Source organism: Notechis scutatus, chromosome 3 (assembly GCF_049901735.1).
Source record: "Notechis scutatus isolate UNSWTSFEM ecotype Mainland chromosome 3, rNotScu1.2, whole genome shotgun sequence".
NCBI classification, from domain to species: Eukaryota; Metazoa; Chordata; class Lepidosauria; order Squamata; family Elapidae; genus Notechis; species Notechis scutatus.
The window spans coordinates 62,588,432-62,832,224 of NC_142011.1; the positions used below are offsets into that span (position 1 = coordinate 62,588,432).

The following is a 243,793-nucleotide window of genomic DNA, read 5'->3' on the forward strand; positions in this document are numbered from 1 at the left end:
CTTTCAGGTCTCCCAATAGTGCACTCCTCGCCACTGTAACTGAGCTTGCTGGTGGTCCTTCTCTTTCCTTCCACCTTTCCCAGTCTTAGAGCCTGTCAACTAAAAAATACTCCTTTGGTCTTTTTAGTTGCCAGCGGAAAGGGAGTGGGGGAAATAGTGTATTCCTTAAATGCCTCAGATAATCACCTTGGCAGTCCAAAGCTGTCGGCGCGCAAGAATATTACTGGAGAGCGTGATTGATGACTTTTGGCTATGGATGTGTCCCATTGGAGAATATACATCCGGGGGGAGAGACCAAGGTCAAGAGGGAAATGAATGGTGTATATTTATATCGGCTGTACTCAGCTAACGCCAACATGGTCACTCCTAATAAATCTTTTTTTTTTTTTTACTCTGAGAAATATGGCTAGAGACTTATGATTTGAATGGGGGTGGATTTGTTGGAGCCCTGACAGAGCCATTGTATTAAAAATTAGAATTGATGCCTTTGCTATTGCTACTGCTTATGCTTGTTTGATGGAATTTTAATGTTGTATTTTTTTTTTTTTACATAAGCTGGCAAATTTAATTTTGAGGATCCCTCAGGGGATATTGGGAACACTCCTGGTTTCTAGAACTACACTGTAAGAAACATTGCTTTAGAGCCGGGCTGTCAAACTTGCGGGCCAGATGCGTCACACGCTGATCATGGCCACACCCAGTTTAGCGAAGGGGGGAAAAGCAGTGGTGGGATTCACATTTTTTTTGACTACCGGTTCTGTGGGCGTGGCTTGGTGGCCGTGGCAGGGGAAGGATACTGTAAAATCTCCAGTCAGAGGTGGTATTTGCCGGTTCTCAGAACTACTCAAAATTTCCGCTACCTGTTCTCCAGAACTTGTCAGAACCTGCTGAATACCACCTCTGGGGGAAAGTTGTGATACATCACATGACAACACCATAACAATGCAAATTTGACACCCTGCTTTAGAGGGATCTGACAAAGACAAAATAAATTGAAATTTTTACTTTTCGCAACACCGAAACAAGATTTATGTTGCTGCTGCCTAAAAATATGTTTGCCTTTCTGGTAGCCACATCACACTGTTTTGTATATTCCATTTCCAAGCAATCATTATTTCAGAATCTTTTTTTCCAAGTATTATTGCCAAGATAAGTATTCCCCTCTCTGTACTTGATAGCCTGGCAATGATTTGATGGTTTGCTGATGGTTGATTGGGTGATTGATTAATTGATTAATCTTTTTTGTTTCAATTCAGACTAGTTCTCATCCAGGAAGCAGCTTCTGGAAATTCATGACCATTTGGCTTTGAAAGTTGATAGGAAAGGCTCCAAGCAACACAGACAGTGAAGAAAAGATCATCGTGATCTGCCAATCGTGTGGAATATTTGTCTGTCTGCCTGAATTGTATCCAAGCCGTATTTGTGACAAATGCAAGCATAGTGTGGGCCTTTTTTTCCTTTTTATTGGAAAGGACTTGAGAGAGTTGATACACTGAAATGTATAAGGAATAAAAAAGAGGTTTAACTGGGCAGGGCAGTTGAATCTCTCCAAGAGGGTCAGAAAAGAAAAAAAAGTACCATACGCATACCCACTCTTTGTCAGAAGCAAACATATGGATAACCTGCAGCCCCGAGTAAATCATGCCACAGAACATTTGGACCCAATTAAAGATATCGAGGAGCTGCCCTGAGAAAGGAATAGTATGTTGCGGTGGGTGGTTCTTGTTAAAAGAACAGCAACAGCATGTGCAGACCTGATATGACATTATGGGAAGTGTGTTGACTTCCAGGTACCTGTGTGAAGGACCTCAAAGAAGGGTAACCAAGTCTGATAGAAGGCACCAACTATCCTTTCCTCATGATTCATGGGAAGACAATCAAAAGAGTCCTTGAAATAATCTTTGAAATCTATAGGACTTTAGGCAAAAAAAGTGGAGATAAGGGAGTTATAAGAGACAAGATTTTTTTAAAAATCTAGGTCATCAATTGGTGGTTCACAGACCACTGGTGGACCGTGAGAAAATTTTGGTGGTCCGCAGTGCATCCATGTCTGCAACAGGGCTGATACCAGCAGCAGATGGACTGATGTGTGTGAGGAGGGAGGGTAGCCCGCAGGAGATTGCGGCATCGGAGCTCTTCCTGGGTGTTCCTTGGCCTACAAGAGGGTAGGGATGGGGGGAAAGGAACCTTGGAACTGGTGTTGCCTCCTGCCTCTGCATATTGAGGAGGCTGAGCGGCTGCCAGTGATGCCCTCAGGTAAAGATGTTGCGAAGGGGAGGCTCAACCCCTCCCCTCAGGAGCAGCAAAGTGCTTACTGCCCCTCTGGCAGCCACCAAGCCTCCTCCTTCCCGCTGGGCATGTAAGCGCTGCTGGCGAGGAGGAAGAGAAGCATGATGGGAGGAGGCTTGGCGGCTGCCAGAGGGGCAGTGAGCACTTTGTTTTGTTTTCTGTGGGAAACGGTTCCAAATGACTCTTAGTATTTAAGGTTGCAGAAACAGGCAGCCAAGCTAAGTGCCTGAAGGACCCCATCTCATCAATGGGAGTCCAGGCGCTTCAGCAAGCAGCGCACTGGATTCATATTAGTGGTCCACAGGATTTAAAATTATGAGTTTGGTGGTCCCTGAGGTCCAAAAGGTTGGCGACCCCTGATCTAGATAACTCAAAATAAATGGGCATTAGCTCATCTATATCTCAAGTTTCTATCGTGCTTTTTCATCCTGCTCTTCAGTTACCTGGTCTACCCATTTCTTAAAATTGAACCCAAATAAAGATCAAATAGTTTAACTTGTCTTTATGATGTTTCCATCTTAAATGAGTAGCAGGAACATTTTTCCTTTTGTTTTGAAAATATCTAAAGAAACTTTTTTTTATTCTTCTTGACACCCTTTCCCAACCTCAGGACATTCTGAGCTTTAGCCCTCCTGAAATACTTTCCAATATTCTGGGATAGGTTTATAGCATGTGCCTTTCATTGGTAATGTGTCCTCTTTCCAACTAAAATATATTTTTGCAGTTGGGTTTTCCAGAGGCTTTATGACCAGCCAATGGACTTCTTCTTTTACCTTTTTCTTCAATGAAATTGTTTGCAGTTGTGCTTTTAGTGTACACACCCATCTTGAGTTTTCTCATTAAAATTCTCTTCCTGTTAAAATCTTGTTTATTAAAATCATTTTTAAATACCATTTCCCCCCTATATTCCAGATACTTCCAGTTCCTTAAATGAACCTTCCTAATGCTGATTTAATATAAAGTTAAGGATAGCTAATCCTTTGGTGCCCTACTCCATCTTCCGAATGAGAGGTTTGTCAATAGTCATTAAAATTTTCTTCCTGTTAAAATCTTGTTTATTAAAATCATTTTTAAATACCATTTCCCCCCCATATTCCAGATACTTCCAGTTCCTTAAATGAACCTTCCTAACGTTGATTTAATATCAAGTTAAGGATAGCTAATTCTTTGGTGCCCTACTCTATCTTCCGAATGAGAGGTTTGTCATTAATGTAAGTCATAAATTTCCTGAAATCCACCAAATGTAGGTCCCTAGCTGATGGTATACGCAGCATGCCTTCTGTGCCAGAGCTAATGGGGTGGGCTGATGTAACCAAGGACAGCTCAGTCCCATATCCTAAAGAGCTTTAAAAATTAAAAGTAGCATCTTGACTTGGACCTGGAAGCAAACACAACCAATGCAGCTCACAGAACAGATGTATAATATGTACTGCTCTAGGAGTGCATACTCTTCAAGGGCAGCTCCATGTAGAACACACTAAGTGGTCTAATCTGGAGCTGAGTAGGGTATGAGTGATGGTAAGCAGAGCCAGTCAACCCTGGATAATTTAGAGTAGATGCAGTCCCTTAAATCCACCTGAGCTATATTTAGAATTATTCCTAAAAGTTGTAAATAGTAAAGCTTTATCTATGCTACATTCATGGACTAACTAGATTTGCTTCCAAACTGGTGCAAGAATAGGGACAGATAATTTATCATACATATTTGATGAAGTTGCAACACTACACAGTGTGTTTGAAATAAGTCCTTGTCAATGTCATTTAACTCTCCTACAGGCAGATCCCGAAAATGGGGGGGCTCCATTTACACAAAATAACACAAATAGATGGTCCTCTTATGCTTTCCTTTTGATTGTTGTGCTTATAAGCTCTGGGAAATCAAGAAAAACATGTCTCATAAATGGTTAGTTGATCCAGTTGGGTATTCAGGTGTCTTACAGAAAATGACTCATCGAAATGCATAGCCATATCCAAAGGTATAATCCAGAATGCAGCTACTATTTCTGAAACCTCTGAACCTCAATATTACCTTCTAGAAAAATGTTCTTTTATTGTCTTCAAACTTTCTTCATTTACATGACTTGTTATAGTTTGTATTACATTTGAAAATATTTAAGAACAGTGATAACACAAAGAAAATATATAGAAAACTACCTACTTGGGTTGTCTACATTCTGTAAGTTGGCAAATTTTCTTAGAAAGAATCAGGGTATAAATGTAATGGATGAAATCATGAAATAATCATTTGTGAACCAGTGGTAGTATGCTTCATACTTTTAGATAAACGCTACATTTCAAATCTCACTGCTGTTTTCATATCTACAAGCGGGAATTTTTACTCCCCCACAAAAAAAGAAAAACACATTTTTACCAGATGAAAGATATATATATATATGTGTGTGTGTGTGTGTCTGTCTGTCTGTCTGTCTGTCTGTCTGTCTCTGTGTGTCTTTTAGATAATCGCTACATTTAAAATCTCACTGCTGTTTTTATGTCTACAAGCAGGAATTTTTACTCCCCCCAAAAAAGGAAAAACACATTTTTACCAGATGAAAGATGTATATATATGTGTGTGTCTGTGTCTGTCTGTCTGTCTGTCTGTGTGTGTCAGTGTGTGTCTGTGTGTGTGTATATTCATGTATATCTGTCTTTTGCAAATCAGCCTGCTTATAAATCAGCCTGGTAGCTCCTTATCTGTGTGGACTACATTTTCCAGTGTTCCCCAGCAAGTACGGTCAGATATTTCCAACATATCTGGATGGTGCCAAATTGGACAAAACTGTATAAATTAAAAACAATCTGAAAGGTAACCAATTATTTAACCAATCTCTTAACCTTGCAGGTTTTTGTAATTCAATAATTAGAAAAATAGTATCCAAAAGATGAAACAACAGAGAGCAGAGATATATACACTCTAACCAGAAACAGGCATTTTAAAATTTCCAATAGGCACATTTTTAAACTTCAAGGCATAATTTTCCATAAATTTTGGAGTGCAATTTATTTATTTATATGTAATTTCAGAACATTTGTATATGATTGTAGTTCCCTGACGCACACATGGGCAACTCAACTCAAAACATTTGTACTGAAGCAATATTTGTACCATAAAATGTATTTAGGATCTAAGGATGTTTGTGCTAATTCAACATAGTTAGGACTTGAGTGATATCCATTTAAAAAAACAAAATGAAAGTAATGCAGCAGTGGTTCTTAATGACTTTTACTGTCTTCTGTGTAAGTTTACTACCTGTACAAGTTGATTACAAATGGAACGCCGTGATATAAGTCTTCCTAATCCTTGTTTTATTGCCCTCTATCATTTTTATAGCTACAACTGAGCACAATGTTATAATAGCAAGGGTCACAAACATTATGGTTTCTGACATTTCATCAGCAGCATTTGGAAAAGAAATGTCTTTGAAAATCAAGAACTGGGATTCACAATTAACACTTTGAAGTGTTAATTAGAAGGGGTTTTTTTTAATACTCACAAAAAGCATATACCTTTCTCTCATGTGATCAGAAGAGATATGTTCAGCAAGAAGGATCACACTGGAAATTGCATCATCATTGCAACAAATAACTTGTTGCGCTTGATTTATTCCAAAAGTGTACAGTTGCATTCATGAAGGCTACATTTTGAAACCGGAAAAGCAAGTTTTGAACTGAATTCCAAAATGGTGAGGTGCTTATGATCACATAAAAACAGAATAAAGATTCTGCATGGAATTTAAGTATATTGATTAGAGTACATTTAAAACACCTCACCCCTTTCCTAAGAGGTCTGCAGGAGGTATAAGCGCACCAACATGCCTACCGTCCCTGTCCTATTGTTTCTTTTATTTTTTTATTTTTTCTTATATGTATCCATGTATTCATAACTATGTTTTTACTTATACCTATTATCTTGTAAGCAATTGACAAAAATAAATAAATAAAATAAATCTAATTTTTATATTGGCCATAATAATTTCACAGACAAATGGCTCCTGGTTCTTAAAATGTGTTGATCTTTTTAAGATAGCTTCTAAATTCCATTGCATATTTATTATAATAAGAATGAATGGAAATCATTCATCTAACAAAAATACCCTACTGATTACCACACATTTGCCACTTTTGCTGCTAAATTTGATGTATAAATAGGCGTTTGACAGTCCTGTAAAGCTCCATTTCAAACCTTTTTCTTCTTCCATCCTAGCTTTATAACTATTGTTCTTTTAAAAATTATTTTAGTTGCTCCAGAATGCTCTAGTTGCTTATCTTTATCATATATGTACAAATTCCATGGATTAAATGATGGCGGAACTTTCTACCATCCTTGCTTTTCTAATTATTACACACTGTAATAGTCAATCGTGGAGGGGAGGGATTATGTAGTTCAGTTTTTTTATTTAGAAAACAACAAATCCCATGTCACTCTCTCTTCTTCATAAATATTTTCAGACATGCCAAGAAAAAATGCTATATATTCATCAAGCTTTCTTTGGACTGTACTATTCTGATCACAAGTGAGGGCTTACGTGTTTAAATACCCACTGACATGTTTTACAAAATTTATTTTGTCTTCTTGCTTACTATGCATTTAGTAATAGCAGTCATAAAACCTTAAAATGCAGTGGTTAAAAAAAAATCTTTAACAGTACATTATATTTAAATCCACAAACTGAGGCATAGGAGGATTCTTAACAAGTATTAATGGATAATGTAATCTATGTGAATCCCTTCTTCAGTTATCGCTGGATTTTGTAGTAAGCCATTGGGGCAAAGTGTGTTGCATGGCTGTGGCTAAGTGTAGCCCTGAACTACTCAACATTAGTAAAAGGTAACATCTTGGTTACAATAATACCCTGACATTATTATGTATAAAGTATTATCTCATTGTTATATGGTATATATATTATACCAGTATATATGTAGGGTTATCCATGAAAAGAGTTCAGAAATCAAGACTGGGACATAATACAGAACCTAGGCTATTGGAAAGTGCAAAGTACTAGCAGCATATGATGTTCACACTGAAAGATCTGGCTGGCCACCAGTTACAAGATGTCAATGTTGACCTTTAAAGCCCTAATCAGCTCAAGACCTGAATATCTAAGGTATCTTCTCTTCCACTATGAACCCTGCCCTTCTACTTAGATTAACAGGAAGGCCATTCTAAAGATGCCCCACTTCAGGAAACTCAACTGTCAGTTACATGGGAAGAGCCTTCTCTTATGTTGCTTTGGAATAGAACATGATCCCCAAGGAGCCACTTCGGCTCTTCCTTTTCAGTATTTAGGAAGATGATAAATCACACTTCTTTCGCCAAACGTGTAATTGGTATTTAAATTATTTGAATGCTTGTTTTTAACTTGGGTTTTGATTTTAACTTTGTTAATTTTACTTTGGTGTGTGCTTTGTTGTAAAATATATTCAGTCTTGAATGTTGGGATAAAGGAGAAAGTGAGATATAAATTTAATAATAAATACAGTTCTGTATCTTCTACTTAATGTAACAAGGAGACCATTATTTTGCTCCCCGAGTGAAGCAAAGAATAGTATCACTGAATGTAAAAAGTACTATATGTTATCTACGGATCTATGGATCGGAAGTCCAATGTGCCTCAGAAAGGCAATTCTGAGTTCTCAGATCTATGTTACATTTCTTTAGGAATCAACTTCCATGGTTGCTCTGTGTCCCTTCGTTTTAATAACATAATTGTTGAGGTAATGAGAAAGAAACAAGTTCATTTTGGATGAGGAATGTCATTTTGCTACTAAATTGTTAGTATATTATGCTGTGGATTACGGCTGATTTCTATAAAACACAAGGGCAGATAATAAACTTCCTGGGCATGTTTTACTCTCAATACGCAGCCAGGCAGTGAAAATGCAACTCAATGGATTAAGATTTAATTAACAAGAAACTTTGCAAAAGCTTGGCATGCTGCCTCTCCATTTTACAAATTATTTATTCTTGCTGTGTTGAATTTAATTCCATAGCCTGCATTTTTTTAAAAAGTGTTAGCTTGTGCTGGCTGGGAAAATGCTTTTCAACTCCCCTCCGAGAAGTAAGATCTACTATTACCTAACTTTCTATCACACCCATGAAAGAGACTGGGAAGCAATATGCAACAATACACTCTAACTCGACAGAAAGGCTAGAGTTGGTTTGTGATTTGGTAAGCCTAAAACTTAATCTAGCCCTTGTAACTTGTGAAGGAATTATCATCATTTTCAATACCAATCATCTTCCAAATGATTGCTCCACATTGGCTGTGTTCACACAACACACATAATTTGTTTAACCATTGAATACTAAATAAACTGCAAGCGGTTGAATTTATGCAGCACATTAAACCATAAATTCTGGTTTAACAACTACATTGGGGCAGTTTATGCAATGTGTTAAGCCACAATCAGGTAAAGCACCATTTGGATCAACAAATGGTACAAAGGCAATTCCATCTATCTTACATCAAGAGATAGCATGTAGAGGTGATGCCTAGGAAAGAGGAAGAATGTAGCCCATTCTTCTTATAGGCTGCTCTAGAGTTTTTATAGGAAAATTCACCATTATAGCACAATATATTAAGCAATCACATAAAACCTGTGTGCATTTTTTTTTACAGGAAAATGACTGCAAACTATGGGTTTGACAAAAATAAGTTGAAATCCATGGATCTGGCAATTTTCAGTTGCAGTTTTATGGGATGGGTCACCGTCTGTTTAGAAGCAATCTAGTTCCACCTCTTATCCTCTCTGGATTTTTATCTGCCTCTATCCAACTCAGCCGATCATCTTGGGCCATGGAAAAGACTATAAGTCCCTTGTCCCATGCTTCCAACACTTTCAGGTGTCTTTCACCTGTAAGGCCCACAACTTACCTTTGAGCTGTCCAAACTAATAGGAGAAAATGATTGTGGGATATTGGCAGGATTGTCTCAGCAACATTTTAGCCACTTTAAATTTTAAGCTGATGAATGCTACTGAGTTTAATATATGACATCTCTAAGATTTCAAGGTGAGACCATATACAATTGGAGATCTTTTATAAACTCTAAATAGCCATGTCATGAGAAGTTTCTTTTAAAAAAATGATCCAGGGAAGCTAAATCAATGTATTCCACTTATTCTTTCCCTGTTTCCAAGGCAAGGGAACAGGTGCAGTGGGGTCAAAAAAAGTCATGGTGGGGGATAAAACAATGTAATTGAAACCCTTTCCTTTACATACCGTGTTTCTCATATAATAAGGCTGGGTCTTATTTTTTTTTGAGCCTCGAAAAAATGGCTAGGCCATCTTTTCGGGGTGACTTAATCCTCCCCCTTGCATCTTTGGGCGGGCGGCGATGGCTTGGATGTTGACCTCGGTGTTGGTGGGGCACTTCGTATCGGGGTCAACGCAGGCAGCACCATATCCGGGTGTGCAACGAAAGTACTTCCTAACGGCAAGCCCCCCACCATTCCCCACCATTTCGCATGTTTTAATATAGGCCTTAATTTGGGGAGGGGCTTAATTTCATTTCATGCCTATAAAACATGCTGGGACTTCCTATTGGGGGAGGCCGTATTGTTGGAGAAACAGGGTATATTTACAAATGGATTCCTAAGTGGTTGACCAACCCACTCTACTTTTAGTCCTTAATAGAGCTACATCTACATGGAAGGAAACATGTAGTGGAGTACTCTATGGTAATGTCTTAGGCCCCAATATTCTTCTTCAACATCTTCATAAACTATTTACATGAGAAGGTAGAAGAGGAACACATTAAATTTGCAGATAACACCAAGCTGGGGGAAACAACCAGCACTTTAGAAGGATCTTGACAGACTTGAACACTGGGCCCAATCCAATAAATTATAATTTAGTGGTGAGAAAGGTGATGGTTTTACACTTAGGTAAGAAAAATCAAATGCGGGGTATAGAATAGGTGGTATTTTGCTCAATAGCAGTAACTGTAAGAGGGATCTGGGACTTCTAGTGGAGAACCATTTAAATATAAGGCAGCACTGTGCTGAAGCTACCTAAAGACAGCATCAACAAGCTCACTATCAAGCTCACTATCAAGATCAAGATGAAGTATTAGTATGACTTTATACTGTTGGGGTAATACTTGGAATACTGGAAAACTGAGTCCAGTTTTGGTCAACAAAGTACAGAAAAGATATTGAGGCTGTAGAGAAAGTGCAGAGAAGAGCAACAAAGATTATTAGGGGATTAGAAACATATGAGAAACAATTGCAGAAGCTGGATATGTTTAATCTGGCAGGGAAAAGGACTAGAGGTGACATAATGGTCTTCCAACATTTAAGGGTTGTCGCAAAGAACTGGGTGTGTGTGGATGTCAACCTATTCTCTAAAACATCTGAGGGCAGAACAAGAAGTAACAGATGGAAACTTATTAAGGAGAGATCCAACCTAGAACTAAGGAGAAATTTCCTGATAAGGAGAATAATTTATCAGTGGACCTGTTTGCCTCGAGAAATTGTGGGTACTCCATTACTGGAGATTTTTGAGAAGAGATTGGACAACCATTTGTCTGGAATGGTATAGAATCTCCTGCTTGAGCAGAAAGTCGTACTAGAAACTGCCAAGTTCCTTTCCAATTGTTATCCTGTTATTCATATAATGAATTGTGAGGCATATTAAAAAGAGTAGGGCTTCAATCATAGTTGTCATTACCATTTTATTTTTTTTAATTGATAGATTCTTTGCTGTAAAGCGAAGAAATGTAGAAGGGGAAAGAAACTTAAGTTACCAGTTCTTTTTGCTTTTGAAAAAAAAAAGAAATTAAGTTGTGTTTAGTTTTTATCAGTAAGAAAGTGTTCCCACTGCATAGCTGAGGCTCCCACAGAATTGTGTGGGCACATTACGACCAAGATTTCAGGTTATGTTTCCAAACCTTCTTATATTTTCATCTATTCCCTCTATACAACCCTATCAATTTACAATCCAACAAACAATTCCTTTTTAAAAAATTAAATTGGAATTAGGAAACTCAGTCAAATTAGATTGCTTTTAAATCTCTTCGATATTAATCCATTTTATTGTGGCAATATTATGTTTCAATCTCACTTTTGAAACTTCAAACTTTTCTTAAAGTTTCCCTACTTATATTAATTTAATCATTCTTATGGCTTGAGGTAGGAGCCAAAAAAATAACTTCAAAGGAAATTTATCATATTGATCATACATGAGTTGCAATCTTAAATAAAGCCCACCAGTAAGTCTCTTTAAATTCAAGAACGTCAACACCTATGCCTGAGATTGATTGTTCTCACTTGCACTCTCCTTCACACGCTCTCTAACTCCTACCAAAAATATTTCAATGACATTTTAAAATATATAGGAAAAGAAGTAGAGAGAACTAACTGCATATTGCCACTTTCATTATACCATTATGGCTGTGGTGGTATTAGTATTATTATTATTGTTATTATTATAGATTTAATCTTCAATTCGATTCATAGTCTGGGACTGATGAAAATTTAACAGTTCATCCTAACCAAGAACCTATTATTTATTGCTGTTGTTGTTATTATTTTCTCCCAATAACCTCAAAGGAATTCCCATTTCCTCCAACAACATTATATTAACTGGTTATAGAAGCAGAGCCGTCAGTTTCAAGCCAATGTTTACACAGTTATATTTGAAGTGAGAAAGTAAACAGTCCAGCTGTGCTACAGAACAGTTGGGTGGGATTAGGTTTCCATACCAACCAATTTTAGGAGCTTTTACTGTCTTAATTCAACCATGCACTGAACTTGTTCTTTGTGAGTAATAGTTTTCCTGGGCCAAACACTCCACAGGACAGAAAGAAAAATCCATCCTACAGAAGCATTATCCTGAGGGAGGTACAGTAGGAGATTCCTACCAGCTCTTTTATTTCATAGCTTTATTTAGCAACATAGAAAAAAGGGAGTCTTGGTTATTGTTTTCTTCCTCCAAGTCCTACATTATTTTTAGACCATTGGGATTTCTTTCCATGAAGGGCAATTAGGACTGACTGATATATAGTACAGAAGACTCCCAATAGTAATGGCTAGTCAGCATTCAGAATGAAAAATATATTGTCAGATTTCTGTAAATTAGCTTTTATAAAAACCAAAAGGGGTCCAGAGAAATGGCTTGAATAAAATTTCCGCTGTCCTTTATCAGTCAGTTTTCTTTTAGACAATCTATTGGCCAAGAGCTAGGAAGCCTCTGAGACCAGAAATTCAAGGTGTGATCCTTTCTGATTGAAAATTAAAAGGTAGAATGTAAATTTCAAAATGCAAGGGAGGAGGAATAGATGCTCTTATTGGTAAACTTGATACAGATAATATCCTAGGTTTAAATTGAATTTTGTCATCATGATCAAAAGTAGTAAAATAATATTTTACAGAGTTGTGCACAAAGGAACCCCTATAGCACTGGTTCAAAAATAAATCCTACTGAATATAAACGTCTCAGCTAAGGAGACCAGGAGTTCGCATCTGCAGAATATCAGTCCTTAGATTCACTACTAGAAACATCACTCTTTAAGGGAAAAATTGTTCTATCTTTGAAAGAGATTTCCAAAACTCTTGCAGTAAGAACATTGTAACTATAATATTATATTTATATTTATTGTATTTGAACTGCAGAATTGGTTACCTATTACTGACAGAATCGCCTATTTTAGACCCACCGGTTTAATTGAAGCCGCCAGGATTACCGAAAAATCATCTGAAATCAATTCTTCATTTGATGCAAATTGGAATTGCCCTTAGAAGCTAAAATACTGCAAATAAACGAAACAGCAGAAGTTATTACTGTGGCAGGTTTTAATACAAAATAATATTTATTTCTAGTTTTCTATGAAATGAAAACAGAAGGGAAAAACAAACTCAAAAAACCCTGTTTGAAATGGCAGGAATTTTGTTAAGCTGAAACCAGACAGCGTTTTTGTTTGGATCATTCATTAAATCTGGGTCAACAATAGCCTTTGGATCGAGTCCAAAGGAAAGGACAATTACAAATATATTTACTTTTTAACCTTATTTACATATTATATTTCCCCTGGGAATAGACAGAACAAAGAGTTAATTTTTTTACAGTATGTTTAATCTCTATGACGTGTTTCCAAAATGAAAACTGACTAACCGTTTCATTTACCATTAATAACTTCGCCTACAAATTACATTAATAATTTAAATTCCCATTTTTTAAAACATTTTGCTATACACTGGCGGGTATAGAGATACAGATAGAAATATGGATGCGACCCGAGGGGAATATCCATGTTTACAGCTATATGCAAAATATAATAATGAGGGACAACTTTAACAGTAAAAAGACATTTTTACTCGTTTTGTTTAATCAACACACTTAAGAGGTTCGCCAAGTTCCACGCATTTGACCACTTGTGTTTGCAACAAATAAAAGTGAAATGAAACCCGGATCACCTAAAAGTCAGGCGAAACCAAGACCGGGAGAGGGACAAGGTGATTTCCCATTGTTACTCACAGAAACCGACAGAAGAATTCGGCAACAGTGCTGCCCATAGACACGTTACACATCTCGGGCTATAACATTTTTGCAAAATTCTGCCTCGCCTTAAATCACTGGCAATAGGTCCCCTTCGCTCGGCTGCCGACGAGACTGCACCTTCTCCTTCTCCTCCTCCTCCTCCTCGCTTGCTCCGCGAAAAGTGCTGTAGCTCCCCTAACACCAACACCACCTCGGCTCCAACTTAAGACTACTCCGCTGCTTCACTTTCCAGGAAACTTACTTCTAACTGGCGCGTTTCTATATCTGAGGATAAGCGGCGTTTAAGACCCCGCTGCGATACCGGCGGGGAATCGAGCCCTCGGTTTAGACCAGGTCGCTCCCCCGCCGCCTTCCGAGAATTCGCTGCCCCGGCTGCCTTTCCGCACCTCTCGGATGTACGTTTGGGCACAGGTTTATATCGTATATATTTCTATCTCTCTATGCATATATATGTACATAGAAAATCCAGTCCCCGGCTTTGCGGCCTACTGTTTGTCTGGGGCGCTATTCACCAAGGGCCCGTAAAGGCCGTTTGGGTACGCCTGCTCCTTGTGCACGCTGGCGGCGGCGGCAGCTGCCGCGGCCGCTGCCGCCGCGGCTGATCTGTCCCGCATGAGGTCGCTGAAGGCGTACTCCATAGGCGGCCGGAAGCCCAGCGTGGGCATTAGCCCCGCCGTGGAGTAAGGGGTCATGAAGGCCAGGCCGCGACTGTGCGCCGCTGCGGCTGAGTAAGCCAGGCGCAGCGGGCTCAAACTCAAGTGCGTGCCTAAGGGGTAGGCGCCGGCCTCAGCCGCCGCCCCGAAATGGGTCGCGTTGGGCTGCAGAGGTGAGAAGGCGGAGCGGCTGCCCAGCGCGCCGATGGCCGGGGTCATGGCGCCGGCCAAAAGAGGGCGGTGATGCGAGGTGCCGCCAGCCGACGAAGGCTGCAGGCCAGCCAAGGTCCCCGGCGCGTCTCCAGCAGCCCGCACCCAGGTTTCGTCGCCCGCCTTGTCCGACCCGACCGAGCTGAGTCCAGAGGCGGCCGAAAGTGCTTGGCCTGGACTGCCGCCTGCTCCCCGGTGGTGGTGGTGGTGATGGTGGTTGTTAAGGATCTGCTCGATAGCCTGCACCACGTCCCCACCGCAGCCGGCCAGGACCAGCTCCAGCACGCTGCGTTTGTGCGCGGGAAATACGCGCGTCAGGATGTCCAACGGCGTCCGCTGCTGCCGGCTGCTCCCCGCCACGGCGGCCGCGGCAGCAACGGCCAAACCAGGCGAGGGAGCGCCTGCTTCGTCCCGTTCTGCCTCAGAGCAACCCGAGTCGGAGCCCAGTGGACTGACGGAGCCTGTGCTCTCCTCCTCGGCTCCGCCGCCCCCGCTGCCCTCTTTGGCGCCTTTGGAGACTGGCGAGCTGACGGAGGACTCGCCGTCGCCGTTCTCCGAGCTGGAGCCACAGCCGTGACGGGGAGGCTCCGGGGATGAAGTGCCTGGCGCGCCGTCCGTCCCATCCGGCGATAAAGGCTTGTTCTGTTGAGGGGTCACGGAGCGGTTGGTGAGAAGCGTCTTGGGGAACAAGTCAAATTTCTGCATCTTGACTTCTGGCAACGAGAGACAGAAAGAGCGAGCTGGACGAGGCTCTCCCTGCCGGTGTGCCCCGCCTCCGCCCCCCCGCCCTCAAGTGCCGGATGGGGGCCCATTAAGTACTTTACCTTGGACAGAAATGGGAAAGCGAATGGACTTACCTGGGCTCTTTTCGGCAGCTTAGAGCAACCAAGGAACTTAATTCAGCGACCTCTCGTCTTTCTGTCCCACAGGGAACCCACCCAATGGATCTTGCACTCCTCTACCCTAGCCTGATTTCATCACTCTTCTGTCCACCCCCTTTCCTCTGTCTCTGGTGGCTTCAAGTTGCCCTCCCAATCTGCCCTCCACGCCATATCTTGCCATCTTCTCCTTCTTCCCCTCCCCAGATGGCACCTGCCGAGGGGCCGTCGCCTCACCTTGGCGACCTTCCTAAGGAGCTGCTTTAGGATACGAAATCAAACCTCGCTAGGGCGTTTCCTGGCAAGGCTAAATGGCTAAGGTCGCTAGGAGGCGCTGTCTTCTCTCTCGTCTCTCGCCTCTCTGGCTTGGGACGGCCAAGGAGCCCCCACCCAACCCCCAAAAAACTGCAAGGAAAACGTTCCCCGACCTGATCCCCTTAGATGCATGGGAACCCAACTCCCATCATAACTTCTAATAGCATCGCTGAAGAAAACCTGGAAGGCAGCCCAGGTTGGGGTGGTCTCAATTCGAGGCTGATGCCAGCTGTGACAGGCCTCTATAGTTTCAAGGGGCAGTTTACTGTGTAGCAATAGTAACTTACCTGGAAGTAAATCCTATGGCGTCAAACAATTACATGGACACTAAGTGGGCCCCAAATGGGTGTGGAAGACATTATGGATGGGGGAGGGGAGAGGAAGGGAGCAAGAAAGAGAAGAAATTGCTAGGAAAAAGCAACGGTGTGAGTCCTTACTGCGTTTGATATAGCAAACACGAGTGGGACTATAGTCTAGAAATGCCTGGCCGATGGTTCATTGTTAAAGGCAACGGATAGGATTCTTTTTTAAAATAACTCCGTCAGCGACGTGGGGGACTCCTTATCGTGCAGATCGTGAAGAAATCCTGAACTGCCGCAAATGTTGAGATTTGAGGTGCACAAATCGTGTTAAAGGGCGAGCTATTGGTGGTTACGTGGAAGGGAAAGGAACTGAGCGTGGGACGGAGAGAAAAAGTCCAGGCGGACTGAGAAGAAGCAAAAGGTGGAATATGGGAAGGTGGACAGAAACATCCGGGCACAAGGGCTCGTTTTTTAAGTGTGCGCAAGGCTGCCTAAAGAAAGATTGGGAAGCTCAGCCCGGGGCCCTTTCCTCCTCGGCGACCAGTCCCATTCTAAAGTTGGGGTAGAACTCCTGGGGCCGCCGAAGGGCTTTAAAGGGGCCCCCGGGAACCCAAGCTGGCTTTTCCAGAACTTGCATAGGACTCCCTGTCGCCTGTCACATTTAAGGGGCGACGGGGAAACGAGCGCCTTTCAGCTCGCTGCCATCGCCTCAGGGTTGGGGTGCGCGCTAGCTCCTCACCTGAAGCCCCCGAGCCTCCATCGGCGCTGCACACGGAGCCGAAGACTTCGTAGGCGGGCCGCGGCGGGATGATGCCGTTGGCCGCGGCCAGGGCCAGCCCCTCGGCCGTGCCATAGAGCAACTGCAGCTCGCGGGCCTCGTTCTCCTCCTGAGCCTGCTGCCGCCGCAGCGCCACCTGGGCGGCCATGACGCGTTGCCGCTCGGCGATCAGCGTGCACTTGGCGCACAGGCAGTCCTTCCAGCGGCAGTAGCGCTTGTGGCCCTTGAGCGCCGACACCACGCCGTGGTTGCGGCAGCGAGCGCACTTGGGGGTGCGCGGATACTTCTCGGCAGCTCGCAGAAGCAACGGCGGGCCTCGCAGAAGGCTCCCGGCTACGCTCACCGGCAGGCTAGCCGCTGCCGCCGCCGCCGCTGCCGCCGCCACTGAACTAGGGGGCACCGCAGAGGGCGCCGGGGGTACGTTGGTCATCTCAGACCTCAGTTCCATCTTGACCAAGTAGGGGTGCCGTGGCTTCCAGGGAAGACGCAGAGGCGCAGGGCCCTCTCCCCACCGATGCTGCTTTTATACCGTACCTCAACAAGACTTCCGCGGGTTCAAGGGGACGAGGGAAACGCCAGGGCCTTCCTGGAACAACCCGCCGCTCCGCGAGAGCCTAACTTGTCTCACAGCCTGAACCTCCAAGCCACTTTGAAGGCGGTAAAATTACAAAAATCGAGACCTGGTTTTCCTCCAAAAAGTCTGGTGCGCCTCAGTCCTTCCTCCCCAATCACTCCCCCGTCCCGCGCCTTACTCTACAGCGTAGTTACCTAACTTCGGGGAAGTAAACGGCATTTACTCTTCGAGGAAGCAAACAAACATTCCCCCCCCCCCCGACCTTTTTGGTTGCTCTGGCTCAATCCCCCACAGAAGGAACGTGGATCCTAGGTTAGCGGAAGTCGGGGCTTCCTTGATCCCCCGAATCAAAGCCCCCAAGCCCCGAAACCATCGATATGGCTCCCCAGCCATTCCATCTCTTCTCAACTACGCGGCGAAGCAGAATCGCCCCGGCTCACTCCCGGCTGATTTCTTCTCTGGCAAGAACTTACAACGAAACCCGACGGCAACCGCCCCTGCCACGATCCGAGGAAAGGAGAACAGCTGCGCTCCCTCGCCTGCCAATGTTACAAAACACTGTCCTGACAGAAGCGCGCACAAGCCCCTGGAGACGCAGCAGTCCCAGTGCCTGTCCAAGATTGCAGCTTGTCACAATCGCACGCAAGCCAAGCTAACCGTGGCAGAAGACGGAGGATTCCTCTGACCCCCGCCAGGTTTCAGACTTCAGAGTGCAACAATTTCCAACTTCCTGATTCGCGCCCACGCTCCTGTCTCCGCCGCCCTCTAATTTTTTCTCAGCCTACTCTGCCTCTCTCTTCCTCCAGCTACAGCTCCGCCAACCAAAGCCAAAGCCGCCTTCAACAGGCAGCCGAACCCAGTCCGGACCCCCCTTTCCTCAGCCCCAACTTTGCATGCGCGCCGCTAAAGAGAGCGAGAGTTGCCAAGAGATAGAAATCTTCGCCGAACCGCCCGCGAGCGCTTGCTCTATTGTTGCGCCTTACGTATCCATTAGACAACATTTGACAACAATGTGGCGCCTGCCATTGGCTGAGAGGGGAAAGAGCTTTTCTGATTGGCCACTCGGATGTCTACAGTGTCCACCCGAACCTTCTTTCAAATAAACTGTTTTAGGGGGAGGGGGGCGCTAAGAAGGGTCCAACGGGGGAGGGGAAGATTCATTGGGGGGGGAACCCCAGCAAATAGTTTTCATTTCTCCCCCTTTTTCTTTTTCTTCTTCTTCTTCTCTTTCTTTCTCTATCCCAAATTTTCTGTTACGTTGCCCGGGCATTTATAAAATCCATTGAAAACAGTAGTTGCTCTGCCGATTGATTGTGCTCTTTGAACCTCACGTTTTCCTGGGGTGTCACTTGTCAAGATCAGATAGAAAAGTTGCCACTAATAGGATGGCCGTCCTGATGGTTTCGTTTAAGAGCACAGACTAACGTTCCCTTTTCTCTTATGCTTTCTACATCTTCAGGTTCAGCGGCTGCCCTCAAAGGGAATACCGGCGAGGTACTGTATTACATTTTATATTTGGGAAAGAAAAGGGGAGGCTCACTGACCGCATTACTTATTACATATTTCATTCTCTCTTTTTTTTTTCTCAGATTCAATTATTAATTGTTTAACAAAAAGTCAATCAAGATTGTTTAGGACTTTCTTGTAGGACAATTAAAACAGGGAATCGATCCGTGAGCAATTACGCTCGCTACCACTGGATTCATTCGCTTTTTAAACAATATATTGTTTTTGTTGTCGACTATCATTTGCCTGACATGCAGTGCCTGACGTCACACTCCTTGGGACTTACTTGTTTTGAAGAAGTCACCCAGATCAGCGGCCAGGCCATCTGGAGCAAATAAGGCAACCCATTTCCAAGTTAATTTCGCCCGAAAAAAATGGGCTGGGCAGCTTTGTCGGTTTCTCCCCGAAAGAAGACAGTTTCGAAACGTTAGTAATTAAGTGTGTTAGTGCAGGAGGTTTTTTTCCCCCCTTTCTATGCCGGCGAATAAAATGCCTTTCCTGTCCCCGAGGGGGGGGAAATGGTGAACAAAACTTGTACGTATGTTTTACATGTATTTCCCCCAAAATTGTAAGGTTGGCAAAGCAATCTCTACTTGCATACTTCGGAAATGTTTTACATATTAACCATCCCCGGAGTAGGAAAAGTAACAGCCTATTTTTCCAGAGAAAAGCTCCTGGCATAGGAGGTTTTCTTTTCTTTTCTTTGCAACGGTTACTTTATTCTTACACGTGTGTTCAAGAGAGCAAAATCTCCTCCTCCTCCAATTTTCGTTAGAGGTCGCCGAGATTTAGTTAAATTAATGTCTTAACTCATGATTAAAAGTCCCTTCCCAGAAGGGTGGAAGCGCTAGAGTTGGACACCCCTTTTCCACAGCGGAGGGAAGCATAGCACGGTGGATGTGGCCAAGAACTTGCCTGGAGCCCCGGGGCAAGGGCGGGGGAGCCTTTCATTGGCGAGGTAGGTTTCTCCGCAGTTGGCCTACTGAGGAGGCATGTCTCTCTTTTGGCCTCCTTTAGAGGAATTTATTTGGCCGGAATAATGCGAGTCCAGCTCCCGCTTGGCTTCCTTTCTCAGGTTGGGGGGGGTCACATTATTCCAAAATCCCCCTCCCTTGTTTTTTAATTGTCACCAAGGAGCCAGAATGAAGCTGGCCAACATAGGAGTCCCGCTCTTTGCAGAAGAGGCTGTTAGTCAGGAAAACTATACTCTGGCCAATGGTGGCAGAGAATTTTTACAAACAGAAACAGCAACCTGGGGATTAACTAACCCAATAGCAAATCTCAATAGTACTTTATCTTTATCTAGTGATCAGTTGGTTTCCTTCTCCTCCCAAAACCGTTGAGAGAGTGTAAGAAGGATCTCCTATAAACACAAATCAGCGAATCTCTGAAATGGGCTGAGCATCTTGCTCGGATTCTAGTTTCCAGGTGATTCGTTCTTCTGCTTTCCACTGAAGTTTAGAGGCAGGAAATGTGATTTGGTTTTATTTTAAACACGAAGGACTTTTGAGAAGGAAGAGCTCACTATAGTTCTGTTGAGAGAGAGAGAGAGAGAGAGAGAGAGAGAGAGAGAGATGACTGCATTTTTCTCTATTGGTGATACCTAAAACAAAAATAAGATGCAAAAACCTGCATGGAATAAAAATAGATCTAAAACTGCATGGATTAAAATGCTGATTGTTTCCTATCCCACAAAAAGAAATATTCACAATGAACAGTGTCATTCTGAAACATGAATTGATACGATGCAATTAAGTACAGTTTGTGGGATATCAAAAAGACCCAGACTGTGCTTATCTTCACCTGACCAATAGCAAAGCTTCCACCAATAGGAAGAATGGTGCCAATCACCAGATTCTTTGCAGAAATATCTGGGCCTAATCTTGTCTTGTTTGGTTGCAAGAAACTTCCGGATTTAACTCTAAATCATTTCATAAAGGGGTGTGAAAGTATATATTCACATTTATTTGAACACCTTATTTCATGCCTTTCTCAGTTTTAAAAAAAAAAATGAGGCCAGCACAAATTTCAGTCTTTTAAATCCCAAATCCTATAATTATCTAGTTCGATGACAAGATAAGTCACTACTACTATAATTAACCATTTGCAAGTCTCATATACACAGCATGAATTTTGCTATCTGAATAGACAGCTCACGTTAAGAATTAATTGGCTGTTTAAGTCTTAGATTAATACAAATGTAAGGGATGTTATCTCTTTCTAATCAGTGTCCAGGTGCTGAATAATCTGGTAAGCATGTTTTTCTATGTACCCTTGCTTTGGGAGGGAGGGAAGGAAGGAAGGAAAGGAAGGAAAGGAAGGAAGGAAGGAGGGAAGGAACTTCATAGCCCAAAGTGTGAGTAATTTAAAATCAGGAGCAAATTTTAGTACGTTTGTTTTAAACGTGCTCTCTGGGGCTTTATATCATCACAACAGTGGCTGGGCCGTGCTGGACATCTCTCCTGTGGAATTAACTAAGAAAAGAGTCTGCCCCATTCATTAAGGGTAATGAATTAAATGAATTAATTAAAATCAAGATTCGCTTCGTAACATTTTGGAATTCGGAGCAGACTGGGAGAGAGAGAGAGACATATATTCCGCCCCACCCAAATATATCTAGGTGAAACTGCCGAAGTGCTGGCCCCCGCCTGCGCACCTCTTTCCCGCGTGAGAGGCCTGACTCGACTGGACCTGCTTTTTCGTTTCTTTAAAAACAAAAAAAAATCGATGGGCACCAAGGAGGGAACCTCCTTCTCCACTCCTCCTTCACTCCCACCTACCCCCTATTCCGTTTCTCGGGCTTGAGCCCTTTCCCGCAGCGCCGCCGAGACACCAGCTAACCAAGCGTTTGCTGCTGCTGCTGCGTCCTTTTTTTTTTTTTTTTTTTGAAACGGTCTTGAAGGTCACCTCAAAGGTCGCCGCTTCGCTTCTTCATCGGACTCTTCGCCAGAAAGAAAACAGCCGGCAGCTCCGCCTTCGGTCCCCTCGAGGCAACAGGCTCGCGGAGAGACCCGCCAAGGTTTCCCAAAGGAGCCAGCGATTCCCGCCCCTGCAAGAGACCTTTCGGGGAGGCTTCGCGCTTGCTGCTTTCCCGCGCAGCAAATAGACTCCCACCCCACCCCACCCCATCCCATCTCATCCCCACCGCCCCGCGGCCGCCCTCGGTCCCCCCCAAAAAGGGGAATTCCCTGCCTGGATATTAAAGGCAGGTCCTTCGGGAGGCTGGAGGAGCGGGCCCGGGGTCCCTTTGAGGCTCCGTTTTCCTTTCTTGACAGGCATTTTTCCCTTCCGGGAAGGTTTGTTTGGGTTGCTTTTATTTTGTCCAATGAAACGCGCGTCTCCCTCTGCTCTTGCAAATGCTTCGGGTACTCGGCTCCTTCCCTAAGTGGCGCCCCTGAGATCCTGCACCCCCTTCCCTCCCTCCCTCCCTCCCTCCCTCCAAACCTCCCGAAACAGCCCAGATTCCACGGAGTAACCAGCTTCAGAATAACCTTTGCAGTCCTTTGCAGGTTGAAACCTGGATCCTTTGCCCGCAAACTTCTTGGGACCGGAGCTTTATGGTGCCAAATAGTGTGTGTGAGAGTGTGTAGGGGATGGGGGGGGGGTGTTTCTCGGGTGCACTGTTGCTCCCTGAAAAGTCTTCCTGGAACTGGAGCCCTGTTGGGTTCGGCGCCGTTTCCTGCGTCTTTTGCAGGACTTTCTCAGCAAAGGAGCTTCAGGCGACCTTCCAAATTCGTCTGCAGTTATTTTCAGAATCGGTCCAGGCTGGTTCATACAGACTGGGATCCGCGACGGTTGAAAACATGGGAATCTTAAAGACAAAAACAGACCCCTCTATACGTGTTCAAACAACCCGCCTTTGACCAGGCCCGTTGCTAATTTAGAGGCTGCGTTTGGAAGGAAACGCACCACGCCAGGTTTCAGTCTTGGCTGGTTGCTTTGCTTTCCCCTCCCCTTTCTGTACAAGGGACTTAAGAGGTTGTACGAATGAAAGCCATGTGGTTAATGTACAGTTCGATGGGTCGTGCGAACCCATCAAATGGGATTCTGGCTAATTCAATAACCGAGTTAAATATGTGAGACTCTAGCTTTTATTTCGGACTGAACTTCCCCCTACTGAGTGCCTTAAGAATTACAGAGCCAGCCAGGCCAAATATCATCTGGAGCGCCCCGAGACAGGTTTGAGGACGCATAACCTGTGCCCTACGTCGGGAGGTGACTCCGTCAAGGCTACCCAACCGAGAGCTCACCTTCAGACCGAGCTCGTTCGTGTGTGTGTGTGTGTGTGTCCGTCCTGCAGCAAGGAGATCCAGCCAAGAGCAACAGTAACCAAGTTGGACCTGCGGGAGGGGGGGCAGGATAGAGACGACACCTTCGCCCTTTCTCCCCCCCCCTTCCCTACCCCGATGCTCCAAGCTGGGCTCCCCCGCTGCCTTCGAGCCAGAAGTATCGGGGAGATATTTCAACCTGTGCACAGGGAGGACGTGTGGACGAGGCAACCCTGGCGGAAAATGGGTACCTCTTTCTCCAATGGAGGGAGCCAAGTCCGCAGAGGAAAACAAAAGCATTCAACTCTAATCCCAACCCCAACCCTTCACTCTACAGCTTCCCAGAAATACAGGCAATCCTGCAGCGGACGGATTGAAGGAGCCGGAAAAATTAACCAGAAAAAAAAAGCACACACACACACACACAAAAAGCAGAGAAATCTCCATCACCCACCCAGCCCAAGTCCCAGGGGTTTTTTAATGACTTTTCTCTCTTCCCAATAGCAGAACATGAATTGAATCCATGCTGTTAAGTATAATTCCTATTCATAATCAGCATAAAAATTATCAGCAAGATTATTTTTATGATTAGCTTTATATTTTCTACTCACTGCCCCCAGATGTTGCTATAATCGCCAAGCAGTCAAGAGCTTTGTGAATGTGTGGTTTCTTTCTTTTAAACAATACAGGTAATTAATTATGACTATTCAGCAGACACATTTGTGCACTTCTTGTGTAATTTTTTTCGTACTCTCGGATATTCCATGCAGTTGGAAACAATTTTACTTTGAAGAAAGTCTAGCCCGCTGGACTTTAAGCACAGGTGACTAAGAGCTGTATTCATCACTGGGATATAGTTATTGTTATTATTTTATCACAAATGTCAGGTAAATATTTCTCTCCTTTAAAAGGTACACGTATCTAGGATTTATCGGAACACATTTTTGAAAGCCGCCTCTCCGACACATAGATATTGATTCAGATAATTCTAAAATGCCCCTTATTTTCGCCAAAAGTTTCCAGGTGGAATCACATTCCTATTTGCTCGGGCAAAATCTTAATTAAAAGATTATTTCTACTGTCTAAAAGCGAGGGTAGTTCTTCCCCAAGGCAGGAGGCAGGGGAGGAGAAAGAGAAGACGTGGAAGAAATATAGTTCTCGCTTGGCATATATTCATCCGGTCCCCCTTGAAGGAGCTACTTCGCCAGGGCTTCCAATAATGTTAGCGATCTTTAAGGTTTCAATTGTTCGTGGGGATTTTGCCACTGACTTTTTCATTATTTACCTACTGAATCAAAGTAAGCAAATCCCATCTGTTTTCCCTCCTGCTATCAGCTTCACTTTTAATTATCCGCCCAGCAGCCTAATAGAGATGATATTAAACTAAATCTTTTTGACATTAAAAGTAATTATCCCCAAACCAATATTACAAGAATGAAAATTACCCAACCCGCCCGCCTCCCTTAGCATGCGTTCTCCGCCTAAATAAAATCAAGTAGGCGCGCTCCCTCCCGTCTTCATCCAGGCTTAGGACTTAAAAGTTGAGGTGATCTGACATGCAGGCGAAACTGGAAACATTTAAAAAAAATGATTAAGAATGGTCATTTTTAAAAAGAGAGAAAAGGTCCCGGTACTACCAACTTTGGGGAAACTCCCTGTTCCTTCCCAAACCTGGGAGTGGTTGCAACTCAGTTTAATTTGGAAATAATCTACTTATGCAGATGAGGTGGAGACTGAAGATTTGTGTGTGTGTGGCTTTTCTCTATATTAAAAACGTCTCCAATCAACACAACCTCCTTAAACTTGAATTATTATTATCATTATTGCCGTTAGCCTCATCATCTGAACACTAGGGCTGGCTTTGCGCAAATGCCACAGATGCGATATAGACTGATCTCAATGAGGACTAGAAACTGGTTTACTTAGAATTTGCCTGTGAATTAGCGGCTTCAGAGCCTTGCGGAGCCGGGAGCTCTTCACTGAGAGCGTTCAGCCCCCCAACATATATTGGACCAAACGTGGTAGTTCCTCTTCGCCCATCCAAAAGGCCCCTCTTGGCAGTAGCCTTTGGGATCGAACCGAACCATTTCTTCTATGTACCATTTATGCAGGTGGGGGTGGAGATGAGGCCCACAGGTGGTTTCGGTCAGGGCGCACTTGGAGACCACGAAGGGTGGGGTGGGGTGGGGGGAGAAGATCGGATTCAGGAACGGAGGACTCTCCGCCTACTTTTCTCCTGAGCCACCAGGTTTGCTGGGTAGCTGCTCGGTTAAAATCCAGCAAATCGGCAAAGGGCCTGATCTGCGGTTCTACCGGCCTTCCCTAATTTGGTGGCCTCCGTGGACTTGACCTTCCAGCCACAGAGTTTCCCAGCCACCGGCCGCATCCTATCGAGGAAGGTCCAGCCGGAGACGCTTGAAGGCTTCCCGGCAGACGCGAGGCTGGCGATCAAAGCCTTCCGCGTTTTCTCCCAGAAGTGGGCTTTTGAACTGGAGCTCATTGTCTGCCTCGGAGACCTTCTCCGCCGGCCAGGAATCGCCAGCGTCCCGACTTGGACCCGTCGTTTCCCCAGTCATTAATCTGTTGTGCCAAAAAGAAAAATTTGGAAGGGGCACGGGGGAAATCCTTCGCGTTTTTATATTTGATCCAGGCGGTTCCCTGACTGCAAATGTATATGCTTACTCCCACTCCACTCCCCCCCTCCCACTGTTAATTATCTTATGAACCTGCCTCGCGTTTTTCTGAATCCTTTCTTTTTTAAAAGAAGAATTTTAGTTCTTTAAAAACAGAACTAAAAGTAAAATAAAATACTCTCGGCATTTGGGGACAAGATTTCGATAATTCTTGTCTCGTCTCACGTCGTCAATGGCTACAAAGACACTTTATCACAGAGCATCGATCTATAAAAAGGACAGTGGCTCAACAATTTCAAAAATAAGGATTGGGTTAGAAGGAGAAAAAATATGCAGTTGTTACCACAGCCTCAGTATCGTTTGTGTGTTTGCTTGCTTGTTTTCCTGGAAAGCTTTTTGGATACTGGGATTTGCGCCTCAGAGTCTCACACAACATTTATTGGCACTCGTGGTTTGGGGAAAGGGAGGAGGGGAGAAAAACCACATTTCACTGTGCAGGTATTCGGTGTTTTCCTTTTCCAAACTTTTTTTTGGGAGGGGGAGCAATCGAAGAAGAGGTGAGAGTTAAAACAGACGGGGCAGTACGCCTTCGACCCTTGTATGGTCGCTGAATGAAGCTGAATCTTGTCCCAGGCCAATTCCAGAATAATTAATCTCTGCCCCCTAAAATGAATTCCACTACAGAAAGCCTCCGGTGGGCTTCATTTCAAGGAACTCGGCTTTGCGTGTCCTGTCCTTAAGCCTAATGTGTGGTCTTACAGTGGGTTTTTTTTTTTTAAATTTCAGTAGCTGTTATTCAGTTGGATTTAAAGATTTTGAAAAAAGGAAAGCTTTATTTTGTTTTGTTTTGCTTTTGGGTCATTGACTAGATAATTTCTCCAAGATGCCTACGGTTTACTTTTGGCCGATGCCCTGCAGAGGGAAGCCTCGCGTGGTGTGTGGGTTCCGTGGGCCCAGGCAGCACGGCTTCTGTCTCCCAGCACATTGTGTTCTTCTACATCACAAACCAGCCCTTCCATCCGAACACTCAGTGCGAACCCTCCTTCCTTCTTCCCTCCTTCCTCCTTTCCCTTCTTTCCTTCCTTCTTCCCTCCTCCTTTCCCTCCTTTCCTTTCTTCCTTCTTCCTTCCTCCTTTCCCTTCTTTCCTTCCTCCCTCCCTCCCTCCTCCTTTCCCTTCTTTCTTTCCTTCCTTCCTCCTCTTCCCTTCCTTCCTTCCTTCCTCCCTCCCTCCTCCTTTCCCTTCCTTCCTTCCTTCCTTCCTTCCTTCTCCTCCCTCCCTCCTCCTCCTTCCTTCCTTCCTTCCTTCCTTCTTCCTCCTTCCTCCTTTCCTTCCTTCCTTCCTTCCTTCCTTCCTTCTTCCTCCTTTCCTCCTTCCCTTCCTTCCTTCCTTCCTTCCTTCCTTCCTTCCTTCCTTCCTTCCTCCCTCCCTCCCTCCCTCCCTCCCTCTTCTTTCCCTCCCTCCCCTCCTTTCACCTCCTCCTCCCACGCTCTCTGAAATTGTTGCCAGCCACCTCTTCGATAAATGTACGTTGTTTTTTTTCAGAATGTGCCGTCTGTAAGGGCTTGAATCTGAAAACAGAGAAGTCTTCTCGTAAAGGGATCGAGAAAACTTGGGGGCAAACGCCACCAGAACTCCGTGGGTGGCTCACGGCTATCTCTCGTTATCCAAAATCTCCACTCTTGTTACTTCCGATCACATTTCTCTGACTCTGCCCCCCTCTCCCCCCCAAACCACCCGCCCAGTCTCTCCCGCTTGGAAACCTCCAAGAGCCAGGCTCGCGTCAAGGCCCGGGTTGGTGCAGCAGCTTCTCAGGGCCTCGGCTCGCACCTGGCCCGGATAGCAAAAGTTGGGGAGCACCGGCAGCCCTTCCCAAGCAAGGGAGGTTGGGCTCATAGCGCGGCCTGTAGCCAGGCCGGGCTCGGAATTTGGGTTGGTGGCCGTGAAGGAAAAACCAGGCAAGCGGGCTCTGCTTCCGGAGTGGTCGGACTACAATTCCCGTCACCCACCCAATCCCGCCTTCGCGACTCCACAGACGGGCCCTGAAATGCTCGGTCCCGGGAGAGGGAAGGGCGACGGGAATGGCTGAGGCGCCGAGGGTTGCTTTCCGACGCCTCTGGGAAGCGGATCGGCTCAGCTCGGCTCTGCCAGTCGGAGCCGAGAAGGGCCGCCTTTTCCTCGGGCCGAGCCCAGCACGTCCCCCTCTTGTCGAAAGGGAGCCGGTACCGGCCGGGGCTGCCCCTCCGAGGCTCTTTGCCTCCTTCTCTTCTCGGAGCGAGTTTCCCACCTTTCGCCCGCCTGACGGCTCCCGCCGCGCTTCCTTCCCCGGTTTCCCTTGAAGACCCGCTAAACTGAGCTAATTTTAATTGCATGTTTCAACTTTGCTAATTAAATCGAGGGGGCTAATTAAAAGTGACTAAGGAACAGTTTTAACGCAACCGCGGTTTTCTCTCTCTCTCTCTCTCTCTCTCGCTTTGCACCGCTGCCTCCCCCGCCGGCCCCCGCCTCTCCGCGCTGCTCCTCCAGAGCTCAGCCCGGCCAGCAGAGAAGCCCCCCGCCCCGCCCCAGCCCACCTGACGAGGCTCCCCGAGCGCTGGCGAGGCTGCGGGTGCGCTTCCCTCACACACACACACACACACGACGCCCCTTTGGAGGCTCCGGCCCTCAGACTGTGGGGAGGTGAGGGCTTTCTTCCAGCCGCCGCTTCCCCAGAAAGGTGCAAAGACCGGGCCTCTTAAGAGGGGGTCGCGAGGGGACCCTCCGTCTGCCCTGCTCTGAGCTGGAGACGGCCCCGCGGGGACAATCCTCCGCGGTGTGTAAAGGCGGGTCCAGGCGAGATCCTTGAAATGGCAAGAGGGGACATTTTGCTAAGCGTCCCATTAAATCGGGGTCCCCGGGGGGGGACGGCCCGCAAACGTTCCTATCCATCCAACCACCGCTCCTTCCTATCCACTCCTTTGTCGTGAAGAGGTCTCCCGCTAAGGCACCGCTGAACTTCGTCCAGGTCTCCTTCAGAAGGGCCAAAACCAAACGTTTGGGAGCAAAACCACGGCTCCTTCCATAAAACACGCGTTCAGAAAAATCTGAAGCAAGCCGCCCATTTCGGACTGGCTCTTAAACCCTTGAGGGAAGAGGAAGGGGGCACAAGTGACAGGTGTCGTGACAAGGAACTTGGGTGGGGCTTTAAAAGACGATTTTCTGATCTTTGGTTTCAATTTGTGTCTTTCGTGTTTTTTTTTCTTCCAGCTTTTAACTAATTCAAACCAAGTTCTTGGTGTTCTGCTACCACAGAAGGGTCTAAAGTGTGTACAATGTAAAAGTCTTTTCGAAAAATTAATTCAGAAGCATTGTAACCCATTGTGTTATGAGACACCACAATCCACACCTCCGAATACAAGAAATATGCACAGATTGCTTCCAGCCATTAAGCAGAGCCCTCTACACAACACAGCTCTGCTTAAATTAAGGGGGTCCTACCCCAATTAATCAACCCACTTTCCTCTCAGGAGTGCAGTCATCCAAAGACAAAGTCAGCTCTAGCAGTGGAAACTTGGAAGCCTGTGGGGAAGGTCCTTGAGAGACAACAGGTAGGGGTAACATCCTTCCAGGGACCCTGAAATTGACAAGGAAGCAGGGAAGAGGAGGAAGGGGAGGGAGGGAGGAGGGGAGGGAGGAAGGAAAGGAGGGAAAGGAAGGAGGGAGAAGGAAGGAAGGAAAGAAGGAGGGAAGGAAGGGGGAAGGAAGGAAGGAAGGAAGGAGGGAAGGAAGGAAGGAAGGAAGGAAGGAGGAAGGGAAGGAAGGGGAGGGAAGGAGGGAGGGAGGGAAGGGAAGGAAAGGAAAGGAAGGGGAAGGGAAGGAAGGAAGGAGGGAAGGGGGGGAGGGAAGGAACGAAGGAGGAAGGGAAGGAAGGGGAGGAGGGAAGGAAGGAAGGGGAGGGAAGGAAGGGGGGGAAGGGAAGGAAGGAAGGGGGAGGGAGGAAGGAAGGAGGGAAGGAGGGAAGGAGGGAAAGAAGGAGGGAAGGGGGGAAGGAAGGAAGGGGGAAGGAAGGAGAGAAGGAAAGGGAGAGGGAAGGAGGAAGGAAGGAGGGGAAAGAAGGAGGGAAGGGGGAAGGAAGGAAGGAGGGAAGGAAGGAGGGAAGGAAGGAAGGGAAGGAAGGGGAAGGAAGGAGGAAGGGGAAGGAAGGAAGGAGGGAGGGAAGGAAGGGGGGAAGGAAGGAAGGAAGGAGGGAAGGGGGAAGGAAGGAGGGAAGGAAGGGGGAAGGAGGAAGGAAGGAAGGAAGGAGGAAAGGAAGTAAGTAAGTAAGTGCTGTGGGCTTTCTTGAGGCCTTGAGCTCTTCTCCCTCATCTCCGCCAATTCTGCCTTGCAGTCTGAGCTCCCTTGGCCTGCTCTGGAGGGAAACCTCGCCAATCTCACAAGAGGCTCCCCTTCCCCAAACAAACAGGCTCACCTTGAAAGACAAGGCTTCCTATAGAATCAGGCCCTGCGTGCTAATTGAGGGATCACCACGGAGGCAGTGGGGAGGAAAGGGCCTGACCAGCATTCCCACAGCTATTGTATGGATTTTTAGGCTCTTAAAGAACCGTTCCTTTTCTCTCTCTCTCTCTCTCTCTCTTTTATATTTCCCAGCCCCTCAGGCCTGGATTAACGTGACAGACAATTTTCCCTTCGCACCTTATTGATGCCTAAATGCACTTTGAGGTAATATGAATAGGGTGGAGAGGGGGAGGAGGAGGAGAAAAGAAGGAGCTCAGAGAGAAGAGAATAAAGTGTATGTGTGTGTTTGGGAAAAGTACAAAGCTCTATCCACGCTTGAAGGTGGAACAGAAGCAACAGTTTGGGTACAAAGTATTACAGCAAAGGCTGGGAACTGGCTGTGGGCTCCATTACCACTCTCTTCCACCTTTTTTTTTTTTTAACTTTCTTCTTCTTCTTTAAACTGCACTAACCCCTTAGATGCAACTAAAGTAGTCAAAGCCAAGCATTAAAAGTCATCCCCCTCGCCCGCCCCCCCTTGATATCCACCTGAAAGAGCCCAGGATAATGTACTTCCTCTGCTCCTTTAACATACTGAGAAAAATCTGAAGCACCAAATCAAGAACCGGGCAAAACCTTACATAGGGAGAAGAAAGATGGGGGATATTTTACATTGAAGAAAGATTCCTGTGCCTTCAATTTCTAAGTTGCAGAGGTGGGCAGGGAGATATGAATAGGATCCTAAACAGCTGTTATGCCGATATACACTAGAGTGAAGTAGCATGGCTCCCAACACATGGCCCACAAAAGTTTGCCTTTAATTTGCGAAGTCACCAAGGTGATTCTGGGGGTTATTTTAGCATTGGTCCATCTAATATTCTGGATAGTTGGCAGTGTTTCCAAGGAAAGTCATGGCAGCCTATCATTTGCCAGCTTTAAACATTTTTGGTTAAAACAAAAATAAATAAATGAGCAAGGCAAGGATTTCCATTTGCCCAGAGATGGGATTTGTGACTAACTGCATCCTATTCTACAAGAGTCCCACAATGTTGCCTCCAAGCACCAAGGGTGCCACAAATTGCCAAAGAACTGAAAGGAAGATGACAATGAACATTTATGGGAGATGAGATGTAAGAATATGGGGCATTAGGAGGTGTACAGTCCCTTAAAGTTAATTTTAGTATTTACTTGGAAGGAAAGAAATGAATGGGCAGGATATGTGCAGAATGTTTCCAAGAAACCACTTTTTAAGTTTTGAAGGAGCAAATTATCCTGTCCATGTCCTGGGACTATGAATTCTACAGTCTAACTATGATGAGTTCATTGTGCCTTAAACCATAACCATCTCTTGCTTCTTACTTCACTAGAAATGTGGATTTAAGTTACTGGGAGTACACTATTTGTAATTTCCATTATGTGACACAAGTAAACAGCTTCTTCATTGATACTCTGTGGACCTCACTTCTTTTTAGGCTGAAATTGCACCCCAAATTTGTGTTTCATGCCTTTACCTTGCTGTTTGAGGTGGGATGGTGAAGGAAAAGAGAACATCATATATTTCTGATGTTATATCAGTGGATGCTTACTTGATTATTATCCATCCTATATGCAACTCTCAAGGGCCATCCAGTTTTGAGGATCTCAGCTATAGGTACTTTGGTTTTCCTGATTGGAATTGCAAATCCAAATGTTCTCATGAAAAAACAATCATAGGAGGAGGGTTAGGGAAATGTCTTCTGCTAATGGTTTGTAAGAGAAGTCTGCCTGATATCTCTCTCCCCCCACCCATCCTCTATAAGGACTAGTTGTTACCCAGATAAAAGAAAAAAGGCCTGTATACATCCAAGTGTACAATTACTATTAGTAGACTTAGATTACACTCTAAAACACAGCAGACTATACCAGTAAAAACAGGAATAATTTGGCTTAGATAATTTTAAATATCTACTCTTCATAAAAGCATACATTTTCTTTTTTTCCCCTTATCAAAAATGTTGCCAAATCAAGAATTGCAAAGCTGGGACGCCTTAATTTAGTAAAGCAATATTAAGACATTTCTCCCTTGCTGTTCCCCCCACCCCCCCAAAAAAATGAAACCAAAGACATCAACAGAGATCTGAAACATCTGGTGGTTTGATTCTGACCTATTGAGAAACTCAAAATGAGGGCTCCCCCTCATCTTACCATGCAGTACAAATTGTGTAATCAGCCACCCCAGGTAGGCAATTTTGTGGCAAGCCGAGCAGAAAACCAAGGGAAAGCGGCACTTTCCTCATTTATGAGAGGCTCATTAGCTGAGCTCTTTGCGGTGCCTAATGATTGGAGCCCTTTTAAATGATATTTTATATTATCCCCAATCCTTCTCTTTAACTTCAAACATGTGTTTTGTTTTGTTTCTAAAAGGATGCAATGGGTTCCCTCGCCCACTCTTGCTTGCTCGCTCTGTTTTGTGTTGTTTTATTTTTGCTTGTTTTGTTTTGTTTCAGGTAAAACTCAATCATTAAAATTCAGCCCCCGTCTCTTGCATCTGCTTCGTCTTTGCCAAATGAATTGCAGAGGGAGAGAAAAGCGATTGCATTCAAATCACAGATGGGTGCAGGTTTTGGGAAGAAATTTGAGAAACACCATTGTCCCGAATCAAAACTCAGTCCTTTGCTCCACAAAGAGGGTTGCTTTAAGCCCTCTGAGTTCTATGGCACTTGTTTTTTAAACTTTCGAGGTTTCGCACAATGGCCTGCTACCTAAATGTCACAACCACTCTGATTCCAAGTGTGTCTCTCTCACTACAAAAAAATGGATGGAGGCAGCAAAATGGAGTGAGGGAAATCAGAATCATATAGAAGCTACTTCTTCATTGCTCAGGATTGTCTTTTGTGAGTCAGAAGCCAGTGAAGATGACTTAAGATGGAACTAGAGAATAGCTGTACCAGGAGAAGAGTTTTGTTGAAGCAGCAAATGAAACATAAAATGTTAACAAAGAAACAGGAATTCTGAGCATGTTCAGGCTGTGTTCTACACTGTACCTTACCAAAAGCAGTTCCACTTTACTAGGGTGGGTGGAAACCTTCCAGAGTATAATAAAAGCTGGCCTATTTTTTTTAAAAGAATTTTCCTGTAGTTCTTGTATTGGTTGAATAAGTGGCTCAGTCATATGTAATGAATGTGTATGTACAGGACCCCACATAATTTAATACAACAATTAAGTGTTGGCCAGGCTTAACTGTGTATTATGAGAAATGGCTTGTTCAACACACCACAGTTCAAAATCTCTGAGTTACTTTAGCACTATACACAAGTTACATTGCCAACGCAGATAGTTGATCACCAGTAAAATGAAGATACAAGAAATTGTCCCCATTAGAAGCTGAGTGCTGGAGAAAACCTCTGGGAATCACAGTTTTCACGAGTTGCTCCAATAATCTGTGCAAATAATCTGTGACTAGTGTTTGGCTGAGAGACCCTCAGAAAATATCAGTGCTTTATAGTAAGCCGAGTTTACCTTTGGAACACTGCATCCAGTTCCGATCACCACAAAAAGATGCTGAGACCCTAGGAAGAATGCCTGAGCTACAAAGATGATAAGATGTCCAGAGGCTAAATCCTATGAAGAAAAGCTAAAGGTACTAGGTATATTTAGTTTAACCAAGAAGGGAGACATGGTAGCAGTCTTCCAATAGTTGAAGGACTGCCATAGGGCAGGAGGCACCAACTGACTCCCCAAAGCACCTGAAGGCAGGAAAAGAAGCAATGGATGGAAGCTCACCAGAGAGAGAGATAATTTGAAAATACACAGGAATTGCTTAACTGTGGGAACTATTAAGGAATAGCTTGCCTTCTGGAATTGTGGGTGCTCCGTTGCTGGAGTTTTCAAGAGAAGAAAGGACAATTATTTGTCTGAGATGGTATGAGGACTCCTTCCTTGGGCAGGGAAGTGGATCGAAAGATCTGCACAGTCCCTTCCAACCCTATGATTCTATGAAGTTTCTAAAAAACTATACCCTACTTCCATATCATTGTCAGGAAATCTGCATGAGTGCTTCTATGAAATCACCAATAAGCAAGCCGAATTCAAAGAAAAATGTACTAATTTCTCCAGTTATTATTATTGGGGGGGGGGGGAAGCAGAACTGGAACCCCGCCCCCCTGAGAATTGTAGCCTTCCCCAGCCTGGTACCTTAGATGAATTAGGATGACAACATTAACTTCTCATCCAGAATTGCTGAGATTTCTATCTTATAGATCTTTAGTCCCAAAGGTGCCTTTTCAAGAGGCAACTGGACTTTGTTTTTCTTTGAAGATGTTTAGCTTCTCATCCAAGAAGCTTCTTCAGCTTAAAACAAAACAAAACAAAAAACCTCCACACCAGAAAGTCCAGTTTTCTCTTGAAAAAGCACCTTTGGGACAACCATGACCTGGATGACTGAGGATCTCCATAGACATATAGCTTTGCAGGGAAAAAGCTACTACAGAACAGCTAGCACTAAGCAAGACAGAGCAATGTCTTAGCATCAAGTAATTATCAATGTTTCCTTGTACCTGGATATTTTGGCTTTTTGAATTATAGTTTGGTTTGATTTGCTTCATTGTACAAAAGAAACCAATAGGATTTGCCGTTGGCTTAAACAGTCAAGTAGGGAATTTAAACACTCACTTGTCCAATTTCACATATCTTTTATTTGAAAATTAATTATTGCCCCTAGTAAGTCAGAATAGCCAACTAGATAAACAATCCTGAATGTTCTTAATGAAAATGATGGGGTAGAAAATGCAAAAGGCATCACAATATTTTTTAACTATAAATCTTTCCAAATCCAAGAAAACTTAGCTCTTTACCAGTTATGTACATCTTTTCAAATATATAGATTTGCATGTATAACTTTTTCTCATCCGATAGGCTCAAGGAGGCAATAATGAAAGAAAAGCTGGATCTGATAGCATCTAAAGTAGCTTTTCCTGGCTAATACCTTCCAAGTGTTTTAGACTACAACTCCCATTGATCCCAGAAAGAATGTGTATGTGTGACAAAAAGAAGATAAAAATTAACTCTTTCTTTTTAAATATTCTATCAACATGCTGAAAGAACCGGTCCATGGAGATTCAATTTCACTATTCAGAAGGTGACTGATCAAGTGCTGAGATAAGCACATGAAGCTGGCATACCATGTTTTGTTGCCCAAGGATGCATGTCAATTAACATTTTGCCACTCTCCTGGGTCAAGATACATAAACTGTGAAAGTTATCTGACCAAAGAGGGAGAAAAATCTTACACTTACCTTTGCTCACCTTTGGAATTATTTTTTTTCAGTAGCCAATTAGCTAAAATAACTTAGAATTTTCTGCCCTTTATGACATCTCTAATCTGGTGCCCGAGGCAAGCCATCACTCTGACAAACCTTAGACTGGCTTTCCTTGTGCGGGAATGAAAAACAACTGATTGGTACTCAGAAATCCTTGGACTTGTATTCTAGGCCCTTCAGATATTTACTTCATTTCCAGGGTTTTCATACCATTGCAGACATTGAACATCTATATTTCTTTATGAATCTATAGAAAACGTTCACTTCTGTAATACAGATTTAATGTAAAGTGGATGAAGAAGCTTGAAAATCTAATTACCTGCCAATGCTTAAATGAGTAAAAAAAATCACTTAGTTCCCCAAAGCTGTCTTAGAAACCTTAAAACAGATTAAAGGGTACAATGTTCTCAAATCACTCACAATGTTAAGTTGCTTTCTCAGTCCAGGAAAAAAAGCCATGCATCTTTCTGGCTGCCTCTGGCTAGCCTCTCATTGCACAAATAATAAATTCTGCAACAGAGAAACACTGGGTACCAATGTGATGTGATTTTCTTTGAAAATAAGGAAGCATTACTCTATATTTGGAAGAACTATTATATTAATCAATACGATTCTCTTAAATCAAATAGATATCTGTGAGCCTAAATTCTGGTGGGCTAGAAGCTTGCCCTGAGCTTGGAGGGAGGCAAATGTTTAGAACTGTCCTTTCGAAGCGGATTGCTGTCCTGCACATTCCTGAGGGTGAACTGGAGGCATCCCACCCCCCATCCCTTCATTCTCCAATGCAAACAGAAGTTGAGAAGATGAGACACTCTTATTTGGGACACAGCTGTTTAAGATGTAAAGACCCTTTAAGCATTTGGGAACTCCTGCTTATAGCTCTGAGAAAGTAAACTTTGAATGACCCCTCAGGTTAGTTTAGTCTGAGATCCCAGAGCTGAAGGCTGGGTGGAACCAGCCTAGGGGTTTGCCCGCCCACAAAGGAGGGGTGTTGTATCACTTCCCTTAGAAATGTACATGATCTTAAGGATGGGGATGGGCACAGATACACACACACACACTCACACACACGCACTGCAGCATTTAAAGAAATCTTTTCTTGCAGTGAGGCAGGCTGTCCAGGAACAAGACACAACTCGTTGGAAGGTTGTGCAACACACAAACTTAGGCCTGCTTTTTCCAACCTAGTACAATAAGAAAATGAACAGTTTTTTAAAAAAATTAGAGAGAGAGAGAGAGAGAGAGAGAGAGAGAGATGCTGGAGAAGGAATTACTTGACCAGGAACATAAATTAAACAATAAGTACAATATATTTTCAACTTTTATATATTGTAAGTATTGTAAGTATGGGGATATGCATTTAGATTGCAAAACAGTAATATTTTTTTTTGCACCATACTAACAATATGCTTGGTTGCAACGTATTTCCCTAACACCTCTCTTCTTTCTACTCATTCAGGCAACTTTACTGTTGTTATCTGAAACCACAGTTGCTCTGGATTACAGAAGACATGCGAAAGGACAGGTTGCTTTGGTACAAGATTTTAAAGGCAACCTGCCTCATGTCATTTATGAAAATCTACTTGTTTCTGAACATCCAGTACTGCTGCACATTTGGCTATTGTGGAAGTATCACTCTTTGAGATAGCATTTATGTAGTATAAAGAAAATGAACAGTAAATCTCGTCAAGTGAATAAAATACATGCAGTGGGAGTGTTCCATTCTGACTAATTGTCAATATGTGATTCATAAAACAAGTAAGATCATCATGAACAAAGGTCCAAAGGAAGACAAGAAATTTCTTTAGTGAGTTAAGGATTCCGTGGATACTTTGATTTACTTTCGTACTTGCTATTACTTCCAAAATGGCAGTCACACTTATATCTTCAACATACTCTGACAAAAAAAGTGTAAAAGACAGTATATGAAGTTGGTGTCCTTATGCTAATATCTTACTATAACCTGTCAGGCCCAAAACCAAGAATAGCATGGGGTGATTCTTTCAAACAGAGTTCTTTATTGTTTTCATACTATAGACAAAATATTGCCAGGCTGAACACTCTGCTATCTGCATCTTCAAAATACTCAGTGAACTATTAGGGAGAGGCTATCTTCACCCCATTTCTCTCCTACGTAACTTCTGAACTGGGTTACCTTTTACTTCTCTGAAATGTTCCCCTCCCTCTCCTGGGAATCCATCTTCTTACTACATTCCATCACATCATGAGCTTATTGCTAATATTTTTACCAAAATGAAACCAGCAACAACCATGCACGACTGTACGTTTGTGAGATAATTCAAAAGTAGAGGTAATGAAATGAGGCAGTTTAATAATCTTTAAAACAGACCCATGACTGGCTGGGGAATTCTGGGAATTGAAGTCCAGAGGTCTTAAAGTGGCCAAGGTTAGACACCCATGCTTGAAGTTTAATAAACTGCTGCCACATTTGCTCACATATACAATCTTTTTTTAAAAAATCCATCAGACAGTTTAGTAAAGACCAAATAAAAAGAAATTTGAACCGGGGTAGAAATGTAATTTGAGATGACAACTTTGGCATGATCCTCCCTAGTTTTTAATGAAGAAAAAGCAGAATGGGGTGGGGTGGAGAAACTTATTCAGACTTGCAAGATTCTGTTCACTGTAAACTTATTTTGTTACAGTAGACTTATAACAAAAAAATAGCATTAGCATTCATAACTAGAAAACTTTGGTTTTCTAGTCTGGTCTACCTTATAGGAGGGGACAGATATGGAAAACCAGGTAAGAGAAAGAACAGAATGATTTCTAGAGGAGACCATGGTGGATCACCAACTGGAGCTGTGAAGAAGAAGCTTCATATTGTAATATTTTGCTGCAGGTTCTAGTTTATATGTACAGTAAACTGCAACGATGTTCCTCTACTCATTTTCATTTAACATTTTTTTCAGATTGCAAGATAGACTTACATCACCTATTTTTAATAAAGAATTAAGCTGAGTTTTAGCTCTGTGACCACCTTATTTAATCTTTTTGAGACTTTTATTTACCAAGGCATCCACTTTCAATCTTCCATCTGCTGGAATAAATCCATTGAGTGAGATTTTTTTATTAGAACTCCAAAATCCTCTAATGCAATTCTTAAATATGTAAGTTGTCACAGCAATGGTTACATCTCTGAAGCAAATAACTATGTAAATCTAAGAATCTGTTGCCCACTGTGTCAGTTCCTACTTTATTTTTTGTCTTTATTCCCAGACTCTGCAGTCAACTAATTTGCCTCCAACAAGACATAATGATCTGTACATATTTAGGATATCCTTGGACATTGTTGGAATAAACAGGAAAGCACTACCTTAACCCAGGAACAGCTAAGGACAGTTTAAACCTAACTAATTCAAAACCTGAGAAGAAACAAAGACAACAGAACGGGAGCATGGCAGATATTGCAATATATGTTTTTGTTAAAAAGTTGGTAAGAGTTAGAACAAGCTATAATTCTGCAGAAACATCTTCAGGTAGGCATTTCAATACAGGTAATCTTCGACTTACAACAGTTCATTTAGTGATTGTTCAAAGTTACAAGGCATTGAAAAAAGTAACTTGTGACTTGCAACCATTGTAACACCCCCATGGTCATATAATCAAAATTCAGATACTTTTCAACTGATTCATGACAGTTGCAGTGTCCCAGGATCATGTGATCGTTTTTTGAAATCTTCTTGGCAGGCAGTCAATGGGAAAGCCAGATTCACTTAACAACCATGTTACTAGTTTAATGTCAATGGTTCACTTAACTGTGGCAAGAGAGGTCGTAAAATGGGGCAAAACTCACTTAACAAATGTCTCACCTAGCAACAGAAATTTTGGGCTCTATTGTGGTTGCAAGTTGAGGACCACCTGTATCAACATCATTTCTCTTGTCCATGGAGAGGAAGTCAATGACGAAAAGATACACATGCATTCACGTCTTAAGGTTCACTTATGTGAGGTCTGCATCTATTTCTTTAAAATGCATGCATGCTTGAAGGGAGGACTGGGGACACTGCAGTTGGAACATTTCCATCTCTAACCAACTTAATTCTTAACAACACATGTATATTGTGTAGCCAGGTGGTGAGAATGCGATGAAAATGTTGTTTCCCGTTATATAGGCTTACTTTCCAATTTCTAAGACTTCATTCACCTGTACTCCCCATCTTGGGTTGTTAATCATTAAAAATGGAATAAAATTATATAAACAAAACAAATCAAGGTATAACTTTGTACCCAGCTTTCAAATATCTGTCTATATTTTTGATAATGCAGAAAAATCCCATCAACTGACAGCAAATCTTTATGTCAGAAACTCAGTGAAGACCTACTGTATTTCAGACTTCATTGCTCTGCTGCTACTGATTCATGATGTTTATTTCATTGTTTCCTTTGGAAGCCTGGAAGAACACGGTGTTCAATTTGCTTTCTCCATCATCTTTGCAGCATTGTGTCCATTTTTGATCCAATATTAAAGGGCTCACAAGTCTTTCAATGTGTCTGATTTTAAAAACAAATTAGGCATCAACTCGCTGGCCAAATTGTTATATTTTAAAAACTTGTTCACGCACCTGAACTGTGATCATGTGAACATGAGAGTGCAAGGATTGATCCTAACTGTGAGCACCAAAATTTTTTCAACACTATTGTAATTTTGAATGATCACAAAAGTTGAGGATTACCTGTATCTATTTTGAATAATATATGTATTTTACATTTCTAATTTCACAAAGTAAATTAAAATGTAATTTTTAAAAGGCAATTTAACAAAACTATCCTGCACTAAATGAACAAAATAGAACATACACAGACAATAGAATGAACATACTTGGGTTTTGCATCTGCTCCAGTATTAATTTAAACTTAAAATTAAAAAGCTAGGAATATTAGAAGATGTACAGTCAAAAGGACTTCCCACTTCTTCCATTATACTGAAGAGAAAAAGGGAACCCCTCATTCCTCTAATTGACAAGAATAATTCCTTAAATTTTAATGCTATTAATCCAGTTATACAAAAGATCTAGTGTTACAAAAGGTGTATCCAAGATATAATGTTCAATAACCATGTAACTGTGGGACGCAAAAATAGTTTGCATAATGAAAATAAAGAGCCAGTGAATCTCTGTGTGTATAGCTCCTAGTGACCACAGGGATTTTTTTTCTGTGATATTTAATCTATTCTTAACCGGATGTCCGGATCTTTCAGTTCTAGTGGTGCACCCATCCATTTTGCTGCTGATTTGTCGTCTTCTCTTTCTTTCCACCTTTCCCAGTATTAGGGCCTATTCCAGAGAGCTATCTGTTCTGAGTAGAATTGTGTGTGTGTGTGTGTGTGTGTGTAACACAGAAAGAGGATACATAATAAATTTTATATAAAATGCTACTGATATGAAAGGATCAAGTAGCAATATGGCTCCACATCTGCAAACCATTTTAATCACTATTTTTAAAAAATGGGAACATATATAAAAAATCCAAACATGGTGAATTGAGAACTAAGTATCAATATTTTATTTCAAGAGGAAGGAGTATCTTTGTAGCCCTCCAAGAAGATAACTCACTTATTCAAAGAGAACAGCAATAAAAAGATGAGCACTTTTATGTGGCCTACATGATAACTGAATTCCACTAAGGAGACCAAAACCAATGTCATATTATTAGATGTCTACATTGCTACCCACAAAATATTAACAAGTGCACAAATACTGACCATCCTTGTGGAAGGATATAGGAAACAAATTGGTTGAAATATGGAATGGTGATAATTTCTAACAATTGTTAAGGCATTTGCTTTGGATTTATGACTTTGGATTTATGACTTTGTTCACTGAAAAATCCCATTCCCACATATTAAATTAATCTAAAGCCTAATCTGTGCCTTAGTTTAGAATAGAAGTGTCAAACTCATATTGTCACTGCATCATCACGTGACATATCGTGACTTTTTTTCCCCTTCACTAAATCGGGTGTGGGTGTGGCCAGAGCGTGACGCATTTGGCCTATATGCCATGAGTTTGACACCCCTGGTTTAGAATCTCATTTTTAGGTTGTGAGAAATAACTTTTTTCCCCTCATACAAACAAATGTTGGTCAGAATGGATAAAAGTGAAGCATGGGACAGAACTGAACAAAATGAGATTAAAGTGTATTTTAAAAGTGATTAAAACAATCAATTATTTATTAATAACAATTTTCCAATACTTGTTGCTCATCTAGGTTTCCTGTACTCCTGAAAAACCTGCCTGGCTCCTTCTACCAATAGAAAGAATCTTTCCATTCTCAAATGATCACCTCTGGATCCAATACAATGCATATCAATATTTTAGCAAGAAGTACGGTATGTTTAAAAAGAAATAGAACAATGTGAAAGGGCATCTTCAGGATTTGCTAATTGAAATTACAACCCAAATCCCATTTGATTCTACAATATTTAATGGGACTATTTGGTTAAGATGTGTATATTACACCTTGTCATGGGAAGTTAAAAAAAGGGCTTTTCTGCATTGTAAAGCCCCATTGATTTCAATGAAAAAACATTAAGTGTTTTCTAAAGGAACTCCACAGGATTTATATATTGGTACACACGTTAGATTCCATTCTCCAGCTTATCTGTGGAAAAAAGAAATCTTTATGTTTGTTATCTCCATTTTCAACTTGTTCAACATAAGTGAGCAGTTGAATTTTCCATTACAAATTTCTTCCCTTGGCAATTTGAGCATTTATGTATTTATTTGTGTGCACCATAGGTGATTAAAACATATCACACATACAACAATTTTGATTGACACAAATAGATTAGTTCTACTAATATATGTCATAATTTTATAAGACTCATATTTCTCCACTTTTTCCATATTTGGCAAAAATAAAGTATCTGTATCCTTAAACACTTAAGATAGTTCCTAAGTTCATTACTCCACCCAAAAGAGAATTAGAGAAAATGCATGATTATGCATAAATGCATATTTTTTCCAGTTTATATTAATTCTTAGAACAGGATAAGCAGCCTGCTACAATAAAAAAGATATGTCAAATGGAGAAATAATGGAGAACAAATGTATTATTTAGAAAATGAATTTTCCATGGTGCTTTTGTATGTCATAGTCTAAGCCTACAGTTTGTAATTCACATTTTAAAAAAAGCTTACGAATCTATTTTGATGTAGCTTCAAGCAGCATGCTGATTCGAACGTTCCAAACTTTCTAATCCCCTGGATAGACCAGTCCCCTGGATGGATGAATGCATTGCTCATGTCCATAATCAAAAACTGCAAACATTTCTTAGTACACTGTAATTTTACATTTTTATTGTTTGGTGAAACAAACAAGGTGCTTAAAACTGCAAGAAAAATAATACAAACCAGTGTCAGAATGGGAAAAAAGCAAAAAGAACCAAAACAGAGGAGAAGAGGGAAGAGGAGGGGAGGGAAGAGGAGGGGAGGGGAGTCCTGTAATTCTTCTACAATGATGAGCAAAGAACTTTACTATTTGTGCTGATTTGGACATTCATAGCGAACACCTGTTTTTTTTCTGAACTGTGAGTTGGGCACTAGTCATTCACTACAATTCCTTTTTTTTAAAACATTATTTAGATATTGATATTATCAACAGTTCAACACACTGCAATGTAATTGAAAATGCTCCCCAAACTGAATCTGGATCAAGATCCAAAGCAAAATAAAAATAAAAATCAGTAAATAAATATCTTGCATATATGTCAAACTATCTTCTCCAAACAAAACCTTACATCTTATGAAAGAGTCAGAAAGTACAGAGGAAAAAAAAAACACCCTCTGCTTTCTACTACTACAATACTGTTAAATCTCCAAGGATGAAATGTCCCATTTATTGTTTTTCTGCCTTAAAAAAAAATAGGTGGCAAAATTGAATTTCACCCACAGAAAGAAAATGCACATATATGAGAGCACTGGTTTAGCAAGATATCAAATATACAGTATTCTAGTGTCAAAAGTACAGGCAGAAATGTCCAAGAATTCTTGGTGAAAAAAGGGGTAATTGAGTAAAAATTCTACTGGACAATCACTCACATTTTAACAGTGTATTAGTTATAACAAAAGCCAGATGGTAAGTGAGCAACAGATTCTAGTGTTCAGTGTTTGTAGCAAAGTATTTTCTCTGCTCTTTTTAATGAGGTTGAAAACACATACTCATGTATGGGAAATTTTTATGCAACTATGTTTATTCATTCTTCCCAGCTTCTTGAAAGAGGCAGAGTTGGGACATTGATCTGATTTAAATGATAGGACACAGTGATTTGGATAAAGCGTTCGCCGTGCCTTATTCATTATCAAATAATTACTTAGTCCTCCAATCTGGCTTCATCTATTCTTTTGCCTCTAGAAAAAGTGTTTCTTGAGGGTACAATTTTAACTCCAATAATGATTTATTTGGATCCAGCTGGGTTACCTGTGAAAATAAAAAAGAACAAGTCAGCCTGAAAACAAAAGTATAGGAAGCCTTCAATTACCATTTCAGAAATAGATTAATAAACATTCCACAATTAGTTTGATTGGTTTGTTGTTAGTTGGTATATTTAAGAGTCAGGAAATAGTCTTGTTATGCTCATAATAGCATTTGCAGCAAAACATACAAAATAAATAGTTAGCTGTACCTTCCAAAAGCTTTGTACTTTTTTAACAGAATCTAAAAATATTTGCACTGTGATGAAACTATTGACATTTTTATAATTTGGGGAAAGAAAAATATTACTGTTTACAGAATATACACACAAAAGTATGGTATTCCCTTAATTTGATTGGTTTCCAAGTGCATATATGAGATACATCATGTAATTATTTTACTTTGCAAGGCATTGTGGCATGAATTCATTATTCTATTCCAATTTCACAAAAATCTCATCCTATGCTTATATTATCCTGCATTTATTAATACAACAGGACTTGGATTAAAGATACATTACTGGAAATTCTACTATATGACAGAGATTTTATTTTGGTATCTATTTTTACAAATCCAAGGTATATGATTTTTCCAACAGTTAATACTTAGCACGGAAGTGCATGGCATGCAACCTACACCATTCAAGGTTTCTGCTGCACTCTAATTATAAATATTACAAAATTGAAAAATGATTAATTACCAGGCAATGGTAATATGAATTCCCTTTGACTGATTTAATGTATCTAAGTTTAAAAATATGTATATACATTTAAAAGTATATAAGTTATATGAATATAAGTTGAAAATACATATATAAAATTTGTCTTGGCATGCTGCTCAAAGGCTGTGTGATTGTTGTCCACCAAATGATGTATAGTCATGTAAAGTTGAAAGGCATCAGAATACAGGAAAGTTGATGCAGTTTATTATGTATATAATTTGCAAAGTATTTTGTGCTACTGTATTACTTATCTTCATTGTGGAAAGGTGAACACTGAACAGAAGAAAAATCTCCAAATCCACATTACAGTCATATCTTTATTAGGTTAATCTAAGGCTACAAAATATTGTGTATATAATCCATGAATTCTCAAGTTTGGCCAAGGGAGAAAAAGGGAGAAAGCATGCTGAAGTCATTTCTACATTTTGCTGTTAGATGAACAAAGAAGCAATCTGAATATAAGGAAATCGGATCATCAAATGTAAAGATTCCCCTGGACCCCAAAATCTGCTTGATAAAGAAATAATATTATTTCTCCATTACTTTTGAAAATATAAAATAAAATCAGTTTTTCTAGCCTTTTTTCATCTTTAAATGAAATACACAATACCTTTGGTAGAAGGAAAACAGAAGGAGAAAGTACAGTTAAAACTGATACTGCTAATTATATTTTATATGCCAAGTGCATCTGGTAATGACTCAAGAAGTATAATGTAGTTTACTGGGAAAGGTAGAAAACGTGGAATATGTTTGTGTTATCAGCCCCTATAGGCAACAGAGGCTAGTTTCTATATCCACAAATGCAGTTACAATAACTGGACGGACCTATTGTGGACTAATAGCAAATATTTATTATGCCATTTAATGAGAGTAACCTTTGAAAGCTGGAATCATATAGCGTTTATCCCTTAAACCATTTATATGATCATTACACTGTAATGAGAAAGTTGTAGGTGCTTTCACTCGAGGCTTTCATAAAGAGACTGGACAATCATTGATCTGAAATGATACAATGTCTCCTGTTTGAGCAAGGGGTTGGATTAGAAGACTTCCAAGGTTCTTTCCAACTCTATTATTTTATACTCTATTCTATAATTATTAAATATTTAAGGTTCCATTGAAAAAGCATTTATAAAGAGTATTATATACAAAGAAAGCCTGGTTTCCAGAAAATATATGACTTAAAAGAGATAAGCAGTTATGATCACATAAAACCTACTGTGTTTTTATAAAACAGCCAAAATGCTGAGTTGTAGTTTGCAATTACAGGAAGGAAGCTCTTTGTTTCCATATCTGAAGTCTTAACATTTCACTGCTATTAATACAGGCTCATTCTCTGGACAACAAGAGTAGTGCACCTGAGAAAAGAAATTAGCTGCTTCTATTTAGTCCAAGGCTGTATCTAATTAAATCCACTCACTTTCCAAATCCCACAACGCCTGTATTGCAAAATCACAGAAAGGTAAGTAAAATGAGAATGTCTTCTGTGTATCAGGCAAAAACTGGTTCGAAATGCAAGACTGGGTTAATAAACACTATCCTCCAGACTGTAACCAGATGGAAACCTATTTTTCATTTCAGTGTGATTAACAATGCACATCCTAATCAGAATTCTTGGATTTGCAAACTCCAGTTACCCTTAATAACAACTATGAACGATGCCCTTTTCTCAGATGCTTTTAACTGTGGAGATTTACTTGTGTACCTGGGCTAGGAAGAGATTTGTTGTCTTTCACCTTGAATTTTCAGAGTGCCTGCTGATTTTTTTAAAATTCACCTAGGGATTACATAGTTTGCAAATGTTTACACCATTACCCAATTAACTAACAATATGGCTCTTACATCTGTCAACAAATAAAGCTGTTGTTGCTTTGTTTTAGCTCCCTGGCATTTGCTGTTCATATAGGTCGTCATTGTACTTAATTATCATGCTAGATCCCTTCTGCAGCATTTACTTTGTTATTTGTGGCATATAAATATATTGCTTTAGCATGGAAAATAGAATGTTTAACGTTTGTCTGACCAGAAGAAATGTCTTAAAAGGTATGCAACATCTAATCTAAATAATAAAAAATAATAAAAAATGATAACAATCTTTTTGGCCTATTAAACCAGTATCAAACGTGACAGTTAAATCTGTCTTATTATGACCTTCCTGCCTTTCTATATCTTTTGATAATAAGGACTGAGATATGTCAATCTTATTGAAATATAGACTCTCTCCTGGTAGATCACTCTTAAAGAAAGTTAATCAATTAGAACAGAAACCAAGAGAAAAATTCCAATCTCAGTCCTGGTCCTGATTTTGGAAGCAAAGCAGGATATCAACAAGTTTTTGGGTTATAAGGCACTCTGATAATATTCTTTATAAATTTACTTAAATGAATATATATTTTCAAAGAGATTACAGTTTAATTTTTTTTACTGTAAAAATGATTTTTCCTATTCAGCTTGACATAATAATGCTGGAAGGTAACTTTAATTGCTACTCTGCAATTTATTTAAACAGCCAACATCTCTGGAGAGTGACTTTGTAATAATTTTTACTCATTTAATTGATAGTAAACCCCACTAAACTCAATTAGACATTTCTGAATAGGTGTGAATAGCATTGTGCTATTAAATTTTTATGCTGTCCATCTCACCAATACGGCGACTCTAGGTATTTTAAAGATTATATTCAATTCTGAAGAATATTATGATTCTATGGCTATATTTGGGCTAGTAGGAACATTGGAAATTTTGTAAAAGCATCCAGGCACCATCATGATCATTCTGCTACAGATGCCGTCAGTTCACAAAATGGCTGCCATGATGGCAAAGACATTAACAAAATACGAATTCTGAGAAGAACAGAGGCGGGAGGCTAAAAGATAAATAACCTGCTCATGTATCTAGATGCAAAGCAATATTATGAAAGAAGAAATTTTCTCTCAATTCCCAATTTTCACAATTCAGGAAACACATAAGTCTCTGTTAGCTTCTATCAATTGCCAAATATTAACTTTTCTAAATTTTTGGCAGGCGTTTAGAAAAGCCACACTGACTTCCAGCCAAACGCTTCCTCATTCCCTGGAAGGAGCCCTTCTTCCTTTCTTTAGATTGTCCTTTGAGTCATATCCAACTGCTTGAGCTCCCTGCCATCCTTCACTTTTTTAGAATGTCTCTAGATCTAAGAAATCTTGGGGATTGAAGCTGGTATGTAAATTACAGTGTAGTCACTTTTATAGATGTTAAGCTAATCTACTTTAAAGCACTGAGTTTAGCACGATGTTTTACAGGAACATGGTGCATATACATGTATGTGTATATACAATACAGCCTCCTGGGCACAAGGAAGTCAGCTTTACAGATATATAACTATTTCTGATTATACACCTGATTTATCAGGTAAGTATAATATTAATTCAAATAATTTCATGAAGACTGAACTGATTGACATTTAAATCTTCCCTATACAGACTGAAATGATACACTGCTCAAAAAAATAAAGGGAACACTTAAACAATACAATGTAACTCCAAGTCAATCACACTTCTGTGAGATCAAACTGTCCACTTAGATAGCAACACTGATTGACAATCAATTTCACATGCTGTTGTGCAAATGGAATAGACAACAGGTGGAAAGCATAGGCAGTTAGCAAGACATCCCCAATAAAGGAGTGGTTCTGCAGGTGGTGACCACAGACCACTTCTCAGTTCCTATGCTTTCTGGCTGATGGTTTGGTCACTTTTGAATGCTGGTGGTGCTTTCACTCTAGTGGTAGCAATGAGACGGAGTCTACAACCCACACAAGTGGCTCAGGTAGTGCAGCTCATCCAGGATGGCACATCAATGCGAGCTGTGGCAAGAAGGTTTGCTGTGTCTGTCAGCGTAGTGTCCAGAGCATGGAGGAGCTACCAGGAGACAGGCCAGTACATCAGGAGACGTGGAAGAGGCCATAGGAGGGCAACAACCCAGCATCAGGAGCGCTACCTCCGCTTTTGTGCAAGGAGGGACAGGAGGAGCACTGCCAGAGCCCTGCAAAATGACCTCCAGCGGGCCACAAATGTGCATGTAGCTGCTCAAAACAGTCAGAAACAGACTCCATGAGGGTGGTATGAGGGCCCAACGTCCACAGGTGGGGGATATGCTTATAGCCCAACACCGTGCAGGACGTTTGGCATTTGCCAGAGAACATCAAGATTGGCAAATTCACCACTGGCACACTGTGTTCTTCACAGATGAAAGGAGGTTCACACTGGGCACATGTGACAGATGTGACAGGGTCTGGAGACGCTGTGGAGAACATTCTGCTGCCTGCAACATCCTCCAGCATGACCGGTTTGGCAGTGGGTCAGTAATGGTGAGGGGTAGCATTTCTTTAGGGGGCCGCACAACCCTCCATGTGCTTGCCAGAGGTAGCCTGACTGCCATTAGGTACCGAGATGAGATCCTCAGACCCCTTGTGAGACCATATGCTGGTGCAGTTGGCCCTGGGTTCCTCCTAATGCACGACAATGCTTGACCTCAAGCATTGGCTGGAGTGTGTCAGCAGTTCCTGCAAGACAAAGGCACTGATGCTATGGACTGGCCTGCCCGTTCCCCAGACCTGAATCCAATTGAGCACATCTGGGACATCATGTCTCGCTCCATCCACCAATGCCACGTTGCACCACAGACTGTCCAGGAATTGGGGGATGATTTAGTCCAGGTGTGGGAGGAGATCCCTCAGGAGACCATCTGCCACCTCATCAGGAGCATGCCCAGGCATTATAGGGAGGTCATACAGGCACGTGGAGGCCACACACACTACTGAGCCTCATTTTGACTTGTTTTAAGGACATTACATCAAAGTTGGATCAGCCTGTAGTGTTTTTTCCACTTTAATTTTGAGTGTAACTCCAAATCCAGACCTCCATGGGTTGCTAAATTTGATTTCCATTGATAATTTTTGTGTGATTTTGTTGTCAGCACATTCAACTATGTAATGAACAAAGTATTTAATAAGAATATTTCATTCATTCAGATCTAGGATGTCTTATTTTTGTGTTCCCTTTATTTTTTTGAGCAGTGTACCTCCAATGCAAGTCACACTCCTGCCAATCCTTTCTTTAAATATGTATCAAATAATCTCACAAGAAAGGTTTGGCCATATCCTTGCCAATTTTCACTTTCCCAAGGAGTACACCAATTGTCCTTTTCCTGCAGCACATATTCTCCTTGACAACAGCGTCAGAATTATCAATCATAATCATTAGGTTCAAGCACATAAAATGTGGAAAATGTCACCAAGGTATGGCTTTTTAACCATTTTTGACCAATAAAATATATTCTTATAATGATTAAGAAATCTCGATAAAAATCTTTTTGTGATGTGATTTACTATATATAGGTACAAATGTAAAAGTTTTGGATTAGGTTTTTTTTTTAAAAAAATCATGAATATTATTTATAACAACTATTTCCTTTTCCTACTCAGTTTTTAAAGCTCTTTCTATTTTGTTGCTTAACACAGCTTATTATATATATACATTTATAAACACAACAGTATCACTTGACTGTTTACTAGATATAGCCTCTTACTGGCATGGGTGTGTGTGAATAAGGTGAAGTAATGGCAAACAGCCCAAGGCAGGTCATTTTAAGCAATGATATGAATATACTCATGTCAAACATGAGTAACAAGGATCATAGTCATCACCTCTGTTAACACCCAAGAACAGGATCCTATTCTCAAGCAGGCAAACTTCCTTTGCTTTTTTTATACATGCATGAATTACTCTGTTGAATTTAGTAGACAAAGAATCCTTTAACTTTCATTCCTAATCCTTCTTATCAAGGTATAAGTGCTGTGAGAATCACTTAAAATGAACACCTGGTGAAGGACCAGAACTTAAAACAAATCTTATTATTAATTTGACACAAACAGTGAATCTAATCTGGGTGACAAATATTCCTTCTGTGAAAATGGTTGTTCAGCTCCAATATACAAAGTAAGAATATACTGTACACATTGAAGAGCTGCTCAGTTTGGTTTAGAAAAATGAATGTACTAATGGATTATCAATGCTTAAAAAAAACACTAAACTATGAAGAATGGAAGAAAGGAAAGACCGAATGGTGGCCTCAAAATTTTTAACTAGTATTGCCGTTGAAAGTGTAAGATGCTGATTATTAAAGAAAAGGGCTGAATACCATGATCTGAAAACAATTCACAAGAAAGATGTTGGACTTTACAAGCTCTTTAGCTGCTATACATTAAAGCAGCTCTTCTTTTGCAGGTTTTTTTTTTTATGTCTGTAAGAAAAGAACACTGTAATCACATCTTTAAAAATGTGGTTGCTTCAAAGCAGGGCTGTCAAACTCCAGGCCTGTAGGCTGGATGCATCACACACTGGCCATGCCCATGCCCAGTTTAGAGAAGGGGGGGGAGTCCTGATACGTCACATGATGCCGCTGTGAGGCTGTGAGTTTGACACCCCTGCTTTGAAGAATCAACTCATTAAAGAGCTATTAGAGTAACTGCATTTTTTCTCATATTCACGTGGAAGTCTGAAAAAAGTGGACTATACTAATATAAAGTTTGCATCTGAGAAAGGTCAAAAATCCTTCTGAGTCATTTTGAAGCATACACTGTCCTACTAAATGGTTATAGTAAATGCTTATTTGCTTCCTTTTGTTCAGGGAGCTTGTCTTCAAAGTGTTAAACTCCAATAACTAAAGAAGATTTTTGTTACTTATAATATCTTGCAATATGTTGAAATCTGCAGGGAAGGTTCACCTTCCATTTCTTTGGTTAGAACAAGCTCACTGAATAAAACCTCTGTGAACACTGAAACATTCTTTCCATTCACGCTTGACCAGCTTTAATGCTGCGACTTTGTGAATGCCAGGTTGAAAAGTATTGGTTTGTAGACAATGAGAAGTGGATATTAATTATTTGATATTTCAAATGTTATCAGATTTACCCACCATCAAATGTTAAGTACTGGAAGCAATAAATAGTGTTAATTTTACGATTTGGGCAACTTTGGATACACGTATGTAGGCACCTTTGATTGGATGGTCAATATTACAATCTAAAAAGAACTGTATCTCTGAAAACAATTATATCAGTTAAAAAGCTATGGAATGTAATATTTAAAAAGAGATTCAGTTCTTTTTCCCATGCTAAATTGACTTACAAATTAGGAAAGGATGGTGATATGGAAAAAATGGGAAAAAGCGGAGATATTGGCTTAGGAGAAATTGATAGATGATGATGATACATTTTTAAAATATACTGTGCTAAGAGCCAAATGTCATCTATCAAATGTAGCATAGAGGCAATATTTACAGGTACAACATTTGTTAACAATACTGTTTGAACAAACAGAATTTTCATTATCTTATCTAATCTCTATTACCTGAGATACTAGAATAACTGTTCACATTTTTTAAAAATAAAAAAAAATGCAATTCGTTTCTATAGATATTAGTCAATCCATTTGATATGCCCATTGTAAGAGAAAAGAATTAGAGGTTTCTATACTGTCTAGACCAGGGGTGTCAAACTTGATTTCACTGAGGGCCATATCAGGGTTGTGTTTGACCTTGTGAGCTCCATTTTCCCTGGCAGAGGCACCATGGGCCAGTCCTTTGCTGTTTCCAGGGCAGCCCTGCGGGCCAGATCTAAGCACCATCCAGCCCGCAGGCCTTGAGTTTGACACCCCTGGTCTAGACAATGGGAAAGTGTCTTAACTTTTGTATTGGAGTGTCATTAAATAAAAATATTCACGACTTAAGATATACTGAGATCAAGAGGAATTAATTTAGGCCCATTAATTTTTAAAAAGTGAATTCTTAGATCCAAGGGAGACAAGGAAGAGGCTCATGTAAACCATGGAAAAGAGTACTTTAGAAGATGCTCCTGGCTGTCTCCACATGCATGTGCACTGCAGGCACTATCACTTTGCTTCATTATTTTCCATTTTTTTTAAAAGGATTTGCATGGTGCTATGTAATATATTATTTTGGCTTGCATGAAAAGGTATCTTCAAGTGATTTACCACAACTACAAGCAGTCTGCCAATAAAGCAATGCACTTAGCAACTTAGTTCATTGTTACGATGGTGCTGAAAAAAGTTATTTATGATCGGTCTTTATACTGATGAGTATTGAAGCATCTCTGCAATTATGCAGTCGTGATTTATGTACTTGATAAAATGCATGTATTTAAGATGATTGTAATGTAGCGTGGTCATATTATTGTCTTCCCAAAAGTTTCTGATTCATGTAATGAACGCAGCAATAGAAGGTTGTAAAATCGGTTTCAGTCAAATATTGATTGATTTATCAACCTCACTGCTTAGTGATGGAGGTTCCGGTACCAATTGTGGACATAAGCTGAGGTCTATGTGAATTAGTAATGAACTCTCTTTCAAAGGAAACAGCTCAATCACAAGTCTGATATTCACCCTTTGGGTCACAGTTGAATTAATTGTCTTCCACAAGTCAATAATTTATGTTTTCTATAAATTCTTGAATTCTGAATGCATTTAAAATGGACTTTAAATCCGTTGTGCCATTTCTTCCAAGAATTGCTAAATGTCAATAAATTATGCATTCGTTTTCTGGATTTCTGAATTATTTTTACTACAAATACTGTACATGTGCATTCTAAGAGATAAGGATAGTTTTTCCATCCCAGTTGGCTAAGTTTGAGAACATTTTAAGTCATAAACTAATTTATCTTGCATTCTGAACTATGAAAAATGGTGCACATGAAATGCTTATGATCAAGCTGAGAGCCTGAGACAAAGACAATTGAATACAGATTGCATAATAAAAAGGAGGTAGCTATTAGCTTAAAGACATCATTTATAATTATCAGTGTGAGGAAATGTTTCTCAAGAAGATTCAGAGTGGGGAACACAACATTCCCAGATGCTACAATATAACTGATGTACAGTTTAGACCAACAACATGTATACAAAAATATCTTAGTAATTTACAGATTCTCAAGCAGTTCTGACAGCATAAGCCCTATCGGAATGAACAAAGTTTGGGGTATAGGATCACTAAGGATCAGAGCCTTATTAAGATGCATTTACTTGTCCAATTACCAAAACAGCAGGAGATCATTAAATTTTCTAGTTAGCAGACACAGCAATGTTAATTTCTTAATGTTGCCAAGGCTATTTTTTGGCATTTTGCTTCTACACTTTCTTCTAACAAAAATTCATAAAGCAAAAACTAAGCATGAGAAAACAGAGTAGAGGCATTTAAACAGAATACCCTTATCTTGGTGACAGTTATTTGTAGTGTTCAATATTCATGAGAGCATTGAGAAATGACCACCAGACAGAGAATCTTACCCTGTCTCAGGTAGCTCATAGTTAATCAGGAGAATGTTTGGAAGTCACTAAAAAAAGGTGAATTTTTACTATCCTCAATGGAATTTGCAATGTAGTTAGATACAGAAGGATAGGGCTATGATATAAAAGGATAACTTAATGGAATATGTGGGAAAAAGCAGGAAAAAAAATCCATTATTTTTTTTCACACCTTCCCCACACAAACGGCAATCATTTTTATATCCAACTTCTAAGTTGGATTGTCGTTGTAGAATGCTGGTCTAAAAGAACTGATCCTGTAATTCATCATTTTTATGTTCAGAAATATGATACATGTTACAACATAGCCTTTTGCTTCTTTCTATGTCCATCTCCTTCTACAGTACAAGTTGGTATTCAACATACCAAATGAACACCTGCTCCCAAGCAAGTCATTTTAATCCCTCACCTATATTTCATAGTCCTGCAATCATCCAGTTACAATCTGGTTCTAAATCAACCTAAATCCTTCTCTTGACTGGATGTACTGTATTCTCCTCAGTTAAATTGATTTTAACTGCTATTTTGAAACGGAAGGGTACGAAATAGATGCCTTTTCCTTATCCTTGTTTATTTAAGCTGCTATTGGATTTGACTAATTAAAGGGATTTTTAGAATCGTAATACTCTAAACAAAACAAACTGGTTTTGAATTATTAAGCAACATTTTAAATGCATTTGAATAACCTTAAGTAACTTAGGTGCCAACTGATCCTAAGCTACAGCTCAGATAAATAAACGTGAAATACTGTAGAAGTCTTAACTTACTAAGGCCTCCAGATACAGTAAATAAAGAGCTTAAGTCTTCGGTATATAGTACTCCCAAATAAGTGGATTTCATTGCTTGCATTTAAAAGAGGGAATGCGGCACAGAAAAAGAAATACAAGGTTTAATTTTGATTACAAAAGAAACTTGCAGGTGCAGGCTGTTAAGACATGCCAATGCTCTTGTGAGATGTTAAGGGCCTCTTGTCTTGTGTTTCAAATGCCATGCCATTCAAAACCCATGCCATAACTCTTTTCAAGTAGTTATCAGAAATCTTGCCATTAAAGGATATCACTAGAAAAATCCAAAAGAAACAATCAAGTAATACCTTTAGAAGGAGAAACTAAAAGTTCATGAAGTAGTGAATAAGCTGCAAAGTTTTCAAAACCTTGTTCACTTTCTGTCTTTTCATTTGGTCCCAATAAAGATATTATCTTGGTGAGTATTGGGCAACTATGGCAACTTTATGACCCGTGGACTTCAATTTCCAGAATTCCTAAGCCAACCCTGCTGACTCAGGAATACTGAGAGTCCAATCTAATCTAATCAAATCAAAGTCCACAGGTCATACAGTCGCCATAATTGCCCACTCCTAATTTTGGCCTTTCTTTTGTACTTTGTCCTATATGTGTCAAGTGTAGCATCTATTATGCTTGTCTGATTATTATATTTATTTATATAATTTGAAAGTAATCCCACAGAAAGGTTTCTTTCATTACATATGTCAATCTAAGCAATCCCATTCCATTTTTCAAATATATCCATCATCACTTGGAGATCTCCCTGAGATAGAGGCTAATTCCTAGGACCTCTCTACCAACTCCATGCAGGTGGCTGCTTCAGAGATCAGTCTGCTGTTTTGGTACTGACAAAATAAAGATGAATCCAAGAATTGTAGGAACCAAAGTTGATGTAGCAGCAACAGCTGTTTTGCAAATGCATTCTCGGTTGAGATGAATGGTTCCTCCTACCATGTTTGGTGAATGATTGACAGTTATTTGGTTGTTACAGCCAGGTTAAAGTGCCATTCACCATCCATGAGCTAAGAGAAAACATGTTATTCTCCTGGTGATCAATATTCCACTACAGATATAAGGTAGGCAAATGGCATTATTCTGATGTAAGATGAATAAGGCTATTAAGGTCAAGGATTGGTGGATGCCCTTGGGTTTGGTTCTCTCCATTCATCAGGATCTAGTGAGAAAGCATCCAAAACTATTGATAAAAATAATTAATAAAATAAACTGCTACTAGTAGCAATCTATTTGATTTGCATCCTTCCATGCTGCTGTGAACACGCAAGTTAATATTGTCTTATGATAAATAGATTTGTTTGAGAGCCAATACAGACAGAATAACAGTGTTAGAAGGGACCTTGGAGGTCTTCTAGTCCAACCCCTTACCATTGCAGACAAATGGTTGTCCAATCTCTTCTTAAAAATCTCCAATGTTGGAGGACCCACAATTTCTGAAGGCAAGGTTCCACTGATCAACTGTTCTCAAAGGTTAAATACAAGGGCTATTATAGAATAATCTAATCAAACAGCAAACTGTTTTGTTTTGACATTGAGAAGCTGGTTCTCACATTCAAATCCTGAAATAGTTATACAAGAATCCTCAGATTGGTTCTTAGTTATGGACAGACACATGTGGAGCCCTAAATATCAGAGCACAGATCTAGGAGCTGTACAAGTACAAGGTGGGAAATATTCGAAAAGAATATCTTGAAAATTAGTGAAGCTGAATGTGGATCCTGAAATAAGCCTATCTCTCCTGCTCAGTGCAGAAGCTGATTTATAGGATGTGCTGTTGCATCTCTCTGAGATGGCCAGAGAGTTGCAACAGCGCATCCTATAAACCAGCTTCCGCACTGAGCAGGAGAGATAGGCTTATTTCAGGATCCACATTCAGCTTCACCATCCTAAGCATGAACTATAATTGGGTAAAGGAATGGAAAAAGTATTCTAAACACATTTATTTACTTACATCTCTCCTGGGAAAAGTCCCTAGTAGCTTGAACTCCTCCCAAGGGTAACCCTTGGAAGCTACAAAATCAAAGACGACCTGCAGCTTGCTACTGGCCAGGAAACGCCGTTCAAAGAATTCTCCACTGGGTGTTCGGATACGTAGCTTACTAACTGATTCAGTGCTCTCCTGCTTGGGTTCAGGAGGCAATGCCTGCTCTAAAGAGAGCCTTATAGCCTGAGGAAAGAAAGAAAGAAAGAACAAGTCATGTAGAGATCAGTAGCTACTTCATTGTTAATTCTATTATTTTGTAAATAAGAATGGCATTATAAAAAAATAGGCTGACAAGAGTATGCTTTGATTAATTTTTTGCTCATAAGCCTGCCAGAGGCTAAATTGGATAATTTCTCCAAAATGGTGGATTTCTTTCATTTGCATTAAGCTCTATAGGTTTCTGAGAGAGAAAGTTACCTCTTCTTGACTCAAATTTTGTAGCAATATCAAATTTCACACTATCAGGTTTTTTAAAATTCTGTTCATTTTGAGGGCTGAAAAAGAATCTATGCTTTTACATATTAGCCATTCCATCTCTTAACAAGAGAAGGGCATGAGTTGGCTCATTGACCCATTCTCCCTGTCTTTTACAGAGATTTAAACCTAGGAAATAAAATTTGAGATGATCATTTCTAACATTCTATAAATGGCTACTAGCTTTAAAAAAGCTTTCTAAATGATGATTGGCAGGCCTCACCCTCACCTTAACTGTCTTTATTTAAAATAGTTTATATTTCCACATTAAAATGTGCCTATGCAGTGATAGTAGAAGATTTTGCTTTGTTATGAATATTGCCCAGCACTGATACTTAAATGACACTACTAGATAAAACAATTTATGATACTGGTCATGATCACACAAACAAAGTCTTAACCCTTTAAATATGCAAACACATATACAAAATGGACAGAGCTTTGCATGATCTTGACTGCCATCTTTACTTTGATTCATGATTGCCATAAGATAACTGGGAAAGATTCTTCTCTTTGCCTAGATAAAGTATAGGGTAAACTCCTTTCTTTTTATTTATAAAAGTTCTTTTGTTTAAGTTCTTTTTTCTTTGTTAAAGAAAAAAATGTTCTCCAAGTATTAGGCTGTCTTCCTGTTTTTGAAGTCCATTTCCACACAACAGTTCTATAATTTACATCTCAATAACATATTCATCTTTATCCATTTCTTAATAACAGCTAAAAACAACTAATTAAAATAAATCCTTCTCTTATAACACATATTAAACCAATAATTTATTGCATAGCAATGATAGGTAATTTAATTGTTGGACAAAAGGACTTAGGAAATCTTGATTGAGTGAATAATTGCAAAGTGCCAAATTGCCCTTTAAAGCATAAAAATCAAAACCATTAAATATTTAGACAGATATATTAATTTATTAAAATCCTGTAACCTTCTCAAATATTTTTTTTAAGAAGAGAGCAAAGTTCTCAACATCTAATTTCTCTATACATAAATTTGCTCCAAAATGGGTTACCTAGTTATGAAAATATATATCAATGAAATAACTTCAAGTCAAACTGTTCTCTTACTGCTTTCAAAACAAATACATTTCTTTAAAATATTATGTGTTTTGCCCATTTTTTTCCAGATTCCTCTGGTGAGCTAGATTTTGACATATTCATTCTTAATAGCGGGATCTTTGAAATCAAGCAATGGATCTTTAATAACTTAGGCTTGATTGATCTTCAAATATGGTTAAAACTGGATTCAATTAATTTAAAATTGGGACATACTTAGATTTGAAAATGAAAAGTTAGTGTTATTAAGAACAGTAAAAAATTAACAGGACAAACATAAACACAAGCAAAAAAGTGTACAAATCAGTATGCCCAAAAGTTATATGGACATACTATAGATTAGAACTTTTGTCTTTTCACCTCCATGTTTTTGATGTTTTTAAGCTCCAAAAATCACATTGTTCAAAGAAATACCTAAGAACAAGAACCCAGAACAACTGTAGAAAATATACTCTGCAAAAGTTTTATATATATCATCTCAAATGGGTCAACAAACAACAAATAATGTACATCCGGTCTGGGAGGTTAATGTGTTGCTATAAGGCAGGCATCATTTGCATTACACACATTCAATAGTTGACATTAAGGAAGGAGAGAAAGGAGATGCAGGGCAAAAAAGCAAGAATAAAACTAAAATTGTTACAAGATGCAAGAATAAGAGGAGGGTTTGCCTTGCCTAGCTGGGAGTTGTATTACCAAGCAACAAATCTGATGTGGGTAAAGGAATGGATAACATTAAGAAACAATAGACTATTGACCTTAGAAGGGCATGACTTGCTGTTGGGTTGGCATGCCTTCCTTTGGTATAAGGGAACTAAAACACAAGGGTATTTTAGAAGACATTATATTCGAGAGGCATTGTTTGTGAACTGGGAGAAGATAAAAAGACAATATTGTTTAAAAATTCCACTATGGATATCTACCATTGAAGCTTTTTCTTATCCAATAATATATAAAAAGGAACAAGCAGTTAGATATGGTGAGATATTGAATGAAAAGGGTGAACTTAAATCTATGCAAGCGTTGGAAGAACAAGGTGTAAAAATGAACTGGTTTTCATATTTGCAAATACAATCTAGATTTGATAAATATTTCAAAACAGAAGGTATCTATGATAAGTTGACTGATTTAGATAAAAATTTGATGGGTACCGATGAATAGGTAATTAAAAAACTTTATGGACACTTATTAGAATTTAAATTGGAGGAAGAACAAGTTAAAGAAAGGATGATTGCTTGGGGGAAAATTTTTGGATATGGGATTGATTTAGAAAAATGGCAAAAATTGTGGCCTCAAAATTATAAAATGACAATGTCAACTGCATATAAAGAAAATCTGTATAAGATGTTTTTACAGGTAGCATCTACCACCGATGAGAATTGCGAGAATGTTTAAGAACAAATCGGATAAATGTTGGAAATGTCATCAGATACCTGGTTCATATTACCATATGTGGTGGACGCAAAGAAATGTTGGACTAAAAATCACACATGGTTGGAAAAAATGATAAAACAACATATAGACTTTAAACCAGAGATTTTTTTATTGGGGATAATACCGGAAATATACAACAAAGAGTTGAAATATTTGATTGTAAATCTATTAACAGCGGCTAGGATTGTATTTGCTAAGAATTGGAAAAACGATAAAATACCTATGTAGGAGAAAGTTATTAAGAAAATTATGGACTGTGCTGAAATGAGTAAATTGACATTTGAAATTAGAGAACAAGAAGATAAACAATTTTATATGATATTGGATTTGTTTTATCAATGGTTGGATAAAAAAGTATGGTAATATAATAGACTAGATAATTTTGTGATAGAAATTTAATAGATTGATATAAAACATAATAAAGACATATATAACCACTGGTTGAAAGTATAGCATAAATTTTAAGATAAAACTTGGAACATCTCGTATAAAATGATGGAATAAATAGTTTAGTCATGGATGATTAATAACTGATAAATATATAAGCATATGTTAGTTCGACAATGTGAAAACTGATATAAATTGTGAGTAAATGATTACAAAAGGATAGCACAAAAGATTTGCAACCAACTGATACACTGTATGCATATAAAATGGAAGATGTTTTTATGTTTTTATGTTTTGTATGTGTATGTTTGTTTTTAAAAATAAAAATTCTTTAAAAAAAAAGGAGCTATGTAAAGGAACCCAGTTTCCAGAAAACAGCTTTCTGTTTGCTCATAAGTTCAGTCAATAAACAGGGAAGTTTTCATGGGAAATTGGTAGAGTAATCAGAAGAGGAAGCTTAAAGAGAAATGGGGAGTGAGGGAATCATGATGTGTACAATGTTTCTTTTCCCGGCTGAAGAAGATCCAAAATACACTTTCAAGTGCAATTTTGTTTTCTTGAAAGAGAGAGTTAAAGGGCTTAAAGCAAATGTTTCCACACCACAACACATCAGTGGAAATGAGAAATTCCTGGACAGGATAATGGACACACAGAAGAGCTAGAAAAGTGAATAAATAGATGGGGTGGTGGTGGTGGTGAACTTTGGCAAAGACAACAGCTCATGTGACCAAAAGAGGAAAAAGGATTAGGAGGCACCCAAGGGTAATTATGATTCACCCTATAAAAGACGATCCACAATTACATGAGCAAACCTTGCTAAAGAACACTAGGGAAAACATATAGTCCCTCCATGGACGTAAGCCAAGAACCTTCTTGAAAAGAAGTGTCTAGTGATGGTGGGTGGTTCTCCACTGAATTGAATTGGGCAGCTACCTGAAATCCCAATGATGTCAGGAGATGAAATTCTTGTAAGCCCTATCTATCCACCTCAGTAAATCTTGCTAATGAGAACCCCAAGAAAGCACACTTGGAAAAGGATCACCTTTAATTTAGGCAGCTGCCAAAGAACTTGACATAAGGCTTACAAAAGAGACCCACACCCACACCCTCAAAACCAACAAAAATGAGTTATTTGGATATGTTAGCAATAAAGCCAAAGAGGTTGTAGGTCCATTGAGAGAAAAAAAAAGTTGTGAATAGTTAATAGGTTAATGGTTAATCACAGAACACTTGCAGTAATTTTTGAGAGAAGACAAGCAAGATTCCAGAAACTTGGAAGTCAGAAAATATCATCCCTGCTTTCAAAAGTAGGGAGAAAGAGAATCTAAAAAAATTATAGACTTGCCAGCATGACATCTATAATGGACAATTTCAGACTTGTCATCAACAGAATGCAAAGTAACTTAAAAACCTTGAGCCTTAATTGGCTTCTCATAAATCTCTCTGTAGAGACCAAGTCTGAAATACTAGTAAAGGGATCAGGCTAGAAACCAAAAGACTGTGAGACGCAAATCCAGCTGGGTGACCATGGGCCAGTCACTCTCTCAGCCACAGAGACCAAGCAATGGCAAACCATTTCTGAAATTTTGTCAAGAAAACTACAAGCAGGTTCAAAAGAGATTCAAACAGATCACAGGAGCCATATCATAATGAATTTAAGAATGAATGTGCTAGAGTTTAGGCTTATTTGACTCCAAGATTCTATATACCAATTTTCTTCATGATACAATACAGTTAACAAGATTCATTGTAAATCTTTCTTTCTGGATTTTCCTCCAATGTTATAAGTTTGACACTCTCAGTAGTCAAGGCAAAAATAACCACACGTAAGCACTGGCTAGGGAGGCATAAATAATGGCTTGAATCGATCTGAAAAATCGTATCTTATATCGTATATCATAATTTAATCTATATACAGTATTTATAATAGGGAGCCAATTTGATTAATGGTTAAGATGCCTATGAGGAAAATACTTAACAAGAGTATTGGGTATGTTTGCTGCCCCATGTTGCATATAAAAAAGATGAGAATAATAGTAATGTGATCCATCTATAAATTGTAACAAGCAGATCAGTTTGCAAGCTGCACGGAATTTAAGACAGATACCAGGTTATTAAAGAAACAGTCTATGTCTCAAGAATCAGACGAATTCACAGCAGGCAGTTCAACGTTAAAGCTGATGCTACCCATAAGACAAGGAACATTAGGTTGCAGGAATTCAGGGCAGGATGCAAGAGCATTGTTTCTAACCAGGGAGAAGGTCTGGAGGATGATGTTATATAGCTCATGGCTTTATTTAATTAGGGGAATTAATGCCTTCGCCTTTCAAAGAGCTGTCCAGAACTTCACTGCTGAGCTACAGTATGTTTAGCTGATGGTGCATTCTGGGATTTGGCACTCTCCCAAGCTCAGCATCTAATCTTAAGTTAGCAGACAACTGTCTTGCGTCTGAATCAATTCTGAAAAGGGACTGACAGCTACTGGTGATTCTTTTCAGCCTCAAATCAAGCCATAATAAACAGCATGTTTGTGAGCCCTTGGATGAACATACTACAATTCAAAGGATCTAGCACTGGCTTGTTGCAAACAAATCATGTCAGAGTAATCTTCTTTTCTTGAGTTACTAGCTTAGTTAGAACAGAAAAATTTCATAAATCTGAGTGCAGCTAAATGCAGCTCAAGAAAAGCCTCTGATAAACTTTCTCATGATATTCTCCTTAACAAAATGGTAAAATAGAGGCTAGATGATAGTAATTAAACAGATTCACAATTGGCTGAATGTACATTGGTTCAGGCTAAATGTCAGGATAAATTTCCTGATTGTATGAAGTATCAGATGGGGAACATTATTGCCACATGAAGTGCTCACCACTTCATGTGGCAATAATGTTCCCCATCTGATACTTAACTGGAGAATTTCAAACAGAGGCTGGATAGTCATCTGTCACAGAAATGCTCTAGTAGATATAACAGCATTGAACAAGAACTAGACCAGATGAAATTGAAAATAGTACATACACTTAAATATTTTATTATTTTTTCATTTACCTGTACATGGACTTCTTTTAATCTTTTATAAATGGATGAATGTTGTTATCCTTTTCTATTTTCTCTTCTGAGGCACCTGCTTTCTATCACTGTATTTTGACATTTACCAATACTGTATAACAAATGCAATAGTATTTACTGAACCCAAGCAATTATACCAGAAAAAACAAACAGCAGCTTAGCACGATCTGCTTTTATTATGTAAAGAATAACTTCCCCTCCAAAGTAACTAGTCTCTAAAGCTTCAGTGCAAAATAGATGTTTACAATGGATATTCCATATCAGCGAACACACTTAAAGAACAATAAATGAATAGTAATATGAACAATTCTTGGATCTGCACTGCAGATATAAAAAGAGATGATTCATTATGTGGATAGATGAATGACCAGCTATTAAAAGAAGCTGAATGAAAGAACATCATATAAGCAAACTGTTGTATAGCAATAGACTATAGGTAATATGTATATATAAGGAGTGTTTGTACACAGTTTGTGAATGATGTTTTTGTTCTGATGTATAAATATATCTTTTTTCCCTGTTACAGCTATTTGCACTGAGAAGCAGTTCAATTACAGGTACAAATGTAGACTTCCTTTGCAGCTTTCTATGAAAAAAAAACTCTCAAAGGACATTCTATCCAAATGCTGGTTAATAGCATAATTTTTGCTCCAACAAAATTATACAAGAGTAAAATTATCCTACGCCTATATTGACCTGAGGTGAGACTGACCCCAATGTTGTTAGCATTCTAGAAGATTAGGAAATCATGGGTTGCCATCAGATCTGAGGATCTGGTAATGTTGGTGACTAAATGACTATGTAGGAAAATAAATGAATTCTTCAGAAGACTGTGTTTGAATTGTTTTAAATGCTTTTATAAAATGTTTGAATGATTTCTGTGGTTACTTTGGTTATTCTTGTACTGTTTGGGGGCCTTTTTAATCTTATAAGCCTCCCAGGGTCATGACAGTCAGATGGGTAGGCATATAGTAATGTAAGTAAGCAAGTAAGTAAATAAGGGCAGTAAGAGAAAGAGGATAATGAACAGAAATATTAAAATAGGGAGAAACTGAAAAAGTAAAAAAAAAAATTCAAAACCTCTTTGGAAGAGAGCATCTGAAATATGATTGTGGGTGATATTGATGAAAAAATTAGCTTGGATACTCATTTCTCCTTTGCCACCATTCCCAGGGAATGGTGGGCAGGAACGATGAAACTTGCATGATGATGGAAGCAAAAAGACTTATGAACTTGTATGCAACATCACAATACAAGTTCAAAAAGATTCACATCATGATGTTACAATGTGCAGTTTATAACATCACACTTTATACCAGAAACCTATGTTTTCCTTCTGGTAGAAAACATCTGCAAACATTTTGTTTTCAACAAAAAACATTGGAATTACAGCGAGTAGCTTCTCCTTGCTTTACACCTTACACAGCTGTTATTCTACAGTTGAGTAAAAAATTAAACTCACTTACTTCACGCTCTTCCTCCTGTTCTTTTCTAATCTGTTCCAAGCGAAACTGCTCTGCAATTTCTCTTTCTTGTGCTTCCCTCTGCAGAACAAGTGATAAATTAAACAGAAACAGAACAGACAGAATTCAAACAGAATTTATCATTTCTATATTTGAATGGTTTACATTTCTTCACAGACACAATACCAATGATTCAGAAAAATATATTTTTTATATCTGATTCTCTCTATTGAAAATGATCTTTCTTTTAGACTCTAAAACTACAGTATTCAGACTCTTTAAAAAATAATGAACAATCTAATATTATTCCCACCATGCTGGAAAATAACCATGAGCCTTATAGGCAAGCCCTGCCAGTGAGAAAAGCATGCATTTTTGGCATCCTTCGGTAAGTCAAACCAAGCATAATGGAAGTCAAAGCAGCATGATCAAAACCATGGATGCTGCTATACAATTTGCCAGAGTGAATTCTTCAAAATCTCTCTCTTTATCTCTACTCTACCTGAGAGATAATACCCAATCAGGAAATCTTCTTAAATGCAGGATCTCACTTTGCACATACTAAATATTTCCTAAGAGAACTTGGTCTCCCAAACAACATATTTCATAGTTCTAATAGTCTGCATAATTTTAAGATCCTCCTCCCATGTTGCCACTGAAGTGGAATCATTTTTATTAATAATTTGTATTTGGAACTCTGTATTTTGATATGGTCTATGGGCTAATCAATAAACTAAACTATTAACTGAACTGGAATCATGTAACTTGCCTTATTTTTACTCCAAGCATTAATCCAACTATCATTAAATTTTTAATAATATTAGATATGATTCTATCATTACTTTTACTTTATTTCTTCTATATGCACGTATTTTTGAGTTCTTTCCCTGTTTGCATTATTGTGGCAGGACTGAACATTATTAGGTTGATTGAGAAAATCAACAGAGGGAGACAATTTTGGATATCATGGAAAGGTAGTAAAGAATTGATTTATTTCTTACTATTGTATTTTTCTACGGTTAAAGTGAAACTAACATTCATATCAAAGGTGATATCAAAGTAAGTATTTTCTGAGAATTTGGGGGATACGTAAGATACATACCATGATAGATTGAAAGCAGCAGAAGGTTGCAGTCTTGTTTTTATTAAAAGAATAACATGGTTCTTTTTCTAGTAACGCTATAATGATTAGTTGAGAAAAGTAGTGCCAAAAGCAATTGCAGCGAAGCAACTTTCACCACTGAAACAGATTCTGTCCAGAAGGAATGACACAATATTATGAGAGTTCTCCAAAAGGAAAACCATGTTTCTCAGAATGTCAATGTGCTGGACACTTTACCTCATCGTCACAAGTGTAAGAGGGCATTGGTGGCTCTTTGAGAAGGGTTAGGAAAGGGACCAAACCCTGGTGATAAAACATGATCTGATTTGGATTAATAATTAGCAAATCTATTTCTTAAGACTAGTCTTAAACATTGCATGTTTTGTAATGACAGACACATACTTTTGCTCTGTCAGCTTCCAGAGAGATTCGGTAAGCTTCATCCTGTTCTCTCTTCACATTTTCTCGGGCCTCGCGTTCATCCTGGGATAGGAAAAAGATAGGTAGATAAACAAAAACTAGCTTGGTATTTCAAAATCAGTATTCACCCAGGTACAAATAGCTGTTTTGGAATACCTACCTGTCCTTTGTTTACAGTATACTAACATTTGGGGAACACAGGTTGAAAGAAAGGAACTGGATAGTCAGTACAGTGTAAGAAATCATTTTTCTGGATATTTGATGCAGGTTTTAAAAGGACACATTAGATTATTTCACATTAAGAAATTTCTCTACCTTGATTTTGACACAACTCCAATCTTTTACTTTGGTATTAACTAGTACACTTTTTTGATGTAAACAAAATTGGTTATCACCAAATCTTAGAGATGGAATCTGGAAGTTCCCAACTAACTCCTACTACGTGAACCGTATCTATACTGAACTTGAATATCCCTGATGGACTGTCAGCCACTGTTTACCTCCAATAAGGAGAATCAATTACTCCAACGAGAAGAATGGCCAACAATGCTGCTTCCTCCCAACCTCCTTTGGCTGTTGATAATTTGTCATTGCTGATATTTTCTTTCCTGGTAAATGCATTGCTCTGCTACAATAATACCATAGCATGCTCTGGCTCCCAGAATCACTTAGCAGATGAACAGCATATACTGTTGTAAATAAATACAGTAACATCTTTAACTATAAAACAAGGTGAAGCTATCTGGAATGCACACTGATCTCAAAGCATAGTCTGAGAAAAGCATCAGAGAGGAGAAAGGTTGGATGGTCCTAAGAATCATATATGTATATCCATTCCAATACCCTGTTTAAAAATAATGTTACATGAGGCACTGGAGATAAATGTAGTGATCCTTGGAAGGTCAGTATACCCGCAGCTTTGCCTTCGGTAACTCTCTGCCCAAAAGAGAGTGGCTGCCAAGATAAACACCGGTGCTTTAAGACTGAACTCTAAGAAAAGTTGTCTAGTGTGATCATACAAAATTAAAACACTTGCACATGCATACACACAACAAAATCATAAAATAAATCAATAAAAAGAGAATAATATGTGTAAGCGAAAATACTTTTTTTTCTTAACTCTGGAACATAAATTCTGTACAGTAGGTGCCAAATAAGCCATCTTAGGGATAATATTCCAGATGGAGAGACTGACAATTCAGGAGGTCTTTACTATAGTTATCGGCCCAAGTTTAGTTAGGGTAGGGCAATCAAACTCAGCCATCATTAAAACAAAACTTCCAATTCAATCAACCAAGATCTGCTTCATTATCTATTTATTGGCTTAAAGGAATGAGACAAAAAAGTTTTTTTTTCTTTTGAAAACATTTGGAGTTCATGCAGTATTCCTATTAATGACTGCACATGGTTTGGCTTTGTACTGAATTTTTGTTGCTATGCCCATTGATTTTTTTTAAAAAAGTTGATTTTATTTTTATTCTCACTGGAAATATTTTTTATTCACCTTCTAAGTCCCACTGAGAACCAGTAATATGAAATTGGAAACTTGGGGAAATTAAGACAAACCTCTGCTCAGCTTTCAAACAAAAATATCTTGTTTTAAATATGCATCCAGAACTCTGAACTCAATGAGGAAAAATAAATAAACATTTGAACTAAGTGAGGAGTAAAAAGTTTAAGGGGAGGGGGAACACATTTAGAGGCATTGGAGCTCCAAATTTATCCCAACTGGAGATAATATTGACAGATGATTTTCTTTTTCAGGCCAACAATTCAACATTTCAGGAGTTCCTCTAGATTTAATTCTTCCATTTTTGGCATTATTCTTTAGTAAAACAGATCCAAAGGGGATGTCAGGAATGTAAAAATATATTATGCATGACTGCCTTGCTATAGCACAAAGATGTGAAATGACACCGCTGAACTCAATTTTAAGTTAACAGTTTCTTACTCAGAGGTACTTTCTCATTAAGTTCATTGTTAGATAATTGAACATTTATTCAAGTCAGAATTATCTATCTAAAATATTTGTATAATTTTTTAAAGGTATGTTTTAATTAAGGTTAGCATTGCACTGCAGCACAAGCAATTTACAGTGCAAGACTTCATCATTATACAACAAGATTACAGACAAAATGGTGATACTCTTTTGTACATGCAAAAATAAATATTTGCATACCACATGAACAAGCTTTCCTTCCAAAGTCCCTTAGTCCCTTGGAGCTTTAGTAAAGGACATATCTCTTCCACTGAGTCTTTACAGTAACAGAGTAAAGCCACCTCTAGTAAAGTTATGCAGCAGCTCTTTGCTTTTTTCCTTTTTATCATCTTCATATGCCATATAGATGGCATTAATCCACTACAAGTTTCATCACTTTTGCTGTATAATTGAGCCATTTTTAAAAAACATATTTTCAGTAGAGCTTAAAAACATTGGTAAATCAATGCATAGCAACAGTCTCTCTTTTTAAGATACAGGAGCAAGTTGTGAAGTATTAAACTAGAATCCAAATTCTTCAAAAATTGGCTTTTTATGGTGGTTATCTTTTCATTTCAAGCAAGCCATAGGCACCTGAGATGTAGTGACCTGTACATGGGAAGAGTTATTTGCTGTGATCCTACCAGGGCTTTGGAACTCCTAATTGAGGATAAAGCAGTTGACTACTTCATGCATTTTACCATCATCTGAAGACGCTTATTATAGCTACCTTTTGACCTTCCAATTTCCTAATGTGATTTCAAATTACACCATCTCTTGGTTTGTGAATAGATTTTCCTTCTTGTTTTTTGCTTCAGTTATTTTTTAGGGGCTGAAAATACTGAGCACAATGCTAACTACCTTAATTTGGGTAAAAACGGGAAGATGTAATGCAGTAATATGGATTACAACAAAGAAAACAAGGAAGCGACCACGCCAGAAGAGGAGATGAGGTAAATGAGCGGGAATTTTAAACAGACTAAGGAATGGGGGGAAAAACTCCTCTCCCTTCAATCTTTCTAATTTACGCTCACTGGCTTACAAGATGGATGAAATTCATCTCTTAAATAGATGGAATTCTGATTTTCATAACTCAGCTGTTCTTTGTTTTACTGAAATCTGGCTTAATCCACAAATTCATAGGGACAACACCATATATGGGGACAACACCAGGATTTCAGACATTTAGATCAGACAGAATTGAAGAGACATCAGGTAAAACAAAGGGTGAAGGATTATGTTTATATATCAACAACAGCTGGTCTCAGGATATAACTATAATATATAAGTTTTGTGATGAAAACTTACAGTCTTTACACATCAACTGCAAGCCATTTTACTCTCCACGTGAGTTCTCCTCATTTCTCCTAATAGCTGTGTATGTTCCTCCATAAGCCTGTGTAAACAAGGCATTATGAACTCTTGCTGGAGTTTTGCTTGCTCAAATTATGGAGGCTGAAGCCAAACACCCAGGTTCCCTTCCCATCATTTTAGGAGATTTCAATCAAGCAAATTTAAGGAAAGAGCTCCCAAAATATTTTCAGCATGTAAATTGTCGCATCAGAGGCAAAAATACTTTAGACCACTGCTACACAACAGTAAGAGTTGCTTATAGGTCTTTACCACAAGCAGCTGTGGGACACTCTGACCACTGCATGATTCACCTTGTACCTGCCTACAGACAAAGACTTAAAACCATTAAACCAACAATTAAATCAGTGAAGACTTGGTCGGATGAGGCAAAGCTGAAACTCCAGGCCTGCCTTGATTGCACTGATTGGAATGTTTTTGAAGATGCCTCTGCAGACATAGTTGAGCTCACAGATACTGTAACATCATATGTTAGCTTCTGCGAAGACTTATGTGTACCAACAAGGAACCTGCAAATATATAGTAACAATAAACCTTGGTTCACAGCTAAACTTAAGCAGCTACGTCGTTCCAAAGAGGAAGCCTACAGAAAAGGTGACAGAATGCTATACAACCAGGCCAGAAACATATTAACAAGAGAGATCAGAGCAGCAAAAAGAAGCTACTCTGAAAAGTTAAAGAATCAATTCTCAACAAATGAACCAGCAAACATGTGGAAAACTCTTAAAAACATCACTGGCTTTAGCAAACCTCCTTCCCAGGCAGAAGGAAATCAACAACTAGCAGATGACCTGAATGTGTTTTACTGCAGGTTTGAAAAGAAACTACAGCCACCTATCTCCACAACCCACATCTCAAACACACCAACAACAGCCAAGCCTCCTACAACTGGCCCCAATCCATTGGGCTCACAACCTCTGGTAATCACAGGAAAAGAAGTGCAAGATCTATTTCACAGACAAAAGCCAGGAAAAGCACCAGGACCAGACAAGATAACTCCTTCTTGCTTAAAAGTCTGTGCTGACCAATTGGCCCCCATCTTCACCCGAAGCTTCAATAGATCACTAGAGATGTGCTATGTTCCTTCCTGCTTCAAACGTTCTACCATCATCCCAGTGCCAAAAAAGTCCTCCATCAAGGAACTGAATGACTACAGACCAGTTGCTCTAACATCTGTAGTTATGAAAATCTTTGAAAGGCTTGTGCTGTCCCACTTGAAAACTATCATGGATCCGCTGTTAAATCCCATGCAGTTTGCATACCGAGTAAATAGATCGACAGATGATGCTGTTAACATGGCTCTGCATTACATCCTACAACACCTTGAATCTCCAAATACCTACGCAAAGGTCCTCTTTGTAGACTTCAGTTCAGCATTCAATACCATCATTCCAGACACTCTTCTAAGTAAATTAAACCAACTAGCAGTACCTGAACACACTTGTAAGTGGATCATAAGCTTCCTAACAGACAAGAAGCAGCAGGTGAAGCTAGGCAGAATCACATCCGATACCTGTACAATCAGCACAGGCCCCCCCCAAGGCTGTGTGCTATCTCCTCTTCTCCCTATATACCAATGACTGCATCTCAAACGATCCATCTGTTAAAATACTGAAGTTTGCTGATGACACAACAGTGATTGGTCTCATTCGAGACAATGATGAATCTGCATACAGACACGAGGTTATACAACTTGCCTGGTGTAACCGGAACAATCTGGAACTGAACACACTCAAAACCGTAGAAATGGTGGCAGACTTTAGAAGAAACCCTCCTATACTACTACCTCTTACAATACTAGACAACACAGTATCAACAGTAGAGACCTTCAAATTTCTAGGTTCTACTATATCACATGACCTAAAATGGACACCTAACATCAAAAACATCATCAAAAAAGCACAACAAAGAATGTTCTTTCTGCGCCAACTCAGAAAGCTCAAACTGCCCAAGGAGCTGCTGATACAGTTCTACAGAGCAATTATTGAGTCTATCATCTGCACCTCTATAACTGTCTGGTTTGGTTCTATAACCCAACAGGACAGACACAGACTTCAGAGGATAATTAGGACTGCAGAAAAAACAATTACTACCCACTTGCCTTCAATTGAGGACCTGTATACTGCACAGGTCAAAAAGAGGGCTGTGAAAATATTTACAGACCTCTCACATTCCGGACATAAACTCCATCCCTCAAAACGACGCTATAGAGCACTGCACACCAGAACAACTGGACACAAGAACAGTTTTTTCCCCAAACACCATCACTCTGCTAAACAAATAATTCCTTCAACACTGTTCAACTATTTACAAAGTGTACACTACTATTACTGTTAATCTTCTCACCACTCCTTATCACCCATCCCTTCCCACTTGACTGTTTCCTAGTATGATTTGATTGCTGATTGTACCCTATGACTAACATTAAGTGTTGTACGTTATGATTCTTGATTCTTAATGAATGTACCTTTTCTTTATGTATACTGAGAGTATTTACACCAAGACAAATTCCTTGTGTGTCCAATCACACTTGGCCAATAAAGTATTCTATTCTGTTCTGTTCTGTTCTGTTCTATTCTAAAAGAGAAAACTTTTCAAAACTGAAAAGATTACTGAAAAGGATGATGAATGAGAAACAGGATCAAATCAACATTTCAGGATTACTAAAATCTACAACAATAAAAGATAAGAAGAGAATATACACGTCCTCCTCAACATATGACCACAACTGAGTCCAAACTTTCTGTTGTTAAGTGAGAATTTGTTAAGTGAGAATTTGTTAAGTGAATTTTGTCCCTTTTTACGACTCTTGCCACAGTTGTTAAGTGAATCACTGTAGTTAATAAGTTAGTCATCTGGTTGTTAAGTGAATCTGGCTTCCCCATTGACTTTGCTTGTCAGAAGATTGCAAAAAGTGATCATATGATCCCAGGATGCTGCAACGGTCATAAGTATGAACCATTTTACAAGCACCTGAATTTTCATCACATGATCATAGGGATGCTGCAAAGGTTGTAACTGGGAAAAATGGTCATAAGCCTTACTGTAACTTTGAATAGTCACTAAATGAACTGTTGTAAGTCGAGGATTACCTGTATTTTCCAAGTCAGAAAAGACGATATCCAGCATGATATGTACTCTCACAAACACTACTGAAGGAGAAAAAGAGGATTTCTTTAAGAAAAAGGAAGTCTTGTTGCTCAGATAAGGAGAATATATGTTTGTATGAACAATACAAATTTACACGCAAAACAGATTTTAGAAGAATCTTATAATTTTTGAGACAAAGTGGATGGGAAAAAGTTTATGTATACAGTATATTTATGTGTGTACCATATGACATAAACATAGAATAAAATCATATCTTAGTTTATGGCAGCAGACCCCCAAAGCCCTACAGAAAAACTATCTAAAGCTTTTTTCTAAGCGGTAGACAATGTGGAGGTAGACAAGTCTCCAATGGGGGATCATTTGAGAGGGCCAAGCTCCACTACTAAGAATCAATGCTTCCAGGCTTTGGCCCTTGATCTTCCAAAATGGAGGACACAACCAGCTGGTTCTCCTGGAATGATCAAAGGATTCAGACTGACTCTATTAGAGAGATGGGGTACTGATGACAACAGTGACCAATCCACAAAAGGCTCTATAGATTTAAACCAGCATTTTAATATAAGCCGTTAAAGCCCTGTTTTTTTTAATCGGAGAGACATTTTCTCTTTAGAATAGTTATGTAGCTATTCTGAAAGAATAATATGGATTCTATATGCAATGGCATAATCCATAGAACAGGTTGAGATAACCCAACAGCATTTGAATTTGAATTAATTTTAATTCTAAATAGAAATGCTATTCTTAGTTTTTCTTTTCGGATTGAGAAAGATTATACTACCAGAAAAGAAAAAGCAAGCTCAGTTTCAGGAATAAGTGTTACTATCATATGTGTGTATATAATTGTCTTTCTGTAGGTTCAATTTTAAAACAAATTCGGCATATTCTAACCAACTAAATACGGCAAATATGAAAACAATTATATTGTCCATATGTTGACATTAACCAGATTACACATTCCATAAAGTAGGGAAGGACTTATTGAATGTTGTTGGACAGCAACCTCCATCATTCATCATCATTGTCATTTTAACTAGGACTGATGGGCGCTGTAGTTCAGCAATATTTGGAGAGCTATATATTGCCCATTTCTACCATAAGACAAAGCACATTTTGAAATATATATTTTGCGTTTCCCAAAGGATAAGAATGTTTCTACTGAGCCACACCTGAAGTTAAACATAGGGCCTGATGTTAATAAAGAGTACATTAAAAAAGACACCCAGTTTGTCTAAACAAAATGCCATCATAGTAAATATTAATTTGATCCTCTAAGATAACAATCTTGTACACATTCTAAATATATAAAGTGTCTATCTTATAGAAGAATCTAGTAAAATTGCATGAATAAAACACATAACTTCTGATTTTTATATTTAATTATTCCAAAATTTAATTTGAAAACTTTTCAGAATTATATATTTTTTAATTGTCACAGCCTATTTCATTCCAAAATGGTTGCCTTCTCTCTGTTGATTAACATGAAATAGTTTTTGTGAGGTATGTCAATATAATTTACAAGTCTCTTTCAGCAGTGGTGGCTCAGTGGTTAGAATGTAGTACTACAAGGATAACTCACTGCTCACTCCGGGACTTCGATTCTGTGCAGCTCAAGGTTGACTCAGCCTTCCATCCTTCTGAGGTCAGATTGTTGTTGGGGGCAATATGCTGACTCTGTAAACCACTTGGAGAGGGCTATAAAGCACTGTGAAGCAGTATATGAGTCTTAAATGCCATTGCTATTTCTTGATGTTATGGTTAATTTTGAACTTTGTACTAGTATTTGTTAATGTTAACTGTAACCAGAATACTGGATGTCTGAAATATTCTCTGGGAAATTCTGGGAAATTCTGAAGACGAGGATACCTACTACTTGATATGGATAAAATATATCTATATCATTTTTTTATTAGCATATGTTTCTCTAAATAAAATAGATATATAGCAACAGCATAGAATTAAAAAAAACTCTTCCAGGTTATGAGCACAGAACTTTAATCACTTTCATATTAGAGTTTCTATTTATCTATAGATTTAATGGTGTGTGTGTGTGTGTGTGTGTGTGTAAGTATTGGAGATTCAATCTTGAAATAGGTAATATAATGCTCTCCAAATATTTCAACTATAAATTCCATACACCCTGATACACTTAAGGAAACTGATTAATAATATCCTATATGCTTTATCCAATAATATATAATAATGATAGAAAACAGTATTAATAATTCTTAAATATTTTTGTTGCTGTTGTGGAGATTGAATGATATAGAAATCACACTAAAATCACAAAAATGATTTTACTCATTGAAATGATTTATGATAAAGCTTTGACTACAACTAGATGGACACATACAGGTAGACAGAAGTGGCAACTGTATTTTCACTATAACTAGTTTCAGTTATTAAATTCTACTTACATATTCTATCGTATTAATTGGCTCACCAGATAATGTGTATGACTTTGAATTACTAAATGCAGACCTATGCGTGAATTATATGACAATTTTCATAAATGTCACTATGCTGAAAGGAGAGACTGCATAGAGAGACTGCCTCACTTCAAAAATGGTGTCCTTTGAACATTATGCCTAAGCAAAGTGAATTCTATAATAACAGTCATACATTGGTGTTTCACAAGTGATTCAAATTGACATTTTTAATTTTCTAAATGAGAACCTTTCCCTAGAGCTAGAATTGTAGATGAGCAGATAAACTGGACTTTTAAAGAAGCAGCTGCTCTATGAAAGTTCTTTGGTTTAAGATCAAAACTGAAATATAATCTGGATTTAATTCATATATGTACAAATATGGACGAGTAGTTTCACCAGTGAATAAATCTGAACATCTCAAAATAAAGGCCCTTACCACTGTTACTTTTCACAACTTAATGATCAAATGATTATCAGGATTTTCAACCAAAAGAATCAAATATTAACTGAGGGGAGTTATAGTGAATACAAATTTTCAGCAAGGTCTTGCAAACAAAGTTTTTTTCCAAGGAATGCAGGATATTTTTCATGAAACTTGTCCTAAAGCCATAATGGTCAAATGTTGCATAACAAGAAAAATAAACACTGTTAGACCTTCCGTTAATTAACTTAAAAATGAGAACAAGTCAAGCCAGCTGTGTAACAGTCAATGCTTTTACAGTAATAAATTTTGACAGTAAAAAAAAAAGAATGCATTATCTAGGTATCGCCAAATGGGTACTGGCAGTACATAGGAACTCCACCCTGTATAAGCTTGTCAAAAAGTGTTACTGTAATCCATTGAGAAGTCTCCTCCTCGGGCAAGGAAGAAAAAAAATGCAAAGGGAGGCTCAAAGTGTTGAATTGTTATACTATTATTTAATCAAGGATCTCTTCTCATTAGTTTTGTATTTGACAAATTCATGCTTTGTTCTTGCCCATCATGTGATGCTAGAGTCATCAATCAACAGTCTCATTAAAAGCCAAATGTAAACAATGAGGTTGTGGAAATGTGTTCTTAACACTGTATGCTCCTCAGTCACAAAAGGCATAATACATGACTGCCATTTCTCTTGGCACTCTCTGCTAGATTTTACCCAGATGAGTAAGAGAAGAGAACATTAAAACTGGCTTCTCTAAGGATATAAACAGTCATTGCCTCTAGCTAAATATCCTCTCAAGGACCTAACTCCTCAGGAAAACATTGTCAAAGTATTAGGAGGTCTCCAAACTTGGCAACTTTAAGACTTGTGGACTTCAACTCCCAGAATTCTGGGAGATGAAGTCCACAAGTCTTAAAGTTGCCAGATTGGAGACCCCCGTATTAAACAAATGAAGTCCACAACCATTCTGCCTAAATGATGGCTATCTTGGGAAGATATTAAAGGAAATCATAAAAAAGATTTGTTTTGTTTGGTATCTTTATAACAATACAGTAGTAAATAGCATTGATTATTATTGCCAGCCTAATCTTACCTCTTTTTTCTAAAAAAAACCTTTCTTATATTTTAGGAAAGCTATACACAAAATGCCATAACGATTTAGTGGATTCCAAATTCAAAAACTATACTCAAAAAGTGACTGTCAATGGTTCTTCAACATACTGAAGTGAGATATCAAGTGAGTCACTGAAAATTTTGGTTCCATTCTTCAGTATGAATTGGCTAAAGAGATTGCGGGAATATTTATCAAATTTGCTGAATCACAAAACTAAGTGGAGTAGTTAATGTCCCAGAAAAAGAAATAAAATTATAAATGATCTTGAAAGATTAGATAATTGTAATGAATGAAACTTAATACAGACAAGTGCAAAGTTCTTTATTTAGGAAGCTAGAAAATGAAGATATTAGATAGGGAATATTTGGCTTGATAACAATTTGTATCTAAAGTTTCTTGGACTAGTAATTGACTGAAAAATGAATATTAATCAGCAATGTGATATGATTACAGATACCACAAAAGCAATAAGCTGCATCAATACAAACATGATTTCCAAATTACAGCAAGTATTAAATCCATTTATGCAGCATTACTGAGTTTGTGTCCAGTTCTGGTAACCACTATTTAGAAGTAACCACTTTAGAGAAAGACAGACAATAAGGAAGATTAGAGGACTAAAAACAATGTCCTATGAAGATCAAAGAAGCTGTGGACATTTAGCTTTGAAAAGAGAAGATGAAGGAGGATATGACAGCATTCTTTAAATACCTGAAAGGATGTCACACAGAAAAAGGTCAAGACCTATTCTCTATTGTCACAGAGTATGGGATGAAGAATTAAGGATTTAAATTACAGGAAGGCAGATTCTCGAATGAATCTGAATTTAACATTCTCATCACAAAAACAGTTCAACAGTGAAACAATTACCCAAATAGATGGGTTGATGCGCTCACCATTACTGTTGAAGCAGATGTTAGACAACCATCTCTTGGGGATTCTTTAATTTAGATTCCTATTCTGAGCAATGGTTACACTCAATGGTCTAACTGGCCCAATTTAAAACTGTGATTCTCTCATTTGAGACAAATAATTGACATTCTGGTGGAATCATCTCTTCTATTCATGCTTTCTATACATGCAAAAGCATGAATAGAAGAGATGATTCCACCAGACTGTCAATTATTTGGAAGCCTGCACTCACAAACAAAAAAATCTCTACACCACAAGCCAGGCAAACACCTGGGCACAAACAGATGCCCCGATACCTCCAGCTCAAACACACCCCAACCAGGCACCCAGACGAAACCCAGCTTCCTAACAAATGATAGCCGTCCATTTACTCGGAGCCAAGCTGCACTAAAAGCCTCCAATACAGGAACACAATGTTGCCAGCCAACCAAGACAAGAAAAGCCACAAAACAGACAGAAGATATTAGAAACACCAATCAAGCAGAACACAGCAAACTCCAAGACCAATAAAGACAGACCAAGACTCCCAACCAATCAGGATGAAGAAAAAACCATTCTGGCACAGCAGTAGGCTAGCCCCAAATTTAAAACTGAAACAACTGTAAAAGTCTGACTCACAGACGAACACAATACAGAAGCCTGATGATGGCAGGTGAGATTCTGCCGAAACGTTGCTACAATTTTAAAAGCACAACTATAATGACGTGGGAAAATACCCAAACAAAGCTGAATACCATACATGTAAGTACCCGCGAAAACTTAAGAAAACAAATACAAATATACATATATACAGATACACATGCACACACACACACACACACACACACACACACACACAAATATACATTTGAAATTACAACAACATTGAAAAAGTTGATTTATGACAATTTTTCACTTACAATTATCAGCATCCCACATGATCAAAACTCAGGTGCTTGGCAACCGGCATGTATTTATGACAATTGCAGTGTCCTGGGGTCCTTTTGCAAGCAAAGTCAATGCGACAAGCCAGATTCACTTAACGATGTTATTAGCTTAATGACTGAAGTGATTCACTTAACAATTGTGGCAAGAGGGTCATACAATCGGGCAATTTTGGGCTCAATTACACATACACACACACACACATACATAGAGGGGGTGTTGTTGTTTGGTAGTTTGTACAGATTTTCTTCTTAGTTTTGTATGGATACTATTTTCATTTTTCTTTTGGGGTTTTCATTTACTTTGATTATGTTGATTTGCTTCCCAGAGTCACAATTTGTAAGAGGAGTAGCTATAATCTTTTAAAATAAATTAAAAATAAACCCTTTCAAGAATACTCTTAAGTTCTTCATAGACCTTAGAGGCATCTTTAGAAATGAAAAAACAACAGCAACCCTCTGGATGGCTGCAATCCCATGTTTTGTGCTGAAATATGCCTCTCCCCTTGGCAAAGTGGATGAGAGCATCTCGGGGATAAAGGTTAGGGAAATGATAGAGATTAATTTCATCATTTAGTCTTGTGGTAAATACAAGTTTTTAACTAGATACATATTCCACAGTGTTTAACTAGATACATAATCCACATATTCCAACATTTTATGGTAATCTTTATGGCATAATCCAATTATGCCACTAGCAAAAAAAAAATTTTGTTTCATCCAGAGATAAATGATGATTACAGAGAAAAGAAAATATAGTCCTGTAGTCTAATAATTATTGTTAGATGATATCATGTTAATTATTAAATGTTACGCTGATGACTTGCCAATGGCTTATTATGTTTGAAGAGTTTTCAGTCTTCAAAAGCAGAATACCAAAATTTAAAGTTTGTGTCCTTTGTTTATGTGTGTGCGCACGCGTGTGTGTGTGTGTGTGTGTCTTATACACCTGAAATATCTTTTGTTTCTCTAAAAGCTCTGTGTTGACTTTAAAAATATACTAAAATCTTAGAAGAATTTTCTGTTTATCTTGTGGTTTATGATGACTTACTCTGGTTATTAAGAAAACAGTAACAGAAACCGGAATTTGTATCCTGCTTACTATTGTCACATTTTGAAAGAAAGTTCATGTAAATGCATTAAGACCTGCTCTAGAAAAAAAATGCTATTTAAACAGGAGATGTCAGGAACAAAATTTACAAAAGTGTTACATGTGAACTAGTATGCTACTAAAAATGGTTTCACATGCCAACGCCTCTTCTTAAGTACACAGAGCATAGATTGGGCTGTTAGGTACTATATTTGTCATGTTATTTTACCTAGAGAATTATAGTTCTCTTAATGACATTGAGAGAGAGAAAAACTAATGCATTCATCAAAAATCCTAGACATGGAATTCAGTGAGAGACAGCATGTTTTTGTTAACTGTCAAGTATCTCTTTCTGTATTTCCATTATAAATGAAATGGCTCATAGCTTCCCAATTACTTGGCAGACTAGGTGGCTGGTTGGAACTTCAAGTTCAGGTTAACAGTAGTTACAAAAAGCACCTGGATGTCATAATTCAAGGCTGAATTGTGTATTATGAGAAAATAATGCCATAAAAAGGTCTGCAATCATCCCCATTCAGTAAGTTATACAGAAATAAGAAACAATAATACAGGTAGTCCTCAACTTATGACCATAATTTATGTTGCTAAATGAGACATGGTTACACTCAATGGTCTAACTGGCCCAATTTAAAACTGTGATTCTCTCATTTGAGACAGAGCCAAGCAACACTTCTGAACCAAACACATTAGACACAAACTGTAGTTTTAAGCAGTAATACTCAATGAATGCCATATTATTTTTATGAAAAATATAGAATTCCAGTTGAGAATAGCTTAAAGCAGGATTCAACCTTCTTTTTTATTTGCTTTGTTATATGCAAATCTCTTCATCACTCTATTCCCTTTCTATGCAGAATACACAAGGGAAGGAATACTGACAAAAATATTACAGATATGTAAAGGAAAAACACAAAATAGGTAAGTAAAAATACAAGTAAATGAGATTCACCAAAAACCATACATCACTATATCTTTCTAATCTCATAAACTGTTCATGTTTCCACCATGATAATATACCACTTTATGGGGGTCTCATTCTCCCTTGTTGAAGGCCTGGATGGAGAGCCAAGTCTTCGTGTCTATTCTTCTAAAGAACAGCAGGATCTAGAGATGGATTTTTAATCAAAGGAACCAAGAGAGCACCAACTAGGCAGGATCAAATTGTCTGGGCAGATATTAAAGGGAAAAGACGGTCCCTCAAGTAGGCAGCCCCTATGCCAATTGTGCTCTGCTGATGACACCACTCCGATAGCTGAAAACGAAAAGGATCCGCAAGCTCCACTAATAATAATCAAGCAGCACAGTGAAAAAAATGCGACTAAGATTAAATATAAAGGCAACTAATGACATCAGGGACAATAACCAACCTCAGAACTGACAATGAAGATACTGGAAGAGTGATAGCTTGTGTCCTATAAATTCATCTTATAACCTAGCAGAAGGGCTTTCTCTGTGACTGTTTTTTGGAATGAGCTTCCCCCAATGTTAAGCTGTGAAGACCTGGCTCTTCTTCTGTATATTGGGCAAGACTGGTAAATGAGCTTGTTTTGTGATATAAATGCCTTAGTACCACTATCCTCAATTCATTTATTTATATAAATATTTATACACACACACAGACATACATATATACACACACATATATATGTATACAGTATATACACGTGTGTGTATGTAATATATATGTGTGTCTATATATATATACATATATGCCTATATACATATAAACATACACACACACCAATACAAAATTGAAATTACAACAGCACTGAAAAAGTTGATTTATGACAATTTTTCACACTTACAATTATCAGCATCTCCACATGATCAAAACTCAGGTGCTTGGCAACTGGCATGTATTTATGACAGTTGCAGTGTCCTGGGGTCCTTTTGCGACCTTCTGGCAAGCAAAGTCAATGCAACAAGCCAGATTCACTTAACGATGTTATTAGCTTAATGACTGCAGTGATTCAGTTAACAATTGTGGCAAGAGGGTCATACAATCGGGCAATTTTGGGCTCAATTACACACACACACACACACACAGTCAATTTTGGGCTCAATTACACACACACACACACACGTACACACACACAGAGCGGAGTGTTGCTGTTTCGTTGTTTGTGTAGATTTTCTTCTTAGTTTTGTATGGATACTATTTTCATTTTTCTTTTGGGGTTTTCATTTACTTTGACTATGTTGGTATGCTTCCCAGAGTCACATTTTGTAAGAGGGGTAGCTATAATCTTTTAAAATAAATTAAAAATAAACCCTTTCAAGAATACTCTTAAGTTCTTCATAGACCTTAGAGGCATCTTTAGAAATGAAAAAACAACAGCAACCCTCTGGATGGCTGCAATCCCATGTTTTGTGTTGAAATATGCCTCTCCCCTTGGCAAAGTGGCTGAGAGCATCTCGGGGATAAAGGTTAGGGAAATGATAGAGATTAATTTCATCATTTAGTCTTGTGGTAAATACAAGTTTTTAACTAGATACATATTCCACAGTGTTTAACTAGATACATAATGCACATATTCCAACATTTTATGGTAATCTTTATGGCATAATCCAATTATGCCACTAGCAAAAAAATTTTTTTGTTTCATCCAGAGATAAATGATGATTACAGAGAAAAGAAAATATAGTCCTGTAGTCTAATAATTGTTAGATGATATATTAATTATTAAATGTTATGCTGATGACTTGCCAATGGCTTATTATGTTTGAAGAGTTTTCAGTCTTCAAAAGCAGAATACCAAAATTTAAAGTTTGTGTCCTTTGTTTGTTTGTGTGTGTGTGTGTGTGTGTGTGTGTGTGTCTCTTATATACCCCAAATATCTTTTGTTTCTCTAAAAGCTCTGTGTTGCCTTTAAAAACATGCTAAAAATCTTAGAAGAATTTTCTGTTTATCTTGTGGTTTATGATGGCTTACTGTAGTTATTAAGAAAACAGTAACAGAAACCGGAATCTGTATCCTGCTTACTATTGTCACATTTTGAAAGAAAGTTCATGTAAATGCATTAAGACCTGCATTAGAAAAAAATGCTATTTAAATAGGAGATGTCAGGAAGAAGATTTACAAAAAGTGTTACATGTGAACTAGTATGCTACTAAAAATTGTTTCACATGCCAACCAGAGGTGGTATTCAGCAGGTTCTGACCAGTTCTGGAGAACCGATAGCGGAAATTTTGAGTAGTTCAGAGAACCGGCAAATATCACCTCTGACTGATTTTACAGTATCCTCCCCCTGCCATGCCCACCAAGCCACACCCACAGAACCGGTAGTAAAAGATAATTGAATCCCACTACTGATGCCAACGCCTCTTCTTAAGTACACAGAGCACAGATTGGGCTGTTAGGCACTTATATTTGTCATGTTATTTTACCTAGAGAATTATAGTTCTCTGACATTTTAGAGAGAAAAAAACTAATGCATTTATCAAAAATCCTAGAAATGGAATTCAGTGAGAGACAGTATGTTTTTGCTAACTGTCAAGTATCTCTTTCTGTATTTCCAGTATAAATGAAATGGCTCATAGCTTCCCAATTACTTGGCAGACTAGGTGGCTGGTTGGAACTTCATGTTCAGGTTAACAGTAGTTACAAAAAGCACCTGGATGTCATAATTCAAAGTTGAATTGTGTATTATGAGAAAATAATGCCATAAAAAGGTCTGTAATCATCCCCATTCAGTAAGTTATACAGAAATAAGAAACAATAATACAGGTAGTCCTCAACTTATGACCATAATTAAGCTCAAAATTTATGTTGCTAAACGAGGCATTTATTGAGTGTTTTGCCTCATTTTATGACCTTCCTTGCCACAGTTGTTAAGTGAATCACTGCAGTTGATATGTTAGTAACCTGGTTGTCAGAAGATAACCACATGACCCTGAGATACAGCAAAAGATCACCACATGACGCTGAGATACAGCAAAGGTCATAAATATGAACCAGTTGCCAAGAAATCTGAATGTTGGTCACATGAGCATGGGGATGCTGCAAAGTCATAACTATGAAAAACAGTCATAAGTCTCATTTCTTGGTGCCATTGTAACTTTGAACGGTTGCTAAGCGAACTGTTGTTTAGTTGAGGACTACCTGTATAATATAAAAGCATTTTACACACACCTCCCAAGTTTCTAGATTGGGTTGGAAAGGTTTATTGATGATGCTTTATAAGCCTAATTATATGAGCCTAACATTCAGGTAGGGTCACTAATTAGTTTTTATCTAGTCATTTTTACCTAAGTATGTATTATACATGTGTTTGTATTTTGTATATGTTTGTAACATGTTGAAAAAGGGTAATAAAAATATTCAATTATCATATGTTTAATGCTCATAGCTAAATTTTCTAAGAATGCAAAATAAAACTGATGTTCATTCTGTCAGACAGAAACAGACAGCATTACTATATAAATAGATGACATATATTCCAATGATTATACAATGAAATAAAACCTTGTACTAGTGAGGCATAAGATTTAGATGGATGAATAAGATGCTTAGTGCATTACTGTCAATCAATGTTTCCACTGTACATCCAGGATAACAATAATCTTAAATAGGAACACACCTATTATTGCAAAATCCTAACTAAGGACTTCATTACTTGTAAATGTCACTCTCAATTAATAAAGTAACAGATAACCACTTCACTTTTGTGTTTGTGGCTTGTGACTATATTTGCATAATCGAAACACTGGCATTTTTTGAAAACTTTTATCACTTTATTTGCTCATCTTAGTCTGCATGAAATAAATCTCTATAGCAGCTATTTATTATTATGGTTGATCACAGAGTCAGCCATTTGTTTAGTGGATTTGGATGTTTTTTTTTCCAGCGATTGAGTCCTTCTCAGGGACCTGGGACAGTCAGATATAAGAGTTTAATAGTGTTAATGGTATTGTCACTTCTGAGTAAAGCTGTTTTTGCAACTGATTGGTGGTGATTTTATCAATTGCGATAGTGTTCAAGTAGTGCTCCATTTGCTTTGGGATTGCACCCAAGGTACTATTGGTACTATTGGTACTATTTTTGCCAAGGTACTATTGGTACTATTTTTGCTTGCTTCTGCCATAGTCATTCTATTTCTATTTGCAGGTTTTTGTATTTTGTGATCTTCTACAGTTTTTTCTCTTCTCTTCAGCTATTTCCAGATCATGCCATGTCCACTATCTGGACTTTCTAATCGACAATTGTTAGGATGGGCGTGTTATGCGGCAAGTGCCTGTCTGTTTGAATTCTAAAGTCCCAGAATATTTTAGCTTCTTCAATTTCTATTACGGTCTCTATTTTATGGTCCCACCTTGCCTACAGGCAAATGGTATTTCTTGCAGATCACCCAATGCATCATTGTTGTTACTTTGTGTGATGACCCGGGGCGTGACACAAAAATAACAAAGTCACAAAAGTAGACTAAATTCCCTTTAATGCCTCCAACTTGGCCCCAATGTCCAGTTATCCTCGGCTGGATAACAAACTCTTCAAAAAACAGTCTACGAAGGGCAGAAATGCAGTCCGAACCCAAAGTAAAGATAATTAGAAATAAAAAACCAATACAGACCATACTTAAGTAATTGATATAGCAGGCCAGGATGATAAATTGCAGACTTTCAAAGGATAACGCCGCACCCACAGTTGGGAGGATGCCAAAACCCAGATAAGCCTCGACCAAAATAATGTACACTTTGCTTTCAGCAAGGAGCTGTGTGCAAACTCCCCACTTATATCCTGTTCTCCCAGCTGCAACTAATGAAAGGGATCAGGGCCTTTTTCTCGCCCGTAAGCCATGATGCTCCCTGTTCCGTTCCTCCCTGCATGCCCTAGGATGAAGAGGGGATGGCCCTGGGTCTTCCTCTGAATGCCTAGCCTGACTGTGCCCTTCCCCGTTTCTTTCACAGCCACCAGAACCACACTCCCACTCCCTGTCAGCTGCTCAATCTCCCCCTCAGAATCAGACTACAACAAGGGCATGACACTTTGTCATGCTGTTGTTTGTAGTCAGTTTGTGCAATTTTCTTGCAGCTGCTAACACTTTCTTCAGTTTCTTTGCAGAGGTGGTACCTGCCGCTTATTGCTGTCTCTTCAATTCTGGCTTTGTATGAATTTCTTATTGATCTAGTGCATCCAGAATTAGGCCCCCTGTCTCTTTCTTTAACTTTCCTGCTCTTAGCCATTGGCAGATCTTCTTGTTATCTGCTTTGCCTGCTAGTTTGTGCATGTTTGTGTGTGTATTGGCCATATAATACTTTGCCTTGCCATGTGTCTTTTATTTGGTTTTTTTTTATTTCATTTGGTCTTTCTTAAATGCAAGTTTGGTCTCTCCAATATTCAATAAGCTTTTGTGGTGTACTAATTTCTTCACTGTCCTTCAGATATTCTTTCAATGGCCTTTCTTCTTCTTCAGCTATCCCATGAAATTTTGGAAGTACATTTTTAGAAATTCCACAGCCACCTATTTTCCTTGGTAAGTAGAATCTGTCAATGTTGTTGTGAGGATGAAGGACATGCTTCATTGTAATTATTTTTCTGGTCTTCCTATCTAGGGCTTTTAGGGGAGTGCTTTGAGTCCAGTCCATTATTCCAGCTGTGTATCTAATGACTAGATTTGCATTGATGTGACTTCCTTCATTGAGTTTGAACTTTTAGACCTTCTTCACTCTCATGGTGTATTCACTTCTAACATTCTTTTTGATTTCAGTTTGCTTGATGTTGTCAGCTTGAAGAATGCCCAGCTATTCATAGTAATCTTCTTCATTCAGATTCTTGATGTTATTTCCATCGGGCATCTTGATTCCTTCAGTTTTTAATATTTTACCTCTCTTGATAGTAAATTGGCACCTTTATCTAATCCAAAGTTCATATATGGACAGTGCTGAGCAGTGATTCTATTTGAGATGGTGTTTTTCCATACAGCTTCAGATATAAAGGAGGTGGGATAGCCTGGCAGATGTTTTTGATGTTTGATAGCCATGAACTGTTCAGTATTGTTGACAGTTACATTGAATCATTGCAACAGTGCTGATAGTATCCTTGATAGTATCCTCTCTTAATATTAACCTCTCCCAGTCTATCACATTGACCAGCAATTACATCTTCCATTGTGTCATTGATCTTTGCACAAAACTCCTATTTGTGTACTGACTTCTGTTATTTTTAGGCATTTTTATTATCCTATCATATGGCAGGGAATCAAATGCTTTTTTGCAATCAATCCGAGCCAACCAATTCATCTTGGTTTTCAGTCCAAGTTACATTCAAGATGATCTTCCTTCTTTTGCAATTGTATAAAATAATTTTGTCAATTAGGAGCTTCTCTGTTGTTAGGACACTTTTCTTTCTGCCCATGTTGAAAAGAGCGTTTTCAACTAGATGCAGTCCAACTACAACCTTAGTTAGCAAATTGAAAGGTAATTGGCCTGTAGTTGCCTGGGGCTGCCTCTTTTGTTAAATCTTTCATTATATCAGGTAGGTTCTGCCAGATGTTAATCAATCTTCAAATTCACTTCCTTATAGTTTGCTCTTAATTGCTTGGTAATGAGTGTATGTACACCAGCCAGATGTTTCAACAACAAAAAAATGCAGTTTATCTTCACATGATGCTGACCAATTGTTGATCTTCCCTACCTTTTTCTTCATCATTTCTGCTGCTATTACAAAATCTTACATTTCAGCTTTATAAAAAAATTCGTATCCACCTCTTTTATGCAAGCTGCTTTTTTTTAGAATAGAATAGAATGTTGTATGCTTTTTGTTGTATTTTTGAGGGTTGTCCCACAACTATGCTCAGAATTGTACGTTTCTTCTTTATTGTTTCATTACAGTTTGTTCATTGACAATGTTTCGTAGAAACATTTCTGATTCAATTGAAATTGGAGATTCTGCCTATAGTGTGCAATCATACTTTTTATATGCTGAATTATTTGGCTACTGCTGTTATTTGCTCTTTATATTTCTAGTGCTTCCTTGATTTCTGTTCCTCTAGATCAGGGGTGTCAAACTTGCATCATCACAGTGGCATCACATGACGAATCGGGACTTTTTCAACCTTTGCTAAACCGGGCAGGGGCATGGCCAGTGCATGATGCATCTGGGCCACGGACCGTGAGTTTGACAGCCCTGCTCTAGATAATACTTCTTGATCAGGTATTCTTTGGTCTTCTTCAATTTCTTCTCTTTCATTTGTTCCAGCTTGCTTGCATCTGATCTTATTTTCAATCTATTTTTGTGGTACACTGGCTCTTTTGTTTTTATTAATTTTGCATCCGAAATATTCAGTTATAACTTATTAGCTGATTTGTTTCTTGCAGTGAACTGGTCTTTATATTTCATATTATAGTATTTTAATATTTATGCTAGCTAATAAGCTTCAGTGCTGGCAACATTATTCTGCTGTTTGTGTTGTTCCAGATGTTCAATTTTTTTTTGTTTCAATTCCTTTTGCTTTTTATTTAGAGGGATTTGTTCTTTCTGAGGAGAAGGCAGAGGAAACAGTGATTTGTTCAGGAATGAGAATGAATGAATGAATACCTATACTAGTTTCATCTACTACCAACTCCCCATGGTAACTCACAGTGTGAGTTACTTCTGGTGAGGCTTCAGTTTCTTTGCCCTAAGTAGATCTTTTGCAATTCTTCCAATTCTATGTCTGTGAATATTTTATTTTGTATTATAACTCAGTGCTGATCTGCTTTATCTGTTCTATTATTTCTTATTCTAGACGTTGTTTTTCCCTGAACTATGTGTTCTTTTCAGAAATTCTCTTTTCATTGAGATTTGATTTATAATAACAGTTCATTCAATCTTTCAATAACATTCTTTGTTTTCAATCTTTGTATATTTGCAATGGGTAAACAATTTTTCTTCTAGTAGACCTGCACTTGGTGGTCCTGGTTGCTTAGCCAACAGTCCTGAGTCCTGTAATCCATTTGTAATCAGATGTCCAGGAACTCCAACGTCTAGTGCATTGTTGACCCAGGCAATGGTCAATCTTGTATGGGTTTCTGTAAATTACATCTCACCTTATTGTTAGTGGGTAGTGGGTAAGAAGCAATTACTTTTAATTTTAGATGCTTAATTAATAAGGCAATTACACCAGCAACACATATTTAATTGCTAAAGCATATTTTTCTGATTTAAAAAATTGCCAAAAATATAGCAATGCTCATCAAAACAATTACAATTAAACAAGTTTTCATTCAAAGAATATGTTAAGTTCATAGCTGGTATTTTCACAAAAATTTTCCACTACAATAAATGTATAGTTTCCTAACACTGTTTTGCCCATTTTTTCAATATTCAAAAACAGTATTTACAATTGATTTGAAAGACTGTGAAAAATAGAGGTATTTTATTCCACAGAACGTGTGATCAATTCCTTAAATTGAACTATCTTCAAATTTGATATTTTATGTCATAAATATGGAGATATTGCAGAAGAGGTAAATGTGAATATTGAACTCATTTTATCTATGTCTCAAATCTTACATGGAGGCAGAGCAGTATTCTTAGAATGATCTGATGGATAGCATTCCTATTCTGATGGACCAAATAAATTATTGTGTTATTGTTTCTTTCACTCTTATAGGAACAACCTTCAAACCTCTTCAAGCAAATATTAAAAAGACCCTTACTCTATTAAGACCCTTACTCTTAATGCAATAGCATTTATAAATATTAAGACCCTTACTCTAAATGCAATAGCTGTCTGTAGTGATGTCCAGGTCTCACCTCATCTTTTATGTCTTCTTGCTGCTGAGCACTGAAGATCTCCATTGCAGCCATCAGCCTCATCATTAACTCATCCACTGTAGTGTTTCCTAGCAACGAAGAAGAACAGTTGAACTTCATAATATTAAAGTTATTTTAAAAACTCAGAAAGTCATTTTAGAAATAATCCAAAAATACCTTAAGATTTTTTTTGTTCGTTTCACAAAAAAAAGAAAGAAAATGCAATTAATTTTATTTTAGTGTCATTTAATTTATACTTTAAGGTTTCGGAAAGTTTCCAGTTGTAAATGTGAATCTAAATGAAAAAAATAGATTAATTATAATTTCTATTTCATCTTTATATCAGCAATAATAACCAGATCATGATCTCAATTAGGGTTAGATAAGGAAGAAAGAGGGACATTCTTAACATTTTTTTCAGACTGTCATAGATATTATCACAGGATCTTTTGACATATCTATTGATACTTCTGTGCTGAATTTAAATACTAACATTTAAAATGAATAGCCCTCAGAATTACCTCTGCCATTCATTGATTCAAGGATTACTAACTATATAATGATGAAGAACAGCCCATTTCCCCTTAATTGAATACTATTTGTTGGGTTATTACTTCTTGATTGCATTGCTAATATATTTTGGATATTTGAAATACATAAGGAAATTCCACAGCTCTACTCCATTGCAAACGAATCTTGGTTTCAACCTCTGCAATACTTTTCACAGTGATTTTAATCCATCAGTATAGCAATATCTGGTTTTCAGTGGAGAATATGGAAGTACATTACTACTAAGTTTCAACATTCCAATTGCTACAAAAGTATTCTAAAATTTAAGTTATTTATAAGTAAGTATGAAAAGATGAAGAGAAAATCGTGTACTTTATGTCACAAAACATCAAACTAATTGAATATGAATCTAGTTTTTTTCTCCAACTATTTTTGGATTTTTTAAAGAGTTTCAATATAGTGATGGTAGAGGTTCTGCAGGCACATTTGACATCTTTTAAAAATCAATGAATATAAATGAAATATCTATAGAGCAATGAATACCTATACAGTTATTTTTATGAGACTGAGGTCAATTACAAAGGTTAGTGTTCCCCACTTTCTGTGTGTGCTTTCTGTGTAATGGGAGAGAGGGAGAGAAAGGGGAAGTGGTGGGATTCAGGCGGTTCACACCAGTTTGTGCAAACCAGTTAAGTTGCCCACCCCACCCCTCTATTATTATTATTTTAAATAAATTTTATTGATTTTACAATTAAAACAAACCAACAACAGATACATAAATGAAAGAGAGAGAAAGAAGAAAGGGAGAAGAAAATAGAAAGAAAAAAATAGAAAACAATTAAAAACATTCTCATCTTCAACAGTTTGTAAGACCTCCTTTTTATCCTTATTTTATGCCATATACACACACCTAATCCTTACATATATCTGTGTATCACTACTATGGATTTATCCTATCCACTTTTGCCTTTTAGTGTGAAGTCTATCTTTGGTCTATCCATTTGTACCAGCAGTTCCAGCTGTTGTAGTATATTGAAGTGTCTTTATTTTTTAATGCCAAAGTTAATTTGTCCATTTCTGCACAACTTGAAATTTTTTGAATGATCATCTGCTCTAATGGAAAATGAGGCTACTTCCAACATTGTGCAAAAGCCAATCTGTCCGCTGTCAAAATGTGTATTATTATATATTTCACTTTTTTTTATATTTGTATATCAAAGATCCCTAACAGAAAGGACTCTGGTTTGAATTCGATCTGTTCTCTTGTCATTTCTTCCAGCCAATTTCTAATTTTCTGCCAATATTTTTGAGCTTCTGTACAGGACCACCACATATGGAAAAAGTCCCTCTTTTTTTTTGCATTTCCAGCAATTCGGACTCATATTGGGGTGCATCTTCGCTAATCTCGAAGGAGGAAGGTGCCATCTATAAAACATTTTATAGGCGTTTTCTTTGTATGCTACCGATTTTGTAATTTTATTATTTCTACCCCAAACCTTTCCCCATTCTGTTATGGTGATGCTACGTCCTATATTCCTACTCCAGGCTATCATGTTCCCTTTTACAATTTCTTCTTCTAATTCTACTTCTAATAAATAATTATAAAATTTTGTTATATTTTTTTTGCCTGATCCTAATAAAATTTTATCTAATTGCTGGAGTTTATTGTTAATTCCAAATTCTTTCTTGTCCTGTTTATATCTACTTTGAATTTGAAGATATGCCCACTGATCAATTTTTAGTCCCCGCTCTTGAAGTTCTTGCCACGATCTCAAATTTCCTTGTGTATCCAATAGATCCTTATATTTAATCATTTTAGTGATATCCAGATTATTTGGGTGAATCATCGCCTCCGTTGTTGAAATCCAAATTGGTATTTTTAAATAGTGTTTTTTCCGTATTTTCTTCCAATTAGTTAATAATGAGTCTCTGATTAGGTGTCTGTGAAAATATTTCTGTCTAGTTTTCCCTACATCCCATAAAAAAGCATGCCACCCCCTTTGCAAGTCATGGCCTTCTAAGAATAATATTCTCTTATTGGTTAAATTCACCCATTCCTTCAACCATACTAAAGAGGCTGCACTATAATACAACTCCCAATTTGGAAGTGCCAGCCCTCCCCTGCTCTTCATATCCTGCATTGCCTTTAAATTTATTCTAGGTTTTTTCCCTTGCCAGATAAATTGTACAGTTATTTTATTAAGTTCTTCAAAAAAAGTTTTGTGTACTTTGATTGGGATCGTCTGAAATATATATAGGAAATTTGGAAGAATATTCATTTTAATAGCAGCAATCCTGCCTAATAATGAAAGTTGCAGCTTGCCCCATGTTTCTAAATCCTTCTTTACCTGTTGCATCAATTTATCATAATTATTTTCCTTAAGTGTCTTACAATGTGCTGTCAACCATATTCCTAAGTATTCAACTTTCTTTATCACTTGTATTCCCATAACTTCTTCTAGTTCTATTTTCTGTTTTTCTGTTAAATTTTTAGTCATTAATTTTGTTTTCTTCCTATTAATTTTAAGTCCTGCTACTGCTCCAAATTGTTCTAATTCATTCATCAATTTTTGTCCTCTTTCTATTGGTTCCTCAATGAAAAAAATCATATCATCCGCAAACGCTTGCAACTTATATTCTTCTTTCTTAACCTTTAATCCTTTTATGTCTGGGTTCTGTCTAATTCGCATTAGTAATGCTTCTAATGATAATATGAAGAGCAGGGGTGAGAGTGGGCAGCCCTGTCTGACTCCTTTTTCTATTTTTATTGGGCAGATATATTCCCCGTGTATTATAATATTAGCCTGTTGTGTATCATAAATGGTTGTTATATAATATTTTCAAATTTGGTGCCTAAATTCATATTATAAATTTTTTGGATTAAAAATTGCCAATTTAAATTATTGAAGGCCTTCTCTGCATCTAAAAACATAAGTGCAATTTGTTTTTTGGGGTGGGTTTCGTAAAATTCTAAGACATCTAGTACTATTCTTAAGTTGTTCCTGATTTGTCTGGTTGGGAGAAATCCATTTTGATCTTCATATATATGCTCATTTAACATTCTTTTTAGTCTACTTGCTATAATAGAAGTGAATATTTTGTAATCAGTATTTAACAGTGAAATCGGCCTATAATTATGTATATATCGGGGATCCGAATCCTCCTTCGGGATCAGCTAAATCAATGCCCCACTCCATGAGTCCGGCATCCTGGCTACCAATAAGACGTCATTAAAAACTTCCACCATAAGAGGTCCTATTTGTTCTTCTATTGCCTTGTACAGCTCCCCTGGAATCCCATCTGGGCCCGGGGATTTATTGTTTTTCTGGTTCTCTGTTGCTGATTTCAATTCAAACCAAGTAATGTCTTTGTTTAATAGTTTTTCCATTTCTTCCCCAATTGCTTTATCCTTCACTTTATCTAAATAGTTTCTTATTCTATCTTCGTTAACTTCTTCCTTTTTATATAACTCTTCAAAATACTTATGGGCAATTTCTTTTTTCTGTTCTATCTCCTGTTGTATATCCCCCTTTCCATCTATTAGCTGGTATATCAATCTCTTTCCTTTTTTTTAGTCTATATGATAGCCATCGCCCTGGCTTATTAGCATGCTCAAAATAAGTTTGTCTAGTTGTATTCAAATTTATAATCATTCTCTCTTGTTCAATTAAATTCAGTTTAGTTATTATTATCTGATTTTGCAATTTTGAATCCTTTGGGGTTCTCTGTAATTGAGTTTCTAATTCCTTAATTTTTTGTTGTAATTTGTTTTGCTGGGCATATTTTTCCTTATTCCTCTTGGTGTTATAAGAGATTGTTATAGCTCTTATTACTGCCTTCATTGTATCCCAAATGTTTTGTTTCGTAGTTGCTCCATTATCATTTTCCTTTAAGAAATAATTTAATTCCTCCTTGAGTTTGTTGGTGTATTCTTTTTCTCTTATTAACTGAGTATTTAACGTCCATCTTTTCTTGGGTTTTTCCCTACCCTTCCATATTATCTGAATTGGATTGTGATCTGCCCATTCATTAGGTAAAATTTCAATCCCTTTTATCTCATTTGCTATTTCCCCATTCATCCATGCCATATCAATTTGTGTCCATATTTGATGAGGATTTGAATAGAATGTAAATTGTTTTTTCTCGGGATGTGATCTTCTCCATATATCAATCAAATTTAACTCCTTCATCATACATATCTTGGGAAGTTCTCTTTTCCCCCCTTTGTTCTCCCCCCCATTACTGTGGTCTTTTTGATAATCAGCAACAGAATTAAAGTCTCCTATGATACAAATATTTCTTTTTTCCAATCCTACTATTTTTCCATAAAGATGCTTAAAAAACTCTTTTGATCTCTGTTCAGGGCGTAGATTACCACTAAGAGAATTGGGATGGCATTAATCCAGATCTGCAAAACCAGGGTTCTTCCCTCAGAATCCGACCATATTAAATCTGCTTTCAAATCCTCTTTAACATATACTGCAATCCCTTTCTTTTTCCCCATGTCTGCTGCTGCGGTAAATAGCTTCCCTAATTTTGGACATTCTAGATATTTTTCATCTGTTTTCTTTATATGAGTTTCTTATAGGCATATTATATCAGCATTTTGTTTGATTAGTTTAGCTATTATCCTTTTCCTTTTTATCGTCGAGTTTAAACCATTTATATTAATTGATAGTAGTTTCTTTTCTTCTTCCATTTAATTAATTCTGTTTTGCTCTTTGTCTTGTAATAGCTCCAGTCTCTCCTTGTGCCTGAAGATGTGTCCTACTTTCTTCTCTCTCCTGATGTAGATGAGTATTTCCTTGATTTCCTAAAGTTCCATCTCTGCTCTTATGATAGCTTTGATCTTCCTGGGAGTTTGTTTCCAGTTCCTCCTTACTGCTCTGGTCTTCTGGACCTACCAATCCATCATAAAATTCCTGGGCCTTTTCCATGGAGTCTATTTTAATTTTCCTTTCGTTCCAAAAAACTAACATCCTCTCTGGGATTAGCCATTTAAATACAATTCTTTTCTGATTTAGGTAAGCTGCTAAGAACTTGTAGTCTCATCTTTGTTCTCTTACTCTTCTTGGTATTTGTTTGAGAATCAAGACTTCTTTACCTTTATACGTGATTGTTTCATCTCTTAACATCCTATATATAATATCCCGGACACTCCTTCTCGCAAATCGTATATGGACTTCTCTCGGGCATTTGTGGCGTCTCGCATAATTAGTGCTAATCCTGTAAATTTCATCAAACTCCCTTAAGATGTCATCTTTATCCTTTTCCAATAGTCCAACCAGTATTCCTGCCATTAGTTGTTCCAGGTCTTCTTTGGATTCCACTACATTTTGGAATCTCCATCTCTAGGTAGACCAGTGAGTCCTCCATTTCTTTACTCACATTCTTTAATTCTTCATCTACCCTTTCTAATTTCCTTTCGGTTTGTTCAATCCTTTTCTCTACCTCTTTTATTGTTGCTTCATTTTTCTCCAAGGCCTGCTGTAATAATCCAACTTTGTCCTCTACTTTGGAGATATCCGCTTTCATTTCTGCTTTTAATTTCCCCATCTCCTTTTTTAGTTCATTGATATCTGCTCTCGTCTCGTTATGGTTTTTCATCATTGTTTCTTGCAGCTTCGTCATCGATTCCTGTAAAGTCAGCAAAATTGATTGGATGTTGGCATTCGAGATGTTAGCTTGTTTCTCCACTTGTAATGTTTCTTCTATGGTTTTTTGTGCCATGGGCGAAGCTGTTGCCGACGTAGTTGTTAACGTCGGGGTGATCTTTCTTCCAGTTTTCAGAGCTGTAGTAGTTGTGGAAGTCATTTCTTTTAAGATTTGTTTCTGTTGTTGTACTATATTAATTATATTATCCCAAATTAACATTCAGTGATAGAATCTCTGTATTAGGATTGACCAGTATCTAATTACTTAATCTATCTATCTGCTGGATAGCTGTGCTCTTAACTGGTTACTGGAGTATAAGTACTTTTATATAAAAAATATTATCACTGTATTATTTTAAATCCAAATTCTAAATCACATATATAATTTTGTAAGGTGTGTATATGTGTGTGTGTGTGTGTGTGTATGTGTATATATATATATATATATATATATATATATATATATATATATATATATATATATATATATATATATATATATATATAATATCCAAATCCAACTATATTTAAATATTATAAATAAATATGTGTATTTATCTAACCTTATTTTAAATATTCTTAAACACAAACAGTATTACATTTGTTCCCAAGTGGATTAATTGTGATCACACAATAAATTATAATATTAATACATAAAACCCTATACTTATTAATTAAATAATACTTAATGTTCTTGCTATTTTCCCTATATATCTAATCAAAGTATAACTATCACTATTATTAATAAATCAATTAATTCAATTATTTAACAATCAGTTACAACAATCAATTTTCCTTTCCCCAGTATGCATATTTATAATCATTATAAAGAGAGATAAAGAAGAAGAGATAGTTCATCATAGCGCCAGATGATGAGGGAAAAAGAAGAAAAAAAAATTGAGCAAATGTATACAGAAAAAAGGGAGTAAAAAAGGGGGGGAAAGGAATTTTGAAGTAAGTTTTTAGCTCTCTAAGTTTGACAGCTTTCACTCCAAACGCACCGGAAGTGGGGAGGTAAAAAATGCTGAGTAGTGACTGCAATTACACGGTATCTCCACACATTCGGAAGCTTCCACTTTTACTTTTTGTCTTAGCGTTCCTAAGTTCAATTTTCCTGATTTTCTTCACATGGAACCACCTCCTCAATTAGATCAGTATGCTCCCTAAAGGGCTGTTAAGTGGTTTATATCAGTTATATTGTTACGATGGCTTCAGGGTTTCTAAATATCGCCTGTGGCGCCACACTGTCTCCGTTTCATCAGCTCCAATCTTCTTCCCGTCTCCGCTTTAATAAAGTCTTTCAGAATAAAAATCAAATGAGATAGTCCAAACCCTCCACAACTTCCAGGCACCTTCCAGCCGCTAGTCTCCCAACCTCGTAAACTTCCCTTTTTACTCGTTATTGTCCTCTCTTTCTCTTCTGTCTGCCAAGCCCTTTCACTTTCACTTGCCTCTCATCCGCTTTTTGGCCGCTTTCTTTTAGGGCTCCGGACAGACACTTGTAACAGCCTTATAAAAGTCTATGGCATTCCAATCCTCCTCTCCACCGCTAATTTTCTCTGCCACACTCTTCCCCAATGATCTCACAAACTGTCACTCACTCGCTTCTTTACATCAGTGGCAGTCCGGACTTCGGAGCTGCCATTGATAGGAGGCTGTTTCTTGCTCGTTGGGCTCTGGAGGGCTCCTCTTCGCTGCAGGGGGGTTGCCTTCCCCACACTGCAACCCGAGTCTCTCCCACGCCGGTACGAATTTCTCCAGGACTCGTGCACCCTCAAAGGATCGCGCCAACCGCAAAAAGAGATTAACTGAAACCACAGACGGGCTTCTGCACCTCTGTTCGTCTGGTGGCAAGGCACCCAACCCCTCTATTAAAGTGCATCCTGGGCACTGCGCTACAATGGAGAAATGGGCAATAGAGCAGCCGGCATGAGGGAAGGAAAAGGCTGCTTTCCCTCTTTCTTCTCGCTGCTCCTCCTCCTCCCCTCATGCCGGCTGCTCCATTGCCCATTTCTCCATTGCAGCGCAGCACCCAGGATCCACTTTGGTGGTAATTTAACAACCGGGTTGCCCAGGATCAAGTTGGCCATCGTGGAAGGCTCATCCCACATGTGTCACAGAGCTGGAGGATGGGGATGAGCCACGCCTCCCACAACAGCAACCTGACCCTAGGCAAACCGGTTGTTAAATTATTTGAATCCCACCACTGGAAAGGGGGAATACGTTTGGGAAGTGAAGTTCCTTACTCACACTCAAGTTACTAGAACAAGAGGATAAGTTTTTGAATGAGACATAGTAACTTTTCCAGGTAACTAAGATTAATCCTAAGACCTACTTCTAAAAAAGAAGCTATAACATTTGCCAATTTTTTTGTTGTTGTGCAGCACCATAAAGTAATAAACTTTACAAGCTTGATGCAGAGCATTTTTATAACTGATTTTCATACATTACCATGCTATATTAGTTTTGATCAGATATACATAGTCATTGCAAATGTGTATAAGATAAATTCATCAATTTTTCATTCTATCTATAAGTACTTTGTTAATGTAAGAATATAAACTATATTCCAGGAGAATTTTACACTTGACTAGAAGTGTAATCGATACGAATTCCACTGAAAGTTTCAATACAAAATATGCACCAAGCAGAATACATAGACTGTACCTTGTATTACATTCAACACCTCATTTGATGATCGTTTTCCCATAATAATAAGGAACAATGGAAACTGATCTGTCTTTTGAGTCCGAATAGTTTGAGCTACAACACTGCCAAAGTGTCTTGTGCACATTGTTAGAAACCTGAAACATAGGAATATTGTAATGAAAAGTTTGTATTAATAAATGTACCTTATTCATTTCATTTCCAAAATATATATGCATGTTATGTAACTTTCATAATTTCACAGCAAAAATATACGCAGTACATTTTAGCTTAGTTTCAAGAAAAAGGACTTCATTTGTTGCTAACAGCATCCCCCATTTTTTTCTCTTTTTATACTGTGGACTATTATCCAGACTCTCCTAATCTTACTACTCTCCACAGGGAACATCCACTTCCACCCTCTCTTTTTCTTCTATGCTGCAACGTATCTATTTCTATTAAGGCATACTATCTTCTTTATATTTTCCCCTTAACATTTAATTTTCTTTACGTTCTTTTGTGGAACATTCATAGTTCTGTACCAATTCTGCTCCCAGATTTAATAGTTAGATATAACTAAGATCTAATGGTTTAGTATAATCCTTCTGTCAATTCTTAACTTATATTGCTGAAAACCTCAACTTTCAAAAGATAGAAGAAAACAAAACAGAACCCTAATATAAACTAAGGAAAACACAATTAGTCAATTCATGATAAAATTCTACAGCATATCATAAAACTATTAATAGATGACCAACTTGAAAGCAATCATCTAGAGATTGTCAATTATTATATTTGTTAAAAAAAGCCTTTCCAAGCTAAAGTCATCCCTTTTTTATTTGGTAACTTTCTTAGTAGACTGTGCAAACGCTATATTCATCTTGTTTTCAATTATGCTTTGACAGAGTACCCCATTCTGATGCGATAACCACATAATGGTTATCATATTTGCAGTTGACATAAAACAGGGTAGGACAGCTGCTATTTTATAAGACCTAAACAAAATTCAGGCTGATCTTGGTAGGTTAAAGGGATGAGTTAAAAATAACAGAATGAAATTTAATAGAGATAAATGCAAAGTTATACACTCAGGAAAGAGAAAAATGCAAAAATACAGAAAGTGGAATTCCTGGATATTAAAAATAACTTGGATCACAAACTGAAGATGAATTAATGATGCAAGGTAATTGCTAAAGGAGAAGAAATTTTACGTTATGCCATTGTAGCAGCTTCCAAATATGGGAAGTATACTTTATTTTGCAATAATTACTATATAGTACCTCAAATATTGTCTACATTTCTGGATAAGAAATGTGATTTTTGTAAGATTATTCAGAAAAACTAGAAGAAATACAATGAGTTTGGTTTTCTGGAGAGAGAGAGAGAGAAAGACTGAGAACAGAGAAAAGTTGGCTTGCGGAAAATTTTCAGATAGCTGAAGGGTATCATAGACAAGAAGGTGAAAATCTGTTCTCCATCATTCCAGAGAGTAGGATATTGAATAATGGTATCAGTAGTCCTTGTCTTACGACTATGATTGAGTCCAACATTTATGTTGCTAAGTGAGAAATTTGTTAAGTGAATTTTGTCCCATTTTATGACTTTTCTGGCCATGTTTGTTAAGTGAATCACTGTTGTTTAATTAGTGCCATGGTTATTAAATAAATCTGGCTTCCCCATTGACTTTGCTTGTCAGAAGATTGCAAAAGAGATTCACGTGATCCCGGGACACTGCAACTGTCATAAATATGAAACATCTGTCAAGCTTCCGAATGTAAATCATGTAACCATGGGGCTGATGCAATAGTTATAAGCGTGAAATATGGTTAAAAACCACTTTTTTCGGTGCCATTGTAACTTTGAATGGTCGCTAAATGAACTGCTGAAAGCCGAGGACTACCTGTATTAAGTTACAGATATTGGTAAATGAAATAAAAGGAAAAAAAACCTCCAGTGGTAAAAGCAACATGAAACTCAGATTACTGAAGGAGGTAATTCCCTTTCCTAATTAGAATGTAGTCAAACAGTTACCTATCAGGAATGCTTTAATTTGGATTCCTGCACCAATTAGAGGGTTGGACTTGATGGCCCAAATAGCTCTAAGTTTCTATACACTTGGAAAATTAATGGAATAGAGATAGATGAATAATATTTCATTGACTTCTTGCACTGTTTTCTTTATTATCTAGCTCTGCATTAACAAAAAATACAAAATGCTCTCAATGTCTTTTCTGGTTTATTCTTAAAATATAAATCATAAGAGATGGAGGGAAGTAATCAAAACAACAAATCCATATTATTAGGGAAATATAACTGCATATCCTTTTTAAAGGAAAGTTTCTTACACAGGGAACAGCCCTCCACTAACTATTCTTGGCATTCTGTTTATTCCTAACTCTGAATCTCACACTTTACTACTGTAACAGGAGCAGCAACAACACAGAAATTAGTTGGTATTTCAATAAATTAAGATGACCCCACTAAATTCAAATACTTATTTCTTTATGAGCAAAAGCAAAATGATACCACAGTGGAGAAAAGTAAAAAAGCAAAACTTCATTTGGAATCTTCAGATGTTGAACAGAATACATTGTCATGCCATCTCCTCAGATGTTGAACAGAATACATCCTCATGCCATCCCCTCAGATGACTCATTTTGAAAGGAGGAGAAAAATCACTAAACTCATAGATGCTAAATCTAGCATTAATGATTGTGTGATTCTTGAATCTACTTTTCAAACTCCAGTTTAAATTATCTGTGCAACTCCCATGCCCAAGGATGTGGCATCCTGGCACTGAGTTAAATTTCAAAAGGCCAAAAGCCATAGCCAAGTTAGTTTGGATAAAAAAACCTAACCCATTAAGGATTATTACTGTATGGCTCTAGAACCCTACTACGGCTATTAAATAGGGCTCGACTAAGAGGTAAAAACTTGAAACCTTTAGTATGAAGTTTTTCTTTCCTACATAGGAAGTAATATGTAAGTAACAATTTTGTAAGATATACTTAAATCTTTAGGCACTTTTAAACCTGTTCCAAAAAAGCCTTATAAGAATCAAATGGAGATTAAAACCATTACCATATTTTATTTTTATTCTTTACAATGCAAGAGGAACTTTTTGCTTTCCTGTAAGGTATAATCAGACAGCTTTGATGACTTTGAGATCTGTAAGAGCAGGTACTGAAGATTGAACTCTTTGGCAAGAATCAATACCATAACATTTCAGAAGTTCATTGTAAAAAAATAACACACATACACACACACCAAAGTTGTAGACGAACAGCTTGCATATAGAAATATGTTAATATAACTTTCAGTAATTAATTAGTGAAAGAAGTAATACATATCAAGGAGTCATGTTTTTGAAGATTGTGCTAGTTCCCTTCACTTTCATACTTACTAGTATGTTCTGAAAACACTAATTCTAAGCTTTTGACAAAAAAAGCTTTCATCCATTATCATACTGAAGTCTGACATTAGTATTCTTAACACGATCTTGAATAAATGAAAAAACTGATAAAGCTTTTCACTTCCATTAGAGGACTGTTTGAAATTAGCATTTCTTTCAAGAGAAAAGGGTAGCTTATGATATGTTTTCAGATCTGATGGTAAAAAGTAAATGTCATAATAATAATGAATTATGAAAGACCAAATGCAAATATAGAATGCTTTAATAAGATCCAATTTAATAAAGTCTGTAAAAATAATGGACTTTTAATAACACAGGTCACAAAAGGCAAAACAGTGGAAATTCTGAGGACTAGCCACTAGCAGAGGCTTATTAATTCTTAATTATGTTCATGAAAGGCAACTTAAATCGTGTATTTTCTTATGCCTTAGGATAATATTTTAGGTAACAACTGATCTGAAAACTACCTGATGAGCATAAGCCTTTTTGTCCCATGCTTTAGAAGGTAAATCTATCTGAAAAGACAAACGGCATTAAAATGTCACAGGCTGAAAAGCATTTGATATCAACATCCAAAACAGAACCACAACACACTTAATTTTCATTATTATTAATAAAAAAACACCTACGTTTCAGAAATCTAGAATGATAAATAAAAATCCTTGATTCCAAAGTTAGTATGATTCTGAGAACTATTGAAGTTTGAGAACAAAATTGGGTCAATTTTGTGTTATTGGCTTTATTTAAATAAAATGTCATCTTAATATGGAAGTTACTAACTTTTTTAGTAAATAATTAGATGTGGTTAGAAAGTTAAGACTAATTATATGATGATGTGTTAGTTGGTCATTTCTGCTATGTAGAAATCACAGCATGGGATGAAAGGTCTTCTGATTTTATTGGGAAATATTTAGCAAGTTCACTTCCTAGTCTAGGGTGAGTTGGATTCTGGAAGCTTTGGCCATCCACAATGGATTTGTCTCATCCTTATTTTGATTTCTCAGGAAATTGTCTCAAGAAGTCATCCTGGTCAAACCAATTGCCAAGTTATATATGCCATGCTCAGTAGACTCAATAGACTATTTAGATAAATTATATGATTTATACTCAAAAAGAAACTTTTAAATTTTAGAAAAGTTTGAAAATACCTATTTGATGTGCCCAAATCCAATTTAGCAGACCAAATATTTGAAGATGAGCCCTAGTGCTCTTTAAACATGAGCCAAGAACTTGTGAAATTTATTTCTATACCTATTTATGGTACATTTACTGTAGAGTTTTTCCAAAGTAAAAGAATACTTGTTGAATATTAAATTTATCCAACATCTATTTAATATGATTGATTTTATACTGTGCAAAGTCAATATGTCTCATTAAAATGTGAATAAAGGAATAACATTTTATGCTATTAATATTTAATTTTTAAATGTAGAACTAGAAGCTATGTTTTATTTATTCATGACATGACTATCTTAGCCAATTCTACATACCATCCACTTAATCCTGCCTTTCTTTGAAGACAATTGTTACTTTTGACTGGGTTTTTGGAACATTTTTTGCTACATCCTTCTATGTGTAATAACTGGTCAGTAGCACTCTATCTTTGGTTACAAGCTTCTTTAAAAATATTTAAATTTCCATTATTTTGAGTTTGTCACCAAAGTCACCCTTTGTCAGATAACTTGCAGAACAGCCTCAACCAAATCTGATGGATTATACTAACATAAGGTTGTTGGTCTACATAAGTGAAGCAAAGATTAGTTTATATATTATTTTTATTCACAGTTATCATATGATGGTACTAGACATTTGGTATTCGTGTTAAAGTTTCTATCCTGAGTATCAGTTTACAATTATTGTATGTTTGCATACTATTATCATGCAGCTGGAAAACAATGGCAACATTCTCTATATGATATGGAAAGACAAATTGCAATCTTTAAACCTGAATGAAGGGAATATTATGTACTTGTATGGGTAATTATAATACAGAGTGATCTTTAGTTCATCTATCACAACTATCATGCCCCAGGTTTGAAGGCCCCTATCTCCTTGTAAAACATATTCAAAACATACAGCAAGCTGTCATCTCAAAGCATACTAGGCGATGTTCTTATTCAATGGACATTGCCTTACTAGCAATTCATGCATTATTGGAAGAGCAGTTATATGAAGAGATAATCACTTTCCATCCTGCCCCTTTGTTCTTAATGTTTTGCTACTGGGAAACCATTCACAAGTATAATCCTCAACAATGCTATTCAGTAATTATAACTAGATGACAAACAGATATGATCAATTTATGAACCTGTTTTGAAACCCTATACTAATAAAGTCATTAGATGCTGCCCATGCCATGATCCTTCTAAAAACTTCTGAAGTTACAAGAACACACAGCACTGTTTGTGGAAACAATTGCAGATTGCAGAATGCAAACCTTGAGTTTAACCATGCTGCAAATTGATCTTGACATTCTGTTAAGACCACTGCTAAAATCAAAAGCAAAGGAGAAAATGAGAAAATGAGCGAGTCGCATGTAGTCAAGAAACAGGAGGATTCTCTTCTTTGCTTCCTCTTCAAAATAAGACATACACAAAGTTGCCTGCTGTTGGAGTATCTTTCTTATTTAAGACAAACATTAATTAGATTCCTGACCGTAGGTACTTAAAATCTTTTCCTCTTGAAAGTAAAATGAGACAGGACTTTGAATGTCTTGACAAAACAGAACTAATTCTTGGCAGCTTTCTCATAAAAAGTCCAAAACAAGGATTATTATGTGAAGAACAGCAGTTTTCCTGTAGGAGGTATTTTTATTGAATGTTTTTATTCTCTTAAAAACCTCAAGAAATCAAGGTGGATGAGTGATACTTAAAACAGCTGTTGCATGATTTGCAGTGGTCAAAGCACTGTTCTAAGACTGGGAAGATCCAATTTTAATTTCCTATTTGATGGTGAACCCAATTTACCTCAGAAGTTACTGTTATGAGGAAAAAGTGAAGGATAATCCATTTATATTGTCTTGAGCTTTTGCAGAGAAAAAAAAGAGAATGTAAGCCTAATAAACAATAAAAACCTTGCCCAGTTGTTATATAAACATCAGAAACAGTTAAACATGACAATAAATGTCTCCCTCTGCCTGTGACTTCTTAAAATAGCTGTACCTTTTAGTTTCAGTTTAGTCAAATATACAATCGTAGATCCAATGCAAGCACAAATTTTTTAAAAAGTAGGTATTTTTATTAAATAACTATTCATGCCTAAGCATGCATATCTGGGAGAGCGATCAAGTCCAGAAACTTCAAAGTATCATTGGTATATTTTAAAATGTAGCTCTAATTGTAGAGACTTCCCCATTCTGGTCAGTTAGTATGATTGCTTCTTGAGAATGATCTGGTAGTTTGTAATAAATAGGGAGGTGGTAGTTAGGGCAATTCTGAAGTATGTATAGTACTATTTCAATTTCAAAGTCTGAGCAGATACATGAATGCTCTTGATAAGGAACAGCATTGAATCTGCCCAAAAGTACTACTTGCAGGTACCAATGTGAATGTCGTCCTATGCGATGGAAATAATACATTATATAAATATTTAGGAATAGCAAAGGGAGAGTGTGTGAGTTCATTATAGTAGAGATGTGAGGTATTGATATTATTTCTTTATAAATTGAGAACTAATATTTTTGCTTATGCTCTCTCCAGTTATGTCTTGGCATATATCTCATCATATTATGCACAGTATTTCTCTCTCCTTATATATATTAAGGACTACAAGTTATGATTGAAAGAAATTTAGAAATACAACATAGAATGACACCATTCCACCAGACCGTTTCTTAATATTAAAGATACTGATGTCTCAAGATAGTCTGAAAATTATCTATGTAATTTCAACAATAATTTCAAATACCACAAAGCATGAATTTACATTTCAATGTTTTATACTTTTAAAAATGAGGAAATCTATTTTGAATTCTTAATGACACTAGAAACAATTCTTAGGAGTCTGTCACTACAAAGGCTGCAGATGATAAAAATAGATTATGTCCTACAACTGTAATATGAAATTCCAACAATGACTTATGAAGAAAAGTATGTTAATTTTGCAACAATACATCTAAAAGAAAAGAATATTCTACACTGATGATAATTTGCCAGGCTAAATCTGTTAAAATTCAAAATTCAAATAATTATTTCATGTATATTGCTCATTTGTTACATTCTATGTATACCTTTGTGCCAGATTAAGTGGCACAAAGGCGAGGGGAAATAGTGACAGCTGTTCCTGTCATTTAAACTTTAAAAAAAATAGTGTTGCAAACTGAACATTGTGTATTAGTAGACTAAAAGTATTAACATTAATAGCGGTATGTGATGGCTCAGTGGTTAAAGATGCTGAGCTTGTCAGCTGGAAAGTCAGACCGTGTTCGAGACCTGAGCACAGCGTGATGGAATGAACTCCTATCTTTGCTCCCTGCCCATCTAGTAGTTCAATAGCATGGAAATGCAAGTAGATAAATAGGTACCACTTAGGTAACAATATTCCATGTGCCTTGGGATAGTCATGCTGGCCCCGTGACCGTGGAAAGTGTCTTTGGACAACACCAGCTTCCTCATTAAGAAATGGAGATGAATACTGACTCCTAAAGTTGGACATGACTGGATGGGGGAAACCTTTACCTTTATTAATATTAATAATGATAAAATAATTATTTATACTATAACAATATCAAAGGCTCCCTTAAATGACTTACAATTATTATTTAGCATTAAATATGTATCTCCACTTTTCATCTAATTATTAAAATGATTAAAGTGATTTTAAAAACTGTTTAAAAAACTAGTCAAAAGCAATACCCAAACTGCAACCAACTTGAAAAGGCCTGAACAAGTTTTGATTAATGTGAGTTTTATTCAATTATTGAAGGACTTCAGTGAAGAATCCAAATCAATATAAAACACTTTTAAGAACACTAGTTAACTATTATAGCCAACAACAGAATTAATGAACAATAAACAACACACCAATAATCAATGTACATGTTTGAATCTGAACTTGCTTCTGAAATGAAAGTAGTTCAACAGCCAGCTCAGTCTCCAGAAGAAAGACATTCCAAACAATGGATGGAAAGGCTCTCTCTTGAGACCTCATGTAATTTATAGCCATCAACTACAGGATGTAAAAGTCCAGCTCTTCAGAAAATATCCGGGCAGTTATATAAGCATCTAGCTGACTGATCCAGATTGCATTCAATTCCAGAGTCATCTTCAAAAGCATGTAGCATTTACTTCAGTAGCATAGGGAAAATTAATGGTACCTGGACTAAGTAGATATTTTATGTTAAAAATGTGTAAATGCGGACTAGGCTACTTCTGGTTCAAGAACTATCGGAAACTTCAAGGCCAGAAAGTCTGGTAAAGGATTCTGAGCTAGTATGGCCACTTTAGCTTTGAACAGCAACAATGAATCTAGGAGAACTTCTATTTCTGATCTTTCAGACAGATTCAGCCTTATCCAAAAGAGGTTATTACTGGAACTTGGAATATTTGTCCCCATATTTTAAGAATTCGGCTTTTATTGCCTTTTATCAAATATAGTACTTCAAACTTAAGTGGACTGGAAGAAGTTTGTAGGAAGGAAGTTTTTTGTATTTCTTCTTTCCAAACTATTGAATATTGAACATAAAAATGTCAGGCTTGCTACCTTAGCTGAAAGTTTGTGGATTTAAATGTACAAGTTTAAATATCAGATTTATACTGATACATCTTTCATATCTTTTGTGATAAAGTATTTTATCCATGGCTAGCCATTCTTCCCTAAGCCATTTGAAGGTTCTGTAACAGGACATCAATCTTATTATTATGTATAAATAAAGAAATAAATATATTTTGTGTACAACAATTGTTTATTCTCTTAAATGACAGTAAAACCAAAAAATGTAGATTTAAGCATTTTACTGTACTTTTCAATCAGGGTTCTAGACCTGCTGAAAAAAACTGTGCAGCCCTAAGCAAGCTCTTCATTTAGCATTCCTAAAAGTGTCATAAGGCTTTAATAAGACCCAGCTGTACAAACTCTTTCTGCTAAGCAGCTTCTGTTGCTTTGGTCACCACAGGTATCGCAGTAACCTGTAAACTCTTATAAGTAGTGTATCAAAGTTGTGCTACTTAATAGTTCTTAAGTAAAACATAACAAAGCTTTGACATGCTGCTTATTGTCAGTCATAAAAGAAGCTCCCTCAGATATAGTTTTTTAGAAGAGAGTACAGCACAAATTTTTACTATTGTAAAATAAAAGAAACCAGAGAATTAAAAAGAGACTAGAACAATATAACAGCATGTCATCAACTGAACTTAGCCACTGCAGATGGTTTACAAATAGGGTTTCCATCCACAGCAAGTTGTGGGATTAAAGGAAAGGAGGAGATTTTTCTTGTAAATGGCAATAGTATAAGATTAATCTCTTGTCCACGTATTTTGTTCCACTGAAAAAAACTATAGTTGCTCCATTTATAACTAGTTTTGAAACTACATTTATTTTAATTGTAATAAAAACAAATGAATGCCGGTAAATCTCAACCAAAATTGAAATTAAAATGTGTAAGTTTGTGAACTATTATGCAAGAACACTACATATTTTAATCTTAATTTTGGAAAGTTTGTTATGTAGAGAAAGCTGAAATGAAAATAAAGACCCTAATGAAAAAATGAAAATATATTTTAAGCCACACAGTACATATTAAATAACAGTTATCTTTTACAATATGAAATGAACCTTTTAAGTGAATAAAAACTAAAAGTTCACTAATCATAAAAATATTATATCTATATAAAATCACAATTCAGGCAACATTATTAAATGATATTATGATCAATGATGCAATATGCGTATTTCATGTATTATGATGGATGTTTTGGAAAAAAAAAATTGCCAGGGAAGATTTTATATACAATGAGAGATCTTTGTATCATCTCATTAAAATATTTATTATATAAAGCTTTATTATTTTGTTGAAAGTCAAATGGATCAAGTTAAATTAACTTTTAGGCCCAAAAAAGCTTTGTGAGACTAAATTTTACTTGCTATTTTGATTAAGCTATTTGTGTACTATAAGCTATTACTAGCTAATCACTGGTGCATTAATGTTTGTATATCTAATGTTTTGTTGTAGTACACTTGCATATCTAAGTTAACAGAGAACTCACATATCTCCTTAGGGTGACTGAAGACGCAATGACTTCATTGCATTTGACAGATGCCCCTCTAGACAAAATTTTGCAGCCCTTTCTTCACTAAGTCCCCATATTACAATGTTATGGATCACTATGCTCTCTTCCACAGGAAGCTGTTTCTCTCCTCTAAACCATCTGTGAACTAATTTTCTGACTATAGGTGCTGATTATACTTCTTAAAGTTCTATGGCACCAAGAGAGATTGAGTCCAGGATACTCCCATTTCTTTCACAAGTCCCTTCATTTCTCCTGTTTTCCCATCTGACAGTTCATGCTGAGAGATGGAGAAGATTGCTCTGGAAGAATGATGGAAGAACAGAAGGGGAAAGAAGTTGACAAGGGATGCTGTATTCTGAGAGCTCACTGCTTGAAAATAATTCATTGTACAATTAGGACAAGTATAAATACCACCTCAAAAGTAGACTATTAAAAACATTTTAAATTGATTAACAAAAGGGATGTCTGCATACATAAATGGAATTATTGGAATTACTTCAAACTTAAGTAATTGCATGAATTATTTTTAAATGAAAATATGAGGGTGACTGTATTATAAAAAGTCTTAGTACTCTAAAATAGTTGACTATTTTGCTTGAAAGCGTATTAAAAGACTTTATAATATACTTAAAATCTCATGAAATTATTCCTCTTTTCCGCTCCGTGATTTCCCCCCGCTCTCTTGTCCTTATGCACATTCAAATCTATGCTATAAGATCTATTAGATGACATTCTGGAAAACTGTGAAGGAGATAGTGGGGTTGTACTGAGGAAAATAATATTCTTGTCTTGAAAGTAGCATTCTGCTCTTGTAGTAGTATGTAGTTTCAACTTAAGCAAAGATATCAAATTTCTCAGGATTTTAAAATAATTCATTTCAACTTCAAAACAAGTCACCTTGCTCGATTTGCTTCTTTCGTCATATCCCATGCCCATGTTATAAAGTTCTGACTCAGATAGGAAACAATAGATTCAGCACAAAGCATTTGAGAGCAGAATACATTAGTCAGCACACTTTCATCCTGGTGGAGGTAGACAGCAAGAAGCTTCCTCTGTAAAACAGAAAAACAGAAAATTTGAATAAAGATGGGAATTAATTACAATTTTCACAATATAAATGTAATTCATGTCTTACATCCAATCAAGTGTTTGTTTGAGTTTCAGTAGAACATAATATAAGTTTCCTTTAGAAGAGTTATAACCATTGCCTGCTGCTTAGAGATTCTGGCAGTTGAAGACTAAGAAATCAGGTTGGAGAAATTGGTATAAACTAGGGTTTTTCAATCTAAGACCTTAAACTCATGCCGATTGAGGAATTCTAGGTTTTGTTCTACATGTCTTGTTCTTTGTTCTATATGATGAGATTGAAAAATATTGATATAGGCAAAGCTACCACAATTATTCCTGGTGGAATTATTGAGTAAATAGATTAAATGTGGACTATTTGTAGAACTTTAGATTATTTTTACATTACATTTTTGTTTGTATTACAAAATGCAAACATATGATTATATATCCTTATGATCATTAATATACTGCTCAAAAAAATAAAGGGAACACAAAAATAAGACATCCTAGATCTGAATGAATGAAATATTCTTATTAAATACTTTGTTCATTACATAGTTGAATGTGCTAACAACAAAATCACACAAAAATTATCAATGGAAATCAAATTTAGCAACCCATGGAGGTCTGGATTTGGAGTTACACTCAAAATTAAAGTGGAAAAAAACACTACAGGCTGATCCAACTTTGATGTAATGTCCTTAAAACAAGTCAAAATGAGGCTCAGTAGTGTGTGTGGCCTCCACGTGCCTGTATGACCTCCCTACAATGCCTGGGCATGCTCCTGATGAGGTGGCAGATGGTCTCCTGAGGGATCTCCTCCCACACCTGGACTAAAGCATCCCCCAACTCCTGGACAGTCTGTGGTGCAACGTGGCGTTGGTGGATGGAGCGAGACATGATGTCCCAGATGTGCTCAATTGGATTCAGGTCTGGGAAACAGGCAGCCCAGTCCATAGCATCAATGCCTTCGTCTTGCAGGAACTGCTGACACACTCCAGCCACATGAGGTCTAGCATTGTCGTGCATTAGGAGGAACCCAGGGCCAACAACACCAGCATATGGTCTCACAAGGGGTCTGAGGATCTCATCTCGGTACCTAATGGCAGACAAGCTACCTCTGGCGAGCACATGGAGGGCTGTGCAGCCCCCTAAAGAAATGCCACCCCACACCATTACTGACCCACTGCCAAACCAGTCATGCTGGAGGATGTTGCAGGCAGCAGAACGTTCTCCATGGCATCTCCAGACCCTGTCACGTCTGTCACATGTGCTCAGTGTGAACCTGCTTTCATCTGTGAAGAGCACAGGGTGCCAGTGGCGAATTTGCCAATCTTGGTGTTCTCTGGCAAATGCCAAACGTCCTGCACGGTGTTGGGCTGTAAGCACCACCCCCACCTGTGGACGTTGGGCCCTCATACCAACCTCATGGAGTCTGTTTCTGACCGTTTGAGCAGCTACATGCCCATTTGTGGCCCGCTGGAGGTCATTTTGCAGGGCTCTGGCAGTGCTCCTCCTGTCCCTCCTTGCACAAAGGCGGAGGTAGCGCTCCTGATGCTGGGTTGTTGCCCTCCTATGGCCTCTTCCACGTCTCCTGATGTACTGGCCTGTCTCCTGGTAGCGTCTCCATGCTCTGGACACTACGCTGACAGACACAGCAAACCTTCTTGCCACAGCTTGCATTGATGTGCCATCCTGGATGAGCTGCACTACCTGAGCCACTTGTGTGGGTTGTAGACTCTGTCTCATTGCTACCACTAGAGTGAAAGCACCGCCAGCATTCAAAAGTGACCAAACCATCAGCCAGAAAGCATAGGAACTGAGAAGTGGTCTGTGGTCACCACCTGCAGAACCACTCCTTTATTGGGGATGTCTTGCTAACTGCCTATGCTTTCCACCTCTTGTCTATTCCATTTGCACAACAGCATGTGAAATTGATTGTCAATCAGTGTTGCTACCTAAGTGGACAGTTTGATTTCACAGAAGTGTGATTGACTTGGAGTTACATTTTGTTGTTTAAGTGTTCCCTTTATTTTTTTGAGCAGTATATATTGACTGCTAATCACATTTACTGCAAGTATTGTCTGACTGATAACAAGCCATAATTTTACCAGCCTTTAAGTAAGGAGAAAAATTCAACAAAGGAATGCTATAGTCAGTGGCAGCCTATTTCATATAATATAGTTCTACTTAATTCTAATGGTATGTGCCTTAATACACATATAATGTAACCTTTTCATCAAATCTTTCTCATATTTACCAACCACATGCATTTTTGTCATAGCTCTATGGAAACAGCAGTCCTGCTAATCCTATTCTCATATTTGTTTCCTGGTTGATTAAATTTAAGTCTTTTTATCTCATAACTTTCTATGGCTGTATAATTATAATTAATTTACACAATGTATTACTAGTAAATAGAATAATTTACATAATATCCTAGAGAAGATAATTAACCATCAAATTGGCTCTGAACTACACTAAATAAATTACACTAAAATAAAATAACTAATACAAAAAGAAGGAAAAAAGCACATGTCTTAAAACAATTCTAATACCAAATAATGTCAGAAAATAAACTCAAGGAGTATGTTTTCTTTTTTCAGGAGGCTAGAACTGGAGAAGCAAAGACCTATAACTGTATCATTAAATAAATGAATAAAATTAAATACAGTTTAATTCCAGAATATCAGTTGCTGAAGAAAATTATCAAAACTCAATATACAGGCACACATAAAGTACTAGCCTGCCTTTTTTTTTCTTGAGCCATTCTAATTTCCAATTTTCAAATCTACAATTTGAATACTGTCAGTCAAGATAATGTATCTTATAATAAGGGAGTTGCCATGAAAGGCCTAGATTATTTTAATAAGACTCAAAATTCCTGAAAAAGAGGAAGATTTTTTTTTTGCCATGACCAGCATAGAATCAACATATTCTGGTAGAGGAGAAATTTGTTATTTATAGTAAACCTACTTCTGTATATGAAAATATCCCAATTTGTTAACATGTCTCTTTATCATGGATATATAATCAATCTTCCATAATATTTTTCCCAATAACAATGTCCATAGTAAGCTACTTTGGAATTTGAATTTGAAAACTAGCTTATAATACTGAGAAAAAGTATGTAATGGGTTACTGGAAAAAATGGCACTAGGCATGTCCAACTTCAAAATAGTTCTATAAATCATAGCCAAGCTATGGCTATCTTTATCCAAAAATGCCAGCTACAAATAAATTAATGGAAAGTTAGTTTATAATGAATTGTTAAAAAAAGAGTTTGGGAAAATCCTGAGATCTATTAAAGAGTATGGAATCGTTTGAATAGTAGACTTTGGAAAAGGGATTAGACATTGCATTAATGTTTGTCTCCTTTAATTTAAAAAGTTATTCCAAACTTAAGTGTACATACTGCAGAAAAGGCCACCAATAAGCCTAACATGCACAGTTCCATATAAGTGCATCCAACAATGTTGACTGAAACTAAACTTGAAAATCCAGGGCACTAATGCACAATATCAGGCAATAAAACAGCATCTCTGTGGTGATATTTAATTTAAAAAAGAAGAAAGAGGCAGGAGAAGATCAGGCACTGTCTGTTTTGGAGGATCAGCCATTCTGCATTTCAAAGCATGGATCCCTGCAATATCCAGGTTACTGTGCTAGAATCTCCACTATTATATAGCAGTTGTAAGAGAGGGAGGGCAAAGATGTGTTTACTCAGTGATTAGGGCCTTAGAATAAGCCGCTAGCTCCTAGAGAGACAGCTCACCATTTATTCATTTGGGCCAATTCACAAAGCCTAGAAAGATTAAACATCCATGCTGAGAAGACAAGCGAATGCAGACGGTGAAAAAGAAATAAAAATTCTTTAAAAACTCTTAGATGACTTCATTATTTTTCCACAAGGAAACTTTAGGAAAGTGTTTAGTTAGAGAAAAACCCACATTGACCTCTCCCTAAACCCTTAATCTTTCCTTTGTGGTGGGACTGCTTTGTGGTAAGCGGATGGCTTTGCTCTCCTCTTTTCACTGAAAGCAGAGAGACAGAAAAAAAAAAAACTCTTGAGAAACTCCTTTCGTCCCAAAGAAACAACCCCATGAAACTGTTAAATATAAGAGTCCATGTGAATTAACCTTCCAAAATAAGTACAGTTTAAAGCTATAAGTTGGAACCAAATAGTAGAAAACAAAGCAAGTGCACACTTATAGCATATGTAAACAGGAAAATGTATTAAAACATTTAACAATTAAATATGCAGAACTACCAGACTCACATAGTTTAATTTTGCCATTGATAATTCTAGTTGGTTGCATTTATTCTTGCTATACATGGCAGAAAAAACAGGCTATAAAAGTAGATTTTATGTTGATTCTATTTAAAAATGATATAGAAATCCCCCAAAATGCTCTGCAGGATAATTACTATTCCCTAAGACTAGTAACAAATCAAAACTACAAATCTGGATTTTCAATAGCAATATTCCTATATAAAACTTCTATATGTAACATAGTAATTCTAATCTTTATGCTTCCTAACAGAATTTATAGTTGTTGTCTGCCTAGATCTATTGCTCTTCCAACGGATTGAACAAAAACATCCAGATAAATTTGACATCTAAATAACTGTCTCTAATGCATTTTACAAAGCATGGTCTTTATAAAACCAAACATTGTTTTGGAGAAACAATGAAATAATAAAAACTAGAAAAGGGCCATAAGTCAGAATGATGAGGGGTTCTGGACAAGCAGCCTCTTCTGTTACTGAAGCCTTTCAGTGAAAATCTCTTAAAGTATTAGGATAATAGGAGCTTTGCTCCTTCAGATCTTCTTCTGTGAGGGGAAGTAAGGTAACAAGATTACTTAAAAGGATATTTTCTATTTTAAAAGTGTTACTTGGAACAATTGTAACTCTTTGGAGAACCTAAAAAAAAAACAGAACCTAATGGGCTTGGGATGGGGGAAATTAAAATATACCTGTTTTGAGGGGGACGTTGGGAGGAGCCAGTTAGCAAATTTAATTTGAGAGTATATTCGAAAGAATAATTGGAAACGTCAGAGGATAGAATCAAAATTTTGTCAACATTTTTATAAAATCTTCAGTGGTTTTTTTTAAAGCAGACTTCCTTTGAAGTAGATTTGATACAGAAAACTAGACACTGTTTTTTAAATTTAAGAAGCCAATTTAACACATCTAGCTAGGAATAGTGTGTGCTGTAATTAAGAGTAATGCATTTTTATCTTTCAAAATACATCTATATAGGTTCTACCACCTTTAAAAAAGTAGAAAAGTGCAATAATACAGCATAGTGTTGATAAAACATTTGGTCAGCATAAATGTTAGAAAAATGATGATGTTTGAATAAAATTATTATAGAATTATATATTACATAGTTTGAAAATACACTTTCAGCATGTTTGGGACAAATTAATTTTAAACTATGGGTATATAGGTATATACATTTTATTTAACTAGGTAGGTTGTAGGGTAATTATACATCCCGTATCCACAAGTTTGACCCTATATATAACAGAAGCTGCATCTATAGTCCAGTTTCGGCAAATGTATTGGAACCTTCATTCACTCTCCACATCCTACATTATGTATCCAGATCTATTCTGGAGGATTGCAGTAGGAAAGAATGAATACATTCTAACAACAAAAACATTTGCCAGTAGAATGATTCTACTATACAGAACCCCGTGTTGTTTTGGAATGTCATATTCCTTCCTCTTAAGAAAATGTTTCAAGACTGAGATAATATTTTATATACCCTATATTATACTAAAGAGCCAGTTTGGTGTAGTGGTTAAGGCATCAGACAAGAAACCCGGAGACCATGAGTTCTAATTCCACCTTAGACACAAAGCCAACTTGTTGACATTGATACAGTCAACCTCTCTCAACCCTAGGAAGAAGACAATGGCAAACCACTTCTGAAATGTTGCCAGGATAACTTCAGGGGCTTATCTAAGCAAGAATCAAACAGTGACACGAAGACATCAAAATGACGACAAACAATAAAACCTGCAGTCAAGATTTATTTAAGAACAAATGAGATTTAGATACTTGTATGAATGAACAACATTTTCCACATGCATTTAAAAGAAACAACTAACACTTAGCAGTTGAAGTGGAGTTACAATCCACTAACCACTGATCTCGACTGAATGGAAGAAAAAAAAAACTTTTAGCCCTAATAATTCTTTTCCACTGCGATGAAGCCGCCACTTTTTAGCAATTCTAGAAATCGTATGTGAATTGTTATAAAATGCATGTGTATGTGAACATTCATTCTATCTACTATGAAAATTTCTACATACATATGAAGGTGACAAAGGCCATTTAATTGTTCTTTCTAGTTTAATGCAACAGAGGCTAAAATACAGGCTGAAGAACTCACAAACTCAAAAGATATGGGGTGCTTCTTTTTCTTGTCATATTGTTTCTCTCAAATTGTCAAGGAAATTTAGTTTTACAAGCCACTGTACTATGGTTTCCATGTGGCACTAGGAATTCCAAAATAACCTATAAAATTAATTACCAAACAAAAACCTTGCCCACACATATGGCCAATATTACCCAAAATTGTATCTGCCATTAAATTATTGATTTGTTTCAAGTCATGTGGAATGAAAAATAATAATTGATATATTCATAATAGAGCACAGATTACATGCTAGCATTTTATTTAGATCTTTTCAAACAATTAAGTATTCTATAATATAATAAAGTATAAATAGAATAGAATAAAGTATGTAAACTGGACAATGTTTTTTCAGAAATGTGTATTACATATTTACCAATTAATCTCTATCCAAATATTACGGTGATAATTGGCATGAATAGTGTGCATGCCAAAAAGAATGTATTTTTACAATCCTTGCAGGAGAGAATCTATTTGAAACAGACCCAAATACAATGGAAATCAGCTCCTAACATTTATGCTGAGCCTAAAGAAATAAAGTTTCCATTTAAACAAACCAATAAGCAAGTTTATTTGATGCATCTACTGGATCTGCAAGCAGAATGAATTAGACTAATTATATAAAATAAGGCAAATATATAGTAGGGTGTTTAATTCCCTTCCTGCCCCCAGGCTTTTGAATGTTCTCCTTCATGAGAGGGAGATCCATGAATAGTTTGTTTTTGTCCATGGAGAGGCTTGAGAGACCACAGGAAGAATAAAGCAACCATATGATCAGATTTTTAGACAGGCTAATAGCAAATTCTCACTGGCCCAAGAAACTTGAATTTAGACCTGGTTTGGGAACAAAATTAGACGTGGCTTCCTGAAACAGGGAGACTGCAACTCTGTTGATTGTGTTTAATCTCTCAACAGCTTTAGATAGAACTGATCAAAAATTGTTCCTCCATTTCTGTGTGAATTTAAAACGGGGGGGCAATACAATATTGTAATTCCATTCCTAATGCAGGAATATTTCAGAGAGTAATATTGGGAACTGTATTTCTGCGTACTATTGTGTGATGTCTCAAGATCTATTTTTAATCCAGTACAATTTAAGATGCAGCTGGAGTGGAGTAGAGAGGCTCATCAAGACTCTTGAGGCAAAGTATCAATATCCTGATGACTCTCAGCTGTATTTTTCCATAATATCTGAATCAGCAAATGTTCTGCACCATTCTCACTTGTACAATAATTCAACGGGGACAGAATTCAGAATTCAAGACAGAGACCATGTGATGTCTATATACAAACATTTGTTCTAGAAGAGAATATGCCTTCTATATATAGAAAGACTCTAGATCAGGGGAGTCAAACTTGCAGCATCATGTTGTTGTCATCGTAATTGTTTCCCTCTTAGCTAAACCGGGGGTGGCGGTGGCCAGCATGTGATGCATCTGGCCGTGGGCCACTCCTGCTCTAGATTCATCTTTTTATTGAGAGCTGAAATTTTTTTATTATGTTAAATATTTATAATAAGTATACTAACTTTGGTTACTATACAGGCAGTCCTCGACTTACAAACAAAATTGAGCCCAACATTTCTGTTGCTAACTAAGACAGTTGTTAAGTGAATTTTGCCCCATTATATGACATATCTTGACACATTTGTTAAGTGAATCACTACAGTTGTTAAGTTAGTAACACAGTTGTTAAAAAAAATCTGCTTCTCCATTGACTTTGCTTGTCAAAAACTTGCAAAAGATAATCACATGACCCTGGGACACTGCAACCATCATAAATATGAATCAGTTGCCAAGCAGCTGAATTTTTATCATGGTGACCATGGTTGTAATGCTGCAATGGTTGTAAGTGTGAAAAGCAGTCATAAGCCACTTTCTTCAGTGCCGTTGTAACTTTGAACTGTCACTAAATGAACTATTGTAAGTTGAGGACTAACTGTACTAGCAGTGTCTTTTCTTAAATAGAGATAACCTAATGTTCACGGTAAGGGTGGGTTTAGATTACTGTAATGCACTTTAGGCAAAGATATTTCTGCCTTGTTCTTTTTTGCATATAAAACTCTAAATAACTTGAGATTACAATTCCTGGCAGATTGCCTTCCGTGATACAGACCTGATATAGACCTTAGTCTATATCATGAAATGAAGTTTTGTTGCTTTTGTCACAACTATCAGGTTGTAATCTTATGGTTAGACAGATGATCAGACTTCTTCACAGTCATATTCACCCCATTCCAGAGACTTATGGAATGCTTTCTAAATAATTATACCAATAACCAGCAGAGATCTAGCTGTCAAACCATTACTTGGACAGTGTAGGCTTTCTGTGATAATGTAGGCAATTCTGATGCAGATAATCTCTACAGTTCTGCTTTGACCAAGTGAAGCATTGATAATAACCATGTTGATATTACAATAGATAATTTAATATAATAATATTTACATTAGATAATACTGTATTTTCAGTTGTAATCTTTAAAAGTAACAAAAATATTCACATTTATTTCATTTATTTGAAGAATGATTGAATAGGTATGCATGAACAAAAATACTTTCTGATCAACAATACTTTTCTTTATTTTTGTTTCATTTAAATAAGAATCAGATCCCAAATTTTCTCTATATTTTCTGCTACAAAAGCAACATCACATACAAAGAAACTAAGACTTGCTCTTTTGCTAAAGATGAATTTGAATAGAGATCCCTTTCCTTAGACAACAGTGAAAATTTCCCAAATAAAGGACAAGATCTGCACTTACTCTTGGCTGTGAAGTGCTCTCAAATTAAATCAGTTTGAAGTGGTTTCATTAAGATGGATTGAGTGTGGCATCGTGAGAAACACTTTATCAAATGCAGTGTTTTACTTAGTGATTAACTATATACCAGTTGATGAAGCTCCCCAAATCCTTCATAATCCCACCACTCCAATAAACATTTAATGAGCATATAAGTTCAAAAAGCCCAGCAGAGGATTTAAACTTTCAATCTTGTTTTTATTTACTCTCCCAACTCAATTTCTCACTTCAAGTTAAGAATGCTATCGCTTGAAGCTCATCTGTTGCCCTGGTAAATTAAGTGCCCTGCACCTCAGGACAAAACATATAGGTTCTTGCAAAGATAGAATAAGAGATAGATAGATAGATAGATAGATAGATAGATAGATAGATAGATAGATAGATAGATAGATAGATAGATAGATAGATAATTCTTTTTTTAAAAAAGTTGCAAATCTTCAAAAATATTGTTTTCTCTTCAGAAAAACTGCAGTCGTAAAGGACAATGAATACTAAGGCACACCCGCGATTCAGCCATTCACTTTTTTACTCTGTAATTGTTATATTAATCTACAGAATAAATATCACATAGGGAATTAAGTATTCTCAAATATTTAATCCTTTTGGAAAGAAAAAGTGTACAATTTTTATTGATGTTTACACATTTTTACAAATTGAATATACCAGTATGCTGTTAGAATGCATGTAATGATCAAGGTTGACATTTCTGTAATATCACATTATATTTAAATACTTAGATTTTTTGATTGTATATAGTAAATATTTTGCTCTTGGATCTTAAGGGTGGAATCATCACAATTCTTGCTTATTAGATATTAAGACACTGACTGCTGAGAACCAAAAAAATGATGCTGCTTGATAGTGATTAGCCTTACATATGCATCTAAGCTACACTGCACTTTATATATGAATAGCGATATTAATTCATTTATTATATGTAAGCTATTTCTTGTGTATGACGACTAGTTTAATGTAGTCATCAAGCTAAAAACTGGGAGACCGTGAATTCTAGTTCTGCCTTAGGCAGAAAGCCAACTGGGTGATCTTGACTTTAGTCATTCTTTTGCAGCTCAAAGAAGTTGGCAATTGCAAACCACTTCTGAAACACCTTACCAAGAAAATTACAGGGACTTGTCTAGGCAGTTGCCTGGAATCAAAAACTGATTCAAAGACACACACAAAAAATAGTTTCATCATTATGTAATTAAGACATTCTTAATTGCTTGCAACAGAAACATTTTACTATATAATATTGCACAACTTTGTACTTTCTTCCATGGTAATAATGCAACTCAGAATATTGATTTATTTATTACGCAGAAGAATTCATAACTCTCATCTCATTCTTCATTACTGTCTCAGAAAAGATATTAGTATAGGTTCGTTAGTAACTGCTTGGGAACACAAAATTGTTCTACCTGCTACCTAACACTATTACTGGTATTCCTCCATTGAATGAAGATTCTTTAGTCCAGTGAAAATCAAGCATTTTTCAGAAAATTAGCTTTCACTTTTGCAGTCCTTTGCATTATTTTCCAGACTGTTTCAATCATCTGGGATGGGATGCAGAAAAGAGTGGATTGGCCAAAAATTAATCCTTTCTCATCCTTGGCCGAAGCCGCAACCAGTTCAAAATGTTTTTTGTTACTGAGCAAATATTACTCCATGCCCCAGTTTTCAGAAGAGACCTAGCAGCAGCAGTAGTATAAAATTCTAAAGTTCATTAATATGGCAGAAATTTAGAAGATATTTTTTCATTGAGTTCCTTTGTCATCTGAATAATATAGAATTTGAAATGTACTTACATCTCTAGCTTTCCCATAGAAGGCCTCTTGAAAGGCAGCCTCTAAAGATCCAATAAAATATACTGGATGGCAGTCACCATACCTGTTTCAGTCCAACATGTTTCAGTTAGTAAATATAGTTTTTAATAACAAAAAGACAATAGTATTATTTTGCCAAAATCAAATATCCACGACTTATTGTATCAATGCCATAATGATAGTTATATATCTAAATATTTGTATATGTACATATACATTCACTGAAAATATTTTTTTTTAATTTCAAGCTAAATAACATTGTAAAATTGAGGGCTAGAAAAGGTGCTAGACTTTTATCCTTCATCATAAGGAAGACTGACATTTTTAAAAATCTGAAATTGACATAGCTCCATTTAGCCATTCTTTTAATTCAGGAATTAGTGTAAATTTTCATATTAAAGAACAGAATTCTTCTTCAGTTGTTTAATTCTTTTCTCAAAGATAGTGGTGGACTTAACAAGGATAAACTTAATGGAAAATGCAGTTTGTTTATTTTAAATTATTTTCTTTAATAGAATATACAGCCAATGACCAGCAAGTAAAAAAAACAATTAAAGGATAATAAGATATAATGAAAATATAATAGAGGTAAGGACAAAAAGAAAACAGAAGGCTAAAACTATTGAATATCAGAGAACCGGTAACAAGATATCGGCATCAGGAGGAAAACAGTCTTTTATTTCTGTTTGAGATAGCAGCCAATAAGAATGTAGCCTCTGTGTTTGCAATAAATGGGTTTTGATCCTGCAGGAGGCATAGAGCTTCTCCCTCAGAGTAGAACTGAGTTATATTAAAAGTGGATATTAAAAAGGTAGAGTGTACAATGTCAAAGAAGAGACAGTGGGGGGAAATGTGAAAATACTCAAACTGCAAGGACATTCTCTTTACAAAAGGGATTTTCTATTTCCGACCATTCAATATTGATGTAGGAAAGTTGTTGAAATAGGCCAAGCTAAAAGACCTATGGTGTAGCAAAAAAAAGCAAGACTGAATAGATACTTAGTAGGAGCAAGGTGGTTCTAGAGTAGAACCCGCTGTGAGAATCACCAATAACCCCTAGATCCAACTGTCATGCAGCATTAGAAATTCACTAGCAAATTTCTGCCCTGACTTTCTCTAAATTCAAAGAACTAAATCCAAGGAGAAACTACAGAAACTTAAGTTGGCAAAATATTTGTCTTCTGTTGTTAAGGGGAGTTGTCAAAGACCATTAAGGGGGCAAAATTGAAGCAGTGAAGCGAAATTTTAACTAGTAAAAGAAGTGACAAGCTTGGGCTGTTTCTTCAAGAAGAAGCATTCCTGATTCCACACATATCAGAGCATTTGAGATATAACATAAGACCTGAAAGAGAGTAGACAAAATCTTGGATTGGACAATCTCTAAAGAAGATGTTATAGATGCATACTTATGAACTATTAAAAAGCTGTATGGCAGCAAAGAAGCAAGACTCCTAGAGCCCAATAATGTCTTGATGCTATTACCAGCTTGTTACTAATTTGTTCCTGCCAGGTTGTAGCCATGGAATATAATGGTCAGATATTTAAAGGCAGATTATTCAATGTAATTGTCATTAGTGCAACAATGGTGTTTTCATTCACCAGCTCTGTCCCTCTGAGAAAACCATAATTTTAGCTTTAAAGTAATTAACTGTGAACTTTTCCTCCCTACAAAAATCTGCCAAGTCCCAGAGACTTTTAAGGGTAATCTGAGAAAGTGAAAGGATTGATGTATCATTTATATAAAAGCAGCATCACAAAATATCTTGCTTTGTGAGTGTTAAATTTTATTAACCTGGGTGATAGTATTTTCATGTAACTTCTTGATTAGGTACAGAAGAGAAGCCATTGATCTGTAAAGATACATGATAGTTTCTACAAAAGCATGTCACCTGAAATGGATCTTCAGTAATGTTTACTGGACTCAACAGTTGGTTCCTCTCATTAGGTAATACTGTCATAAATAGGCCTCTGGGGAGGAATATGCTTCTACGGCTGATATTTGTCAGCAGTTAAACTGAAGGATATTGACACCAGCTTTGGTGTGCTCAATGTTCTGATCAGTAGAGTGGTGTTTTGTAAGAGATGCAAAGTCTGTTGATTGCAGGTGAGTTTCAGATAGATTTGTAGTTAGGTTCTAGGTACAGTCATACTTTAAAAGACTCCTTTTGGTGTAAGAGGACTGCAAGATTTTGAGTCATCTGTGCCAAACCTTCTAATTTAAAAGAGGAATTCAATTATTTGAAAAGTTCTCATTCTTGAAGCAAGGATGGGAATGCTGAAAAAAGGTGAACTATTTTCTTACCAGGATGACTTGGAAGACAGGTAACTTGTATTAGGACTATTGTTTATAACTGGCAGCAAAGAGTTATCTTAAAGTGTAACAAAAAGTGCCCTTAGAAGTCCATCTTGCTATATTAAGTGTTATTAGCTGAGACTGTGAAAAGCAATTTTCTGTTTTTGTAAACAAGAAATGAGTCCTCTTTCACAGAGGGGACATCAAGGTAACCATCTTTTTATGGCTGTCTGCCCCTTGAAAAGTAAAACATACTGTGGCTCGACCTGGAAGCAAGAAGGTGAACTTTCTGTGATAGTGAGCCAACTTTGTAGTTCTTTAACTTTTCCCTCAAGTCCTCAAAAATAATTGCCTATACTTAGAGAACTGCATATTACTGAGAAAATGCACATTTAAACCTCCTCGGGCTAAGGCGGGTATTTCAAAGTGGCAAAATATGTATGTAATTCATTGAAAATATATTTTAAATGTTAGGTTTCCAAATATTCATATATTTGTTCTGCCCCTTTGCTAAATACATGAAATTAATCTGAATAACAGATCTTCAACATTAAATCTTCAAAACCAAAATAACAAAACTGTAAAACAATGAACTGCATGGAGTCACATTACCTAAATAAACTTCCAAGTGATCTATTTATTTATATGACTGGATTTAGAGACTGCCCAACTTCCAACAACTCTGGGTGGCTTGAATTTCTAATGGTAGGAAACAATAAAAGGAAAGGAAGAAAAAAAAGGCTTGTTCTGATAGAAAAATTCTTTTTAACTTGGCCAACATGGAACGAGTAGAACATAACCTCCAAGAACATTGCAACCATGAAAAAAAAAATGAAATAGATTGTTGCTCAATTCCAATTTGAAAAATCTATTTCATTGTCTGAAAGCCATTATTTCTATGCCAAGCATAAGAGACTGACATAGAAGCAGAATGCAAAGAACTGGCCTGTGATTTCAGATCTTATTCCCATGCGGAAGTGTGTAACGGGAATGAAACAAAAAATAATAAATGGGAGGCTCAAACTGAAAGTGAACAATATTTTAGATTTGCAAGTCAATTTTTCACAGAAAGGCAGTGGAACTTTCAGATCTCTACCTGATATTTTGTTACCTTATACAAACAAATATTACATAAAATTTAAGCACAGTATATACATGTACTAGAATTCATTGGAAGAAGCTTGCTACCCTATGTGTTTCATGCTAAAGGAAAAAATAACAATGATATATGTATATAGATTGTACTTAGTTTTAAATCTAACCTTGAAGAAAATTCTGCTGTGAATTGTAATAAGGCATCTCCTTCATTTTCAGCATTTTCCGGCACTACAGAAGGAAAGGAAAATATTGCAAGTAAATATTAACATGCAGGTTTAAAATATTTCCTTTACCATTTAGCCAAATCTTATGTGAGCTCTACTTATCCAGCATGTCAAATTATTAAATGAAAAGAAGATAGTCTTTTGGAAGTATTCTTTGAAGATGAATCAATGAATACAATGTCAATACTGTAGTGAATGAGTTAATACAACGTCAATACTACAATCTGAAAATACTAAGCAATTTGTAAAATGGCATAACTTGATACAATAACTAACTCCCCTGTAAGCAACTGAACTCAATTTAAGGTGCTAGGTATTAGCTTATAAGCAGAAAACAACTCATTAAAATGATTGAACAATAAAATTCAATATGCACATTAAGATTAACTGGGAATATCTTGCCTATAGTGTCTTCAACTTATACTGCAGGAGCCATGAGTTGAACCTTCTCTACAACAAGTGTCCCAAATACAGCACATTCTCCAAGTGATAATTAATTGTCTTCTTTCAGAAACCAACTGAAAACATGACTGTTCATAGACATGGCCCTAAGATTACCTATGGTGTTTAAGCTACCCCTACCCCAACTATTCTTTTCCCTGGCTTTCAACCATCCTGCCTGATTAAACTTATCTGCTATTGTTATTTTATCTGGTATTATTTAAGTTATTTATAATTTTGTATACTATTATCAAGTATTTTTAGGAACCCAGAGTTATGTATTTAGCATGGGAGGCACAAAAATTTAATAAACAAACAAACATTAGTAGATGTAAAATATGTATTTCTTCTATTTTTAATACTATATTATAATAATGTCATATTTAGTTATAATATGTGTTATAATGAGAAGACCAGCAGAACACAGGAGCTACTGAAATGTATTACAGCATCTTATGTTCTTGGGAAGAAGTTGATGCATATGATGACCAACTTTAGCTACAGAACTGGCAGCTTTGATGTCACATTTTTGTGTATATAAGAATAACAACAGAAGAGAAAGAACTGGAGAAACTCAGAAAAAGAACAACAATAGCAAAAAAAAAAAAAATGAAAGATAGTACCAATAGTAAAAATTGCATTGGATGCATTTGAAAACATCTGGAACATCATTTGAACACTATTAACAATGACAACATCACTATCAGCCAGTTGCAAAATGCAGCTTTATTTGGAATAGCTTACATCATGTAACAATTTTGTTAAATAAATGTAAAATAACTCAAAGTTGACTCAGCCTTCCATCCTTCTGAGGTGGGTAAAATGAGGACCCAAATTGTCCAATATACTGACTCTGTAAACCACTTTGAGAGGGCTATAAAGCACTATAAAGCAGTATATAAGTCTAAGTGCTATTGCTATTGTTAATTCCTTTTATACATTATCAAACTTCTACCTATCCTGGGTCTTTGGGAAGGACGTGAATAAGTGGATAAAAATACCAAAGTCAATCTAAACATCAGGCTGACTATATGATCAACCATGGTAATAATAATTGTACTGGTGGACAAAAATGTCAAATCCAGTCTAAATTGACTGACTGTGCAAACAGCAATAACTATACAGGTAGAGTTGCTTGATGTGCAGGTAAGATGTGCAGCATATAAATTTGCTAACTAAATAAACATTAAATATAATATAATACAATGCCATTACTCATATTGGTTATTAATTTGTATTGAAAATATGATACCCAATGAATAGGTAGCTTTTTAAGTTAACCAAAAGACTTTTCTAAAGTGTCTATTTAATAGATTAACAGAATAAAAATTTCAGATACAAATAAAATTTGTTCAACAAAAATGTAAGTTTATCTGATTGAACCTAATCTGTTAATAGCAAAATATACAAGACTATGCCATTATTAATATCACAATAAAAATCAGAATTCAGTGAAATAATCACATTTATTCATGATTTTAACTATTTTTTGTTATTAATAGAAGTTAATAGTTCCTGAAAATCTCATTCCATTTACTGGTTATTTGCCTAGAACACATTTATATAATTTGCAACTTAATTTTCCCTCTTCTTTTAAAAAAGTTAATTTTGTATAAAAAACAAATTGTATTCTCTATTATCTCTATTATATCACTCCAAGAAAGTCACACTATAGTCTCAAAAAGCAACACGTACAAAATCATTGATCACTGAAAACAAAATCTGTTTTCTCTCCCCATCCCTTGTTTGTCCAAAGTTGGGCTTATACTATTCACAATACATAGTAATACTTACTCATTGGAGATTTTCTCAATGCAGATGATGCCATACCAAACATCTCTCCGTCATCTACCCCAAATTCTGTAGCATCTTCAAAGTCATCTCCATCACTGTCACTAACCATATGTACATCTGTGCATTGCTATTTTAGTAAAATTGATAATAAACCAATTACTGAACAAATAAATATCAACAATAAATTTTCATAGTTAAATATCAGAGTCACCAAATTTTCATCCAAAATCTTGAAATAAATTTCATTTTTATTTTCTAATAAGTATCTTTGAGAAAGAAGCATACATAATTAGGGTGTGTCAAATTTATCAACTTTCAATTTCCAAACATTAGGGGTGCTCAAAAGCTGTGACAGCAGACATTATGCCATAAGATCAAAGGTAGGGCAGAAATTTGACATATAATTTCATTTTCAAAAAAACTTTAATAAAAGTTTATCAGCCAACTGTGTGAGAAGAAGGAGTTGTCTTACCTCTTCTGATTGTTCTCTAGTTTGTGCTGGTGAAGACCTTCTTCCGACTGTAAGTCGATGGCAAGGATAAGAGATTCCTGAGGCTGCTAAAGTAATCTAAACAGAAAACATGTATTAGTGAATTATCTATCAGATTTTGTTAAGCATCGAAAATCAAACTGCAGTAGACATAAATACCAAGATGCATTCTTTTTTAAAAAATAAGAGCATTTTCAACCCTCTCCTTTTCATGGAGAGACCATATGAATCTAGAATGAGAAGAAAAAAGTTCAGAAAAAAAAAGTAGGATAGCAATTTAAAACGAATGGGGTTGCCAGTGCTAATAACATAGATGTTTTTGCAGTTAAGAATATTACAGTTGTTTTTAAGAAAAATCAAGCTTTTGATAGTGTGTGCCATACCACATGCACTAATCAAACAGATGGTAAGGATGAAGGGGAACTCAGGTACAAAACAGGTTATGTAGAAAACAAACAGAGTTGGTCCAAAAGGACTCAAACATCTATACACCAATGCCCAATGTTTATGAAGAATAAACAAGTAAACTGGAAATCCAATTACATGAGGGCAGATATGATATTATTGCCATTATGGAAACTTGGTGAGATGAAATCCATGAGTGGACTATACAGCTACAGGGATTTAAATTATTTGAAAGAAACAGAACTAATAGAAAAGGTGGAGTTGCGCTCTGTTATACCTATATCTCTACAGAAATATAGCAGAACAAGATGAAAACCATCTTGTATGCATTTAAATCAATATAAAAGGAAAAAAGAATGACATTGCCATAGGTGTATACCACACAGGCCACCCAACCAAACAGATAAAATAAATGAACTTTTTGATAGTCCGTTAATTAAGGTATACAGGAAGTACACCACAACAGCAATGGGGGACTTTAACTATTCTGACATCAACTGGGAGACGAACTTTTCACCTCATGGAAAATCAAACAGATTTCTGACAAATATAGCAGAAAACGTTGTCTCCCAAAAGATAGTGAAGAGAACTAGAAGGTCAGTCATACTGGATTTAATTCTCATTAACACAAAGGAAATGATAGAAGGCATTGTTGAAGTACAGGAACCTTGAGAGGAGGAACCATGAAATATTGGAATTCAACATTATAAAAGCACAAGCAATAGAGCAAAGTCAAACTAGAGTCTTGGATTTCAAGAGAGTTGATTTCCAGTTAGAGCCTGAAAAGGATTCCATGGATGAGAATCCTCAAGGGGAAAACAACTCAAGAAACTTAGGAACATTGAAAAGCTAGATTATAAAATTCCAGTCTAGCACAATTCCAATGAAGAGATAAAATAAGAGATCTCAAAAGAAACCAGCATGGCTGCACAAAGAACTCTCTGATAAACTGAAAGACAAATTGACAAGTATAAAAAATAGAAAGATGGGCACATAATTAAGGGAGAATATCAGCAAATGGTCTGAACCTGCAAAGATGAAATCAAGAAAGCTAAGGCTCACAATAAACTAAGGGTTGCAGCAAAAATAAACAACAATAACAACAACAAAAGGTTCTTTCAACATGTAAAAACAAGAAAAAAGCCAAGGAAACAACTGGTCCATTAATGGAAAAAAATGGCAAGAAGGCAATGAGAGCAAGAACAAAAAGCAGAACTGTTTGACTCATTTTTTGCATCTGTCTTTACACAAAAGGAAATAAATAGTACAACCTATTAAAAAAACCTATCAGCCTGACATCAATACTTGGGAAGATCCTGGAAAAGATTATCATGAATTTGAGAACATCAAGAGGCAAACAAAATCAAAACCAGAAGCCAACATAGGTTTGTCAAAAACAGATCATGTTAAGCAAATCTTATTGCATTGTTTGACAAAGTGACAAAATCAGTGGACCTGAAAAATGCTGTGGATATAATTTACTTGGACTCTAGTAAGGCATTTGATAAAGTAGATACAACCTACTACTTGATAAGATAGAAAAATGTGGGTTACCACCAGATGGATTTGTAACTGGCTGACTAACAGCACTCAATGCATCTACATGGAGGGAAGTATGCAGTGGGGTACCCCAAGGCTCTGTCTTAGGCTCAGTTCTCTTCCATCAATGATTTAGATGAGGGGATAGAAGAGGAACACATCAAATTTACAGATAACAACAAGTTGGCATGAATAACCAGCATTCCAGAACATAGGTTCAAGATACAGAAGGATCTTGACAGACTTGACCACTGGGTCCAATCTAACAAAATGAAATTCAATAGTCAGAAAAGTAAGATTCTACATTTAGGCAAGAAAAACTAAATTCACAGATATAGAATAGGTCAGGGGTCTCCAACCTTGGCTTGTGGACTTCAATTATTCAATTGCAAGGTTCATTGTAATAGAAAACCCCTTCTTTGTTGTATCTATTTCTATTTCTTTGACACTCAAATAGGTATATAACTGTCTTAAGATACCTCCCCTATAAATATAGATATATAGCCTTCTTGGTTAATAAGCTGCTATGCTATCAGATTCCTCCAAGTAAAAATGCACATATTATTGAAAACGAAGACATTAAAAATGAATTGTACTATGTCAAAAATCAGTTTATTACGGTAACCCTTTAAAATTGATTAATTTTTGCATTTAAAACAAGGAAAATATTCTACCTTCCATGTCACTCTAGTATATAATCCAAAGCCTAGCAAATACATTGGGAAAAACTCCTTTTTGTTCCTTTTTATTCAGGGTATTTTTAATCACTGAAATGCTAGAACTCATAAAAGCCTTAATTTTCTTCAGGTTAAAGGAAGCTGATTAAGTGTGCTAGCTAACCAAGTGAGTGTTGACCTGCCTGGACTAGCCTGCTGACACATTCTTGTAGCAAGGTTAAATAACAATTTAGTCACAATTTTAAAATCACAGAGTTAAAAAGAAATGACTATTTTTGAATAAATGAAATATTAATGTAGACATTTATGTCAAGCTCAATTATCAGTGAAACTCTTCCAAGCCTAACACAGAATCTACACTCGCTTTTGCAATGGTGACACTGCTTTTTTCATCATGTTTTGTTTGTTACTGGGTTCAAGTATAGAAAAATAAATTCCTCTAATTTTGCCTATATAGCTAAATATATCCAAACCTTCTAAATAGCAGGCTAAAAGTGACCAACGTGAACACATTTAAGTACACTTGTCATTGTGATTAAGTAATTAAAGCCAAAACCTCACAATGAATAGCTTCTAATTTTCACTGGCTTTATCCAGATTTAGGAATGCTTAGCAGAATGAAGCTTAAATAACTAAGTATTATCAAACTGAGATTTACTCTATCTTTAAAAAGTAAGAGCATTTAAGAAAAGACAGACAAGTGAACATGGTGCTGGTCATTTGATGCTCTTTTGTTCCATAAGATCAATAGGTTTTTTTTAGATAAAAAACAGAATATTCTTTTTTCTTTTTTATTCTTATAAGTTATGGAATTGGGAAGAGGGATCAGCACAAATCATCCCTATATGGTCAAATGTGAGTTTCAACTACTAGAATTTTGAAATCAATGGCATAACCAGTAAGCATTTTTAAATTAAATTTATACAACTGAAGGGGAAAAGCCAAAATGGCATTTAATATTGGTGATAATTAAGATACCAGATAGAGTTATTACATTTTTATATCCAACATTAACATTTCAATTTTATACCTTTTTAACATTTTAATCCATTCGTGCATTTAATAGTTATCAATATTACTGCTAAAATAGCTGTTGTTAAAAAATGACAACATTCAAAGCAAACTATGAATTTAAGAGACCCATTCCCACCCCAATAAAAGAAAGACTATATACAATCAACAATCCTTCATATTACCTAAGTTTACCAGTGATTGATAAAACTTTTTAACTGCCACTGAAATCAATCCTGATTTTTTTAACTCCAATAAATATTTGCATGTAACCCCCATGTGTATATGCACAAACAGACATGTTTATGTACAATGGTTAGAGGCCACACTACAAATAAGAGAAGTATTAAAATAACATTAATTGAATAACTATAATTAAAAGTAATTGCCTATAAAATAAAGCAATCTGTTTGCAAAACGATAGACATCCTATCTAAAAACCCAGCTGTCAGGGTTCCAAGTAATAGATCCATCGCAAGCAAAAACTCCGAGGCAGATAAATTCCTCAAAGAATAGCTTTATTGGAAATATCATATTGGCACATATCTGGTGAAAACCGATTCTGAAGGCTCCCACAGTTTTCCCGAAGTAAAAGTGAAAGTCCCCCCCCCTCAATTCCAAACAGTCAGTCACATGGCCCATTCAAGGCAGCATCTACTGGCCAGGTGACATCATTCCTTCTTCCTCCGGCCAGGTATGAGAACGTCCTTGGTTCCCAAGAGAAAGTATTTTGTTTTACACAGCCCAATTATGTCTATCTCCTATTCCTCAGCTCCAGTGTGAAAGCACTGAAGCTCCAAGATGGCTTCATCCAGGCCAGCTTCAGGTTTGACACCAGCCTTAATAAATTCTTTTAACACTCAAACTGGACCACTTCACTCTGTCAGAGATTTACACACTATGGAATTCTGAACTAAACACGCATAAATCTTTATAAATCATATTAAGTTTTGGTGAGTTTCTGCAAAGGAAAATATCTTCATCTAGGAAGTCTTCACCAACTGAGTTTTTTGAATTTCCTGGTGTATTGTTGTGGAGAACCAATATAGATAAAGAAGGATCTCCCACGCAGATATGAACCCTCCACTCATACAGGCCTTCAAAATATAGGTAATTTAATCTAATTTCACTACTTTGATCTCTTGTCTATTTATTTGCTATCTACGGTACCTTTACTGTTACCATATCCTCAACACATTGAAGAGGATGCCCACCTCCAACTCGTAAGTTTAAGGAGGAAAATAAAAACATAATCCTGTAGAAAGTATTTGAGATTAAAAAGAACTAGTGAAAAATAATTCCAATTATTTCTGCAAAAGCTTTAATTGTAGTGATTTATTTATTTATTGTGGTTTTATTATTTATGCACTTATAACCAAATGTAATATAGATACAATAAAACAACTGATACCATAGTGCAGGGGTGCCAACCTCAAGACCCGGGGGTTGAATGCGGCCCGTGGGGTGCTTAGAACTGGCCCACAGGGCCGCCCTGGAAATAGAGAAGGACTGGCCCACGGTGCCTCTGCAGTGAAAACGGAGCTTGGGAGGGCTGTCCATGGCCTTCCCGAGCTCTGTTTTCACTGGCAGAGGGTTGCATGAGGCCATCACAGCTGAAAACAGAGCTCGGGAGCTCATTTTCAATGGAAGAGCGCTTGGGCCACCACAGGTGCCCCCAACATGAGTGACATTGAGCTGAACACGCCCAATCACATAATATAAAATAAGGAAGCTCCAATTTAAGCTAATAACATTGTTTTATCTATATAATTCATCAACTCTAACAGGTAACCATTAATTTGTTTGTTTATTTACTTATTTTTTTAAAGCAACTTCACAAGTATCTATGAAAAAAGAGAGTTTTAGTGTTTTTTTAAACCGTTAGGAGACCCAATTACATGTCCCATCCCAGAGGGAATTGATTCCAAAGAATCAAAGCCAAATGGAAAAAAGCTCTTAATCATGATATAGCTGTTGTAGGAAGCAGTAGAATCAAATCCACTTTGCCTGATAATCAGGTCAAGTTCATATGAAACACCAGGTCTTTCAAATAACAGGGTGGACCCATTGGCAGGATACAATGTGTCACCCCAGCATTTTGTTTTTGTATCTTCTCAAATTGCTAGCCAACTTAATGATTGGTGGTCAAAAAAGATAGGAGCAAAATAAGGAAAGTTTGCACAAACAGCAGTATTCTGGATGCAAAGGAGTGGAACAGTCAACAGGCTGCTATAACACAGAGAGAGGGAGGGAGGGAGGAAGGCAGGGAGGGAGAGAGAGTGGGAGGGAGGGAGGGATGGATTGCATTTTGTATATTTTGATAATTCATCACTATTTTTTAAAAGACGAACTGATAAAAGATTGGTTGGCTATATTGATTATTCATTCAAGAAGGAAGCTAATCTCCAGCAAGGCTGACATAGACCTTTTCCTTCTCTAGATCAGTTGCTTCTCCTAAGTACAACTTCTTACCCAAATTCAACAACTGTTTTCTTCTTCTTCTTCTATGAAACAAGTCAATTTCATCACAGTTTGTAAAGATTTAAGCAAAACCTTAATTAAGATTGTAACCTTGTGTTTGTGTTTGATCACAATCTTAAACTGAGATAACCAAAACAGAAAATGAAAATTTGTAATCATTTCAGTGGTGAATTAGAGAGAGAGAAGGGGATAAGAATGCTGAATGGGAACACTCAAAAAACCAGGAAATTCTATTGATTTTTTTTTCAAAATTAACAAAAAATGTCATATACGTGTAGTGATTCTTTTTCATTTCTCTTCAAAAGTTTATAGTGTTTCTACAATTAACATGATGCTCTAAAACCAATTAGTTTGATCTTTTCACAAGACATGAACTTATTTCTATTATGAAAAAAAATGTACATATAAGATCAGGCATTAATTTTTATTTTTAAACAATAACTGGATGCCCCCCCCACCAATCACTAGAGTGGAGTGCGTTCACGTTCCACCAACACCAATGCATACTTTATCCTCTCATAAAGTGCTGCTGAGATAATTACAGCTGACAGATTTATTCAAGGTTCATTTCACTTTTTCTCTAGTTTTGCTCTAGTCAGAAGTGCAACAGAGCCCATGGGAAGATCCACCCCTCACACCTGTTAAGTTTCTTCATGTTACTAGGGCCAGTTTGGACATGTCACTTCGAATTAGCATTGTACAAACGCACTAAGTGTGACAATTACTTATCACAGGTTTAACTTATAGGAAAGAGAGAGAAGAAGAAAAGTTTCCAATTCAAGCCCAAGAACAGTGTCCAAATAAGAAATTTAAGTCCTTTAATACAGGTTGTAAAAAATTCCCTCTGAAACGTAGGAAAGAGTTCCCATGGCAGAAATCCTAAACAAACATCAAAATTAATATAAAGAACTAATCCTGTGTTTTAAAATGAGATTAATATTTTCTTTGGGCATTCATAAATATTCTGTTACATTTCCTGGCGCTATTATTCTAATTTACTGATATTTTAATAGAGACAGAAATGCACGTGCGCATGTGCGCGCACACAAATAGATACACAGACAAATACACAAAACTCATATTCTGCAGACTGCCATATATTTACTGAGAAGGTAACTGAAGGATGTGGATATGCTGTAAGGGAGATGTTGTTATCATCCTTTGTAATACTTGTGGCTATGTTTCTGTATGGGGGACAATAGGCTGAAGCTGAACCTTAGTAACGCAGTTGTTGAATGTACATCCGGGTTGTCTAATGTCGTGAAGTTTGCTCCCTCATTATCACCCAGCTAGATTACGGTAGGACACATTACACGGGGGCTGCCCTTAAGCATTAGTCAAAAACTGTGATTGGTCCAGAATGATCTCATTATTAGGAACATATGATTCTATAGATCCTGCACTGGCTATTAACAAGTTCCCGGGCACAGTTGAATGTTCTAGTTTTGATCTTTATGGCTTGTTACCTGGGTACCTACAGGATCATTTGCTCCAACCAATACTGCCTTGACCTTAGAACAGCTAGTTTTATCCCACCTTTTTTAGAGCTTGAGAGATTGAAGCTAGAAGGTGCTTCTTCTCTATAGGAGCATCAATGTTTTGAACAGCTTCTTGATGGTCATCAGGTTGGCCTCCCCCTCGCTGGCTTTCCAGAAAATGTTAAAAACTGAATTATTTCAGAGGGCCTATTCTTAAGTTTACATTTGATGCCATTTTGTTTCCTAGCTACTTTTCTACTTTTCTTTCCTCATGTTTCCCTGTGTTTTTCTTTCATTTTTTTATATTCTGTGTTTTATGTTTTTGTGTTAATTATTGTTATTTTTATTCAGATTAGTTTTAACATGACAGTGTATGTTTTATATATACTGTAAACTGCGAAGAGTCCCTTTGTTTGCACCAGGATATAAGTTTCATTAATGAATTGAAAATATGTTTTGAAATATAGATTAAGGCAATCACATTAGAGTATGCAGCAAATATTACAACATCATAGTTGATAAGTAACAACATTACATCATTCTTCAGAAGAGAAAGTTTTGGTAACATTACAATGAGCAAACTCTGGCCCATGTCTTCACAGTTACCTTAATGCTAGGATGCTCACTGCTAGATGCAGCACATAGGTTTTGTATAAACCCATTCACAGCATGTCTCTTTCATTAGTTCTTAGTCTCTTTCTCAAATTAAATTTCAGGTCAGCTGAATGTTCTGTTAATTCTTATTTAAAACTTCTAGTTCAGTTAGAAAAAAAACATCCCAATAATATTGTATGTATTCTAGCAAGGCACTAGTACATGAGGTTTATGTTTGCTCCAACTTACACACTTTCTACGAATATTAACACACACTGGTACTGGAAATGTCTTTCAGGACTACAGGTTGTCCTTGACTTATGATCATAATTGGTACCAAAACTTCCAGTGCTAAGTGATGCAATCATTAAGTGGGTCATCATATGACCTTGCCTTATTTTATAAGGTAAATAAAATATGTCAAACTTTTCTAGTAATCAAAATTATTCAGAATAAGTGAACAATATGTTAGCTTTTTAAATGATGTAAAAGGAAGGTGACAATTTCATATACCAATAAGATTCAAGTATATTTCTCTTAATAATAGCTGCGTTGGATATGTGTAAATCTTCTACAGAACTAGCTTAGACTGCTTTTCTTTCAGAATTCCAGAAATGTAAATTTCAATCTGTCAATATGAAGAAAAGATAAATCACAAGGGAAGAGAGTTTTGGATCATTTATCTCCTAAAGTATAGGAGTGGGTCAGGTTGTTGTTTTTTTATCATGACATGTGTAAAGCTATGACTAACCTCAATTTGTATCTGGGCCTACCATATACATTAATATCTGTGATTGGACCTGTTATATTTCAATTTGCAGGTTATGTTAATATAACGAACTTAATAGAAACTGAAGGCTACAATGAAGTGTTAAATCCCTGCAGCAATATCAGTTAGTCACTCTTTGACTAATAATTGCAAGCTTGGGCATTCTTTTAATGAGTTTTGTGAATATGTCATCACAGAGATGAAATAAACTATCACGTCTAAGGGGTATTATTTTCAATAACACAATTCAGAAACATTTCAACACATTCCATTTTGATTCATTAAATACTCCAACACTGAAAGAACGGTCCCTAGACACCAAGAAGAAATGTGTAATGTAGCCAAAGATTAGAATATAATTTTAGGCAACTGTTCATATTAATAACCATAAGGATCTGAAAACACAACTCTACATTTGGTATTTCTATAAATATGAGCTATTAAAAATGTGGGCATTAATATTTTTGAACTTATAATCTGCCTACAAATATTTCACTCCGTTACATCAGTTGTTCATGAGCACTTGGGGGAGGGGCGGAATGTTGAGCCAATCAAACATAAAAGATATTATGGTAATATTAGCAGAATATATATACAGTGGAGTTTGGGGTTGCTATATATGCCACAATTTTGTTAAAAATAAAGAACTGCTATAATTTACACTACTATAATATACCTGTGACAAAGAGTAGTGCACAATTGGCTTTTGCCAATAATTACAAACATCAAAGATTTGATAAAACTTTCTTGTTTAATTACTGCAATGACATCTCCCAGGGATATGAAATATTCCTTGACAAACTGCCTATGTGAAAAGTTTAAATAATTTAACAATAACAGCTTTCATTATGGGAGGTGCTTCTTGAAAAATGTTCATAGAATCTATGTGGTACAACTTTTTATCTCAGACAATTATCCCTTTCTCCAAATAAGCTTATAAGCTGAATTCATGTTAAACCCTTATTGAGTTCTATTTAATTTTTATTTATTTATGCAAAGATTTTTAGGTAAATGGAAGCCTCAAATTCTAAGAGTTCTACTGGGCATCTCCAAACACTTTTTGTTTTTTTCCTGCTTTGTGGAGAAGTTTATTTTTCAAAGTGGCTAGAATAGTTGAAAGAACTGTTACTGATATTTTAAAAAAGCAAACAAACCAAACAGTCTAATGGGAATGTAGAGTTCAATTATATCACTCTTTGGACTCTGACCCTTCATTTTTGCAAATACTCTCAACTCACTTTGGTTAGTATAATTTCTACTGTTAATAATTCAATAATTCAATACAGGTTCTTATTTTATAAGAGAACATCAATTAATTATATTTATTTCAGGGGCTTCTACTTGGACTGACTTTCTAGTTATTTATCTGGTCCCTAGCTAAATCCCCAAATTAAGCGGGTTTTTTTTCAGCTACTTAAAAGAAACCAGTATGACTTTGCATGTCTAGAACTATGAACAGTGCTGCAACTTTAAAGTTTAAATCTGTATCATCTACTCTGTACTTTCCAACCTGTCATAATTAATTCAGTTCCTTTCAACTATGAAATCTCCACAATAATAAGAACTTTATCAGAATGGTGTTAGTATGAAGTAGCGTAGCAAACGAAAATCCCGCCGGGAGCAGTCTAGAGCCCTCTCTTCTAAGCAGTTATCATTTTCTGAATTACAGGAACTATAAAAGGACACTCTACTCAAGCTGCCGCTGAATGTCACCTGAAAAGCAATCACAAAAGGGCTCTGTCGTGGCTTATCTCTGAGCTCTGTCACTACGGCAACCAGCAGGGAATAAGTATCCATGGGTCTATGAATTTAAGAATCCCATAAAAGCTAGGGCTAAAAAGGCATGTGCAGACTCTCAGAGATTGACTGCATTAATACATTAGCAAATACTGTGAAACACTGGATAAATGTCAGCAATTATGGAAAAAGCATCTAATAACGATATTCGTTGTCTGTCAAACCCCCGTGAGGTTTGATATGCAACTGCCACTCAAAGAGCTGCTGGTAATTTTATCTCTTTTAGCCTTCTAAATTCAAATCATTCAAATTGGAAAGTAATAAACTGTATAACAGCTTATTTTGAACCTATCACAATTGGCAGTAAATAAACAATGCAGAGAAGAAAACAACTGTTTTACTATACGGTAGGAACAGATTTTCCTAAATGTCTGATACATACGTAGATTTCACACACACACACACACACACACACACACACACACACACACACACACACCATCCTGCCCCAAGATCAAGACAACCTAGAAAAATAAACCCATATCTACAAGTAGCATGATTAAGATGAAAACAGGACAGGAATCAACATTGTTATCACCATTGTAATGCATTTAGAACTGGCAGCCGTTAAGCAGATTTTTCCCAGCCAAAAGCAACTGATATGGACAGCTCCAATTCATCTAAAAGTAGTGAAGAGGCCACAGTTTCATTTATCAAAACATATCAATATATCAGTTAAAGACAATAGGTCTTTACGGTACTAAAAATAAACAAAAAGAATAGTTTCATGATCTCTAAGTAAAAGCTTTTCCTGTCAGGTCATCAGCTAATGCATTTTTCCAAGAAGTTAGATTCAGCCATGTACTGTGCTCTATGACATGGTCCACCCCAAAAACATATACTATATAGATGCTACATGTATGTATGCATGAAGCAGGATTCAGGGGATTCAGGAGACATTTAGCTATGTCAGTAAATGCTCACATTGGTAGGTAGTTAGTAAAACCCCAGTAGCATTAATCAAACTAGTCAGAAATATATGGGTATTATATCCTAGGGTATTTTGAAGTTAGAAAGAAAACAGAAATTTTTGTTCCGTACTGAACAAATATAGGTTACATATATATGCACATGTGTCAAAGATATTTTGAAAAATTAACCATCCATAATTTATTCACTTCAGTTAAAGTTCAAATGCAGCAGCTTATGTCTTGGCAACATAAAGTTATCAGAAGGGAATGCATTAACTTTTTTGAAATCAATAATGTGCTTTCTGCTGTACAAAGTGGTGCTACCTCAAATGTTGAAATACAGCATTCTGTTGGAAAAGCTGGCTGAAGAAGTAGACATAGTGACCGTGTTAAATTAGATCTGCAAATCTAGATCTAATCACCAAGTGAATGGGAGATTATTTCATAATGAGTTCTATTATAATGGAATGTAACCAATTAATAAAATGATTCCATAACCAGCTCTTGCCAGACTTTTAACATCTCAATACAAGACTACATTTATTTTTCTAATCTTCAGAGTAGCTGAGTTCCAGCAAAAGCAATAGCCAAGCATAACTAAACTGAGACATGCTTTCAGGTTCTGCATAAAAGAAGAGGAAATATGGATCAAAATAACAATCAACAACACAGGGCGTTATTTATTTTTCTGAGATTTATATTATCTTTCTTCAGGATATCAAAATGATTTTATTTTATCTGCACAGGAACAAGTGCATGAAGTAGGCTGGGCTGAGGAGAAAGTACCTAGAAAGTTTCCATATTTAAGAATCTCTATAGTTCTAGTGCAACAACTTCACCACTGTATCACTGTTATTAAGTAAGTAATCCAAAATAGAGAAGACTGATATGTTTCTAGTATAATAATAACTACAGGATAAGGGTAGATTAGATGGGACTACCAAGGCAGGATAGTGTGAGTTAATGGGCAAGAGTTTTTTAATCTACATTTTTTAGGCTATTCTCAAACACTGCATAGGAGTGATCAATACACAACAGGTAAGATGGTCTACAAGAATTTAATCCCTTTATTTGATATTTGTTAGAGGAAAAGTATTGGAATTCAAATTTCATTTTTTATTCCAAAACCAAAGGTTGCTTACACATTAGTCTTTTTTTTATATAGTCAATAGAAAAGCATTCTATTTCACACAATGCATTCTCCTAGAAAAATAACATCAATCTCTTGGCTTGCATATACAAACTGACACCATTTGGATTATCTTCTACTTTTTATCCCTAAAGAATTTTTTTTTCTATGAAATCCAATGTGATCAGTGTTATATTTGCTTCTGGATTTATATTAACTTTCCATTTAAAGCAAGCATTATAAAAACAGAATCATACTTTCATATTCTGTACCCTATAATATTTCTACTGAACTGTCAAGTGAAAATCAAATCAACCTTTGCTCCAAAATTCCAAATTTTTGTTTCAAGCTATAAGCACTGTCATCCTGAAATCTTTGCTAACTTTAGTTGGCTTCCCATAATATCCTATAAATAAATTCTAGTGGTAGATAGTACTCAGCAGCACATCTGTTTTTTGTTCTCTGCTTCACTTCTTGAAGGTGGAGAAGGAACAGGAACAAGAGGAAAAGCCACAATTTTAACTCCTAAAGAAATTCCAAGAAGAAGAAGGCAAATGACAACGATGGTGGAGCTACTGGGCAATTCTAAATATAAGTTTCCAGCTGTCTGAATATTACCACAATCTGCTAGAAAGTTCAGTAAAAGGGGCCTTGATCACCCTGCCTTAGTCATGAAAGCCAGCTGGGTAACTTTGTGCCAGTCATTCTTTCTCAGTCCAACCACCTCACAGGGTTGATGTTATGGGGAAAATAGAGAGGGGGAAGGTATGTTAGATTTATTCATCACCTTGAGTTATTTGTAAAATTAATAAAGGCAAAATACAAATAAACAAATAAAATAAGTCCTCTCCCTTCTTTCTCTCTGCGAGTCTGTTGTTACTGATATGGAACTAAAATTGGGACTAAATTGTTTTATATATGTACTTCTAAATAATGCCAGTATGGCAAAAGAGTATATTCCTTAAATTTGGAGTAGGCTAAAATAGGACTTTAAAGCAAGGCCTACCTATTTAATATAAACATTAACATTATTAGTGTACAAAAAGTAAACTATTACTTAATCATGCTAAATGTCATAAATGCCACTTGATTGAGCACAAGGAAATACTATTTACTACTTTGTTAACTGTAGAAATGTGCATCCAAAATTTTTCTTACATTTAGAAAAAACTACAACTGAGAAATTTAACTGAGACAAAGAGCAAAAGAAAACATCCTTCTGGAATATGTGTTTTTCTAACTGTTTAAAACATTAAATTGCTCCTTGTAACTATTCCATAAGGTATTAATAATTTTTAAAATGTGTTGCTATTTTAAATCTCATCACAATAAGATATATTATGTTCCACAAGATAATGGTTTAAGTAAAAAAAAAGCTAAATAAATCTCCACATATATGATGACAACATGCAGATAGTAGAATCACCAAATATCAAATATTTCTTCTAAAATACTACATGTTAAAATGGAACCAGTAAGTGGAAATCAGGAATTGTGCTTATGTTATAATGAAATGAAGCAAATATACACTCCCAGTGCTAGTAACGTTTATATTCTATAGAAACTAAAAAGCCATTCTGAAAGTGTAAAATGGTTCAACAATTTTGCAAGCTCCTTGTTTCTCACAGTTAAACTGACACAGCATGAAAATATTCCCCTACTGGCTCACTTTGCCTACTGATTTTCTTTGTGCAAGTGTGCAAAAAAAAATTTTTTTTAAGTCATTATTCACTTCTCAATCTGTATCCTATATTTTATTAGACTAAAAATAGCAAACAAAGAACGTACTGTCATTCCAAAGGGAGGAGCAGTAGGGCTTTTAAAAAGTCTCTTGACTTTGATGCATTTCTGAATTTAATGTAGAAGAATGAAGCTTATTAGGTTCATAGGAGGCTCGATTACACAGAATCTAATTATTGGAAGTTTATTTAGTTGCCTGTTTGCTAAGGCAAAGGTTAACGAGAACTGTACTGAAAAAGCCTACTGTGGTATAACAAAGTACTTTTATGCTGTATGAAATGTAAATTAAAAGTATTCTAATCAAGTCTATCTTAACTCTTTCGTTATTAGAAGTTACTATTAATATACTTGTAGAGCCATCACTGAGACATTTATTAAAAATAAGTTATTTCCAAAAGCCTGGAATTTTCCAAAGGGGGAAACTAACACTTAAGACTTAGAAACAGACTTCATAAATAGCAAAGGAGGGGCAATTGTTCAGATTGTTATTACTAACATTAAATTTTCATAAATATTAAGTTGGAGGTTCTAATTTCAGATAAAAATTAATTATATTTTTGGGAGTAACACATTCAGAAATGTTTACACAGCTGACGGGGCTCAGCTGCAGTAGTTTCAAGCCGGGAGCTTTCTAGACTCATTTGCTTGAAAAGCAGATGACTTAACAATCACCAATTTCATTAAACTTGAAAAGGAAAAAGAAAATCACCTGCAACATTGTCACTTGTTAAAACAGAGTTTAAAACAGATTTGTGTGTTTTATTCAAGCTGGACATCCTATCATACAGAAAAGCTTTTCCTTTTTGTTTAGTTGGCTACTTTCCAAACAGCTGCTGGTATTTGGATTAGAAATCATGGGTTTTCAAATCCTTTCTGGCCTAAACTCAACTAGCAACAGATGACAATACACCAGTATATTTCAGAGGTTGCAATTAACCTTGTCTATGTTTGTTTTTGTCAAAAGCTTCAGTTCTACATCCAATACAGGGACTAGCTACTTTCCTTGAAAATACCAATGTGGCACTCTTGTGCCAAATGTACAGTATAGTGAACAGCCATTCTTTGCCCTCAGAATCGAAGTGAACTTAAAAAGTGTGACAACTATTTTATAACATGCTATACATCAAATATGGAATGACTATAAAGTCTCAACTACAGCCAGAAACATCTGTTTTATGAGAAGTCTTACATATTAAAGACAATTTTCAATTTACAACAATATGCATGTATTTCAATAGGTAACAATATGAACAAATAGCGTGAACCATTTGTCTTACTACAGAGAGAAGATATAATATTGTTATAATTACCAAAACTTGGTGGATGAAACTTATGACTGGAATGTACTGCTAGGATACAAATTGTTAAAAAAATTCAGAGGAGGAGGTGGGAGTTGTATTATAGGTAAGAAATCACTACACCTCTACAGAAATGCATAAAAACAAGGCTGAAAGCTTTGTTGAATGCACGTGGGTTAATATAAAAGGAAAAACAATGATATTGCCATAAATGTATAGTACAGGCCACCCATGACGCAAAAAAGATGCCGAGACCCTAGAATGAGTACAGAGAAGAGCAACAAAGATGATAAGGGATCTAGAGGCTAAACTGTACAACGAAAGGTTGGGAGAACTAGTCTAACAAAGAGAAGGACTAGGGATGACATGATAGCAGTCTTCCAATATTTGAAGGCCTATCACAGAGAAAAGAGAGTTGACCTGTTCTCCAAAGCACGTGAGATCAAGAGAAGAAGTAATGGGTGAAAAATCGTTAAAGAGAGATCCAACCTAGAGCTAAGGAGAAATTTCCTGACAATGAAAACAATTAATCAGGCTTTCCTCCAGAAATTGTGGGTGCTCCAGCACTAGAAGTTTTCAAAAAGAGATTGGACAACCATTTGTCAGGAATAGGGTCTCCTGCTTGAGTAAGGGTTGGATTAGAAGACCTCCAAGGTCCCTTTCATCCTTGTTAATCTATGTTCTAGTTGTCTCCTTCTACAAAAGAACAAGAACTACTTTTCCCTCATTCCTATGATCACTTTTCACAAGTGTTCATGTAAACCTACATAAATGCTAACAAAAATGTACAGTATAAAATGACACACGACTTTTTTTAAAAAAGTTGTCTCACATTTAATAAAACATATTCCCCAATAGATATATACAAGATTAAGCACTTGTGATATCTTCTTGCAGGAACATCATGGTAAAGAATACTGCATGATTCACTGATCTGGTGTTGTCAAAAGCAATTGAAAAAAATAGTTTACTAAATGATATTCATTCATTCAACAACATACACAGTGACTCCAGGAGATGTACAACATTAAAAACCAATCATTAAAAATCCACAATTTAAACTCCATTCAATCTCAACCCCCTAGTGGCAGTGACAACAGAATAAGGCAAGCCACTTGATCAGCTCCAAATGGGGTCCCCAAGCCCACTGCCAAAACCATGTCTTCAAGGACTTGTAATCCTATCACAAAGCATATCAACGGTTGTTTTTATTCTAAGAATCTGCATTAAGAATTTACTCCTAATTTAGAAGCCATAAATTAATGGCTCAGTTGCTTTAATGTACTACCGGTACTAGTCAGATAAATTAGAGCATTTGGCCATTCTTGGCTGATCATGAAAAGCTAAACAGAGCAGGATATTTAGTAATTGGATAAAAGACCACCAGGAAATGCCACAAAAAAAGAAAAGATCTGGAAGAAGATAAGGCAAACTGCTTAAATATTCTTACCAATAAAAGTACATAGGTATGAAATCAACTGGAGTCAAGCTTTACATAAAAACATTGTACTAAATTACAAAACATATTTGCATATGTAACAAGTATTTCCAACAGAAAACCACAATATGGGTTAGAAACATACATTACAGCATTTATAGTAATTATGACTTACTGAGTCATCTGTAGCAGAAGCAGGCCAGCCTTCCCAATATTGATGACGAACAGGGATACTAGTCAGGTCATACACATTTCGTTTAACCTGCCGTAAACAAACAAACAAATAAATAATGGATGCAAATACTTACTTTATACAACCAGCATTCCTGTTCAGTAATTTAAATACAATAATTGTATGTGCCGCTCAAGTTGAGAAATTGTGATTTTTTTAAAAGCAATCCTTAAGATCTCTAATGAAAGTTGGAATCAAAATTTAGTTGTTTACTTCCATACCAAATGTTTTATAGACACATCCATCAAGTTTACTGTGAAATTACCTGGAGATAAATGTACCTAGTACACACACTCTCTTAACACACATTCTCTCTCTCCCCTCCCCCAATTTTAGAAAGTGATGCACCTGTTGAACTGAACTGAAGTTTAAGAAACCTTATTCATAATAGCTATATTTAATGTGCTACAAGTTTCAAGTTGTTTTTGTTGCAAAAGTTTTAGCGTTTTTGCATACCAAATGAAACTTTACCTGATTCGTTCATAATATAGTTGCGCTCTCTCTCTCTCTCTCTCTCCTCCCTCCCTCTCCTACACACATTCACACACACTTTCATATGCACACACAGGCACATATACATACACAAAAATGCATAGGGCAACCAAGAAAACCTTCCAGATTTTGCGTTTTAGATTACAAACCAACAATTCCAGAATGGGTGTTTTCACAAGTGCAGGATAACCTACAGAGAATAAAGGTAAACTCCCTAAACAGTTAAGAAATCTTTTTAAAAAATATTTTCCATGTCAAGAGACAACAGACATGACTATTATTGTAACTGACATAAGAAAATTCAGTACTATGTATTTCCTAAAATGAGTTAATATGTCCAGAAATAAAAAGCACTGAAAATAATTTCCCTATTTTATTTATTACAGAAATTAATATCATTTTAATAATTAAGATACAAACTACAAAATAAAGACAAGGAGTTTCCTTATCTAAGAAACCAATGTTAGTCATATAATAAAATCTACAAAAACAGCAATAAGAATAAATACTGTTCTTCAACACCAATGAAGTAAAAATAACCAAATTCAGGAAACTGGATTCTTTACATTCCATTCTAATTCCAAAACACAACACCACAGCATTATGAAATAAACAGTATTCTCCTTTTTCCATTCATTCATCTGTAACTCCACTGATTTCAATAACATTCCTTTGCTATTCTAAGCCTGAAAGGCATTTCTACTTATAGTGTTATGTTGGTATAAAGCACAATGCCAGATTGATGTGCTGAACTAACGTGATCAAAGTTTGAGTAATGTTAGCCAACGCACAAGTATTATTCAACCAGAATGACATCTGTTGAGCAGCTTGTTGCAAAATACACTAGTTGTTAGAGACAGGCCTCAGCTGGGAAGTAGCAGGTAAAATGTATTTAGGCATGCACTGTGTTTAGTTAAACAAATGGCTGAGGTTATATTCACAAATGCCTTCTGAAAAGATGCCAAAGCCAGTCCTCTTTTGACCTATAGTTTTTTTAAAGTTGCTCTCTGATAATGTATCAACTGGCCTATTAAAAAAAACTATCAATGCAATGTTTTAAAATGAACAGATCCTATATCAATGCACAGAGGATTCTATGTTGAGAATATTTTATGTAAAATGAAGTTTTATATGTTCTTATACAGTCAAGGCTTAGCATAAAAGTAGGAGAACTTAGATTTACAGACTGACATAGCAGTTTCTTGTGGTAAATATTTCGAAACAGTGGCAGCAACAATGGGCCTTCAGCTATTCCTCCTAAGTATCCCAAATAGACACTTAAGCCAACACTATGGTGGTAACAATATTTGCTTGTTGTTGAACTCTTGGAGGTTGGATGTCTCCACTGATTGTCTTTTCCCAAATTAGACAGACAGAAATCTAATTAATTTAAATAAGGGAAAAATTAAGCTGGTGTTCAACATTTGCAACATTCAACAATTAAGAAAACACATCATTTGGTCTTCCTCCATTCTACGTTAACAGCCTTCCATATGTCATGGGGAGGCCCATATTGATCTCCGTTATCCATTATGGCTTTGGTCAAGCAGTGTAACTTTTTTTAGTAAAACAGAGAAGGCACGGGCTAGGATAACAGCATTTTTTGTACCTCTATGCCCCATGCAGCATTAGTGACAGTACAGATCAGTTTTTAGCATTTGGCCAGTATTTCAAAAAAGCAACCAAGTAGTATTCCAGGTAGCTATGATTTCTAATGTAGAGACTATAGTACTTGAAAACCAACCTATTGCCGCCTGCATCCCACCACTGGAAGATATATGCATACTGATACACACTAAGGATAAAACGTGTATTTCAGAAATGAAAATATAGCTAATGCATCAATTCTGCTATATTATTCTCATAAGCAAATGAAAAAGCAATCAGCAAAAAAGAGGGGGTTCAGATTTTGAGCCCCTTTTTATTAATAGTATTTACCCTAATCTTGCAATTGCTGATCAATCCTAACATCCCAGTTCTTATATTTCAAAGGTTGAAGAAGGTACAATATTTTTCACATGTGCATTCAGAATAGTAAAAGAACAATCTTCATTTTTAGCCTATACATCTTCAATTTATTTTGAACAGATTCCATTTTAAATATTTGTTCCTTGTAAGCCACCTTGAATTGGCAAATGTACAAACTCATCAGCCTCAGTTCCACTTATTTACTTCTTATTTATCATTTTATATAAAACCTAACATTTTATATAACAATTGCATTTCATACACAAAAAACTGTTAGGAATGAATATAGATTGCTAATGAAATATATTGCAACATTTCATTCAGAAATATATATTTGAACAGCTAGAATAAAATAAATGACTCAGGATATAGCAAAATGGCTGCTAATAAATATTAAGAAAAGATGATCTGCCTTAGGGGATAGGTAGTATATTAAAAATCATAACATCAGGAACTCAAGTTCTATAGCTTCTTCTTCCTACATGAAAATTATTGATTTTAAAAATAAAATATGTTCTTTATTTTGTAGATGTGGCATTATTATAAGATTACTCTCAGCAATAAGATTATTCTCAGCAGACCAAGATGATTTGTGCAGCAATGTATAACTGAATGCTGGTTTTTTAAATATCACATGCCCTGCCCCCAAAGGTTTGTTGTTTAAGGGCACATGCAGAAGCACTGGAAAACAAACAGATCAATAGAACAGACAAATGGAGTGATGAAGGGTCATTTGCGCAGGGTTGTATTACAGAACTGATAGGCTGCACAAATTTTCTTTTTTTAAGTATGAGGAGGACAAAAACAAAACATTAGACTGTGAGTTAATCAAGAGGCTGCAGCCCTAAATTTATTTATTAGGAGGTAAATCCATTGAACATAGTGAATAATATGTTCAGGACTGAACTCTACAATTTAAAAGGATACTACAGAAGGTGTCAAGCTTCATTGAAGAGCAAAGAGTGCTCTCAAACAATTTTAGGGGCAAGATCCTGTTTAAAATCATATACAAAACTTAATCCACATTGTATATTATTTGATGATAATCTAACTGGCATCATAATAATCTAATTGGCATTTCTCCTCCATCACAGCTTTCATTATTTCTTAATCCTTCTCTTCCCTTGCCTGTTTCTGTGAAATTTTTCCCCACCCCTACTGCTCCTCCATTTCTCTTCAAAATTTGTTTGATGCAAATGAAGAAAATTAGAAATGCAATCAAAGAATGTAAAAAGATATGGAAGAGCCATTATTTGGGAATTGACTTGGAAGTCAGTTAGAAAAATACATTCCAGAGTATCTTTTGTGGATGAAACGTAACCATATTTAAACCTAGCCCTTACCTTTCCTTAATATCTAATGAAATATCATCTAGCTCTTCATAGTTTCTGTTTTTAAATTTGATGATCCCTGAACATGATTTCACATAAAAATATGTCTGAAAAAATGCTGAAAAAACATTTTGAAGCATTATCAATGAAAAAGGAACTTTTAAAATGTGAGTAAAGAAAATATTTTGTATTTCCAGAAGCATTTGGAAGAGAACTGCTTTTGAAAAATTCCTCTCCTCAGAATGTCCTTTGCCTGTGATATATGAGAATCATGAAAACTATTCCTGAAGCTGCTATTTGCAGAGGAGTGGGGGGAGGACAGAACCGTAACAGTTTTGTACCAATTTTCTCATATATTATAGCATAGGCAAATCCTTAAAATGGAGCCTCCTTAAAAATGGAGCTTTCCAGAATGGCACGAGACTACCACAAGGCTTCCTCTGTAGGAAAGCTGAGCTCGGATTGGCTGGGCAGCTCTGTCAGTAACTATAGAAAACAGAAAAGTTAGTTGGGTATTGCTGGACCCCTGGAGGTAGCTGAGAAGCAGGCTGAGTCTTGAAAGCTGCAACAGATTTACACACACCAGTAGCCTCTGAGCTAGCCTGAGGGTCCCTTGGATGACTGAGTTGGCTGGGTCAGGAGTAGGTAGAGGACTTATAGGAAATGTGAGGGGGACCATGTCCAAGCCTCATGGGGAGGAGAAGCAAAGAACTGACCCAGGGTTTTCACTAGGCCAGCCCCACATCCTGAAGCAACATTTGATGTGCTTAATGATTTGCATGGTCGCTTAACAACTGCCCCTGGGAGAGCAGTTTTAGGGGTCATGAAGGAAGGTGATTGTGTGGGTTTGTGTCATGACTTGTAACAGTAATGGGCAGGCTCCATTGAAGTAGCCACATTAGGACTATCTGTACTTGTTTTGCCTCCATGAAACATTTTAATAACAATTTATGTATACATCCTAGTCAGTGGTGGAATTCAAAATTTTTTACTACCAGTTCTGTGGGCATGGCTTGGTGGGCGTGGCAGGGGAAGGCTAGTGTAAAATCTCCAGTCAGAGGTGGTATTTGCCGGTTCTCCGAACTACTCAAACTTTCTGCTACCAGTTCTCCAGAACTGGTCAAAACCTGCTGAATACCACCTCTGATCCTAGTAGGTGTCTTGATTCAAATTTTATTCTTTGCTAAGGTAGCTTTTTACCACAGACATTTTAAATTTTAATAATTATGTTGAATTGTGAATATTTTAATTTTTATTAAGTTGACATGAGTTGGTATAGATTTGATGATATCGGTATTAAAAATTAAAAAATAGATGGGCTGCATACCAAAAATCTATGGCACTGGATTAAAGACATATAATAAAAATGTTATCGTTCACAAGTTCATTATAAACTTTTAGTATATTCTGGTCCTGAATAAATTTCTTTCTCCATAAAAGATGATAAGAAGCAATTGATGAATCTATTCCCTCATCTATTTCCCACAGCAGCAAGATGTCCACAAGAAGTATATTGAGGAAAATATATTTCCACAGTTGGTACCCACAACTATTATTTCACTCTAATATATATCATAGATAATAGCCTTTATCTGTAGCAAAAGAGTAAAAAACAGAATTAATGCTCAATAACTGAAGTGCAGTTCCACAAAGGAAAAAAGGGGATTGCTTAACAGAGACAGAAAGTACAATTAGTTGTCTTATAGCACTACCATCAATATTCAGTGACTGCAACAGAGTGATTAATATAAAACTGAAATGAGAACAAATGGCACAATTTTTAATGTTGAGTATGGATAATATTTTTGGAGACACTTAGTTGTTTGTCACATGTTTGGAAGGGGCAGACACTTTGGCAGAAACGGTGACATTTTCCAGCTTGACAAACTATGGGCCTAGAGTTTGGTATAAGCCTTCAGAGCGTATTCCTTTATCAATAGGCTTTCAAACTGTGTTTATTTGGCTGCAATACTGATAACGCAAGAGTTGCTGGATATTCTAAGTCTCTGGGGTCAGGAAGTGAAGACAAGAAACCCAATTTTAGATAATAAATAAAAATCCTGCCATAACAGATGTATTTTAGAAAAATCTGGATTACCTAATAAACAACAAGGTGAATACATTTATTTCAACAATAATGAACAGTAACATTTTCAACATGAAAATGCCTAAGTCTGGAAATTAGATGAACCTTTCTTTTGCACATTGATGTAGAATATTAGAGCAGCAGTTATAACATTTGTGATTGGATTTGAACGAAAATGGCTAGCACATGGACTGATATAATGTTTCTAATAAAAAGTTTACCAAAAAAAGTAATTGAAGTAGTGTTGAAATGGGGCAGGAAACTCAAATGCTGGTGAAATGATGTGTTACAGGAATGATATTAATCACTTTAAAAGGGGAAAGGAGAAATACAGCATGAGCTTATTTCTACTAAAGAGAGCTTCACACATAATTAAAAACTCACCATGGAGCAAAGTCCCATCTAGATTCAAAGATTTGGTTATAAATTTAAACAAGGCTTAAAAATCTTAAACAACTTAGACAAATTTGAAGATTGTTCTATAAGAAAGACCTTGAATAAGGTATATGATTGCAATGAGTTATTGAGACTGCTGCTACAGCAATTTGGTTTTCTATTAAACTAAATTAAATATAATTAAATGGTTGCAATTATTCCATTTACAAATAGTTTCTATCAGTTTGACAAACAAAACCATAGGCTAAAAAACAGTACCTCATATATAAGACAAACTTTTAGTGATGCACCAAAATGAAATAAGGTGTTCATATATTTTTTATGCCAGACCTCTAAAGGTATTGTACCAAGTTGAAGATTCTCTCTGAGTGCACAAAACAGATTCTTTCACAAATGTGAAAATAAGACTTCAACAAAATAGAGTATTTCTGATCTTAACATATAAATCAAACTCTGGGATAGAATAAATAGCAGGTTTGGAAAATGTGATCAAGAAATGGTCCAAGCAAACTCTTGGTCAACCTTGAACTAACAGTATACAAATACTAGGAATCAAAGAAGACAACTGGTACTCAAAACTCCTGGGCAGTTATAAGCTTCAAACAAAAAGTACTGAGGATTCAAGGAACTTGGAGACTGTGCTCCAGATGGGCAGAATAAAGAATCAACAGGATGATCTGTCTGAATGAAAAAGAAGCACATGGTGGGTCTTAACTACTTCATTGTTTTGCTCTCATCAGTAAAAGAAAGCAATGCAGTATGAGTAGTGCCTAGGGGATATACACTGACCAGTTGATCTGTCTTAGAAATAGGAACATTTCAGAATTGTCTGGTTTATTTTCTTCAAAAAAGGCTCTGAGCTGACCAATTTATAGGTTGGTTGGATCACGTTACATGGGTCAATTGCCTGGGTACTCATATGGCAAAGAGGCATTTTAAGATATTGGTCATACATTAGAAGCAACTCCTCTTTAAATTAATGAAGGAAGGAGGAACATAATTCTAATTTTGTCATTATAGGAAATGCATAAATAACAAGATTCTGTCTTTTCTGTACTCCAGCAATTCTCCTCTGCAAGAGTGCATCTATTACTCTGTTTTTATCCTATATAGACATAAAAACTACTTCCATTCATAAATCACTGGGGAAGTAAAGCTCTCACAGACCATTGACAAAACATACTCATTATCATATACACAAAATATAATAGTTAATCAATATTAGTAAAATCTCACTTCTAATTTTCCTTCCATCTAATATTTACATTTTCTTATAATAAAGATTGCTTGTCAGATGCTTAAGTTCCTCAAGATAACCAAAACTTACTTCCATTGTAACCAAGAAGAGCATAAAGAGTCTTTTATGTTTTCAGAGCTATAACAAACAGTATTACAAGTTTGAAGAGTAAAGTATTTAAATCCATAACACATTTCTGCTTACGTACAAATATATGTCACAGTGAATGGTAACTTCTGTCATAGTAAACATTCCAACATTACCCTGTTGTACTCATAAGCAGTCTTAGTATACAGAAAGAATTCTTTTAAAAATTTATTTCCATTTAACTCCTCACTAACAAAGCTATTCCTTAGCTCATCTTTGCCATAACCTTCTCTATTCAGAAACATATGGGAAAAGACATTAAATAACTACTGCAAAGCATAGACTTCTAGTATTAGTGCTACACACTGCATACCCCTATTTTTTGTTCCAACTACTCTATTTAATCTATCATTATGATTCAGTGACCCTACACTAAATTTAAACCAGATCCTTCCTTCCTCCCATGCCTAAATGCACATACTTTTCTGGTTGTAGATGCCCTCAAGTATTATCTACTCTACAGGGTTTCTCTAATCTCACTTCTGAGCTATGCAATGTTATACAATCAAGAAATTGCTGCGTACAACTTAACTATGGAGGTTTACACACAAAACAAAATTAAGATGTTTTATTAGAAATGTTTTTATTATATTCCAACATTTAAAACCCACAACAAAACTACCGTTTTTAATATTTATGTATTTTCAGCTTTTAAGACATATGCATACATAATATAACACAACTTTTATTACATTTTAAAGTACCCAATCCTAAATTTGTTGATCATATGTAATCATGCAAATGCCTAATTACTAAGAAAGTTTAGATTAAAATTGAAGAACAATTGAAGGATAATTTGTGCTCAGATTATTGCAAATACATATACTCTGTCATTACCTTCATGCCCTTTATGTTGCACCAAAATTTGATCAATAAATTTCAGAGGATTTCAAACTACTGATTTGAAATTTCATTTGCTAATCTGTCTAGGGGGCATCCAATCAAGAAGCATAAATAAAAAACAAAACAAAACACCACAGCAGGAATGCAAGATAAGCAGAATAAGATTCGGAGTCCACAGATCCAATGAAATCCAGGACCTAGTGGATTGTACCAGCCTTGCCTGTTAACCCACAATGCTTCTGCATAACCCTTCTATTTGCTACCTATCGAGTGTAAAAAAAAAAAAAAGAATTGTTAAACATTTGGTAGGTTTAATATTCCAACAACTTATTCTTTCTTAAATCAATCAGTAAGAAGTATAGTATAACAAATGTAGTATAACTATGTTCTTACTGACAATATTTTAAAATGTCACACTATTAAGTTGGAAAATAGGTTTTATTTCTATTAAAAAGTTATGTTGAAATAGCTATGTTAAAATTCTTGCTCAAACATTAAGAAGTATAAGGAAGAAAAGATATAAAAAGATGTAGATCAACCGAATGTGGACGCATTCTATCAATATCATTTCTGTTTTGAAGCAGCTGTTCAATGTATTGCTATTTAAATGGTACAGAGATGGGGGAGGGGGAAAACTAAATGAAAAGCAAGTCTCTTAAAAAAACTTATCTACAGACATAGGAGTGAGACATGAATTTACCAATGTAACAGAACATTATATCTTTTATCTGGGATTCTTTCCTATGAAATAAATGAATTGGTTTTTGTGAACAGTCATTTGATGACCATATGTCTACCAAATTCAGATCAAAGATTCAGATAAGGCCCTACTTCTTACTTTTCTTACTTCTACAGAAAATGTATATATATTTGCAAAATATAAAAGAATGAGATTGATTGATTGCCTTACCCATAGATTCATTGATCAGTGTTTTATTTTAATTATTATAATCTGCACAATTTATGATCCATTTGTTAATTTTATAATGAGCATTATCTTATAGCTGTATGTGCTACAAAAATGATTTAGAAGAGGTGTTCTAGAATGTGGATGCAGCAATTTAACAAGGAACTGTGGGGTTTTTTCAGGATTCCACATGAGCCTGAAAGAAGACACAGTTCATTTAAGTAGTCAATTAATTACAACAGCCACATCCTCAATGGAGATACATCTGTTTTCAGGCTCTATTGAAACCTTTAAAAGGTGTGTTTGCTTTGCATTCTGAAAATCTCTCTTGAATCAGGCTTAATGTATATATTTCCAGTCTCATATTTATTCTTTAATTTGTTACGCGGTTTCAAACAGCTGTGCACTGAAACTCACAAGGACTGTGTTATAACTGTATGAAGGTATTTTATTTATTTAGTGTTATTTGCTGATTGCATTTCTATCTCAATTTTGCTGACAGATCAAATCTGCTTCTGGTGTCTTTCTTAATTTAAGAAACATAACAAATGTCCCTGTGAGGTAGTTGTGATAAATGGATCATTCAGTAAGCTTCATGTGTAGACTAGGAGTCAATCTTGTCCAAGCTCAGCATTCTCACTAATAATTGAGATCACTCCAAATTATTTGCTCATCAGGACAAAATTTTTAAAAACATACATAGAATTATTTCTCATATATTTTTCAGGCACAAGGTCTCAGTTTGACTTCTGTGGTGATTTTAGTCCACCCTTTACATTAAGTTTTACATTAGGCCTTGTCTTTATTTTTGGCATTTTAAAACCTAGTACCATTATCATTTTACCAGACCTTCATATTTACCCCCTTTCCTGCTTATTAATATACTTTTTATATTTAACCCTATTTTGTAAAAGGTCTGCATTCACTTTTTTCAACATTAAATAAAAATGAAAAGAAAAAGACTGATTCAAAGCAGCTGCTATTATTGTCTCACAGCAGCAAAGAGCACCAATACGCTGACCAAATTCCATAAACACACAAGAGTAGCTAGCTCACAATGGCTGAGCAGTCATGAGTGCAGCCCACAAATCCACCCTGGCCAAGGGAGCACAACTGATGGAGGGGGAGGAAACGATGGAGGACTAACACAGCCATCTGGTGCACAGAGACTCTCAGGCAAACATTAGGTCATAAAAGCGATAACAAAAGACTGGTATGCAATAAAAAACATAGACGTACAAACATGATGAATGTGTTCTGGACTCCTCTGCAAGGAGTTCATAATGCAGCATACACAGTGATACATGGAGTGCATCAACAGAGAAAAACAGCCACTGACATGAGCACAGGGGGCAACAGAAGCCTGGAGAACCAATTAGCTTAACATTGAAAGACTGAAGAAGCCTGAAGGTTAGTGACAGTGGGGTGTCGGTGGCTTTGAGGATGCTATAGACATTGGTATTCTGTGTTGTAGAGGAATTCTACACTCCCACAGTCCTGAACAATGTAATTCCATCCATAACATCACCACAAGCAGCTGCAACATTGAACACAACACTGTAGATGACTGTTCCAGTGCAGGGGGGAAAAAACCCAACCAACTGGAATTTAAAAGTTGAAAATGAAATCTTTCCAAATTTCTTTATCTCCATTGTCCAAATCTAGAGATTCAGATGTAGCTTTGGGCACAAATACATAATTAAGTTAAATGCAGCAAAACATGGACATTTTTCTACATCTATAATAAACCTATTTTGGGGGCTTTCAAACCAATTCTTAAGTTCCTCATTCTGGCAGGTCTATGAATATTTTCAATTTCTGATTTTCTAAGATAATGCTGTCTATACTGACAATATTATTTCTTCTTGTGCCAATTATTTCTCTTTCCCCACACTTATATCTACATGATTATACATAATACTAACTATCATTATGAAAAAAGTTTTCTTAATTTTATTATCCCAGCACGTTCAGAAAGCAACTGTAGGTACAGATGTAACAAAATAGAAAATAGTCACTATTGGATAAGGCATTGGAAGAGAAAAGGCACTGCGACTTTTTAATTCTTGGGTACTTTCATCAGGTCAGCAGTTTAGCGGTTTGAATCCACATACGGAATGAGCTTCTGTTACTTGTCCCAGCTTCTGCCAATCTAGCAGTTCAAAAGCACATAAAAAAAGTGCAAGTAGAAAAATAGGGACCACTTTGATGGGAAGGTAACAGCGCTCCATGCGCCTTCAGCGTTTAGTTATGTTGGCCACATGACCTTGGTGACATCTTTGGACAGCGCTGGCTCTTCGTCTTAGAAACGGAGATGAGTACTACCCCCTAGAGCTGGAAACGACTAGAACACATGTGCGTGGGAACCTTTATCTTTACCTTACTTTCATTATAAAACATATGTATTCTTTGTAAAAAATATTTACTGATAATAGTTCGTGTGAAACCATCCATAAAAATGATACCGGATTCTCAAGAGGACGGTTAACAGAATAAAGGATAGCTTCAACAATGACCCTTTCTTTGCCACCAATTTTATTATTCCATAAGTCTGGGCAGTTCAATCTTAGGGTGTTTGATTAGCCTGGGTGCACTGTGATGGATTCACCCTATGGACATGAAGAATGCTATGACATCAAATTAAACCATATGTTCTTTGTCTAACAGGCAAATATACCAGCAAATAAAAGGAATACTGTAATGATATGTAGGAACGACTTTGGTAGACAGAAGAAAAAGTCGCAGACTACACAACGATCAGACAAGCTATACCTGAGCCAAGAAGAAAGAAATGTGGGTATGATAAACATCTCAGAAGGTACTCTTCCTAGTTTCTTGGATTGTAAAGGCAAGAGAGGGGGGAAGAGATGCCTCTCCCTGACATACTTAACCAATCTAGCCACCAGAGGGCCTTTATACTGGCATGATGTCATCTCTTCCCCTCAGCTGTTTTTCATGCTCAATACAGGAGACTTCCCTACACAGAAAGACAATGCCTGTGTGTGACTCTGGATGCAGAGCACACATGACAATTTTATATTATTTTTACAATTTTATGTTGGCCAAGTTCTGCTCAGCAGAGCTTATAATATGTCAGATGATGACTTGTGCCTCTAACTAGCCTTTATGAGTATTTTAATAGTTAGTTAAGAGTATGTAGTAGATTTAGTTAGCCTTACATTAACTTTTATGTCTTTTTTTATATTAAATATTTTAACACATCCCTTTTTTCTTTTGTTTTACATATATCTATGCATCTACATATAGCTTGCTATCTATCCTCAGTACGTGTATATTGTTTATGTTTTTTAAGTTTGTGTAATTTTTGTTTTAATATTTTTAGCTTTTTTAAAAAAATGTTTGTATCCCACCCTCTTTATTCCATTCTATGACCTTAATAAAGATTTGATCAATTGATACCAGTCTTGCAAGAAAGTCCAGATAAGAAGCACACTCGAAACATATTTTACAAATACAAGTAGTCCTCAACTTACAACAGTTCATTTAGTGACCATTTGAAGTTACAATGGCACTGAAAAATGTGACTTATGACCATTTTTCACGCTTATGACCATTGCAGTATCCCCGTGGTCATGTGATTTACATTTAGATGTTTGACAACTGGTTCATGTTTTTGATGGTTGGTTGTGATGCTGGGAAAAGTGATTCCCCTTTTTTGACCTTCTGACAGGTAAAGTCCATGGGGAAGCCAGATTCACTTAACAATGGTCTTATCAATTTATCAACTGCAGTGATTCACTTAACGAATATGACAAGAAAGGTTGTAAAATGGGACAAAACTAACTTAACAAATTTCTCACTTAATAACATAAATTTTGGGCTCAATTGTGGTCATAAGTCAAGGACTAACTATATTAAAGAATCCATGTGTCATCATTTCAGAGATATTTCCAGATTCCTCAATGCCTTCAACAATGGCTGAGCTTCTTACTTAAAAAAGTTCTTCAGAATTCATGGATATATTTTGATATGTATCTGCTTTGAAAGTAACCCTTACTGCACTGTATAGCACAGAAATCAGCATTTGATCAAGGGAAATATTTTATGAAATTCTGCATTATAATACTTTATGATAATTTTTATATCATCAAATGTTTTATAAAATTTGCCAAATTTCAATTCCATGGGAGTCATGGAACTATTCTGGATTTTGGAACCATTCTGCAAGTTAACTCATTTGAGGTATCTTGGCTGAAAATTTTTTGCCCTATGATGCACTGTTTTGCCCAACTAAAATATAATAAACATGATTGCAGGGAGCTTGGCAACCAGTCATAAGTGCAAATGGATTGCCAAGAATCAAGATCGCAATCATATTATGGGGAGAAGTACAGGGGGGAATTTTATGAGAACCAGAAATGCTTTATGGGTTGTAAAGCGCCCTTTCTTGTACAAAAGTGTATGAGCGTGCTTTAGACCAGGGCTGTCAAACTCACAGCACATTGGCTGGATATGTCATGCAGTGGCCACGCCCATGCTTGGTTTAGTGAAGGGGGGAAAAGTCATGATACATCATGTGACGATGCCGTGATGACGCAAGTTTGACACTCCTGCTTTAGATGAAGCTGGCTTTGGGATAAGATTGTGGCATATTGGTAATATTGCATGAGACACTAAGGCTAATAACCTAGTCCAGTTTTCTTAAACTTTTTTCTCTCAGGCCCCCTTTTCACTTTTAAAAATTATAGAGGAACCCAAAGGAACCTTTGCTTGTATGGATTATATTTATTGATATTTGGGGTTCAAAAAATCATATAAACTTCCAGTGAAATGCCAGGAACGGATTCCGACATGGAAATGCTGACTATTACCATATTAGCTCTTCTTTTAAGTTGCAGCTTTAATTATTTTTATCTACTACAAAAATAATCTCACATACCATTTGGCTAAAAGAAAACACTTTATCATCTATGTGCAGATTTTACTGCTATTTATATTTATGTTATAATAGCAATAGCACTTAGATTTATATACCACTTTACAGGCCTCTCTAAATGATTTACACCAATCTAGGTCCTCATTTTACCCACTTCAGAAGGATGGAAGGATGAGTCAACCTTGAGCCTGGTGGGATTTGAACTGCCAAACTTCTGGCTGCGAAACTGCTAGTAGCCAGCAGTCAGCAGAGGTAGCCTGCAGTACTGAGTCTCTTGAGGTGTTTATCTCTAACTAATCAGCTTCATTCCTATTTCATTTATAACTGTTTTCAGATGCTATCACACTTACTTTTTCAGGAAGATTTTTAATCCCAATATATTTGTTCTAAATTAGGAACACAATGCTTTGGTAGTAAAAATACAAATTTGCAATCTTTACGATCTGAACAGTTTAGAATACCCAGAAAGAGAACCATTTGTCTAATCTTATATCATGGACATGTGGAGAAAATAGAAGGGAGTTTTCAATATGACTTACACCAAGGTTGTAAAATGCCTTGCCTACACAATAGAATTTTATCCAATAGTGAGAAAACAGTTCCTGGGAAATAGTTCTAATTTCAGAGAGAGGGGGAAAAAACTTTTTCCATAAATAATTGTATGTTTGCTGCCTTATTCACATAAAATTGTATAAAATTATTTATTTCTTCAAATGTATATCTATCTCTATATGCTTATCTATATGCATATCTATATGCATATCTATATACATACATACATACATACATACATACATACATACATACATATATTATTCCAATTCATTGTTTGTATCATCAATGAGGCATTCCAGTCTCCTATGATGTATTTATGGATATTTCTTTACATAAGTTCAAAAACCTTATAAGATAGGCTAAGCTGAAAAGCAGTGGCTTTGGTCATAAAAAGTAACATATTCATTTCATGCCGACTGCACAGACAAATCCAAACTATTTTCTTGGCAACAATATAGAAGTGATTTACTATTGCTTTCTTCTGAAATTTGTTTTTGACAACATGCTAATGTATGTGTGGAGCAAGCCAAAAAGATTTATGAACCATGGTTTATGGTTTAATGTGTTAGATATAAATTCATCCAACTATGGCTTATTTAATAAACTATGGCTACATAAAGCATAGTTTTGCACAATCTATGAACCCAGTGACTGGCCAGTTATAACTAACGAGGTTTAGTATAAACCAAGGTTCTGAATTAGATCTCTCTTGCGGCCAGTCCAAATCCAACATTTTCTCTTATGCTTCCCCATCTATTGTTTGCAAATGTATTGGGAGTACAACTCTCAAAGAATTTTTAGTCATGCAGCCAATTCTGAGACTTGCAGTGCCAATATATCTGGATGACACCATGTTGGGGAAAGGTATTCTTTTTTTTTTTTCACCTACTGCATTTAAGATTTAGAAGATAAGATTCCTGAACATATTTTTCTTGGTGGTAAAAGTAGCTCATTTACACTGCCCTAAAGACACATATTTAATTTCAACTTTCCAGATTTAGTACTTATTGACATTTGTGGAACATTCTCTCCACAATATTTACATATGAAAGAAAATATAATTTCTTTATTATCCATGAGAGCTGCGATGCATAATTTAATGTATAATCATATACTTTGGATCGGTGGGTATGAAGTCAACATTCTAGAAGAAATCAACAACTAAATGTTCTTTTATTATTCATTTTTACTATGAATAGTAAGGAAAGCTTCAATAACTACAAAAAATGTCAGCAGGTTGCTGTAAATCAGATACATTTATATATAACACTTTACGTGTTGCTACTATTACTAAGTTTCACAATAATTTAATATAATAAAATACATAGCTATATAAGAAATCAATCTCTTTTCTAAGCACATTGCTTAGCCAAAATGTTATTTCATAACCTTATTATTGAAATGAAAGAAAATACTTGTTCAATAGTCCTCTATTATTTTCAATTAGGGTTGCAGCTATATATGAGATAAAATATTAGTATTCCTCATCCAAGAATTTTTTTACTGTGATAACCCAGCCCAAAGATGTATCTTCTTCACTTTATCTATCAGGCCATGCATGGTGACAGCTGCATCCGAAAACAACTTAAATTTCATCTTAGTGGAATCTAATCCAGAGGGTGGTACAAACAGCATGGAAGAGTCAGTGTCAAAATTAAACAATGCCGGATTTCCCAAGAACAGATGCTTTTCGCTTGCAGCTGTAAAAATCTTAAAGCAATCCTGTACCACTCTGTCTGGTCACGCAACAACTACAAAGCGAAGCATAAATTTGGCCACTGATTGCAAATGTTTGCTCAGAGCTTTAAAAACAGTAACAGGGATTTATTGTGGGTGATTATGAGACTACATTACCTTTTAAATTAGCTTTGTGGGAGTTTAATTTGCACCATGATTTTCATATATTGACAAAAACAATTTTAATATGTTGCGTTTTAAGATTTTATTTTTACATATTATAGAGATTTTTCAACCATCCATGATATCAGTTATGTGTCAATATCATTTTAAGATTATTTATCTTCTACTTATAACTACAGTTCTCTCTATAACAAATTGAGGTGTATTTGTGTGTGACAGCATATGCACTTATGTCTATGTACACAAAAAGACACAAACATTACTCACTCTGTACCATACAGAAAGGGACAGTGATATAGCTGCTACTATACTGATGCTGAAAAAAAACAGCCATATGATAAACATCCTACCTATGATATGGTCCTAATTAGTAAAATGATTATATCATGATATTTTAATATATCATATTAATATTCATTCTAAAAGGGAAAAAAACACTGACATTATGCTTATTTGTTAAATGCAGAATGTGGCATGAGATTAAGAATCATCAGAATTTAAAGTAATGGATGAACCAATCACAATCATAGAAAAATCCAAAATCTGATCTGTGATTGTATTTTTAAAAATATAATTCCAAATTTATTGATTAGATTTATAGGGCCATTTGGTTCATACAATGGGCAATACAACAGTATATTGTTTTCAGATTTATTCTACTCATATATAAAATCTATACTTGCATATATTTAGGACACTTGCAAATTAACCTTAACATTAAAATATACTCAAAAAATACTTTCAAATCTGCAATTATTTTTAACACTGATTTACAGAAACTTTTATTAGAATTAGCAGTTCATTAGCACTTCTCTACTTATCAATATAATTGGATTGTTTGATGGATTCGTTGTTTGAAGAAGTCATCTTTTTCACAAATCTACTTTTAAAAGGCAAGGTGAAAAATGACCAGATTAATAAGTCTAATAATTATATAAAATAGTATAAAAGATACCAATTTTAGCAGTGAGGGAAAAGACATGGGCTTTCCTCTCTTGCATTTTAGATATTTATTAAATATGAACTTGTATTTATTTCTTTTCCCTCACTACATTATGTCTGCTTCATAGAAATATTTAAAAATATATTGAGAGTGATCAGTAGAGATCAACTATGCATATTTTTCAATACTAAATACTACACAACAGTTAAATATATAAAAAATGCAATCTGTCAATGAAAGTATTATTCAGGTATATTGAAACATAGATCTCATATTTATATTATAAGCAATGCACATTTATTTGCAAAGGAAATAGCACTGTTAATGTGATATCTCTTTGTGAACTGTAACTACTTACCTAATTTTTTTATCATTTTAAAACAGACATGCTTTCAAAAGTATTATTCTTGACATTTAAAGAAACATTCCTGAAATGTAAGGCAAATTTTATAGTTTTTAATTAAATAATTATTTGAATTAAAACCCAATTTAAAAACTTTGGGGTATGAGGTGCAGTTTAAAAGTCACACACTTAATTTTTTATATGTCCAAGAACAACTTGCTTGTTAATGTATTTGTAATATAAGCAGCACAATGCTATGCATAAATATTCTGAAGTAAAGCTTACTGATTTCACTAAAATTCACTCATATTCATTAAAATTCACTAAAATCAATTCTTACTAAAAGTGCATAGAATTTCAATGTATATTATGTTTATATTAGATCTTATACATACCCCTCCCCAAGCAACTATGTGTATCTGTAAGAATATATTATATATCTTTAAATATGCACACTTAAGTAAACATACAAGTGTGTATGTCTATGCGTGTATATATGTGTGTATAAATATACATGCACATACACACACACACATACACATACACAGAGTTAGGGTTAAGACTAACAGATGTGTGACTTCTAATTAGTTATAATAATCTCTGCTTCAATGCTATTGGAAAAAGCTTCTCTTTTCCATAGAAATTAACATTAACGCCTTTTTTAATTTTACTTTATAAATGTTTCATAATCAGTGCTTTCTTTTAAAAAAACTAAAAAAGGTATCTGGTTTCTGTGGAAAATTTCAGATCTCTACAGTGGTAAGTTCAAAAAATATTATCAAAAAATATTAAAATATAATTATCCTAAACAAACACAGTCCTGTGAAACTAACCTCACATTCATATTAAAATACAAGGAGCCTGCTATAATGAATTTGATTCATCCTTGGGACACAAAGCTTTACCACAGTAAACTCAGTCAACTGTTGCTCTTGCTTTTATATTCATGGTACTTAAATAGCGGACTTTAAAACAAAAACCAACGGGGAAAAAAAATCCACCACCAATTGGCTTTTCAGACATCCACCCTTCCCAAAAATAACGCAGTTGAAAAACCTAAAATGATATGAAAAGGCTTCAAGGCCTCTTTTCTCTCTTTCAGAGAACTTTTTTTTAATTTCTGTTTGCAGTAATCTGCCTTTCACTTTCTCCTTGCTACAGAACAAACGAGGAGGCTCAGGACTTTGAAAAGGAGGCTTGATGTGTAATGGGCCCACTAGAATTAATTTAGTTGCACCAAATCCATTGAGCACTGAAGGGTTTCCCCCCCTTCTTCTCAAATCATTCAAGTTGGATGCAGCCCCCCAGCCTTTGTAATTCTAGTAAAGCACTTAAAGTGCACAGTAGGTGTTCATCAGGACCATCTGGTCAAAAGCAAAACAAGCTGCTGATTTTGCCTTTGAATAGAATGAAGCAAGTGTGAATTAGTCTCTTCAATTAGCACTATTACAACCTGTCAAGTGCATATTGTAAAACAGGATTATTACAGTATTGGTCACCAGTGCAATTATTTACTCTCTGCCTTTTCTTGCATATAAATATGTCCTGGTTTATTAGTTTCTGATACCCAGAAGTGGTTTATTTAACTTCTGCCTTTTCAAGATGTCGACTATACAAATTACAGGTGATTCTAGCAAATACAATAATATATCAAATAATTAGCAGATTTTTTTTTTTGTAAAAAAAGACTTACTATATTGATTTTATTGTTTCAATTATGTATTTAAAAACACCATAGAGCCAGGACTACATAGACATGCCTACACATATCTTTTATATATTAAACAACATTTTGACACCAATATATCTTTATTACACTGAGCTAATAAAAAGAAAATACTCCTTTTACATCAGGCTCAATTCCTGGTAATGGACACAGGCATGCAGGTCTTTTGGCAGTTATATAAGTGTTTGCCTTTGCTTTGTTCTGGAAATTTTTCAATTTCCCTCTCTAGCCTACAGCGCTGGTATTCCCTGGTGGTATCCCATTCAACCACTAACTTGGCCCAAACTAGTTTAGACTCCAAAGTAGACAAAGTACGACAACTTGCTGAGCTGCCCAAGCAGATACAAGGATTCAAAATGAAAGAACAAATTTCATTTGTAATTAAAATTGTTTTCTTACTAGCAGCCCAAATTACCAAACACAGTGTAGGGTACTCTTTTTCTGAGGCAGTTTCTGTGCAGTAGGGGAACAGAAGGCTATAAATTGTAACGTTAGGGTGACTTTCTTCATTTCTTTGTTAGTACTCAGACTTATTTCTCAAAGTGTGTTTATAGATCCTTAAAATATGGATTTAGGCTTCTAACTGCCCAGCAAAAAAAAAAAAATCCAAATATCTTATATCTGTTTTTCCCATCTGAAAAGAAATCTGTTCCAAATGCAAAACACAAGCAGAGGAGAGGACTTTCAGTTTCAGTTTCACAGCAGCAACCAGCTTTAGTACAGAACAGTTGAGCTAAGCCACGCCCAACTCCTTGCTGTCTCCTTGCTCACACAGCAAATACTGTTTCAGTTTCCATGTTTCAGTTTCCAAACAGCCCTCAACTCTCTTACACACTAACAGGACGCTAGCCAGATAAATATCGATGGATGCTGGTAGGCAGAGGCACAATTTTTCCCCCTTATTTTCATCCCCCAAAACTAATCCTGATCACATAGTTTCCTAGTGAAGCATGGGTATAGAGCCAGTGTTAATGTAATTACCAAATTTGTTTAAATTAATGGAATTATTGGAACAGGTGAGTCATTTTATGTCCTGATTAGTCATATTACTCATGGAAGCTCAATTCTGCATCTATACCTCTAAGGTAGATGGAAACTGAACAAACTCCTCTCTACTACCAATAATTCCCATTAAATTCAAAAGCAGAAGTTATGTGTAGTCCCATTTGGATACTGTTGATCACCTATTTGATACGGAGAGATCAGATCACCCTTAGCCCTACATGCTTCCCATTTTCCTGAACTGCTGATACATATATCATACTGGAGTAGTACATAAACTGTATCATTGCTGTATGTAAAGAGTTAAAGCTGTACATTTTTGCTATTAAGTTTCCGAGGTTTCTAAAATGTCTTTAAAAAGTCTTATTTATCCTGTACTTATATATCCATTATATTTATGTTTCCCGAAAAGAAACCCTAACCTGAAAAGAAGCCCTATAATGTTTTTGAACACATGAACTAAAATTAAGGCCTACCCCCCAAAATTAGCCCTACTTAAGCGCCTGCACAGCCAGTCACCCGCCATTTCCTCTGGTTGCTTGCAGTGCCGACAACACGAGATAAGGAAGCAAGGGGGGAGGGGTGACACATGTTGCTTGGCCTCCTGGTCTTTTTGTGGCCGCAATTACACAGCAGAAGCAGCCCGTGGCCAGGGTTGCTGGAGCAGCTGCCGCGAGTCTGTTTTGTGTGGATGGCTGGTGCAAACGTTAGGTAAGCCGGCATGAGGCATGTGGGGAAGCTCGCTCCCCCACCTCATACTGGTACATGGGGGGGATTAAGACACCCCAAAAAGAAGCCCTGTTTTTTTCAGGGGTCAAAAGAAAGACTGGATCTTATTAGACAAATATTGATACACAGGGTTTTCATATTTTGGGTATGCACTAGACAGCTCATGACGGCTTGCAGAATTATTTCCTCTCTAAAACCCTAATGCAGTGATGGTGTTACTTAGTTTGGTAATGAAATGTCTGCAAGAGAACAACCAAGTTGAGAGAGGGCCCCATAGTTCAACCCTGAACCACAAATATTCTTTTATACCTTCACTGGTGTCTTCAACAGTGACAGAGGTTCTAATGTACTTTCTTCATGGGAAAAGTTGGGATACATTAACAGATTATCTGCCTTGAAACAGTATGTGGAATTGTATAGCACAGTCAAACATCAGCATGAAATGTTTTATGATATGTTGTATTATGCCATAAACTGCTTTATGATACTTATGTCATAAAAGGTTTTACAAAAATTGCCAAATTTCAATTCCACAGTCATGGATCCTGGATTTTGGATGCATTTTATAAGTTAACCCATTTGAGCTACCTTGGTTCAAAACATTTTGTCCCTTGGTCTACCATTTTGCCCAATTAAAAGTTATAAGAATCAGAGATTTAGTAGTATATAGAAAGATTAACATACATACATACATACATATACATACATACATACATACATACAAAATTTGGTTCCATGTAGGTTCCAAGTTCCATGAAGGCTTTCAAATAAAAATTTCTTTTGACTAAGGTGACTACTTGACTACTTGGCAAGAACATGGAAATTGTTTGCCATCATCTTCTGCAATATTGTTTTGACTTCCCAGTGTAGCTCGCATTTATGGGATTTCTGCTTTTATATTTCTGAATCTTGTGAACTATCTTTCTATCATTGATATCAGTTAATGAAATCCTACCGAAGTAATTCTGTCCTTATATAGCAAGATCATCCAATTGTGGTATTCTACTGGTTCGGCCCGGTTCTGCCGAGCTGGTAGCGGCGATGAGCAGCAGAGACCGAACCGGTTCTCTCTGCTACTCTGCTGTTGGGCTCACCCGCCCGCCCGGGCTCCCATACTAACCTTTATCCTCTGAATTTGAAGCGCAGCTGCTTTGCGCAGCACAGCAGGGTGCTGTGCGGCAGCTGCTGAAACGACCGGGAGAATGCAGGAGGTGAGTTAGAATGCTTCTGCGCCTGTGCAAATGCCTCTGCACCTGTGCAAAGTGCACATTTGGCATGCGCGCACACACAAAATGTGTGCACACAGGCAATGCGTGCCCACCAAGCCACGCTCACCGAACTGGTGGTAAAAATATTTGAATCCCACCACTGATCTCATCAGTAGGAAACCAGCCATAAAAGAGCAGTGGACTGTTGTTGCTTGAAAGAACATTTTATAATATCAATTGTTCTCCCATTTCCACTGCAAATCCCCATTCACTGCTATTTCATTTTAATACTGTATGTAGTGAAGTAAATCTTAATGAAAGGGGAGATGTATCCCAATTAGAGGCATGTAAAACATTTCACTGATATGAGTAATATCTATGATCCTAGTTTCCATTGGAAAACTGTTCAACTGCCTTAGATACATAGGTTAAAAATAATGTACAAAGACCACCAAATAAATCCAATTATATGGTAATTTCAATGTATTAGGTATTCTCAAGTTTTGAAATACTAATAAAATGATAAATTCATTTGTGTGATCTTGTCTCCATGAATAAAATCGTTATTTTAGTGGGGCTAGGCAAGATTTAAGTATATTCTGACATGACAGCAATGTTCCAATATCTAAAGAGCTGAGGTCAACACATTCTCCAAAGCATCTGAAGGCAGAACAAGAAGCAATGGATGGAAACTAATCAAGGAAAGAACCAACCTAGAAATAAGGAGAAGTTTCCTGACGGTTATAACAATTAACCAGTTGAATGGCTTGCCTTCAGAAATTGTGGGTGTTCCATCACTGGAGATTTTCAAGAAGAAATTGGACAATTATTTCTCTGAAATGGTATAGGTCAGGGGTGTCAAACTCGCGTCATCACTGCGTCTGCACATGACATGTCACTTTTTCCCCCTTCGCTAAACTGGGTGTGGGTGTGGCCAGTGTGTGATGCATCGGTCCCACAGGCTGTGAGTTTGAAAGCCCTGGTATAGGGTCTCCTATTTGAGCAGGGAGTTGGACTAGAAGAACTCCAAGGTCTCTTCCAATTCTGTTATTCTATTGCAGTGGTGCCTAACCTTTTGGGCTCCTGTGCCAAAAAATTGTGCGCGCACTTGCACGCTCACGTGCCAACACTCAGAAAGCAATGCATGCCCTCCCACGCTCCCTACACGTGTGCACAATCCCCACCCAGCCACCCCCGCCACCCCCTTACCTGCACTGCGCCTCACAGCTGATTTTCGGCTGGTTTGAGGCCTTTTTTGGCCTCCCAGAGGATTGAGGAAGACTTCTGCAGGCTTTGCAGGTCGAAAACTAGGCCCGTTTCATCATTTCTAGTATTTCCGGAAAAACAGGAAGTGATGAAATGGGCCTAATTTTCAACCTGCAAACCCTGCAGAAGCCTTCCTCAAGCTTCTGGGAGGCCAAAAAAGGCCTCAAACTAGCTGAAAATCAGCTGTGAGGAGCACAGATGTGCAGTGAGGTAAGTTTGCCTGCAGCTTGCGTGCCAGCACAAATGGCTATGCGTGCCACCTGTGGCACATGTGCCATAGGTTCGCCATCACGGTTCTATTGTATTCTATGTATTGTTAACATGACTCTTGATCAATCTATGAATCTATCAAGATATCAACAAAATGCAGGATTTACAGGAATGCCAAAAGTACTACTATATAAAAGGAGATCACTGATGCTCAGCAATGGATTGTTGATATGTGCTTTTTATCAACATTTGTATTTTTTTTTTACAAAAGAGGAAGTGTTAGGAAGAAGGATTTCAAGCATTACAATCAACAGTTTCCAGAACTTATAACATAATTTCTAGTCATTTTTTCCTTTTTTAATTACTATGGTTACAATTTTGAGGCTGTGTTGATCCTTTAATGCTGCTGTAGGTTTTTTGTTGTTGACTGTTTTAACTGATTAGTTTAGGAAAAGAGAAAAAAGAATAGAATAGAAAATGTCTGGGGGGTTTTTATGACAGAGGTGTGCTTCTCTTCTCAGCTAGTTACAGTGATAGCTAAAAGTTTGTGAACCATTTTGAATTTTCAATATTTCTGCATAAATATGAATTAAAATGTGATCTGTTTTCCACACAAGTCCTAAAACTAGATCAAGAGAAACAAAATGAATGAATGAATGATGAATAAAATTGTCCATTAATTAAGGAAAGTGATTTAAAACTACATCTGTGTGTGTGCCAAAAGAATGTGAACCTCTACTTTCAGTGATCCGTGTGCTGCCCATGTACAGAAATAACTGCAACTGAACATTTTTGATAAAGGTTGATTTGTCCTGCATATAGGCTTGGATAAATTTGAGCCTATTTCTCCTTACAAAACTGCTTCAATTCAGAGATGTTGGTGGGCTTCCTTGCATGAACTGCCCACTTTAAATCCTTCCATAACATTTTTATAAGATTAAGGTCAGGACTTTGACTTGGCCATTTGAAAACATTAACTTTCTTCTGTTTTAACCATTCTTTGGTTGTACAAATTGTGCATTTTGGACTGTTGATTTGCCGTACAACCCACTTCCTCTTGTGCTTCAGCTCACAGATACTTGAACTTTTTCTATAGAATATGCTAGTACAATTCAGAATTCATAGTTCCATTAATCATGGCAAGCCATCCTGGTCCAGAAGCAATAAAGGATGCCCAAACCATGATTCTTCACCACCATGTTTTACAAATGGGAGAAGGTTCTTATGCTGGAATGCAGTGTTTGTCTTTCGCCAAATGCAATGCTTCTCATGCAAGCCAAAAAAGTTTTAGTTTGGAGTCATCTGCCAAATGTAGAAAGGCAGCAATATTCTTTTTGGAGAGTAGCAGTTTTCTTCTTGCAACCCTGTCCTGCACATCATTGGTGTTGGTGTACTTCTGATGGTCTCATGAACATTGACATTCACTAATGAAATAAAGCCTTTAGTTCCTTAGATGCTTTTTTGAGATCTCCTGGGGTATTGCATTCCTTGTACTCTTTGCTCTTGCTGTGATCTTGGTTGGCTGGTACTCCTGAGAAGGGTAATAATGGGAAAGAAAAAAAGGAAGGAAGGAAGGAAGGAAGGAAGGGAGGGAGGGGGAGGGGGAGGGAGGGAGGGAGAGGAGGGAGGAAGGAAAAGGAAGGAAGGAAGGAGAGAGAAAGAAAGGAAGGAAGAAAGGAGAAAGAAGGAAGGAAGGAAGGAAGGAAGGAAGGAAGGAAGGAAGGAAGTTTATTGGTCACCATCTTACCTTAGGGCAGAGGTGTCAAACTTGATTTCATTCAGGGCCACATCAGAGTTGTGTTTGACCTTGGGGGGCCAGGCAGGTGTGGCCAGGGTGGACGTGGCCAGCTCAATGTCACTGTGGTGGCCCAAGCATTCTGACAGGGAACATGGACTCCCAAGCTCCGTTTCCGGCTGCAATGACCTCCTGCAACACTCTCCCGAGCTCCGTTTTCACTGGCAGAGGCATCGCGAGCAGGTCCCTCAGTGGCCCCGCGGAGACCTGAGCACCCTGTGGCCCGGATCTGGCCGGGTCCTTGAGTTTGACACCCTTACCTTAGGGTAACTCTGGGCAGCTTACACACATAAAAAGTGTACAAAGATAAAAAAATAAAATAAAATACTACACAAAGCTAAATACAGAGTTGAAATAAAAAATGGGGAAGGATGGAGCTGGATGGAGAGGGAGATTGGTATACAATCTGCCTGACAGTGAACTGCTGGAGTCCAAACACTTTTGAAATACATATTTAGCCTGGTAAACATCAACAAATGTTTTTGGAAGCCCTCAGAAATATCCATTGTTCAAGTCATGACACCCTTCCACATATCCTTCCACATACCTTCCAATATCAGATTTTAGGAGGAAATAACCAAAATTCTCTTCTTTCAATAAGGCAGAACTTCCCACACTCACCATCTGATTATTGATTGAAATACACAACATTAATTTCTTCTTCAAATGAATTTATAATCCCAGAGGTTCACCAACTTTTGCCACAAATGTTTTTTACACATTTTAAAAATTAGAAATGCTTTATCAAGTTTTAGGACTTATATGGAGAACAGATCATGCTTTAGGTCAAGGGCAGTGGAGGGATTCAAAAATTTTTACTACCAGTTCTGTGGGTGTGGCTTGTTGGGAGTGGCAGAGAAAGGATACTGTAAAATCTCCAGTCAGAGGTGGTATTTGCTGGTTCTCCGAACCAGTGGTGGGATTCAAAAAATTTTACCACCGGTTCTGTGGGCATGGCTTGGTGGGTGTGGCTTGGTGGGCATGGCTTAGTGGGCATGGCAGGGGAAGGATACTGTAAAATCTCCATTCCCACCCCACTCCAGGGGAAGGTTACTGCAAAATCCCATTCCCTTCCCACCACACTAACCTGCTTTCCACCTCCGTTCTCCTGTGCAGGGCAACAAAAGAAGACCCAGCCAATCAGCTGGGACTCAGGAGGCAAAAAATAGATGGGGGCGGGGCCAGTCAGAGGTGGTATTCTGAACTACTCAAAATTTCCGCTACCGGTTCTCCAGAACTAGTCAGAACCTCCTGAATATCACCTCTGCTCCGAACTACTCAAAATTTCCGCTACCGGTTCTCCAGAACTGCTGAATACCACCTCTGGTCAAGGGTCTTCAAACTTGGCAAGGACTTCAACTCCCAAAATTCCTGAGCTAAAAATAACTGGAGGAGGAATTCTGGGAGTTGAAGTCCACAAGTCTTAAAGATGTCAAGTTTGAAGACCCCTGCTTTAGGTTATATTTATGCAGTACTATTGAAAATTCAAACGGGTTCACAAACTTTTAAGCATCATTATAGCCCTCAATTTATATTAATAGTAAAAGGATTATTGTATTTCCTTTCAACAACTGATACAGAATTTGTCAAAGCATTTTTCTATATTAACCCCTCAAAATATAAATATACAATCTCCAGATTCTAGCTGAAAGGCTAAGGGGGCCAATTTGATATTGTAGATTTTAACATGTTTATGTTTTTAATTTAAATTTATTGGCCGCCCAATCCTAGTGGATTTTGGGTGGCCCACAAAACTAAAAAAAAACATTAAAAAATAAAAGTATTACATCAACAGGCAAACTAAAATGTAGTAATCACAAAATCCAGAAAATGAAACATTAAACAAGAAATATCAATCCTAGTCTTGGGTTCCAAGCTGTTTTCAAAGCTAACTTTTTACCCTGTTTTAACAAGCAGATTTGACAGTATGCTGAAGTGATTACATTTCTAGAAATCAGTTAGTTTGATAAAACACATATTTTTCATATCCTGGGCACTAATGTGTCCATCATAAAGTAAATACCCACTCACTCTAGTACTACTGTGCTAAATTCATTTGTTTGTTCATTCATTCATTATAACTGCTCATCTCATTTCAGTGACTTTTGGTGCTTCACAACAATTAAAACATCCAAACTACAAAACAAACTTAAAAACATATAACCACCAACAAAACACCAATAACACAGAAATATTCATAATAGAGATGTGTCAGCAAACACATGATTGCAAGTTAAGGAAAAAAACTTTTCTGGAGTGAAAAAGTTTATTACTCAATATTCTTTGTGATTCTTAGTCATACTGTCCTAAAGGAGGGGGTTTCACATGTTTTCAGGCTCTGAAATACAATTTGAGATTGCCTCTAAAACATACACTTCCTTCTGATCTTGGATTCTCTATATGCTCTAGAGCAGGGGTAGTCAACCTTTTTATACCTACCACCCACTTTTGTATCTCTGTTAGTAGTAAAGTTTTCTCTAACCGCCCACCGGTTCCACAGTAATGGTGATTTATAAAGTAGGGACAAAACCCCTACCGCCCACCATGAAAGCTGGAACACCCACTAGTGGGCGGTAGGGACCAGGTTGACTACCACTGCGCTAGAGGATAAGTTATCACTCTCTTTTTCTTAGTGGTCTTTTCATTGGAACAATCCAAAAAGCATCTAGAAATAAATAATGCTTCCAGGTAGAGCATGTAAATCAAAGGTCCATAACCCCCGCCCCCTGTCACGGCCTGTTTCAAACCAGGTCATGCTAGTGATGGGGAAACTCGTGCATGAAGCTCCACTTGCATGAGTGGCAGGCAGGCACATGTACAGGAAGCTCCACTTGCGTGAGTGGCAACCCCTTGCACTCACACATGAAACTCCATTCATGTGAGTGGAGGGCGTTTGAGTGCAGGGTGCTTGTGCTCACATGTGAAGTTCCACTTGCGCGAGTGGAGAGCACGAGCACAAGAGCTCTCCGTTCACACAAGTGGAGCTTTGTGCATAAGTGCAAGCGCCCTCTCATACGCAAAGCTTCGTTTGTGAAATGTGTTTTTTATATTTATTTAACATGTACCAGCTTTGTAGAACTGCAGACTATGTTAATAGTAATCTTAAAGGAAGCTGCCAATTTCAGGCGCAGTACAATATGTCTTATACTTTATACAGTTTCCCTGGTCCTTTACTTCTTAGATTCTGAAAAAGTCTGAGTAAAAATGTACCAATTCAATTTCAATCAAACATCTTTATAAAACATGCTTATGGGATTGTCAGATTGATTTTAGAGCCATTCCCTCTTTTATTGCCATTAAAAATTATTGCTCTACAAATCACCGTGGAATATCTATGTTAAAACAAATAATTTAGTTGCAGCTAAATCACATTATAATGTCAGTAGGCAAATGTGCACTTTAAAAAGGAGAGATTCTTATTATTTAGGTTATATTATATTAAAATGTTAAATCTGCTTAGAATGTTTATGCATGTCCAATTGAATTTTGTGTCACAGAAAGGCCAACGTTAAGCATAGCATTTATTGCCAGTCTTACATCACTGTTTTAAATGATACCTTATCTTTTCCGCAAAGGTTGACATAAATGATAAGGCTGTATATCAAGGTCACCAGCTTCTTATTCTAATGGCAGGGAAATTGGCTTTATTTCTGCAACATCATAATTTAAAGGTCGCAACAGAATCAAAGAAACTACTCGTGCCTATTCAAATATGTAAAATAATAATACATTATAGCAATATTTTCTATGTCAAAGGGAAATAATTTAATGCCTCATATAGCAAGCTTGGGAGTGGTGGTGTTAAAGAATTATTTTGAATAATGTTTTAAATGTTTTAAAATCAAATCTCATTCAAACTGTTCTAAAGTCCCATTTTATAAACTTACTATTCATGTTTTAAAAAATCATCACTAGTGAATTGTGGAATCTAAACTAATTTTTTGAAGAAACAAAATTGTCCTTGATAAATTATTTGATCCTAAGTCACTGATATGTGATAAAATTTAATTTGTGATAGAGCCAACAGAATTCATGTTTAGTAATATTTTTTATGTTCTTTAACCCATTAAAATTCCATTTTAGAAAGGTTCACAAAAGGAACTCTTCCCTTGCATTGTGAGTTATGTTTTAAATCTTGTTATACTAGTGGAAGAGAAGATAATAAAAACTAACACCACAAAAAAATAGTTCAAGTTCAGTCCATCTTAAAACTGGCTGCTGCATGGGGAAAGGTGGGGGAAGGTGGGAAAGAATATAGGATGACATGAATATAATATGCGGGTTCAATTTTGAATTACTAGTTTGTACTGTACTAAACTTGAGGGATTTCCCAAACACAAAAGCATCCATCAACAGATACCTGAATTTTCATTTAGTTTCACATGTGAATTCAGCATCAGTTACAAAATCTACAAAGTGTGAGTATGCCATCCATAATACTACTATCTTAGCTCTCCTTTATTATAATTATTTGAAAACAATTGGTTGCTGTCTTTATGTTTATACCTCCATAGGCCAAACTGCAAGTAAAAGCAATTCATAAAGATATTCATTAATTTTTTCTCAATTGTTATTCTTACCTGTCTTCATTTTAATACCTTTTCAATGTACATTTCATTAGGAACTGACTTGAAACTAGCAAAATAATGTTATTTGTATTAACTCAGCTAAAAGATCTTTCACTTGTTCACTGCAAAATGTTTATGACACCATTTTTGTTTAGAAAAGATAAGAAAAAATATTTATTAGTACTGTTTGCAAGTACTGCAGCAATACAATAGCCTAAACCAAAGAACCAGAGAGATAGTTATATCCAACAGTTGTGGTAAGACCTGAAACATTTCTGGAATATTAAGTGTTTCTTTTAATAATTGATGCAGGCATTTTGAATCTTTCTGAATAGGCTATCAGGTGCAAGTAGATTGCATTAATGCTGCTTAAACATTTCAACTTGTCAGTATGGCTAACTCGATTTGCAAAGTATTTGCAGTATTTTCCAACGAAACAGTAATAAAGGTAAAATAAATATATGCCACTGCCTTATAATCACTGAACATTAATGAATATTTTATATCTTTTAAAATCTCACTGTTTAATTTTAAAGGATGAAATTAAGTCTCCTTTTATGCAATATGCCAATTATCTGCATATCAAACAATAACTCAACCATTATACTTCTTTTTGTTAAGACACAGGAAGCTAATTTGAAAATACTGGCTAGAGCTTTTGGAAAAATAATTGAATAGACCTTCCTGCCCTCTGGTGGTTGACAAGAGCAAATTCCACATACAATTAAATTATTACTGATTTAGTTCATATAACTTCCTAATTTAAAAAAATATTTGAATATAAGGAAGAAAATTTAGAACTAACGTCAGAAACCGAGGGTTAGTACATGGTCAATATAACAGTTCAATCAAACATCAAGTTCAATTTTTGAATTGAAAGAAAATAAACCCATAATTTTGACTCATTCTGCACATAAACACTTCTCAAAATTCTACAGTATTGGAAATAGTTTATGATGGAGTTGATCCACTCTGAATATCATGGTGTTATTTTCTGGAGGATACACTGTTGTTTACCTTTAACTGGTGAGCAGTTCAGCCATACTGGCTCACAAAATTTGTAATAAAGCAAAACCTATCAGCACTACCAAATCAATCCTGAACTTATGCAATGCTTTAACTGTTGCCCCTGAAATTAATGACAGATATTTCATATTTAGGAATGGGGGACAATTTTATGGGAGACAATTTTACGGACCTTGGATAAATAGGGCAATCGTGTCTATTTGATATTTAATGGAATTGATTTTCATCAAAATTTGAAATGATGGTATTTTTTCAAAACAATTTTCCATTTGTAATTACATCACAATTACATCATCATCAGTAATTGTTTACTGAAAATAACATACGTTGCAATTGACTGGTTATATTGGTGTGTATATATGTATAATGTATATGTATGTGTATACACACACACACATATGTTGTTGAGGGGCTTCAAGATGTATGCATGTATGTATCTAAATACATAGGTAATGATTTTTATATAAAGAACTACATAAGATACAAAACTATATTTTAGACAATAGATTCATATTCTTCATGGTGATCTTAATAAGAGTCAAAAATTATGTAAAGGAAGCACTATACTGATTTAATATCATTGGTACTAAAATATATTCAAATAAAAATAAATGAAATGAGGCTAATGTCCAAACCCTATAATCTTTTTAGCTATCCCATTCCAGCATCAACTCCCATGAACAAAGCATGCTGCTAATACCATAACAATATAAATATAAGAATTGATAGTATTAAAAAAGTGATCATAATAGAGATCATTTCACACATGCATTGGCTTCTTGAGAGGCCAGCCACTGTGTTAAATGAGGAGAGATCTTTCATACAATAAGGAAAGGGGGGAAAAGATTCAAGAGAAACACTCACATTTGGAATCCTTGTGTATATAAATAGGTTGGAATTAGTAAGCAAAAAAAAACAACCTTCAAAAAGCCGATTGCTCAATTTTTGATATACAACAAGGTTATGACAATATTGAATTTTTAGTTAAAGGCAATTTACTACTTTAGGAAGTGCATCTGTCTTTTCAGGACAAATTAGCAAGGAACTCTTCTTTGCAACATCACCCCTTGGTGGTTGTTTTACAGAATAACAATGAAATTGTTTTTAAACAGAAATCATTTTTTCTGCAATCCCACTCCTAATCAAGATTATGGCAACTAGCAGATGCAAAAAATACCTAAGAAAGTATGAAAACTGTGTACAATTTTAAATAAAGGAAGAAGGAGCCCAATCAGACAGCCCTACCTCACCTTTGGTGAAGCTTTTTAATACTACAAGGCAGCATGCTCACAAACACACAACCGCTTTGGGGTAAAATTAATGCAAATGTTATATGTGGGTTACACCATCTGATGTACCTACAGTAATCTTTCATCATCCACTTAATTAAAAGCTAAAAACCTAATAATGAAACATGAAAGGAAGTATGCAGCCTGAATACATAAGCCCTCTTTAACAAAGCTGACACTAGTTATAATGAGCGACATTTATTCTTCAGCTGCGAGACAGAGCTCACCTCCTGAATGGTACTGCTTCCTGAGAAGTTGAGGTTGTACTCCCGCTGGACTTCTCGATGGGTGACGATCAGCATGAAGTTTTGATTTAATGATTCCTGCAGGGCACTGAAAGGGTTGAAAGAAAAACAAGAATATCAGGAGCGAACATGTTCTAACTTGCTTTACATTTAGCTGTAAAACCCCAGGAGTACTCTAAACTCTGCAGAGACAGGTCCAGGCACAATGTTATCGTTTTCTTTTTTGCTCTTAAAGGCAAGAAAGCAACTGGAGAATGACCAAGGGAGCTGACCTGTTAACTCCTTCTAAGGTAGTTGAGTATCTGAGGCTATATTTCAACTCTTTAGAATTTTCGCAACCCCATTCTTATTGCAATTATTGCAATATTGTATGCATACACACAACATCTATCTGTCTCACATACATTCATATTAAGAGACCTTTAGGCTTTAAATTACGTTCAAAGTAAAAGCTTTGATGATGCTTACACTGTTTATATATATACAGATAATTATGAATGTATGTGCCAAGTTTGTGTAAGTATGTGACAGCTATGTTTTTCAGCTAAGCATGGCAAATGTTTATAACTGCTGTCCAATTAGTTGCCAGTAAAATGTGGAAAATTCCAGGATTCGCTGATTATCTCAGGAAACACCAAATGAATTTTACTCTATTTCACCTCCCAATTTCACAATTATAACCAACCGTTCATCTTTCCGAGACAATCTGGGAAAAGTCAGAAATGATAAAATAATAAATCTCAGTTCTCAGAAATAGTAGGAATACTCATTCTTTCTTCCTAATTATGGACATTACTATCTCAGATGTCAACTTTTAAAAAGAAAATTATACCAAAAACAGGATGATAAGTCAATTGTTGAACATTCTTGATTTGGATAAATGTTAGAAATAATTACATCAACTGTCCTTTGTTTGAACTATTTATTAATCTCAGTAAATATAGACTAATAAAACAATAGATTCCAGAAAGTCCTAGTGAGTGGAAAGTATTTCAGTTCTATCAGAAGGTTCAGAATTATTCATATAAATTTATCAGCTCAGCATCCACATTAAATTCCTTGCTCTTCCAGAGGGTCCCCCAATCTACAGAAGAAAGGGTTAAGTAGGAGTAAGGAGACAAAAATCATGTATGTATTTCATATAAGCAATGTTCCCTTCCCTATATCATCTGGGAAAACTGTTATTACTGATAGAATATAACTGATAGGGCAAGCCACTAACATATAAAAAAAGAGCAAACCCCATTCCCTTCTATCATAGTGATGTTACCTAGTTTGGTAACGAAATGTCTACTGTATAAGAAAACAACCAAGCTGAAAGAACAACAAGGATTCCAAAGCTGTGCTTAGAATATCAAGTTTTAAAGCACATACATTCAACTGTACTTTCAGCATACCTCTGGTCCTGAACAGTATTGTGAAATTTCTTTCCATAGTTCTTTTATGTTAATGGAAGAGAAAATCAGTCAGCCAGGATTACAGGAAGCCATTTTATTCAGAATCTAATAAACTGTTATTTCCATCCTGGCAAAGAATGATGCGCTATTATTTGATTTGAGTTTATTTTAGTATTATTGCACACTCAAATTGTTTGAAACAGAGGTAGGGGAATCTCAGGCAGCACAATTCTATATATGTTTACTTGGAAGTAAATTGCCTTATTCTCATTTGAATGCACTCAGAAATCATTGTCCATAAGATTGCTGCTTAAATGTGATGTAAAATGGCTTGGTCAACAAAATATATTTAAAGTTAACAGTGACACATCTTTCCAACATAAATTCTGGTGATGTAAAGCAAAAAAACAATTGGTTCTTCACACAGTTACATTAATACGCATTATTCTCGTTAGAAAACATAACAAATTAGATCAGACTCTAATTTGCTTAAAAAAAATCTCCATTACAAGTACATTGTCCAATGAAATATTAATCTGATTCCAATAAAAGAACTCATTAAATCAGATACTTCTTAACCAGAGTTCATTGAATATTAAATTCAAGTATTTAGAACATTTTTAGTATCTATATTCTTGAGAATAATCATAACTGACAATGGATACCTATAACTACAGGTGAAACGGATACAGATGCACGCACGCAGGTACGCGAGTGTCCACACACATATATGCACAATTTTACATTAAGAAATGTATAATTTGGAATTCCAGTAAAATTCTATTTATTAATTACCTTATTTTAACCACTTTTTTCTACTGAAGTACTAAACATTTGAAAACTTAGTTATTAACAAGTATTGTATTGAAACTTACTGAAGCTAGTTTCAATAAGATGTTTTTGTTGGACAATAAGTCTCACAAACTATTCCATGGTATTATCTTCAGGATTAGATCTTACATCTAGATTTTCTGCATAGTTCTAAACATGGAATTGGAAACCATATATATAGCAGTAGAAAAATCTTCTTTATATGGGGCATGGGAAACAAATATTAGAATATATGTAAACTACATATGTCTTTGCCATCTCTCATCTCTTTTCATTATTAAAATTGCTAATTGTCAAATTAATAACTAATTGTTCAAAATCATACAGAAGAATCCTATTTGTTCAAATCACTGGAATCAATTGTTTTACTTGCTCTACTATATGTATCAAGTTTAAACTTACATATAAATGTTAACTTTGTAGGATAGTTTAAAAAATAAAAATAAGGTACTAAAGGTGTCAAAAAACTAAAACATCCTTCATTAATACATAGCTTGATTCAAGAGGCATTCAATATTCAATTTCTCAAACAGGAAATTAATGTCAACAGACTTTCTGAAAAAGGTATGTTAAGGACTGAAACAAATGTAGCATATTAATTATATAAATACAGATCACATACATGGATCTTCTTATATAAATAGTATCCACAGAAAAATGAGAATGAGTAATTATTTTCTTTACCTCTGATCCAATAAAATATCTTTTCTTATCTTTCTACTTGCATTTTACAACCATTAAAATCTTCAGATACTGAATTGAAATTTAGCAAAAAAAACAACCATATTTTGAGCTGCAGATTTTTAGCTTCTGCAACCTAGTTTTTTCTAATCTCATTCCCAACCCTCATCCCCAAAATAATAATATTTAGCTGTGCATCTATTAATATCACTGCCAGTTTAGAACATTCTTATCAAAAAAAAAAAGCTTACTCTTCTATCAAAACGTTCCTTCCTCCATGTGTTGATATTATATGAGATTATCTTTGTAGGCAAGAAATAGAGAATCTTGCACAACTATGGTGAAACTATGAAGTGATTATTTCAATATGTTTCTCCGCAGCTTGCTTTAAAAAACCTGAATCCTATCTGAAATAACCTTGACCTCTGGAGAATCAAAAGACAAAACTGTTTAAACTTAAGTTGAGGATTCAGCAGAAGAATTGTTTCCTTCTTTCCTCTCTACATGAAGGTATCTTTTCCATCATTTCTTATAGTAATAATTTAGCACACTCAGCAAGCCAGATACCCCTACATTTTCTCCCTAAAAAAATAAATTGTTTAAGAGTCCTTCTGAAATTGTATGGAAGATAAGCACAAAGAACTAACTCCATGGGAAGAAAAAAAAAATTCTATCCTATTCCATTGGAAGCCACAATGAAAAGTATTTTATCGAGCTGTATTTTTAAATTAATATTTAGTGCAATACAATTGTGTGTGAGAAAGAGGGGGGGGGAATTCTCTTGAGTTCAGTGGATTTTAATCTGAGGCAATTAGTATATATTACATTATTATTCCAGTTTAATCCCAGAGAGCCTCTTCATGAATTTCAGTAGAAAAATATCCATTATTCATCATATCAATTCATTTTTCTTACCAAACATCTACATTTTAACAAAATATCATGAAACATAATAATTAACATTTCTATTGCAAACATTCAAATTTATACAAGCTTGTGTTGACAATCATCCAAATTTGCTGTAATTAAAGTTTATTTACACTAAAACAAAATATGAAGTCACTATGTAAATGTAATGTTTGTTGTAGCTAATGCAGCAAGCAATAGCAAATTAGTTTAAAACAGCAACCACTCAAAAAGCTTGTGTTTACTTTATATCCTGAATGCTAAACTATTCAGAGGGACTAATTCTTATGAGATGGTAGCTATATAAAATTGATAAATTAAATAAATATATAAATTTAGAAGAACTTACCTGCATTTAATAAGTTTATTTCACCTAAGGGGAATAAATTCTGTATTTTCTCAACCGCTGGGATATATTAGCCTCTACAATATGTAAAGTTATGTTTTGATTTCAAAAGCAGTTCTTTTCAGTTTTGAAAGTAGCTCATTATCTATCAGGGCATACTATTGTTCTAGAATCTAGAATGATTAAAAAAAAATCCCTCCTCTAGCCTGCTATATGCAATCTTGGGATACTACTACTGCTGTTTAATTTAGAGCAGGGGTGTCAAACTAGCAGCCTGCCAGCCAGATGCATCACACGCAGGCCACACCCACCCCAGCTCCATGAATGGGGAAAACATCATGAAACATCACATGACAGCAACATAGAGTATCTGGGCATTTACTAAAATTTACAACTGAATGTAGTAACAGCAAATAAAGAAAGCTGATTTATCAAAAAAACCCAAAACCATCCGCCTAGGGGGGGAAAATGGAAATATTTCATGTGATATATAAATAATGCTAAAACCTCAGTTAATGTAATAAACGGTCTAGAAACAATGCTGGAAGGTCTAGTGAATAAAAAGATCTTTCAATACCAGTACATCCCACATGTACCAAAATGCATGTAAATAACCACATCAAAAAGTCTCCAACTGCCACATATTCCCCTTATCAAACTGTTGAAAGGACAATTCAGTTAGGATCACATGCAAAAAAAGTATCTTAAATCCCTTACTTTCCCTTTATTTTGAATTTGAAAAGAATAAGTTTTGTGCCATGGTATGTGCTAAAACAACTGATAAGTAGTCCAAATAATGTTTGAGTAAATGTTAGTTAATGCCATCTAATCAAGATGTCTTTTTTTGCTTTGCAAGCACACCTCTTTCCAAACTGCTTTAGCTTCAGAATTCTCACAACTCTCTAACCTTCATACAAATGAGAGAATTGGCTGCAGGCACAGACTTCATTTCTTGTAATCTTAACATTTATTGAATGTTCTTAATCACTCGAGTCCTACAGATTTGTAAATGGATTCTATCTTGTACCACAAATTTTCTAAAACAATGCTTTTTATTATTGGCAATTTCAATAATCATGCTTTGTCAAATGTAATTGGAGAAGCTATGAATGCAAACCCTAACTATGAAAAACTGCTGGTTCTGTTGAAATAATTTGGAATGTGGAATCATTTCTACATGGCTTATGCTCTTTATTTTACTTGTAAAACAAAATAAAAATCCTTAGCCCGACCAGTTTAGAAAATGTAGGATGAAAAGTACTGGGAGAGATCGTACAATTATTTAATAAAATCTCCTATTCTAAGGCAGGGTTATCATCTCTACCAGCAACTACCTTTCCATCAATTTACTCCATCCAAATACTAATTGCTCTTAGAACAAAGCTTAAAAATCCAGTAATAGCAGTGCTTTGAAAAGTGCTCATTTAAAATTTATTATGAGCTCTGGCCTTTGCATATATATGGTTTAAAAATAGTAAAATGTATAGAGTTTGGATAACCTCAAATATACTATTAATATGAAGCCCTATAGGTTACATTCAAATTTATTTGTGACTTACCCTGGCATACTTGATGAAGATGGTGGTGGCAAGTCGGGCGTTAGGACGTACAGGTTGTTGTTTTTGGGCAAGTGTAGAGTTTTTAGAATAGTCTACAGAAAAAAATATTTAGAATTTAGAAGTGTCAAAATGTTTCTATTTAGGTGTCTGTATCTGAAACATAAAGCCAAACTGATGCAAAATGTTATATATCATTAGCAACCACAATTCTGTGAATTAAAAAAAACACAAGTGAAGAGGAACAATTAACAACAAGCACAACAGGAACCTTATTATGCTCCTGATGAAAATCTTTCTCCCATGCACACACACACACGCAAAAATCCCATTGGTAGTAATAATTGGTCGTATTTAAATATTTTATTAAGTCTTGCCCTTAGTGGGTTTCATTGCAATATACAGTAACTGCATGTAACACATAAGGTACAATTTAAATAATGCCAGTCAACAAGCTTTCTTCTATTACCAAAGAAATCAAGAAGCTTTCTTCTGTCACTAATATCTGTATTAATTTCCAAAGAAACATAGCAGCCCTTCTTTATAGTAAAAAGTCTTACAGTCATGAAGCTAATTAATATTGTACAGGTTTAGTCTTCAATGAATCACGATGTTTCTATAATATGAAAAAGTAGCATGCCAGGCTTGTCTTATTTTCTAATAAAATCATTGCTACATTTTTACCTAGTAGGACTCCTGCCCACTGCCTCTTTTTCAGTAAAGAAAGACCAAAGACCACCTTGCAGATATTAGGCTTATTACGTGTGTTCTGTTCTGACCAGATTGGATGGCATTTGTAATATAAAAATATTCACAAGTATTCACTGATACCAGTATCTAAGCGATGCTATTGATCAAATTCAATGTCTGGAGGCTTGAGTACCTGGATGGGAAACAACAGGCATCACTTGAATCTCCCAGGTAAATCAGACAGGAAACATGACCAGGTGAGCAAATTCTATTTTATTGTAAGACCACATTACCATAATCTTATTTTGTTTGTTTGTTTTTCTCATTTCTGAACCACCCATCTCCCTCAGAGGAACTCTGGGTGGTGTACAAAAAACATTAAAATATAAAAACAGTATATAAAAATTAAGAGGTTATTAATAAAATTTCAAAATTAACATTTTCAGAAGGAGGCAAGAATAATTAAGCCCTGTTAAAAGTTGATTAAAAAGGCAAATGGAGGGCTCTCAGGGCACCAAACAGTTTCTTTTCTTTGTCAGGCAGAGCCATATTTTAACTCCTTTACAGAAGGCCAGGAAAGTGGGCCAGGGCCACACTTTGGAGGGGGAGGGGAGAATATCTTGCAAATCTGAAGGTACAAATCTCTTGCTGTCACTTTTAATCATAAGATTAATTAGGACAGGACCTTCCTAAATTTATTTCTCTGACCATTAATCCACTAGGGGCTCCTTCCTCTTGTCTGATAATTTCCCAGGAAGCATCTCTTTCCCTCATGTTTTAAAATAATTCTTGTATACCATTACACTTGGCAAGACCATGTGGCTTTGGGCTTTAGGGATCTTGGACCTTCCCATTTTTAGTACTGCACTCGCCCAAATAGACCTGGTGTGCAATTTGGGGATCCTTTGGGGGGAGGGGGGAGTTGGGAAGGCCCTGGGAGAGACCATGGCAGGAAATCCTTTGTTGGGACACAGTGTTAAAATCTTCAGCAAAAGCACCCTTTCTGAGGCCACTGTAATTTTGAGTGGTCGTTAAATGATTATTCATAAATTGAGAAATGCCTATAATTTTCCAGATTCTAGGCTTGATTTGTTAAGCTCTCCATAAATTTTACTCTTCTGAATTCTTAAGGGCTTCTACAGCAAGTTAAGACTTTATCAAAAACACAAAAGCTCCACCCTTTATGAACTTGCATGCAGTGTCACAAGACTAAAGATGCACAGTTTCCACTGCAAGAAAAATATGGCCTCTGCAGATGGCTATGCAAACCAACCTACTCTGTTCACTTAATGGGAAACTGTTACCTTAGGTATCTAAGGATTATCTGGCCCTTGGGTCCAAAAAGTTTTGTTATGTCTATCCAGATCACAGATCTATGACAAAAATTCCAGTGTTAGAGCTGTTTTACATTTTATCTAGAGATCCCAAAGACCAAGATCTTCCACTTATAAATATGTCTACTCTGTGATCCTTTTTATAGCAAATTAATTGTATGTTGTATGTCACTGGTGGAGATATATGCTGGAGCTGCACCTTCATGCATGATTTATGAATCATAAATCCAAAGGCACTTCTGAAATGAAGTTTCCCCACAATCACTATCTCACCATGGAATGTAAGTACAGCACTGATAATAAATTGCCATTCAGTTTCTACTTGAATACATAAATTTATTTCAGTAAATAATACACTGGAAAAGATAAATCTTGATTGTTATATTACCAGGACCAAGGCAATATGACTAAAACACAATCTTCATTATTTTAGATTTTTTCTGTCTTTTTTCTTATATATAACTCAAGGGTGCAAACTTATCAATATTTCATCCTCCTGTTATTTCCCCTACAACAACCTTGTGAAGTAAAGTGAGTCAGGCTGAGGGAGAATGATGGCCCAAAATTACCCAGCTGGTTTTTCATACCTAAAGAGTGACTAGAACTCACAGTCTCCTGGTTTCTAGACCAGCACCTTAAACACTGCACCAAACTTGCTCTCGATGTTACTTCATGCTTCTTTAAAAAATGGGCATGCTACAACTCCTTCTTCTTCAGAGAAAGGTGGGATTATCAGAAAATCAACAGGAGCACTCAGCTGCACACACAGTGCTAAAAAGTGCTTGGTTTCAATTTAGAGTATAGGTGGGAAATGCCATTCAGGAGATGGGCGGAATGCCATTTCATGGTTGTTTTGACTGAGTTATTTACAAGTGGATATCAGTTGGGCAAAATCTATGATGATAAAGAAGGTACCGTCTTGTGATATGACTTGGGCTTCTTTGTAGTTTGTGGAACCCAAGGAACTGGAAAGAGTTCCCTGCCACCTGTGCCCTGGATCCATTTCTTCCTGACTATTTCAGGCAGCTAGATAGGACACCAATGGGTGGATCAAGAAGGTTATTAATGTTTCTTTGAGGAAAGGGTAATGCTTCTTGCTCTGAATGAGATGCTTATAAGCTCATTCTGGAAACCATTACTAGATCCAGCTGGTTTTGATGACTTCTGTCCCTATTTCTTTAATATTCTTCCCCACAGAAATATGTGCAGCTCCCACTATTGATAAACAGCTGAGTAATAGCTAGTTAATGTGCTTTAAGTTCCAGTTGGCAGATTATGAATAACCAATCTTGGATTTTATCACAGCTTCTGTTTTTGCTTTCCTTTTGTGGTTCATTTTTGTTTTAATATTGGTTTGGATTTAATTATTATTTTTGTCTGATGTCATAGACAACCCAAAGTCTTTGAGACGTCGGCAGCTTATGTAATGTTGATAAATAAATGAATACCATATAAACAATGATGTAGATAAAAAAGTATTTATAATAAGATAGATAAATATTTCTATTGCTACTTGGAACAGGAATTAAAGAAGTTGTAAGATGATAGTTGAAAAGATCTGTTTCCTATAAGCTTTTCTCAATCACCGATAGTACATTAAAAGAAGTGCTATCACAATGATACACACATACACAGACACACACACAGAGAGAGAGAGTCCACCATTTCTTAAACTCTAAAAGCAGACAGATACAGATGACGTATCATGGCATGGCCCCATGAACAGGGTTTTACATGTTTTCTACCCCTTTCCATTGAGGTATGGGTGTGGAATTCTCTATTTTTAACACAGTGTACAGGTAGTCCATTCAAAGTTGCAACATCACTGAAAAAATGACATGACTATTTTTCACACTTGTAGCCATTGCAGCATCTCAGGGTTAGGTGATCAAAATTCAGACGCTTGGCAACTGACTTATATTTATGAGAGCTGCAGTGTCCTGGGATCATGTGATCACCTTTTGTGACCTTCTGACAAGCAAAGTCAATGGGAAAACCAGATTGACTTAACAACAATTAATAACTGCAATGATTCACTTGACAACTGTGGCAAGAAAGATCATAAAATGGGGGCAAAACTCAGTTAACAAATATCTCATCAATGTAATTTTTGGGCTCAGTTGTGATCATTAAGTCAAAGACTATCTGCATATCTTGTGTGTGTGACCACCAGAAGGTATCATGTCTTCCTTATTGGGAATCTTGAGATATAGAATATTAAAAGAGAAAACTTGTAGTGAAGGAGCAGAATATACTGCCCTCAATAAAGTCCAAATTAACTACTGTCAAAGTTAAATGTTATCCTTTGTAAATATTGTGCCTTCATTGTACAAGCCACCGTGTCACTTAATGCAGAATATTTTAGACATTCCTAACGTATCAGCATTAGTTGGCAAAATTGGAATTAGGTGGTCCATTGGAAAAAATCCTGTAAGAAATATAAAAACTTACACTATCATCTACATCCCCAGTCTTCCAGCCCTTTAGCAACATTTTGGGTGCAGGAATCTGAAGCTCATTTTCTAAAATATGTTTGATCTCTCCTGGAAAAAAAACACAAAGGAGAATCATCAAAAACATTTCTGATTTTTATGATTTATCTTTATAAAGCATAGGCGAAATAAAGTCTAAGAATCCCAAGCATTATTCAATCAATGTATTTTAAACATGTCTTTTATTTTAGTTTATCTCCATAAACTCATACATAATAGCATTAAAAAAATGGAATACTGAAAAATGTTTAGGATATAAAGAAGAGAAATGCAAAATAATAATAGATTTTACTTGAAATGCTACTGAATTTTGATATGGTTTTTCCCATCTCATGTAAAATGGATTAAAGGAATTCATTTCTAAGTTAAAACAAATAGATCTTTTGGTATGTTTAGGGTATACAATTTGCACTAGAAATTTGCTTTCTATGATATATGCTTTGAGCTCTAAAAATCTTCCTAAATTGTTTGAAATGTTTAAAATTTACACATAATGCAACTACACATTTACCATCTTAGCTAACAGCTGCTTATTGAGGCCAAATGCTTTTTCAGCTTGGCATATTCCACAATGGGATTCCTTCTTTCCCATGGTTGCTACTTCAAAAGTTTGAAGAAGGTATGTGAAGACCGGCTCTTGGCTTTTCTACATAAATGCGTTCTGTTCCATCACTAAAATTTGGTCCTCAACATCACTCACGGATAATGTTAATTAACTGTTTTTATTGCTGTTAACAGAGCTAAAGGCTAAATTAGAGCAGAATTCTTTCCTTAAAAATCCAAGTTCCGGATGATTTTAATTATTTCTCTATTCACATGATATATGTTCCTTCCATCTGGTGGGCATTTTATGCAATTGCATCACTAGAAAAAAAAAAAGTTAAAATCTGACTTTGAGAGAAACATTCATGCACATAACCCACAGCTGCTTTTGCAGGAATGTGAACTGAAGTTGTTAAATTTTCTATTAAAAGGACAGACTTGAATATGTCAAATAATTATTAAAAATGTTTTTAAAAATAGTTTTAAAATGGTGCCTAGCAGTAGTTTCATTGCATGCATAGTTGTTGGCAAACCCAGCTTTGCTACTGTATAATATGTGAAATGACCCTGAGCAAGAGACAGATGGAAGGGATTAAAATACTATTGAAACACTTAATGAAAGTATGGCCTTAGTTTAGTAAAAAGTGAAACTTAGGACATCAAAACAGAATGCAGTCTGGTGAGGTTTTTTTTAATTACCTTTATCTCAATATATATTTATTTTTTCATGTAAATCAACATAACCTGCTTAACCTCAGAGATACTGTAACTAATGTTCATATATATTTTATCTTCAGAATATATTTGCACATATAGAAAACTACTTCAGATGATTATGGAATTATGAGCAAAATCTCTATAGATACTAATATTTTCATATAGTTCCCTGGAAAATATTTTTTCAGAAGGAAAAATGCATACTTTGTTCACATGATACATATATGTCAGAAGGTATCATATTTCACCCTTTCATTCATGTCAACACAATTGTCTCTTAAATCCTGCTAGTTCTAGAAAATAAATCATCAACTTGTATTAAAAAAAATCTCTTAAAATATAAAAATCCTCTACCTGGTTAAAAATGAGCATCTTATTAATCTATCAGCTGAAGTGATCTTTAAAACATTGATATCATTTTCTTATTTGGAGCTGTGCAAAATCAAAAATGAAACTGAGAACTTGAATTTCAACCAATCTCAAAACAAGACACAACCCAGTGAAGAATTGAGCATAATAATGGAAGTGAATAGCCAAAAAAGTACCTGCTTAGCAAATAAAACATATATTTGCCACTAGGTGTCACTCTTTGATTATATATTACATACTCTTTTTTTAAAAAATATGTTCTGGACAAACATTTGACACAATATGCTTATGGTTTTTATATTGCATTTTAAAACTAAATATACCATCCAAAGTCCCTCTTTGAGAGAAGCAAATGGTTCAGAAATGTGAAATATAAATAAACTAAACAAACACTGATTTTCAAAGGAAACATTTGTTTGATATCACTAATCATATAGAGTGGGCAAAACTGTTTTAAACAAATACAGTGGTACCTTGGTACCAGAAGTGGTATTCAGTAGGTTCTGACCAGTTCTGAAGAACCAGTAGCAGAAATTTTGAGTAGTTCGGAGAACCGGCAAATCCCACCTCTGACTGGAGATTTTACAGTATCCTTCCCTTGCCGCGCCCACCAAGCCACGCCCACAGAACTGGAAGTAAAAAAAATTGAATCCCACCATTGCTTGGTACCCATTGTTAATTGGTTCTGGGAGGCACAATGTGTACCAAAACCAATCAGTACCAAACATAATTTTTCCAGGAGGAATAATATAGTGAGTCACAAGGCAGCCGACACTGACAAGTTCTAGCTTGTGTGCTGAGTACCAAACAAACGATGAGTACCGGGACAAAATTTTCACATCAAAACGTGTTGAGTACCAAATTTGATGAGTTTCAAAGCAGCTGAGTGCCAAGGTACCACTGTAATAAAGTTGCATCTTCTGTCTACCTAGTTTCCCTAGGGAGCAAAATAATATATAAGTAACATGAGATTAGTAGATAGGAAAATTAGATGCTGTGATACATAACACTAATTCCAGCACAGCAAACACCCTGTCTGAAAAGCGTAATGGTATAGTTGACAGCATAATAGAACTCACTGCATTTTGTAAATCAATGATTCCATGATGACTTTATAATGAGGGCAGAATTCCCCCCCACCTTTTTTTGTCACGGTGATATTTCTCTTAATTATGGTACCACTTCAAGCACAACATTTTGTAATCTTTAAAGCTGAATTTAAAAGCATACATGCTCTGTGATTCTCACCTGATATAACAGAGATATTATACATTGCATTAACATAGGTTCTGGTATCTTAGATCATTATTTTGGCCCATCATACAAGTATTAATTTAAATACTTAAAGAACACAGCCATGTTTTTCCCCAGTCCTTGTTTCCCAAGACTAATACTAACTTTACAAGTACTGCTTTTATATAGCTTTTCCCTCCCCTCCCCTCCCCCTTCAAAGAAGTACATCAGACTTCAGGTCACTTATGGCTGAATAAATCTCTACTCTTTCAGAAATTAGATAACAAAAAAGAAAAAGTTTTAGAGCAATTCATTTATTTAAAAGATTTATATAACTGCCCATCTTTTTAACATAACCCTGGCCAGCTCAACAGACAGTAATAAAACACTATTAAAAAACATAAAAACTACCGCCAACACCAACAGAAAGCTAGATAAACTGCTTCCTTGCAGAAAACAAATGAGTCATGTGTACAAGCACCTGGGTACTACAGAGCACACTGAGATCACCCTCAGGGTGAAACTGTAAAACTTTTCCTCTTGTCCTTTCAGGTCAATGGACCTTTGGCCCTGCTTTTCCCAAGCCTAAGAGATTGGAATGCACCTGTTGTGTGTTTACAAATCAGTTCTCCCTGGCCTTACTAGAGCTCTGCCAATTTCAGCTCTTACCCATATTTGTATTACAGTTAAATTTGGTACTTAAGTTTGGTCTTTTTTTGCCCCTCAGTAGTTTCTTACCAACTGTAGAAGTGTCTTCAAGCACCACATCCACATTTCGATCTCTGTATTCCACTATGAAGTCAAGCATTCGGGGTTGTCTCTCCACTATTTGTCTGGATGGCACTACGGGACGAAATGCAGAAGAGGAGGAAGATGCTGAAGACGATGACGAAGGATGACTAGCAGGACCATAGGCAGGCCTTTGTAAAGATTCTCCACTATATTCACTGAAAAACATATCAGTTTGGTTTCAAATAAGGACAATTTTCCAAATTTATGCATGCTTATATGCTTACATGTATTGATATCAAATGGATGTACTTGCCGTGGCAAAGGGCTTGGATTTGCACACAGACTATGTATAAGGAATTAATAGAACTGTCTGAGGTAGTCACAAAGTAGTTGACAAAAGGCTGAAAATTGAAAATGAATATATTTTAAAAAGTCACTGGATTAGAGAGAACTGTACTGGAGTGTATTAAATATCAGCAGAATATGATACTTAGGTCTACACCAAAGTGTTCTGAACCAGCCCATGGACAAGAATCAATCAGAAGACCTTCATGGAATCAGTCAGAAGGCCTGTATAGACGCAACATGATGTCCTTATATAGATGGTAAAAGAACTGCCTTATAAAAGGTTGTGAAAATAAGCGAACTTGTAAAATACCAAAAAACAAAGTAGCAATAATAATGATGTAATCGGCAACCACTAAGAATTTCTAAAGCAAGACTTCTTGCCATATATGAAAAAAACATATAAACCACAGGTAAACACTAAACACTTGGAAGCTGGCCAAAGACAAAACATGGGGCAGTTGAATATAGAGGAGTCTCTACTCCTTTCTTCTCTATTCATCTGGTCAAATAATCAGTGTAAGAATTAAGATTCCATTTACAATCAAGTTACAGTTGAAGATCAACCCATGTTCCCTACTCTGTCTTATTTTTGCTTTGGGCTAGCTTCAATTGTTTGATGACATGAACGTCTATCACTGACTGACTGACCGAGGCCTGATAATAGTTAACATTAAGTTTAATATTAAGTTCCATTTTGCTTGGGTGTCACATTTTATATCATCTCAGTTATATCTCATACAAATGAAATGGTATTGTAATGTATATGAATTTTATGCTGATTTTGCCATGCCTTAATATGTTTCCCTAAAGTTTCTGCAGACTACTTGGTTATTTTGCTTTTGGAGAATCTGTTAAATAAATTTGTGTAGCTCTTAGAAACTAAAGTTCTTCAAAAAAACTGGTTTCACTTTATGAACATTTTAGGTTACTTCCATGAACAGTACTGAAATGCAACCACAGTTGGTAAGCATTTTGTTCCTTAACAAAAGCCTTTTGATTTTCAGAATTATTTGCCATAAATAAATAGACCTCCAATTAATTCTGCTAACATCCTGACCTGCAATAATCTTAACAGTTGTCAGGATTTAGCCTATCTTTTTTACCCTAGATGCTTTACAAAAGCAAAATTATAATTATAAAATGAAATAGATGCTAAACTGAAAACAATTTCAAATTTGCCTTTGTATTTGAAAGCAATGTAGTATCAATCTGGCTATTAAATAAATTTGTATTAAATAAGTACAAATACTGCAAAATGGTGGTATATATCACAATAACCAGGGGTGGTTTGCTACTGGTTTGGACAAACCCTTAGTTCCGGTGATGAGTTGGCCCCGCCCACCTGCCCCTGCCCTACTCTGTCCTATATTTCGTGCGGCACAGCGGATTGCCCCACCTCAGCTGTTTTACTAAACAGGGCTGCAGCAGAAGGTATGTTTTAGAGCTGAAAATGGGTGATTTTCAAATGCTGCGCAAAGCACGTGCTTACCAAATCGGTTGTTACACCAGTTGAATCCCACCACTGACAATAACTGACTTTTGTAATTCACTATTCAGATTGGTTTATTAACAAATCTGTAAAACACCTGATAAGACAAAATGATAGAAATCATTTTGATCCAATTTGCAAGTATACAAATAAAATATGCAGTATTTCTTCCTCTTCTTTTCCATATATAAAAGTAGTTATGGAATATAATTAACACTGATAATACAAAACACATCCCATCCACTAAAGGCTACATTAGGTTCCTGGTTTTTCAAACATTTTTTAATTTTGTAAAGCCTATATGGCTTTGAACAGGGATATACAATTTGCAGCCCCTCAGACTCCAGAACCTCTTCAAAACTTACTAATTTTCATGCCATATAAGGGGGAATTAATTGCACTGATTGCATTTAATATTACTATATTTTAAAGTAGCTTTGTCCTGTTCCTGTCCACTCTTTTTATCCAAGGAGTTTTGGTTAGGGTTAGGAAATACTGTGGTATGTGTGCTCAAATGCTTAAGAAACATTGCACATTCTTGGCTTAAGCCCAATTATCTATTAGAGACTCTCTCCTTCCCTTTGTTCTGCAATGCTCTCATATGATGTATCATGGCAATACCAGCTGGTCTCTCTGTCTAAATGAGAAAAAACTACCATCATGGTTGCATACACACATAAGCTCTACTTGCAAATCCCTTTCCCTTGAAAACAAGGAAAGCAAGCAGGAGGAAGACACCCATTTGGGCACAATTATTATTTATTTTTGAACAAATTTTTCACAGGGCACAAGGAGATTATATTTGTAATTCAGAAAAGATATTTAAATATTTTTCCTCCTATTTCTAAATTGTAAAAAAGAAAAAAAAGATTTTTCAGCAGTGTCCTACATGGCAAGGAAACCATGAAAAACATAGCTTCTGGAATTCCTTCCAATCCTTTACCAACAGTGGCCATACATTGCTTGTTATTATGCATGGGAAGGCTTCCTCTGGGTCATGTGATCAGAAAGGAGAAAGGAAATACAGAATGGAAAATTCAACAGCATTCTGAGCCTCTACCCACTCCCTCTCATAGTAGGATCTCCTGAAAGTGTTTTTTTTAAACTCAGTCTTTATTTTGCTTTACACCATATGCGATCCTATTCTCTTCAGCTTTTGAAAAGTTATTTGGCTGAAGAACACACTGATCTGTCCACCTTTTACATAAATGGTTTCCAACACACTTTGGGTCGGGAAGAATTTTTTTTAAAAGGTATATGATTGAATAAGTCCCTGCTCATTGCTGTTCATGCCTTTGTGGCCTCCTGTTTGGCCTACTGCATTGCACTCTAAATGGGGCTGCCTCCAAAGAGCATTTGGATGTTTCAATTGGTGCAGAGTGCAGCTACCCAAGTAATAAATAGTATTGTCGAATGTACTTGAAGGGGACATGGTGGCTTAGTGGCTAAGACACTGAGCTTGTCGATCAGAAAGGTCGGTAATTTGGTGGTTTGAATCCCTAGCACCGCATAATGGAGTGAGCTCCCGTTACTTGTCCCAGCTTCTGCCAACCTAGCAGTTCAAAAGCATGTAAAAATGCAAGTAGAAAAATAGAGACCACTTTGGTGGGAAGGTAATAGTGCTCCATGTGCCTTTGGCGTTTAGTCATGACCACGGAGATGTCTTCGGACAGCGCTGGCTCTTCGGCTTTGTAACAGAGATGAGCACCACCCCCTAGAGCAGGAAACAACTAGCACGTATGTGCGAGGGGAACCTTTACCTTTATCTTACTTGACATACATAACATCAGTACTTTCATGAGTTACACTAGCTGTCCATGTGTTTCCAGGTGCAATTCAAGGTACTGGTTGTCACCTTTAAAGCTCTTCCTGTTTGGGGCTAGGATACTTGAAGGATTATCTTTCTCCAGTTGTTTCTCTCGGGCAAATTCAATCCAGCAGGATGGGCATGATCTGAGTGTATTAATCTGAGCCAAAATTGCCAGTTGCTGGAGCCCAGGATATATGCCTTTTCTGCCATAATTCTTGCTAATTACATTCTTTCACCAGAAATGAGAATAGCCTAGATCCATGATGGAGAACCTGTGGCTTGCAGAGCCATTTGTGCTGACACATGAACCGCAGGCAAACTTAGCTCACTGCACATAGGTGCACCTCACAGCTGATTTTCGGCCTGTTTGATGCCTTTTTCGGACTCCCAGAGGTTTGAGGAAAGCCTTTGCAGGTCAAAAAATAGGCCCGTTTCATCACTTCCTGTATTCCCGGAAATACTGGAAGTGACAAAATGGGCCCATTTTTGGGCCTACAAAGGCTGCAGAAGCTTTCCTCACTGGGAGGCTGAAAAAGGCCTCAAACTGGCCGAAAATCAGCTGGGAGGCGCAGTGCAGGTAAGGGGGCAACGTGGGGAATTGCATGCGCATATGCGGGGGCATGGGGGGATGTACATTGCCTTCTGGGTGCTGGCACATGAACGCGTGCATGCAAGCACGCACACAATTTTTGGCACAGGAGCCCACAAAGGTTAGCCACCACTGGCCTATACTCTGCTGGTCTTTTGTAAGACCCTAAAACCTGGTCTGATGCTCGGCCTTGAGTGTGTGAAGGGTCCTGACTTTTGGCTCTACTAGTGTCTGCCTTGTGACATCTTGCTCAGTTCCCATGTATTATAATTTTTGTATTTTTGACAGGAATTATGTTCAATATATTTTAAGATTGTTCACTGCCCACATTCATTTGTTGAGATGCGTGGCCATGCAAATTGAATAAATCTTATTTATACCCCTTTATTATTTTTACAAATAACTCAAGCCAACGAACATATCCAACAGACCTTCTTTTTCCTATTTTCCCCACAACAAGAACCCAAATAAATAAATTTTAATTGTTACAGAATCATGAGTTATGAATTTAAAATCCTTGCTATATTAATAAGTGTACCAACAGTTTAAAATGTCTTCTCTCCTATCTGTTTTTCAAAATAGGAAGCTTGTATTGAGCTTCTGGTTTTTCAGATCCATCCATCCAGTGCAAAAACGATAGGCAAACGCTTACAAACAATCACTCAGTCACTGTTAAACTGAACTATGGCAGCAAACTGTTGCTGACAAATCTGTGCAGTTTTAATATCAGAACATTTGTCATCTTAACCATCGGTTACAATAATTTGCATCATTCTGCATTACAAATTATGTTTGAGTAAAGGGGAAACAAAAAACAGAACACTGTGATTCTTTTTTACACAAAACCCCCTTTTCTTTCTTGCTAATCAGAAAGAACAAAGGGTAATTCTCAGCTCCAAAGCCATGGGCAGTTTCAGAGTTAAGATGAACAATGGGCGCGCTGTGTTTAGGTGTATACATTTCCATGCAAAAATAAATTGGCCCCAATTCAGAGATTTTTCTGTGCTGGAGTGGGAAGCAAGAAGACTACTGCTTGTGAAGACCTTTCCGGCCAGATGGTCAATGCAGTTAGCTTTCAAAACTAAGCAGAAGAGGAAAGGGGTCAGTCCTCATATTCCCAAACCACACTGATCCCTCTGTTTTTGGTTCTGTCTGAGTTTGTATGTGTCCCCGTAAATCTGCAATTCAGGAACACAACACAAGCAGCCTGACTTTGCAAGCACAATTCTCTTTCTCCACACAGCACTCTTTTGCATTTATTACACGGACAGTATTTTTCCAGTTTACATATTGTCTCAATAAAACCTGGACAATTTTTATTCTTTTATTGTTTTTAGCGAATGTCAGCAGTTTTTAGGGGAAAATGCAGTCATTAGTGAGGCTTGATGGCTAAAGTGCTAGAAATGGGGAAATTTAGGACATTTTGAACAATTTCCGTTTTTTCACTGAGTCCCAATAAACATTATCTATTGCTATATGCCGGGGTCTCCAACCTTGGCACCTTTAAGACTGATGGACTTCAACTCCCAGAATTCCTCAGCCAGCAGACCAGGGGTCTGCCACCAAATCTGGCTGAGGAATTCTGGGAGTCGAAGTCCACCAATCTTAAAGGTGCCACGGTTGGAGACCCCTGCATACGCTACTATAGTTGAGACCCAACAATCTCATAATGTCCGAAATTGCTTCTTTGTGAATAAATTGCCAGCTGTCGTTTCTTACAAATTATGACATACTGAATGCTAATCTTTAGGAGAAACCTTCTGAAGTATATTGTATATAGCACAATTAAAAGGCCTAAATATCCAGGTAAGCATAGATTATGCATGAGACCTTGGATGTAGTAGTTGGACTGGATTTTATTTTTACCATTTTGAGATGCCTTATTGTATAGCAAAATTAGTCTTACTTTAAAAGCAACTTAACATAATGGAATTTATTTTCTGAAAGACTCCTGGACTATTATATTTGTTAATTCCATTAAGAGATAACCAATCTTTGTTCAGATCAATTCTAAAATGCTGAAATATATTAATGCAGACTAATATATAATATCAATTGGTTGGTTTTCAGGACCATATAGTTACAAATCAACAAAGAAAGAAATTAGGAAACAAAACATTCAACAGAATATGCAAGAATAAAGTGAATAAACTTAAACAGTCCTAAGAAAATAATGCTATATGTTAATAATTAACATTTTTTTAGAGATACACTTTTATAGCAAACAAGAGACATTTCAAGAACAATAAAATAAACCCCCCTTCTGAAGAAAAGGTGAGATTTTAATCTCAGAGAAGTCTGATTTCATAACTCCCTCTTAGCAAAGATGTTACCTCTCCAGTATCAAAAAGCAGGAATAACAATAAGGAATTCAGTGGAAGAGATTTTGGATCTCCAAATTTCAGTCCACAGGCTTTCATTTTGGGGGGAACTTTACAATAGTCTTTCCACTGATATAAATGATGCCTCTTTTTGGAGAAAAAAGATTGGGCTGTTGTCTAAGCCATTACTGATTAGAGTTAAAGGTATCAATTGAATGGTAAAGTGAAGAAGAGAGCTAGATTTCTTGGTCTATTACTGAGAACAGGGGTGTCAAACTCAAGGCCTGCGGGCTGGATCTGGACCTTGGGGCCAGTCTGGAAATAGCAAAGGACTGACCCGTAGTGCCTCTGCTAGCAAAAAATGGGGCATGGGCGGGGCCTAAAGGAGCCTCCAGAGTGGTCCAGGAGGCCTTCTGGGCCCAAAATGGAACCTCCGGAGTGGTCCAGGAGGCCTTCCAGGCCCAAAACAGGGCCTTAGACTCAGGAGGTTATAAAAGGAGGCAAAGTAAAATATTTTACCTTCCAGGCTTGCAGGATTCTGCTACTGTAGCCTATGTCAACAATTTTGTAGTTCTAGTCTTCCTATGGAGTCAGTTTCTTGATCTGGTCTCTCTCTCTCTCATAAGGTGATCAAGTAGATCAAGTAAGTATTAAAAAAACAAAATCACAGAAATATACGCTTCCCTATTTTTATAAGTTTATAAAACCATGTCTGGGGAGGTGTGGTCCCGTGTCACTTCCACCATGACCATGCCCATCAAAGCCACAACCCCACTGGAACTCCAAGGTCAAATCAAATCCTGATGTGGCCCTCAACGAAATTGAGTTTGACACCCCTAAGAACATTTGTCTTATATTCAACCTAACTGGTTTCAATCTGGGTTTTGGGAAATGTGTTCATTAATTATTATAATAATTTCATGGGAAGAAGAGCTTACTTCAACTGAGCATCTGAACTACAAGTAGGTGAATTTCTAAAATTAATCGAAACTTAAGCATTGACAAATTAATTTCCTTGTATTGTTTAAATATAAGCTTCATATTTAATGATTAAAATGTATTTTAAAACTCAACTGCAGAAAACAATTAACAGTGTAAGTACAAGTTATTTCACAATGCTTCTACAATGATATAAGTATAAAACTCCACCTACCTTTCTAAAATGCCATTTTCCTGTGGTATAACTCCATTGATGGCTGCCTGAAAAGGAAGCACAGAGCATTTAATTTTCTAGACGACAATGATAACTGTCTAGTTTTGTGACCACAGTATGAATGTGGATTGTTATTGTCATGCTGGAATGTTTTCCGATCTCACAATGAAGTCTACAACTCTGGTTTTCCTAGGAAGAATCCCATCAAGTGTTCATCAACCTGATCATGCTTAGTATCCAAGGTAATGGAACATTGCCTGTTGACATATGGATGTGTCCCTAAACACACCAGAAGTGAAGTTTAAAATGGCCAAATTGGAGATGAGAAAGCTGGTTTTAAAAAAACTGAGGAAGTCTTCAAATACATTGTCTGCCAAGTTATTAATACTAAGGCTATGAAGATTATCTAAAACAAGCTCTTCACAAAGTTTACTAGTCCAAGCAAAGTACCCTTTTTTAAAAGCTTTAAAGTAGTCCCAACCCGGGTATCGCAAACCCCCTCCTCAGCCGGCAAAACCCCTTTTTCCCAAGGCGGTGGAGCGGCGGTCAGCAATGGCCGCCACAAAGAAGCCTGCAGCCGGGTAAGATTTGTGCAGGAGGAAGCAGGTGAAGGTGAAAGTTTTGGCAGAACCGGGACTAGAAGAAACTTTTAAATACCCTGGAAACTAAATCGTTTGAAGGATACATTGTCTCCCAAGGAAGATCGTAAAAGCGGCGAAAAAAAGCTGAAAGGGAAAGTTACTTTCTTTCACTCTCCCTTCCCACAGAAACAGCAGTTGGAAATCTGGAAAATCTGCTTGGGCATAGAAGGTAAACTTGAAATTTAAAGCCAAGGGGATAAAGGATTTCTGGACATTGGAACTAAAAACTTAAAATACTTTTTATTTGCTATAAGTGGAAGGGAAGAGGTAAAGATTTATTTTAAGATTGTACTGAAGGAGACTGCTTTGAGTTTATAAGATCAGAAATAAAAGGTATTACGACTTCTAGAAGATTACTTTGGAACTATGTATTTGAATTCTACCCTAGGAAGAGAAAATATAGAAAGAAGAAGGTGCTAAATGAAACTGTTTGCTTTGATTTGGTTTGCTTTGAGACTTTGGGATCTTTGTGAACTATTTCTTGAAAGATTAAAGATATTTGGGTTGTTTCAAAAAAAGGGAAAAAATGACATTATCTTTTGAAGAATTACAAATGGAATTTCAAAAATTGAAAGAAGATGAACAGGAAGGCATGGGCTCTTCTGGATCTATTTTCCACTTTTTAGAAATGGCGATTTCTACTTATCAAGAAATACAACAGCGACAGGAAGGCTGGGATCAAGAAGAAGAAGCCACCTTTAATGGACAAATACTCTTAGTGGAGGAAGAAAAGCGTGAGGTGGGTAAAGAAATGGTGAATTCAGGACTTAAAAAAGCAACCAAGAAAAAGAAAAATAAGATGAAAAATCGATATGATGTCAGAAAGCAACAGAAAAGAGAAATACAACAGAGAGGGAAGATAAAGAGAGTGAAACTTGAGAGATGGGGGGGGGGTCAAAAAGCTAGAATTGACAAGAAAAGAAGGGAAAAAGCAAAGAGAAGTCATAAAAGCTTTAAACAAGATGTTAAAAAACAGGTTTTTTTCAGAGATAAGGGGTAAGATATAGTTTTATAAAAATAATTCTGCAAAAGTACATAAGATTGTATGGTAGATATTAGTATTTGAAATTGAATTAGAAAATTAAAATATTACATGAATTAATAATGCATTAAAGGGAAGCTATGAAAATGTTTAAGATTTGATAATAGAGTTTAATTTACTATGAAATATTGTTCTTATTATATTATAAACTCAATATTCCTTTTTTCTTGGTTTTACTATTACTTATTAAATTTAATATTATTGGCTTGTTTTATTATTTTGAAATGTAGTATTTAGAATGTACGAAGCAGAATCAGTATGGAAAGTATATATTATCTTAAGTGTAAAATTTAGGGGAAAGATAAAAAGTTGTCATACTTCAACCAGTGGTTACAGGAGAAATATTGTATTAGAAAGAAAGGAAAAATAGATGATTGAAAGAGAACGGACAAAAGATGCAAGTATAATTATTTAAATTGAGATGAAATAAATAAAATAGAATTAAAAGAATGAATAGGAGAGAGAAAATATATAGAAAATATAGAATGTTAAATAAGATATGAAATAGTATATTATGTGAGCATGAATTTGATTTATGTCTGTATAAAAAGATCTAACCCGGGGTAAGCTGCTTTCCAAAAAGAAGTTTTATGTATTTATGTTTTGTGTAATGTTTGTTTATGTTTGAAAGGATGTTGGAAGAGAATTAATGAAACTATATATAATGAATATATATAATTTAAGGCAAAAGAAATACAGTTAAACAGAAGGAAAGGGAGCAGTAAAGAGAAGTTGGGAAAGGATATGAAGTTGAACAGATAAGATAAATATATATATTAAATTGTGTTTGTATAGAAATGTGATAATTTGGAATTATCTTGTTTTTAAATAAGATATTCTATGTGTTTTTTAGAAAAAGATATTTTATGTTACTACATCCTATGTTTTGTTTGCTTGTGTATGTTTTTAAAAAAAAATTAATAAAATTTGTTCAAAAATAAATAAATAAAGTAGTCCCAACCCAGAAAATTCAATACAGCTATTTCAAAGGCTTTCCCCAGCAGTTTACAGGCACATGCACACAAACAGATAGATAACCAGAGAAACACGGGTGGGATTCAAATTTTGTAACAAACGGTTCTGCGGGCATGACTAGATGGGCGTGGCTAGATGGGCGTGGCCATGTTACTGGGTGGGCGGGTGACTTTTTTGTAGCAGCAGCCCCTTTTTTCAACCTTCTGGGCCTCAGGAAGCCTCGGGGGCGTTTTTGCTCTCAGGAAGCTTCCTGGGGCTCAGGAAGGAAAAAGGCTGAGTATGGGGGGCGCACAGCACCCCCCCTCCGTGCTCCATTTTGGGGCTTCCTGCACCTCACGGGAGCCTTCCTGGGGGGGGGGCGTTTTTGCTCCCAAGAAGGCTTCCCTGGGGCTTAGGAAGGAAAAAAAACTGAGTATAGGAGGGCACACAGAACCCCCCCTGCGCTCTGTTTTGGGGCCTCCTGTGCCTCAGGGGAGCACAGGAGGGAGTTATTTTGCTCCTAGAAAGCTTCCCTGGGGCCCAGGAAGGCAAAAAATGGAGGGGGGACAGAGGTACTTACTTACTGCTTCCTGGGCAAAGCAGTAAGTAAGTGAGGGGAATCCCGGCACAGCTAATCATAGGAACAGCTGAATGTTGGGAGGGGAAAAAAAAGAAATACCTTAAGGAGTGACTGGGCGGGGAAGAACGCAGTCAGTGATGTCTGGAATGCGTGCAATGTTGCGCATGTACAATAAGGACTGACTGGGGAGGGAGCGGAGGGGCGGGTGGAGAGGGGCAGGGCCAGCCAGGAGCATGATTTGCCAGTTCTCTGAACTGTGCAGAATCATAACTATAGAATCGGTCCGAAGCGGTAGAATCCCACCCCTGGGAGAAAGGCTTCAGAGCAGCTGTCCTAACCTTGTAGGTAGCAACTACTGTAATGCTTCAAGGAAAGTGCAACATTCTTTGGTGCCAATATGCTTTTTGAAATAACTTCTCTCAAATGCTTTGCATGGTCTTAATTAAGATACAGTACATATTAATACTCCACATCAGAGAAAATTAATTCAGAATGATCAAAGGCGTATTTCAAATGGATATAAATCAGTCATTAAGGAACGGGGAAAAGTTTCTGTCATTCTAAATGTAGCAGGTCAGATAATTGCTAAAATTGGTAAACAATTACAATCTGTTGATAAGAATTTCAAACATGCATGAAGATAAAACTGGGATACTCATTTTTTTTGCCACCAAAGAAAATGCAGACTCATACTCTGCATTTATGACAAATTCTTTTAAGTAACAAATAGAATTGACAACAATGCCCACTCACTATTTCCAACCAGTTTGCACAAAACATGGGACCTAAGGTGAAACATATAGTGGCACTACAATTTTTTTTGTTGGCTTTTCTTTTATAAAAAGATAAAGAAATTCAGAGAAAAAATCAGACAGAAGGTAAACTACCAGTGATAACCAAAGACTATATGATTTCCTAGGCAAAACTAAGAAGAGAAATAGGTAGAATAATCTTGCTTTATTTCAGTGTTCAAAAACAGTTATGGCTACTGGAGTTATAGCCAATGCCTTCCATACACTTAAGCTACCAGTAAATGGCTGTTCCTTACTACTGATGTTAGGGTATGCAAATTTACAAGAACAATATAGTATTGAGGCTTTACTCTCTATAGGAAAAATGTGGCTTGATGAATCCTAGAGACAGGGCCTTCCTGGTGACAGCCCCATATCTTTGGAATTCTGTCTCTTCAAAGTTAATCTGTTAAAAGCTCATTTATTTACGAAAATAAGCACATTTAGTAAATGTTTCTACCCATCTTGTCAGTGAGAATTAGCATGCTCTCCATCCCCATTGATTAAACCATGACCCAGAAAGCTAGTCTTTTCTGTCACAGTACCTGCCTTCTTTAAATTATCCCCAGATATCTGTATAGCTCCTACCTGAAATGCTTTTAAAGAGGTATTTAAAACCATGGCTTCTCCACCAAGCCTTGGGCTAGGATAGGTGATAAGCCTTTTAAAGGATTCTGCATGTTAATTTGAATTTTTTCTTGTTTTATATGCAACATTCTTTTCTTTACTATCTAGTGCCTTGATTTGTTTAATGCTGTTTACTTTTCTTTTTCTTTTATTATTTATTGGCCGCCCATCTTACCACAGAGTAACTGTGGTATTTATTGCCCAGCCTTCATGAGATTGGCAGCCTTATAAATTTTACTAATAAGTAAATTAATAAGTACTACTATGAGTCACCCTTATTCAAACATATTAAACCACAAAGTCCCTATTCTATCAATTACAATATAATACATGAAAAGAAATGTGACACCATGGTCAGAGTACAAGATTAAATAGGGAACTCCAAGTAATACTCTCTACTAAAGCTCATTAATTGACTGGGTGAAAGAATGTTTAGATATATTTTACGGAGGTACAGATAGTCCTCGACTTACAACAGTTCATTTAGTGACCGTTCAAAGTTACAATGGCATTGAAAAAAGTGACTTATGACCATTTTTTACAATTTTGACCTCATGATCATGTGATCAAAATTCAGGTGCTTGGCAACTGGTTCATACTTATAACCATTGCTTGGTCCTGGGGTCATGTGATCCCCTTCTGTGACCTTCTGACAAAGTCAATGGGGAATCCAAATTCACTTAACAACCAGGTGACTAATTTATCAACTACAGTGATTCATTTAACAATAGAAATTTTGGGCTCAACTGTGGTCTTAAGTTGAGGACTATATTTTAGAGAGGTGGGTAGAAAGGAAGGAAGATTTAAATAAGACAAATTATGCCAATTCATTATTTGCCCCATTTAAAGATTTTTTTCCAAGTAGGTGAAATTAAATCGATTGCCTCTAAAAAGATAAAAACTTAAGTGATTGAGCCCTGATCCATGTAATCCATGGGTCCCAGACTTTTTTTTAGAATGACACCCTTCAAATATCCTGGTACCAAAACCAGCAGGTTTTACCATGAATTTCTAACAGAAATGGAATAAAAATCCAAGCAATAAACTGTGAGAGGGTGCCTCCAAAGTGTCTTTCCAAATGTTTTGCAGAAACCAATTGCTAATTTAAAAACTGAAAACAGATGTGCAAGAAGCTACAGGCCTACTTTTTTTCCTCTGAAGTCTCTGATGTTATTCCCACCCATTCCTTTTTAAAAATAGCAATAGATAACTTTGATTCTAACAAATACAATTAGGCCAAGAAACATGGGCACCATTATTCCAAAGTAATATTTTCTGTTATCTATAAAGAATCAATACAGAAGATTGTTTAAAGCTAAAATTTGGACAATCTCATTTCAAAAACCTGTCATATCTAGAGATTCACTTAGGTTAGCCTCAGACAACCCCCCCTCCCATAATTCAGTCTTATAACAATACAACACTAGTCTTCTGTACTCTAAAGTAACAAGGATTATTAAAAAGAAAAATATGAACTATTCTGAACTCCCAGGAGTCTTTCTATATTACTATTTCTAATTTCTAGACATGCTATGAGCATTCTGAAAATCCAAAGATAACTGGTTTCATTGTTTCCTTCCATTCCTATACATATTTACTGACATAAGGATAGATCCAATATCCAATATGCTATTCTTCCTATCTGCTCACTTTCTAAAATACACATTTAGAAAGAACTTTAGTTCTTTCTGGTTTACTATTAACTTTCCTAGACCAGAGTTTAATATTTAACTGCCATTAAATATGGTTTTTAAAAAGAGATAATTATGCAAAGCACGTGAAATAGCAATACAATTACTACATATGTACAACACAATGTGGGGCACAGAAGCATTCTAAATTAATAACATTAAGATGTATTAAATTCAGCTATAAAACATAAGATTCCTTTTAGCTCTTAGACATTTAAGATTATCAAACAGGAATATACACTCTTTTCAAATGGCTCCATCAGGCAATTAAAGATAAGCTGTTAATTCCTCCCTTTTTGGCCATGGCTGTCCATTTCATTTCTACAAATAGCCTAATGGCAAAGATGGATGAGGATTGTGGGGCTTGTTACCCAACACATTTAGAAATATCAGATTTGAAAAGTCTATATTAATAGATCAGAATTTCAGACTGTAATTAAATCCAGTTTATATCACATACATCAGTACCGTGTTTCTCCAACAATACGGCCTCCACCAATAGGAAGCCCCAGCATGATTTATTGGCATAAAATCAAATTAAGCCCCTTCCCCCAAATTAAGGCCCATATTAAACATGCGAAATGGGGGAATGGCGGGGGGCTTGCCGTTAGGAAGTACTTTGTTGCATGCCCGGATATGGTGCTGCCTGCGTTGGTGGAGCACTCATATCGGGAGACCTTCGCCATCGCACTTTTCTCCTTGCTGCCGTCAGATGCAGCAGCAACACGGGCTGCTTGGCGCAGCCACGCAGCAGTCAGGGCCTCCTCCTGCAACCGGAGCCCTGAGGGAGACACTAGCTTCAGGCGCTTGTGGCCGCCTTCCCTTGTGCTGATGGTAAGTGAATTATTTTAAAACCTCCGCTCATCCTATCAGGCCGTGGAGCTGAGCAGAGCCGGGAAAGCAAGCCGCGGGTGTTTCCTGGTTCTGCCCAGCCCGTACGGCTCTGCCCAAGCCCTGGCGGGATGAGCGGAGGTTTTTAAAATAATTCACTTTACCTTCTAAGGCAAAGGGAAGGCGGCCACAGGAGCGCCTGAAGCAGTATCCAACAACAAAAGGCAAATCCTCAAGGTGGGCTGGAGGGAGGTGGCTACGTGCCCCCGGGCTGCTTCAATGCAAGGTCCTGACTTGCAGCATCCTGCCGTTGCCGCGCGTCCCTCCCTCTCCGACTGCAAAACTCGTGTGCTTCGCCAAACGCTCCGAGTGAGGCGAGCTCTTTCACATAGAGGGGGGAAAGACGCCGGCGTGCTCCGAGAGGCTGGCTCTTTTCTCTAGCCGAGGCTGACAGGAAGTGCCTCCAGGGCTGTGGCAGGCAAGCCGCGGGTGTTTCCTGGTTCTGCCCAGCACGCGCGGCTCTGCCACGGCCCTGGCGGGATGAGCGGAGGGCCCGGCGGGAGGCACTCGTTGCCTTGGTGACATTTCGGGTGCCTCGCCGCCTCCTCGCCCATTGCAGGTGGCGGTGGCAAGCGGCGGCGCTTCGCTGAGGGAAAAAGAAGACAGTGCAGCCACCTTGCTTGCTTTCCCACCTGCCCGCCCCAGATGGCCTCAGAGCGGCGGCAGTGGCAGGCGCGCACACTCCTGCCGGCGAAGGGAGGAGAGGCGAGGAAAGAGAAGGGAGTGCGGCAGCAGCGGCTGTCACAGTACCGTCTCATAGCGGGCAAGGCTGGCAAGCTGAGGTGGCCGCACCAGAGATCGTCACTGCCGACCCCTTTCTCTAGCCGATTCTGACTGAATCTCTATCCCGCTCCTTTATCCTCACGACGGGTCGGCAGTGACGATCTCTGGTGCGGCCACCTCAGCTTGCCAGCCTTGCCCCGCTATGAGACGATACTGTGACAGCCGCTGCTGCCGCACTCCCTTCTCTTCCTCGCCTCTCCTCCCTTCGCCGGCAGGAGTGTGCGCGCCTGCTGCCACTGCCGCCGCTCCTGAGGCCATCTGGGGCGGGCAGGTGGGAAAGCAAGCAAGGTGGCTGCGCTGTCTTCTTTTTCCCTCAGCGAAGCGCCGCCGCCACTTGCCGCCGCCACCGCCACCTGCGATGGGCGAGGAGGCGGCAGAGGCACCGAAATGTCACCAAGGCAATGAGTGCCTCCCCGCCGGGCCTCCGCTCATCCCGCCAGGGCCGTGGCAGAGCCGCGCGCGCTGGGCAGAACCAGGAAACACCCGCGGCTTGCCTGCCATGGCCCTGGAGGCACTTCCTGTCAGCCTCGGCTAGAGAAAAGAGCCAGCCTCTCGGAGCACACCGCGCGTCTTTCCCTCTCTCTCTATGTATGAAAGAGCTCGCCTTGCTCGGAGCGTTTGGCGAAGCACACGAGTTTTGCAGTCGGAGAGGGAGGACGCGCGCAACGGCAGGATGCTGCAAGTCAGGACCTTGCGGGGGCACGTAGCCACCTCCCTCCAGCCCACCTTGAGGATTTGCCTTTTGTTGTTGGTACTTGGCTTCAGGCGCTCCTGTGGCCGCTTGCTTGCTTGAGGCAAGTGAATTATTTTAAAACCTCCGCTCATCCCGCCAGGGCCGCGGCAGAGCTGTACGGGCTGGGCAGAACCAGGAAACACCCCGGCTTGCTTTCCCGGCTCTGCTCAGCTCGCACGGCCCTGATAGGATGAGCGGAGGTTTTTAAAATAATTCACTTTACCATCGAAGGCAAAGGGAAGGCGGCCACAGGAGCGCCTGAAGCCAAGTGTCTCCTCAGGGCTCCGGTTGCAGGGAGGAGCCCTGACTGGCTGCACGTGGCTGCGCCTAAACACCGCGGCGCTGCTGTAACGCCACGGCAGCAAGGGAGAAGGGAAATTAACGGTGGCGGAAGGTCTCCCGAACATCCAAGCTGTTGCCACCCGCCCACCCGAGGATGCAAGGGGGAATTAGTCACCCCGAAAAGACATCCTAGCCGGTTTTTCGGGGGTCAAAAAAAAAATAAGGCCCAGCCTTATTATGTGAGAAACACGGTATTTTCTTTCTTCTTTGGAGGGTTTCTAATACTTCAATTGGGTGTTTGCATATCAGCACATGTACCATGTTTCTCCAACAATACGGCCTCCCCCAATAGGAAGTCCCAGCATGTTTGATAGGCATAAAATGAAATTAAGCCCCTCCCACCAAATTAAGGCCTATATTAAACATGCAAAATGGGGGTGAATGGTGAGGGGCTTGCCGTTAGGAAGTACTTTGTTGCATACCCGGATATGGTGCTGCCTGTGTTGACCCGGCGTTGGTGGGGCACTGTGTATCGGGAGACCTTCCGCCACCATTGCTTTCCCTTCTCCCCATGCTGCCACGGCATTTAGAGCAACGCCTTGGTGTTTGGCACAGCCACGCGCGGCCAGCCAGGGCTCCTCCCTGCAACCAGAGCCCAGCGGAGACCCTTGGCTTCAGATGCCTGTCGCCGCCTTCCGGGCATCGTTCAAGGCAAAGCCCATTCTTTTAAAAATGACACCCTACTACGACAAAGCCTCCCCTGCCTGAGAGGGCAGCCCAACCCCACGTGGGAGGCGAATCTCCCAGGGCCACAGCAAAGGATTGGCCCACCCCAGGAGAAGCGCCCAGCCACCATCCCTGCCTGGCACCTGGCTCGCTTCCTTGGTGAGAGCTCCGCCGCCAAGCAGGAGGGCCCGCCTGTCAGCTGCGCTGGGCGCCCCAGGCAAAGCTCTTCACGCTCTGCCTGGTGCCAGGCAGGGATGGTGGGTGGGCGCTTCTCCTAGGGTGGGCCAATCCTGCGCTGCGGCCCCGGGAGATTCGCCTTCCCACGTGGGGTTGGGCTGCCCTCTCGGGCAGGGGAGGCTTTGTTGTAGTACGGCGTCGCTTTTAAAAGAATGGGCTTTGCCTTCGAACGATGCCCGGGAAGGCGGCGACAGGAGCGCCTGAAGCCGAGTGTCTCCGCCGGGCTCCGGTTGCAGGGAGGAGCCCTGGCCAGCCCCGCATTGCTGCACCAAATGCCACGTGGCTGCGTCAAATGCCACAGCATTGCTCCAAAAGCCGCGGCAGCACGGGGAGAAGGGAAAGCAATGGTGGCGGAAGGTCTCCTGATACAAAGTGCCCCACCAACGCCGAGGTCAACATCCAAGCTGTCACCTCCGTCCGGCCCGAGGATGCAAGCGGGGGGAAATTAAGTCACCCCCAAAAAGACGGCCTAGCCATTTTTTGGGGGGTCAAAAAAAAAATAAGGCCTGCCTTATTTTGTGAGAGACACGGTATATATAAATGTAAAAAGATTTATAAAATGTGTATCAGGTCTGTTCATACACTGAAGCTGCTGAGAAACATTTTGAATTGGAAACATAATAAATTGAAATATATAATTCTTTATAATGAATTAAATTCAGACTCAGTCATTTACACTGCAAAATAACACCTCTGAAATCATTTGAAACTAGTTATCGCTAACATAAATCCCAGTTGGTTTAGTCAGATATGAGTAAAACGTATCTATTTAACTAAAATGATGTCTAATCTGCCTTGTCAAGGAATATATTTACTACATGCCATAACCCCACACATTTTGTAGAAGGCAACAAACAAATTTATACAAGTAATGAATCTTAAAATGAGAACTGAAACCTTAATATATTAATTACTAAACAATATGTACTTGATTGCTTCCTATTCAGCCATTCAGATGTCAATCATGTTTCATCATTCACTGTTTTTAAACATTCTGATAATCCTTGGGAATTAATATTTATTTGCATTTCTTAACACATGAGAAAAAGCAATTTCCCCCCTCATAATTCCCAGTAGCCTAAAGCAACGAAGTGGAGTCTATGACATATTTATTATCTCTGATATCTCAGTTTTCCTGAGATCAAATCTTAAAACAATCATTCTTGCTAATAAGAAGTCACATTCACCATTTAAAAAAATACCCTAATGGCATTGGTCTTACTCATAATGAAAGCAAATTAAGGCTATTTTGAGAATGCACTCCTCTGCATATTTTTCTTCCTAATAAAAATCTTTTTATTCTTTCTAAAAACATTTAACTTTTCCAAATTTCCAAGCATCACAACAGTGTTTTCTAAAACCATCTGCTTCTAATAGAAAAGGCTTAGGGATAGAACAGAATAAGCATTGGTTTAGTTATTTACAAATTTCATGATCAGGTTGAGACTACTGATAAAATAGTTGCAGGAGATAAAAGAAAATTGATGGTGAGGTTCTAATCAAAGCAATAGGAGCAGCAATAGGTCTAATCTCTTCCCCAGAAGCATCCCTGTGTAGATAGAATGTGGTTAAGAGGAGGCCATTCTGAGAAAAACAATAGGAGGGGGGGGGAATTCAAGTGGCCTGTGTTATTCTGAAGATATTAAATCCGCTTCAAATGTTGCTGCAAAATCCAAATAACACTAAGAGGGGCAATGTGTACTTCCACTTATGCTATCCTATAATAATTATTTATTTTATGGTTTTATTATGATTTCAGAAGGGACGGGGAATTATTGAAACTGCACTTGATCACTGTAAGCAAAAGGAATTTTTGTGTGTTAAATCTCATCAGTGGGCATTTGGGGTTAAAAAAATAGAACTATGGTGCTGTAGGTGAAATTTTTTTAGTTTTGATTTTTTTTTTTAGTTTAAACAAATTTCCTATATTCCAAAAGCCTAAAGCATCAATCAGCTTTAAAAACATTGAAATTTTGAACTCTTTGCATAATTAGTTTAGTTTTTGCTTTGGGGCAACATTTTAATTCAGTTTTTAGTTTACTCTTTTAACTGTTTAAAGCAATGTAATTATAGTTTGCATAAATATATAAAATGCCTCCTACCTTAAGTTTAGACTTGCTACCCTGAAAATATGAATTTGTGGAAAGAAATGCTTAATGGGGGTGGGGGGAATGTTAGTCAGAGTGCCAAGCGCTTCTGTCCTCTCAGGTGCTCCCTTTTGTGTGGACTAAGAGTACAAAGGACTCTCTATTACAAGAAATAGAGTAGCTTCTTCATGAAAAGAAATTGACATTTATTAGCCTTGCCGCTCACTTGATGACTCTGCATTTCTTGTTGGCAGCTGAGCAAGGATAATAGAAGTAGAAAGAGTTCATTACTGCAGTAATGAAATTTCAACTACTGTTTAGATAAGGTTGCATGTGGTACTTGCATTACTTTCATAACTTGTCATCAAGCCTTACCAAAGGCTCACTTCTGTATTGATACTGTGCATTACTGAATTCTATATCTACAAATTCATGCATACTAAACATAATATTTAGTAGCAAATTGGGAATAAGTTGAGTTACAAAAATTCTACAAGCAACTCACTTTTTATTATAATGTTCCTATTTATTCATTTTTTTTGCAAGCAACTGCAGATGTAAAAAACAACAACCCCAAATTAAAACTGTCTTTATAAAGTAGGCCAGATGAGCAGCATCCTTAAGCATTTAGCCTGCCCCCCACATCCAAATGCACACCCATCACTTCTTTCAAAGATTATTTTGATGCCTCAGTACTTTTCAGTTTTAGTGCCTCAGTACTTCTCAATTAACTGTAGAGTACATGAATGGAAAGATATAGATATACTTTTCTGGCATGAAAGTGGATTTTATTTTTACAGGTGCACATAGTTCAAAACAGATTCAGCTCTTGAATTCAACTTTCTTTGTATGTCAATTAAGAATACAGAAACTGTATAGCAAAAGAAGCCTGGAAACTTAAATGCATAAATATGCTTTTTGAATTTTCCAATAGAAAAATAATAAAATTCTATAAATATCTCCAAAGCCATTGCTAAACTTTTATACAAAGTAAGGTGAGTTAAAAGCTATAAACTATTTTATACAGGAAATATATGAGATAGTCTATACTTCACATAAAAATCTGTAGTATACATTTTATTAACATCAAAACTTACATTACCTAGAAAGTTATTTATGTTAATATTCTCCAGAAGAACACACACTGTATCTAGTTTATCACTTTTCATTTCTTGCAATTATAATGACCATATGTGATTTATTTCCAAAAGCTCTTCTTTAGCTTTATTTATTTATTTTGCTTTTGCTTTTGAATTTTCTAAATGTTCTAAAACTAAAACTATATTTTGATAACCTTACAAACGTCTTTTAGATTTGCCCTCTTTTGAGGGTTTGTCCTTTGTTTTTTCCAAGAAAATATGGTCATTGTACTTGTAATAGATACATAGAAATACAACAATACAACAATGAATACTTTCTAGGAAAATTTGATCAAAAAAGAACTGATTCTGGAATTAAAATTCTGGGCTCATCTGATTATTTTAATTCTTCAAGATAAACATCTAGTAACAAGCAGATGAGTTATTAAAATTTGGAACTGAATTCTATAGAAAATGTCTAGAGTTTGACTCTTAGGAACTATAAATAAATTTGAAGGGTTGTTTCAACATCTCCTTCATACCCAAACATTCTGATACAGGGAGCCCTGAAGTTGCATTTGGTGAGATTGCACAACACATACATAAATCTATTATTAAAAATGAAGACTCCAGAGTGCCTAATTTTTGAAAATAGTGAAATGCTATATCCCCTCTTTCATGATCTACATCTGGAGTGGTACAGCTGTAAGCTCTAGTAACTTGTGTGGGTTTTTATTTTTATTAAAAAATATCAATTTGTTAAATTAGTAATTAAACAACAATTTTGCATTTCTTTAGCCTCATATAATCTATATAAAACCCACTACAAAAAAGTCTTATCTCTTTCAGTAGCTGCTTTCCTTAATACAGGCTGTATCCTTTTAAAAAATGAAGAAATGTGGCATACTGAATATTTAAAAGGTGTCTAATATTGTTTGACTAGTTAATTATGTTCCAACAAGTCACTTTTGACTTTTAGTGACTGAAGGTATCTGTACTTATGCTAAAATAGCATGTTTCTAAGAATACAAGAGAATCTTCACAATCCAAGATTAGGTATCTGAATTTAAAATATGTTAATCTTCTTGGCCCACATCAATGTATCTTCCAGCTATTAAAATAAGAACAAGACAATCTGCAATCTCAATAATGTCTTTTTTTAAAGCCCTGCACTGCTGAAGCTTACTAACAAAGTAATAAAAACTGGCAGCACTTTTTTTTACATTAAAGATTATTAATGTATTAAATCTCAAAATGTAAAAGCATAAAATAATTCTATCATCTTTTGAATATAAGATAAAAACCTGCATTATCCAAACCATTTCTCTCCAAAACAGAAAAACTCAGAAAAGTGCCATTTTCTCAATGTGTCAAATATAATATTATCACTTTCTTCTGCATACAAAGATAACTAGATTTCCAATAATTTTTCAGCTTTTTAATATATCTCTGAACATGTGACCTCCTAATACAGATTAGTTGACACTAAATTCTTTCCTATCGTTGTATGATATGAAACATTATACCCATTCTGTTTCTTTATTTAACCTTTCTTTGACCCAGAAAATGCATTATCTTTATTGGCACAAGTATGTAGATTTGAGAATTTTTGGCAAGACATTTTGGCAAAGATTTGTTGAAAATTGAAGTACAGTTACAAATAGATGCTGACAGAAGCTTATTGTACCCCTCAGAGTCTAAATATTTCTTACAAGACATGGTTTCACTTTTATAAACTCATGCATTTGCCAGATATATCATACTTTCCTGCGTATCTGAAAAAGTTGATCTTAATAAAAATCTGCCTGGGACTGAATTCCCTCAGGAGAAGCAGACCCTGTTCTTAAAAATCCATGAAATCTACATTTAGTATGGATCCCTGAAAGGAATCCAAATCAGACTTGACTAGAGATACATGTTGTCAATAGGTAGATTGCAATAAAATTGTAATAAAAATTGCAATAAAAAAACTGGCCTTGAGGATGTTAGTATTTTTTTTTCATTATAACATACCTCATCTCTCCAGTAATTTGGAAAGAAAAGTTGTATCCTCCTGAAGCATACTCTTGTATACTGTTACCATTACTTCACTTCCAATACACACCTCAAAAAACCATGAAAGCGCAGAGACATATGATACTTGATCAAAGGTAAGGAAATACAACTGATGCTTTGTCACCATGAACAGCCCAGTAAAATCAGAAAACAGTAATGATGTCCAAAACTAAATGGAATCCTTACAAAGATGTAAAAGGAGAAACTTCCATCCCTGCCCCAAGACCCTGAAAAAGGACAAAGCTACATCACGAGTAACATCATTCCAAATCAAATGCAATGGGAAAACATTGCATTCAATTGGGTCAATAAGAAAACTTTGGTTGCTGCTTCTTGCAATGCCAAATCACATTTTCCCCCCAAAAGTGAAAGGCCTATTGTTCCTTGTAGTCAGAGGTGGTATTCAGCAGGTTCTGACCAGTTCTGGAGAACTGGTAGCGGAAATGTTGAGTAGTTCGAAGAACCGGCAAATCCCACCTCTGACTGGCCCTGCCCCACCTGTTCTCTGCCTCCCGAGTCCCAGCTGATCGGCTGGGTCTTCTTTTGTTGCCCTGCACACGGAGCTGGAAAGCAGGTTAGTGGGGTGGGGAGGGAATGGAATTTTGCAGTAACCTTCCCCTGCCATGCCCACCAAGCCATGCCCACCAAGCAATGCCACACTCACCAAGCCACACCCACAGAACCGGTAGTAAAAAAAATTGAATCCCACCACTGTGTGTAATATGTACTCTGAAAATGTATTTCTTGATTTAGGATTTTAACCTGGTTTCATTCAGGAGCAAAAAGCAGGTTATGTTCTGTTCTTTCCTCTTATTTTTCCCCGCATCAAAAAGCCTGTGAGGTTAGTCAGGATGAGAGACAGTGACTTCCCCAAAATCTCTTAATGAACTAGAACCAGGTTTCTCTTCCTCCTAGTCGAACACTTTAATCACAACATCACATCTTCTGTGATTTGAAAATGGGCTGGTAGATTTGACACAGCACTACACTAAATTGTATATCCTTTGAACACTCAGTCTTCCAGCTTGCCATGCTAGAATTCTAGCAAGTTTCCCTCTGATTTTAAGCATGAAACACATAAAGTAAAATAAATACTTACCACTAAATCCCAGTTATTTTGTTCAAGTAAGGTGATAGCTTCATCAATATTTTCTATTCCAGTACATGCCTAAAATAATAAAGAATGACAAAGTTTCAGCTGAAAAAAAACTGCCAAAAATAATAATTTGTTAAAAATCTACAGGTTAAAAACTGAATTCAGCAAGATCACAACCTCTTGATATCTAGACATCTTGAGACATAAACATAGATTAAATGTAGGAGATTTTATTGTATGAGTTCAGAAAATTTAGACATCAATTGATAAGCCAAGAATTATCAAACTTGTAGTTCATCTTATTAATCCAATTTAGTAGATTATTTTAATACTTTAATAGATTACAGTAGTATAGCTATACAATAGTATAGTAGTGTGTAACTCTTCCTATTTGCGAAAGATTTAATAACAGTCAAGCAATACTCTTGCCATCCCCATTTTATTATGAGCAAAAGATCCCTATTCTATCATATTCAGCAAGTTCTTTAAGCAATGGTTGTCAAATATATATTCAATTAAGAGGTACCACCTATCACAGCTTATTCCATAAATATAGCTAAAACCATTATACTGAGTATTAACTTTGCATGCAAGACGTCCTAGATTCAGCTGTTGATATAGCCAAGTAAAAGGAGAACCACCATATTTTTAATTATGTTTATATCTATCTTCTCACGCACAAAGTGTTCAAGGCAAAGTATAAAAACAATGAAAGAGGAAATAAAAATAACCACAAATAGGAAAGTCATCCTCCTAGATATCTGTACGATATACAGTAAAGAAAATTCTATATTGCTATATTATTCCATGTCAAACTAATTATGAAAGAAAATACATGCTTGCATTATTCTGCAAACAGGTAGCCTTTGACTGATGACCACAATTGGGACCTAAATTTCTATTGCTAAACAAAGCACCTGATTTTAGGACCTTTTTGTCATGGTTTTTACGCAAATCATTGTTAAGTGAATCACAAGGTCATTAAGCCAATCTGGCTTCCCCCATTGACTTTATTTGTTGGAAGCTAATGGTTGCAAATGGCAATCACATAGCATATAGATAGATACTGCAATCATCATAAATACAAATGCTAATTATCAATTGCCCAAAATTTGATCATATAACCATGGGAATGCTACAACGATCTAAGTGTGAGAACCAGTTGTAAGTAAATTACATCTAATATCTATGGAGATACTCAGTCATCCAGGTCAAGAGGCAATTGAACTTTCTGTTTTTTCTTTGAAGAGGTTTTGCTCCTCATTCAAGAAACTTCTTCCGCTCTGACTGGATGGTGGGGAATAGAAGGATTTATACTCCTCACTGACAGCAGGCCATTTGCATTCTTTTAGCGAATATTTAAGATGACCTAGAGGTTTATCTCCAATCTACAACACAGTCCTTTCAACAATTCTAAGTAGGTTCTTCATCCATTTGCACCACTCAGGTGATCCTGAGGTGACTTTAACGACCTGCTAAAAGGATGCAAATGACCAGCTGTCTGCAAGGAGTATAAATCCTGAAAGGCATCCAGAAAGTACCCATGATATCAATCACTCCGAGACATTTTCTCTCCAATTGATTTATTTAGAAATAGATCTGGCATGTCAAAGGCAATTTCCCAAAGTGAAAATTTTTTGCGCGTTACACAGAATCCACCTTCTATCCTCCCTTCTCTCCTCCCACTTCTATACTTCATAAATCACGAGAACCAATTAACTGCCACTGGAATTTCTTAATACAACATACAGAATAACCTTGAACTTTTCAACTCCTCCAACTCTCTTAAAAAAATGTGGCAGCTGAATTTCAAAGCTGACAGACGTCCCCCCTTGAAAACTCCTCCTCCTAAAGAAAAAGAAAGAAAACACATACAGGGGTTAATACATTGTCCTTAACCCCCTCTCCCCCTCCACGAGGACCCTTCGGTTTGTGGGGAAAATCCTCATGGAATTGGTTAACCAACTGATCAGCATGAACATCCCAACTCTTTACCCAACTAGCATCTGAGAGGGGGTATCCTTTCCATAAGACCAAATATTGCAATCGGCCACAGTGTAATCTAGAATCGAGAATTTTTTTAATCTCATAATGTGTTCCCCACTGTATGGTTAACACTTTAGGGAGAGCTATTGGCAGTAGTCTTATCATTGATGCAGTAGCTGGTTTTAGTAAACTACAATGGAACACCAGATGAATTTTCCCCAACAGTCAAAGAAGACTTAATTGGACAGTGACTGGATTATTTTTGAAATTGGGAACGGACCCAAGAATTTTGGACCCAGCTTCTTACTGGACAGTTTCAGCCTAAGATACTTGGTCAAGAAATATACTTTGTCCCCTACTTTAAAAGGCGGTTGAAGGGATCTACGTTTATCCGCCTGTTTTTTATAATTTTTTGCAGCTTCGTTCAAAGCTTTTTTTGTATCTTCCCACCCTTTCTTTAATGAGTTCATCCATTCTGTTAAGGACATGGATGAGGGAGGTTGTCTAGGTAATTCTGTCATTGGGACAAAATCCATTCCAGTGTTGATTTGGAATGGAGTCAATCATGTGCTGCTATGTACTGCATTATTGTAAGCAACCTCTGCAAAAGGTAATAACTCAGCCCAATTTTCTTGTTGATAATTTACATAGCATTTAATGTATTATTCAATCATGGCATTAGCCCTCTCAGCTGCTCCATTACAAGCAGGATGGAAAGCTGAGGATAACCCTTGAGAAGAACCAATGGATTTCAGAAATTCCCTCCAAAATTTTGTGGTAAATTGTACCCCTCTGTCTACAAGGTACTCCATGTAGTCTATAGATAGGTTTCATGAACAGCTTTGCAAGTTTTTTCGCAGATGGATGTCCTTTGCAGGCTATAACATGGGCTTGTTTAGAGAATAAGTCAATTATAGTCCAAATGATCGTATTCCGTTCACTCTTAGGTAGTTCAACAATAAAGTCCAGTGCAATTTCTTCCCAAGGTTGGGTTGGTTCAGCAACTTGTTGCAGGAGGCCAGGGTGTTTTCCAGTTCTGTGTTTCATTGTGGCACAAATTGAACAACTTTTTACATAGTCGACATCAGATTTCATTTTTGGCCAGCAGAACTGTCTTCTCAGTAAATGTAGGGTCTTTAGGAATCCAAAGTGGCCTCCCAGCCAGGAGTCGTGGCTACGCTTTAGTACCAGTAGTCTTAGGGTTGTGGGTACATAAAGCTTAGTCCCTTTCCAAGCTAGTCCATCATTCATTGTCAACTCAGTTTGATGGTCCAGGAACCAAGGATCGGTCAATAGGGCCGTTTTCAATTCTGCAGTCAGCTTATTTTCCAGGCATTTGGGGTTGCGGTTGGCTTGGGCTCGAATGGTTACTTGGCCTGCCGATTGAGCGTCTGAAATTAAGGCTTGTACTATTTCCTCTCGGTGACTATCAAACTGAGGTTTTCTGGACAGAGCGTCCACCAGTACGTTTTTCCCTCCTGGGATATATTTAATGTTGAAATTGAATTACTTGAAATATTGGGCCCAGCGGACTTGTTTGGGCGATAATCTCCTAGGAGTCTTTAGAGCCTCAAGGTTCTTATGATCAGACCATACCTCAAAGGCCTCTGGCACCTCTTCTAGAAAATGCCTCCAAGCCAATAAAGCCCATCGTATGGCGAATGCTTCTTTCTCCCAGACCGCCCACCTTTGCTCTGTATCTGTCACCTTTTGGACACATAAGCGCACGGCATCAGTCAGCCTTGAGAATCTTTCTGCAGCAAAACGGCTGCCACCGCTACATCACTTGCATCTGTTTGGACAATAAAAGGCTTGGTCGCATCTGGGTGCTGGAGGATGGGCTCAACTGCGAAGAGGCGTTTTAAGGTCTCGAAAGCTTTCTGACAGTTCATAGTCCAAGCCAGGGGTTGACTCAGCTTTGGTTTGGTGGGTGACAGGCCCGTTTTTAATAGCTCTGTCAACGGGAGGGCAACTTCAGCAAAGGACAGAATGAATTGTCTATAGAAGTTGGCAAACCCCAAGAAACTTTGAAGCTGTTTTCGGGTTTTGGGGGGTTGCTAGTCCAGCACTGCTTTCACCTTTCCGGGGTCCATTTCAATCCCCAGGTTGGATATTTGGTAGCCTAAGTAGTCCAGCGACTCTTTGTGGAATTTGCATTTTGAGAGTTTCACATATAATTTGGCGGGTAGAAGTTTTTCTAGAACCTGTCGGACCAATTGAACATGTTCTTCCATGGTTTTGCTGAAGATAAGGACGTCACCAGGTACACGAGGACCCCCCGGTAAAGATGCAGGTGTAGCACCTCATTGATGAGCTGCATAAAGACTGCATGAGCCCCCTGAAGTCCGAAAGGCATGACTGAATTGGAAGCTCCCCAGAGGGCAGTTAAAAGCAGTTTTCTACTCATCTCCCTCTTTGATGTGGACCCAATAGTAAGCTTCCCTGAGATCTAGCTTGGTGAATACTTTGCCCTTCGACAGGTGGTTCAATAAATCCTTCATAAGAGGGAGAGGATACATGTTTTTGAAGCATACGGCGTTCACGCCTCTAAAGTCAACACACAATCTCAACCCGCCATCTTCTCCTTGAACAACACAGGGGCAGCTAATCTTGATTTCGCAGCCTCGTTCCAAATTGCTGTCAATGTATTTCCTTAATTCGGTCATTTCAGCAGGTGTCATGGAATACATCTTTGGTTTTGGTAATTTCGTCCCGGGCTCTAATTCTATGGCGCAATCAGTGGCTCGATGGGGAGGTGAAACATTACACTCTTCTTCACTGAATGCTTCAGCCAAGTCTGTGTATTGGTCAGGTACCTGGGGGTTATCTGGGAGAAGGTGGGATGCCATGGATGCTGGCTCAGGCTCTGGGTTCAAGCTGACTGGTGGCTTTGTAGTGGGTGGAAGAGGGGCCAATGGGCCCGGTCCAGTGAGGATTTTTCTGAATCCATCCTCCCATTTGATCATTGGGGCCCATTTGTCTAACCAAGCAAGTCCCAGTATGATTGATTCTGACATCTTGGGGGCCACTATGAAGAGTATGAGTTCATGATGGGGCCCTAATTCCATCTTGATCAATTCTGTCATTTGAGTGGCTGCCCCCTTCCCCAATTAAGGTTCCATCCACTTGCTCAAATCTGATTGGGCGTTTTAGCAGGTTAGTCTTTATGCCCAATTGTTCAATGATGGCGAGTCTGATAAGACATCTAGAACACCCAGTATCAATGACAGCTTCTAACTCCCCAGCCTCCTCCATGTTTGGTACCACTAACTTGACCTTAACTGTAAAAGGTATGATGGGGTCACTCACCATTGGGTCGTCTTCACAGGTCAGGTTCTCGGGGATGTGGTGTCGGTCCGGTGGTCCGTTGCTCCCATCTGTGCAGAGGGGGCTTTCCCAGCTGTATTTGGCGAACCTGCCCCTGCCTGGAGGTCTTCCTTGATTCTTCTGACCTCTAACAGCTGTATTAGGCTTCGACTGCAGAGCTTGTGGTACAGGAGCCGGGGCCAGACAGTCTGCTGCCCTATGATCGGCTTGGCCACATCGGTAACATTTCAGCACCCTGGTGAGTCGGGTATGAGCAGTTTCAGCTGGTCCGGTCGGTGGTCTCCTCACCACAATCGTCCTAGTCGGGGCTGCTGGAAGGGGTTTCCTGTGTGGGTTGATGCTGCGATCTAAGCTGAGGGAGGTGGCATACCACAATTGTAAGGTCTCTGGGATTCCCCTAATTTCACAGGCCTTCTTTACTTCTGGATCAATGGCTTTTTAAAAATATGTAAAGTCATTCTTTTAGGTCAATCCATGAGGTGGCTTGCAATCCTTCTAAAGTCCCAAATGAATTCTGAGAAGGGTCACTTGCCTTACCTCATTTCCATTAACTTCTCTTCATTCTCTGCTACCCTGTCTGGATTTTCAAATCTGAGTCTTAATAATTGAATAAATCTGTTTACATCATATAATTCGGGGGCCTGTTCATTGTGTAGTTGGGCCACCCAGTCTGAAGCATCCCCTTCATTCATCCCATTTGTTATGGTCGTAATCAAATCGCGCTCTGTGGCGTATTGATCTCAAAATTGTTCTATATGGGATCGGATTCGAGTGAGGAAATAATTGAAATGTTCATGGCGCCCACTGAATACGGCCTCAAAGGGTCTGGCCTGGGTCGTGGTTGCGGAGGTGGCACATGCCAGGCCCCTGCAGGTTGTACTGGAATGGAAGGAACAGGCCAGGTGGTGTATGTAGGCTGGGTAGGCCCCCTGAATCCTGGCTGGGTGGTGCCTCTCTGGAATAGGGGTCCCTGTGGCCTCGCTGTCGGTTGGGGCTGCAATTGTGGTTGCCAGGAGGAAAATGGGTGTGGCCTGGTTCCCTGGTCAGGTGGAGGGGATGTGGCTGCTGTCTGCTGTCTGGGCAACCCCCCCCCCACTTCAGGCCAGGGCTGTGTTGGTGCTGGCTGCCATTGGCATTGAATCCAGCCCTGGCCTGGATAAAATCCCCACCCTGGAGGGATACTCTCTCCAGGGGGCAAAATTCCTTCTGGAAAATGAGGGGATTGCCTTGGAGGCTGCAACATACCTCTTTCAGTTGATGCTTCTTTCTGGCTTCCACCAACTGGCATCTGTATAGTCTCCTCGTTCCTCACGATACTTGGGTAAATGAATATGGGTGGTCTCAAGCTTCCGCCCATCCAAACAGACTGTGAGACCAACCCTGTCACTTTTAAATTCTGGAGCTGTTGATGTAAATCTGCCCTTGATGGACTTCCAGGATAAATCTTGGGGGTATCTTCTTGAGAGAATTCTGACCCCAATTGTCTCTCTTCCCTCCAATCTGACAGAATAGGAATATGCCTGGGGCTAGAAAAAGATTTCTCTACAGACAGCTGGGTTACATCTGGGTTATAACAACTTCTTGAGTTGAAACGCTTCGGTATAGTTCCCAAATCTCTTTCTCCTACTGCCATCCCGAAAGCATCCATCATCTCCTCCAAAAAAGGGCTGGCAGGTTCAATTAATGCTCCGGAGGGAGGGCCCCCACACGTTCCCCCCTGCACATCTCCAACTTCGGCTGATTGTTGATCTTTATCCATCTCTGGGAAAAGAATTCCAGGGGTATCAGCCAAGCCCCCTTCAAAAAATAAAAGATGACTTTGGGAAATAAATGTAAGGCATCTAGAAAGTATCCATGATATCAATCACTCCGAGACATTTTCTCTCCAATTGATGTATTTAGAAACAGATCTGGCATGTCAAAGGCAATTTCCCAAAGTGAAAATTTTTCGTGCATTACACAGAATCTACCTTCTATCCTCCCTTCTCTCCTCCCACTTCTACATTTCATAAATCACAAGAACCAATTAACTGCCACTGGAATTTCTTAATACGACATACAGAATAACCTTGAACTTTTCAACTCCTCCAACTCTCTTTAAAAAATGTGGCAGCTGAATTTCAAAGCTGACAAATCCTTTCATTCCCCACAATTCAGTCAGAGCTGAAGAATGGATGAGAAGTGAAATGTCTTCAAAGCAAAAACAGAAAGTCCAATTGCCTCTTGAAAAAACACCTTTGGGACGCTAAACAAATAATTGTAAGCCGAGAACTATATGTACCTGTATTTTGAATGTGCACTGAATGTGTATTTTGAAAAGCAGAGTTTAGTAATCATTGAGACTGAAACAGATTTGAATAGGAAATTTTTTCATTATCTGCAGCAAAGGAAACTTTTCACTTTAAAGTGCCCTTTACTTTTTAAGGAAAATTTTCATTAACTTGTAAAAATAATATCTGCATGGTAAGGGCAAAGGCACATATACCAATGCATTAAATTTGTTTCATATTTCACTCCTACCAATGGAAGGGAATGAGAGTTGATTTGCACTTTTTTCAAGTATCTACTTTGAAGGGCTGAAAGATTCCACAAGCAAAATTCTCTTTAGAGCAGGGGTGGGATTCTATCTGGTCGGACCAGTTCTATAGAACCGGTTGTTACAATTCTGTGCAGTTCAGAGAACCAACAAATTATGCCACTTGCTGGCCCCACCCCTCCCTGCCCTGCCCACTCACTCCTTACCTGGCATGAGCGGCATCAAACTTGCCTGTGTTTGGTAAGTTGCTATTTTTCCTCCCCCCACAGACCATCAGCTGTTCTGCTGTGCCAGGAGATTTAGATTAGGTAGAAAGCAGGAAATCGTTGGATTTCTTGCTTTCTAGCTAATCTAAAAACAGAGGTGAACCTTCCTTAGGACTGAAACTTCTATTTTTCAGTGCAGACTCAGGTAGCAGATTGCAGAAAGATAGATCTCTGAGTGAATCTGGGATTCTGTGAGCAACTCAATCTGCCTGCCTGCTTTCCCTGATTTTCTGTAAAAGTTGCTCTTTTTTTATAAAAAAAATCAATATTTACATACATGGTGTGTTGTAAGTTAATTTTGTGAGTTTGCTTGCTAGCAAATTTTATGTGACAAATTCAGATAGCAGATTTCAGAAAGATAGATCTCTAAGTGAATCTGTGATTCTGCAAGCAACCCAATCTGCCTGCCTGCTTTGCCTGATTTTGGGTAAAAGTTGCTCTTTTTTTATAAAAAGTTCAATATTTACATAAATATTTATAATATTTACATACAAGCCACACCCAGCCAGTCACATGACCACCAAGCCACACCCTCAAATTTGGCCATGCCCACAGAACCAGTTGTTAAAAAATGTGAATCCCACCCCTGCTTTAGAGGAAAAGAACTCAAGTAGCCACAAGAGAGAAGGGGACTGGCAAAAATTCTCCTTTTGTTATTAGTATTGTTTTGCTGAATCAAGCTTCTTCCACTAATAACAAATTTTCTGTTTGTAATTCATGAAGGCAAACAATATCTAAAGGAAAAAAATTAAAACCAGATTTCATATTATATATCCTACCCAATAACCACAGTTTCTCTTGGATCTTTCTTTTTCTCATATGCAAAACATACTTTCTCCTTGATCCACGTATAAAAACAGTTGTATGTTCAAGCTCCTGTAACTCTATGAAAAATCCAGGTGGCAAACAGCTACAGTTTTGTTTCCAAATTCTATCCCAGTTCTTTGAACATTTTGCACCATCAGAATCTTAGTGAGTGAGCAAGCGAACAAGAAAGTTTATATTAATCTTCATTAATTCAGAGTGCCATGGTAATGTATGTTATATATACTTCTCAATGGCAGAACATAGTGCTGGAAGAGGCCTCAGGGGTCTTCTAGTCAAAACCCTTGCTCAAGGCAGGAGACCTTATGTCATCAATGGTAAGTGGCTGTCCAGTCTATTTTTGAAAACTTCCAGTAATGGAGTACCTACAACTCTGAGAGGTAAACTATTCCACTGATTGTTCTGTTAGAAAATGTATCCTTACTTCTAGGTTAGATCTTTCTTTAACAAGCTTCCACATATTACTTCTTGTCCTGCCGTCTGGTGTTTTGGAGAATAAATCAATTGCTGCTCTCTGTCATAGCCCCTCAAGTACAAGAACAAAGTTATCACGTTAACTCTAATTATACTCTTTAATAGGCGATACCAGTATTGGCAAGCCTTTTTGGCACTGAGTGCTGAAATGGGAGCGCGCGTGTGCAGGGGAACAGAAACAGAAAGAGCAGCTCCCTGGCACACACACACACACACACACACACAGGGGAGCCAGAAACCAGAAGATCAGCTCCCCAGCGCGCCATGCATGGAAGTGCCAGAAACTGGAAGAGCGGCTCTCGAGTGTGCATGCACATGCCAGAAACTGGAAGAGTAATGGGTGATGGCTGGCGTGCCCAGAGAGATGGCTCTGAGGGCCACTTCCAGCACATGTGCCATAGGTTCACCATCCCGGTGCTAGACATACCTAGTTCCTTCATCCATTCATCTTCCACACACCCCTGCAAAGTTTTCTCTAAGCTCCTTGTACTTAAAAGGGCCTGCATCACCTGAAACATGGCCACAGGATGGCAATAGACAGAAAAGTAGTAATACTTCATCACCCTTATTACCAAGCGGTAAGGCCTTACGGCTGGGATGGCGAACCTATGGCACACGTGCCACAGGTAGTATGTAGAGCCATTTGTGTCGGCACCGGAGCTGCAGGCAAACCTATCTCACTGTGCATGCGCATGCCTCACAGATGATTTTCGGCCAGTTTGAAGCCTTTTTTCAGCCTCCCAGAGGCTTTAGGAAGGCTTCTGCAGGCCAAAAACTAGGCCCGTTTCATCACTTCCTGTTTTTTCAGAAATACCATAAGTTACAAAACAGGCCTAGTTTTTGTCCTGAAAAGCCTGTAGAAGCCTTAAAGCCTCTGGGAGGCCGAAAAAGGCCTCAAACTGGCCAAAAATCAGTTGTGAGGTACAGTGCAAGTAAGGGGGCAGTGGAGGATGAGTGGGTGGGGATTGCGCATACATGCGTAGGGTGCATGGTGGTGTGTGTATTGCCTTCTGGGTGCTGGCATGCGAGTGTGAGCGTGCAAGCGCACACACAATTTTTGGCACAGGAGCCCCAAAAGGTTAGTCACCACTGCCTTAAGGCCTTAATCACAGCTCTCACCTGTATGCAATCATCTCTAAACATCTCTTTTGTTGCTTCAACTCCCTTAGCTCTTTTGCAAATCACAGGGAATGACAGATCACGAAAGGTGAAAGGGTGCACAGACACGATCCGATCCAAAGAGGCCCCTGCCTTCTTATTCCAAGTGGTTCCAAAGACAGATGGACCATGCAGCAGAGCAGCAAGAACGATCCCCAGCTCCTGCTGAAACCCATCCAGTTCCATTAGTCACCAGAGGCAGACCAATCTAGCCAAGCCTCCCTCAGTGGTTAGTGGTACCATGAAATCCAATGGTACAGTAATAAAATGGGATCTAATCATGACTAGGGGAACACCAAAATCTCTCCCAATTTGAGATCACATAGTGATTGTTCTGACAGGAACACCAGATTTGGTGTATGACTACCGTCCCTTATCAGCCTCTGGATGCCTGGACAGGCTGGTGGCCCTCATTGTGGCCATGAACTACTGAACTACTTCAGACCCAGAGAAGGAAGATTGAAGTTTCCCAAGACCAGAAATCTGGGGAATTCCGCAGCCAACCTAGAAATGGAGTTAAGGAGCTCAGGCAGGGAGCTTACTATGGAGCAGGGAGGCTAGTACAACAATTCTAGTTATTAGCTGGTAAGCAATACAGTAATTTTTTCTAATATACAAAGTAACACATGTAGGAAAATATAGTCTCTCCTGCCCTATGCTCTGAAATCATCTTTCATGATACCCTGCTATACATATTGACAAAAAAGAAAGAAAACTTTCAAACGCTACTGAGCTTTGGAAGTACTCTTATCAAAAGTCTTATCAAAGTTTGCTTATCAAGCAAAGTTCTGGCACTCACAGCTCGAGAATAAAATAGATATTTTTTTTCAATTCAACACACTAAAAAGTAGTACTGCTAAATCGTCAAATTACTGATTTAACAGAGTAGTCTGAAAGGAAGTGGTTGGAAAAAATAATATTTTTAAGTGCTGTATTTCCCTATTCATCCCTTAACTAGGTTTGGCTACTTTTGTAACAATCTATATGCACTGCAATAGGTTACCATAATTACACAAGAAAAAATATGTTATCTGCAGCACAATTTGTTTACTAGAATTCAGTCAGTTCTATTTCCCTTTCTGTAATCCCTTTCAGTGGCATAGTAGCCAGCCTGAACTCAGCCTAATAAATGTAGAAGAAAGCAAGTTGTCTGAAAAGGGCGAATAGCTTTTCAACTGTCCGGGACAACTTTAGTGCTCTTGGCAAATAATAACAAACTCTATTCTTCCTGCAGTTAACAAATTTGCAAAGGAAAAGAAACATGGCATTCTTATTAAAGCAAAGTCTTGTTAAAGCAAAGTAAATAAACACTTGATAACAATTTTTTAATCTATGCCCTAAATGCCCATATACCTACATAGTGTAGAAGAATATATGTGCTAATCTGTGTCACCAAAAAAGCAACACAAAGATTCCTTACAAAACCAAGGATCAACATATAAACTTCTAAACACAAATATGATGAAATATAGTTCATACACCATGCTGCAGAATGAGAGAATTTGATCCAGTGGTTAAACAGCAGGTTAGAGACCAGGAGACTGTGAATTCTAGCCCCACCTCAGCCATGAAAATCAACTGGGTGACTTCAGGCTAGTCATGCTCTCTAAGAAGGAGCCCAATCCACCTCACAAGTCGTTGTTGTGGGGAAAATAGGAGGCAGGAGTATTACGGTATGTATGTTTACCGCCTTGAGTTACATATAAAGTAATAAAGTAGGATATTTTTTTTTTTAAAAAGTTGAACACTACAGCAAAATCTACAATGCTGGCCCTCTTTATAAACTAAGTAGTAAGAATTGATTATAGTAGATAGGTAGTAAGTGAACATCAACTACTTATTACCTTCCAATTTATTTTTGCTCAAATTCCTTGCTTACTTCTGAAAATACTTCTCCATTTTTATGAGGCAGCAAAGTCATGGATTCACACCTGCAACTATAGAAAACATTTCTGAACACTAATTTTTTTTTCTTCTGATCCTATAATCCCTTTTATTGGGGTGGAGTCAAGACAACTAAATGGAGCTGAGCATTTACTGGTCAGATGCCCTTCCTGACATCTGCACAGAGTTTGCAGCAGATATTTTCTCTTTGTGCCCTGATAGGGAAACATCTGTCGCTCCCTGGGATTGAACTCTTAAGAGGTGAGCATCTTCACCATTGTACAGCTCTTTCTGACGAGTGAGTATGTATGTATGTATGTATGTATGTATTATGTATCTATGTATGTATATATGTTGTAGAACTATGGACAGCCACTTGATGGCAGCAAAGAATTATATTTTTCTATTCGTCTCTGCTGTTTTTAATGGTTGACCTTTTTTTTGCAGCCCATATCTGAAAATCTAATTATGGCAATCTTTCAACAATAGGTACCAACAAAAATTATTAACTGATCTGAATTACCTCTAAAAAATCTATTAGCATTAATTTTCAAAAATAATTTAGTAACCCTGAAATCAATAAACAAAAAAAGCCAATTCAAATGTCTACACCTATACCAAAACACATGTGCTCAACTAGACATATGTGTTCAGTCAAGACACAGAACTAGAAATAAATGTTCTGGGCCAGGTATTTAGGGGTGGACACACTAGTGTCTTTTACAATGATGTCATTAAATACTTTTTTTCCTGATATCTGATGCAAATATCAAAAAAATTACAAAGCTCACAACCCACCCCCCAAAAAAAACCAACAATCAAACAATAGACAAGGAAAAAAGTTAGACCAGTAATGATAATACATGGAATTTAGTCTTCATCATCTGTCACACTTGTTGTTTTTCTAGTACACAAATTCTATACTAACTGAAGTTTTTAAACTTAATTGATTCAATTATAGGCCTGCTATTTAACGATTATCTATTATAACAAGGGTGGGAAAACTTCCATAATGCAGCATGTATTACAGCCAGGGGCACAGACAGAAGCCTTGCCCTTTTCCTCCAGTCTAATTTCAAAAGTGCTCTATGCTATCTCTTTTTATATCAGAGGAAAAAGCACAATTACTCCTACTTTCTGTTTTATGGAGAAAACCGCTTCATACAAAGAAAAAACAGCAATCACCCCTATTTTCTTTTAAAAGGGAGAAGAAGAAAGCCATCCATCCTCACTTCCTGTTGCACAGAGAATGATACTTCATGCAAATAGAGACAGGAAGGGGTGTTGGTGCTTACCTGATACGCCCATTCTCTGTGAGCTGTGAAGAGCATCCAGGCATGGGAGGTGCTTCTGTCTCTCGTCCAATAAGCTGAGCTGATTTCTGAGGACACTCGTCGTTGAGGCTCCCCCTTAGTGTCCCCAGTTTTGGTGAAGTCGAAGTGATAAATTCACCGTCATTCTCCTTCACCTTTGCTCTGTAGACTTGGCCGGAATTGGACCCACACCAGACGGACTCTGGGTGGGCCTGAATGCTCTTCACAGCTCACAGAGAATGGGTGTATCAGGTAAGCACCAACGCCCCTTCTTCAGATGAGCTGTTCAGAGCATCCAGGCATGGGACATACCAAAGCTTGGCGTGTCCTACGGGAGGGTCTCCGTCTGGTTTGGAGTCCCCCCTTGTTACATGTGGACTCGTTGCAAAACTCTTCTTCTGAAAACTGCTTCTGTGGAAGCAAAAATGTCCAGCTTATAGTGCCTTATGAAGGGTGATGGTGATGCCCACGTTGCCACTCTATGTATTTCGATTGATGCTTGAGTAACCCAAGCGGCCAATGTTGCAGCACTCCTAGTTGAGTGCGCTGTAATACCTGTAGGCACGTGCAATGACTAAATCTCGTAAGTCTTTGCAATCATGGCTCGCAGCCACCTGCCAACTGTTGATGATGTGACTTTTCTTCCTCCATCTTCCTAAAAGAAGCAGTCCTGTCAATGTAGATTCAGAGTGCACATCTTACATCTAATAGATGCCATTGCCGCTCTAGACCGTGAAATGGTCTAGGACAGAAGTTGGGGAGTATCAATTCCTGTGTTCTGTGGGAGGCTGAATTAATTTTGGGAATGAAGGTTGGATCTAAACTAAGAACAACTCTGTCAGAATGGAAAATGCAGAGGTCTTGTCTCACTGACAGAGTGGCTAGCTCAGAAATTCATCTTGTAAATGTCATCGCTACTAAGAACACCCCCTTGTATGTAAGTAGGTGGAGACTCAGTGGCTCAAAGGGTTGTTTTGTGAGTGCTGTGAGAACTTGTTTAGATCCCAGGTGGGGTATCTATGGACCACTGGAAGTCTTAAATTAGTGGCCGCACAGAGGAAACTGAGTATTCTTGGGTGATAAGTGATGGATCTTAGGTCACCACAGGTAATGACCGAGGCTAGAGCTGCCACCTCTCTATGTAAAGTGTTAGGTGATAGTACTTTATCCAAGCCTTCCTGGAGAAAGTCCAGTATTTGCATCACCGATGGAGAGATGGGGTCTATTTTCACTTTGTCACACCACCTGCAGGTGTTCCAGGTGGCATTGTATATATAGTTCGTGGAAGGACGTCTGGCCGCTTGAGATAGAGATGACTTGAGGTAGAGATGACTTTATTGGGAAGCTTCTCGCCTTTCAGACGTCTCCGCTCAAGCACCATATGGCTAGGTGTGGCCATTGTGGGTCCAGATGTTGAACTGGACCCTATGTGAGCAAGTCTCTGTCCAGTGGGATTCTCCATCGGTCTGTTATCGATAGATCCCTGAGATCCATGAACCATGGACGTCTGGGCCAGTATGGTGCCACCAACAATACTTCCGCTTTCTCCTCTAGAAGCTTCTGGACCACCTTGGGAATCAGTGGAAGGGGAGGGAAGGCATACAGGAGACCTCGAGGCCAGTGATGGCGTAGAACATTGACTCCTTCCTCTCCTTTTGGATATGAAACTCAGAAGCTGTGCGTTGAGAAGTGAGGCAAAGAGGTCTATGATCGGTTGGCTGAAAAGATGTGACATTTCTTGGAACAGTCTAGGGTGCAGGCGCCACTCGGAATGGTCGACAGTGGCCCTGCTCAACCAATCTGCCTGGATGTTGAACTGTCCCAAGATGTGTTCTGCTTTGTGTTCCTCCAGCGGCACAGTCTCCCTGTCTCTTTCATTAGCGATCTTGAATGCGTGCCCCCCTGCCTGTTTATATGGGCCTTTGTGGCCATGTTGTCAGTCAGGATTAGAACATGTTGTCCCTAGATCAGTGGTAGAAATTTGCAAAGGGCCAGATGGACTCCCCTCAATTCCAGCCAGTTTATGCTGCAGGCCTGTTCTGTCATGGACCCTGAGCTGTAAGGGACTGACAGTGCACCCCCCTATCCAAACAGATTTGCGTCTGTTGTGATTGTCTGTCAGGGTCCTTGAAAAGGCAGCCCTTGTTGATGTTTGTTGTGGACCACTAGTGAAGCAATATGAAGACCTTTGACAGAACTGTGACCGTGGACACGGCATTGCTCTTTCCTGACTATTGATATGGGAGCAGAAACCATTGAAGGATTCTGACATGGAGCCAGGCCCAGGGAACAATAAAAATGCATGAGATCATTTTTCATAATTGTTTAGATAATTAGACCAGGGGTACTCGTTTGAGAGTCCTAACTTCTTTTGACAACTGCCTGATACTACTCTGCCTATCCGGTGATAGAGATACCTTCCCAGCCATTGTATCAATGATGGTTCCCAAATGCAGGAGGCGAGTTGATGGTGTCAGATGAGTCTTGGTCCAATTTATTGAAATTCCATGCTCTTGGAGAGCCTGTAGGGTGATCTGAGTATCTAGTTCAGCCTGCCGGATGGACGATGACAAAATTAATATGTCATCGAGGTAGCTTTGTAGCCAAACTGGCTTACTCCTAAGATGGCCTGCTAACGCTGCCAGAACCATTGTAAAGGTTCGAGGGGCTAAGGCCAGGCCAAATGGGAGGGCTATATACTCAAAATGGTGGTTATTATAACAGAATCTCAGGAATCTGCTGTGCGTGGGTCTGACAGGAATATGAAGATATGCCTCAGTTAAATCTATTGACATTAAGAAGTCTCCTTGTCTGATACTGAGAAGGATTGATTGCAAGAAGCTCATCTTAAATCTCCTGTAAACCAGGAAGTGATTTAGGTGTTTTAAGTCTAGAATTGTTCTCCACCACCACTCTGAACTTTTTGGGAGCACAAATAAATGTGAATAAAATCCTTGCTCTTGTTGATCCAATGACAAGGGTTGGATTGCGCGAATCTCCAGAAAATGCTAAACTGTGGTCTCCATAAGAGTCCTTTTGGTAGGATCCCTTGAAATAGGGCACATCATAAAAAATTCGGGGGTGTGGAGAGGAATTCTAGAGAGAGACCTGATCTTATGGTCTCTCTGACCCAAGCATCTGATGTTGTGGATTCCCATTGATCTGCGAATAGCCTTAACTGTCCTCCTATGGGAGAGTTGGGGATGATCTTACTTGGGGTGATGAAAGGACTTATTTCCTGCTCCACGAAAAGGCCTTTTCGTCTGCCCCCCCCTCCTATTTCTGTCCCCAAAGTCAGATCTTTCTGCCTGCTGTCCTTGTCTATACCCAAAGGGCCTTTGTGATCTTTGGGAATAGGATCCTTGATAGAAGGGACGAAAGGACTGGGAAGGTCTACTGTCAAGGCTTGCAAAAAAGGGAGGGGAGGATCTTTTTCTTATTTGGAGATTCCACCAGGAGCGGATCCAGGGCAGAGCCAAACAGTTTGTTCCCTTCAAAGGGGGCGGATGCCAACTTCCACTTATGTTTTGTATCCGCTTGCCAATGGTGGAGCCAAAGAAGGCACCGTGCTGTTATCTGAGGCGCTATGGCTCTGGAAGAAAATTTTATCGAATTAAAGGTTGAGTCTGCTGAGAATTCTGCAGCTGCCATCACTTTGGCTATGTCCTGATGCACAGAATCTCTCAGGTGATGGAGCCACCTTAGGGAAGATCTGGTAAAGAATGAAGCAGCTGTAGATGTGGGCAGAATAGACCCGTGAAAATAGGTGGATCTGAGGCAAAGCCCTCATCGTCCGACATGTCCTTCTCTAGCTGCTCTGCCTCAGACAAGGATGAATCATTGTCTTGAGAGGATACCGACACAATTTGTTCTAGCTCGTCTATTTGGTCTTCCCTGCATTGTGTACCCTGGTCGGGCATATGAGTTATTGGGAAATTTGCCCCCTGGGAAGGTACCTGGAGTTGAATGGATTCTGCCCTGCTTAGCGACCTTGGAGATTGAAGGTAATGTTCAGGGTGTGCATGCTGTTGCCTTGCCAGGAAGGTCTGTTGCACTCCTGCTGCAATGCCTTGTTTGATGGCTTGCTCCATCCAAGCTCTCACATAAGGAGGAATTTCTTGGGGAAGAGATTCATCTGCGTGGAGACCAGCAGCCGTGGGGGTGAATGTAGCCTCAGGAGCCCTATGTGGTGCAGGTATTGCAGTTGAAGTGCCTGCTTGGTCTTGCAAGATGTTACTGCACCTGGTTTGCATTGACAGATCCAGGGGAGGAGCTGGAATGGAGCTTGGAACAGGTTCGGCTCTAGGAGGAGATGTTTGTTTGTTAGTTCTTTTCCGCCTCACAAAAGCACTTTTAAAGATGTTTTTCTAGTGCATTTTGGCGTCTCTTGGTGTCCTTCTCAGCAGCCTTGGAAGGCTTCTTTGAGCCTGCTGTCTTATTCTGGGTTCTGGCCATGGCCCTTCTAGCTGCCGCTCTAGAGCCTGAGGCAGTGGAGCCAATAGAGCTTCCACTTGCCATTGTAACCCCTGGATACAGGAGCTTTAAAGTTTGAGGCTTGAAATTACAGGCGGTTGGCACGCCTAAGGAGCCTGCTCCTGAATGGTCAGGTACTCCCTAAACATGATATATTTAATCTCCTTCTTCTGTATTATTATTAGCCAAATTAATCCAAATTAGAACCAATTTTTGATATACCTTAACAGCCCAGATTATGATCAACAGCGTAAATGATACTGGGCCTGCAACAGCTTTACTATATAGGCGGTCACAGGCCTGGGTGCTAGCTGTTGTGCTGCTGACTGGATTGATTGTGAAAGAATAGCCAACTCAGAACCTACTTCAGACAGCTTTGAAGTTAGTGAGCTGGTGCTGAAGGCCCTGCAATGCTGTGCTGGACAGCCCTGTTTAGGGATTATCTCCTCACAATATCTTATATAATATGGCAAGATCCTGCTGCCTTTTTAATGTGTATAAAGTTAGTTTGCAGGTTGCCACACCAGTAAAACAAAATGGCGGCCGCTATTATTAATGAGGCCTCACTTGCTGAATCCAAGTGTAGAATTTTGGACAAGCACAAAATGGTGCCAGCCATTATTTTTGGCGCGCAACCACTCAGTCAGCAGTGAAATCCCTGGCAAGAGCTTAATAATAACTACAATTAACTTTGCCAGGCAGGATAAATGGCGCTGGTGCCAATCCTCCATTTTAGGTGATCTTTAAAGGGGAATAAGCCTCTGGCCATTTTCTGCTTAAGTTGCTGTGAGCCTGCACTTGTCGCACCGCAATGGCCCTGCTCTATCTGACAGCCAGCTGATTTTAATTGCCCAGGAGTAAAGAAGCCTCTCCGATCCCTCTCTCTCTCGTTTCTTTTGAAACGGCCGTTTAATGAGGCGCTAACTAGCTTTCACTTGTAGCGCCTTTGCAGCCCTTGCTGAGGGCTTGAGAGCTCTGACAGCCAGATGATATTAAAAAAGGTGTCGGAAGACTCTCAACATTTGAGCTAAACATGATGATCGTAGGCAGCTAAAAGCTGTGATCTGATCTGCAATGATATATTTGAATTTTCTCTGTTGTTTTTCACCATCCAGCCAAGGGGAAATTATGCCTTTCTCAAATGAAGGCTGAGCAAAAAACTGGAGACACTAAGGAGGAGCCTCAAGGACAAGTGTCCTCAGAAATCAGCTCAGCCTATCGGATGAGAGACAGAAGCACCTCCCATGCTTGGATGCTCTGAACAGCTCATCTGGAGAATATTGTCATTCTAGCTTTTCCTGCATAGTTCATTCTTTCTGCATATTTGAAAAGTTAGGTTGTGATTATTCTTCATATAGGAAGAACTGAAGGATCTAGACCAGTGGTTGCCAACCAATGGACCAAAGACCACTGGTGGTTGTGAGAAAATTTTGGTAGTCCGCAGAGAAATGTCAACCTCAAAGCAATTAATCCAGGCTGCACAGGAACACATGGCCCATGGGAACACAAAGCTTGCGCCGCTTGCATTGCGAACAATACAAGGTAGTGAGGGGAGGGGGGAAAGGGCGGGAGGGGGACTTGCCCCACGCACCTCACCTGGCCACCGGGCTGCTTCTTTCCAGTTCTTTCTTCTTCTGCTTTTGGCTGCACGCAAGGAAAGCAGCAAAAGTCTTTCTTTCTCTCCCCCAAACTCCACCAGAAATGAGTCTTTGGGACCCTGCAAGGCATCCTGCTCCAAGACGCTGCGCCGGTTCGACAAGTCTCACAAAGACTAATTTCTGGGGGAGTTTGGGGGAGAGAAAGACTTCTGCTGCTTCTGCTGCTTTCCTTGCATGAAGCCAAAAGTATCTTTCCCCCGCCTCCCGAGAATGGAGCTGGAGACAGTATCCTGTGATCCCAAATAAAGAATGATTGATTGATAGGAAAATGGAGTGGGGAATTTTCCTGCAGACTTTTTGGGGGGATTTTCCCAGGGTCTCTGCTGCTTTCTGTAGAGGCCCTGTGAAAATGTCAGCAAGCCACCATCAGTCAAAATTCATATTAGTGGTCCGCAGGATTTAAAATTATGAGTTTGGTGGTCCCTGAGGTCCAAAAGGTTGGCGACCCTTGTTCTAGACCAGGGGTGTCAAACTCACATTGTCACAGCAGTGTCATGTGACGTATTGGGATTTTTTTCCTCTTTGCTAAACTGGATGTGGGCATGGCCAGCATGTGACACATCCAGCCCACGGGCCGGGAGTTTGACAGCCCTGGTCTAGACTCTGGTCTAAATGACAAAGATTTTCATTAAGAACTTCACCTCTTATATTATCCAGATCATTGGGGATAGAGATAATCTGGTTAATGGTCTAGATTAAACCCTCATTGTCATTCCCAATCAGGAGGTTCCCAAAACATAGATGGCTAGAGCGATGTTATGTACGTCCAAAAATGGACCTGCTGTGGTTAGAGAAAACTTGATGTCACCAAGGCCATCTAGTTTCTTGCAATAATCTGGATTAAGAAGCTAAATTCTAACTACATAAGACAGATCTCTTGTATCTGTCTGCAATAAAAATAATTTCTATTTATAATAGAATAAATGTAAAATAAAATATTGTATGCCAATTGTATTTAGCATCTTAAACTGCCGGGCCATGTTGCTGTTATACACTGAAAATGCTTGTTCAATATTACAGGGGTTTTCTTTTACTGTGTACTTTTCACAGCTGTGGTTCATTAGTAGAGTGTTTCAATAATGCATATTAAGAAAAGATCACATAAAAAGCAGAGATAGCCATGCTGGCGAAAACAAAATTCCAAATCCATATTAGGACTATAGTTTTATTAGTACAGTAAACAAAAATTTGCACACATTTTAAGGTCTTGTAGTTGAAAGGTAGCATTTAACACTGACAATATGCTGTAAAAAGAAGCTAATAACAGCTCTGAAACTGTTTCAAGTCTCACTGAACAAAATATAGTGGCCATGTTGCTAGTCAACTGGCTGAGGGTTTCACAGATGCTGATATCCCTGATAAACAACTACAAGGAAGAGATACTCTTATTATCAGATATAGACCCACAGTTCCTCCCTCTTTCCTAGAAACAGGAAAATTGAGTCTCCTTTTAAAATGAGGCAGAAATTGCTAGCTAGAGGCTGGAAAACATTTCCCCGGACAGTTTCAGGTAAATTCACTAAATTCCAAGAAACTGAGGTCAAGTCTAGGTAAACTGAAACAGAGGGGAAATGTGTTTCTTAAGGAGTCTTCTTCTCTAAGGACAGTTAAAAATGTGAAGTTAGAATTTCATGCTATTATTTTTTCTTCTATATATAGAGAAATATAGAGATTCTTCATTTTTCTATGTAAATTTCATAATTGGGTAATTAATGCTTAGTTTGCATCTATCCTTTCAAGCTGTTTGCATAAAATTTTACAAGAACCCTCTTGTAATTGCAATTGTCTTATTATTATTTCTGTGGTTCCACTTCCAGCTGAAAAACAGCAATTTGTAGCCAATTAGCTATAACCAGCAACATCTTGCGGGCTGAATGGAGCATTGTTTGCGTTTTATAATTCTCAAGTTGTTGTCCCTCATTTGTAACAATTTTGTTATTTATCTACCCCAAGACAGACTATATGTAATGTCTTCCTTTTAGAGAAAATTTGATTGTATTTATCTCTTATGAAATTGGTCTACTTCCCAAGCAGAAGAAAGAAGTCTTGATATTTCTAGTGATATGCTTAGTCACAAGATGTTGAAGATGTGTAATATAGAAAATTATTTCATTTACCTTTTAATTACCAATAGAGTAACACAGGCATTTAGAACCCCCTCTAAAACAAACTATGGATGGGAGATAACACATTCGGGTAAGGTATCCCCTGGAAAATAGATGGCAGCAATCGTTACTATCAAAGCACCAGTACATAAAGGCAAGAAAAGCAAGGAACAGGGTGTGCTTTTGAGAAAGAAGTTTTCAAACATGCTATTACAAGCTGTAAAATGCTACTAGATTTCTTTTAAAATACATTATTTTAGAATTTGTTTTCATGTAAAACCATCACATATATCTGTGTCATTAATTCACCAACAATATTTGGCATTGCCTCTAAAATGCTTTGTAAACTGTTAAAGTAATCTATTGAATACAATAGATTTCACAAGATTGTATTTGCTCTTTTAAAAATAGCAGAAAAAAATGTAAATGCATTATATGTGAATTTCCAGTAAGATGGAGAGATAAGATTACAAATAACCTTGAATTAAATGGAAAAGCAAAGTGACATTAACAAAGACTTGAACTACATACTGGCTTCAATGAAATAATATCAGTGGTCATTCCAGACTAATGTTTCGGTTCAACAGGTCATACATGTAAGATTACAATTCAAGCAACATATTACCAATCACATCCCAATGTAAAACATATAAGAAGACAAAACCAAAAGGTAATCAAATCAAGATCTGTATCTATACTAAAGGAAAAGTACAATCTGCTCTCATATATTGGTACATAAAAATATTTAAGCTCCTATGCCTAAAATAGAATTATACTAAGCCTCCTGTAGATCTTAATCTTATTTCTCAAACTTTCAAAGCTGCCAGTTGCAGATTTATAAACAGAACTTATTTCAGATTCATACTCTGTATAAAAAGGCTCATTTGCCTTTAGATAGGATCAATGCCTTAGATACCATTTTTAAAAAATAAAGTGTATGAACATTGTTTGCTTTGGTAAACATGTGATTTTAAAAAATATTCAATTTTTTAAATTCAAGTTACAAACATTCAATTTTGGAAAAGAAGCATCTTCTTTAAAATATATGAAATTATTATTTTTTCCTCTAGCATGAATAAAACTCCACTAAGTCTTCTAAGCCCAAAGTGTAAATCTCAATGACATCATGCAGAAACAAAACAGAAAACATACTCAGAAATAAGCATTTTGAAAGAGAAAGTATTTTCAATTGTATATTAGTACTTTATTTACTTGAGTGTTATAGAACATAAAAAATATTTCTCTAAACAGAAGCTCTCATGGGAGAAATATTACTTACAAAATAATTGGAAACTCTCTTATAGAATAAGTTCTAAAAATAGAACTTTAAACAAAAGTTATGAAATATCATGAAAACCACTGCAAAGTGCTGCTATTGTATATAAGCTACATGATAATCAAACAAATGTTAATCCTAGAAGTTGTAAAACCAAAGAAAGTAAAGTACAATACTTATAGTCCAATTAGGAGTTGAGCAATGCATGGAAGCATCAAAGATTTGGATTCAATTCCTACATAAAAACTTGGCAGTAAAACGTCAGTGTAGCTACCGGTATACCCAGGAAACCATACACATAGAATTGTAACTTACCCCAAAAAGTTGTTGCAATGGTACCTTGGTCCACGTTGGTAATTTGTTCCGGAAGACGCAACAAATACTAACACCAATAAGTACCAAGAAAACCACGTGACTTATCACATGACCCACTATTTCAGCCAGAAGAAATAGCAAGTCATGGAGCAACTGACATTAGCAAGTTCTTCCATGCACATTGACTACCAGGAGAAAGATAAGTGCTGGGACAAGATTTCTGCTTCAAAATGCATCTAATACCAAATTTGATGAGTTTTGAAGCAGTCAAGTGCTGAGGTAGAACTGTATCTTGTTACACATATATGACTATCAATGTAATTTATATCTAAGTAAATAGTGTTTGGGTTTTAATATCAATGATTTTTTTAAAAAAATCATTAATTCTTAGCTTCAGAACACAGGAATACTAATGTATCTCAAAGCGTTCTGATGATCAACAAAGATGGAATTTTTGTTATTTTCCCTCCTTCAACAAAATCACATCAACCAGATCAATCCAATGTGTGCTTATTCAAAATAAACCATCTTGCAATGATCAATGAGTCTTAGTCCCAGATGCATGTCCATAGGATTGTGATCCATAATATAGTATTCAAATGCACATTCATAGTGCATATAATCAGTTTGGTTTGAGCAGTATTGTCTAATGGTTAAGGCACCAGACTAGAAACCAGGACCTTATAAGTTCTAGACCCACTTTAGCCATGAAAGCCAGCTGGGTAACCTTGGGCCAATCACTAGCTCTCAGCCCAACTAACTTCATAGAGTTGCTGTTACGGAGACAAATAGGAGGAAGAAGGAATGTTGGATATGGTACTACCTAGGGTTATTTGCAAAAATAATAAAGGTGGGATATAAATAACATTATTCAGTAATAAATCATAATTGACCTAAGATCTCAACAATTCTGAACTCATAATATTCAGGCAATCTAAAATTATTAGGAATACAGTTGAGTCCAATGCTGCCCTATTGGATTTTTGTTAGAAAAGTATTTGTAAATCTGCTCCAGAAAAGGAACTGTTTCTTCTACTGATGCAACCATTCCATTGAATTCATCTTTTGATCTCAAGTCCTAATTAAATCTGATAAAAATCAGTAAAAAGTAATAAAATATCACAAACTTCATCTTGTCACCTAGATCCTAATCCAAAACATAGAGCCTCATAGATTACCAAACTGTAATTTCTCTCTTTTGCAGACTGAAAGCAGGTAGCATTTTATCTTTTATAAAACATTTACATCAACTATTGTCAGCAGTTTCATCTGTACATTTTTAAATTCTCAATGCATAAGGTACTATACAAACAAGCATCCAAATATACATCTATTAATATATACTACAAAAATTAAGTATGAAACTTAAAGCCAAATATATAGAACAAGATCAAAATGTTTATGAAAATATTCATAAATAGTGGGAAGTATCAGTAAATTCAGCAAGAGTTGCCACAATGGTGAGATTATTATAAATTTAATAAATAAAACTCTCACTATTTCTCAATATAATTAGCAGGCTCCTTATTAAAAAGGAACAGATTAGTATATTCCTAAATATAAAATGTTCTATGATTGTAATAATGTTTGCCAAATAATTAAGAAAAGAAATTTGATTTAGACATTTTGCTAAAATTTCAATGATTGACCTTCATGGAGCAATGCCTGGGCTTAAATAGATTCTACATACCATAGCATCTGATCTTTGCAGGTTCTCTTATTTCCCAGAAAGTATATATCTGAATACATCTTCTACACTCTATAGTATGATATATTTCACGTATCTTCTTTAAATAATGCTGATGCTCATTAAATTTGATTTCATTTGCACACAAGAAAAATAGAATTTTAAAAGATCAGTTAGAAGAAATTAACAAATTGTGACATCATTAACTTAAAACAGAATCAGCAATATGCACCTGTGGATACTTCCACCTGTGCCTCTAAAGTGCTCTGCTGGTGCATATGATTTAATTCTTTTTTTTCTCTATAAATCCTTTTAAGAGAAATATCAGACTCCAGCTACCTTCCATGTTTATCTCTCAATATGACTGGCCCCAAAATATGTTACTAGTAAATTAAGATCCTGGAATCCAGTACTCCATTATCAATTGCCAGAGAGTGGAAAATTTAAAACAAACAAACAATTGACCTCACTGCCATAAGCAAATGGCAACAAATGAAGAGATGGAACTGATTTTAAAAAGAATTAGAGCCATCACGATGTAGAAGAAAAGTGGGGGGAGACAAAAGCAAATATCATAATTGCAACAGAGGGCAAAGGGTGAAGTTAAATGGTTAGTGAGGCAGCCCAAAATTAAAGGAACAAAATCTCTCTCTTCTGGGGGTAGCTTATGTGTGAAACGACAGACTAAAAGAACTTGAGGAGTAACCCTGAAAGAACAAACTGTGGTTTCAACATTATTCTTTAGTTTGCATTGGAGTTTTCTTTACATAATAACTTTGGCATTTTATGAAATAGTCTTGGAAGTGGATGCATAGGCATGTGCGATACTGATATTTTTTGAAAATGCCACATTCAATAGCTCAGAAAGAATGAAACTCTAGAACTAAAATTATTCATATAAGCTATGGTCAATTTTTTTTATAAAAGCCATATATAAATTATATTAAACTTGAAATTTTGTACATATATTCATGGAATTCAAATCTAGTGAATTATTTCCCAACTGATGTATAAATATTACATAGAAACACATAAGGAAACCCAGTTCTAACAGACAAACATGCTGCAAGACAGAGCAAACAATTTAAATCCCAATAGTGATCTTACCCTAACAAGTTGATTATTGTCCCAAGAGCTAAATTCATGGGAGAATTATATATATATATATATATATATATATATATATATATATATATATATATATATATATATATATATATATATATATATATATATATATATATATATATATAATGTAATCAGAAACTATCTGATTATAAGTATACAAATATTAAGATTATTAGACAATGTGAAGGTTTTTTAAGTGTACAAGGCACCAAAGTTCTTTTCTAATCTTTCATTTAACATTTTTTTATCACAATAGATATGAATCCTTGGGATATAGGCATATCTTTTTATTATCTTCAGAGTATTTTTTTCTGTCCTGTGAAATTTATTAGAAGTTTGCAAAGCGTCAGACTGACCCAGATATATGGTAGATAGCAATCTTTTTAAGTACTTGTTTAAAACAACAACTTTGCCTCTGACTGGGATTAGGCTGTTCCTTTATCTCTCTGTGAAGACAAAGATTAGATACATTACTGCCATTAACTAATGTTTAGTTAACATTATTCACGTTTCTTGGATTGTCGCTTAAATTATGGGCTACAAAGATTAAATGGTCTCGAATGTTATTATTGTTGTGGTGGTTGCTCTGCTCTTAATATCGGAGCAGGGCTTGCCAATGCCGGAACTTAGATCCTTCCATCAAAGAACAAGAACACAGAGAAGCCGGGAGAAAGGGAAAGAGGAAGAAAGACAGAGAGGGAAAGAGGTCATGGTTAGAATATGACAGTGGTGGAATTTGAAATTTACCTGAAAATCAGCCAGTATCATTTCTCTATCCATGTTGGACGCTAATGCAGCCGGGAGCGGCCCCTCCTCTTGCCTGAACTGTACACCTGGAGGCTGCTGCCGGCAAGAACGGGGCTCAAGGGAGTGGGGGGGTGGGGAGTGGGGGGAGTGGGAAGAGAAAGGAGGCTACGATCTCATCTAAACTCCCAAACTTTGGTCAAAGCCCTCGGTCTGCTTCTTCCCAAACCTGCTGTCCCGACCACCAGAGGGGCGGAGAAAGGCAGCTAAAGAGAGCGCAAGGCAACCAGCGCAACCCTGCCTTTAAAACAAGGCGAAGACCTGCTTAACTAGCTTCCTCCTTGCCCAGCAAGCGGCTGTCGCACATTTTGCCTGTCATTGAAGTCGCAAAAGAGACGCTTTCCGGCTGCCACGTGACTGGCCCTCCTGTCAAATGCTGGCCGCCGATAAAGCCCGAGGGCGGGGGGTGGAGGCAGGAAAAGCCGTTTTGGGGCTATTATGTAAAAGTGCCGGCTCCGAGGGCGGGAGTTGCGGGGAAGAGAAAGAGACGACGGTGGGAGGTTCCCCACCGCCCCCCCCCTTTCCCCCCCCTTTGAAAAGAAACAAAAGGGTGGGGTCGGCGGGCTCGCGAAGGTCCTTCAGCAGACGCCGGTTCTTCGATGAGGAAGGGGAAAAAGGAGGGATGGACGGAGCCTCGCTTTTATGAAAGTGTCGTAAATTGCGCCTGCTTTGCCCGTTTGGGTTGTCTGCCCCACGCCGCCGGCGTCAAAGCCCTCCTCGCCCTTTTGGAAGGAGACAAAACGATTGCGGTTATTCCAAATGTTGCAAACCGTATTCTGGGATG

General features: G+C 37.4%; 2 protein-coding genes across 2 annotated transcripts; both read right to left on the reverse strand.

The window, feature by feature from the left end:
- Positions 1-13,076: 13,076 nt before the first annotated feature.
- DMRTA2 (DMRT like family A2) lies at positions 13,077-19,523 on the reverse strand. Its single transcript, XM_026665838.2, has 2 exons — positions 16,887-19,523; positions 13,077-15,365 (listed from the first exon to the last, which is right to left on the reverse strand). The coding sequence occupies exons 1-2, from the start codon at positions 17,371-17,373 to the stop codon at positions 14,275-14,277; spliced, it is 1,578 nt and encodes a 525-aa protein (XP_026521623.1). The 5' UTR covers positions 17,374-19,523; the 3' UTR covers positions 13,077-14,274.
- A 23,444-nt stretch (positions 19,524-42,967) lies between these two features.
- FAF1 (Fas associated factor 1) lies at positions 42,968-243,376 on the reverse strand. The gene is made up of 19 exons (XM_026665839.2): positions 242,953-243,376; positions 215,798-215,866; positions 199,500-199,546; positions 191,796-192,004; positions 188,155-188,246; positions 183,683-183,774; positions 177,945-178,050; positions 144,837-144,923; positions 127,377-127,472; positions 126,905-127,031; positions 124,610-124,673; positions 121,037-121,118; positions 109,834-109,988; positions 98,320-98,456; positions 89,489-89,577; positions 66,367-66,447; positions 64,866-64,943; positions 56,943-57,158; positions 42,968-44,117 (listed from the first exon to the last, which is right to left on the reverse strand). Exons 1-19 carry the CDS (start codon positions 242,983-242,985, stop codon positions 44,034-44,036), a joined length of 1,944 nt encoding a protein of 647 aa, XP_026521624.2. The 5' UTR covers positions 242,986-243,376; the 3' UTR covers positions 42,968-44,033.
- Positions 243,377-243,793: the final 417 nt, after the last annotated feature.

Coding starts and splice junctions, on each gene's coding strand:
- FAF1 (XM_026665839.2), bottom strand. CDS start 242,985: ATGGATAGAGAAATGATACTGGCTGATTTTCAG. Junction 183,775..188,154: donor CTGGGGATGTAGATGATAGT/GTAAGTTTTTAT, acceptor TTTTTTCTGTAG/ACTATTCTAAAAACTCTACA. Junction 89,578..98,319: donor GGTGTTGAATGTAATACAAG/GTACAGTCTATG, acceptor CTTCGTTGCTAG/GAAACACTACAGTGGATGAG.
- DMRTA2 (XM_026665838.2), bottom strand. CDS start 17,373: ATGGAACTGAGGTCTGAGATGACCAACGTACCCCCGGCGCCCTCTGCG. Junction 15,366..16,886: donor TGGAGGCTCGGGGGCTTCAG/GTGAGGAGCTAG, acceptor TCTCGTTGCCAG/AAGTCAAGATGCAGAAATTT.